At 62.6% G+C, this 226,614-nt stretch overlaps 1 non-coding gene and 51 pseudogenes across 1 annotated transcript; all 52 read right to left on the reverse strand.

Moving 5' to 3' along the window:
* Window positions 1-3,089: 3,089 nt before the first annotated feature.
* Window positions 3,090-3,208, reverse strand: LOC142867602 (uncharacterized; annotated as a pseudogene).
* A 3,840-nt stretch (window positions 3,209-7,048) lies between these two features.
* LOC142867603 (uncharacterized) lies at window positions 7,049-7,167 on the reverse strand (annotated as a pseudogene).
* Window positions 7,168-11,004: 3,837 nt separating this feature from the next.
* LOC142867604 (uncharacterized) lies at window positions 11,005-11,123 on the reverse strand (annotated as a pseudogene).
* A 3,837-nt stretch (window positions 11,124-14,960) lies between these two features.
* On the reverse strand, window positions 14,961-15,079 carry LOC142867605 (uncharacterized; annotated as a pseudogene).
* Window positions 15,080-18,921: 3,842 nt separating this feature from the next.
* Window positions 18,922-19,040, reverse strand: LOC142867579 (5S ribosomal RNA). Its single transcript, XR_012916983.1, has one exon. It is a non-coding gene; the product is annotated as a 5S ribosomal RNA (ribosomal RNA).
* Window positions 19,041-22,885: 3,845 nt separating this feature from the next.
* Window positions 22,886-23,004, reverse strand: LOC142867606 (uncharacterized; annotated as a pseudogene).
* Window positions 23,005-26,845: 3,841 nt separating this feature from the next.
* Window positions 26,846-26,964, reverse strand: LOC142867608 (uncharacterized; annotated as a pseudogene).
* A 3,848-nt stretch (window positions 26,965-30,812) lies between these two features.
* Window positions 30,813-30,931, reverse strand: LOC142867609 (uncharacterized; annotated as a pseudogene).
* A 3,839-nt stretch (window positions 30,932-34,770) lies between these two features.
* Window positions 34,771-34,889, reverse strand: LOC142867610 (uncharacterized; annotated as a pseudogene).
* Window positions 34,890-38,738: 3,849 nt separating this feature from the next.
* LOC142867611 (uncharacterized) lies at window positions 38,739-38,857 on the reverse strand (annotated as a pseudogene).
* Window positions 38,858-42,695: 3,838 nt separating this feature from the next.
* Window positions 42,696-42,814, reverse strand: LOC142867612 (uncharacterized; annotated as a pseudogene).
* Window positions 42,815-46,662: 3,848 nt separating this feature from the next.
* Window positions 46,663-46,781, reverse strand: LOC142867613 (uncharacterized; annotated as a pseudogene).
* A 3,839-nt stretch (window positions 46,782-50,620) lies between these two features.
* On the reverse strand, window positions 50,621-50,739 carry LOC142867614 (uncharacterized; annotated as a pseudogene).
* A 3,839-nt stretch (window positions 50,740-54,578) lies between these two features.
* On the reverse strand, window positions 54,579-54,697 carry LOC142867615 (uncharacterized; annotated as a pseudogene).
* Window positions 54,698-58,527: 3,830 nt separating this feature from the next.
* LOC142867616 (uncharacterized) lies at window positions 58,528-58,646 on the reverse strand (annotated as a pseudogene).
* Window positions 58,647-62,486: 3,840 nt separating this feature from the next.
* Window positions 62,487-62,605, reverse strand: LOC142867617 (uncharacterized; annotated as a pseudogene).
* A 3,834-nt stretch (window positions 62,606-66,439) lies between these two features.
* On the reverse strand, window positions 66,440-66,558 carry LOC142867619 (uncharacterized; annotated as a pseudogene).
* A 3,832-nt stretch (window positions 66,559-70,390) lies between these two features.
* LOC142867620 (uncharacterized) lies at window positions 70,391-70,509 on the reverse strand (annotated as a pseudogene).
* A 3,823-nt stretch (window positions 70,510-74,332) lies between these two features.
* Window positions 74,333-74,451, reverse strand: LOC142867621 (uncharacterized; annotated as a pseudogene).
* Window positions 74,452-78,292: 3,841 nt separating this feature from the next.
* On the reverse strand, window positions 78,293-78,411 carry LOC142867622 (uncharacterized; annotated as a pseudogene).
* A 3,841-nt stretch (window positions 78,412-82,252) lies between these two features.
* Window positions 82,253-82,371, reverse strand: LOC142867623 (uncharacterized; annotated as a pseudogene).
* A 3,823-nt stretch (window positions 82,372-86,194) lies between these two features.
* On the reverse strand, window positions 86,195-86,313 carry LOC142867624 (uncharacterized; annotated as a pseudogene).
* Window positions 86,314-90,154: 3,841 nt separating this feature from the next.
* On the reverse strand, window positions 90,155-90,273 carry LOC142867625 (uncharacterized; annotated as a pseudogene).
* Window positions 90,274-94,112: 3,839 nt separating this feature from the next.
* Window positions 94,113-94,231, reverse strand: LOC142867626 (uncharacterized; annotated as a pseudogene).
* Window positions 94,232-98,071: 3,840 nt separating this feature from the next.
* Window positions 98,072-98,190, reverse strand: LOC142867627 (uncharacterized; annotated as a pseudogene).
* A 3,843-nt stretch (window positions 98,191-102,033) lies between these two features.
* LOC142867628 (uncharacterized) lies at window positions 102,034-102,152 on the reverse strand (annotated as a pseudogene).
* Window positions 102,153-105,994: 3,842 nt separating this feature from the next.
* Window positions 105,995-106,113, reverse strand: LOC142867630 (uncharacterized; annotated as a pseudogene).
* A 3,838-nt stretch (window positions 106,114-109,951) lies between these two features.
* On the reverse strand, window positions 109,952-110,070 carry LOC142867631 (uncharacterized; annotated as a pseudogene).
* Window positions 110,071-113,914: 3,844 nt separating this feature from the next.
* Window positions 113,915-114,033, reverse strand: LOC142867632 (uncharacterized; annotated as a pseudogene).
* Window positions 114,034-117,870: 3,837 nt separating this feature from the next.
* On the reverse strand, window positions 117,871-117,989 carry LOC142867633 (uncharacterized; annotated as a pseudogene).
* Window positions 117,990-121,833: 3,844 nt separating this feature from the next.
* On the reverse strand, window positions 121,834-121,952 carry LOC142867634 (uncharacterized; annotated as a pseudogene).
* Window positions 121,953-125,793: 3,841 nt separating this feature from the next.
* Window positions 125,794-125,912, reverse strand: LOC142867563 (uncharacterized; annotated as a pseudogene).
* A 3,841-nt stretch (window positions 125,913-129,753) lies between these two features.
* LOC142867564 (uncharacterized) lies at window positions 129,754-129,872 on the reverse strand (annotated as a pseudogene).
* Window positions 129,873-133,695: 3,823 nt separating this feature from the next.
* LOC142867565 (uncharacterized) lies at window positions 133,696-133,814 on the reverse strand (annotated as a pseudogene).
* Window positions 133,815-137,655: 3,841 nt separating this feature from the next.
* LOC142867566 (uncharacterized) lies at window positions 137,656-137,774 on the reverse strand (annotated as a pseudogene).
* Window positions 137,775-141,613: 3,839 nt separating this feature from the next.
* LOC142867567 (uncharacterized) lies at window positions 141,614-141,732 on the reverse strand (annotated as a pseudogene).
* Window positions 141,733-145,556: 3,824 nt separating this feature from the next.
* On the reverse strand, window positions 145,557-145,675 carry LOC142867586 (uncharacterized; annotated as a pseudogene).
* Window positions 145,676-149,509: 3,834 nt separating this feature from the next.
* On the reverse strand, window positions 149,510-149,628 carry LOC142867569 (uncharacterized; annotated as a pseudogene).
* A 23,687-nt stretch (window positions 149,629-173,315) lies between these two features.
* LOC142867570 (uncharacterized) lies at window positions 173,316-173,434 on the reverse strand (annotated as a pseudogene).
* Window positions 173,435-177,278: 3,844 nt separating this feature from the next.
* On the reverse strand, window positions 177,279-177,397 carry LOC142867571 (uncharacterized; annotated as a pseudogene).
* A 3,842-nt stretch (window positions 177,398-181,239) lies between these two features.
* LOC142867572 (uncharacterized) lies at window positions 181,240-181,358 on the reverse strand (annotated as a pseudogene).
* A 3,838-nt stretch (window positions 181,359-185,196) lies between these two features.
* On the reverse strand, window positions 185,197-185,315 carry LOC142867573 (uncharacterized; annotated as a pseudogene).
* Window positions 185,316-189,159: 3,844 nt separating this feature from the next.
* LOC142867574 (uncharacterized) lies at window positions 189,160-189,278 on the reverse strand (annotated as a pseudogene).
* A 3,837-nt stretch (window positions 189,279-193,115) lies between these two features.
* LOC142867575 (uncharacterized) lies at window positions 193,116-193,234 on the reverse strand (annotated as a pseudogene).
* A 3,853-nt stretch (window positions 193,235-197,087) lies between these two features.
* On the reverse strand, window positions 197,088-197,206 carry LOC142867576 (uncharacterized; annotated as a pseudogene).
* Window positions 197,207-201,044: 3,838 nt separating this feature from the next.
* Window positions 201,045-201,163, reverse strand: LOC142867577 (uncharacterized; annotated as a pseudogene).
* A 3,845-nt stretch (window positions 201,164-205,008) lies between these two features.
* On the reverse strand, window positions 205,009-205,127 carry LOC142867578 (uncharacterized; annotated as a pseudogene).
* A 3,841-nt stretch (window positions 205,128-208,968) lies between these two features.
* On the reverse strand, window positions 208,969-209,087 carry LOC142867580 (uncharacterized; annotated as a pseudogene).
* A 3,837-nt stretch (window positions 209,088-212,924) lies between these two features.
* Window positions 212,925-213,043, reverse strand: LOC142867581 (uncharacterized; annotated as a pseudogene).
* A 3,841-nt stretch (window positions 213,044-216,884) lies between these two features.
* On the reverse strand, window positions 216,885-217,003 carry LOC142867582 (uncharacterized; annotated as a pseudogene).
* A 3,843-nt stretch (window positions 217,004-220,846) lies between these two features.
* Window positions 220,847-220,965, reverse strand: LOC142867583 (uncharacterized; annotated as a pseudogene).
* Window positions 220,966-224,808: 3,843 nt separating this feature from the next.
* LOC142867584 (uncharacterized) lies at window positions 224,809-224,927 on the reverse strand (annotated as a pseudogene).
* Between the last annotated feature and the right edge of the window lie 1,687 nt (window positions 224,928-226,614).

Below are 226,614 nucleotides of genomic sequence, written 5' to 3' on the forward strand. Positions count from 1 at the left end.
CCGACCACCCTGGCGTGTGGACTCGCTAAAAATCGGCGATTAGATATTGGATTCCAGCGTCATTGAGGTCATTTCACTAATGAGTGCACCGCAAAGAGTTTCCTAATCCATCTGTGAGGGTGGCAACCGAAAGAGAATTTTAGAGCTGACGGAATAGGCGAGGAAAGGCATAGGAGATTTCCACACCCAGTAAGGAAGCCTTTCCCGAAGTGGAAGAAAGAAAGGAGCAAACAGAGACACCGGTAGCCCGCCCGGATCAGAGTCTGCCCCTGAGAGAAAGTACCCTGACCAGGTTCACCCGTGGGTGGGTCGCGAGCTAGCGGCATTCAGAAGAGCGAGGCCCGCAGTCTGTGCAGAAGACACCTGCACTCGGGTGTGTGTGGCGGCACAATTCACAAGCAGCTCCAGATGTTAAACCAAGGAGAAGCCAGGGAGTTCCCAACGCCCCAGGTGTCCTCAGCCCACGACTGTCTGCTGTGGGAATGCGAAGCCCGGCTCCTTGTCTCAGAGCGGGGCAACCAGGAGGTGTGATGTCCACCCCGGCGTTCCCAGGAGGATCAGACTGAAGCTGGGACTTGGCCTGAAAGTGTCCCCTCGCATGGCCACCCCCTTCCCCTTCCTGCTCCTCTACTCCTGGTGCCCCTCCATCCAGGGGCCAGACCTTAAAGAGTCACCCGCAAGAGAATCCTGGTCCCAAAGGAGCCTTCTGGGGGACCCCTGCTGAGAGAGGTTGTGGGCATGGCCCGCTGGGGCTCTGCCCGACCCAGGGCTGAGAGATGCAACCTCCCAGCTCTGGGTCCCTGCAGGAAGTGTTGGCAAGCACAGGGCCGGTCCTCCAAAGGCCCAGGTGCAGGGAGCCCAGGCCAAACAGCCTGTGGAAGAAGCCACATGCTGTGCCACCCCGGGGAACACGACTGCAGGCCACGGCCCTTCCCACCCCCTCCTCCTCCTCCTCCTCCTCCTCCTCCTCCTCCTCCTCCAACCCCGCCCCCGCCCCCGCCCCCACATGGCACAGGGCCCAGAGACACCTCAGACACTTGCTACCCAAAGTGCAAAGGGCATCAGTTGCTCCTCCAAACCCCCCCCCAGCCCAGCAGACCGCGTTGTCCAGCCAGCCCCCGGGCCTCCCTGGGGTGCCCAGCACAAAAGTGCAGACACCCACCGGACCCTCAATCTCAGTTTTCGGATGTTTTTGCCACTCTGAGGACCCGCAGGCCAGCTGGGCCTTCTGGCAGGACAGAGAGCCCCGGAATCCGACGTGGAGAGCTGGGTATACGTCCCCATGAGGAGGCGGCCCCCACCTCCGCGGCTATCCCCTTGCGGGCAGCGGCAGCCGCGGGGCCTCAGAGAAGACACCAGGCTGGGCCCCCACGGCACAGCGGGAGCACGTCCCCCGCAGGCCACTTAGCGACGGCGGCCAGCCGGCGGACGGTTGGGTTGCGCGAGACGCTGCGGCCGCCCTGCTACCGGGTTCCTGGGAGGGCGTCCTGGAACCAGCGTCCACACCAAGCCCTTGGAAGGCCCAGGCGACGGAGGAGCCCCGTCAGGCAGGGGCCGAGGACGGTGACGGCCCGGGCGGGGAGGAGCGTGTCAGGCAGGGGCAGAGGACGGTGACAGGTGATAGGCCGGGCGGGAAGGAGTCAGTCAGGCAGGGGCCGTGGAGGAGACGGGCTGGGTAAGGGTTAGGGTTAGTGTCAGGGCACAAGTCACAATCGCAAAGACCTGGAAGCCACCCGAGTGCCCATCGACCCACGAGTGGGTAAATAAAATGTGGCGCGTGGACACCACGGAGTGCTATTCGGCTATGAGGAGCAGCGGTGAGGGGGCACCTCTCGTGGTTCTCCTGGCCAGAGCTGGAACCCGTTCCAGTAAGCCAAGTATCCCAAGAATGGACACACGAGCACCACGTGCTCGCGCTCACCAGCAAATGGGTACGAACCGATGGACACCTAAGTGGACACAGAGGAATCACCTTCTTCGGGTGGGTGTCGGGCGGGTGGGGGGAGGGGATGGGCATACACATCCATTAGGAATGGGGTGGGTGCGCACCGACTGGGGGATGGGCGCACTTGAAGCTCTGACCCGAGGGGGGAGGCTGGGAGAGGGCAACGCACCCGACCTTAACATTGGTGCCCCCACAATATGCTGGAACAACATGAGAGGTAAATGAATAAGAACACGGGGGGGGGAGGGGGGCACGGGCAACACATGTCACCTTAATACTTGGACTCCCATCATCTGCTTGAAAAGAGAGAGAAAAGAAAATGCAATAATAGAGATAAGAGACACTTTTTAAAAATAATGAATCCGGCCGGGCGCTGTGGCTCACGCCTGTAATCCTAGCTCTTGGGAGGCCGAGGCGGGCGGATTGCTCAAGGTCAGGAGTTCAAAACCAGCCTGAGCAAGAGCGAGACCCCGTCTCTACTATAAATAGAAAGAAATTAATTGGCCAACTGATATATATATAAAAAATTAGCGGGGCATGGTGGCGCATGCCTGCAGTCCCAGCTACCCGGGAGGCTGAGGCAGAAGGATCACTCGAGCCCAGGAGTTTGAAGTTGCTGTGAGCTAGGCTGACGCCACGGCACTCACTCTAGCCTGGGCAACAAACCGAGACTCTGTCTCAAAAAAAAAAAAAAAAAAATGAATCCGAAGAGAAAAGTAAAAGGAGGCCTGTGGAGCAGGTCTGGGTGTGACTCCGGATCCCCGAACATCAGGTGCCACCACCAAAGATTCCTACGTGTAGCCCATAGAACCCCAAAAGCAACGGGAGGAGTTCTGGTCACATACTCCCTCAAAATGACATCCTGGCCTTCTTCTGGAACTCCCTCCCCTCTCAGACTCTCAAGGTTTCCTCCAGCGTGTCGGCTCCCACAGAGCAGACCTTTGGTCTGAGACCTGACAGTCCAGAAGCCACGCATGCTGCCGCGTGGCGGCGGTGTCACGGCTCGGGACAAGAGGAGGCCCCACGGTGCGGGCTGGGGCGCCAGGCACCGCGGCGGGCGCTGAGGGTGGGGGTCACCCCCACCCCGGGCCGCCCCCGCACTCCCAGAAACGCGACAGAACCAGAGGCAAAAAAAAAAAGAAGAAGCCTACGGCACCCGGTATTCCCGGGCGGTCTCCCATCCAAGTTCTAACCAGGCCCGACCCTGCTTAGCTTCCGAGACCAGACGGGATCGGGCGCGTTCGGGGTGGTGTGGCCGTGGACGGCGGAGGGCACCCCTGCCCCGCTCAAGAAGCCGAGCCTCTCTGCGCTTCCCCGCCGCCTCCTCCCGCCCCAGGCCCCGCGCCGGGTCGGGCCTGTTGAGTTCGCCGGGCCGGGTCCCGCGGGCTCCGAGGGACGGGGGTGACAGGCGGGGCGGGCAGGGAGCGGCGGGCCGGGGTTGGGGGCTGTCTCTGTATACACACACACTCACACTCACTCACTCACTCACTCACTCACACTCACACAAGATGCGCCTCCACGGCTGGACCCGCCAAGGTGGAGCCCTTCAAGCCCCCCTCCTCTCCTTGCCTGGCCTCCTTCACCTCCCCGCCCCCCACCCCCAGCGCGCCGGGGCCGCTGACTGCGCACGGGCGGGAGGGGCGGGGCGCTCGCCCTTTGACCCCAGCCAGGGGCCGCCCTCCCCCACAACCCCTTCCAGCTGCTCCCCCCGCCCTGTTGCCCGGCGGCCGCCTATTCCCCCGGGCCAGGGCTGGGGCACAGCGCACGGGGGAGGGGAGCCAGTGTATGGGGCGTCTCTCTCTCTCGGGATGTGTCCCATGGGTGGGGTGGGGTGGCGTGGTTTGTGGGGCGCTGAAGAAATCAGTCCCCTCCATCTCCTCCCTCTGGAAAACACCCAAGCCCTTGGAGAACTGCCCGCACCTCTACCTACCGTGGGGGCCGGGACCCTCCTCTGTGTCCTCCTGTGGCCCAGTCCAAGGGGCCTGGGCCTGGCCGGGGCTGCATTGGACCCCGACCACCCTGGCGTGTGGACTCGCTAAAAATCGGCGATTAGATATTGGATTCCAGCGTCATTGAGGTCATTTCACTAATGAGTGCACCGCAAAGAGTTTCCTAATCCATCTGTGAGGGTGGCAACCGAAAGAGAATTTTAGAGCTGACGGAATAGGCGAGGAAAGGCATAGGAGATTTCCACACCCAGTAAGGAAGCCTTTCCCGAAGTGGAAGAAAGAAAGGAGCAAACAGAGACACCGGTAGCCCGCCCGGATCAGAGTCTGCCCCTGAGAGAAAGTACCCTGACCAGGTTCACCCGTGGGTGGGTCGCGAGCTAGCGGCATTCAGAAGAGCGAGGCCCGCAGTCTGTGCAGAAGACACCTGCACTCGGGTGTGTGTGGCGGCACAATTCACAAGCAGCTCCAGATGTTAAACCAAGGAGAAGCCAGGGAGTTCCCAACGCCCCAGGTGTCCTCAGCCCACGACTGGCTGCTGTGGGAATGCGAAGCCCGGCTCCTTGTCTCAGAGCGGGGCAACCAGGAGGTGTGATGTCCACCCCGGCATTCCCAGGAGGATCAGACTGAAGCTGGGACTTGGCCTGAAAGTGTCCCCTCGCATGGCCACCCCCTTCCCCTTCCTGCTCCTCTACTCCTGGTGCCCCTCCATCCAGGGGCCAGACCTTAAAGAGTCACCCGCAAGAGAATCCTGGTCCCAAAGGAGCCTTCTGGGGGACCCCTGCTGAGAGAGGTTGTGGGCATGGCCCGCTGGGGCTCTGCCCGACCCAGGGCTGAGAGATGCAACCTCCCAGCTCTGGGTCCCTGCAGGAAGTGTTGGCAAGCACAGGGCCGGTCCTCCAAAGGCCCAGGTGCAGGGAGCCCAGGCCAAACAGCCTGTGGAAGAAGCCACATGCTGTGCCACCCCGGGGAACACGACTGCAGGCCACGGCCCTTCCCACCCCCTCCTCCTCCTCCTCCTCCTCCTCCTCCTCCTCCTCCTCCTCCAACCCCGCCCCCGCCCCCGCCCCCACATGGCACAGGGCCCAGAGACACCTCAGACACTTGCTACCCAAAGTGCAAAGGGCATCAGTTGCTCCTCCAAACCCCCCCCCAGCCCAGCAGACCGCGTTGTCCAGCCAGCCCCCGGGCCTCCCTGGGGTGCCCAGCACAAAAGTGCAGACACCCACCGGACCCTCAATCTCAGTTTTCGGATGTTTTTGCCACTCTGAGGACCCGCAGGCCAGCTGGGCCTTCTGGCAGGACAGAGAGCCCCGGAATCCGACGTGGAGAGCTGGGTATACGTCCCCATGAGGAGGCGGCCCCCACCTCCGCGGCTATCCCCTTGCGGGCAGCGGCAGCCGCGGGGCCTCAGAGAAGACACCAGGCTGGGCCCCCACGGCACAGCGGGAGCACGTCCCCCGCAGGCCACTTAGCGACGGCGGCCAGCCGGCGGACGGTTGGGTTGCGCGAGACGCTGCGGCCGCCCTGCTACCGGGTTCCTGGGAGGGCGTCCTGGAACCAGCGTCCACACCAAGCCCTTGGAAGGCCCAGGCGACGGAGGAGCCCCGTCAGGCAGGGGCCGAGGACGGTGACGGCCCGGGCGGGGAGGAGCGTGTCAGGCAGGGGCAGAGGACGGTGACAGGTGATAGGCCGGGCGGGAAGGAGTCAGTCAGGCAGGGGCCGTGGAGGAGACGGGCTGGGTAAGGGTTAGGGTTAGTGTCAGGGCACAAGTCACAATCGCAAAGACCTGGAAGCCACCCGAGTGCCCATCGACCCACGAGTGGGTAAATAAAATGTGGCGCGTGGACACCACGGAGTGCTATTCGGCTATGAGGAGCAGCGGTGAGGGGGCACCTCTCGTGGTTCTCCTGGCCAGAGCTGGAACCCGTTCCAGTAAGCCAAGTATCCCAAGAATGGACACACGAGCACCACGTGCTCGCGCTCACCAGCAAATGGGTACGAACCGATGGACACCTAAGTGGACACAGAGGAATCACCTTCTTCGGGTGGGTGTCGGGCGGGTGGGGGGAGGGGATGGGCATACACATCCATTAGGAATGGGGTGGGTGCGCACCGACTGGGGGATGGGCGCACTTGAAGCTCTGACCCGAGGGGGGAGGCTGGGAGAGGGCAACGCACCCGACCTTAACATTGGTGCCCCCACAATATGCTGGAACAACATGAGAGGTAAATGAATAAGAACACGGGGGGGGGGAGGGGGGCACGGGCAACACATGTCACCTTAATACTTGGACTCCCATCATCTGCTTGAAAAGAGAGAGAAAAGAAAATGCAATAATAGAGATAAGAGACACTTTTTAAAAATAATGAATCCGGCCGGGCGCTGTGGCTCACGCCTGTAATCCTAGCTCTTGGGAGGCCGAGGCGGGCGGATTGCTCAAGGTCAGGAGTTCAAAACCAGCCTGAGCAAGAGCGAGACCCCGTCTCTACTATAAATAGAAAGAAATTAATTGGCCAACTGATATATATATAAAAAATTAGCGGGGCATGGTGGCGCATGCCTGCAGTCCCAGCTACCCGGGAGGCTGAGGCAGAAGGATCACTCGAGCCCAGGAGTTTGAAGTTGCTGTGAGCTAGGCTGACGCCACGGCACTCACTCTAGCCTGGGCAACAAACCGAGACTCTGTCTCAAAAAAAAAAAAAAAAAAATGAATCCGAAGAGAAAAGTAAAAGGAGGCCTGTGGAGCAGGTCTGGGTGTGACTCCGGATCCCCGAACATCAGGTGCCACCACCAAAGATTCCTACGTGTAGCCCATAGAACCCCAAAAGCAACGGGAGGAGTTCTGGTCACATACTCCCTCAAAATGACATCCTGGCCTTCTTCTGGAACTCCCTCCCCTCTCAGACTCTCAAGGTTTCCTCCAGCGTGTCGGCTCCCACAGAGCAGACCTTTGGTCTGAGACCTGACAGTCCAGAAGCCACGCATGCTGCCGCGTGGCGGCGGTGTCACGGCTCGGGACAAGAGGAGGCCCCACGGTGCGGGCTGGGGCGCCAGGCACCGCGGCGGGCGCTGAGGGTGGGGGTCACCCCCACCCCGGGCCGCCCCCGCACTCCCAGAAACGCGACAGAACCAGAGGCAAAAAAAAAAAGAAGAAGCCTACGGCACCCGGTATTCCCGGGCGGTCTCCCATCCAAGTTCTAACCAGGCCCGACCCTGCTTAGCTTCCGAGACCAGACGGGATCGGGCGCGTTCGGGGTGGTGTGGCCGTGGACGGCGGAGGGCGCCCCTGCCCCGCTCAAGAAGCCGAGCCTCTCTGCGCTTCCCCGCCGCCTCCTCCCGCCCCAGGCCCCGCGCCGGGTCGGGCCTGTTGAGTTCGCCGGGCCGGGTCCCGCGGGCTCCGAGGGACGGGGGTGACAGGCGGGGCGGGCAGGGAGCGGCGGGCCGGGGTTGGGGGCTGTCTCTGTATACACAAACACTCACACTCACTCACTCACTCACTCACTCACACTCACACAAGATGCGCCTCCACGGCTGGACCCGCCAAGGTGGAGCCCTTCAAGCCCCCCTCCTCTCCTTGCCTGGCCTCCTTCACCTCCCCGCCCCCCACCCCCAGCGCGCCGGGGCCGCTGACTGCGCACGGGCGGGAGGGGCGGGGCGCTCGCCCTTTGACCCCAGCCAGGGGCCGCCCTCCCCCACAACCCCTTCCAGCTGCTCCCCCCGCCCTGTTGCCCGGCGGCCGCCTATTCCTCCGGGCCAGGGCTGGGGCACAGCGCACGGGGGAGGGGAGCCAGTGTATGGGGCGTCTCTCTCTCTCGGGATGTGTCCCATGGGTGGGGTGGGGTGGCGTGGTTTGTGGGGCGCTGAAGAAATCAGTCCCCTCCATCTCCTCCCTCTGGAAAACACCCAAGCCCTTGGAGAACTGCCCGCACCTCTACCTACCGTGGGGGCCGGGACCCTCCTCTGTGTCCTCCTGTGGCCCAGTCCAAGGGGCCTGGGCCTGGCCGGGGCTGCATTGGACCCCGACCACCCTGGCGTGTGGACTCGCTAAAAATCGGCGATTAGATATTGGATTCCAGCGTCATTGAGGTCATTTCACTAATGAGTGCACCGCAAAGAGTTTCCTAATCCATCTGTGAGGGTGGCAACCGAAAGAGAATTTTAGAGCTGACGGAATAGGCGAGGAAAGGCATAGGAGATTTCCACACCCAGTAAGGAAGCCTTTCCCGAAGTGGAAGAAAGAAAGGAGCAAACAGAGACACCGGTAGCCCGCCCGGATCAGAGTCTGCCCCTGAGAGAAAGTACCCTGACCAGGTTCACCCGTGGGTGGGTCGCGAGCTAGCGGCATTCAGAAGAGCGAGGCCCGCAGTCTGTGCAGAAGACACCTGCACTCGGGTGTGTGTGGCGGCACAATTCACAAGCAGCTCCAGATGTTAAACCAAGGAGAAGCCAGGGAGTTCCCAACGCCCCAGGTGTCCTCAGCCCACGACTGTCTGCTGTGGGAATGCGAAGCCCGGCTCCTTGTCTCAGAGCGGGGCAACCAGGAGGTGTGATGTCCACCCCGGCGTTCCCAGGAGGATCAGACTGAAGCTGGGACTTGGCCTGAAAGTGTCCCCTCGCATGGCCACCCCCTTCCCCTTCCTGCTCCTCTACTCCTGGTGCCCCTCCATCCAGGGGCCAGACCTTAAAGAGTCACCCGCAAGAGAATCCTGGTCCCAAAGGAGCCTTCTGGGGGACCCCTGCTGAGAGAGGTTGTGGGCATGGCCCGCTGGGGCTCTGCCCGACCCAGGGCTGAGAGATGCAACCTCCCAGCTCTGGGTCCCTGCAGGAAGTGTTGGCAAGCACAGGGCCGGTCCTCCAAAGGCCCAGGTGCAGGGAGCCCAGGCCAAACAGCCTGTGGAAGAAGCCACATGCTGTGCCACCCCGGGGAACACGACTGCAGGCCACGGCCCTTCCCACCCCCTCCTCCTCCTCCTCCTCCTCCTCCTCCTCCTCCTCCTCCAACCCCGCCCCCGCCCCCGCCCCCACATGGCACAGGGCCCAGAGACACCTCAGACACTTGCTACCCAAAGTGCAAAGGGCATCAGTTGCTCCTCCAAACCCCCCCCCAGCCCAGCAGACCGCGTTGTCCAGCCAGCCCCCGGGCCTCCCTGGGGTGCCCAGCACAAAAGTGCAGACACCCACCGGACCCTCAATCTCAGTTTTCGGATGTTTTTGCCACTCTGAGGACCCGCAGGCCAGCTGGGCCTTCTGGCAGGACAGAGAGCCCCGGAATCCGACGTGGAGAGCTGGGTATACGTCCCCATGAGGAGGCGGCCCCCACCTCCGCGGCTATCCCCTTGCGGGCAGCGGCAGCCGCGGGGCCTCAGAGAAGACACCAGGCTGGGCCCCCACGGCACAGCGGGAGCACGTCCCCCGCAGGCCACTTAGCGACGGCGGCCAGCCGGCGGACGGTTGGGTTGCGCGAGACGCTGCGGCCGCCCTGCTACCGGGTTCCTGGGAGGGCGTCCTGGAACCAGCGTCCACACCAAGCCCTTGGAAGGCCCAGGCGACGGAGGAGCCCCGTCAGGCAGGGGCCGAGGACGGTGACGGCCCGGGCGGGGAGGAGCGTGTCAGGCAGGGGCAGAGGACGGTGACAGGTGATAGGCCGGGCGGGAAGGAGTCAGTCAGGCAGGGGCCGTGGAGGAGACGGGCTGGGTAAGGGTTAGGGTTAGTGTCAGGGCACAAGTCACAATCGCAAAGACCTGGAAGCCACCCGAGTGCCCATCGACCCACGAGTGGGTAAATAAAATGTGGCGCGTGGACACCACGGAGTGCTATTCGGCTATGAGGAGCAGCGGTGAGGGGGCACCTCTCGTGGTTCTCCTGGCCAGAGCTGGAACCCGTTCCAGTAAGCCAAGTATCCCAAGAATGGACACACGAGCACCACGTGCTCGCGCTCACCAGCAAATGGGTACGAACCGATGGACACCTAAGTGGACACAGAGGAATCACCTTCTTCGGGTGGGTGTCGGGCGGGTGGGGGGAGGGGATGGGCATACACATCCATTAGGAATGGGGTGGGTGCGCACCGACTGGGGGATGGGCGCACTTGAAGCTCTGACCCGAGGGGGGAGGCTGGGAGAGGGCAACGCACCCGACCTTAACATTGGTGCCCCCACAATATGCTGGAACAACATGAGAGGTAAATGAATAAGAACACGGGGGGGGGGAGGGGGGCACGGGCAACACATGTCACCTTAATACTTGGACTCCCATCATCTGCTTGAAAAGAGAGAGAAAAGAAAATGCAATAATAGAGATAAGAGACACTTTTTAAAAATAATGAATCCGGCCGGGCGCTGTGGCTCACGCCTGTAATCCTAGCTCTTGGGAGGCCGAGGCGGGCGGATTGCTCAAGGTCAGGAGTTCAAAACCAGCCTGAGCAAGAGCGAGACCCCGTCTCTACTATAAATAGAAAGAAATTAATTGGCCAACTGATATATATATAAAAAATTAGCGGGGCATGGTGGCGCATGCCTTCAGTCCCAGCTACCCGGGAGGCTGAGGCAGAAGGATCACTCGAGCCCAGGAGTTTGAAGTTGCTGTGAGCTAGGCTGACGCCACGGCACTCACTCTAGCCTGGGCAACAAACCGAGACTCTGTCTCAAAAAAAAAAAAAAAAAAATGAATCCGAAGAGAAAAGTAAAAGGAGGCCTGTGGAGCAGGTCTGGGTGTGACTCCGGATCCCCGAACATCAGGTGCCACCACCAAAGATTCCTACGTGTAGCCCATAGAACCCCAAAAGCAACGGGAGGAGTTCTGGTCACATACTCCCTCAAAATGACATCCTGGCCTTCTTCTGGAACTCCCTCCCCTCTCAGACTCTCAAGGTTTCCTCCAGCGTGTCGGCTCCCACAGAGCAGACCTTTGGTCTGAGACCTGACAGTCCAGAAGCCACGCATGCTGCCGCGTGGCGGCGGTGTCACGGCTCGGGACAAGAGGAGGCCCCACGGTGCGGGCTGGGGCGCCAGGCACCGCGGCGGGCGCTGAGGGTGGGGGTCACCCCCACCCCGGGCCGCCCCCGCACTCCCAGAAACGCGACAGAACCAGAGGCAAAAAAAAAAAGAAGAAGCCTACGGCACCCGGTATTCCCGGGCGGTCTCCCATCCAAGTTCTAACCAGGCCCGACCCTGCTTAGCTTCCGAGACCAGACGGGATCGGGCGCGTTCGGGGTGGTGTGGCCGTGGACGGCGGAGGGCGCCCCTGCCCCGCTCAAGAAGCCGAGCCTCTCTGCGCTTCCCCGCCGCCTCCTCCCGCCCCAGGCCCCGCGCCGGGTCGGGCCTGTTGAGTTCGCCGGGCCGGGTCCCGCGGGCTCCGAGGGACGGGGGTGACAGGCGGGGCGGGCAGGGAGCGGCGGGCCGGGGTTGGGGGCTGTCTCTGTATACACAAACACTCACACTCACTCACTCACTCACTCACTCACACTCACACAAGATGCGCCTCCACGGCTGGACCCGCCAAGGTGGAGCCCTTCAAGCCCCCCTCCTCTCCTTGCCTGGCCTCCTTCACCTCCCCGCCCCCCACCCCCAGCGCGCCGGGGCCGCTGACTGCGCACGGGCGGGAGGGGCGGGGCGCTCGCCCTTTGACCCCAGCCAGGGGCCGCCCTCCCCCACAACCCCTTCCAGCTGCTCCCCCCGCCCTGTTGCCCGGCGGCCGCCTATTCCTCCGGGCCAGGGCTGGGGCACAGCGCACGGGGGAGGGGAGCCAGTGTATGGGGCGTCTCTCTCTCTCGGGATGTGTCCCATGGGTGGGGTGGGGTGGCGTGGTTTGTGGGGCGCTGAAGAAATCAGTCCCCTCCATCTCCTCCCTCTGGAAAACACCCAAGCCCTTGGAGAACTGCCCGCACCTCTACCTACCGTGGGGGCCGGGACCCTCCTCTGTGTCCTCCTGTGGCCCAGTCCAAGGGGCCTGGGCCTGGCCGGGGCTGCATTGGACCCCGACCACCCTGGCGTGTGGACTCGCTAAAAATCGGCGATTAGATATTGGATTCCAGCGTCATTGAGGTCATTTCACTAATGAGTGCACCGCAAAGAGTTTCCTAATCCATCTGTGAGGGTGGCAACCGAAAGAGAATTTTAGAGCTGACGGAATAGGCGAGGAAAGGCATAGGAGATTTCCACACCCAGTAAGGAAGCCTTTCCCGAAGTGGAAGAAAGAAAGGAGCAAACAGAGACACCGGTAGCCCGCCCGGATCAGAGTCTGCCCCTGAGAGAAAGTACCCTGACCAGGTTCACCCGTGGGTGGGTCGCGAGCTAGCGGCATTCAGAAGAGCGAGGCCCGCAGTCTGTGCAGAAGACACCTGCACTCGGGTGTGTGTGGCGGCACAATTCACAAGCAGCTCCAGATGTTAAACCAAGGAGAAGCCAGGGAGTTCCCAACGCCCCAGGTGTCCTCAGCCCACGACTGTCTGCTGTGGGAATGCGAAGCCCGGCTCCTTGTCTCAGAGCGGGGCAACCAGGAGGTGTGATGTCCACCCCGGCGTTCCCAGGAGGATCAGACTGAAGCTGGGACTTGGCCTGAAAGTGTCCCCTCGCATGGCCACCCCCTTCCCCTTCCTGCTCCTCTACTCCTGGTGCCCCTCCATCCAGGGGCCAGACCTTAAAGAGTCACCCGCAAGAGAATCCTGGTCCCAAAGGAGCCTTCTGGGGGACCCCTGCTGAGAGAGGTTGTGGGCATGGCCCGCTGGGGCTCTGCCCGACCCAGGGCTGAGAGATGCAACCTCCCAGCTCTGGGTCCCTGCAGGAAGTGTTGGCAAGCACAGGGCCGGTCCTCCAAAGGCCCAGGTGCAGGGAGCCCAGGCCAAACAGCCTGTGGAAGAAGCCACATGCTGTGCCACCCCGGGGAACACGACTGCAGGCCACGGCCCTTCCCACCCCCTCCTCCTCCTCCTCCTCCTCCTCCTCCTCCTCCTCCTCCAACCCCGCCCCCGCCCCCGCCCCCACATGGCACAGGGCCCAGAGACACCTCAGACACTTGCTACCCAAAGTGCAAAGGGCATCAGTTGCTCCTCCAAACCCCCCCCCAGCCCAGCAGACCGCGTTGTCCAGCCAGCCCCCGGGCCTCCCTGGGGTGCCCAGCACAAAAGTGCAGACACCCACCGGACCCTCAATCTCAGTTTTCGGATGTTTTTGCCACTCTGAGGACCCGCAGGCCAGCTGGGCCTTCTGGCAGGACAGAGAGCCCCGGAATCCGACGTGGAGAGCTGGGTATACGTCCCCATGAGGAGGCGGTCCCCACCTCCGCGGCTATCCCCTTGCGGGCAGCGGCAGCCGCGGGGCCTCAGAGAAGACACCAGGCTGGGCCCCCACGGCACAGCGGGAGCACGTCCCCCGCAGGCCACTTAGCGACGGCGGCCAGCCGGCGGACGGTTGGGTTGCGCGAGACGCTGCGGCCGCCCTGCTACCGGGTTCCTGGGAGGGCGTCCTGGAACCAGCGTCCACACCAAGCCCTTGGAAGGCCCAGGCGACGGAGGAGCCCCGTCAGGCAGGGGCCGAGGACGGTGACGGCCCGGGCGGGGAGGAGCGTGTCAGGCAGGGGCAGAGGACGGTGACAGGTGATAGGCCGGGCGGGAAGGAGTCAGTCAGGCAGGGGCCGTGGAGGAGACGGGCTGGGTAAGGGTTAGGGTTAGTGTCAGGGCACAAGTCACAATCGCAAAGACCTGGAAGCCACCCGAGTGCCCATCGACCCACGAGTGGGTAAATAAAATGTGGCGCGTGGACACCACGGAGTGCTATTCGGCTATGAGGAGCAGCGGTGAGGGGGCACCTCTCGTGGTTCTCCTGGCCAGAGCTGGAACCCGTTCCAGTAAGCCAAGTATCCCAAGAATGGACACACGAGCACCACGTGCTCGCGCTCACCAGCAAATGGGTACGAACCGATGGACACCTAAGTGGACACAGAGGAATCACCTTCTTCGGGTGGGTGTCGGGCGGGTGGGGGGAGGGGATGGGCATACACATCCATTAGGAATGGGGTGGGTGCGCACCGACTGGGGGATGGGCGCACTTGAAGCTCTGACCCGAGGGGGGAGGCTGGGAGAGGGCAACGCACCCGACCTTAACATTGGTGCCCCCACAATATGCTGGAACAACATGAGAGGTAAATGAATAAGAACACGGGGGGGGGAGGGGGGCACGGGCAACACATGTCACCTTAATACTTGGACTCCCATCATCTGCTTGAAAAGAGAGAGAAAAGAAAATGCAATAATAGAGATAAGAGACACTTTTTAAAAATAATGAATCCGGCCGGGCGCTGTGGCTCACGCCTGTAATCCTAGCTCTTGGGAGGCCGAGGCGGGCGGATTGCTCAAGGTCAGGAGTTCAAAACCAGCCTGAGCAAGAGCGAGACCCCGTCTCTACTATAAATAGAAAGAAATTAATTGGCCAACTGATATATATATAAAAAATTAGCGGGGCATGGTGGCGCATGCCTGCAGTCCCAGCTACCCGGGAGGCTGAGGCAGAAGGATCACTCGAGCCCAGGAGTTTGAAGTTGCTGTGAGCTAGGCTGACGCCACGGCACTCACTCTAGCCTGGGCAACAAACCGAGACTCTGTCTCAAAAAAAAAAAAAAAAAAAATGAATCCGAAGAGAAAAGTAAAAGGAGGCCTGTGGAGCAGGTCTGGGTGTGACTCCGGATCCCCGAACATCAGGTGCCACCACCAAAGATTCCTACGTGTAGCCCATAGAACCCCAAAAGCAACGGGAGGAGTTCTGGTCACATACTCCCTCAAAATGACATCCTGGCCTTCTTCTGGAACTCCCTCCCCTCTCAGACTCTCAAGGTTTCCTCCAGCGTGTCGGCTCCCACAGAGCAGACCTTTGGTCTGAGACCTGACTGTCCAGAAGCCAGGCATGCTGCCGCGTGGCGGCGGTGTCACGGCTCGGGACAAGAGGAGGCCCCACGGTGCGGGCTGGGGCGCCAGGCACCGCGGCGGGCGCTGAGGGTGGGGGTCACCCCCACCCCGGGCCGCCCCCGCACTCCCAGAAACGCGACAGAACCAGAGGCAAAAAAAAAAAGAAGAAGCCTACGGCACCCGGTATTCCCGGGCGGTCTCCCATCCAAGTTCTAACCAGGCCCGACCCTGCTTAGCTTCCGAGACCAGACGGGATCGGGCGCGTTCGGGGTGGTGTGGCCGTGGACGGCGGAGGGCGCCCCTGCCCCGCTCAAGAAGCCGAGCCTCTCTGCGCTTCCCCGCCGCCTCCTCCCGCCCCAGGCCCCGCGCCGGGTCGGGCCTGTTGAGTTCGCCGGGCCGGGTCCCGCGGGCTCCGAGGGACGGGGGTGACAGGCGGGGCGGGCAGGGAGCGGCGGGCCGGGGTTGGGGGCTGTCTCTGTATACACACACACTCACACTCACACTCACTCACTCACTCACACTCACACAAGATGCGCCTCCACGGCTGGACCCGCCAAGGTGGAGCCCTTCAAGCCCCCCTCCTCTCCTTGCCTGGCCTCCTTCACCTCCCCGCCCCCCACCCCCAGCGCGCCGGGGCCGCTGACTGCGCACGGGCGGGAGGGGCGGGGCGCTCGCCCTTTGACCCCAGCCAGGGGCCGCCCTCCCCCACAACCCCTTCCAGCTGCTCCCCCCGCCCTGTTGCCCGGCGGCCGCCTATTCCCCCGGGCCAGGGCTGGGGCACAGCGCACGGGGGAGGGGAGCCAGTGTATGGGGCGTCTCTCTCTCTCGGGATGTGTCCCATGGGTGGGGTGGGGTGGCGTGGTTTGTGGGGCGCTGAAGAAATCAGTCCCCTCCATCTCCTCCCTCTGGAAAACACCCAAGCCCTTGGAGAACTGCCCGCACCTCTACCTACCGTGGGGGCCGGGACCCTCCTCTGTGTCCTCCTGTGGCCCAGTCCAAGGGGCCTGGGCCTGGCCGGGGCTGCATTGGACCCCGACCACCCTGGCGTGTGGACTCGCTAAAAATCGGCGATTAGATATTGGATTCCAGCGTCATTGAGGTCATTTCACTAATGAGTGCACCGCAAAGAGTTTCCTAATCCATCTGTGAGGGTGGCAACCGAAAGAGAATTTTAGAGCTGACGGAATAGGCGAGGAAAGGCATAGGAGATTTCCACACCCAGTAAGGAAGCCTTTCCCGAAGTGGAAGAAAGAAAGGAGCAAACAGAGACACCGGTAGCCCGCCCGGATCAGAGTCTGCCCCTGAGAGAAAGTACCCTGACCAGGTTCACCCGTGGGTGGGTCGCGAGCTAGCGGCATTCAGAAGAGCGAGGCCCGCAGTCTGTGCAGAAGACACCTGCACTCGGGTGTGTGTGGCGGCACAATTCACAAGCAGCTCCAGATGTTAAACCAAGGAGAAGCCAGGGAGTTCCCAACGCCCCAGGTGTCCTCAGCCCACGACTGGCTGCTGTGGGAATGCGAAGCCCGGCTCCTTGTCTCAGAGCGGGGCAACCAGGAGGTGTGATGTCCACCCCGGCGTTCCCAGGAGGATCAGACTGAAGCTGGGACTTGGCCTGAAAGTGTCCCCTCGCATGGCCACCCCCTTCCCCTTCCTGCTCCTCTACTCCTGGTGCCCCTCCATCCAGGGGCCAGACCTTAAAGAGTCACCCGCAAGAGAATCCTGGTCCCAAAGGAGCCTTCTGGGGGACCCCTGCTGAGAGAGGTTGTGGGCATGGCCCGCTGGGGCTCTGCCCGACCCAGGGCTGAGAGATGCAACCTCCCAGCTCTGGGTCCCTGCAGGAAGTGTTGGCAAGCACAGGGCCGGTCCTCCAAAGGCCCAGGTGCAGGGAGCCCAGGCCAAACAGCCTGTGGAAGAAGCCACATGCTGTGCCACCCCGGGGAACACGACTGCAGGCCACGGCCCTTCCCACCCCCTCCTCCTCCTCCTCCTCCTCCTCCTCCTCCTCCTCCTCCTCCTCCAACCCCGCCCCCGCCCCCGCCCCCACATGGCACAGGGCCCAGAGACACCTCAGACACTTGCTACCCAAAGTGCAAAGGGCATCAGTTGCTCCTCCAAACCCCCCCCCAGCCCAGCAGACCGCGTTGTCCAGCCAGCCCCCGGGCCTCCCTGGGGTGCCCAGCACAAAAGTGCAGACACCCACCGGACCCTCAATCTCAGTTTTCGGATGTTTTTGCCACTCTGAGGACCCGCAGGCCAGCTGGGCCTTCTGGCAGGACAGAGAGCCCCGGAATCCGACGTGGAGAGCTGGGTATACGTCCCCATGAGGAGGCGGCCCCCACCTCCGCGGCTATCCCCTTGCGGGCAGCGGCAGCCGCGGGGCCTCAGAGAAGACACCAGGCTGGGCCCCCACGGCACAGCGGGAGCACGTCCCCCGCAGGCCACTTAGCGACGGCGGCCAGCCGGCGGACGGTTGGGTTGCGCGAGACGCTGCGGCCGCCCTGCTACCGGGTTCCTGGGAGGGCGTCCTGGAACCAGCGTCCACACCAAGCCCTTGGAAGGCCCAGGCGACGGAGGAGCCCCGTCAGGCAGGGGCCGAGGACGGTGACGGCCCGGGCGGGGAGGAGCGTGTCAGGCAGGGGCAGAGGACGGTGACAGGTGATAGGCCGGGCGGGAAGGAGTCAGTCAGGCAGGGGCCGTGGAGGAGACGGGCTGGGTAAGGGTTAGGGTTAGTGTCAGGGCACAAGTCACAATCGCAAAGACCTGGAAGCCACCCGAGTGCCCATCGACCCACGAGTGGGTAAGTAAAATGTGGCGCGTGGACACCACGGAGTGCTATTCGGCTATGAGGAGCAGCGGTGAGGGGGCACCTCTCGTGGTTCTCCTGGCCAGAGCTGGAACCCGTTCCAGTAAGCCAAGTATCCCAAGAATGGACACACGAGCACCACGTGCTCGCGCTCACCAGCAAATGGGTACGAACCGATGGACACCTAAGTGGACACAGAGGAATCACCTTCTTCGGGTGGGTGTCGGGCGGGTGGGGGGAGGGGATGGGCATACACATCCATTAGGAATGGGGTGGGTGCGCACCGACTGGGGGATGGGCGCACTTGAAGCTCTGACCCGAGGGGGGAGGCTGGGAGAGGGCAACGCACCCGACCTTAACATTGGTGCCCCCACAATATGCTGGAACAACATGAGAGGTAAATGAATAAGAACACGGGGGGGGGGAGGGGGGCACGGGCAACACATGTCACCTTAATACTTGGACTCCCATCATCTGCTTGAAAAGAGAGAGAAAAGAAAATGCAATAATAGAGATAAGAGACACTTTTTAAAAATAATGAATCCGGCCGGGCGCTGTGGCTCACGCCTGTAATCCTAGCTCTTGGGAGGCCGAGGCGGGCGGATTGCTCAAGGTCAGGAGTTCAAAACCAGCCTGAGCAAGAGCGAGACCCCGTCTCTACTATAAATAGAAAGAAATTAATTGGCCAACTGATATATATATAAAAAATTAGCGGGGCATGGTGGCGCATGCCTGCAGTCCCAGCTACCCGGGAGGCTGAGGCAGAAGGATCACTCGAGCCCAGGAGTTTGAAGTTGCTGTGAGCTAGGCTGACGCCACGGCACTCACTCTAGCCTGGGCAACAAACCGAGACTCTGTCTCAAAAAAAAAAAAAAAAAAAATGAATCCGAAGAGAAAAGTAAAAGGAGGCCTGTGGAGCAGGTCTGGGTGTGACTCCGGATCCCCGAACATCAGGTGCCACCACCAAAGATTCCTACGTGTAGCCCATAGAACCCCAAAAGCAACGGGAGGAGTTCTGGTCACATACTCCCTCAAAATGACATCCTGGCCTTCTTCTGGAACTCCCTCCCCTCTCAGACTCTCAAGGTTTCCTCCAGCGTGTCGGCTCCCACAGAGCAGACCTTTGGTCTGAGACCTGACAGTCCAGAAGCCACGCATGCTGCCGCGTGGCGGCGGTGTCACGGCTCGGGACAAGAGGAGGCCCCACGGTGCGGGCTGGGGCGCCAGGCACCGCGGCGGGCGCTGAGGGTGGGGGTCACCCCCACCCCGGGCCGCCCCCGCACTCCCAGAAACGCGACAGAACCAGAGGCAAAAAAAAAAAGAAGAAGCCTACGGCACCCGGTATTCCCAGGCGGTCTCCCATCCAAGTTCTAACCAGGCCCGACCCTGCTTAGCTTCCGAGACCAGACGGGATCGGGCGCGTTCGGGGTGGTGTGGCCGTGGACGGCGGAGGGCGCCCCTGCCCCGCTCAAGAAGCCGAGCCTCTCTGCGCTTCCCCGCCGCCTCCTCCCGCCCCAGGCCCCGCGCCGGGTCGGGCCTGTTGAGTTCGCCGGGCCGGGTCCCGCGGGCTCCGAGGGACGGGGGTGACAGGCGGGGCGGGCAGGGAGCGGCGGGCCGGGGTTGGGGGCTGTCTCTGTATACACACACACTCACACTCACTCACTCACTCACTCACTCACACTCACACAAGATGCGCCTCCACGGCTGGACCCGCCAAGGTGGAGCCCTTCAAGCCCCCCTCCTCTCCTTGCCTGGCCTCCTTCACCTCCCCGCCCCCCACCCCCAGCGCGCCGGGGCCGCTGACTGCGCACGGGCGGGAGGGGCGGGGCGCTCGCCCTTTGACCCCAGCCAGGGGCCGCCCTCCCCCACAACCCCTTCCAGCTGCTCCCCCCGCCCTGTTGCCCGGCGGCCGCCTATTCCCCCGGGCCAGGGCTGGGGCACAGCGCACGGGGGAGGGGAGCCAGTGTATGGGGCGTCTCTCTCTCTCTCTCTCGGGATGTGTCCCATGGGTGGGGTGGGGTGGCGTGGTTTGTGGGGCGCTGAAGAAATCAGTCCCCTCCATCTCCTCCCTCTGGAAAACACCCAAGCCCTTGGAGAACTGCCCGCACCTCTACCTACCGTGGGGGCCGGGACCCTCCTCTGTGTCCTCCTGTGGCCCAGTCCAAGGGGCCTGGGCCTGGCCGGGGCTGCATTGGACCCCGACCACCCTGGCGTGTGGACTCGCTAAAAATCGGCGATTAGATATTGGATTCCAGCGTCATTGAGGTCATTTCACTAATGAGTGCACCGCAAAGAGTTTCCTAATCCATCTGTGAGGGTGGCAACCGAAAGAGAATTTTAGAGCTGACGGAATAGGCGAGGAAAGGCATAGGAGATTTCCACACCCAGTAAGGAAGCCTTTCCCGAAGTGGAAGAAAGAAAGGAGCAAACAGAGACACCGGTAGCCCGCCCGGATCAGAGTCTGCCCCTGAGAGAAAGTACCCTGACCAGGTTCACCCGTGGGTGGGTCGCGAGCTAGCGGCATTCAGAAGAGCGAGGCCCGCAGTCTGTGCAGAAGACACCTGCACTCGGGTGTGTGTGGCGGCACAATTCACAAGCAGCTCCAGATGTTAAACCAAGGAGAAGCCAGGGAGTTCCCAACGCCCCAGGTGTCCTCAGCCCACGACTGTCTGCTGTGGGAATGCGAAGCCCGGCTCCTTGTCTCAGAGCGGGGCAACCAGGAGGTGTGATGTCCACCCCGGCGTTCCCAGGAGGATCAGACTGAAGCTGGGACTTGGCCTGAAAGTGTCCCCTCGCATGGCCACCCCCTTCCCCTTCCTGCTCCTCTACTCCTGGTGCCCCTCCATCCAGGGGCCAGACCTTAAAGAGTCACCCGCAAGAGAATCCTGGTCCCAAAGGAGCCTTCTGGGGGACCCCTGCTGAGAGAGGTTGTGGGCATAGCCCGCTGGGGCTCTGCCCGACCCAGGGCTGAGAGATGCAACCTCCCAGCTCTGGGTCCCTGCAGGAAGTGTTGGCAAGCACAGGGCCGGTCCTCCAAAGGCCCAGGTGCAGGGAGCCCAGGCCAAACAGCCTGTGGAAGAAGCCACATGCTGTGCCACCCCGGGGAACACGACTGCAGGCCACGGCCCTTCCCACCCCCTCCTCCTCCTCCTCCTCCTCCTCCTCCTCCTCCTCCTCCAACCCCGCCCCCGCCCCCGCCCCCACATGGCACAGGGCCCAGAGACACCTCAGACACTTGCTACCCAAAGTGCAAAGGGCATCAGTTGCTCCTCCAAACCCCCCCCCAGCCCAGCAGACCGCGTTGTCCAGCCAGCCCCCGGGCCTCCCTGGGGTGCCCAGCACAAAAGTGCAGACACCCACCGGACCCTCAATCTCAGTTTTCGGATGTTTTTGCCACTCTGAGGACCCGCAGGCCAGCTGGGCCTTCTGGCAGGACAGAGAGCCCCGGAATCCGACGTGGAGAGCTGGGTATACGTCCCCATGAGGAGGCGGCCCCCACCTCCGCGGCTATCCCCTTGCGGGCAGCGGCAGCCGCGGGGCCTCAGAGAAGACACCAGGCTGGGCCCCCACGGCACAGCGGGAGCACGTCCCCCGCAGGCCACTTAGCGACGGCGGCCAGCCGGCGGACGGTTGGGTTGCGCGAGACGCTGCGGCCGCCCTGCTACCGGGTTCCTGGGAGGGCGTCCTGGAACCAGCGTCCACACCAAGCCCTTGGAAGGCCCAGGCGACGGAGGAGCCCCGTCAGGCAGGGGCCGAGGACGGTGACGGCCCGGGCGGGGAGGAGCGTGTCAGGCAGGGGCAGAGGACGGTGACAGGTGATAGGCCGGGCGGGAAGGAGTCAGTCAGGCAGGGGCCGTGGAGGAGACGGGCTGGGTAAGGGTTAGGGTTAGTGTCAGGGCACAAGTCACAATCGCAAAGACCTGGAAGCCACCCGAGTGCCCATCGACCCACGAGTGGGTAAATAAAATGTGGCGCGTGGACACCACGGAGTGCTATTCGGCTATGAGGAGCAGCGGTGAGGGGGCACCTCTCGTGGTTCTCCTGGCCAGAGCTGGAACCCGTTCCAGTAAGCCAAGTATCCCAAGAATGGACACACGAGCACCACGTGCTCGCGCTCACCAGCAAATGGGTACGAACCGATGGACACCTAAGTGGACACAGAGGAATCACCTTCTTCGGGTGGGTGTCGGGCGGGTGGGGGGAGGGGATGGGCATACACATCCATTAGGAATGGGGTGGGTGCGCACCGACTGGGGGATGGGCGCACTTGAAGCTCTGACCCGAGGGGGGAGGCTGGGAGAGGGCAACGCACCCGACCTTAACATTGGTGCCCCCACAATATGCTGGAACAACATGAGAGGTAAATGAATAAGAACACGGGGGGGGGGGAGGGGGGCACGGGCAACACATGTCACCTTAATACTTGGACTCCCATCATCTGCTTGAAAAGAGAGAGAAAAGAAAATGCAATAATAGAGATAAGAGACACTTTTTAAAAATAATGAATCCGGCCGGGCGCTGTGGCTCACGCCTGTAATCCTAGCTCTTGGGAGGCCGAGGCGGGCGGATTGCTCAAGGTCAGGAGTTCAAAACCAGCCTGAGCAAGAGCGAGACCCCGTCTCTACTATAAATAGAAAGAAATTAATTGGCCAACTGATATATATATAAAAAATTAGCGGGGCATGGTGGCGCATGCCTGCAGTCCCAGCTACCCGGGAGGCTGAGGCAGAAGGATCACTCGAGCCCAGGAGTTTGAAGTTGCTGTGAGCTAGGCTGACGCCACGGCACTCACTCTAGCCTGGGCAACAAACCGAGACTCTGTCTCAAAAAAAAAAAAAAAAAAAATGAATCCGAAGAGAAAAGTAAAAGGAGGCCTGTGGAGCAGGTCTGGGTGTGACTCCGGATCCCCGAACATCAGGTGCCACCACCAAAGATTCCTACGTGTAGCCCATAGAACCCCAAAAGCAACGGGAGGAGTTCTGGTCACATACTCCCTCAAAATGACATCCTGGCCTTCTTCTGGAACTCCCTCCCCTCTCAGACTCTCAAGGTTTCCTCCAGCGTGTCGGCTCCCACAGAGCAGACCTTTGGTCTGAGACCTGACAGTCCAGAAGCCACGCATGCTGCCGCGTGGCGGCGGTGTCACGGCTCGGGACAAGAGGAGGCCCCACGGTGCGGGCTGGGGCGCCAGGCACCGCGGCGGGCGCTGAGGGTGGGGGTCACCCCCACCCCGGGCCGCCCCCGCACTCCCAGAAACGCGACAGAACCAGAGGCAAAAAAAAAAAGAAGAAGCCTACGGCACCCGGTATTCCCGGGCGGTCTCCCATCCAAGTTCTAACCAGGCCCGACCCTGCTTAGCTTCCGAGACCAGACGGGATCGGGCGCGTTCGGGGTGGTGTGGCCGTGGACGGCGGAGGGCGCCCCTGCCCCGCTCAAGAAGCCGAGCCTCTCTGCGCTTCCCCGCCGCCTCCTCCCGCCCCAGGCCCCGCGCCGGGTCGGGCCTGTTGAGTTCGCCGGGCCGGGTCCCGCGGGCTCCGAGGGACGGGGGTGACAGGCGGGGCGGGCAGGGAGCGGCGGGCCGGGGTTGGGGGCTGTCTCTGTATACACACACACTCACACTCACTCACTCACTCACTCACTCACTCACACTCACACAAGATGCGCCTCCACGGCTGGACCCGCCAAGGTGGAGCCCTTCAAGCCCCCCTCCTCTCCTTGCCTGGCCTCCTTCACCTCCCCGCCCCCCACCCCCAGCGCGCCGGGGCCGCTGACTGCGCACGGGCGGGAGGGGCGGGGCGCTCGCCCTTTGACCCCAGCCAGGGGCCGCCCTCCCCCACAACCCCTTCCAGCTGCTCCCCCCGCCCTGTTGCCCGGCGGCCGCCTATTCCCCCGGGCCAGGGCTGGGGCACAGCGCACGGGGGAGGGGAGCCAGTGTATGGGGCGTCTCTCTCTCTCGGGATGTGTCCCATGGGTGGGGTGGGGTGGCGTGGTTTGTGGGGCGCTGAAGAAATCAGTCCCCTCCATCTCCTCCCTCTGGAAAACACCCAAGCCCTTGGAGAACTGCCCGCACCTCTACCTACCGTGGGGGCCGGGACCCTCCTCTGTGTCCTCCTGTGGCCCAGTCCAAGGGGCCTGGGCCTGGCCGGGGCTGCATTGGACCCCGACCACCCTGGCGTGTGGACTCGCTAAAAATCGGCGATTAGATATTGGATTCCAGCGTCATTGAGGTCATTTCACTAATGAGTGCACCGCAAAGAGTTTCCTAATCCATCTGTGAGGGTGGCAACCGAAAGAGAATTTTAGAGCTGACGGAATAGGCGAGGAAAGGCATAGGAGATTTCCACACCCAGTAAGGAAGCCTTTCCCGAAGTGGAAGAAAGAAAGGAGCAAACAGAGACACCGGTAGCCCGCCCGGATCAGAGTCTGCCCCTGAGAGAAAGTACCCTGACCAGGTTCACCCGTGGGTGGGTCGCGAGCTAGCGGCATTCAGAAGAGCGAGGCCCGCAGTCTGTGCAGAAGACACCTGCACTCGGGTGTGTGTGGCGGCACAATTCACAAGCAGCTCCAGATGTTAAACCAAGGAGAAGCCAGGGAGTTCCCAACGCCCCAGGTGTCCTCAGCCCACGACTGGCTGCTGTGGGAATGCGAAGCCCGGCTCCTTGTCTCAGAGCGGGGCAACCAGGAGGTGTGATGTCCACCCCGGCGTTCCCAGGAGGATCAGACTGAAGCTGGGACTTGGCCTGAAAGTGTCCCCTCGCATGGCCACCCCCTTCCCCTTCCTGCTCCTCTACTCCTGGTGCCCCTCCATCCAGGGGCCAGACCTTAAAGAGTCACCCGCAAGAGAATCCTGGTCCCAAAGGAGCCTTCTGGGGGACCCCTGCTGAGAGAGGTTGTGGGCATGGCCCGCTGGGGCTCTGCCCGACCCAGGGCTGAGAGATGCAACCTCCCAGCTCTGGGTCCCTGCAGGAAGTGTTGGCAAGCACAGGGCCGGTCCTCCAAAGGCCCAGGTGCAGGGAGCCCAGGCCAAACAGCCTGTGGAAGAAGCCACATGCTGTGCCACCCCGGGGAACACGACTGCAGGCCACGGCCCTTCCCACCCCCTCCTCCTCCTCCTCCTCCTCCTCCTCCTCCTCCTCCTCCAACCCCGCCCCCGCCCCCGCCCCCACATGGCACAGGGCCCAGAGACACCTCAGACACTTGCTACCCAAAGTGCAAAGGGCATCAGTTGCTCCTCCAAACCCCCCCCCAGCCCAGCAGACCGCGTTGTCCAGCCAGCCCCCGGGCCTCCCTGGGGTGCCCAGCACAAAAGTGCAGACACCCACCGGACCCTCAATCTCAGTTTTCGGATGTTTTTGCCACTCTGAGGACCCGCAGGCCAGCTGGGCCTTCTGGCAGGACAGAGAGCCCCGGAATCCGACGTGGAGAGCTGGGTATACGTCCCCATGAGGAGGCGGTCCCCACCTCCGCGGCTATCCCCTTGCGGGCAGCGGCAGCCGCGGGGCCTCAGAGAAGACACCAGGCTGGGCCCCCACGGCACAGCGGGAGCACGTCCCCCGCAGGCCACTTAGCGACGGCGGCCAGCCGGCGGACGGTTGGGTTGCGCGAGACGCTGCGGCCGCCCTGCTACCGGGTTCCTGGGAGGGCGTCCTGGAACCAGCGTCCACACCAAGCCCTTGGAAGGCCCAGGCGACGGAGGAGCCCCGTCAGGCAGGGGCCGAGGACGGTGACGGCCCGGGCGGGGAGGAGCGTGTCAGGCAGGGGCAGAGGACGGTGACAGGTGATAGGCCGGGCGGGAAGGAGTCAGTCAGGCAGGGGCCGTGGAGGAGACGGGCTGGGTAAGGGTTAGGGTTAGTGTCAGGGCACAAGTCACAATCGCAAAGACCTGGAAGCCACCCGAGTGCCCATCGACCCACGAGTGGGTAAATAAAATGTGGCGCGTGGACACCACGGAGTGCTATTCGGCTATGAGGAGCAGCGGTGAGGGGGCACCTCTCGTGGTTCTCCTGGCCAGAGCTGGAACCCGTTCCAGTAAGCCAAGTATCCCAAGAATGGACACACGAGCACCACGTGCTCGCGCTCACCAGCAAATGGGTACGAACCGATGGACACCTAAGTGGACACAGAGGAATCACCTTCTTCGGGTGGGTGTCGGGCGGGTGGGGGGAGGGGATGGGCATACACATCCATTAGGAATGGGGTGGGTGCGCACCGACTGGGGGATGGGCGCACTTGAAGCTCTGACCCGAGGGGGGAGGCTGGGAGAGGGCAACGCACCCGACCTTAACATTGGTGCCCCCACAATATGCTGGAACAACATGAGAGGTAAATGAATAAGAACACGGGGGGGGGAGGGGGGCACGGGCAACACATGTCACCTTAATACTTGGACTCCCATCATCTGCTTGAAAAGAGAGAGAAAAGAAAATGCAATAATAGAGATAAGAGACACTTTTTAAAAATAATGAATCCGGCCGGGCGCTGTGGCTCACGCCTGTAATCCTAGCTCTTGGGAGGCCGAGGCGGGCGGATTGCTCAAGGTCAGGAGTTCAAAACCAGCCTGAGCAAGAGCGAGACCCCGTCTCTACTATAAATAGAAAGAAATTAATTGGCCAACTGATATATATATAAAAAATTAGCGGGGCATGGTGGCGCATGCCTGCAGTCCCAGCTACCCGGGAGGCTGAGGCAGAAGGATCACTCGAGCCCAGGAGTTTGAAGTTGCTGTGAGCTAGGCTGACGCCACGGCACTCACTCTAGCCTGGGCAACAAACCGAGACTCTGTCTCAAAAAAAAAAAAAAAAAAAATGAATCCGAAGAGAAAAGTAAAAGGAGGCCTGTGGAGCAGGTCTGGGTGTGACTCCGGATCCCCGAACATCAGGTGCCACCACCAAAGATTCCTACGTGTAGCCCATAGAACCCCAAAAGCAACGGGAGGAGTTCTGGTCACATACTCCCTCAAAATGACATCCTGGCCTTCTTCTGGAACTCCCTCCCCTCTCAGACTCTCAAGGTTTCCTCCAGCGTGTCGGCTCCCACAGAGCAGACCTTTGGTCTGAGACCTGACAGTCCAGAAGCCACGCATGCTGCCGCGTGGCGGCGGTGTCACGGCTCGGGACAAGAGGAGGCCCCACGGTGCGGGCTGGGGCGCCAGGCACCGCGGCGGGCGCTGAGGGTGGGGGTCACCCCCACCCCGGGCCGCCCCCGCACTCCCAGAAACGCGACAGAACCAGAGGCAAAAAAAAAAAGAAGAAGCCTACGGCACCCGGTATTCCCGGGCGGTCTCCCATCCAAGTTCTAACCAGGCCCGACCCTGCTTAGCTTCCGAGACCAGACGGGATCGGGCGCGTTCGGGGTGGTGTGGCCGTGGACGGCGGAGGGCGCCCCTGCCCCGCTCAAGAAGCCGAGCCTCTCTGCGCTTCCCCGCCGCCTCCTCCCGCCCCAGGCCCCGCGCCGGGTCGGGCCTGTTGAGTTCGCCGGGCCGGGTCCCGCGGGCTCCGAGGGACGGGGGTGACAGGCGGGGCGGGCAGGGAGCGGCGGGCCGGGGTTGGGGGCTGTCTCTGTATACACACACACTCACACTCACTCACTCACTCACTCACTCACTCACACTCACACAAGATGCGCCTCCACGGCTGGACCCGCCAAGGTGGAGCCCTTCAAGCCCCCCTCCTCTCCTTGCCTGGCCTCCTTCACCTCCCCGCCCCCCACCCCCAGCGCGCCGGGGCCGCTGACTGCGCACGGGCGGGAGGGGCGGGGCGCTCGCCCTTTGACCCCAGCCAGGGGCCGCCCTCCCCCACAACCCCTTCCAGCTGCTCCCCCCGCCCTGTTGCCCGGCGGCCGCCTATTCCCCCGGGCCAGGGCTGGGGCACAGCGCACGGGGGAGGGGAGCCAGTGTATGGGGCGTCTCTCTCTCTCGGGATGTGTCCCATGGGTGGGGTGGGGTGGCGTGGTTTGTGGGGCGCTGAAGAAATCAGTCCCCTCCATCTCCTCCCTCTGGAAAACACCCAAGCCCTTGGAGAACTGCCCGCACCTCTACCTACCGTGGGGGCCGGGACCCTCCTCTGTGTCCTCCTGTGGCCCAGTCCAAGGGGCCTGGGCCTGGCCGGGGCTGCATTGGACCCCGACCACCCTGGCGTGTGGACTCGCTAAAAATCGGCGATTAGATATTGGATTCCAGCGTCATTGAGGTCATTTCACTAATGAGTGCACCGCAAAGAGTTTCCTAATCCATCTGTGAGGGTGGCAACCGAAAGAGAATTTTAGAGCTGACGGAATAGGCGAGGAAAGGCATAGGAGATTTCCACACCCAGTAAGGAAGCCTTTCCCGAAGTGGAAGAAAGAAAGGAGCAAACAGAGACACCGGTAGCCCGCCCGGATCAGAGTCTGCCCCTGAGAGAAAGTACCCTGACCAGGTTCACCCGTGGGTGGGTCGCGAGCTAGCGGCATTCAGAAGAGCGAGGCCCGCAGTCTGTGCAGAAGACACCTGCACTCGGGTGTGTGTGGCGGCACAATTCACAAGCAGCTCCAGATGTTAAACCAAGGAGAAGCCAGGGAGTTCCCAACGCCCCAGGTGTCCTCAGCCCACGACTGGCTGCTGTGGGAATGCGAAGCCCGGCTCCTTGTCTCAGAGCGGGGCAACCAGGAGGTGTGATGTCCACCCCGGCGTTCCCAGGAGGATCAGACTGAAGCTGGGACTTGGCCTGAAAGTGTCCCCTCGCATGGCCACCCCCTTCCCCTTCCTGCTCCTCTACTCCTGGTGCCCCTCCATCCAGGGGCCAGACCTTAAAGAGTCACCCGCAAGAGAATCCTGGTCCCAAAGGAGCCTTCTGGGGGACCCCTGCTGAGAGAGGTTGTGGGCATGGCCCGCTGGGGCTCTGCCCGACCCAGGGCTGAGAGATGCAACCTCCCAGCTCTGGGTCCCTGCAGGAAGTGTTGGCAAGCACAGGGCCGGTCCTCCAAAGGCCCAGGTGCAGGGAGCCCAGGCCAAACAGCCTGTGGAAGAAGCCACATGCTGTGCCACCCCGGGGAACACGACTGCAGGCCACGGCCCTTCCCACCCCCTCCTCCTCCTCCTCCTCCTCCTCCTCCTCCTCCTCCTCCTCCTCCAACCCCGCCCCCGCCCCCGCCCCCACATGGCACAGGGCCCAGAGACACCTCAGACACTTGCTACCCAAAGTGCAAAGGGCATCAGTTGCTCCTCCAAACCCCCCCCCAGCCCAGCAGACCGCGTTGTCCAGCCAGCCCCCGGGCCTCCCTGGGGTGCCCAGCACAAAAGTGCAGACACCCACCGGACCCTCAATCTCAGTTTTCGGATGTTTTTGCCACTCTGAGGACCCGCAGGCCAGCTGGGCCTTCTGGCAGGACAGAGAGCCCCGGAATCCGACGTGGAGAGCTGGGTATACGTCCCCATGAGGAGGCGGTCCCCACCTCCGCGGCTATCCCCTTGCGGGCAGCGGCAGCCGCGGGGCCTCAGAGAAGACACCAGGCTGGGCCCCCACGGCACAGCGGGAGCACGTCCCCCGCAGGCCACTTAGCGACGGCGGCCAGCCGGCGGACGGTTGGGTTGCGCGAGACGCTGCGGCCGCCCTGCTACCGGGTTCCTGGGAGGGCGTCCTGGAACCAGCGTCCACACCAAGCCCTTGGAAGGCCCAGGCGACGGAGGAGCCCCGTCAGGCAGGGGCCGAGGACGGTGACGGCCCGGGCGGGGAGGAGCGTGTCAGGCAGGGGCAGAGGACGGTGACAGGTGATAGGCCGGGCGGGAAGGAGTCAGTCAGGCAGGGGCCGTGGAGGAGACGGGCTGGGTAAGGGTTAGGGTTAGTGTCAGGGCACAAGTCACAATCGCAAAGACCTGGAAGCCACCCGAGTGCCCATCGACCCACGAGTGGGTAAATAAAATGTGGCGCGTGGACACCACGGAGTGCTATTCGGCTATGAGGAGCAGCGGTGAGGGGGCACCTCTCGTGGTTCTCCTGGCCAGAGCTGGAACCCGTTCCAGTAAGCCAAGTATCCCAAGAATGGACACACGAGCACCACGTGCTCGCGCTCACCAGCAAATGGGTACGAACCGATGGACACCTAAGTGGACACAGAGGAATCACCTTCTTCGGGTGGGTGTCGGGCGGGTGGGGGGAGGGGATGGGCATACACATCCATTAGGAATGGGGTGGGTGCGCACCGACTGGGGGATGGGCGCACTTGAAGCTCTGACCCGAGGGGGGAGGCTGGGAGAGGGCAACGCACCCGACCTTAACATTGGTGCCCCCACAATATGCTGGAACAACATGAGAGGTAAATGAATAAGAACACGGGGGGGGGGAGGGGGGCACGGGCAACACATGTCACCTTAATACTTGGACTCCCATCATCTGCTTGAAAAGAGAGAGAAAAGAAAATGCAATAATAGAGATAAGAGACACTTTTTAAAAATAATGAATCCGGCCGGGCGCTGTGGCTCACGCCTGTAATCCTAGCACTTGGGAGGCCGAGGCGGGCGGATTGCTCAAGGTCAGGAGTTCAAAACCAGCCTGAGCAAGAGCGAGACCCCGTCTCTACTATAAATAGAAAGAAATTAATTGGCCAACTGATATATATATAAAAAATTAGCGGGGCATGGTGGCGCATGCCTGCAGTCCCAGCTACCCGGGAGGCTGAGGCAGAAGGATCACTCGAGCCCAGGAGTTTGAAGTTGCTGTGAGCTAGGCTGACGCCACGGCACTCACTCTAGCCTGGGCAACAAACCGAGACTCTGTCTCAAAAAAAAAAAAAAAAAAAATGAATCCGAAGAGAAAAGTAAAAGGAGGCCTGTGGAGCAGGTCTGGGTGTGACTCCGGATCCCCGAACATCAGGTGCCACCACCAAAGATTCCTACGTGTAGCCCATAGAACCCCAAAAGCAACGGGAGGAGTTCTGGTCACATACTCCCTCAAAATGACATCCTGGCCTTCTTCTGGAACTCCCTCCCCTCTCAGACTCTCAAGGTTTCCTCCAGCGTGTCGGCTCCCACAGAGCAGACCTTTGGTCTGAGACCTGACAGTCCAGAAGCCACGCATGCTGCCGCGTGGCGGCGGTGTCACGGCTCGGGACAAGAGGAGGCCCCACGGTGCGGGCTGGGGCGCCAGGCACCGCGGCGGGCGCTGAGGGTGGGGGTCACCCCCACCCCGGGCCGCCCCCGCACTCCCAGAAACGCGACAGAACCAGAGGCAAAAAAAAAAAGAAGAAGCCTACGGCACCCGGTATTCCCGGGCGGTCTCCCATCCAAGTTCTAACCAGGCCCGACCCTGCTTAGCTTCCGAGACCAGACGGGATCGGGCGCGTTCGGGGTGGTGTGGCCGTGGACGGCGGAGGGCGCCCCTGCCCCGCTCAAGAAGCCGAGCCTCTCTGCGCTTCCCCGCCGCCTCCTCCCGCCCCAGGCCCCGCGCCGGGTCGGGCCTGTTGAGTTCGCCGGGCCGGGTCCCGCGGGCTCCGAGGGACGGGGGTGACAGGCGGGGCGGGCAGGGAGCGGCGGGCCGGGGTTGGGGGCTGTCTCTGTATACACACACACTCACACTCACTCACTCACTCACTCACTCACACTCACACAAGATGCGCCTCCACGGCTGGACCCGCCAAGGTGGAGCCCTTCAAGCCCCCCTCCTCTCCTTGCCTGGCCTCCTTCACCTCCCCGCCCCCCACCCCCAGCGCGCCGGGGCCGCTGACTGCGCACGGGCGGGAGGGGCGGGGCGCTCGCCCTTTGACCCCAGCCAGGGGCCGCCCTCCCCCACAACCCCTTCCAGCTGCTCCCCCCGCCCTGTTGCCCGGCGGCCGCCTATTCCCCCGGGCCAGGGCTGGGGCACAGCGCACGGGGGAGGGGAGCCAGTGTATGGGGCGTCTCTCTCTCTCGGGATGTGTCCCATGGGTGGGGTGGGGTGGCGTGGTTTGTGGGGCGCTGAAGAAATCAGTCCCCTCCATCTCCTCCCTCTGGAAAACACCCAAGCCCTTGGAGAACTGCCCGCACCTCTACCTACCGTGGGGGCCGGGACCCTCCTCTGTGTCCTCCTGTGGCCCAGTCCAAGGGGCCTGGGCCTGGCCGGGGCTGCATTGGACCCCGACCACCCTGGCGTGTGGACTCGCTAAAAATCGGCGATTAGATATTGGATTCCAGCGTCATTGAGGTCATTTCACTAATGAGTGCACCGCAAAGAGTTTCCTAATCCATCTGTGAGGGTGGCAACCGAAAGAGAATTTTAGAGCTGACGGAATAGGCGAGGAAAGGCATAGGAGATTTCCACACCCAGTAAGGAAGCCTTTCCCGAAGTGGAAGAAAGAAAGGAGCAAACAGAGACACCGGTAGCCCGCCCGGATCAGAGTCTGCCCCTGAGAGAAAGTACCCTGACCAGGTTCACCCGTGGGTGGGTCGCGAGCTAGCGGCATTCAGAAGAGCGAGGCCCGCAGTCTGTGCAGAAGACACCTGCACTCGGGTGTGTGTGGCGGCACAATTCACAAGCAGCTCCAGATGTTAAACCAAGGAGAAGCCAGGGAGTTCCCAACGCCCCAGGTGTCCTCAGCCCACGACTGGCTGCTGTGGGAATGCGAAGCCCGGCTCCTTGTCTCAGAGCGGGGCAACCAGGAGGTGTGATGTCCACCCCGGCGTTCCCAGGAGGATCAGACTGAAGCTGGGACTTGGCCTGAAAGTGTCCCCTCGCATGGCCACCCCCTTCCCCTTCCTGCTCCTCTACTCCTGGTGCCCCTCCATCCAGGGGCCAGACCTTAAAGAGTCACCCGCAAGAGAATCCTGGTCCCAAAGGAGCCTTCTGGGGGACCCCTGCTGAGAGAGGTTGTGGGCATGGCCCGCTGGGGCTCTGCCCGACCCAGGGCTGAGAGATGCAACCTCCCAGCTCTGGGTCCCTGCAGGAAGTGTTGGCAAGCACAGGGCCGGTCCTCCAAAGGCCCAGGTGCAGGGAGCCCAGGCCAAACAGCCTGTGGAAGAAGCCACATGCTGTGCCACCCCGGGGAACACGACTGCAGGCCACGGCCCTTCCCACCCCCTCCTCCTCCTCCTCCTCCTCCTCCTCCTCCTCCTCCTCCAACCCCGCCCCCGCCCCCGCCCCCACATGGCACAGGGCCCAGAGACACCTCAGACACTTGCTACCCAAAGTGCAAAGGGCATCAGTTGCTCCTCCAAACCCCCCCCCCAGCCCAGCAGACCGCGTTGTCCAGCCAGCCCCCGGGCCTCCCTGGGGTGCCCAGCACAAAAGTGCAGACACCCACCGGACCCTCAATCTCAGTTTTCGGATGTTTTTGCCACTCTGAGGACCCGCAGGCCAGCTGGGCCTTCTGGCAGGACAGAGAGCCCCGGAATCCGACGTGGAGAGCTGGGTATACGTCCCCATGAGGAGGCGGCCCCCACCTCCGCGGCTATCCCCTTGCGGGCAGCGGCAGCCGCGGGGCCTCAGAGAAGACACCAGGCTGGGCCCCCACGGCACAGCGGGAGCACGTCCCCCGCAGGCCACTTAGCGACGGCGGCCAGCCGGCGGACGGTTGGGTTGCGCGAGACGCTGCGGCCGCCCTGCTACCGGGTTCCTGGGAGGGCGTCCTGGAACCAGCGTCCACACCAAGCCCTTGGAAGGCCCAGGCGACGGAGGAGCCCCGTCAGGCAGGGGCCGAGGACGGTGACGGCCCGGGCGGGGAGGAGCGTGTCAGGCAGGGGCAGAGGACGGTGACAGGTGATAGGCCGGGCGGGAAGGAGTCAGTCAGGCAGGGGCCGTGGAGGAGACGGGCTGGGTAAGGGTTAGGGTTAGTGTCAGGGCACAAGTCACAATCGCAAAGACCTGGAAGCCACCCGAGTGCCCATCGACCCACGAGTGGGTAAATAAAATGTGGCGCGTGGACACCACGGAGTGCTATTCGGCTATGAGGAGCAGCGGTGAGGGGGCACCTCTCGTGGTTCTCCTGGCCAGAGCTGGAACCCGTTCCAGTAAGCCAAGTATCCCAAGAATGGACACACGAGCACCACGTGCTCGCGCTCACCAGCAAATGGGTACGAACCGATGGACACCTAAGTGGACACAGAGGAATCACCTTCTTCGGGTGGGTGTCGGGCGGGTGGGGGGAGGGGATGGGCATACACATCCATTAGGAATGGGGTGGGTGCGCACCGACTGGGGGATGGGCGCACTTGAAGCTCTGACCCGAGGGGGGAGGCTGGGAGAGGGCAACGCACCCGACCTTAACATTGGTGCCCCCACAATATGCTGGAACAACATGAGAGGTAAATGAATAAGAACACGGGGGGGGGGAGGGGGGCACGGGCAACACATGTCACCTTAATACTTGGACTCCCATCATCTGCTTGAAAAGAGAGAGAAAAGAAAATGCAATAATAGAGATAAGAGACACTTTTTAAAAATAATGAATCCGGCCGGGCGCTGTGGCTCACGCCTGTAATCCTAGCTCTTGGGAGGCCGAGGCGGGCGGATTGCTCAAGGTCAGGAGTTCAAAACCAGCCTGAGCAAGAGCGAGACCCCGTCTCTACTATAAATAGAAAGAAATTAATTGGCCAACTGATATATATATAAAAAATTAGCGGGGCATGGTGGCGCATGCCTGCAGTCCCAGCTACCCGGGAGGCTGAGGCAGAAGGATCACTCGAGCCCAGGAGTTTGAAGTTGCTGTGAGCTAGGCTGACGCCACGGCACTCACTCTAGCCTGGGCAACAAACCGAGACTCTGTCTCAAAAAAAAAAAAAAAAAAAATGAATCCGAAGAGAAAAGTAAAAGGAGGCCTGTGGAGCAGGTCTGGGTGTGACTCCGGATCCCCGAACATCAGGTGCCACCACCAAAGATTCCTACGTGTAGCCCATAGAACCCCAAAAGCAACGGGAGGAGTTCTGGTCACATACTCCCTCAAAATGACATCCTGGCCTTCTTCTGGAACTCCCTCCCCTCTCAGACTCTCAAGGTTTCCTCCAGCGTGTCGGCTCCCACAGAGCAGACCTTTGGTCTGAGACCTGACAGTCCAGAAGCCACGCATGCTGCCGCGTGGCGGCGGTGTCACGGCTCGGGACAAGAGGAGGCCCCACGGTGCGGGCTGGGGCGCCAGGCACCGCGGCGGGCGCTGAGGGTGGGGGTCACCCCCACCCCGGGCCGCCCCCGCACTCCCAGAAACGCGACAGAACCAGAGGCAAAAAAAAAAAGAAGAAGCCTACGGCACCCGGTATTCCCGGGCGGTCTCCCATCCAAGTTCTAACCAGGCCCGACCCTGCTTAGCTTCCGAGACCAGACGGGATCGGGCGCGTTCGGGGTGGTGTGGCCGTGGACGGCGGAGGGCGCCCCTGCCCCGCTCAAGAAGCCGAGCCTCTCTGCGCTTCCCCGCCGCCTCCTCCCGCCCCAGGCCCCGCGCCGGGTCGGGCCTGTTGAGTTCGCCGGGCCGGGTCCCGCGGGCTCCGAGGGACGGGGGTGACAGGCGGGGCGGGCAGGGAGCGGCGGGCCGGGGTTGGGGGCTGTCTCTGTATACACACACACTCACACTCACTCACTCACTCACTCACTCACTCACACTCACACAAGATGCGCCTCCACGGCTGGACCCGCCAAGGTGGAGCCCTTCAAGCCCCCCTCCTCTCCTTGCCTGGCCTCCTTCACCTCCCCGCCCCCCACCCCCAGCGCGCCGGGGCCGCTGACTGCGCACGGGCGGGAGGGGCGGGGCGCTCGCCCTTTGACCCCAGCCAGGGGCCGCCCTCCCCCACAACCCCTTCCAGCTGCTCCCCCCGCCCTGTTGCCCGGCGGCCGCCTATTCCCCCGGGCCAGGGCTGGGGCACAGCGCACGGGGGAGGGGAGCCAGTGTATGGGGCGTCTCTCTCTCTCGGGATGTGTCCCATGGGTGGGGTGGGGTGGCGTGGTTTGTGGGGCGCTGAAGAAATCAGTCCCCTCCATCTCCTCCCTCTGGAAAACACCCAAGCCCTTGGAGAACTGCCCGCACCTCTACCTACCGTGGGGGCCGGGACCCTCCTCTGTGTCCTCCTGTGGCCCAGTCCAAGGGGCCTGGGCCTGGCCGGGGCTGCATTGGACCCCGACCACCCTGGCGTGTGGACTCGCTAAAAATCGGCGATTAGATATTGGATTCCAGCGTCATTGAGGTCATTTCACTAATGAGTGCACCGCAAAGAGTTTCCTAATCCATCTGTGAGGGTGGCAACCGAAAGAGAATTTTAGAGCTGACGGAATAGGCGAGGAAAGGCATAGGAGATTTCCACACCCAGTAAGGAAGCCTTTCCCGAAGTGGAAGAAAGAAAGGAGCAAACAGAGACACCGGTAGCCCGCCCGGATCAGAGTCTGCCCCTGAGAGAAAGTACCCTGACCAGGTTCACCCGTGGGTGGGTCGCGAGCTAGCGGCATTCAGAAGAGCGAGGCCCGCAGTCTGTGCAGAAGACACCTGCACTCGGGTGTGTGTGGCGGCACAATTCACAAGCAGCTCCAGATGTTAAACCAAGGAGAAGCCAGGGAGTTCCCAACGCCCCAGGTGTCCTCAGCCCACGACTGGCTGCTGTGGGAATGCGAAGCCCGGCTCCTTGTCTCAGAGCGGGGCAACCAGGAGGTGTGATGTCCACCCCGGCGTTCCCAGGAGGATCAGACTGAAGCTGGGACTTGGCCTGAAAGTGTCCCCTCGCATGGCCACCCCCTTCCCCTTCCTGCTCCTCTACTCCTGGTGCCCCTCCATCCAGGGGCCAGACCTTAAAGAGTCACCCGCAAGAGAATCCTGGTCCCAAAGGAGCCTTCTGGGGGACCCCTGCTGAGAGAGGTTGTGGGCATGGCCCGCTGGGGCTCTGCCCGACCCAGGGCTGAGAGATGCAACCTCCCAGCTCTGGGTCCCTGCAGGAAGTGTTGGCAAGCACAGGGCCGGTCCTCCAAAGGCCCAGGTGCAGGGAGCCCAGGCCAAACAGCCTGTGGAAGAAGCCACATGCTGTGCCACCCCGGGGAACACGACTGCAGGCCACGGCCCTTCCCACCCCCTCCTCCTCCTCCTCCTCCTCCTCCTCCTCCTCCTCCTCCTCCTCCAACCCCGCCCCCGCCCCCGCCCCCACATGGCACAGGGCCCAGAGACACCTCAGACACTTGCTACCCAAAGTGCAAAGGGCATCAGTTGCTCCTCCAAACCCCCCCCCAGCCCAGCAGACCGCGTTGTCCAGCCAGCCCCCGGGCCTCCCTGGGGTGCCCAGCACAAAAGTGCAGACACCCACCGGACCCTCAATCTCAGTTTTCGGATGTTTTTGCCACTCTGAGGACCCGCAGGCCAGCTGGGCCTTCTGGCAGGACAGAGAGCCCCGGAATCCGACGTGGAGAGCTGGGTATACGTCCCCATGAGGAGGCGGTCCCCACCTCCGCGGCTATCCCCTTGCGGGCAGCGGCAGCCGCGGGGCCTCAGAGAAGACACCAGGCTGGGCCCCCACGGCACAGCGGGAGCACGTCCCCCGCAGGCCACTTAGCGACGGCGGCCAGCCGGCGGACGGTTGGGTTGCGCGAGACGCTGCGGCCGCCCTGCTACCGGGTTCCTGGGAGGGCGTCCTGGAACCAGCGTCCACACCAAGCCCTTGGAAGGCCCAGGCGACGGAGGAGCCCCGTCAGGCAGGGGCCGAGGACGGTGACGGCCCGGGCGGGGAGGAGCGTGTCAGGCAGGGGCAGAGGACGGTGACAGGTGATAGGCCGGGCGGGAAGGAGTCAGTCAGGCAGGGGCCGTGGAGGAGACGGGCTGGGTAAGGGTTAGGGTTAGTGTCAGGGCACAAGTCACAATCGCAAAGACCTGGAAGCCACCCGAGTGCCCATCGACCCACGAGTGGGTAAATAAAATGTGGCGCGTGGACACCACGGAGTGCTATTCGGCTATGAGGAGCAGCGGTGAGGGGGCACCTCTCGTGGTTCTCCTGGCCAGAGCTGGAACCCGTTCCAGTAAGCCAAGTATCCCAAGAATGGACACACGAGCACCACGTGCTCGCGCTCACCAGCAAATGGGTACGAACCGATGGACACCTAAGTGGACACAGAGGAATCACCTTCTTCGGGTGGGTGTCGGGCGGGTGGGGGGAGGGGATGGGCATACACATCCATTAGGAATGGGGTGGGTGCGCACCGACTGGGGGATGGGCGCACTTGAAGCTCTGACCCGAGGGGGGAGGCTGGGAGAGGGCAACGCACCCGACCTTAACATTGGTGCCCCCACAATATGCTGGAACAACATGAGAGGTAAATGAATAAGAACACGGGGGGGGGGGAGGGGGGCACGGGCAACACATGTCACCTTAATACTTGGACTCCCATCATCTGCTTGAAAAGAGAGAGAAAAGAAAATGCAATAATAGAGATAAGAGACACTTTTTAAAAATAATGAATCCGGCCGGGCGCTGTGGCTCACGCCTGTAATCCTAGCACTTGGGAGGCCGAGGCGGGCGGATTGCTCAAGGTCAGGAGTTCAAAACCAGCCTGAGCAAGAGCGAGACCCCGTCTCTACTATAAATAGAAAGAAATTAATTGGCCAACTGATATATATATAAAAAATTAGCGGGGCATGGTGGCGCATGCCTGCAGTCCCAGCTACCCGGGAGGCTGAGGCAGAAGGATCACTCGAGCCCAGGAGTTTGAAGTTGCTGTGAGCTAGGCTGACGCCACGGCACTCACTCTAGCCTGGGCAACAAACCGAGACTCTGTCTCAAAAAAAAAAAAAAAAAAAATGAATCCGAAGAGAAAAGTAAAAGGAGGCCTGTGGAGCAGGTCTGGGTGTGACTCCGGATCCCCGAACATCAGGTGCCACCACCAAAGATTCCTACGTGTAGCCCATAGAACCCCAAAAGCAACGGGAGGAGTTCTGGTCACATACTCCCTCAAAATGACATCCTGGCCTTCTTCTGGAACTCCCTCCCCTCTCAGACTCTCAAGGTTTCCTCCAGCGTGTCGGCTCCCACAGAGCAGACCTTTGGTCTGAGACCTGACAGTCCAGAAGCCACGCATGCTGCCGCGTGGCGGCGGTGTCACGGCTCGGGACAAGAGGAGGCCCCACGGTGCGGGCTGGGGCGCCAGGCACCGCGGCGGGCGCTGAGGGTGGGGGTCACCCCCACCCCGGGCCGCCCCCGCACTCCCAGAAACGCGACAGAACCAGAGGCAAAAAAAAAAAGAAGAAGCCTACGGCACCCGGTATTCCCGGGCGGTCTCCCATCCAAGTTCTAACCAGGCCCGACCCTGCTTAGCTTCCGAGACCAGACGGGATCGGGCGCGTTCGGGGTGGTGTGGCCGTGGACGGCGGAGGGCGCCCCTGCCCCGCTCAAGAAGCCGAGCCTCTCTGCGCTTCCCCGCCGCCTCCTCCCGCCCCAGGCCCCGCGCCGGGTCGGGCCTGTTGAGTTCGCCGGGCCGGGTCCCGCGGGCTCCGAGGGACGGGGGTGACAGGCGGGGCGGGCAGGGAGCGGCGGGCCGGGGTTGGGGGCTGTCTCTGTATACACACACACTCACACTCACTCACTCACTCACTCACTCACACTCACACAAGATGCGCCTCCACGGCTGGACCCGCCAAGGTGGAGCCCTTCAAGCCCCCCTCCTCTCCTTGCCTGGCCTCCTTCACCTCCCCGCCCCCCACCCCCAGCGCGCCGGGGCCGCTGACTGCGCACGGGCGGGAGGGGCGGGGCGCTCGCCCTTTGACCCCAGCCAGGGGCCGCCCTCCCCCACAACCCCTTCCAGCTGCTCCCCCCGCCCTGTTGCCCGGCGGCCGCCTATTCCCCCGGGCCAGGGCTGGGGCACAGCGCACGGGGGAGGGGAGCCAGTGTATGGGGCGTCTCTCTCTCTCGGGATGTGTCCCATGGGTGGGGTGGGGTGGCGTGGTTTGTGGGGCGCTGAAGAAATCAGTCCCCTCCATCTCCTCCCTCTGGAAAACACCCAAGCCCTTGGAGAACTGCCCGCACCTCTACCTACCGTGGGGGCCGGGACCCTCCTCTGTGTCCTCCTGTGGCCCAGTCCAAGGGGCCTGGGCCTGGCCGGGGCTGCATTGGACCCCGACCACCCTGGCGTGTGGACTCGCTAAAAATCGGCGATTAGATATTGGATTCCAGCGTCATTGAGGTCATTTCACTAATGAGTGCACCGCAAAGAGTTTCCTAATCCATCTGTGAGGGTGGCAACCGAAAGAGAATTTTAGAGCTGACGGAATAGGCGAGGAAAGGCATAGGAGATTTCCACACCCAGTAAGGAAGCCTTTCCCGAAGTGGAAGAAAGAAAGGAGCAAACAGAGACACCGGTAGCCCGCCCGGATCAGAGTCTGCCCCTGAGAGAAAGTACCCTGACCAGGTTCACCCGTGGGTGGGTCGCGAGCTAGCGGCATTCAGAAGAGCGAGGCCCGCAGTCTGTGCAGAAGACACCTGCACTCGGGTGTGTGTGGCGGCACAATTCCCAAGCAGCTCCAGATGTTAAACCAAGGAGAAGCCAGGGAGTTCCCAACGCCCCAGGTGTCCTCAGCCCACGACTGGCTGCTGTGGGAATGCGAAGCCCGGCTCCTTGTCTCAGAGCGGGGCAACCAGGAGGTGTGATGTCCACCCCGGCGTTCCCAGGAGGATCAGACTGAAGCTGGGACTTGGCCTGAAAGTGTCCCCTCGCATGGCCACCCCCTTCCCCTTCCTGCTCCTCTACTCCTGGTGCCCCTCCATCCAGGGGCCAGACCTTAAAGAGTCACCCGCAAGAGAATCCTGGTCCCAAAGGAGCCTTCTGGGGGACCCCTGCTGAGAGAGGTTGTGGGCATGGCCCGCTGGGGCTCTGCCCGACCCAGGGCTGAGAGATGCAACCTCCCAGCTCTGGGTCCCTGCAGGAAGTGTTGGCAAGCACAGGGCCAGTCCTCCAAAGGCCCAGGTGCAGGGAGCCCAGGCCAAACAGCCTGTGGAAGAAGCCACATGCTGTGCCACCCCGGGGAACACGACTGCAGGCCACGGCCCTTCCCACCCCCTCCTCCTCCTCCTCCTCCTCCTCCTCCTCCTCCTCCTCCAACCCCGCCCCCGCCCCCGCCCCCACATGGCACAGGGCCCAGAGACACCTCAGACACTTGCTACCCAAAGTGCAAAGGGCATCAGTTGCTCCTCCAAACCCCCCCACAGCCCAGCAGACCGCGTTGTCCAGCCAGCCCCCGGGCCTCCCTGGGGTGCCCAGCACAAAAGTGCAGACACCCACCGGACCCTCAATCTCAGTTTTCGGATGTTTTTGCCACTCTGAGGACCCGCAGGCCAGCTGGGCCTTCTGGCAGGACAGAGAGCCCCGGAATCCGACGTGGAGAGCTGGGTATACGTCCCCATGAGGAGGCGGCCCCCACCTCCGCGGCTATCCCCTTGCGGGCAGCGGCAGCCGCGGGGCCTCAGAGAAGACACCAGGCTGGGCCCCCACGGCACAGCGGGAGCACGTCCCCCGCAGGCCACTTAGCGACGGCGGCCAGCCGGCGGACGGTTGGGTTGCGCGAGACGCTGCGGCCGCCCTGCTACCGGGTTCCTGGGAGGGCGTCCTGGAACCAGCGTCCACACCAAGCCCTTGGAAGGCCCAGGCGACGGAGGAGCCCCGTCAGGCAGGGGCCGAGGACGGTGACGGCCCGGGCGGGGAGGAGCGTGTCAGGCAGGGGCAGAGGACGGTGACAGGTGATAGGCCGGGCGGGAAGGAGTCAGTCAGGCAGGGGCCGTGGAGGAGACGGGCTGGGTAAGGGTTAGGGTTAGTGTCAGGGCACAAGTCACAATCGCAAAGACCTGGAAGCCACCCGAGTGCCCATCGACCCACGAGTGGGTAAATAAAATGTGGCGCGTGGACACCACGGAGTGCTATTCGGCTATGAGGAGCAGCGGTGAGGGGGCACCTCTCGTGGTTCTCCTGGCCAGAGCTGGAACCCGTTCCAGTAAGCCAAGTATCCCAAGAATGGACACACGAGCACCACGTGCTCGCGCTCACCAGCAAATGGGTACGAACCGATGGACACCTAAGTGGACACAGAGGAATCACCTTCTTCGGGTGGGTGTCGGGCGGGTGGGGGGAGGGGATGGGCATACACATCCATTAGGAATGGGGTGGGTGCGCACCGACTGGGGGATGGGCGCACTTGAAGCTCTGACCCGAGGGGGGAGGCTGGGAGAGGGCAACGCACCCGACCTTAACATTGGTGCCCCCACAATATGCTGGAACAACATGAGAGGTAAATGAATAAGAACACGGGGGGGGGGAGGGGGGCACGGGCAACACATGTCACCTTAATACTTGGACTCCCATCATCTGCTTGAAAAGAGAGAGAAAAGAAAATGCAATAATAGAGATAAGAGACACTTTTTAAAAATAATGAATCCGGCCGGGCGCTGTGGCTCACGCCTGTAATCCTAGCTCTTGGGAGGCCGAGGCGGGCGGATTGCTCAAGGTCAGGAGTTCAAAACCAGCCTGAGCAAGAGCGAGACCCCGTCTCTACTATAAATAGAAAGAAATTAATTGGCCAACTGATATATATATAAAAAATTAGCGGGGCATGGTGGCGCATGCCTGCAGTCCCAGCTACCCGGGAGGCTGAGGCAGAAGGATCACTCGAGCCCAGGAGTTTGAAGTTGCTGTGAGCTAGGCTGACGCCACGGCACTCACTCTAGCCTGGGCAACAAACCGAGACTCTGTCTCAAAAAAAAAAAAAAAAAAAATGAATCCGAAGAGAAAAGTAAAAGGAGGCCTGTGGAGCAGGTCTGGGTGTGACTCCGGATCCCCGAACATCAGGTGCCACCACCAAAGATTCCTACGTGTAGCCCATAGAACCCCAAAAGCAACGGGAGGAGTTCTGGTCACATACTCCCTCAAAATGACATCCTGGCCTTCTTCTGGAACTCCCTCCCCTCTCAGACTCTCAAGGTTTCCTCCAGCGTGTCGGCTCCCACAGAGCAGACCTTTGGTCTGAGACCTGACAGTCCAGAAGCCACGCATGCTGCCGCGTGGCGGCGGTGTCACGGCTCGGGACAAGAGGAGGCCCCACGGTGCGGGCTGGGGCGCCAGGCACCGCGGCGGGCGCTGAGGGTGGGGGTCACCCCCACCCCGGGCCGCCCCCGCACTCCCAGAAACGCGACAGAACCAGAGGCAAAAAAAAAAAGAAGAAGCCTACGGCACCCGGTATTCCCGGGCGGTCTCCCATCCAAGTTCTAACCAGGCCCGACCCTGCTTAGCTTCCGAGACCAGACGGGATCGGGCGCGTTCGGGGTGGTGTGGCCGTGGACGGCGGAGGGCGCCCCTGCCCCGCTCAAGAAGCCGAGCCTCTCTGCGCTTCCCCGCCGCCTCCTCCCGCCCCAGGCCCCGCGCCGGGTCGGGCCTGTTGAGTTCGCCGGGCCGGGTCCCGCGGGCTCCGAGGGACGGGGGTGACAGGCGGGGCGGGCAGGGAGCGGCGGGCCGGGGTTGGGGGCTGTCTCTGTATACACACACACTCACACTCACTCACTCACTCACTCACTCACTCACACTCACACAAGATGCGCCTCCACGGCTGGACCCGCCAAGGTGGAGCCCTTCAAGCCCCCCTCCTCTCCTTGCCTGGCCTCCTTCACCTCCCCGCCCCCCACCCCCAGCGCGCCGGGGCCGCTGACTGCGCACGGGCGGGAGGGGCGGGGCGCTCGCCCTTTGACCCCAGCCAGGGGCCGCCCTCCCCCACAACCCCTTCCAGCTGCTCCCCCCGCCCTGTTGCCCGGCGGCCGCCTATTCCCCCGGGCCAGGGCTGGGGCACAGCGCACGGGGGAGGGGAGCCAGTGTATGGGGCGTCTCTCTCTCTCGGGATGTGTCCCATGGGTGGGGTGGGGTGGCGTGGTTTGTGGGGCGCTGAAGAAATCAGTCCCCTCCATCTCCTCCCTCTGGAAAACACCCAAGCCCTTGGAGAACTGCCCGCACCTCTACCTACCGTGGGGGCCGGGACCCTCCTCTGTGTCCTCCTGTGGCCCAGTCCAAGGGGCCTGGGCCTGGCCGGGGCTGCATTGGACCCCGACCACCCTGGCGTGTGGACTCGCTAAAAATCGGCGATTAGATATTGGATTCCAGCGTCATTGAGGTCATTTCACTAATGAGTGCACCGCAAAGAGTTTCCTAATCCATCTGTGAGGGTGGCAACCGAAAGAGAATTTTAGAGCTGACGGAATAGGCGAGGAAAGGCATAGGAGATTTCCACACCCAGTAAGGAAGCCTTTCCCGAAGTGGAAGAAAGAAAGGAGCAAACAGAGACACCGGTAGCCCGCCCGGATCAGAGTCTGCCCCTGAGAGAAAGTACCCTGACCAGGTTCACCCGTGGGTGGGTCGCGAGCTAGCGGCATTCAGAAGAGCGAGGCCCGCAGTCTGTGCAGAAGACACCTGCACTCGGGTGTGTGTGGCGGCACAATTCACAAGCAGCTCCAGATGTTAAACCAAGGAGAAGCCAGGGAGTTCCCAACGCCCCAGGTGTCCTCAGCCCACGACTGGCTGCTGTGGGAATGCGAAGCCCGGCTCCTTGTCTCAGAGCGGGGCAACCAGGAGGTGTGATGTCCACCCCGGCGTTCCCAGGAGGATCAGACTGAAGCTGGGACTTGGCCTGAAAGTGTCCCCTCGCATGGCCACCCCCTTCCCCTTCCTGCTCCTCTACTCCTGGTGCCCCTCCATCCAGGGGCCAGACCTTAAAGAGTCACCCGCAAGAGAATCCTGGTCCCAAAGGAGCCTTCTGGGGGACCCCTGCTGAGAGAGGTTGTGGGCATGGCCCGCTGGGGCTCTGCCCGACCCAGGGCTGAGAGATGCAACCTCCCAGCTCTGGGTCCCTGCAGGAAGTGTTGGCAAGCACAGGGCCGGTCCTCCAAAGGCCCAGGTGCAGGGAGCCCAGGCCAAACAGCCTGTGGAAGAAGCCACATGCTGTGCCACCCCGGGGAACACGACTGCAGGCCACGGCCCTTCCCACCCCCTCCTCCTCCTCCTCCTCCTCCTCCTCCTCCTCCTCCTCCTCCTCCAACCCCGCCCCCGCCCCCGCCCCCACATGGCACAGGGCCCAGAGACACCTCAGACACTTGCTACCCAAAGTGCAAAGGGCATCAGTTGCTCCTCCAAACCCCCCCCCAGCCCAGCAGACCGCGTTGTCCAGCCAGCCCCCGGGCCTCCCTGGGGTGCCCAGCACAAAAGTGCAGACACCCACCGGACCCTCAATCTCAGTTTTCGGATGTTTTTGCCACTCTGAGGACCCGCAGGCCAGCTGGGCCTTCTGGCAGGACAGAGAGCCCCGGAATCCGACGTGGAGAGCTGGGTATACGTCCCCATGAGGAGGCGGTCCCCACCTCCGCGGCTATCCCCTTGCGGGCAGCGGCAGCCGCGGGGCCTCAGAGAAGACACCAGGCTGGGCCCCCACGGCACAGCGGGAGCACGTCCCCCGCAGGCCACTTAGCGACGGCGGCCAGCCGGCGGACGGTTGGGTTGCGCGAGACGCTGCGGCCGCCCTGCTACCGGGTTCCTGGGAGGGCGTCCTGGAACCAGCGTCCACACCAAGCCCTTGGAAGGCCCAGGCGACGGAGGAGCCCCGTCAGGCAGGGGCCGAGGACGGTGACGGCCCGGGCGGGGAGGAGCGTGTCAGGCAGGGGCAGAGGACGGTGACAGGTGATAGGCCGGGCGGGAAGGAGTCAGTCAGGCAGGGGCCGTGGAGGAGACGGGCTGGGTAAGGGTTAGGGTTAGTGTCAGGGCACAAGTCACAATCGCAAAGACCTGGAAGCCACCCGAGTGCCCATCGACCCACGAGTGGGTAAATAAAATGTGGCGCGTGGACACCACGGAGTGCTATTCGGCTATGAGGAGCAGCGGTGAGGGGGCACCTCTCGTGGTTCTCCTGGCCAGAGCTGGAACCCGTTCCAGTAAGCCAAGTATCCCAAGAATGGACACACGAGCACCACGTGCTCGCGCTCACCAGCAAATGGGTACGAACCGATGGACACCTAAGTGGACACAGAGGAATCACCTTCTTCGGGTGGGTGTCGGGCGGGTGGGGGGAGGGGATGGGCATACACATCCATTAGGAATGGGGTGGGTGCGCACCGACTGGGGGATGGGCGCACTTGAAGCTCTGACCCGAGGGGGGAGGCTGGGAGAGGGCAACGCACCCGACCTTAACATTGGTGCCCCCACAATATGCTGGAACAACATGAGAGGTAAATGAATAAGAACACGGGGGGGGGGAGGGGGGCACGGGCAACACATGTCACCTTAATACTTGGACTCCCATCATCTGCTTGAAAAGAGAGAGAAAAGAAAATGCAATAATAGAGATAAGAGACACTTTTTAAAAATAATGAATCCGGCCGGGCGCTGTGGCTCACGCCTGTAATCCTAGCACTTGGGAGGCCGAGGCGGGCGGATTGCTCAAGGTCAGGAGTTCAAAACCAGCCTGAGCAAGAGCGAGACCCCGTCTCTACTATAAATAGAAAGAAATTAATTGGCCAACTGATATATATATAAAAAATTAGCGGGGCATGGTGGCGCATGCCTGCAGTCCCAGCTACCCGGGAGGCTGAGGCAGAAGGATCACTCGAGCCCAGGAGTTTGAAGTTGCTGTGAGCTAGGCTGACGCCACGGCACTCACTCTAGCCTGGGCAACAAACCGAGACTCTGTCTCAAAAAAAAAAAAAAAAAAAATGAATCCGAAGAGAAAAGTAAAAGGAGGCCTGTGGAGCAGGTCTGGGTGTGACTCCGGATCCCCGAACATCAGGTGCCACCACCAAAGATTCCTACGTGTAGCCCATAGAACCCCAAAAGCAACGGGAGGAGTTCTGGTCACATACTCCCTCAAAATGACATCCTGGCCTTCTTCTGGAACTCCCTCCCCTCTCAGACTCTCAAGGTTTCCTCCAGCGTGTCGGCTCCCACAGAGCAGACCTTTGGTCTGAGACCTGACAGTCCAGAAGCCACGCATGCTGCCGCGTGGCGGCGGTGTCACGGCTCGGGACAAGAGGAGGCCCCACGGTGCGGGCTGGGGCGCCAGGCACCGCGGCGGGCGCTGAGGGTGGGGGTCACCCCCACCCCGGGCCGCCCCCGCACTCCCAGAAACGCGACAGAACCAGAGGCAAAAAAAAAAAGAAGAAGCCTACGGCACCCGGTATTCCCGGGCGGTCTCCCATCCAAGTTCTAACCAGGCCCGACCCTGCTTAGCTTCCGAGACCAGACGGGATCGGGCGCGTTCGGGGTGGTGTGGCCGTGGACGGCGGAGGGCGCCCCTGCCCCGCTCAAGAAGCCGAGCCTCTCTGCGCTTCCCCGCCGCCTCCTCCCGCCCCAGGCCCCGCGCCGGGTCGGGCCTGTTGAGTTCGCCGGGCCGGGTCCCGCGGGCTCCGAGGGACGGGGGTGACAGGCGGGGCGGGCAGGGAGCGGCGGGCCGGGGTTGGGGGCTGTCTCTGTATACACACACACTCACACTCACTCACTCACTCACTCACTCACACTCACACAAGATGCGCCTCCACGGCTGGACCCGCCAAGGTGGAGCCCTTCAAGCCCCCCTCCTCTCCTTGCCTGGCCTCCTTCACCTCCCCGCCCCCCACCCCCAGCGCGCCGGGGCCGCTGACTGCGCACGGGCGGGAGGGGCGGGGCGCTCGCCCTTTGACCCCAGCCAGGGGCCGCCCTCCCCCACAACCCCTTCCAGCTGCTCCCCCCGCCCTGTTGCCCGGCGGCCGCCTATTCCCCCGGGCCAGGGCTGGGGCACAGCGCACGGGGGAGGGGAGCCAGTGTATGGGGCGTCTCTCTCTCTCGGGATGTGTCCCATGGGTGGGGTGGGGTGGCGTGGTTTGTGGGGCGCTGAAGAAATCAGTCCCCTCCATCTCCTCCCTCTGGAAAACACCCAAGCCCTTGGAGAACTGCCCGCACCTCTACCTACCGTGGGGGCCGGGACCCTCCTCTGTGTCCTCCTGTGGCCCAGTCCAAGGGGCCTGGGCCTGGCCGGGGCTGCATTGGACCCCGACCACCCTGGCGTGTGGACTCGCTAAAAATCGGCGATTAGATATTGGATTCCAGCGTCATTGAGGTCATTTCACTAATGAGTGCACCGCAAAGAGTTTCCTAATCCATCTGTGAGGGTGGCAACCGAAAGAGAATTTTAGAGCTGACGGAATAGGCGAGGAAAGGCATAGGAGATTTCCACACCCAGTAAGGAAGCCTTTCCCGAAGTGGAAGAAAGAAAGGAGCAAACAGAGACACCGGTAGCCCGCCCGGATCAGAGTCTGCCCCTGAGAGAAAGTACCCTGACCAGGTTCACCCGTGGGTGGGTCGCGAGCTAGCGGCATTCAGAAGAGCGAGGCCCGCAGTCTGTGCAGAAGACACCTGCACTCGGGTGTGTGTGGCGGCACAATTCACAAGCAGCTCCAGATGTTAAACCAAGGAGAAGCCAGGGAGTTCCCAACGCCCCAGGTGTCCTCAGCCCACGACTGGCTGCTGTGGGAATGCGAAGCCCGGCTCCTTGTCTCAGAGCGGGGCAACCAGGAGGTGTGATGTCCACCCCGGCGTTCCCAGGAGGATCAGACTGAAGCTGGGACTTGGCCTGAAAGTGTCCCCTCGCATGGCCACCCCCTTCCCCTTCCTGCTCCTCTACTCCTGGTGCCCCTCCATCCAGGGGCCAGACCTTAAAGAGTCACCCGCAAGAGAATCCTGGTCCCAAAGGAGCCTTCTGGGGGACCCCTGCTGAGAGAGGTTGTGGGCATGGCCCGCTGGGGCTCTGCCCGACCCAGGGCTGAGAGATGCAACCTCCCAGCTCTGGGTCCCTGCAGGAAGTGTTGGCAAGCACAGGGCCGGTCCTCCAAAGGCCCAGGTGCAGGGAGCCCAGGCCAAACAGCCTGTGGAAGAAGCCACATGCTGTGCCACCCCGGGGAACACGACTGCAGGCCACGGCCCTTCCCACCCCCTCCTCCTCCTCCTCCTCCTCCTCCTCCTCCTCCTCCTCCAACCCCGCCCCCGCCCCCGCCCCCACATGGCACAGGGCCCAGAGACACCTCAGACACTTGCTACCCAAAGTGCAAAGGGCATCAGTTGCTCCTCCAAACCCCCCCCCCAGCCCAGCAGACCGCGTTGTCCAGCCAGCCCCCGGGCCTCCCTGGGGTGCCCAGCACAAAAGTGCAGACACCCACCGGACCCTCAATCTCAGTTTTCGGATGTTTTTGCCACTCTGAGGACCCGCAGGCCAGCTGGGCCTTCTGGCAGGACAGAGAGCCCCGGAATCCGACGTGGAGAGCTGGGTATACGTCCCCATGAGGAGGCGGCCCCCACCTCCGCGGCTATCCCCTTGCGGGCAGCGGCAGCCGCGGGGCCTCAGAGAAGACACCAGGCTGGGCCCCCACGGCACAGCGGGAGCACGTCCCCCGCAGGCCACTTAGCGACGGCGGCCAGCCGGCGGACGGTTGGGTTGCGCGAGACGCTGCGGCCGCCCTGCTACCGGGTTCCTGGGAGGGCGTCCTGGAACCAGCGTCCACACCAAGCCCTTGGAAGGCCCAGGCGACGGAGGAGCCCCGTCAGGCAGGGGCCGAGGACGGTGACGGCCCGGGCGGGGAGGAGCGTGTCAGGCAGGGGCAGAGGACGGTGACAGGTGATAGGCCGGGCGGGAAGGAGTCAGTCAGGCAGGGGCCGTGGAGGAGACGGGCTGGGTAAGGGTTAGGGTTAGTGTCAGGGCACAAGTCACAATCGCAAAGACCTGGAAGCCACCCGAGTGCCCATCGACCCACGAGTGGGTAAATAAAATGTGGCGCGTGGACACCACGGAGTGCTATTCGGCTATGAGGAGCAGCGGTGAGGGGGCACCTCTCGTGGTTCTCCTGGCCAGAGCTGGAACCCGTTCCAGTAAGCCAAGTATCCCAAGAATGGACACACGAGCACCACGTGCTCGCGCTCACCAGCAAATGGGTACGAACCGATGGACACCTAAGTGGACACAGAGGAATCACCTTCTTCGGGTGGGTGTCGGGCGGGTGGGGGGAGGGGATGGGCATACACATCCATTAGGAATGGGGTGGGTGCGCACCGACTGGGGGATGGGCGCACTTGAAGCTCTGACCCGAGGGGGGAGGCTGGGAGAGGGCAACGCACCCGACCTTAACATTGGTGCCCCCACAATATGCTGGAACAACATGAGAGGTAAATGAATAAGAACACGGGGGGGGGGAGGGGGGCACGGGCAACACATGTCACCTTAATACTTGGACTCCCATCATCTGCTTGAAAAGAGAGAGAAAAGAAAATGCAATAATAGAGATAAGAGACACTTTTTAAAAATAATGAATCCGGCCGGGCGCTGTGGCTCACGCCTGTAATCCTAGCACTTGGGAGGCCGAGGCGGGCGGATTGCTCAAGGTCAGGAGTTCAAAACCAGCCTGAGCAAGAGCGAGACCCCGTCTCTACTATAAATAGAAAGAAATTAATTGGCCAACTGATATATATATAAAAAATTAGCGGGGCATGGTGGCGCATGCCTGCAGTCCCAGCTACCCGGGAGGCTGAGGCAGAAGGATCACTCGAGCCCAGGAGTTTGAAGTTGCTGTGAGCTAGGCTGACGCCACGGCACTCACTCTAGCCTGGGCAACAAACCGAGACTCTGTCTCAAAAAAAAAAAAAAAAAAAATGAATCCGAAGAGAAAAGTAAAAGGAGGCCTGTGGAGCAGGTCTGGGTGTGACTCCGGATCCCCGAACATCAGGTGCCACCACCAAAGATTCCTACGTGTAGCCCATAGAACCCCAAAAGCAACGGGAGGAGTTCTGGTCACATACTCCCTCAAAATGACATCCTGGCCTTCTTCTGGAACTCCCTCCCCTCTCAGACTCTCAAGGTTTCCTCCAGCGTGTCGGCTCCCACAGAGCAGACCTTTGGTCTGAGACCTGACAGTCCAGAAGCCACGCATGCTGCCGCGTGGCGGCGGTGTCACGGCTCGGGACAAGAGGAGGCCCCACGGTGCGGGCTGGGGCGCCAGGCACCGCGGCGGGCGCTGAGGGTGGGGGTCACCCCCACCCCGGGCCGCCCCCGCACTCCCAGAAACGCGACAGAACCAGAGGCAAAAAAAAAAAGAAGAAGCCTACGGCACCCGGTATTCCCGGGCGGTCTCCCATCCAAGTTCTAACCAGGCCCGACCCTGCTTAGCTTCCGAGACCAGACGGGATCGGGCGCGTTCGGGGTGGTGTGGCCGTGGACGGCGGAGGGCGCCCCTGCCCCGCTCAAGAAGCCGAGCCTCTCTGCGCTTCCCCGCCGCCTCCTCCCGCCCCAGGCCCCGCGCCGGGTCGGGCCTGTTGAGTTCGCCGGGCCGGGTCCCGCGGGCTCCGAGGGACGGGGGTGACAGGCGGGGCGGGCAGGGAGCGGCGGGCCGGGGTTGGGGGCTGTCTCTGTATACACACACACTCACACTCACTCACTCACTCACTCACTCACACTCACACAAGATGCGCCTCCACGGCTGGACCCGCCAAGGTGGAGCCCTTCAAGCCCCCCTCCTCTCCTTGCCTGGCCTCCTTCACCTCCCCGCCCCCCACCCCCAGCGCGCCGGGGCCGCTGACTGCGCACGGGCGGGAGGGGCGGGGCGCTCGCCCTTTGACCCCAGCCAGGGGCCGCCCTCCCCCACAACCCCTTCCAGCTGCTCCCCCCGCCCTGTTGCCCGGCGGCCGCCTATTCCCCCGGGCCAGGGCTGGGGCACAGCGCACGGGGGAGGGGAGCCAGTGTATGGGGCGTCTCTCTCTCTCGGGATGTGTCCCATGGGTGGGGTGGGGTGGCGTGGTTTGTGGGGCGCTGAAGAAATCAGTCCCCTCCATCTCCTCCCTCTGGAAAACACCCAAGCCCTTGGAGAACTGCCCGCACCTCTACCTACCGTGGGGGCCGGGACCCTCCTCTGTGTCCTCCTGTGGCCCAGTCCAAGGGGCCTGGGCCTGGCCGGGGCTGCATTGGACCCCGACCACCCTGGCGTGTGGACTCGCTAAAAATCGGCGATTAGATATTGGATTCCAGCGTCATTGAGGTCATTTCACTAATGAGTGCACCGCAAAGAGTTTCCTAATCCATCTGTGAGGGTGGCAACCGAAAGAGAATTTTAGAGCTGACGGAATAGGCGAGGAAAGGCATAGGAGATTTCCACACCCAGTAAGGAAGCCTTTCCCGAAGTGGAAGAAAGAAAGGAGCAAACAGAGACACCGGTAGCCCGCCCGGATCAGAGTCTGCCCCTGAGAGAAAGTACCCTGACCAGGTTCACCCGTGGGTGGGTCGCGAGCTAGCGGCATTCAGAAGAGCGAGGCCCGCAGTCTGTGCAGAAGACACCTGCACTCGGGTGTGTGTGGCGGCACAATTCACAAGCAGCTCCAGATGTTAAACCAAGGAGAAGCCAGGGAGTTCCCAACGCCCCAGGTGTCCTCAGCCCACGACTGGCTGCTGTGGGAATGCGAAGCCCGGCTCCTTGTCTCAGAGCGGGGCAACCAGGAGGTGTGATGTCCACCCCGGCGTTCCCAGGAGGATCAGACTGAAGCTGGGACTTGGCCTGAAAGTGTCCCCTCGCATGGCCACCCCCTTCCCCTTCCTGCTCCTCTACTCCTGGTGCCCCTCCATCCAGGGGCCAGACCTTAAAGAGTCACCCGCAAGAGAATCCTGGTCCCAAAGGAGCCTTCTGGGGGACCCCTGCTGAGAGAGGTTGTGGGCATGGCCCGCTGGGGCTCTGCCCGACCCAGGGCTGAGAGATGCAACCTCCCAGCTCTGGGTCCCTGCAGGAAGTGTTGGCAAGCACAGGGCCGGTCCTCCAAAGGCCCAGGTGCAGGGAGCCCAGGCCAAACAGCCTGTGGAAGAAGCCACATGCTGTGCCACCCCGGGGAACACGACTGCAGGCCACGGCCCTTCCCACCCCCTCCTCCTCCTCCTCCTCCTCCTCCTCCTCCTCCTCCTCCAACCCCGCCCCCGCCCCCGCCCCCACATGGCACAGGGCCCAGAGACACCTCAGACACTTGCTACCCAAAGTGCAAAGGGCATCAGTTGCTCCTCCAAACCCCCCCCCCAGCCCAGCAGACCGCGTTGTCCAGCCAGCCCCCGGGCCTCCCTGGGGTGCCCAGCACAAAAGTGCAGACACCCACCGGACCCTCAATCTCAGTTTTCGGATGTTTTTGCCACTCTGAGGACCCGCAGGCCAGCTGGGCCTTCTGGCAGGACAGAGAGCCCCGGAATCCGACGTGGAGAGCTGGGTATACGTCCCCATGAGGAGGCGGCCCCCACCTCCGCGGCTATCCCCTTGCGGGCAGCGGCAGCCGCGGGGCCTCAGAGAAGACACCAGGCTGGGCCCCCACGGCACAGCGGGAGCACGTCCCCCGCAGGCCACTTAGCGACGGCGGCCAGCCGGCGGACGGTTGGGTTGCGCGAGACGCTGCGGCCGCCCTGCTACCGGGTTCCTGGGAGGGCGTCCTGGAACCAGCGTCCACACCAAGCCCTTGGAAGGCCCAGGCGACGGAGGAGCCCCGTCAGGCAGGGGCCGAGGACGGTGACGGCCCGGGCGGGGAGGAGCGTGTCAGGCAGGGGCAGAGGACGGTGACAGGTGATAGGCCGGGCGGGAAGGAGTCAGTCAGGCAGGGGCCGTGGAGGAGACGGGCTGGGTAAGGGTTAGGGTTAGTGTCAGGGCACAAGTCACAATCGCAAAGACCTGGAAGCCACCCGAGTGCCCATCGACCCACGAGTGGGTAAATAAAATGTGGCGCGTGGACACCACGGAGTGCTATTCGGCTATGAGGAGCAGCGGTGAGGGGGCACCTCTCGTGGTTCTCCTGGCCAGAGCTGGAACCCGTTCCAGTAAGCCAAGTATCCCAAGAATGGACACACGAGCACCACGTGCTCGCGCTCACCAGCAAATGGGTACGAACCGATGGACACCTAAGTGGACACAGAGGAATCACCTTCTTCGGGTGGGTGTCGGGCGGGTGGGGGGAGGGGATGGGCATACACATCCATTAGGAATGGGGTGGGTGCGCACCGACTGGGGGATGGGCGCACTTGAAGCTCTGACCCGAGGGGGGAGGCTGGGAGAGGGCAACGCACCCGACCTTAACATTGGTGCCCCCACAATATGCTGGAACAACATGAGAGGTAAATGAATAAGAACACGGGGGGGGGGAGGGGGGCACGGGCAACACATGTCACCTTAATACTTGGACTCCCATCATCTGCTTGAAAAGAGAGAGAAAAGAAAATGCAATAATAGAGATAAGAGACACTTTTTAAAAATAATGAATCCGGCCGGGCGCTGTGGCTCACGCCTGTAATCCTAGCTCTTGGGAGGCCGAGGCGGGCGGATTGCTCAAGGTCAGGAGTTCAAAACCAGCCTGAGCAAGAGCGAGACCCCGTCTCTACTATAAATAGAAAGAAATTAATTGGCCAACTGATATATATATAAAAAATTAGCGGGGCATGGTGGCGCATGCCTGCAGTCCCAGCTACCCGGGAGGCTGAGGCAGAAGGATCACTCGAGCCCAGGAGTTTGAAGTTGCTGTGAGCTAGGCTGACGCCACGGCACTCACTCTAGCCTGGGCAACAAACCGAGACTCTGTCTCAAAAAAAAAAAAAAAAAAAATGAATCCGAAGAGAAAAGTAAAAGGAGGCCTGTGGAGCAGGTCTGGGTGTGACTCCGGATCCCCGAACATCAGGTGCCACCACCAAAGATTCCTACGTGTAGCCCATAGAACCCCAAAAGCAACGGGAGGAGTTCTGGTCACATACTCCCTCAAAATGACATCCTGGCCTTCTTCTGGAACTCCCTCCCCTCTCAGACTCTCAAGGTTTCCTCCAGCGTGTCGGCTCCCACAGAGCAGACCTTTGGTCTGAGACCTGACAGTCCAGAAGCCACGCATGCTGCCGCGTGGCGGCGGTGTCACGGCTCGGGACAAGAGGAGGCCCCACGGTGCGGGCTGGGGCGCCAGGCACCGCGGCGGGCGCTGAGGGTGGGGGTCACCCCCACCCCGGGCCGCCCCCGCACTCCCAGAAACGCGACAGAACCAGAGGCAAAAAAAAAAAGAAGAAGCCTACGGCACCCGGTATTCCCGGGCGGTCTCCCATCCAAGTTCTAACCAGGCCCGACCCTGCTTAGCTTCCGAGACCAGACGGGATCGGGCGCGTTCGGGGTGGTGTGGCCGTGGACGGCGGAGGGCGCCCCTGCCCCGCTCAAGAAGCCGAGCCTCTCTGCGCTTCCCCGCCGCCTCCTCCCGCCCCAGGCCCCGCGCCGGGTCGGGCCTGTTGAGTTCGCCGGGCCGGGTCCCGCGGGCTCCGAGGGACGGGGGTGACAGGCGGGGCGGGCAGGGAGCGGCGGGCCGGGGTTGGGGGCTGTCTCTGTATACACACACACTCACACTCACACTCACTCACTCACTCACATTCACACAAGATGCGCCTCCACGGCTGGACCCGCCAAGGTGGAGCCCTTCAAGCCCCCCTCCTTTCCTTGCCTGGCCTCCTTCACCTCCCCGCCCCCCACCCCCAGCGCGCCGGGGCCGCTGACTGCGCACGGGCGGGAGGGGCGGGGCGCTCGCCCTTTGACCCCAGCCAGGGGCCGCCCTCCCCCACAACCCCTTCCAGCTGCTCCCCCCGCCCTGTTGCCCGGCGGCCGCCTATTCCCCCGGGCCAGGGCTGGGGCACAGCGCACGGGGGAGGGGAGCCAGTGTATGGGGCGTCTCTCTCTCTCGGGATGTGTCCCATGGGTGGGGTGGGGTGGCGTGGTTTGTGGGGCGCTGAAGAAATCAGTCCCCTCCATCTCCTCCCTCTGGAAAACACCCAAGCCCTTGGAGAACTGCCCGCACCTCTACCTACCGTGGGGGCCGGGACCCTCCTCTGTGTCCTCCTGTGGCCCAGTCCAAGGGGCCTGGGCCTGGCCGGGGCTGCATTGGACCCCGACCACCCTGGCGTGTGGACTCGCTAAAAATCGGCGATTAGATATTGGATTCCAGCGTCATTGAGGTCATTTCACTAATGAGTGCACCGCAAAGAGTTTCCTAATCCATCTGTGAGGGTGGCAACCGAAAGAGAATTTTAGAGCTGACGGAATAGGCGAGGAAAGGCATAGGAGATTTCCACACCCAGTAAGGAAGCCTTTCCCGAAGTGGAAGAAAGAAAGGAGCAAACAGAGACACCGGTAGCCCGCCCGGATCAGAGTCTGCCCCTGAGAGAAAGTACCCTGACCAGGTTCACCCGTGGGTGGGTCGCGAGCTAGCGGCATTCAGAAGAGCGAGGCCCGCAGTCTGTGCAGAAGACACCTGCACTCGGGTGTGTGTGGCGGCACAATTCACAAGCAGCTCCAGATGTTAAACCAAGGAGAAGCCAGGGAGTTCCCAACGCCCCAGGTGTCCTCAGCCCACGACTGGCTGCTGTGGGAATGCGAAGCCCGGCTCCTTGTCTCAGAGCGGGGCAACCAGGAGGTGTGATGTCCACCCCGGCGTTCCCAGGAGGATCAGACTGAAGCTGGGACTTGGCCTGAAAGTGTCCCCTCGCATGGCCACCCCCTTCCCCTTCCTGCTCCTCTACTCCTGGTGCCCCTCCATCCAGGGGCCAGACCTTAAAGAGTCACCCGCAAGAGAATCCTGGTCCCAAAGGAGCCTTCTGGGGGACCCCTGCTGAGAGAGGTTGTGGGCATGGCCCGCTGGGGCTCTGCCCGACCCAGGGCTGAGAGATGCAACCTCCCAGCTCTGGGTCCCTGCAGGAAGTGTTGGCAAGCACAGGGCCGGTCCTCCAAAGGCCCAGGTGCAGGGAGCCCAGGCCAAACAGCCTGTGGAAGAAGCCACATGCTGTGCCACCCCGGGGAACACGACTGCAGGCCACGGCCCTTCCCACCCCCTCCTCCTCCTCCTCCTCCTCCTCCTCCTCCTCCAACCCCGCCCCCGCCCCCGCCCCCACATGGCACAGGGCCCAGAGACACCTCAGACACTTGCTACCCAAAGTGCAAAGGGCATCAGTTGCTCCTCCAAACCCCCCCCCAGCCCAGCAGACCGCGTTGTCCAGCCAGCCCCCGGGCCTCCCTGGGGTGCCCAGCACAAAAGTGCAGACACCCACCGGACCCTCAATCTCAGTTTTCGGATGTTTTTGCCACTCTGAGGACCCGCAGGCCAGCTGGGCCTTCTGGCAGGACAGAGAGCCCCGGAATCCGACGTGGAGAGCTGGGTATACGTCCCCATGAGGAGGCGGTCCCCACCTCCGCGGCTATCCCCTTGCGGGCAGCGGCAGCCGCGGGGCCTCAGAGAAGACACCAGGCTGGGCCCCCACGGCACAGCGGGAGCACGTCCCCCGCAGGCCACTTAGCGACGGCGGCCAGCCGGCGGACGGTTGGGTTGCGCGAGACGCTGCGGCCGCCCTGCTACCGGGTTCCTGGGAGGGCGTCCTGGAACCAGCGTCCACACCAAGCCCTTGGAAGGCCCAGGCGACGGAGGAGCCCCGTCAGGCAGGGGCCGAGGACGGTGACGGCCCGGGCGGGGAGGAGCGTGTCAGGCAGGGGCAGAGGACGGTGACAGGTGATAGGCCGGGCGGGAAGGAGTCAGTCAGGCAGGGGCCGTGGAGGAGACGGGCTGGGTAAGGGTTAGGGTTAGTGTCAGGGCACAAGTCACAATCGCAAAGACCTGGAAGCCACCCGAGTGCCCATCGACCCACGAGTGGGTAAATAAAATGTGGCGCGTGGACACCACGGAGTGCTATTCGGCTATGAGGAGCAGCGGTGAGGGGGCACCTCTCGTGGTTCTCCTGGCCAGAGCTGGAACCCGTTCCAGTAAGCCAAGTATCCCAAGAATGGACACACGAGCACCACGTGCTCGCGCTCACCAGCAAATGGGTACGAACCGATGGACACCTAAGTGGACACAGAGGAATCACCTTCTTCGGGTGGGTGTCGGGCGGGTGGGGGGAGGGGATGGGCATACACATCCATTAGGAATGGGGTGGGTGCGCACCGACTGGGGGATGGGCGCACTTGAAGCTCTGACCCGAGGGGGGAGGCTGGGAGAGGGCAACGCACCCGACCTTAACATTGGTGCCCCCACAATATGCTGGAACAACATGAGAGGTAAATGAATAAGAACACGGGGGGGGGGAGGGGGGCACGGGCAACACATGTCACCTTAATACTTGGACTCCCATCATCTGCTTGAAAAGAGAGAGAAAAGAAAATGCAATAATAGAGATAAGAGACACTTTTTAAAAATAATGAATCCGGCCGGGCGCTGTGGCTCACGCCTGTAATCCTAGCACTTGGGAGGCCGAGGCGGGCGGATTGCTCAAGGTCAGGAGTTCAAAACCAGCCTGAGCAAGAGCGAGACCCCGTCTCTACTATAAATAGAAAGAAATTAATTGGCCAACTGATATATATATAAAAAATTAGCGGGGCATGGTGGCGCATGCCTGCAGTCCCAGCTACCCGGGAGGCTGAGGCAGAAGGATCACTCGAGCCCAGGAGTTTGAAGTTGCTGTGAGCTAGGCTGACGCCACGGCACTCACTCTAGCCTGGGCAACAAACCGAGACTCTGTCTCAAAAAAAAAAAAAAAAAAAATGAATCCGAAGAGAAAAGTAAAAGGAGGCCTGTGGAGCAGGTCTGGGTGTGACTCCGGATCCCCGAACATCAGGTGCCACCACCAAAGATTCCTACGTGTAGCCCATAGAACCCCAAAAGCAACGGGAGGAGTTCTGGTCACATACTCCCTCAAAATGACATCCTGGCCTTCTTCTGGAACTCCCTCCCCTCTCAGACTCTCAAGGTTTCCTCCAGCGTGTCGGCTCCCACAGAGCAGACCTTTGGTCTGAGACCTGACAGTCCAGAAGCCACGCATGCTGCCGCGTGGCGGCGGTGTCACGGCTCGGGACAAGAGGAGGCCCCACGGTGCGGGCTGGGGCGCCAGGCACCGCGGCGGGCGCTGAGGGTGGGGGTCACCCCCACCCCGGGCCGCCCCCGCACTCCCAGAAACGCGACAGAACCAGAGGCAAAAAAAAAAAGAAGAAGCCTACGGCACCCGGTATTCCCGGGCGGTCTCCCATCCAAGTTCTAACCAGGCCCGACCCTGCTTAGCTTCCGAGACCAGACGGGATCGGGCGCGTTCGGGGTGGTGTGGCCGTGGACGGCGGAGGGCGCCCCTGCCCCGCTCAAGAAGCCGAGCCTCTCTGCGCTTCCCCGCCGCCTCCTCCCGCCCCAGGCCCCGCGCCGGGTCGGGCCTGTTGAGTTCGCCGGGCCGGGTCCCGCGGGCTCCGAGGGACGGGGGTGACAGGCGGGGCGGGCAGGGAGCGGCGGGCCGGGGTTGGGGGCTGTCTCTGTATACACACACACTCACACTCACTCACTCACTCACTCACTCACACTCACACAAGATGCGCCTCCACGGCTGGACCCGCCAAGGTGGAGCCCTTCAAGCCCCCCTCCTCTCCTTGCCTGGCCTCCTTCACCTCCCCGCCCCCCACCCCCAGCGCGCCGGGGCCGCTGACTGCGCACGGGCGGGAGGGGCGGGGCGCTCGCCCTTTGACCCCAGCCAGGGGCCGCCCTCCCCCACAACCCCTTCCAGCTGCTCCCCCCGCCCTGTTGCCCGGCGGCCGCCTATTCCCCCGGGCCAGGGCTGGGGCACAGCGCACGGGGGAGGGGAGCCAGTGTATGGGGCGTCTCTCTCTCTCGGGATGTGTCCCATGGGTGGGGTGGGGTGGCGTGGTTTGTGGGGCGCTGAAGAAATCAGTCCCCTCCATCTCCTCCCTCTGGAAAACACCCAAGCCCTTGGAGAACTGCCCGCACCTCTACCTACCGTGGGGGCCGGGACCCTCCTCTGTGTCCTCCTGTGGCCCAGTCCAAGGGGCCTGGGCCTGGCCGGGGCTGCATTGGACCCCGACCACCCTGGCGTGTGGACTCGCTAAAAATCGGCGATTAGATATTGGATTCCAGCGTCATTGAGGTCATTTCACTAATGAGTGCACCGCAAAGAGTTTCCTAATCCATCTGTGAGGGTGGCAACCGAAAGAGAATTTTAGAGCTGACGGAATAGGCGAGGAAAGGCATAGGAGATTTCCACACCCAGTAAGGAAGCCTTTCCCGAAGTGGAAGAAAGAAAGGAGCAAACAGAGACACCGGTAGCCCGCCCGGATCAGAGTCTGCCCCTGAGAGAAAGTACCCTGACCAGGTTCACCCGTGGGTGGGTCGCGAGCTAGCGGCATTCAGAAGAGCGAGGCCCGCAGTCTGTGCAGAAGACACCTGCACTCGGGTGTGTGTGGCGGCACAATTCACAAGCAGCTCCAGATGTTAAACCAAGGAGAAGCCAGGGAGTTCCCAACGCCCCAGGTGTCCTCAGCCCACGACTGGCTGCTGTGGGAATGCGAAGCCCGGCTCCTTGTCTCAGAGCGGGGCAACCAGGAGGTGTGATGTCCACCCCGGCGTTCCCAGGAGGATCAGACTGAAGCTGGGACTTGGCCTGAAAGTGTCCCCTCGCATGGCCACCCCCTTCCCCTTCCTGCTCCTCTACTCCTGGTGCCCCTCCATCCAGGGGCCAGACCTTAAAGAGTCACCCGCAAGAGAATCCTGGTCCCAAAGGAGCCTTCTGGGGGACCCCTGCTGAGAGAGGTTGTGGGCATGGCCCGCTGGGGCTCTGCCCGACCCAGGGCTGAGAGATGCAACCTCCCAGCTCTGGGTCCCTGCAGGAAGTGTTGGCAAGCACAGGGCCGGTCCTCCAAAGGCCCAGGTGCAGGGAGCCCAGGCCAAACAGCCTGTGGAAGAAGCCACATGCTGTGCCACCCCGGGGAACACGACTGCAGGCCACGGCCCTTCCCACCCCCTCCTCCTCCTCCTCCTCCTCCTCCTCCTCCTCCTCCTCCAACCCCGCCCCCGCCCCCGCCCCCACATGGCACAGGGCCCAGAGACACCTCAGACACTTGCTACCCAAAGTGCAAAGGGCATCAGTTGCTCCTCCAAACCCCCCCCCCAGCCCAGCAGACCGCGTTGTCCAGCCAGCCCCCGGGCCTCCCTGGGGTGCCCAGCACAAAAGTGCAGACACCCACCGGACCCTCAATCTCAGTTTTCGGATGTTTTTGCCACTCTGAGGACCCGCAGGCCAGCTGGGCCTTCTGGCAGGACAGAGAGCCCCGGAATCCGACGTGGAGAGCTGGGTATACGTCCCCATGAGGAGGCGGCCCCCACCTCCGCGGCTATCCCCTTGCGGGCAGCGGCAGCCGCGGGGCCTCAGAGAAGACACCAGGCTGGGCCCCCACGGCACAGCGGGAGCACGTCCCCCGCAGGCCACTTAGCGACGGCGGCCAGCCGGCGGACGGTTGGGTTGCGCGAGACGCTGCGGCCGCCCTGCTACCGGGTTCCTGGGAGGGCGTCCTGGAACCAGCGTCCACACCAAGCCCTTGGAAGGCCCAGGCGACGGAGGAGCCCCGTCAGGCAGGGGCCGAGGACGGTGACGGCCCGGGCGGGGAGGAGCGTGTCAGGCAGGGGCAGAGGACGGTGACAGGTGATAGGCCGGGCGGGAAGGAGTCAGTCAGGCAGGGGCCGTGGAGGAGACGGGCTGGGTAAGGGTTAGGGTTAGTGTCAGGGCACAAGTCACAATCGCAAAGACCTGGAAGCCACCCGAGTGCCCATCGACCCACGAGTGGGTAAATAAAATGTGGCGCGTGGACACCACGGAGTGCTATTCGGCTATGAGGAGCAGCGGTGAGGGGGCACCTCTCGTGGTTCTCCTGGCCAGAGCTGGAACCCGTTCCAGTAAGCCAAGTATCCCAAGAATGGACACACGAGCACCACGTGCTCGCGCTCACCAGCAAATGGGTACGAACCGATGGACACCTAAGTGGACACAGAGGAATCACCTTCTTCGGGTGGGTGTCGGGCGGGTGGGGGGAGGGGATGGGCATACACATCCATTAGGAATGGGGTGGGTGCGCACCGACTGGGGGATGGGCGCACTTGAAGCTCTGACCCGAGGGGGGAGGCTGGGAGAGGGCAACGCACCCGACCTTAACATTGGTGCCCCCACAATATGCTGGAACAACATGAGAGGTAAATGAATAAGAACACGGGGGGGGGGAGGGGGGCACGGGCAACACATGTCACCTTAATACTTGGACTCCCATCATCTGCTTGAAAAGAGAGAGAAAAGAAAATGCAATAATAGAGATAAGAGACACTTTTTAAAAATAATGAATCCGGCCGGGCGCTGTGGCTCACGCCTGTAATCCTAGCTCTTGGGAGGCCGAGGCGGGCGGATTGCTCAAGGTCAGGAGTTCAAAACCAGCCTGAGCAAGAGCGAGACCCCGTCTCTACTATAAATAGAAAGAAATTAATTGGCCAACTGATATATATATAAAAAATTAGCGGGGCATGGTGGCGCATGCCTGCAGTCCCAGCTACCCGGGAGGCTGAGGCAGAAGGATCACTCGAGCCCAGGAGTTTGAAGTTGCTGTGAGCTAGGCTGACGCCACGGCACTCACTCTAGCCTGGGCAACAAACCGAGACTCTGTCTCAAAAAAAAAAAAAAAAAAAAATGAATCCGAAGAGAAAAGTAAAAGGAGGCCTGTGGAGCAGGTCTGGGTGTGACTCCGGATCCCCGAACATCAGGTGCCACCACCAAAGATTCCTACGTGTAGCCCATAGAACCCCAAAAGCAACGGGAGGAGTTCTGGTCACATACTCCCTCAAAATGACATCCTGGCCTTCTTCTGGAACTCCCTCCCCTCTCAGACTCTCAAGGTTTCCTCCAGCGTGTCGGCTCCCACAGAGCAGACCTTTGGTCTGAGACCTGACAGTCCAGAAGCCACGCATGCTGCCGCGTGGCGGCGGTGTCACGGCTCGGGACAAGAGGAGGCCCCACGGTGCGGGCTGGGGCGCCAGGCACCGCGGCGGGCGCTGAGGGTGGGGGTCACCCCCACCCCGGGCCGCCCCCGCACTCCCAGAAACGCGACAGAACCAGAGGCAAAAAAAAAAAGAAGAAGCCTACGGCACCCGGTATTCCCGGGCGGTCTCCCATCCAAGTTCTAACCAGGCCCGACCCTGCTTAGCTTCCGAGACCAGACGGGATCGGGCGCGTTCGGGGTGGTGTGGCCGTGGACGGCGGAGGGCGCCCCTGCCCCGCTCAAGAAGCCGAGCCTCTCTGCGCTTCCCCGCCGCCTCCTCCCGCCCCAGGCCCCGCGCCGGGTCGGGCCTGTTGAGTTCGCCGGGCCGGGTCCCGCGGGCTCCGAGGGACGGGGGTGACAGGCGGGGCGGGCAGGGAGCGGCGGGCCGGGGTTGGGGGCTGTCTCTGTATACACACACACTCACACTCACTCACTCACTCACTCACTCACACTCACACAAGATGCGCCTCCACGGCTGGACCCGCCAAGGTGGAGCCCTTCAAGCCCCCCTCCTCTCCTTGCCTGGCCTCCTTCACCTCCCCGCCCCCCACCCCCAGCGCGCCGGGGCCGCTGACTGCGCACGGGCGGGAGGGGCGGGGCGCTCGCCCTTTGACCCCAGCCAGGGGCCGCCCTCCCCCACAACCCCTTCCAGCTGCTCCCCCCGCCCTGTTGCCCGGCGGCCGCCTATTCCCCCGGGCCAGGGCTGGGGCACAGCGCACGGGGGAGGGGAGCCAGTGTATGGGGCGTCTCTCTCTCTCGGGATGTGTCCCATGGGTGGGGTGGGGTGGCGTGGTTTGTGGGGCGCTGAAGAAATCAGTCCCCTCCATCTCCTCCCTCTGGAAAACACCCAAGCCCTTGGAGAACTGCCCGCACCTCTACCTACCGTGGGGGCCGGGACCCTCCTCTGTGTCCTCCTGTGGCCCAGTCCAAGGGGCCTGGGCCTGGCCGGGGCTGCATTGGACCCCGACCACCCTGGCGTGTGGACTCGCTAAAAATCGGCGATTAGATATTGGATTCCAGCGTCATTGAGGTCATTTCACTAATGAGTGCACCGCAAAGAGTTTCCTAATCCATCTGTGAGGGTGGCAACCGAAAGAGAATTTTAGAGCTGACGGAATAGGCGAGGAAAGGCATAGGAGATTTCCACACCCAGTAAGGAAGCCTTTCCCGAAGTGGAAGAAAGAAAGGAGCAAACAGAGACACCGGTAGCCCGCCCGGATCAGAGTCTGCCCCTGAGAGAAAGTACCCTGACCAGGTTCACCCGTGGGTGGGTCGCGAGCTAGCGGCATTCAGAAGAGCGAGGCCCGCAGTCTGTGCAGAAGACACCTGCACTCGGGTGTGTGTGGCGGCACAATTCACAAGCAGCTCCAGATGTTAAACCAAGGAGAAGCCAGGGAGTTCCCAACGCCCCAGGTGTCCTCAGCCCACGACTGGCTGCTGTGGGAATGCGAAGCCCGGCTCCTTGTCTCAGAGCGGGGCAACCAGGAGGTGTGATGTCCACCCCGGCGTTCCCAGGAGGATCAGACTGAAGCTGGGACTTGGCCTGAAAGTGTCCCCTCGCATGGCCACCCCCTTCCCCTTCCTGCTCCTCTACTCCTGGTGCCCCTCCATCCAGGGGCCAGACCTTAAAGAGTCACCCGCAAGAGAATCCTGGTCCCAAAGGAGCCTTCTGGGGGACCCCTGCTGAGAGAGGTTGTGGGCATGGCCCGCTGGGGCTCTGCCCGACCCAGGGCTGAGAGATGCAACCTCCCAGCTCTGGGTCCCTGCAGGAAGTGTTGGCAAGCACAGGGCCGGTCCTCCAAAGGCCCAGGTGCAGGGAGCCCAGGCCAAACAGCCTGTGGAAGAAGCCACATGCTGTGCCACCCCGGGGAACACGACTGCAGGCCACGGCCCTTCCCACCCCCTCCTCCTCCTCCTCCTCCTCCTCCTCCTCCTCCTCCAACCCCGCCCCCGCCCCCGCCCCCACATGGCACAGGGCCCAGAGACACCTCAGACACTTGCTACCCAAAGTGCAAAGGGCATCAGTTGCTCCTCCAAACCCCCCCCCAGCCCAGCAGACCGCGTTGTCCAGCCAGCCCCCGGGCCTCCCTGGGGTGCCCAGCACAAAAGTGCAGACACCCACCGGACCCTCAATCTCAGTTTTCGGATGTTTTTGCCACTCTGAGGACCCGCAGGCCAGCTGGGCCTTCTGGCAGGACAGAGAGCCCCGGAATCCGACGTGGAGAGCTGGGTATACGTCCCCATGAGGAGGCGGCCCCCACCTCCGCGGCTATCCCCTTGCGGGCAGCGGCAGCCGCGGGGCCTCAGAGAAGACACCAGGCTGGGCCCCCACGGCACAGCGGGAGCACGTCCCCCGCAGGCCACTTAGCGACGGCGGCCAGCCGGCGGACGGTTGGGTTGCGCGAGACGCTGCGGCCGCCCTGCTACCGGGTTCCTGGGAGGGCGTCCTGGAACCAGCGTCCACACCAAGCCCTTGGAAGGCCCAGGCGACGGAGGAGCCCCGTCAGGCAGGGGCCGAGGACGGTGACGGCCCGGGCGGGGAGGAGCGTGTCAGGCAGGGGCAGAGGACGGTGACAGGTGATAGGCCGGGCGGGAAGGAGTCAGTCAGGCAGGGGCCGTGGAGGAGACGGGCTGGGTAAGGGTTAGGGTTAGTGTCAGGGCACAAGTCACAATCGCAAAGACCTGGAAGCCACCCGAGTGCCCATCGACCCACGAGTGGGTAAGTAAAATGTGGCGCGTGGACACCACGGAGTGCTATTCGGCTATGAGGAGCAGCGGTGAGGGGGCACCTCTCGTGGTTCTCCTGGCCAGAGCTGGAACCCGTTCCAGTAAGCCAAGTATCCCAAGAATGGACACACGAGCACCACGTGCTCGCGCTCACCAGCAAATGGGTACGAACCGATGGACACCTAAGTGGACACAGAGGAATCACCTTCTTCGGGTGGGTGTCGGGCGGGTGGGGGGAGGGGATGGGCATACACATCCATTAGGAATGGGGTGGGTGCGCACCGACTGGGGGATGGGCGCACTTGAAGCTCTGACCCGAGGGGGGAGGCTGGGAGAGGGCAACGCACCCGACCTTAACATTGGTGCCCCCACAATATGCTGGAACAACATGAGAGGTAAATGAATAAGAACACGGGGGGGGGAGGGGGGCACGGGCAACACATGTCACCTTAATACTTGGACTCCCATCATCTGCTTGAAAAGAGAGAGAAAAGAAAATGCAATAATAGAGATAAGAGACACTTTTTAAAAATAATGAATCCGGCCGGGCGCTGTGGCTCACGCCTGTAATCCTAGCTCTTGGGAGGCCGAGGCGGGCGGATTGCTCAAGGTCAGGAGTTCAAAACCAGCCTGAGCAAGAGCGAGACCCCGTCTCTACTATAAATAGAAAGAAATTAATTGGCCAACTGATATATATATAAAAAATTAGCGGGGCATGGTGGCGCATGCCTGCAGTCCCAGCTACCCGGGAGGCTGAGGCAGAAGGATCACTCGAGCCCAGGAGTTTGAAGTTGCTGTGAGCTAGGCTGACGCCACGGCACTCACTCTAGCCTGGGCAACAAACCGAGACTCTGTCTCAAAAAAAAAAAAAAAAAAAATGAATCCGAAGAGAAAAGTAAAAGGAGGCCTGTGGAGCAGGTCTGGGTGTGACTCCGGATCCCCGAACATCAGGTGCCACCACCAAAGATTCCTACGTGTAGCCCATAGAACCCCAAAAGCAACGGGAGGAGTTCTGGTCACATACTCCCTCAAAATGACATCCTGGCCTTCTTCTGGAACTCCCTCCCCTCTCAGACTCTCAAGGTTTCCTCCAGCGTGTCGGCTCCCACAGAGCAGACCTTTGGTCTGAGACCTGACAGTCCAGAAGCCACGCATGCTGCCGCGTGGCGGCGGTGTCACGGCTCGGGACAAGAGGAGGCCCCACGGTGCGGGCTGGGGCGCCAGGCACCGCGGCGGGCGCTGAGGGTGGGGGTCACCCCCACCCCGGGCCGCCCCCGCACTCCCAGAAACGCGACAGAACCAGAGGCAAAAAAAAAAAGAAGAAGCCTACGGCACCCGGTATTCCCGGGCGGTCTCCCATCCAAGTTCTAACCAGGCCCGACCCTGCTTAGCTTCCGAGACCAGACGGGATCGGGCGCGTTCGGGGTGGTGTGGCCGTGGACGGCGGAGGGCGCCCCTGCCCCGCTCAAGAAGCCGAGCCTCTCTGCGCTTCCCCGCCGCCTCCTCCCGCCCCAGGCCCCGCGCCGGGTCGGGCCTGTTGAGTTCGCCGGGCCGGGTCCCGCGGGCTCCGAGGGACGGGGGTGACAGGCGGGGCGGGCAGGGAGCGGCGGGCCGGGGTTGGGGGCTGTCTCTGTATACACACACACTCACACTCACTCACTCACTCACTCACTCACACTCACACAAGATGCGCCTCCACGGCTGGACCCGCCAAGGTGGAGCCCTTCAAGCCCCCCTCCTCTCCTTGCCTGGCCTCCTTCACCTCCCCGCCCCCCACCCCCAGCGCGCCGGGGCCGCTGACTGCGCACGGGCGGGAGGGGCGGGGCGCTCGCCCTTTGACCCCAGCCAGGGGCCGCCCTCCCCCACAACCCCTTCCAGCTGCTCCCCCCGCCCTGTTGCCCGGCGGCCGCCTATTCCCCCGGGCCAGGGCTGGGGCACAGCGCACGGGGGAGGGGAGCCAGTGTATGGGGCGTCTCTCTCTCTCGGGATGTGTCCCATGGGTGGGGTGGGGTGGCGTGGTTTGTGGGGCGCTGAAGAAATCAGTCCCCTCCATCTCCTCCCTCTGGAAAACACCCAAGCCCTTGGAGAACTGCCCGCACCTCTACCTACCGTGGGGGCCGGGACCCTCCTCTGTGTCCTCCTGTGGCCCAGTCCAAGGGGCCTGGGCCTGGCCGGGGCTGCATTGGACCCCGACCACCCTGGCGTGTGGACTCGCTAAAAATCGGCGATTAGATATTGGATTCCAGCGTCATTGAGGTCATTTCACTAATGAGTGCACCGCAAAGAGTTTCCTAATCCATCTGTGAGGGTGGCAACCGAAAGAGAATTTTAGAGCTGACGGAATAGGCGAGGAAAGGCATAGGAGATTTCCACACCCAGTAAGGAAGCCTTTCCCGAAGTGGAAGAAAGAAAGGAGCAAACAGAGACACCGGTAGCCCGCCCGGATCAGAGTCTGCCCCTGAGAGAAAGTACCCTGACCAGGTTCACCCGTGGGTGGGTCGCGAGCTAGCGGCATTCAGAAGAGCGAGGCCCGCAGTCTGTGCAGAAGACACCTGCACTCGGGTGTGTGTGGCGGCACAATTCACAAGCAGCTCCAGATGTTAAACCAAGGAGAAGCCAGGGAGTTCCCAACGCCCCAGGTGTCCTCAGCCCACGACTGGCTGCTGTGGGAATGCGAAGCCCGGCTCCTTGTCTCAGAGCGGGGCAACCAGGAGGTGTGATGTCCACCCCGGCGTTCCCAGGAGGATCAGACTGAAGCTGGGACTTGGCCTGAAAGTGTCCCCTCGCATGGCCACCCCCTTCCCCTTCCTGCTCCTCTACTCCTGGTGCCCCTCCATCCAGGGGCCAGACCTTAAAGAGTCACCCGCAAGAGAATCCTGGTCCCAAAGGAGCCTTCTGGGGGACCCCTGCTGAGAGAGGTTGTGGGCATGGCCCGCTGGGGCTCTGCCCGACCCAGGGCTGAGAGATGCAACCTCCCAGCTCTGGGTCCCTGCAGGAAGTGTTGGCAAGCACAGGGCCGGTCCTCCAAAGGCCCAGGTGCAGGGAGCCCAGGCCAAACAGCCTGTGGAAGAAGCCACATGCTGTGCCACCCCGGGGAACACGACTGCAGGCCACGGCCCTTCCCACCCCCTCCTCCTCCTCCTCCTCCTCCTCCTCCTCCTCCAACCCCGCCCCCGCCCCCGCCCCCACATGGCACAGGGCCCAGAGACACCTCAGACACTTGCTACCCAAAGTGCAAAGGGCATCAGTTGCTCCTCCAAACCCCCCCCCAGCCCAGCAGACCGCGTTGTCCAGCCAGCCCCCGGGCCTCCCTGGGGTGCCCAGCACAAAAGTGCAGACACCCACCGGACCCTCAATCTCAGTTTTCGGATGTTTTTGCCACTCTGAGGACCCGCAGGCCAGCTGGGCCTTCTGGCAGGACAGAGAGCCCCGGAATCCGACGTGGAGAGCTGGGTATACGTCCCCATGAGGAGGCGGCCCCCACCTCCGCGGCTATCCCCTTGCGGGCAGCGGCAGCCGCGGGGCCTCAGAGAAGACACCAGGCTGGGCCCCCACGGCACAGCGGGAGCACGTCCCCCGCAGGCCACTTAGCGACGGCGGCCAGCCGGCGGACGGTTGGGTTGCGCGAGACGCTGCGGCCGCCCTGCTACCGGGTTCCTGGGAGGGCGTCCTGGAACCAGCGTCCACACCAAGCCCTTGGAAGGCCCAGGCGACGGAGGAGCCCCGTCAGGCAGGGGCCGAGGACGGTGACGGCCCGGGCGGGGAGGAGCGTGTCAGGCAGGGGCAGAGGACGGTGACAGGTGATAGGCCGGGCGGGAAGGAGTCAGTCAGGCAGGGGCCGTGGAGGAGACGGGCTGGGTAAGGGTTAGGGTTAGTGTCAGGGCACAAGTCACAATCGCAAAGACCTGGAAGCCACCCGAGTGCCCATCGACCCACGAGTGGGTAAGTAAAATGTGGCGCGTGGACACCACGGAGTGCTATTCGGCTATGAGGAGCAGCGGTGAGGGGGCACCTCTCGTGGTTCTCCTGGCCAGAGCTGGAACCCGTTCCAGTAAGCCAAGTATCCCAAGAATGGACACACGAGCACCACGTGCTCGCGCTCACCAGCAAATGGGTACGAACCGATGGACACCTAAGTGGACACAGAGGAATCACCTTCTTCGGGTGGGTGTCGGGCGGGTGGGGGGAGGGGATGGGCATACACATCCATTAGGAATGGGGTGGGTGCGCACCGACTGGGGGATGGGCGCACTTGAAGCTCTGACCCGAGGGGGGAGGCTGGGAGAGGGCAACGCACCCGACCTTAACATTGGTGCCCCCACAATATGCTGGAACAACATGAGAGGTAAATGAATAAGAACACGGGGGGGGGGAGGGGGGCACGGGCAACACATGTCACCTTAATACTTGGACTCCCATCATCTGCTTGAAAAGAGAGAGAAAAGAAAATGCAATAATAGAGATAAGAGACACTTTTTAAAAATAATGAATCCGGCCGGGCGCTGTGGCTCACGCCTGTAATCCTAGCTCTTGGGAGGCCGAGGCGGGCGGATTGCTCAAGGTCAGGAGTTCAAAACCAGCCTGAGCAAGAGCGAGACCCCGTCTCTACTATAAATAGAAAGAAATTAATTGGCCAACTGATATATATATAAAAAATTAGCGGGGCATGGTGGCGCATGCCTGCAGTCCCAGCTACCCGGGAGGCTGAGGCAGAAGGATCACTCGAGCCCAGGAGTTTGAAGTTGCTGTGAGCTAGGCTGACGCCACGGCACTCACTCTAGCCTGGGCAACAAACCGAGACTCTGTCTCAAAAAAAAAAAAAAAAAAAATGAATCCGAAGAGAAAAGTAAAAGGAGGCCTGTGGAGCAGGTCTGGGTGTGACTCCGGATCCCCGAACATCAGGTGCCACCACCAAAGATTCCTACGTGTAGCCCATAGAACCCCAAAAGCAACGGGAGGAGTTCTGGTCACATACTCCCTCAAAATGACATCCTGGCCTTCTTCTGGAACTCCCTCCCCTCTCAGACTCTCAAGGTTTCCTCCAGCGTGTCGGCTCCCACAGAGCAGACCTTTGGTCTGAGACCTGACAGTCCAGAAGCCACGCATGCTGCCGCGTGGCGGCGGTGTCACGGCTCGGGACAAGAGGAGGCCCCACGGTGCGGGCTGGGGCGCCAGGCACCGCGGCGGGCGCTGAGGGTGGGGGTCACCCCCACCCCGGGCCGCCCCCGCACTCCCAGAAACGCGACAGAACCAGAGGCAAAAAAAAAAAGAAGAAGCCTACGGCACCCGGTATTCCCGGGCGGTCTCCCATCCAAGTTCTAACCAGGCCCGACCCTGCTTAGCTTCCGAGACCAGACGGGATCGGGCGCGTTCGGGGTGGTGTGGCCGTGGACGGCGGAGGGCGCCCCTGCCCCGCTCAAGAAGCCGAGCCTCTCTGCGCTTCCCCGCCGCCTCCTCCCGCCCCAGGCCCCGCGCCGGGTCGGGCCTGTTGAGTTCGCCGGCCGGGTCCCGCGGGCTCCGAGGGACGGGGGTGACAGGCGGGGCGGGCAGGGAGCGGCGGGCCGGGGTTGGGGGCTGTCTCTGTATACACACACACTCACACTCACTCACTCACTCACTCACTCACACTCACACAAGATGCGCCTCCACGGCTGGACCCGCCAAGGTGGAGCCCTTCAAGCCCCCCTCCTCTCCTTGCCTGGCCTCCTTCACCTCCCCGCCCCCCACCCCCAGCGCGCCGGGGCCGCTGACTGCGCACGGGCGGGAGGGGCGGGGCGCTCGCCCTTTGACCCCAGCCAGGGGCCGCCCTCCCCCACAACCCCTTCCAGCTGCTCCCCCCGCCCTGTTGCCCGGCGGCCGCCTATTCCCCCGGGCCAGGGCTGGGGCACAGCGCACGGGGGAGGGGAGCCAGTGTATGGGGCGTCTCTCTCTCTCGGGATGTGTCCCATGGGTGGGGTGGGGTGGCGTGGTTTGTGGGGCGCTGAAGAAATCAGTCCCCTCCATCTCCTCCCTCTGGAAAACACCCAAGCCCTTGGAGAACTGCCCGCACCTCTACCTACCGTGGGGGCCGGGACCCTCCTCTGTGTCCTCCTGTGGCCCAGTCCAAGGGGCCTGGGCCTGGCCGGGGCTGCATTGGACCCCGACCACCCTGGCGTGTGGACTCGCTAAAAATCGGCGATTAGATATTGGATTCCAGCGTCATTGAGGTCATTTCACTAATGAGTGCACCGCAAAGAGTTTCCTAATCCATCTGTGAGGGTGGCAACCGAAAGAGAATTTTAGAGCTGACGGAATAGGCGAGGAAAGGCATAGGAGATTTCCACACCCAGTAAGGAAGCCTTTCCCGAAGTGGAAGAAAGAAAGGAGCAAACAGAGACACCGGTAGCCCGCCCGGATCAGAGTCTGCCCCTGAGAGAAAGTACCCTGACCAGGTTCACCCGTGGGTGGGTCGCGAGCTAGCGGCATTCAGAAGAGCGAGGCCCGCAGTCTGTGCAGAAGACACCTGCACTCGGGTGTGTGTGGCGGCACAATTCACAAGCAGCTCCAGATGTTAAACCAAGGAGAAGCCAGGGAGTTCCCAACGCCCCAGGTGTCCTCAGCCCACGACTGGCTGCTGTGGGAATGCGAAGCCCGGCTCCTTGTCTCAGAGCGGGGCAACCAGGAGGTGTGATGTCCACCCCGGCGTTCCCAGGAGGATCAGACTGAAGCTGGGACTTGGCCTGAAAGTGTCCCCTCGCATGGCCACCCCCTTCCCCTTCCTGCTCCTCTACTCCTGGTGCCCCTCCATCCAGGGGCCAGACCTTAAAGAGTCACCCGCAAGAGAATCCTGGTCCCAAAGGAGCCTTCTGGGGGACCCCTGCTGAGAGAGGTTGTGGGCATGGCCCGCTGGGGCTCTGCCCGACCCAGGGCTGAGAGATGCAACCTCCCAGCTCTGGGTCCCTGCAGGAAGTGTTGGCAAGCACAGGGCCGGTCCTCCAAAGGCCCAGGTGCAGGGAGCCCAGGCCAAACAGCCTGTGGAAGAAGCCACATGCTGTGCCACCCCGGGGAACACGACTGCAGGCCACGGCCCTTCCCACCCCCTCCTCCTCCTCCTCCTCCTCCTCCTCCTCCTCCAACCCCGCCCCCGCCCCCGCCCCCACATGGCACAGGGCCCAGAGACACCTCAGACACTTGCTACCCAAAGTGCAAAGGGCATCAGTTGCTCCTCCAAACCCCCCCCCAGCCCAGCAGACCGCGTTGTCCAGCCAGCCCCCGGGCCTCCCTGGGGTGCCCAGCACAAAAGTGCAGACACCCACCGGACCCTCAATCTCAGTTTTCGGATGTTTTTGCCACTCTGAGGACCCGCAGGCCAGCTGGGCCTTCTGGCAGGACAGAGAGCCCCGGAATCCGACGTGGAGAGCTGGGTATACGTCCCCATGAGGAGGCGGTCCCCACCTCCGCGGCTATCCCCTTGCGGGCAGCGGCAGCCGCGGGGCCTCAGAGAAGACACCAGGCTGGGCCCCCACGGCACAGCGGGAGCACGTCCCCCGCAGGCCACTTAGCGACGGCGGCCAGCCGGCGGACGGTTGGGTTGCGCGAGACGCTGCGGCCGCCCTGCTACCGGGTTCCTGGGAGGGCGTCCTGGAACCAGCGTCCACACCAAGCCCTTGGAAGGCCCAGGCGACGGAGGAGCCCCGTCAGGCAGGGGCCGAGGACGGTGACGGCCCGGGCGGGGAGGAGCGTGTCAGGCAGGGGCAGAGGACGGTGACAGGTGATAGGCCGGGCGGGAAGGAGTCAGTCAGGCAGGGGCCGTGGAGGAGACTGGCTGGGTAAGGGTTAGGGTTAGTGTCAGGGCACAAGTCACAATCGCAAAGACCTGGAAGCCACCCGAGTGCCCATCGACCCACGAGTGGGTAAGTAAAATGTGGCCCGTGGACACCACGGAGTGCTATTCGGCTATGAGGAGCAGCGGTGAGGGGGCACCTCTCGTGGTTCTCCTGGCCAGAGCTGGAACCCGTTCCAGTAAGCCAAGTATCCCAAGAATGGACACACGAGCACCACGTGCTCTCGCTCACCAGCAAATGGGTACGAACCGATGGACACCTAAGTGGACACAGAGGAATCACCTTCTTCGGGTGGGTGTCGGGCGGGTGGGGGGAGGGGATGGGCATACACATCCATTAGGAATGGGGTGGGTACGCACCGACTGGGGGATGGGCGCACTTGAAGCTCTGACCCGAGGGGGGAGGCTGGGAGAGGGCAACGCACCCGACCTTTACATTGGTGCCCCCACAATATGCTGGAACAACATGAGACGTAAATGAATAAGAACATGGGGGGGGAGGGGGGCACGGGCAACACATGTCACCTTAACACTTGGACTCCCATCATCTGCTTGAAAAGAGAGAGAAAAGAAAATGCAATAATAGAGATAAGAGACACTTTTTAAAAATAATGAATCCGGCCGGGCGCTGTGGCTCACGCCTGTAATCCTAGCTCTTGGGAGGCCGAGGCGGGCGGATTGCTCAAGGTCAGGAGTTCAAAACCAGCCTGAGCAAGAGCGAGACCCCGTCTCTACTATAAATAGAAAGAAATTAATTGGCCAACTGATATATATATAAAAAATTAGCGGGGCATGGTGGCGCATGCCTGCAGTCCCAGCTACCCGGGAGGCTGAGGCAGAAGGATCACTCGAGCCCAGGCGTTTGAAGTTGCTGTGAGCTAGGCTGACGCCACGGCACTCACTCTAGCCTGGGCAACAAACCGAGACTCTGTCTCAAAAAAAAAAAAAATGAATCCGAAGAGAAAAGTAAAAGGAGGCCTGTGGAGCAGGTCTGGGTGTGACTCCGGATCCCCGAACATCAGGTGCCACCACCAAAGATTCCTACGTGTAGCCCATAGAACCCCAAAAGCAACGGGAGGAGTTCTGGTCACATACTCCCTCAAAATGACATCCTGGCCTTCTTCTGGAACTCCCTCCCCTCTCAGACTCTCGAGGTTTCCTCCAGCGTGTCGGCTCCCACAGAGCAGACCTTTGGTCTGAGACCTGACAGTCCAGAAGCCACGCATGCTGCCGCGTGGCGGCGGTGTCACGGCTCGGGACAAGAGGAGGCCCCACGGTGCGGGCTGGGGCGCCAGGCACCGCGGCGGGCGCTGAGGGTGGGGGTCACCCCCACCCCGGGCCGCCCCCGCACTCCCAGAAACGCGACAGAACCAGAGGCAAAAAAAAAAAGAAGAAGCCTACGGCACCCGGTATTCCCGGGCGGTCTCCCATCCAAGTTCTAACCAGGCCCGACCCTGCTTAGCTTCCGAGACCAGACGGGATCGGGCGCGTTCGGGGTGGTGTGGCCGTGGACGGCGGAGGGCGCCCCTGCCCCGCTCAAGAAGCCGAGCCTCTCTGCGCTTCCCCGCCGCCTCCTCCCGCCCCAGGCCCCGCGCCGGGTCGGGCCTGTTGAGTTCGCCGGGCCGGGTCCCGCGGGCTCCGAGGGACGGGGGTGACAGGCGGGGCGGGCAGGGAGCGGCGGGCCGGGGTTGGGGGCTGTCTCTGTATACACACACACTCACACTCACTCACTCACTCACTCACTCACACTCACACAAGATGCGCCTCCACGGCTGGACCCGCCAAGGTGGAGCCCTTCAAGCCCCCCTCCTCTCCTTGCCTGGCCTCCTTCACCTCCCCGCCCCCCACCCCCAGCGCGCCGGGGCCGCTGACTGCGCACGGGCGGGAGGGGCGGGGCGCTCGCCCTTTGACCCCAGCCAGGGGCCGCCCTCCCCCACAACCCCTTCCAGCTGCTCCCCCCGCCCTGTTGCCCGGCGGCCGCCTATTCCCCCGGGCCAGGGCTGGGGCACAGCGCACGGGGGAGGGGAGCCAGTGTATGGGGCGTCTCTCTCTCTCGGGATGTGTCCCATGGGTGGGGTGGGGTGGCGTGGTTTGTGGGGCGCTGAAGAAATCAGTCCCCTCCATCTCCTCCCTCTGGAAAACACCCAAGCCCTTGGAGAACTGCCCGCACCTCTACCTACCGTGGGGGCCGGGACCCTCCTCTGTGTCCTCCTGTGGCCCAGTCCAAGGGGCCTGGGCCTGGCCGGGGCTGCATTGGACCCCGACCACCCTGGCGTGTGGACTCGCTAAAAATCGGCGATTAGATATTGGATTCCAGCGTCATTGAGGTCATTTCACTAATGAGTGCACCGCAAAGAGTTTCCTAATCCATCTGTGAGGGTGGCAACCGAAAGAGAATTTTAGAGCTGACGGAATAGGCGAGGAAAGGCATAGGAGATTTCCACACCCAGTAAGGAAGCCTTTCCCGAAGTGGAAGAAAGAAAGGAGCAAACAGAGACACCGGTAGCCCGCCCGGATCAGAGTCTGCCCCTGAGAGAAAGTACCCTGACCAGGTTCACCCGTGGGTGGGTCGCGAGCTAGCGGCATTCAGAAGAGCGAGGCCCGCAGTCTGTGCAGAAGACACCTGCACTCGGGTGTGTGTGGCGGCACAATTCACAAGCAGCTCCAGATGTTAAACCAAGGAGAAGCCAGGGAGTTCCCAACGCCCCAGGTGTCCTCAGCCCACGACTGGCTGCTGTGGGAATGCGAAGCCCGGCTCCTTGTCTCAGAGCGGGGCAACCAGGAGGTGTGATGTCCACCCCGGCGTTCCCAGGAGGATCAGACTGAAGCTGGGACTTGGCCTGAAAGTGTCCCCTCGCATGGCCACCCCCTTCCCCTTCCTGCTCCTCTACTCCTGGTGCCCCTCCATCCAGGGGCCAGACCTTAAAGAGTCACCCGCAAGAGAATCCTGGTCCCAAAGGAGCCTTCTGGGGGACCCCTGCTGAGAGAGGTTGTGGGCATGGCCCGCTGGGGCTCTGCCCGACCCAGGGCTGAGAGATGCAACCTCCCAGCTCTGGGTCCCTGCAGGAAGTGTTGGCAAGCACAGGGCCGGTCCTCCAAAGGCCCAGGTGCAGGGAGCCCAGGCCAAACAGCCTGTGGAAGAAGCCACATGCTGTGCCACCCCGGGGAACACGACTGCAGGCCACGGCCCTTCCCACCCCCTCCTCCTCCTCCTCCTCCTCCTCCTCCTCCTCCTCCTCCTCCAACCCCGCCCCCGCCCCCGCCCCCACATGGCACAGGGCCCAGAGACACCTCAGACACTTGCTACCCAAAGTGCAAAGGGCATCAGTTGCTCCTCCAAACCCCCCCCCAGCCCAGCAGACCGCGTTGTCCAGCCAGCCCCCGGGCCTCCCTGGGGTGCCCAGCACAAAAGTGCAGACACCCACCGGACCCTCAATCTCAGTTTTCGGATGTTTTTGCCACTCTGAGGACCCGCAGGCCAGCTGGGCCTTCTGGCAGGACAGAGAGCCCCGGAATCCGACGTGGAGAGCTGGGTATATGTCCCCATGAGGAGGCGGCCCCCACCTCCGCGGCTATCCCCTTGCGGGCAGCGGCAGCCGCGGGGCCTCAGAGAAGACACCAGGCTGGGCCCCCACGGCACAGCGGGAGCACGTCCCCCGCAGGCCACTTAGCGACGGCGGCCAGCCGGCGGACGGTTGGGTTGCGCGAGACGCTGCGGCCGCCCTGCTACCGGGTTCCTGGGAGGGCGTCCTGGAACCAGCGTCCACACCAAGCCCTTGGAAGGCCCAGGCGACGGAGGAGCCCCGTCAGGCAGGGGCCGAGGACGGTGACGGCCCGGGCGGGGAGGAGCGTGTCAGGCAGGGGCAGAGGACGGTGACAGGTGATAGGCCGGGCGGGAAGGAGTCAGTCAGGCAGGGGCCGTGGAGGAGACGGGCTGGGTAAGGGTTAGGGTTAGTGTCAGGGCACAAGTCACAATCGCAAAGACCTGGAAGCCACCCGAGTGCCCATCGACCCACGAGTGGGTAAGTAAAATGTGGCGCGTGGACACCACGGAGTGCTATTCGGCTATGAGGAGCAGCGGTGAGGGGGCACCTCTCGTGGTTCTCCTGGCCAGAGCTGGAACCCGTTCCAGTAAGCCAAGTATCCCAAGAATGGACACACGAGCACCACGTGCTCGCGCTCACCAGCAAATGGGTACGAACCGATGGACACCTAAGTGGACACAGAGGAATCACCTTCTTCGGGTGGGTGTCGGGCGGGTGGGGGGAGGGGATGGGCATACACATCCATTAGGAATGGGGTGGGTGCGCACCGACTGGGGGATGGGCGCACTTGAAGCTCTGACCCGAGGGGGGAGGCTGGGAGAGGGCAACGCACCCGACCTTAACATTGGTGCCCCCACAATATGCTGGAACAACATGAGAGGTAAATGAATAAGAACACGGGGGGGGGGAGGGGGGCACGGGCAACACATGTCACCTTAATACTTGGACTCCCATCATCTGCTTGAAAAGAGAGAGAAAAGAAAATGCAATAATAGAGATAAGAGACACTTTTTAAAAATAATGAATCCGGCCGGGCGCTGTGGCTCACGCCTGTAATCCTAGCTCTTGGGAGGCCGAGGCGGGCGGATTGCTCAAGGTCAGGAGTTCAAAACCAGCCTGAGCAAGAGCGAGACCCCGTCTCTACTATAAATAGAAAGAAATTAATTGGCCAACTGATATATATATAAAAAATTAGCGGGGCATGGTGGCGCATGCCTGCAGTCCCAGCTACCCGGGAGGCTGAGGCAGAAGGATCACTCGAGCCCAGGAGTTTGAAGTTGCTGTGAGCTAGGCTGACGCCACGGCACTCACTCTAGCCTGGGCAACAAACCGAGACTCTGTCTCAAAAAAAAAAAAAAAAAAAATGAATCCGAAGAGAAAAGTAAAAGGAGGCCTGTGGAGCAGGTCTGGGTGTGACTCCGGATCCCCGAACATCAGGTGCCACCACCAAAGATTCCTACGTGTAGCCCATAGAACCCCAAAAGCAACGGGAGGAGTTCTGGTCACATACTCCCTCAAAATGACATCCTGGCCTTCTTCTGGAACTCCCTCCCCTCTCAGACTCTCAAGGTTTCCTCCAGCGTGTCGGCTCCCACAGAGCAGACCTTTGGTCTGAGACCTGACAGTCCAGAAGCCACGCATGCTGCCGCGTGGCGGCGGTGTCACGGCTCGGGACAAGAGGAGGCCCCACGGTGCGGGCTGGGGCGCCAGGCACCGCGGCGGGCGCTGAGGGTGGGGGTCACCCCCACCCCGGGCCGCCCCCGCACTCCCAGAAACGCGACAGAACCAGAGGCAAAAAAAAAAAGAAGAAGCCTACGGCACCCGGTATTCCCGGGCGGTCTCCCATCCAAGTTCTAACCAGGCCCGACCCTGCTTAGCTTCCGAGACCAGACGGGATCGGGCGCGTTCGGGGTGGTGTGGCCGTGGACGGCGGAGGGCGCCCCTGCCCCGCTCAAGAAGCCGAGCCTCTCTGCGCTTCCCCGCCGCCTCCTCCCGCCCCAGGCCCCGCGCCGGGTCGGGCCTGTTGAGTTCGCCGGGCCGGGTCCCGCGGGCTCCGAGGGACGGGGGTGACAGGCGGGGCGGGCAGGGAGCGGCGGGCCGGGGTTGGGGGCTGTCTCTGTATACACACACACTCACACTCACTCACTCACTCACTCACTCACACTCACACAAGATGCGCCTCCACGGCTGGACCCGCCAAGGTGGAGCCCTTCAAGCCCCCCTCCTCTCCTTGCCTGGCCTCCTTCACCTCCCCGCCCCCCACCCCCAGCGCGCCGGGGCCGCTGACTGCGCACGGGCGGGAGGGGCGGGGCGCTCGCCCTTTGACCCCAGCCAGGGGCCGCCCTCCCCCACAACCCCTTCCAGCTGCTCCCCCCGCCCTGTTGCCCGGCGGCCGCCTATTCCCCCGGGCCAGGGCTGGGGCACAGCGCACGGGGGAGGGGAGCCAGTGTATGGGGCGTCTCTCTCTCTCGGGATGTGTCCCATGGGTGGGGTGGGGTGGCGTGGTTTGTGGGGCGCTGAAGAAATCAGTCCCCTCCATCTCCTCCCTCTGGAAAACACCCAAGCCCTTGGAGAACTGCCCGCACCTCTACCTACCGTGGGGGCCGGGACCCTCCTCTGTGTCCTCCTGTGGCCCAGTCCAAGGGGCCTGGGCCTGGCCGGGGCTGCATTGGACCCCGACCACCCTGGCGTGTGGACTCGCTAAAAATCGGCGATTAGATATTGGATTCCAGCGTCATTGAGGTCATTTCACTAATGAGTGCACCGCAAAGAGTTTCCTAATCCATCTGTGAGGGTGGCAACCGAAAGAGAATTTTAGAGCTGACGGAATAGGCGAGGAAAGGCATAGGAGATTTCCACACCCAGTAAGGAAGCCTTTCCCGAAGTGGAAGAAAGAAAGGAGCAAACAGAGACACCGGTAGCCCGCCCGGATCAGAGTCTGCCCCTGAGAGAAAGTACCCTGACCAGGTTCACCCGTGGGTGGGTCGCGAGCTAGCGGCATTCAGAAGAGCGAGGCCCGCAGTCTGTGCAGAAGACACCTGCACTCGGGTGTGTGTGGCGGCACAATTCACAAGCAGCTCCAGATGTTAAACCAAGGAGAAGCCAGGGAGTTCCCAACGCCCCAGGTGTCCTCAGCCCACGACTGGCTGCTGTGGGAATGCGAAGCCCGGCTCCTTGTCTCAGAGCGGGGCAACCAGGAGGTGTGATGTCCACCCCGGCGTTCCCAGGAGGATCAGACTGAAGCTGGGACTTGGCCTGAAAGTGTCCCCTCGCATGGCCACCCCCTTCCCCTTCCTGCTCCTCTACTCCTGGTGCCCCTCCATCCAGGGGCCAGACCTTAAAGAGTCACCCGCAAGAGAATCCTGGTCCCAAAGGAGCCTTCTGGGGGACCCCTGCTGAGAGAGGTTGTGGGCATGGCCCGCTGGGGCTCTGCCCGACCCAGGGCTGAGAGATGCAACCTCCCAGCTCTGGGTCCCTGCAGGAAGTGTTGGCAAGCACAGGGCCGGTCCTCCAAAGGCCCAGGTGCAGGGAGCCCAGGCCAAACAGCCTGTGGAAGAAGCCACATGCTGTGCCACCCCGGGGAACACGACTGCAGGCCACGGCCCTTCCCACCCCCTCCTCCTCCTCCTCCTCCTCCTCCTCCTCCTCCTCCTCCTCCAACCCCGCCCCCGCCCCCGCCCCCACATGGCACAGGGCCCAGAGACACCTCAGACACTTGCTACCCAAAGTGCAAAGGGCATCAGTTGCTCCTCCAAACCCCCCCCCAGCCCAGCAGACCGCGTTGTCCAGCCAGCCCCCGGGCCTCCCTGGGGTGCCCAGCACAAAAGTGCAGACACCCACCGGACCCTCAATCTCAGTTTTCGGATGTTTTTGCCACTCTGAGGACCCGCAGGCCAGCTGGGCCTTCTGGCAGGACAGAGAGCCCCGGAATCCGACGTGGAGAGCTGGGTATACGTCCCCATGAGGAGGCGGCCCCCACCTCCGCGGCTATCCCCTTGCGGGCAGCGGCAGCCGCGGGGCCTCAGAGAAGACACCAGGCTGGGCCCCCACGGCACAGCGGGAGCACGTCCCCCGCAGGCCACTTAGCGACGGCGGCCAGCCGGCGGACGGTTGGGTTGCGCGAGACGCTGCGGCCGCCCTGCTACCGGGTTCCTGGGAGGGCGTCCTGGAACCAGCGTCCACACCAAGCCCTTGGAAGGCCCAGGCGACGGAGGAGCCCCGTCAGGCAGGGGCCGAGGACGGTGACGGCCCGGGCGGGGAGGAGCGTGTCAGGCAGGGGCAGAGGACGGTGACAGGTGATAGGCCGGGCGGGAAGGAGTCAGTCAGGCAGGGGCCGTGGAGGAGACGGGCTGGGTAAGGGTTAGGGTTAGTGTCAGGGCACAAGTCACAATCGCAAAGACCTGGAAGCCACCCGAGTGCCCATCGACCCACGAGTGGGTAAGTAAAATGTGGCGCGTGGACACCACGGAGTGCTATTCGGCTATGAGGAGCAGCGGTGAGGGGGCACCTCTCGTGGTTCTCCTGGCCAGAGCTGGAACCCGTTCCAGTAAGCCAAGTATCCCAAGAATGGACACACGAGCACCACGTGCTCGCGCTCACCAGCAAATGGGTACGAACCGATGGACACCTAAGTGGACACAGAGGAATCACCTTCTTCGGGTGGGTGTCGGGCGGGTGGGGGGAGGGGATGGGCATACACATCCATTAGGAATGGGGTGGGTGCGCACCGACTGGGGGATGGGCGCACTTGAAGCTCTGACCCGAGGGGGGAGGCTGGGAGAGGGCAACGCACCCGACCTTAACATTGGTGCCCCCACAATATGCTGGAACAACATGAGAGGTAAATGAATAAGAACACGGGGGGGGGGAGGGGGGCACGGGCAACACATGTCACCTTAATACTTGGACTCCCATCATCTGCTTGAAAAGAGAGAGAAAAGAAAATGCAATAATAGAGATAAGAGACACTTTTTAAAAATAATGAATCCGGCCGGGCGCTGTGGCTCACGCCTGTAATCCTAGCTCTTGGGAGGCCGAGGCGGGCGGATTGCTCAAGGTCAGGAGTTCAAAACCAGCCTGAGCAAGAGCGAGACCCCGTCTCTACTATAAATAGAAAGAAATTAATTGGCCAACTGATATATATATAAAAAATTAGCGGGGCATGGTGGCGCATGCCTGCAGTCCCAGCTACCCGGGAGGCTGAGGCAGAAGGATCACTCGAGCCCAGGAGTTTGAAGTTGCTGTGAGCTAGGCTGACGCCACGGCACTCACTCTAGCCTGGGCAACAAACCGAGACTCTGTCTCAAAAAAAAAAAAAAAAAAAATGAATCCGAAGAGAAAAGTAAAAGGAGGCCTGTGGAGCAGGTCTGGGTGTGACTCCGGATCCCCGAACATCAGGTGCCACCACCAAAGATTCCTACGTGTAGCCCATAGAACCCCAAAAGCAACGGGAGGAGTTCTGGTCACATACTCCCTCAAAATGACATCCTGGCCTTCTTCTGGAACTCCCTCCCCTCTCAGACTCTCAAGGTTTCCTCCAGCGTGTCGGCTCCCACAGAGCAGACCTTTGGTCTGAGACCTGACAGTCCAGAAGCCACGCATGCTGCCGCGTGGCGGCGGTGTCACGGCTCGGGACAAGAGGAGGCCCCACGGTGCGGGCTGGGGCGCCAGGCACCGCGGCGGGCGCTGAGGGTGGGGGTCACCCCCACCCCGGGCCGCCCCCGCACTCCCAGAAACGCGACAGAACCAGAGGCAAAAAAAAAAAGAAGAAGCCTACGGCACCCGGTATTCCCGGGCGGTCTCCCATCCAAGTTCTAACCAGGCCCGACCCTGCTTAGCTTCCGAGACCAGACGGGATCGGGCGCGTTCGGGGTGGTGTGGCCGTGGACGGCGGAGGGCGCCCCTGCCCCGCTCAAGAAGCCGAGCCTCTCTGCGCTTCCCCGCCGCCTCCTCCCGCCCCAGGCCCCGCGCCGGGTCGGGCCTGTTGAGTTCGCCGGCCGGGTCCCGCGGGCTCCGAGGGACGGGGGTGACAGGCGGGGCGGGCAGGGAGCGGCGGGCCGGGGTTGGGGGCTGTCTCTGTATACACACACACTCACACTCACTCACTCACTCACTCACTCACACTCACACAAGATGCGCCTCCACGGCTGGACCCGCCAAGGTGGAGCCCTTCAAGCCCCCCTCCTCTCCTTGCCTGGCCTCCTTCACCTCCCCGCCCCCCACCCCCAGCGCGCCGGGGCCGCTGACTGCGCACGGGCGGGAGGGGCGGGGCGCTCGCCCTTTGACCCCAGCCAGGGGCCGCCCTCCCCCACAACCCCTTCCAGCTGCTCCCCCCGCCCTGTTGCCCGGCGGCCGCCTATTCCCCCGGGCCAGGGCTGGGGCACAGCGCACGGGGGAGGGGAGCCAGTGTATGGGGCGTCTCTCTCTCTCGGGATGTGTCCCATGGGTGGGGTGGGGTGGCGTGGTTTGTGGGGCGCTGAAGAAATCAGTCCCCTCCATCTCCTCCCTCTGGAAAACACCCAAGCCCTTGGAGAACTGCCCGCACCTCTACCTACCGTGGGGGCCGGGACCCTCCTCTGTGTCCTCCTGTGGCCCAGTCCAAGGGGCCTGGGCCTGGCCGGGGCTGCATTGGACCCCGACCACCCTGGCGTGTGGACTCGCTAAAAATCGGCGATTAGATATTGGATTCCAGCGTCATTGAGGTCATTTCACTAATGAGTGCACCGCAAAGAGTTTCCTAATCCATCTGTGAGGGTGGCAACCGAAAGAGAATTTTAGAGCTGACGGAATAGGCGAGGAAAGGCATAGGAGATTTCCACACCCAGTAAGGAAGCCTTTCCCGAAGTGGAAGAAAGAAAGGAGCAAACAGAGACACCGGTAGCCCGCCCGGATCAGAGTCTGCCCCTGAGAGAAAGTACCCTGACCAGGTTCACCCGTGGGTGGGTCGCGAGCTAGCGGCATTCAGAAGAGCGAGGCCCGCAGTCTGTGCAGAAGACACCTGCACTCGGGTGTGTGTGGCGGCACAATTCACAAGCAGCTCCAGATGTTAAACCAAGGAGAAGCCAGGGAGTTCCCAACGCCCCAGGTGTCCTCAGCCCACGACTGGCTGCTGTGGGAATGCGAAGCCCGGCTCCTTGTCTCAGAGCGGGGCAACCAGGAGGTGTGATGTCCACCCCGGCGTTCCCAGGAGGATCAGACTGAAGCTGGGACTTGGCCTGAAAGTGTCCCCTCGCATGGCCACCCCCTTCCCCTTCCTGCTCCTCTACTCCTGGTGCCCCTCCATCCAGGGGCCAGACCTTAAAGAGTCACCCGCAAGAGAATCCTGGTCCCAAAGGAGCCTTCTGGGGGACCCCTGCTGAGAGAGGTTGTGGGCATGGCCCGCTGGGGCTCTGCCCGACCCAGGGCTGAGAGATGCAACCTCCCAGCTCTGGGTCCCTGCAGGAAGTGTTGGCAAGCACAGGGCCGGTCCTCCAAAGGCCCAGGTGCAGGGAGCCCAGGCCAAACAGCCTGTGGAAGAAGCCACATGCTGTGCCACCCCGGGGAACACGACTGCAGGCCACGGCCCTTCCCACCCCCTCCTCCTCCTCCTCCTCCTCCTCCTCCTCCTCCAACCCCGCCCCCGCCCCCGCCCCCACATGGCACAGGGCCCAGAGACACCTCAGACACTTGCTACCCAAAGTGCAAAGGGCATCAGTTGCTCCTCCAAACCCCCCCCCAGCCCAGCAGACCGCGTTGTCCAGCCAGCCCCCGGGCCTCCCTGGGGTGCCCAGCACAAAAGTGCAGACACCCACCGGACCCTCAATCTCAGTTTTCGGATGTTTTTGCCACTCTGAGGACCCGCAGGCCAGCTGGGCCTTCTGGCAGGACAGAGAGCCCCGGAATCCGACGTGGAGAGCTGGGTATACGTCCCCATGAGGAGGCGGTCCCCACCTCCGCGGCTATCCCCTTGCGGGCAGCGGCAGCCGCGGGGCCTCAGAGAAGACACCAGGCTGGGCCCCCACGGCACAGCGGGAGCACGTCCCCCGCAGGCCACTTAGCGACGGCGGCCAGCCGGCGGACGGTTGGGTTGCGCGAGACGCTGCGGCCGCCCTGCTACCGGGTTCCTGGGAGGGCGTCCTGGAACCAGCGTCCACACCAAGCCCTTGGAAGGCCCAGGCGACGGAGGAGCCCCGTCAGGCAGGGGCCGAGGACGGTGACGGCCCGGGCGGGGAGGAGCGTGTCAGGCAGGGGCAGAGGACGGTGACAGGTGATAGGCCGGGCGGGAAGGAGTCAGTCAGGCAGGGGCCGTGGAGGAGACTGGCTGGGTAAGGGTTAGGGTTAGTGTCAGGGCACAAGTCACAATCGCAAAGACCTGGAAGCCACCCGAGTGCCCATCGACCCACGAGTGGGTAAGTAAAATGTGGCCCGTGGACACCACGGAGTGCTATTCGGCTATGAGGAGCAGCGGTGAGGGGGCACCTCTCGTGGTTCTCCTGGCCAGAGCTGGAACCCGTTCCAGTAAGCCAAGTATCCCAAGAATGGACACACGAGCACCACGTGCTCTCGCTCACCAGCAAATGGGTACGAACCGATGGACACCTAAGTGGACACAGAGGAATCACCTTCTTCGGGTGGGTGTCGGGCGGGTGGGGGGAGGGGATGGGCATACACATCCATTAGGAATGGGGTGGGTACGCACCGACTGGGGGATGGGCGCACTTGAAGCTCTGACCCGAGGGGGGAGGCTGGGAGAGGGCAACGCACCCGACCTTTACATTGGTGCCCCCACAATATGCTGGAACAACATGAGACGTAAATGAATAAGAACATGGGGGGGGAGGGGGGCACGGGCAACACATGTCACCTTAACACTTGGACTCCCATCATCTGCTTGAAAAGAGAGAGAAAAGAAAATGCAATAATAGAGATAAGAGACACTTTTTAAAAATAATGAATCCGGCCGGGCGCTGTGGCTCACGCCTGTAATCCTAGCTCTTGGGAGGCCGAGGCGGGCGGATTGCTCAAGGTCAGGAGTTCAAAACCAGCCTGAGCAAGAGCGAGACCCCGTCTCTACTATAAATAGAAAGAAATTAATTGGCCAACTGATATATATATAAAAAATTAGCGGGGCATGGTGGCGCATGCCTGCAGTCCCAGCTACCCGGGAGGCTGAGGCAGAAGGATCACTCGAGCCCAGGCGTTTGAAGTTGCTGTGAGCTAGGCTGACGCCACGGCACTCACTCTAGCCTGGGCAACAAACCGAGACTCTGTCTCAAAAAAAAAAAAAATGAATCCGAAGAGAAAAGTAAAAGGAGGCCTGTGGAGCAGGTCTGGGTGTGACTCCGGATCCCCGAACATCAGGTGCCACCACCAAAGATTCCTACGTGTAGCCCATAGAACCCCAAAAGCAACGGGAGGAGTTCTGGTCACATACTCCCTCAAAATGACATCCTGGCCTTCTTCTGGAACTCCCTCCCCTCTCAGACTCTCGAGGTTTCCTCCAGCGTGTCGGCTCCCACAGAGCAGACCTTTGGTCTGAGACCTGACAGTCCAGAAGCCACGCATGCTGCCGCGTGGCGGCGGTGTCACGGCTCGGGACAAGAGGAGGCCCCACGGTGCGGGCTGGGGCGCCAGGCACCGCGGCGGGCGCTGAGGGTGGGGGTCACCCCCACCCCGGGCCGCCCCCGCACTCCCAGAAACGCGACAGAACCAGAGGCAAAAAAAAAAAGAAGAAGCCTACGGCACCCGGTATTCCCGGGCGGTCTCCCATCCAAGTTCTAACCAGGCCCGACCCTGCTTAGCTTCCGAGACCAGACGGGATCGGGCGCGTTCGGGGTGGTGTGGCCGTGGACGGCGGAGGGCGCCCCTGCCCCGCTCAAGAAGCCGAGCCTCTCTGCGCTTCCCCGCCGCCTCCTCCCGCCCCAGGCCCCGCGCCGGGTCGGGCCTGTTGAGTTCGCCGGGCCGGGTCCCGCGGGCTCCGAGGGACGGGGGTGACAGGCGGGGCGGGCAGGGAGCGGCGGGCCGGGGTTGGGGGCTGTCTCTGTATACACACACACTCACACTCACTCACTCACTCACTCACTCACACTCACACAAGATGCGCCTCCACGGCTGGACCCGCCAAGGTGGAGCCCTTCAAGCCCCCCTCCTCTCCTTGCCTGGCCTCCTTCACCTCCCCGCCCCCCACCCCCAGCGCGCCGGGGCCGCTGACTGCGCACGGGCGGGAGGGGCGGGGCGCTCGCCCTTTGACCCCAGCCAGGGGCCGCCCTCCCCCACAACCCCTTCCAGCTGCTCCCCCCGCCCTGTTGCCCGGCGGCCGCCTATTCCCCCGGGCCAGGGCTGGGGCACAGCGCACGGGGGAGGGGAGCCAGTGTATGGGGCGTCTCTCTCTCTCGGGATGTGTCCCATGGGTGGGGTGGGGTGGCGTGGTTTGTGGGGCGCTGAAGAAATCAGTCCCCTCCATCTCCTCCCTCTGGAAAACACCCAAGCCCTTGGAGAACTGCCCGCACCTCTACCTACCGTGGGGGCCGGGACCCTCCTCTGTGTCCTCCTGTGGCCCAGTCCAAGGGGCCTGGGCCTGGCCGGGGCTGCATTGGACCCCGACCACCCTGGCGTGTGGACTCGCTAAAAATCGGCGATTAGATATTGGATTCCAGCGTCATTGAGGTCATTTCACTAATGAGTGCACCGCAAAGAGTTTCCTAATCCATCTGTGAGGGTGGCAACCGAAAGAGAATTTTAGAGCTGACGGAATAGGCGAGGAAAGGCATAGGAGATTTCCACACCCAGTAAGGAAGCCTTTCCCGAAGTGGAAGAAAGAAAGGAGCAAACAGAGACACCGGTAGCCCGCCCGGATCAGAGTCTGCCCCTGAGAGAAAGTACCCTGACCAGGTTCACCCGTGGGTGGGTCGCGAGCTAGCGGCATTCAGAAGAGCGAGGCCCGCAGTCTGTGCAGAAGACACCTGCACTCGGGTGTGTGTGGCGGCACAATTCACAAGCAGCTCCAGATGTTAAACCAAGGAGAAGCCAGGGAGTTCCCAACGCCCCAGGTGTCCTCAGCCCACGACTGGCTGCTGTGGGAATGCGAAGCCCGGCTCCTTGTCTCAGAGCGGGGCAACCAGGAGGTGTGATGTCCACCCCGGCGTTCCCAGGAGGATCAGACTGAAGCTGGGACTTGGCCTGAAAGTGTCCCCTCGCATGGCCACCCCCTTCCCCTTCCTGCTCCTCTACTCCTGGTGCCCCTCCATCCAGGGGCCAGACCTTAAAGAGTCACCCGCAAGAGAATCCTGGTCCCAAAGGAGCCTTCTGGGGGACCCCTGCTGAGAGAGGTTGTGGGCATGGCCCGCTGGGGCTCTGCCCGACCCAGGGCTGAGAGATGCAACCTCCCAGCTCTGGGTCCCTGCAGGAAGTGTTGGCAAGCACAGGGCCGGTCCTCCAAAGGCCCAGGTGCAGGGAGCCCAGGCCAAACAGCCTGTGGAAGAAGCCACATGCTGTGCCACCCCGGGGAACACGACTGCAGGCCACGGCCCTTCCCACCCCCTCCTCCTCCTCCTCCTCCTCCTCCTCCTCCTCCTCCTCCTCCAACCCCGCCCCCGCCCCCGCCCCCACATGGCACAGGGCCCAGAGACACCTCAGACACTTGCTACCCAAAGTGCAAAGGGCATCAGTTGCTCCTCCAAACCCCCCCCCAGCCCAGCAGACCGCGTTGTCCAGCCAGCCCCCGGGCCTCCCTGGGGTGCCCAGCACAAAAGTGCAGACACCCACCGGACCCTCAATCTCAGTTTTCGGATGTTTTTGCCACTCTGAGGACCCGCAGGCCAGCTGGGCCTTCTGGCAGGACAGAGAGCCCCGGAATCCGACGTGGAGAGCTGGGTATACGTCCCCATGAGGAGGCGGCCCCCACCTCCGCGGCTATCCCCTTGCGGGCAGCGGCAGCCGCGGGGCCTCAGAGAAGACACCAGGCTGGGCCCCCACGGCACAGCGGGAGCACGTCCCCCGCAGGCCACTTAGCGACGGCGGCCAGCCGGCGGACGGTTGGGTTGCGCGAGACGCTGCGGCCGCCCTGCTACCGGGTTCCTGGGAGGGCGTCCTGGAACCAGCGTCCACACCAAGCCCTTGGAAGGCCCAGGCGACGGAGGAGCCCCGTCAGGCAGGGGCCGAGGACGGTGACGGCCCGGGCGGGGAGGAGCGTGTCAGGCAGGGGCAGAGGACGGTGACAGGTGATAGGCCGGGCGGGAAGGAGTCAGTCAGGCAGGGGCCGTGGAGGAGACGGGCTGGGTAAGGGTTAGGGTTAGTGTCAGGGCACAAGTCACAATCGCAAAGACCTGGAAGCCACCCGAGTGCCCATCGACCCACGAGTGGGTAAGTAAAATGTGGCGCGTGGACACCACGGAGTGCTATTCGGCTATGAGGAGCAGCGGTGAGGGGGCACCTCTCGTGGTTCTCCTGGCCAGAGCTGGAACCCGTTCCAGTAAGCCAAGTATCCCAAGAATGGACACACGAGCACCACGTGCTCGCGCTCACCAGCAAATGGGTACGAACCGATGGACACCTAAGTGGACACAGAGGAATCACCTTCTTCGGGTGGGTGTCGGGCGGGTGGGGGGAGGGGATGGGCATACACATCCATTAGGAATGGGGTGGGTGCGCACCGACTGGGGGATGGGCGCACTTGAAGCTCTGACCCGAGGGGGGAGGCTGGGAGAGGGCAACGCACCCGACCTTAACATTGGTGCCCCCACAATATGCTGGAACAACATGAGAGGTAAATGAATAAGAACACGGGGGGGGGGAGGGGGGCACGGGCAACACATGTCACCTTAATACTTGGACTCCCATCATCTGCTTGAAAAGAGAGAGAAAAGAAAATGCAATAATAGAGATAAGAGACACTTTTTAAAAATAATGAATCCGGCCGGGCGCTGTGGCTCACGCCTGTAATCCTAGCTCTTGGGAGGCCGAGGCGGGCGGATTGCTCAAGGTCAGGAGTTCAAAACCAGCCTGAGCAAGAGCGAGACCCCGTCTCTACTATAAATAGAAAGAAATTAATTGGCCAACTGATATATATATAAAAAATTAGCGGGGCATGGTGGCGCATGCCTGCAGTCCCAGCTACCCGGGAGGCTGAGGCAGAAGGATCACTCGAGCCCAGGAGTTTGAAGTTGCTGTGAGCTAGGCTGACGCCACGGCACTCACTCTAGCCTGGGCAACAAACCGAGACTCTGTCTCAAAAAAAAAAAAAAAAAAAATGAATCCGAAGAGAAAAGTAAAAGGAGGCCTGTGGAGCAGGTCTGGGTGTGACTCCGGATCCCCGAACATCAGGTGCCACCACCAAAGATTCCTACGTGTAGCCCATAGAACCCCAAAAGCAACGGGAGGAGTTCTGGTCACATACTCCCTCAAAATGACATCCTGGCCTTCTTCTGGAACTCCCTCCCCTCTCAGACTCTCAAGGTTTCCTCCAGCGTGTCGGCTCCCACAGAGCAGACCTTTGGTCTGAGACCTGACAGTCCAGAAGCCACGCATGCTGCCGCGTGGCGGCGGTGTCACGGCTCGGGACAAGAGGAGGCCCCACGGTGCGGGCTGGGGCGCCAGGCACCGCGGCGGGCGCTGAGGGTGGGGGTCACCCCCACCCCGGGCCGCCCCCGCACTCCCAGAAACGCGACAGAACCAGAGGCAAAAAAAAAAAGAAGAAGCCTACGGCACCCGGTATTCCCGGGCGGTCTCCCATCCAAGTTCTAACCAGGCCCGACCCTGCTTAGCTTCCGAGACCAGACGGGATCGGGCGCGTTCGGGGTGGTGTGGCCGTGGACGGCGGAGGGCGCCCCTGCCCCGCTCAAGAAGCCGAGCCTCTCTGCGCTTCCCCGCCGCCTCCTCCCGCCCCAGGCCCCGCGCCGGGTCGGGCCTGTTGAGTTCGCCGGGCCGGGTCCCGCGGGCTCCGAGGGACGGGGGTGACAGGCGGGGCGGGCAGGGAGCGGCGGGCCGGGGTTGGGGGCTGTCTCTGTATACACACACACTCACACTCACTCACTCACTCACTCACTCACACTCACACAAGATGCGCCTCCACGGCTGGACCCGCCAAGGTGGAGCCCTTCAAGCCCCCCTCCTCTCCTTGCCTGGCCTCCTTCACCTCCCCGCCCCCCACCCCCAGCGCGCCGGGGCCGCTGACTGCGCACGGGCGGGAGGGGCGGGGCGCTCGCCCTTTGACCCCAGCCAGGGGCCGCCCTCCCCCACAACCCCTTCCAGCTGCTCCCCCCGCCCTGTTGCCCGGCGGCCGCCTATTCCCCCGGGCCAGGGCTGGGGCACAGCGCACGGGGGAGGGGAGCCAGTGTATGGGGCGTCTCTCTCTCTCGGGATGTGTCCCATGGGTGGGGTGGGGTGGCGTGGTTTGTGGGGCGCTGAAGAAATCAGTCCCCTCCATCTCCTCCCTCTGGAAAACACCCAAGCCCTTGGAGAACTGCCCGCACCTCTACCTACCGTGGGGGCCGGGACCCTCCTCTGTGTCCTCCTGTGGCCCAGTCCAAGGGGCCTGGGCCTGGCCGGGGCTGCATTGGACCCCGACCACCCTGGCGTGTGGACTCGCTAAAAATCGGCGATTAGATATTGGATTCCAGCGTCATTGAGGTCATTTCACTAATGAGTGCACCGCAAAGAGTTTCCTAATCCATCTGTGAGGGTGGCAACCGAAAGAGAATTTTAGAGCTGACGGAATAGGCGAGGAAAGGCATAGGAGATTTCCACACCCAGTAAGGAAGCCTTTCCCGAAGTGGAAGAAAGAAAGGAGCAAACAGAGACACCGGTAGCCCGCCCGGATCAGAGTCTGCCCCTGAGAGAAAGTACCCTGACCAGGTTCACCCGTGGGTGGGTCGCGAGCTAGCGGCATTCAGAAGAGCGAGGCCCGCAGTCTGTGCAGAAGACACCTGCACTCGGGTGTGTGTGGCGGCACAATTCACAAGCAGCTCCAGATGTTAAACCAAGGAGAAGCCAGGGAGTTCCCAACGCCCCAGGTGTCCTCAGCCCACGACTGGCTGCTGTGGGAATGCGAAGCCCGGCTCCTTGTCTCAGAGCGGGGCAACCAGGAGGTGTGATGTCCACCCCGGCGTTCCCAGGAGGATCAGACTGAAGCTGGGACTTGGCCTGAAAGTGTCCCCTCGCATGGCCACCCCCTTCCCCTTCCTGCTCCTCTACTCCTGGTGCCCCTCCATCCAGGGGCCAGACCTTAAAGAGTCACCCGCAAGAGAATCCTGGTCCCAAAGGAGCCTTCTGGGGGACCCCTGCTGAGAGAGGTTGTGGGCATGGCCCGCTGGGGCTCTGCCCGACCCAGGGCTGAGAGATGCAACCTCCCAGCTCTGGGTCCCTGCAGGAAGTGTTGGCAAGCACAGGGCCGGTCCTCCAAAGGCCCAGGTGCAGGGAGCCCAGGCCAAACAGCCTGTGGAAGAAGCCACATGCTGTGCCACCCCGGGGAACACGACTGCAGGCCACGGCCCTTCCCACCCCCTCCTCCTCCTCCTCCTCCTCCTCCTCCTCCTCCTCCTCCAACCCCGCCCCCGCCCCCGCCCCCACATGGCACAGGGCCCAGAGACACCTCAGACACTTGCTACCCAAAGTGCAAAGGGCATCAGTTGCTCCTCCAAACCCCCCCCCAGCCCAGCAGACCGCGTTGTCCAGCCAGCCCCCGGGCCTCCCTGGGGTGCCCAGCACAAAAGTGCAGACACCCACCGGACCCTCAATCTCAGTTTTCGGATGTTTTTGCCACTCTGAGGACCCGCAGGCCAGCTGGGCCTTCTGGCAGGACAGAGAGCCCCGGAATCCGACGTGGAGAGCTGGGTATACGTCCCCATGAGGAGGCGGCCCCCACCTCCGCGGCTATCCCCTTGCGGGCAGCGGCAGCCGCGGGGCCTCAGAGAAGACACCAGGCTGGGCCCCCACGGCACAGCGGGAGCACGTCCCCCGCAGGCCACTTAGCGACGGCGGCCAGCCGGCGGACGGTTGGGTTGCGCGAGACGCTGCGGCCGCCCTGCTACCGGGTTCCTGGGAGGGCGTCCTGGAACCAGCGTCCACACCAAGCCCTTGGAAGGCCCAGGCGACGGAGGAGCCCCGTCAGGCAGGGGCCGAGGACGGTGACGGCCCGGGCGGGGAGGAGCGTGTCAGGCAGGGGCAGAGGACGGTGACAGGTGATAGGCCGGGCGGGAAGGAGTCAGTCAGGCAGGGGCCGTGGAGGAGACGGGCTGGGTAAGGGTTAGGGTTAGTGTCAGGGCACAAGTCACAATCGCAAAGACCTGGAAGCCACCCGAGTGCCCATCGACCCACGAGTGGGTAAGTAAAATGTGGCGCGTGGACACCACGGAGTGCTATTCGGCTATGAGGAGCAGCGGTGAGGGGGCACCTCTCGTGGTTCTCCTGGCCAGAGCTGGAACCCGTTCCAGTAAGCCAAGTATCCCAAGAATGGACACACGAGCACCACGTGCTCGCGCTCACCAGCAAATGGGTACGAACCGATGGACACCTAAGTGGACACAGAGGAATCACCTTCTTCGGGTGGGTGTCGGGCGGGTGGGGGGAGGGGATGGGCATACACATCCATTAGGAATGGGGTGGGTGCGCACCGACTGGGGGATGGGCGCACTTGAAGCTCTGACCCGAGGGGGGAGGCTGGGAGAGGGCAACGCACCCGACCTTAACATTGGTGCCCCCACAATATGCTGGAACAACATGAGAGGTAAATGAATAAGAACACGGGGGGGGGGGAGGGGGGCACGGGCAACACATGTCACCTTAATACTTGGACTCCCATCATCTGCTTGAAAAGAGAGAGAAAAGAAAATGCAATAATAGAGATAAGAGACACTTTTTAAAAATAATGAATCCGGCCGGGCGCTGTGGCTCACGCCTGTAATCCTAGCTCTTGGGAGGCCGAGGCGGGCGGATTGCTCAAGGTCAGGAGTTCAAAACCAGCCTGAGCAAGAGCGAGACCCCGTCTCTACTATAAATAGAAAGAAATTAATTGGCCAACTGATATATATATAAAAAATTAGCGGGGCATGGTGGCGCATGCCTGCAGTCCCAGCTACCCGGGAGGCTGAGGCAGAAGGATCACTCGAGCCCAGGAGTTTGAAGTTGCTGTGAGCTAGGCTGACGCCACGGCACTCACTCTAGCCTGGGCAACAAACCGAGACTCTGTCTCAAAAAAAAAAAAAAAAAAAATGAATCCGAAGAGAAAAGTAAAAGGAGGCCTGTGGAGCAGGTCTGGGTGTGACTCCGGATCCCCGAACATCAGGTGCCACCACCAAAGATTCCTACGTGTAGCCCATAGAACCCCAAAAGCAACGGGAGGAGTTCTGGTCACATACTCCCTCAAAATGACATCCTGGCCTTCTTCTGGAACTCCCTCCCCTCTCAGACTCTCAAGGTTTCCTCCAGCGTGTCGGCTCCCACAGAGCAGACCTTTGGTCTGAGACCTGACAGTCCAGAAGCCACGCATGCTGCCGCGTGGCGGCGGTGTCACGGCTCGGGACAAGAGGAGGCCCCACGGTGCGGGCTGGGGCGCCAGGCACCGCGGCGGGCGCTGAGGGTGGGGGTCACCCCCACCCCGGGCCGCCCCCGCACTCCCAGAAACGCGACAGAACCAGAGGCAAAAAAAAAAAGAAGAAGCCTACGGCACCCGGTATTCCCGGGCGGTCTCCCATCCAAGTTCTAACCAGGCCCGACCCTGCTTAGCTTCCGAGACCAGACGGGATCGGGCGCGTTCGGGGTGGTGTGGCCGTGGACGGCGGAGGGCGCCCCTGCCCCGCTCAAGAAGCCGAGCCTCTCTGCGCTTCCCCGCCGCCTCCTCCCGCCCCAGGCCCCGCGCCGGGTCGGGCCTGTTGAGTTCGCCGGCCGGGTCCCGCGGGCTCCGAGGGACGGGGGTGACAGGCGGGGCGGGCAGGGAGCGGCGGGCCGGGGTTGGGGGCTGTCTCTGTATACACACACACTCACACTCACTCACTCACTCACTCACTCACACTCACACAAGATGCGCCTCCACGGCTGGACCCGCCAAGGTGGAGCCCTTCAAGCCCCCCTCCTCTCCTTGCCTGGCCTCCTTCACCTCCCCGCCCCCCACCCCCAGCGCGCCGGGGCCGCTGACTGCGCACGGGCGGGAGGGGCGGGGCGCTCGCCCTTTGACCCCAGCCAGGGGCGGCCCTCCCCCACAACCCCTTTCAGCTGCGCCCCCCACCCTGTGGCCTGGCGGCCGCCTATTCCCCCGGGCCAGGGCTGGGGCACAGCGCACGGGGGAGGGGAGCCAGTGTATGGGGCGTCTCTCTCTCTCTCTCTCTCTCGGGATGTGTCCCATGGGTGGGGTGGGGTGGCGTGGTTTGTGGGGCGCTGAAGAAATCAGTCCCCTCCATCTCCTCCCTCTGGAAAACACCCAAGCCCTTGGAGAACTGCCCGCACCGCTACCGTGGGGGCCGGGACCCTCCTCTGTGTCCTCCTGTGGCCCAGTCCAAGGGGCCTGGGCCTGGCCGGGGCTGCATTGGACCCCGACCACCCTGGCGTGTGGACTCGCTTAAAAATCGGCGATTAGATATTGGATTCCAGCGTCATTGAGGTCATTTCACTAATGAGTGCACCGCAAAGAGTTTCCTAATCCATCTGTGAGGGTGGCAACTGAAAGAGAATTTTAGAGCTGACAGGATAGGCGAGGAAAGGCATAGGAGATTTCCACACCCAGTAAGGAAGCCTTTCCCGAAGTGGAAGAAAGAAAGGAGCAAACAGAGACACCGGTAGCCCGCCCGGATCAGAGTCTGCCCCCGAGAGAAAGTACCCTGACCAGGTTCACCCGTGGGTGGGTCGCGAGCTAGCGGCGTTCAGAAGAGCGAGGCCCGCAGTCTGTGCAGAAGACACCTGCACTCGGGTGTGTGTGGCGGCACAATTCACAAGCAGCTCCAGATGTTAATCCAAGGAGAAGCCAGGGAGTTCCCAACGCCCCAGGTGTCCTCAGCCCACGACTGGCTGCTGTGGGAATGCGAAGCCCGGCTCCTTGTCTCAGAGCGGGGCAACCAGGAGGTGTGATGTCCACCCCGGCGTTCCCAGGAGGATCAGACTGAAGCTGGGACTTGGCCTGAAAGTGTCCCCTCGCATGGCCACCCCCTTCCCCTTCCTGCTCCTCTACTCCTGGTGCCCCTCCATCCAGGGGCCAGACCTTAAAGAGTCACCCGCAAGAGAATCCTGGTCCCAAAGGAGCCTTCTGGGGGACCCCTGCTGAGAGAGGTTGTGGGCATGGCCCGCTGGGGCTCTGCCCGACCCAGGGCTGAGAGATGCAACCTCCCAGCTCTGGGTCCCTGCAGGAAGTGTTGGCAAGCACAGGGCCAGTCCTCCAAAGGCCCAGGTGCAGGGAGCCCAGGCCAAGCAGCCTGTGGAAGAAGCCACATGCTGTGCCACCCCGGGGAACACGACTGCAGGCCAAGGCCCTTCCCACCTCCTCCTCCTCCTCCTCCTCCTCCTCCTCCTCCTCCCACCCCGCCCCCGCCCCCGCCCCCACATGGCACAGGGCCCAGAGACACCTCAGACACTTGCTACCCAAAGTGCAAAGGGCATCAGTTGCTCCTCCAAACCCCCCCCCCTGCCCAGCAGACCGCGTTGTCCAGCCAGCCCCCGGGCCTCCCTGGGGTGCCCAGCACAAAAGTGCAGACACCCACCGGACCCTCAATCTCAGTTTTCGGATGTTTTTGCCACTCTAAGGACCCGCAGGCCAGCTGGGCCTTCTGGCAGGACAGAGAGCCCCGGAATCCGACGTGGAGAGCTGGGTGTACGTCCCCATGAGGAGGCGGTCCCCACCTCCCCGGCTCTCCCCTTGGGGGGAGCGGCAGCCGCGGGGCCTCAGAGAAGACACCAGGCTGGGCCCCCACGGCACAGCGGGAGCACGTCCCCCGCAGGCCACTTAGCGACGGCGGCCAGCCGGCGGACGGTTGGGTTGCGCGAGACGCTGCGGCCGCCCTGCTACCGGGTTCCTGGGAGGGCGTCCTGGAACCAGCGTCCACACCAAGCCCTTGGAAGGCCCAGGCGACGGAGGAGCCCCGTCAGGCAGGGGCCGAGGACGGTGACGGCCCGGGCGGGGAGGAGCGTGTCAGGCAGGGGCAGAGGACGGTGACAGGTGATAGGCCGGGCGGGAAGGAGTCAGTCAGGCAGGGGCCGTGGAGGAGACTGGCTGGGTAAGGGTTAGGGTTAGTGTCAGGGCACAAGTCACAATCGCAAAGACCTGGAAGCCACCCGAGTGCCCATCGACCCACGAGTGGGTAAGTAAAATGTGGCCCGTGGACACCACGGAGTGCTATTCGGCTATGAGGAGCAGCGGTGAGGGGGCACCTCTCGTGGTTCTCCTGGCCAGAGCTGGAACCCGTTCCAGTAAGCCAGGTATCCCAAGAATGGACACACGAGCACCACGTGAGCGCGCTCACCAGCAAATGGGTACGAACCGATGGACACCTAAGTGGACACAGAGGAATCACCTTCTTCGGGTGGGTGTCGGGCGGGTGGGGGGAGGGGATGGGCATACACATCCATTAGGAATGCGGTGGGTACGCACCGACTGGGGGATGGGCGCACTTGAAGCTCTGACCCGAGGGGGGAGGCTGGGAGAGGGCAACGCACCCGACCTTTACATTGGTGCCCCCACAATATGCTGGAACAACATGAGACGTAAATGAATAAGAACATGGGGGGGGAGGGGGGCACGGGCAACACATGTCACCTTAACACTTGGACTCCCATCATCTGCTTGAAAAGAGAGAGAAAAGAAAATGCAATAATAGAGATAAGAGACACTTTTTAAAAATAATGAATCCGGCCGGGCGCTGTGGCTCACGCCTGTAATCCTAGCTCTTGGGAGGCCGAGGCGGGCGGATTGCTCAAGGTCAGGAGTTCAAAACCAGCCTGAGCAAGAGCGAGACCCCGTCTCTACTATAAATAGAAAGAAATTAATTGGCCAACTGATATATATATAAAAAATTAGCGGGGCATGGTGGCGCATGCCTGCAGTCCCAGCTACCCGGGAGGCTGAGGCAGAAGGATCACTCGAGCCCAGGCGTTTGAAGTTGCTGTGAGCTAGGCTGACGCCACGGCACTCACTCTAGCCTGGGCAACAAACCGAGACTCTGTCTCAAAAAAAAAAAAAAAAAAAAAATGAATCCGAAGAGAAAAGTAAAAGGAGGCCTGTGGAGCAGGTCTGGGTGTGACTCCGGATCCCCGAACATCAGGTGCCACCACCAAAGATTCCTACGTGTAGCCCATAGAACCCCAAAAGCAACGGGAGGAGTTCTGGTCACATACTCCCTCAAAATGACATCCTGGCCTTCTTCTGGAACTCCCTCCCCTCTCAGACTCTCGAGGTTTCCTCCAGCGTGTCGGCTCCCACAGAGCAGACCTTTGGTCTGAGACCTGACTGTCCAGAAGCCAGGCATGCTGCCGCGTGGCGGCGGTGTCACGGCTCGGGACAAGAGGAGGCCCCACGGTGCGGGCTGGGGCGCCAGGCACCGCGGCGGGCGCCGAGGGTGGGGGTCACCCCCACCCCGGGCCGCCCCCGCACTCCCAGAAACGCGACAGAACCAGAGGCAAAAAAAAAAAAGAAGAAGCCTACGGCACCCGGTATTCCCGGGCGGTCTCCCATCCAAGTTCTAACCAGGCCCGACCCTGCTTAGCTTCCGAGACCAGACGGGATCGGGCGCGTTCGGGGTGGTGTGGCCGTGGACGGCGGAGGGCGCCCCTGCCCCGCTCAAGAAGCCGAGCCTCTCTGCGCTTCCCCGCCGCCTCCTCCCGCCCCAGGCCCCGCGCCGGGTCGGGCCTGTTGAGTTCGCCGGCCGGGTCCCGCGGGCTCCGAGGGACGGGGGTGACAGGCGGGGCGGGCAGGGAGCGGCGGGCCGGGGTTGGGGGCTGTCTCTGTATACACACACACTCACACTCACACTCACTCACTCACTCACACTCACACTCACACAAGATGCGCCTCCACGGCTGGACCCGCCAAGGTGGAGACCTTCAAGCCCCCCTCCTCTCCTCGCCTGGCCTCCTTCACCTCCCCGCCCCCCACCCCCAGCGCGCCGGGGCCGCTGACTGCGCACGGGCGGGAGGGGCGGGGCGCTCGCCCTTTGACCCCAGCCAGGGGCGGCCCTCCCCCACAACCCCTTTCAGCTGCGCCCCCCACCCTGTGGCCTGGCGGCCGCCTATTCCCCCGGGCCAGGGCTGGGGCACAGCGCACGGGGGAGGGGAGCCAGTGTATGGGGCGTCTCTCTCTCTCTCTCTCTCTCGGGATGTGTCCCATGGGTGGGGTGGGGTGGCGTGGTTTGTGGGGCGCTGAAGAAATCAGTCCCCTCCATCTCCTCCCTCTGGAAAACACCCAAGCCCTTGGAGAACTGCCCGCACCGCTACCGTGGGGGCCGGGACCCTCCTCTGTGTCCTCCTGTGGCCCAGTCCAAGGGGCCTGGGCCTGGCCGGGGCTGCATTGGACCCCGACCACCCTGGCGTGTGGACTCGCTTAAAAATCGGCGATTAGATATTGGATTCCAGCGTCATTGAGGTCATTTCACTAATGAGTGCACCGCAAAGAGTTTCCTAATCCATCTGTGAGGGTGGCAACTGAAAGAGAATTTTAGAGCTGACAGGATAGGCGAGGAAAGGCATAGGAGATTTCCACACCCAGTAAGGAAGCCTTTCCCGAAGTGGAAGAAAGAAAGGAGCAAACAGAGACACCGGTAGCCCGCCCGGATCAGAGTCTGCCCCCGAGAGAAAGTACCCTGACCAGGTTCACCCGTGGGTGGGTCGCGAGCTAGCGGCGTTCAGAAGAGCGAGGCCCGCAGTCTGTGCAGAAGACACCTGCACTCGGGTGTGTGTGGCGGCACAATTCACAAGCAGCTCCAGATGTTAATCCAAGGAGAAGCCAGGGAGTTCCCAACGCCCCAGGTGTCCTCAGCCCACGACTGGCTGCTGTGGGAATGCGAAGCCCGGCTCCTTGTCTCAGAGCGGGGCAACCAGGAGGTGTGATGTCCACCCCGGCGTTCCCAGGAGGATCAGACTGAAGCTGGGACTTGGCCTGAAAGTGTCCCCTCGCATGGCCACCCCCTTCCCCTTCCTGCTCCTCTACTCCTGGTGCCCCTCCATCCAGGGGCCAGACCTTAAAGAGTCACCCGCAAGAGAATCCTGGTCCCAAAGGAGCCTTCTGGGGGACCCCTGCTGAGAGAGGTTGTGGGCATGGCCCGCTGGGGCTCTGCCCGACCCAGGGCTGAGAGATGCAACCTCCCAGCTCTGGGTCCCTGCAGGAAGTGTTGGCAAGCACAGGGCCGGTCCTCCAAAGGCCCAGGTGCAGGGAGCCCAGGCCAAGCAGCCTGTGGAAGAAGCCACATGCTGTGCCACCCCGGGGAACACGACTGCAGGCCACGGCCCTTCCCACCTCCTCCTCCTCCTCCTCCTCCTCCTGTCCTCCTCCCACCCCGCCCCCGCCCCCGCCCCCACATGGCACAGGGCCCAGAGACACCTCAGACACTTGCTACCCAAAGTGCAAAGGGCATCAGTTGCTCCTCCAAACCCCCCCCCCTGCCCAGCAGACCGCGTTGTCCAGCCAGCCCCCGGGCCTCCCTGGGGTGCCCAGCACAAAAGTGCAGACACCCACCGGACCCTCAATCTCAGTTTTCGGATGTTTTTGCCACTCTAAGGACCCGCAGGCCAGCTGGGCCTTCTGGCAGGACAGAGAGCCCCGGAATCCGACGTGGAGAGCTGGGTGTACGTCCCCATGAGGAGGCGGTCCCCACCTCCCCGGCTCTCCCCTTGCGGGGAGCGGCAGCCGCGGGGCCTCAGAGAAGACACCAGGCTGGGCCCCCACGGCACAGCGGGAGCACGTCCCCCGCAGGCCACTTAGCGACGGCGGCCAGCCGGCGGACGGTTGGGTTGCGCGAGACGCTGCGGCCGCCCTGCTACCGGGTTCCTGGGAGGGCGTCCTGGAACCAGCGTCCACACCAAGCCCTTGGAAGGCCCAGGCGACGGAGGAGCCCCGTCAGGCAGGGGCCGAGGACGGTGACGGCCCGGGCGGGGAGGAGCGTGTCAGGCAGGGGCAGAGGACGGTGACAGGTGATAGGCCGGGCGGGAAGGAGTCAGTCAGGCAGGGGCCGTGGAGGAGACTGGCTGGGTAAGGGTTAGGGTTAGTGTCAGGGCACAAGTCACAATCGCAAAGACCTGGAAGCCACCCGAGTGCCCATCGACCCACGAGTGGGTAAGTAAAATGTGGCCCGTGGACACCACGGAGTGCTATTCGGCTATGAGGAGCAGCGGTGAGGGGGCACCTCTCGTGGTTCTCCTGGCCAGAGCTGGAACCCGTTCCAGTAAGCCAGGTATCCCAAGAATGGACACACGAGCACCACGTGAGCGCGCTCACCAGCAAATGGGTACGAACCGATGGACACCTAAGTGGACACAGAGGAATCACCTTCTTCGGGTGGGTGTCGGGCGGGTGGGGGGAGGGGATGGGCATACACATCCATTAGGAATGCGGTGGGTACGCACCGACTGGGGGATGGGCGCACTTGAAGCTCTGACCCGAGGGGGGAGGCTGGGAGAGGGCAACGCACCCGACCTTTACATTGGTGCCCCCACAATATGCTGGAACAACATGAGACGTAAATGAATAAGAACATGGGGGGGGAGGGGGGCACGGGCAACACATGTCACCTTAACACTTGGACTCCCATCATCTGCTTGAAAAGAGAGAGAAAAGAAAATGCAATAATAGAGATAAGAGACACTTTTTAAAAATAATGAATCCGGCCGGGCGCTGTGGCTCACGCCTGTAATCCTAGCTCTTGGGAGGCCGAGGCGGGCGGATTGCTCAAGGTCAGGAGTTCAAAACCAGCCTGAGCAAGAGCGAGACCCCGTCTCTACTATAAATAGAAAGAAATTAATTGGCCAACTGATATATATATAAAAAATTAGCGGGGCATGGTGGCGCATGCCTGCAGTCCCAGCTACCCGGGAGGCTGAGGCAGAAGGATCACTCGAGCCCAGGCGTTTGAAGTTGCTGTGAGCTAGGCTGACGCCACGGCACTCACTCTAGCCTGGGCAACAAACCGAGACTCTGTCTCAAAAAAAAAAAAAAAAAAAAAATGAATCCGAAGAGAAAAGTAAAAGGAGGCCTGTGGAGCAGGTCTGGGTGTGACTCCGGATCCCCGAACATCAGGTGCCACCACCAAAGATTCCTACGTGTAGCCCATAGAACCCCAAAAGCAACGGGAGGAGTTCTGGTCACATACTCCCTCAAAATGACATCCTGGCCTTCTTCTGGAACTCCCTCCCCTCTCAGACTCTCGAGGTTTCCTCCAGCGTGTCGGCTCCCACAGAGCAGACCTTTGGTCTGAGACCTGACTGTCCAGAAGCCAGGCATGCTGCCGCGTGGCGGCGGTGTCACGGCTCGGGACAAGAGGAGGCCCCACGGTGCGGGCTGGGGCGCCAGGCACCGCGGCGGGCGCCGAGGGTGGGGGTCACCCCCACCCCGGGCCGCCCCCGCACTCCCAGAAACGCGACAGAACCAGAGGCAAAAAAAAAAAAGAAGAAGCCTACGGCACCCGGTATTCCCGGGCGGTCTCCCATCCAAGTTCTAACCAGGCCCGACCCTGCTTAGCTTCCGAGACCAGACGGGATCGGGCGCGTTCGGGGTGGTGTGGCCGTGGACGGCGGAGGGCGCCCCTGCCCCGCTCAAGAAGCCGAGCCTCTCTGCGCTTCCCCGCCGCCTCCTCCCGCCCCAGGCCCCGCGCCGGGTCGGGCCTGTTGAGTTCGCCGGCCGGGTCCCGCGGGCTCCGAGGGACGGGGGTGACAGGCGGGGCGGGCAGGGAGCGGCGGGCCGGGGTTGGGGGCTGTCTCTGTATACACACACACTCACACTCACACTCACTCACTCACTCACACTCACACTCACACAAGATGCGCCTCCACGGCTGGACCCGCCAAGGTGGAGACCTTCAAGCCCCCCTCCTCTCCTCGCCTGGCCTCCTTCACCTCCCCGCCCCCCACCCCCAGCGCGCCGGGGCCGCTGACTGCGCACGGGCGGGAGGGGCGGGGCGCTCGCCCTTTGACCCCAGCCAGGGGCGGCCCTCCCCCACAACCCCTTTCAGCTGCGCCCCCCACCCTGTGGCCTGGCGGCCGCCTATTCCCCCGGGCCAGGGCTGGGGCACAGCGCACGGGGGAGGGGAGCCAGTGTATGGGGCGTCTCTCTCTCTCTCTCTCTCTCGGGATGTGTCCCATGGGTGGGGTGGGGTGGCGTGGTTTGTGGGGCGCTGAAGAAATCAGTCCCCTCCATCTCCTCCCTCTGGAAAACACCCAAGCCCTTGGAGAACTGCCCGCACCGCTACCGTGGGGGCCGGGACCCTCCTCTGTGTCCTCCTGTGGCCCAGTCCAAGGGGCCTGGGCCTGGCCGGGGCTGCATTGGACCCCGACCACCCTGGCGTGTGGACTCGCTTAAAAATCGGCGATTAGATATTGGATTCCAGCGTCATTGAGGTCATTTCACTAATGAGTGCACCGCAAAGAGTTTCCTAATCCATCTGTGAGGGTGGCAACTGAAAGAGAATTTTAGAGCTGACAGGATAGGCGAGGAAAGGCATAGGAGATTTCCACACCCAGTAAGGAAGCCTTTCCCGAAGTGGAAGAAAGAAAGGAGCAAACAGAGACACCGGTAGCCCGCCCGGATCAGAGTCTGCCCCCGAGAGAAAGTACCCTGACCAGGTTCACCCGTGGGTGGGTCGCGAGCTAGCGGCGTTCAGAAGAGCGAGGCCCGCAGTCTGTGCAGAAGACACCTGCACTCGGGTGTGTGTGGCGGCACAATTCACAAGCAGCTCCAGATGTTAATCCAAGGAGAAGCCAGGGAGTTCCCAACGCCCCAGGTGTCCTCAGCCCACGACTGGCTGCTGTGGGAATGCGAAGCCCGGCTCCTTGTCTCAGAGCGGGGCAACCAGGAGGTGTGATGTCCACCCCGGCGTTCCCAGGAGGATCAGACTGAAGCTGGGACTTGGCCTGAAAGTGTCCCCTCGCATGGCCACCCCCTTCCCCTTCCTGCTCCTCTACTCCTGGTGCCCCTCCATCCAGGGGCCAGACCTTAAAGAGTCACCCGCAAGAGAATCCTGGTCCCAAAGGAGCCTTCTGGGGGACCCCTGCTGAGAGAGGTTGTGGGCATGGCCCGCTGGGGCTCTGCCCGACCCAGGGCTGAGAGATGCAACCTCCCAGCTCTGGGTCCCTGCAGGAAGTGTTGGCAAGCACAGGGCCGGTCCTCCAAAGGCCCAGGTGCAGGGAGCCCAGGCCAAGCAGCCTGTGGAAGAAGCCACATGCTGTGCCACCCCGGGGAACACGACTGCAGGCCACGGCCCTTCCCACCTCCTCCTCCTCCTCCTCCTCCTCCTGTCCTCCTCCCACCCCGCCCCCGCCCCCGCCCCCACATGGCACAGGGCCCAGAGACACCTCAGACACTTGCTACCCAAAGTGCAAAGGGCATCAGTTGCTCCTCCAAACCCCCCCCCCTGCCCAGCAGACCGCGTTGTCCAGCCAGCCCCCGGGCCTCCCTGGGGTGCCCAGCACAAAAGTGCAGACACCCACCGGACCCTCAATCTCAGTTTTCGGATGTTTTTGCCACTCTAAGGACCCGCAGGCCAGCTGGGCCTTCTGGCAGGACAGAGAGCCCCGGAATCCGACGTGGAGAGCTGGGTGTACGTCCCCATGAGGAGGCGGTCCCCACCTCCCCGGCTCTCCCCTTGCGGGGAGCGGCAGCCGCGGGGCCTCAGAGAAGACACCAGGCTGGGCCCCCACGGCACAGCGGGAGCACGTCCCCCGCAGGCCACTTAGCGACGGCGGCCAGCCGGCGGACGGTTGGGTTGCGCGAGACGCTGCGGCCGCCCTGCTACCGGGTTCCTGGGAGGGCGTCCTGGAACCAGCGTCCACACCAAGCCCTTGGAAGGCCCAGGCGACGGAGGAGCCCCGTCAGGCAGGGGCCGAGGACGGTGACGGCCCGGGCGGGGAGGAGCGTGTCAGGCAGGGGCAGAGGACGGTGACAGGTGATAGGCCGGGCGGGAAGGAGTCAGTCAGGCAGGGGCCGTGGAGGAGACTGGCTGGGTAAGGGTTAGGGTTAGTGTCAGGGCACAAGTCACAATCGCAAAGACCTGGAAGCCACCCGAGTGCCCATCGACCCACGAGTGGGTAAGTAAAATGTGGCCCGTGGACACCACGGAGTGCTATTCGGCTATGAGGAGCAGCGGTGAGGGGGCACCTCTCGTGGTTCTCCTGGCCAGAGCTGGAACCCGTTCCAGTAAGCCAGGTATCCCAAGAATGGACACACGAGCACCACGTGAGCGCGCTCACCAGCAAATGGGTACGAACCGATGGACACCTAAGTGGACACAGAGGAATCACCTTCTTCGGGTGGGTGTCGGGCGGGTGGGGGGAGGGGATGGGCATACACATCCATTAGGAATGCGGTGGGTACGCACCGACTGGGGGATGGGCGCACTTGAAGCTCTGACCCGAGGGGGGAGGCTGGGAGAGGGCAACGCACCCGACCTTTACATTGGTGCCCCCACAATATGCTGGAACAACATGAGACGTAAATGAATAAGAACATGGGGGGGGAGGGGGGCACGGGCAACACATGTCACCTTAACACTTGGACTCCCATCATCTGCTTGAAAAGAGAGAGAAAAGAAAATGCAATAATAGAGATAAGAGACACTTTTTAAAAATAATGAATCCGGCCGGGCGCTGTGGCTCACGCCTGTAATCCTAGCTCTTGGGAGGCCGAGGCGGGCGGATTGCTCAAGGTCAGGAGTTCAAAACCAGCCTGAGCAAGAGCGAGACCCCGTCTCTACTATAAATAGAAAGAAATTAATTGGCCAACTGATATATATATAAAAAATTAGCGGGGCATGGTGGCGCATGCCTGCAGTCCCAGCTACCCGGGAGGCTGAGGCAGAAGGATCACTCGAGCCCAGGCGTTTGAAGTTGCTGTGAGCTAGGCTGACGCCACGGCACTCACTCTAGCCTGGGCAACAAACCGAGACTCTGTCTCAAAAAAAAAAAAAAAAAAAAATGAATCCGAAGAGAAAAGTAAAAGGAGGCCTGTGGAGCAGGTCTGGGTGTGACTCCGGATCCCCGAACATCAGGTGCCACCACCAAAGATTCCTACGTGTAGCCCATAGAACCCCAAAAGCAACGGGAGGAGTTCTGGTCACATACTCCCTCAAAATGACATCCTGGCCTTCTTCTGGAACTCCCTCCCCTCTCAGACTCTCGAGGTTTCCTCCAGCGTGTCGGCTCCCACAGAGCAGACCTTTGGTCTGAGACCTGACTGTCCAGAAGCCAGGCATGCTGCCGCGTGGCGGCGGTGTCACGGCTCGGGACAAGAGGAGGCCCCACGGTGCGGGCTGGGGCGCCAGGCACCGCGGCGGGCGCCGAGGGTGGGGGTCACCCCCACCCCGGGCCGCCCCCGCACTCCCAGAAACGCGACAGAACCAGAGGCAAAAAAAAAAAAGAAGAAGCCTACGGCACCCGGTATTCCCGGGCGGTCTCCCATCCAAGTTCTAACCAGGCCCGACCCTGCTTAGCTTCCGAGACCAGACGGGATCGGGCGCGTTCGGGGTGGTGTGGCCGTGGACGGCGGAGGGCGCCCCTGCCCCGCTCAAGAAGCCGAGCCTCTCTGCGCTTCCCCGCCGCCTCCTCCCGCCCCAGGCCCCGCGCCGGGTCGGGCCTGTTGAGTTCGCCGGCCGGGTCCCGCGGGCTCCGAGGGACGGGGGTGACAGGCGGGGCGGGCAGGGAGCGGCGGGCCGGGGTTGGGGGCTGTCTCTGTATACACACACACTCACACTCACACTCACTCACTCACTCACACTCACACTCACACAAGATGCGCCTCCACGGCTGGACCCGCCAAGGTGGAGACCTTCAAGCCCCCCTCCTCTCCTCGCCTGGCCTCCTTCACCTCCCCGCCCCCCACCCCCAGCGCGCCGGGGCCGCTGACTGCGCACGGGCGGGAGGGGCGGGGCGCTCGCCCTTTGACCCCAGCCAGGGGCGGCCCTCCCCCACAACCCCTTTCAGCTGCGCCCCCCACCCTGTGGCCTGGCGGCCGCCTATTCCCCCGGGCCAGGGCTGGGGCACAGCGCACGGGGGAGGGGAGCCAGTGTATGGGGCGTCTCTCTCTCTCTCTCGGGATGTGTCCCATGGGTGGGGTGGGGTGGCGTGGTTTGTGGGGCGCTGAAGAAATCAGTCCCCTCCATCTCCTCCCTCTGGAAAACACCCAAGCCCTTGGAGAACTGCCCGCACCGCTACCGTGGGGGCCGGGACCCTCCTCTGTGTCCTCCTGTGGCCCAGTCCAAGGGGCCTGGGCCTGGCCGGGGCTGCATTGGACCCCGACCACCCTGGCGTGTGGACTCGCTTAAAAATCGGCGATTAGATATTGGATTCCAGCGTCATTGAGGTCATTTCACTAATGAGTGCACCGCAAAGAGTTTCCTAATCCATCTGTGAGGGTGGCAACTGAAAGAGAATTTTAGAGCTGACAGGATAGGCGAGGAAAGGCATAGGAGATTTCCACACCCAGTAAGGAAGCCTTTCCCGAAGTGGAAGAAAGAAAGGAGCAAACAGAGACACCGGTAGCCCGCCCGGATCAGAGTCTGCCCCCGAGAGAAAGTACCCTGACCAGGTTCACCCGTGGGTGGGTCGCGAGCTAGCGGCGTTCAGAAGAGCGAGGCCCGCAGTCTGTGCAGAAGACACCTGCACTCGGGTGTGTGTGGCGGCACAATTCACAAGCAGCTCCAGATGTTAATCCAAGGAGAAGCCAGGGAGTTCCCAACGCCCCAGGTGTCCTCAGCCCACGACTGGCTGCTGTGGGAATGCGAAGCCCGGCTCCTTGTCTCAGAGCGGGGCAACCAGGAGGTGTGATGTCCACCCCGGCGTTCCCAGGAGGATCAGACTGAAGCTGGGACTTGGCCTGAAAGTGTCCCCTCGCATGGCCACCCCCTTCCCCTTCCTGCTCCTCTACTCCTGGTGCCCCTCCATCCAGGGGCCAGACCTTAAAGAGTCACCCGCAAGAGAATCCTGGTCCCAAAGGAGCCTTCTGGGGGACCCCTGCTGAGAGAGGTTGTGGGCATGGCCCGCTGGGGCTCTGCCCGACCCAGGGCTGAGAGATGCAACCTCCCAGCTCTGGGTCCCTGCAGGAAGTGTTGGCAAGCACAGGGCCAGTCCTCCAAAGGCCCAGGTGCAGGGAGCCCAGGCCAAGCAGCCTGTGGAAGAAGCCACATGCTGTGCCACCCCGGGGAACACGACTGCAGGCCAAGGCCCTTCCCACCTCCTCCTCCTCCTCCTCCTCCTCCTCCTCCTCCTCCCACCCCGCCCCCGCCCCCGCCCCCACATGGCACAGGGCCCAGAGACACCTCAGACACTTGCTACCCAAAGTGCAAAGGGCATCAGTTGCTCCTCCAAACCCCCCCCCCTGCCCAGCAGACCGCGTTGTCCAGCCAGCCCCCGGGCCTCCCTGGGGTGCCCAGCACAAAAGTGCAGACACCCACCGGACCCTCAATCTCAGTTTTCGGATGTTTTTGCCACTCTAAGGACCCGCAGGCCAGCTGGGCCTTCTGGCAGGACAGAGAGCCCCGGAATCCGACGTGGAGAGCTGGGTGTACGTCCCCATGAGGAGGCGGTCCCCACCTCCCCGGCTCTCCCCTTGCGGGGAGCGGCAGCCGCGGGGCCTCAGAGAAGACACCAGGCTGGGCCCCCACGGCACAGCGGGAGCACGTCCCCCGCAGGCCACTTAGCGACGGCGGCCAGCCGGCGGACGGTTGGGTTGCGCGAGACGCTGCGGCCGCCCTGCTACCGGGTTCCTGGGAGGGCGTCCTGGAACCAGCGTCCACACCAAGCCCTTGGAAGGCCCAGGCGACGGAGGAGCCCCGTCAGGCAGGGGCCGAGGACGGTGACGGCCCGGGCGGGGAGGAGCGTGTCAGGCAGGGGCAGAGGACGGTGACAGGTGATAGGCCGGGCGGGAAGGAGTCAGTCAGGCAGGGGCCGTGGAGGAGACTGGCTGGGTAAGGGTTAGGGTTAGTGTCAGGGCACAAGTCACAATCGCAAAGACCTGGAAGCCACCCGAGTGCCCATCGACCCACGAGTGGGTAAGTAAAATGTGGCCCGTGGACACCACGGAGTGCTATTCGGCTATGAGGAGCAGCGGTGAGGGGGCACCTCTCGTGGTTCTCCTGGCCAGAGCTGGAACCCGTTCCAGTAAGCCAGGTATCCCAAGAATGGACACACGAGCACCACGTGAGCGCGCTCACCAGCAAATGGGTACGAACCGATGGACACCTAAGTGGACACAGAGGAATCACCTTCTTCGGGTGGGTGTCGGGCGGGTGGGGGGAGGGGATGGGCATACACATCCATTAGGAATGCGGTGGGTACGCACCGACTGGGGGATGGGCGCACTTGAAGCTCTGACCCGAGGGGGGAGGCTGGGAGAGGGCAACGCACCCGACCTTTACATTGGTGCCCCCACAATATGCTGGAACAACATGAGACGTAAATGAATAAGAACATGGGGGGGGAGGGGGGCACGGGCAACACATGTCACCTTAACACTTGGACTCCCATCATCTGCTTGAAAAGAGAGAGAAAAGAAAATGCAATAATAGAGATAAGAGACACTTTTTAAAAATAATGAATCCGGCCGGGCGCTGTGGCTCACGCCTGTAATCCTAGCTCTTGGGAGGCCGAGGCGGGCGGATTGCTCAAGGTCAGGAGTTCAAAACCAGCCTGAGCAAGAGCGAGACCCCGTCTCTACTATAAATAGAAAGAAATTAATTGGCCAACTGATATATATATAAAAAATTAGCGGGGCATGGTGGCGCATGCCTGCAGTCCCAGCTACCCGGGAGGCTGAGGCAGAAGGATCACTCGAGCCCAGGCGTTTGAAGTTGCTGTGAGCTAGGCTGACGCCACGGCACTCACTCTAGCCTGGGCAACAAACCGAGACTCTGTCTCAAAAAAAAAAAAAAAAAAAAAATGAATCCGAAGAGAAAAGTAAAAGGAGGCCTGTGGAGCAGGTCTGGGTGTGACTCCGGATCCCCGAACATCAGGTGCCACCACCAAAGATTCCTACGTGTAGCCCATAGAACCCCAAAAGCAACGGGAGGAGTTCTGGTCACATACTCCCTCAAAATGACATCCTGGCCTTCTTCTGGAACTCCCTCCCCTCTCAGACTCTCGAGGTTTCCTCCAGCGTGTCGGCTCCCACAGAGCAGACCTTTGGTCTGAGACCTGACTGTCCAGAAGCCAGGCATGCTGCCGCGTGGCGGCGGTGTCACGGCTCGGGACAAGAGGAGGCCCCACGGTGCGGGCTGGGGCGCCAGGCACCGCGGCGGGCGCCGAGGGTGGGGGTCACCCCCACCCCGGGCCGCCCCCGCACTCCCAGAAACGCGACAGAACCAGAGGCAAAAAAAAAAAAGAAGAAGCCTACGGCACCCGGTATTCCCGGGCGGTCTCCCATCCAAGTTCTAACCAGGCCCGACCCTGCTTAGCTTCCGAGACCAGACGGGATCGGGCGCGTTCGGGGTGGTGTGGCCGTGGACGGCGGAGGGCGCCCCTGCCCCGCTCAAGAAGCCGAGCCTCTCTGCGCTTCCCCGCCGCCTCCTCCCGCCCCAGGCCCCGCGCCGGGTCGGGCCTGTTGAGTTCGCCGGCCGGGTCCCGCGGGCTCCGAGGGACGGGGGTGACAGGCGGGGCGGGCAGGGAGCGGCGGGCCGGGGTTGGGGGCTGTCTCTGTATACACACACACTCACACTCACACTCACTCACTCACTCACACTCACACTCACACAAGATGCGCCTCCACGGCTGGACCCGCCAAGGTGGAGACCTTCAAGCCCCCCTCCTCTCCTCGCCTGGCCTCCTTCACCTCCCCGCCCCCCACCCCCAGCGCGCCGGGGCCGCTGACTGCGCACGGGCGGGAGGGGCGGGGCGCTCGCCCTTTGACCCCAGCCAGGGGCGGCCCTCCCCCACAACCCCTTTCAGCTGCGCCCCCCACCCTGTGGCCTGGCGGCCGCCTATTCCCCCGGGCCAGGGCTGGGGCACAGCGCACGGGGGAGGGGAGCCAGTGTATGGGGCGTCTCTCTCTCTCTCTCTCTCTCGGGATGTGTCCCATGGGTGGGGTGGGGTGGCGTGGTTTGTGGGGCGCTGAAGAAATCAGTCCCCTCCATCTCCTCCCTCTGGAAAACACCCAAGCCCTTGGAGAACTGCCCGCACCGCTACCGTGGGGGCCGGGACCCTCCTCTGTGTCCTCCTGTGGCCCAGTCCAAGGGGCCTGGGCCTGGCCGGGGCTGCATTGGACCCCGACCACCCTGGCGTGTGGACTCGCTTAAAAATCGGCGATTAGATATTGGATTCCAGCGTCATTGAGGTCATTTCACTAATGAGTGCACCGCAAAGAGTTTCCTAATCCATCTGTGAGGGTGGCAACTGAAAGAGAATTTTAGAGCTGACAGGATAGGCGAGGAAAGGCATAGGAGATTTCCACACCCAGTAAGGAAGCCTTTCCCGAAGTGGAAGAAAGAAAGGAGCAAACAGAGACACCGGTAGCCCGCCCGGATCAGAGTCTGCCCCCGAGAGAAAGTACCCTGACCAGGTTCACCCGTGGGTGGGTCGCGAGCTAGCGGCGTTCAGAAGAGCGAGGCCCGCAGTCTGTGCAGAAGACACCTGCACTCGGGTGTGTGTGGCGGCACAATTCACAAGCAGCTCCAGATGTTAATCCAAGGAGAAGCCAGGGAGTTCCCAACGCCCCAGGTGTCCTCAGCCCACGACTGGCTGCTGTGGGAATGCGAAGCCCGGCTCCTTGTCTCAGAGCGGGGCAACCAGGAGGTGTGATGTCCACCCCGGCGTTCCCAGGAGGATCAGACTGAAGCTGGGACTTGGCCTGAAAGTGTCCCCTCGCATGGCCACCCCCTTCCCCTTCCTGCTCCTCTACTCCTGGTGCCCCTCCATCCAGGGGCCAGACCTTAAAGAGTCACCCGCAAGAGAATCCTGGTCCCAAAGGAGCCTTCTGGGGGACCCCTGCTGAGAGAGGTTGTGGGCATGGCCCGCTGGGGCTCTGCCCGACCCAGGGCTGAGAGATGCAACCTCCCAGCTCTGGGTCCCTGCAGGAAGTGTTGGCAAGCACAGGGCCAGTCCTCCAAAGGCCCAGGTGCAGGGAGCCCAGGCCAAGCAGCCTGTGGAAGAAGCCACATGCTGTGCCACCCCGGGGAACACGACTGCAGGCCACGGCCCTTCCCACCTCCTCCTCCTCCTCCTCCTCCTCCTCCTCCTCCTCCCACCCCGCCCCCGCCCCCGCCCCCACATGGCACAGGGCCCAGAGACACCTCAGACACTTGCTACCCAAAGTGCAAAGGGCATCAGTTGCTCCTCCAAACCCCCCCCCCTGCCCAGCAGACCGCGTTGTCCAGCCAGCCCCCGGGCCTCCCTGGGGTGCCCAGCACAAAAGTGCAGACACCCACCGGACCCTCAATCTCAGTTTTCGGATGTTTTTGCCACTCTAAGGACCCGCAGGCCAGCTGGGCCTTCTGGCAGGACAGAGAGCCCCGGAATCCGACGTGGAGAGCTGGGTATACGTCCCCATGAGGAGGCGGTCCCCACCTCCCTGGCTCTCCCCTTGCGGGGAGCGGCAGCCGAGGGGCCTCAGAGAAGACACCAGGCTGGGCCCCCACGGCACAGCGGGAGCACGTCCCCCGCAGGCCACTTAGCGACGGCGGCCAGCCGGCGGACGGTTGGGTTGCGCGAGACGCTGCGGCCGCCCTGCTACCGGGTTCCTGGGAGGGCGTCCTGGAACCAGCGTCCACACCAAGCCCTTGGAAGGCCCAGGCGACGGAGGAGCCCCGTCAGGCAGGGGCCGAGGACGGTGACGGCCCGGGCGGGGAGGAGCGTGTCAGGCAGGGGCAGAGGACGGTGACAGGTGATAGGCCGGGCGGGAAGGAGTCAGTCAGGCAGGGGCCGTGGAGGAGACTGGCTGGGTAAGGGTTAGGGTTAGTGTCAGGGCACAAGTCACAATCGCAAAGACCTGGAAGCCACCCGAGTGCCCATCGACCCACGAGTGGGTAAGTAAAATGTGGCCCGTGGACACCACGGAGTGCTATTCGGCTATGAGGAGCAGCGGTGAGGGGGCACCTCTCGTGGTTCTCCTGGCCAGAGCTGGAACCCGTTCCAGTAAGCCAAGTATCCCAAGAATGGACACACGAGCACCACGTGAGCGCGCTCACCAGCAAATGGGTACGAACCGATGGACACCTAAGTGGACACAGAGGAATCACCTTCTTCGGGTGGGTGTCGGGCGGGTGGGGGGAGGGGATGGGCATACACATCCATTAGGAATGCGGTGGGTACGCACCGACTGGGGGATGGGCGCACTTGAAGCTCTGACCCGAGGGGGGAGGCTGGGAGAGGGCAACGCACCCGACCTTTACATTGGTGCCCCCACAATATGCTGGAACAACATGAGACGTAAATGAATAAGAACATGGGGGGGGAGGGGGGCACGGGCAACACATGTCACCTTAACACTTGGACTCCCATCATCTGCTTGAAAAGAGAGAGAAAAGAAAATGCAATAATAGAGATAAGAGACACTTTTTAAAAATAATGAATCCGGCCGGGCGCTGTGGCTCACGCCTGTAATCCTAGCTCTTGGGAGGCCGAGGCGGGCGGATTGCTCAAGGTCAGGAGTTCAAAACCAGCCTGAGCAAGAGCGAGACCCCGTCTCTACTATAAATAGAAAGAAATTAATTGGCCAACTGATATATATATAAAAAATTAGCGGGGCATGGTGGCGCATGCCTGCAGTCCCAGCTACCCGGGAGGCTGAGGCAGAAGGATCACTCGAGCCCAGGCGTTTGAAGTTGCTGTGAGCTAGGCTGACGCCACGGCACTCACTCTAGCCTGGGCAACAAACCGAGACTCTGTCTCAAAAAAAAAAAAAAAAAAAAAATGAATCCGAAGAGAAAAGTAAAAGGAGGCCTGTGGAGCAGGTCTGGGTGTGACTCCGGATCCCCCAACATCAGGTGCCACCACCAAAGATTCCTACGTGTAGCCCATAGAACCCCAAAAGCAACGGGAGGAGTTCTGGTCACATACTCCCTCAAAATGACATCCTGGCCTTCTTCTGGAACTCCCTCCCCTCTCAGACTCTCGAGGTTTCCTCCAGCGTGTCGGCTCCCACAGAGCAGACCTTTGGTCTGAGACCTGACTGTCCAGAAGCCAGGCATGCTGCCGCGTGGCGGCGGTGTCACGGCTCGGGACAAGAGGAGGCCCCACGGTGCGGGCTGGGGCGCCAGGCACCGCGGCGGGCGCCGAGGGTGGGGGTCACCCCCACCCCGGGCCGCCCCCGCACTCCCAGAAACGCGACAGAACCAGAGGCAAAAAAAAAAAAGAAGAAGCCTACGGCACCCGGTATTCCCGGGCGGTCTCCCATCCAAGTTCTAACCAGGCCCGACCCTGCTTAGCTTCCGAGACCAGACGGGATCGGGCGCGTTCGGGGTGGTGTGGCCGTGGACGGCGGAGGGCGCCCCTGCCCCGCTCAAGAAGCCGAGCCTCTCTGCGCTTCCCCGCCGCCTCCTCCCGCCCCAGGCCCCGCGCCGGGTCGGGCCTGTTGAGTTCGCCGGCCGGGTCCCGCGGGCTCCGAGGGACGGGGGTGACAGGCGGGGCGGGCAGGGAGCGGCGGGCCGGGGTTGGGGGCTGTCTCTGTATACACACACACTCACACTCACACTCACTCACTCACTCACACTCACACTCACACAAGATGCGCCTCCACGGCTGGACCCGCCAAGGTGGAGACCTTCAAGCCCCCCTCCTCTCCTCGCCTGGCCTCCTTCACCTCCCCGCCCCCCACCCCCAGCGCGCCGGGGCCGCTGACTGCGCACGGGCGGGAGGGGCGGGGCGCTCGCCCTTTGACCCCAGCCAGGGGCGGCCCTCCCCCACAACCCCTTTCAGCTGCGCCCCCCACCCTGTGGCCTGGCGGCCGCCTATTCCCCCGGGCCAGGGCTGGGGCACAGCGCACGGGGGAGGGGAGCCAGTGTATGGGGCGTCTCTCTCTCTCTCTCGGGATGTGTCCCATGGGTGGGGTGGGGTGGCGTGGTTTGTGGGGCGCTGAAGAAATCAGTCCCCTCCATCTCCTCCCTCTGGAAAACACCCAAGCCCTTGGAGAACTGCCCGCACCGCTACCGTGGGGGCCGGGACCCTCCTCTGTGTCCTCCTGTGGCCCAGTCCAAGGGGCCTGGGCCTGGCCGGGGCTGCATTGGACCCCGACCACCCTGGCGTGTGGACTCGCTTAAAAATCGGCGATTAGATATTGGATTCCAGCGTCATTGAGGTCATTTCACTAATGAGTGCACCGCAAAGAGTTTCCTAATCCATCTGTGAGGGTGGCAACTGAAAGAGAATTTTAGAGCTGACAGGATAGGCGAGGAAAGGCATAGGAGATTTCCACACCCAGTAAGGAAGCCTTTCCCGAAGTGGAAGAAAGAAAGGAGCAAACAGAGACACCGGTAGCCCGCCCGGATCAGAGTCTGCCCCCGAGAGAAAGTACCCTGACCAGGTTCACCCGTGGGTGGGTCGCGAGCTAGCGGCATTCAGAAGAGCGAGGCCCGCAGTCTGTGCAGAAGACACCTGCACTCGGGTGTGTGTGGCGGCACAATTCACAAGCAGCTCCAGATGTTAATCCAAGGAGAAGCCAGGGAGTTCCCAACGCCCCAGGTGTCCTCAGCCCACGACTGGCTGCTGTGGGAATGCGAAGCCCGGCTCCTTGTCTCAGAGCGGGGCAACCAGGAGGTGTGATGTCCACCCCGGCGTTCCCAGGAGGATCAGACTGAAGCTGGGACTTGGCCTGAAAGTGTCCCCTCGCATGGCCACCCCCTTCCCCTTCCTGCTCCTCTACTCCTGGTGCCCCTCCATCCAGGGGCCAGACCTTAAAGAGTCACCCGCAAGAGAATCCTGGTCCCAAAGGAGCCTTCTGGGGGACCCCTGCTGAGAGAGGTTGTGGGCATGGCCCGCTGGGGCTCTGCCCGACCCAGGGCTGAGAGATGCAACCTCCCAGCTCTGGGTCCCTGCAGGAAGTGTTGGCAAGCACAGGGCCAGTCCTCCAAAGGCCCAGGTGCAGGGAGCCCAGGCCAAGCAGCCTGTGGAAGAAGCCACATGCTGTGCCACCCCGGGGAACACGACTGCAGGCCACGGCCCTTCCCACCTCCTCCTCCTCCTCCTCCTCCTCCTGTCCTCCTCACACCCCGCCCCCGCCCCCGCCCCCACATGGCACAGGGCCCAGAGACACCTCAGACACTTGCTACCCAAAGTGCAAAGGGCATCAGTTGCTCCTCCAAACCCCCCCCCCTGCCCAGCAGACCGCGTTGTCCAGCCAGCCCCCGGGCCTCCCTGGGGTGCCCAGCACAAAAGTGCAGACACCCACCGGACCCTCAATCTCAGTTTTCGGATGTTTTTGCCACTCTAAGGACCCGCAGGCCAGCTGGGCCTTCTGGCAGGACAGAGAGCCCCGGAATCCGACGTGGAGAGCTGGGTGTACGTCCCCATGAGGAGGCGGTCCCCACCTCCCCGGCTCTCCCCTTGCGGGGAGCGGCAGCCGCGGGGCCTCAGAGAAGACACCAGGCTGGGCCCCCACGGCACAGCGGGAGCACGTCCCCCGCAGGCCACTTAGCGACGGCGGCCAGCCGGCGGACGGTTGGGTTGCGCGAGACGCTGCGGCCGCCCTGCTACCGGGTTCCTGGGAGGGCGTCCTGGAACCAGCGTCCACACCAAGCCCTTGGAAGGCCCAGGCGACGGAGGAGCCCCGTCAGGCAGGGGCCCAGGACGGTGACGGCCCGGGCGGGGAGGAGCGTGTCAGGCAGGGGCAGAGGACGGTGACAGGTGATAGGCCGGGCGGGAAGGAGTCAGTCAGGCAGGGGCCGTGGAGGAGACTGGCTGGGTAAGGGTTAGGGTTAGTGTCAGGGCACAAGTCACAATCGCAAAGACCTGGAAGCCACCCGAGTGCCCATCGACCCACGAGTGGGTAAGTAAAATGTGGCCCGTGGACACCACGGAGTGCTATTCGGCTATGAGGAGCAGCGGTGAGGGGGCACCTCTCGTGGTTCTCCTGGCCAGAGCTGGAACCCGTTCCAGTAAGCCAGGTATCCCAAGAATGGACACACGAGCACCACGTGAGCGCGCTCACCAGCAAATGGGTACGAACCGATGGACACCTAAGTGGACACAGAGGAATCACCTTCTTCGGGTGGGTGTCGGGCGGGTGGGGGGAGGGGATGGGCATACACATCCATTAGGAATGCGGTGGGTACGCACCGACTGGGGGATGGGCGCACTTGAAGCTCTGACCCGAGGGGGGAGGCTGGGAGAGGGCAACGCACCCGACCTTTACATTGGTGCCCCCACAATATGCTGGAACAACATGAGACGTAAATGAATAAGAACATGGGGGGGGAGGGGGGCACGGGCAACACATGTCACCTTAACACTTGGACTCCCATCATCTGCTTGAAAAGAGAGAGAAAAGAAAATGCAATAATAGAGATAAGAGACACTTTTTAAAAATAATGAATCCGGCCGGGCGCTGTGGCTCACGCCTGTAATCCTAGCTCTTGGGAGGCCGAGGCGGGCGGATTGCTCAAGGTCAGGAGTTCAAAACCAGCCTGAGCAAGAGCGAGACCCCGTCTCTACTATAAATAGAAAGAAATTAATTGGCCAACTGATATATATATAAAAAATTAGCGGGGCATGGTGGCGCATGCCTGCAGTCCCAGCTACCCGGGAGGCTGAGGCAGAAGGATCACTCGAGCCCAGGCGTTTGAAGTTGCTGTGAGCTAGGCTGACGCCACGGCACTCACTCTAGCCTGGGCAACAAACCGAGACTCTGTCTCAAAAAAAAAAAAAAAAAAAAAATGAATCCGAAGAGAAAAGTAAAAGGAGGCCTGTGGAGCAGGTCTGGGTGTGACTCCGGATCCCCGAACATCAGGTGCCACCACCAAAGATTCCTACGTGTAGCCCATAGAACCCCAAAAGCAACGGGAGGAGTTCTGGTCACATACTCCCTCAAAATGACATCCTGGCCTTCTTCTGGAACTCCCTCCCCTCTCAGACTCTCGAGGTTTCCTCCAGCGTGTCGGCTCCCACAGAGCAGACCTTTGGTCTGAGACCTGACTGTCCAGAAGCCAGGCATGCTGCCGCGTGGCGGCGGTGTCACGGCTCGGGACAAGAGGAGGCCCCACGGTGCGGGCTGGGGCGCCAGGCACCGCGGCGGGCGCCGAGGGTGGGGGTCACCCCCACCCCGGGCCGCCCCCGCACTCCCAGAAACGCGACAGAACCAGAGGCAAAAAAAAAAAAGAAGAAGCCTACGGCACCCGGTATTCCCGGGCGGTCTCCCATCCAAGTTCTAACCAGGCCCGACCCTGCTTAGCTTCCGAGACCAGACGGGATCGGGCGCGTTCGGGGTGGTGTGGCCGTGGACGGCGGAGGGCGCCCCTGCCCCGCTCAAGAAGCCGAGCCTCTCTGCGCTTCCCCGCCGCCTCCTCCCGCCCCAGGCCCCGCGCCGGGTCGGGCCTGTTGAGTTCGCCGGCCGGGTCCCGCGGGCTCCGAGGGACGGGGGTGACAGGCGGGGCGGGCAGGGAGCGGCGGGCCGGGGTTGGGGGCTGTCTCTGTATACACACACACTCACACTCACACTCACTCACTCACTCACACTCACACTCACACAAGATGCGCCTCCACGGCTGGACCCGCCAAGGTGGAGACCTTCAAGCCCCCCTCCTCTCCTCGCCTGGCCTCCTTCACCTCCCCGCCCCCCACCCCCAGCGCGCCGGGGCCGCTGACTGCGCACGGGCGGGAGGGGCGGGGCGCTCGCCCTTTGACCCCAGCCAGGGGCGGCCCTCCCCCACAACCCCTTTCAGCTGCGCCCCCCACCCTGTGGCCTGGCGGCCGCCTATTCCCCCGGGCCAGGGCTGGGGCACAGCGCACGGGGGAGGGGAGCCAGTGTATGGGGCGTCTCTCTCTCTCTCTCTCTCTCTCTCTCTCTCGGGATGTGTCCCATGGGTGGGGTGGGGTGGCGTGGTTTGTGGGGCGCTGAAGAAATCAGTCCCCTCCATCTCCTCCCTCTGGAAAACACCCAAGCCCTTGGAGAACTGCCCGCACCGCTACCGTGGGGGCCGGGACCCTCCTCTGTGTCCTCCTGTGGCCCAGTCCAAGGGGCCTGGGCCTGGCCGGGGCTGCATTGGACCCCGACCACCCTGGCGTGTGGACTCGCTTAAAAATCGGCGATTAGATATTGGATTCCAGCGTCATTGAGGTCATTTCACTAATGAGTGCACCGCAAAGAGTTTCCTAATCCATCTGTGAGGGTGGCAACTGAAAGAGAATTTTAGAGCTGACAGGATAGGCGAGGAAAGGCATAGGAGATTTCCACACCCAGTAAGGAAGCCTTTCCCGAAGTGGAAGAAAGAAAGGAGCAAACAGAGACACCGGTAGCCCGCCCGGATCAGAGTCTGCCCCCGAGAGAAAGTACCCTGACCAGGTTCACCCGTGGGTGGGTCGCGAGCTAGCGGCGTTCAGAAGAGCGAGGCCCGCAGTCTGTGCAGAAGACACCTGCACTCGGGTGTGTGTGGCGGCACAATTCACAAGCAGCTCCAGATGTTAATCCAAGGAGAAGCCAGGGAGTTCCCAACGCCCCAGGTGTCCTCAGCCCACGACTGGCTGCTGTGGGAATGCGAAGCCCGGCTCCTTGTCTCAGAGCGGGGCAACCAGGAGGTGTGATGTCCACCCCGGCGTTCCCAGGAGGATCAGACTGAAGCTGGGACTTGGCCTGAAAGTGTCCCCTCGCATGGCCACCCCCTTCCCCTTCCTGCTCCTCTACTCCTGGTGCCCCTCCATCCAGGGGCCAGACCTTAAAGAGTCACCCGCAAGAGAATCCTGGTCCCAAAGGAGCCTTCTGGGGGACCCCTGCTGAGAGAGGTTGTGGGCATGGCCCGCTGGGGCTCTGCCCGACCCAGGGCTGAGAGATGCAACCTCCCAGCTCTGGGTCCCTGCAGGAAGTGTTGGCAAGCACAGGGCCAGTCCTCCAAAGGCCCAGGTGCAGGGAGCCCAGGCCAAGCAGCCTGTGGAAGAAGCCACATGCTGTGCCACCCCGGGGAACACGACTGCAGGCCACGGCCCTTCCCACCTCCTCCTCCTCCTCCTCCTCCTCCTGTCCTCCTCCCACCCCGCCCCCGCCCCCGCCCCCACATGGCACAGGGCCCAGAGACACCTCAGACACTTGCTACCCAAAGTGCAAAGGGCATCAGTTGCTCCTCCAAACCCCCCCCCCTGCCCAGCAGACCGCGTTGTCCAGCCAGCCCCCGGGCCTCCCTGGGGTGCCCAGCACAAAAGTGCAGACACCCACCGGACCCTCAATCTCAGTTTTCGGATGTTTTTGCCACTCTAAGGACCCGCAGGCCAGCTGGGCCTTCTGGCAGGACAGAGAGCCCCGGAATCCGACGTGGAGAGCTGGGTGTACGTCCCCATGAGGAGGCGGTCCCCACCTCCCCGGCTCTCCCCTTGCGGGGAGCGGCAGCCGCGGGGCCTCAGAGAAGACACCAGGCTGGGCCCCCACGGCACAGCGGGAGCACGTCCCCCGCAGGCCACTTAGCGACGGCGGCCAGCCGGCGGACGGTTGGGTTGCGCGAGACGCTGCGGCCGCCCTGCTACCGGGTTCCTGGGAGGGCGTCCTGGAACCAGCGTCCACACCAAGCCCTTGGAAGGCCCAGGCGACGGAGGAGCCCCGTCAGGCAGGGGCCGAGGACGGTGACGGCCCGGGCGGGGAGGAGCGTGTCAGGCAGGGGCAGAGGACGGTGACAGGTGATAGGCCGGGCGGGAAGGAGTCAGTCAGGCAGGGGCCGTGGAGGAGACTGGCTGGGTAAGGGTTAGGGTTAGTGTCAGGGCACAAGTCACAATCGCAAAGACCTGGAAGCCACCCGAGTGCCCATCGACCCACGAGTGGGTAAGTAAAATGTGGCCCGTGGACACCACGGAGTGCTATTCGGCTATGAGGAGCAGCGGTGAGGGGGCACCTCTCGTGGTTCTCCTGGCCAGAGCTGGAACCCGTTCCAGTAAGCCAGGTATCCCAAGAATGGACACACGAGCACCACGTGAGCGCGCTCACCAGCAAATGGGTACGAACCGATGGACACCTAAGTGGACACAGAGGAATCACCTTCTTCGGGTGGGTGTCGGGCGGGTGGGGGGAGGGGATGGGCATACACATCCATTAGGAATGGGGTGGGTACGCACCGACTGGGGGATGGGCGCACTTGAAGCTCTGACCCGAGGGGGGAGGCTGGGAGAGGGCAACGCACCCGACCTTTACATTGGTGCCCCCACAATATGCTGGAACAACATGAGACGTAAATGAATAAGAACATGGGGGGGGAGGGGGGCACGGGCAACACATGTCACCTTAACACTTGGACTCCCATCATCTGCTTGAAAAGAGAGAGAAAAGAAAATGCAATAATAGAGATAAGAGACACTTTTTAAAAATAATGAATCCGGCCGGGCGCTGTGGCTCACGCCTGTAATCCTAGCTCTTGGGAGGCCGAGGCGGGCGGATTGCTCAAGGTCAGGAGTTCAAAACCAGCCTGAGCAAGAGCGAGACCCCGTCTCTACTATAAATAGAAAGAAATTAATTGGCCAACTGATATATATATAAAAAATTAGCGGGGCATGGTGGCGCATGCCTGCAGTCCCAGCTACCCGGGAGGCTGAGGCAGAAGGATCACTCGAGCCCAGGCGTTTGAAGTTGCTGTGAGCTAGGCTGACGCCACGGCACTCACTCTAGCCTGGGCAACAAACCGAGACTCTGTCTCAAAAAAAAAAAAAATGAATCCGAAGAGAAAAGTAAAAGGAGGCCTGTGGAGCAGGTCTGGGTGTGACTCCGGATCCCCGAACATCAGGTGCCACCACCAAAGATTCCTACGTGTAGCCCATAGAACCCCAAAAGCAACGGGAGGAGTTCTGGTCACATACTCCCTCAAAATGACATCCTGGCCTTCTTCTGGAACTCCCTCCCCTCTCAGACTCTCGAGGTTTCCTCCAGCGTGTCGGCTCCCACAGAGCAGACCTTTGGTCTGAGACCTGACAGTCCAGAAGCCACGCATGCTGCCGCGTGGCGGCGGTGTCACGGCTCGGGACAAGAGGAGGCCCCACGGTGCGGGCTGGGGCGCCAGGCACCGCGGCGGGCGCTGAGGGTGGGGGTCACCCCCACCCCGGGCCGCCCCCGCACTCCCAGAAACGCGACAGAACCAGAGGCAAAAAAAAAAAGAAGAAGCCTACGGCACCCGGTATTCCCGGGCGGTCTCCCATCCAAGTTCTAACCAGGCCCGACCCTGCTTAGCTTCCGAGACCAGACGGGATCGGGCGCGTTCGGGGTGGTGTGGCCGTGGACGGCGGAGGGCGCCCCTGCCCCGCTCAAGAAGCCGAGCCTCTCTGCGCTTCCCCGCCGCCTCCTCCCGCCCCAGGCCCCGCGCCGGGTCGGGCCTGTTGAGTTCGCCGGGCCGGGTCCCGCGGGCTCCGAGGGACGGGGGTGACAGGCGGGGCGGGCAGGGAGCGGCGGGCCGGGGTTGGGGGCTGTCTCTGTATACACACACACTCACACTCACTCACTCACTCACTCACTCACACTCACACAAGATGCGCCTCCACGGCTGGACCCGCCAAGGTGGAGCCCTTCAAGCCCCCCTCCTCTCCTTGCCTGGCCTCCTTCACCTCCCCGCCCCCCACCCCCAGCGCGCCGGGGCCGCTGACTGCGCACGGGCGGGAGGGGCGGGGCGCTCGCCCTTTGACCCCAGCCAGGGGCCGCCCTCCCCCACAACCCCTTCCAGCTGCTCCCCCCGCCCTGTTGCCCGGCGGCCGCCTATTCCCCCGGGCCAGGGCTGGGGCACAGCGCACGGGGGAGGGGAGCCAGTGTATGGGGCGTCTCTCTCTCTCGGGATGTGTCCCATGGGTGGGGTGGGGTGGCGTGGTTTGTGGGGCGCTGAAGAAATCAGTCCCCTCCATCTCCTCCCTCTGGAAAACACCCAAGCCCTTGGAGAACTGCCCGCACCTCTACCTACCGTGGGGGCCGGGACCCTCCTCTGTGTCCTCCTGTGGCCCAGTCCAAGGGGCCTGGGCCTGGCCGGGGCTGCATTGGACCCCGACCACCCTGGCGTGTGGACTCGCTAAAAATCGGCGATTAGATATTGGATTCCAGCGTCATTGAGGTCATTTCACTAATGAGTGCACCGCAAAGAGTTTCCTAATCCATCTGTGAGGGTGGCAACCGAAAGAGAATTTTAGAGCTGACGGAATAGGCGAGGAAAGGCATAGGAGATTTCCACACCCAGTAAGGAAGCCTTTCCCGAAGTGGAAGAAAGAAAGGAGCAAACAGAGACACCGGTAGCCCGCCCGGATCAGAGTCTGCCCCTGAGAGAAAGTACCCTGACCAGGTTCACCCGTGGGTGGGTCGCGAGCTAGCGGCATTCAGAAGAGCGAGGCCCGCAGTCTGTGCAGAAGACACCTGCACTCGGGTGTGTGTGGCGGCACAATTCACAAGCAGCTCCAGATGTTAAACCAAGGAGAAGCCAGGGAGTTCCCAACGCCCCAGGTGTCCTCAGCCCACGACTGGCTGCTGTGGGAATGCGAAGCCCGGCTCCTTGTCTCAGAGCGGGGCAACCAGGAGGTGTGATGTCCACCCCGGCGTTCCCAGGAGGATCAGACTGAAGCTGGGACTTGGCCTGAAAGTGTCCCCTCGCATGGCCACCCCCTTCCCCTTCCTGCTCCTCTACTCCTGGTGCCCCTCCATCCAGGGGCCAGACCTTAAAGAGTCACCCGCAAGAGAATCCTGGTCCCAAAGGAGCCTTCTGGGGGACCCCTGCTGAGAGAGGTTGTGGGCATGGCCCGCTGGGGCTCTGCCCGACCCAGGGCTGAGAGATGCAACCTCCCAGCTCTGGGTCCCTGCAGGAAGTGTTGGCAAGCACAGGGCCGGTCCTCCAAAGGCCCAGGTGCAGGGAGCCCAGGCCAAACAGCCTGTGGAAGAAGCCACATGCTGTGCCACCCCGGGGAACACGACTGCAGGCCACGGCCCTTCCCACCCCCTCCTCCTCCTCCTCCTCCTCCTCCTCCTCCTCCTCCTCCTCCAACCCCGCCCCCGCCCCCGCCCCCACATGGCACAGGGCCCAGAGACACCTCAGACACTTGCTACCCAAAGTGCAAAGGGCATCAGTTGCTCCTCCAAACCCCCCCCCAGCCCAGCAGACCGCGTTGTCCAGCCAGCCCCCGGGCCTCCCTGGGGTGCCCAGCACAAAAGTGCAGACACCCACCGGACCCTCAATCTCAGTTTTCGGATGTTTTTGCCACTCTGAGGACCCGCAGGCCAGCTGGGCCTTCTGGCAGGACAGAGAGCCCCGGAATCCGACGTGGAGAGCTGGGTATATGTCCCCATGAGGAGGCGGCCCCCACCTCCGCGGCTATCCCCTTGCGGGCAGCGGCAGCCGCGGGGCCTCAGAGAAGACACCAGGCTGGGCCCCCACGGCACAGCGGGAGCACGTCCCCCGCAGGCCACTTAGCGACGGCGGCCAGCCGGCGGACGGTTGGGTTGCGCGAGACGCTGCGGCCGCCCTGCTACCGGGTTCCTGGGAGGGCGTCCTGGAACCAGCGTCCACACCAAGCCCTTGGAAGGCCCAGGCGACGGAGGAGCCCCGTCAGGCAGGGGCCGAGGACGGTGACGGCCCGGGCGGGGAGGAGCGTGTCAGGCAGGGGCAGAGGACGGTGACAGGTGATAGGCCGGGCGGGAAGGAGTCAGTCAGGCAGGGGCCGTGGAGGAGACGGGCTGGGTAAGGGTTAGGGTTAGTGTCAGGGCACAAGTCACAATCGCAAAGACCTGGAAGCCACCCGAGTGCCCATCGACCCACGAGTGGGTAAGTAAAATGTGGCGCGTGGACACCACGGAGTGCTATTCGGCTATGAGGAGCAGCGGTGAGGGGGCACCTCTCGTGGTTCTCCTGGCCAGAGCTGGAACCCGTTCCAGTAAGCCAAGTATCCCAAGAATGGACACACGAGCACCACGTGCTCGCGCTCACCAGCAAATGGGTACGAACCGATGGACACCTAAGTGGACACAGAGGAATCACCTTCTTCGGGTGGGTGTCGGGCGGGTGGGGGGAGGGGATGGGCATACACATCCATTAGGAATGGGGTGGGTGCGCACCGACTGGGGGATGGGCGCACTTGAAGCTCTGACCCGAGGGGGGAGGCTGGGAGAGGGCAACGCACCCGACCTTAACATTGGTGCCCCCACAATATGCTGGAACAACATGAGAGGTAAATGAATAAGAACACGGGGGGGGGGAGGGGGGCACGGGCAACACATGTCACCTTAATACTTGGACTCCCATCATCTGCTTGAAAAGAGAGAGAAAAGAAAATGCAATAATAGAGATAAGAGACACTTTTTAAAAATAATGAATCCGGCCGGGCGCTGTGGCTCACGCCTGTAATCCTAGCTCTTGGGAGGCCGAGGCGGGCGGATTGCTCAAGGTCAGGAGTTCAAAACCAGCCTGAGCAAGAGCGAGACCCCGTCTCTACTATAAATAGAAAGAAATTAATTGGCCAACTGATATATATATAAAAAATTAGCGGGGCATGGTGGCGCATGCCTGCAGTCCCAGCTACCCGGGAGGCTGAGGCAGAAGGATCACTCGAGCCCAGGAGTTTGAAGTTGCTGTGAGCTAGGCTGACGCCACGGCACTCACTCTAGCCTGGGCAACAAACCGAGACTCTGTCTCAAAAAAAAAAAAAAAAAAAATGAATCCGAAGAGAAAAGTAAAAGGAGGCCTGTGGAGCAGGTCTGGGTGTGACTCCGGATCCCCGAACATCAGGTGCCACCACCAAAGATTCCTACGTGTAGCCCATAGAACCCCAAAAGCAACGGGAGGAGTTCTGGTCACATACTCCCTCAAAATGACATCCTGGCCTTCTTCTGGAACTCCCTCCCCTCTCAGACTCTCAAGGTTTCCTCCAGCGTGTCGGCTCCCACAGAGCAGACCTTTGGTCTGAGACCTGACAGTCCAGAAGCCACGCATGCTGCCGCGTGGCGGCGGTGTCACGGCTCGGGACAAGAGGAGGCCCCACGGTGCGGGCTGGGGCGCCAGGCACCGCGGCGGGCGCTGAGGGTGGGGGTCACCCCCACCCCGGGCCGCCCCCGCACTCCCAGAAACGCGACAGAACCAGAGGCAAAAAAAAAAAGAAGAAGCCTACGGCACCCGGTATTCCCGGGCGGTCTCCCATCCAAGTTCTAACCAGGCCCGACCCTGCTTAGCTTCCGAGACCAGACGGGATCGGGCGCGTTCGGGGTGGTGTGGCCGTGGACGGCGGAGGGCGCCCCTGCCCCGCTCAAGAAGCCGAGCCTCTCTGCGCTTCCCCGCCGCCTCCTCCCGCCCCAGGCCCCGCGCCGGGTCGGGCCTGTTGAGTTCGCCGGGCCGGGTCCCGCGGGCTCCGAGGGACGGGGGTGACAGGCGGGGCGGGCAGGGAGCGGCGGGCCGGGGTTGGGGGCTGTCTCTGTATACACACACACTCACACTCACTCACTCACTCACTCACTCACACTCACACAAGATGCGCCTCCACGGCTGGACCCGCCAAGGTGGAGCCCTTCAAGCCCCCCTCCTCTCCTTGCCTGGCCTCCTTCACCTCCCCGCCCCCCACCCCCAGCGCGCCGGGGCCGCTGACTGCGCACGGGCGGGAGGGGCGGGGCGCTCGCCCTTTGACCCCAGCCAGGGGCCGCCCTCCCCCACAACCCCTTCCAGCTGCTCCCCCCGCCCTGTTGCCCGGCGGCCGCCTATTCCCCCGGGCCAGGGCTGGGGCACAGCGCACGGGGGAGGGGAGCCAGTGTATGGGGCGTCTCTCTCTCTCGGGATGTGTCCCATGGGTGGGGTGGGGTGGCGTGGTTTGTGGGGCGCTGAAGAAATCAGTCCCCTCCATCTCCTCCCTCTGGAAAACACCCAAGCCCTTGGAGAACTGCCCGCACCTCTACCTACCGTGGGGGCCGGGACCCTCCTCTGTGTCCTCCTGTGGCCCAGTCCAAGGGGCCTGGGCCTGGCCGGGGCTGCATTGGACCCCGACCACCCTGGCGTGTGGACTCGCTAAAAATCGGCGATTAGATATTGGATTCCAGCGTCATTGAGGTCATTTCACTAATGAGTGCACCGCAAAGAGTTTCCTAATCCATCTGTGAGGGTGGCAACCGAAAGAGAATTTTAGAGCTGACGGAATAGGCGAGGAAAGGCATAGGAGATTTCCACACCCAGTAAGGAAGCCTTTCCCGAAGTGGAAGAAAGAAAGGAGCAAACAGAGACACCGGTAGCCCGCCCGGATCAGAGTCTGCCCCTGAGAGAAAGTACCCTGACCAGGTTCACCCGTGGGTGGGTCGCGAGCTAGCGGCATTCAGAAGAGCGAGGCCCGCAGTCTGTGCAGAAGACACCTGCACTCGGGTGTGTGTGGCGGCACAATTCACAAGCAGCTCCAGATGTTAAACCAAGGAGAAGCCAGGGAGTTCCCAACGCCCCAGGTGTCCTCAGCCCACGACTGGCTGCTGTGGGAATGCGAAGCCCGGCTCCTTGTCTCAGAGCGGGGCAACCAGGAGGTGTGATGTCCACCCCGGCGTTCCCAGGAGGATCAGACTGAAGCTGGGACTTGGCCTGAAAGTGTCCCCTCGCATGGCCACCCCCTTCCCCTTCCTGCTCCTCTACTCCTGGTGCCCCTCCATCCAGGGGCCAGACCTTAAAGAGTCACCCGCAAGAGAATCCTGGTCCCAAAGGAGCCTTCTGGGGGACCCCTGCTGAGAGAGGTTGTGGGCATGGCCCGCTGGGGCTCTGCCCGACCCAGGGCTGAGAGATGCAACCTCCCAGCTCTGGGTCCCTGCAGGAAGTGTTGGCAAGCACAGGGCCGGTCCTCCAAAGGCCCAGGTGCAGGGAGCCCAGGCCAAACAGCCTGTGGAAGAAGCCACATGCTGTGCCACCCCGGGGAACACGACTGCAGGCCACGGCCCTTCCCACCCCCTCCTCCTCCTCCTCCTCCTCCTCCTCCTCCTCCTCCTCCTCCAACCCCGCCCCCGCCCCCGCCCCCACATGGCACAGGGCCCAGAGACACCTCAGACACTTGCTACCCAAAGTGCAAAGGGCATCAGTTGCTCCTCCAAACCCCCCCCCAGCCCAGCAGACCGCGTTGTCCAGCCAGCCCCCGGGCCTCCCTGGGGTGCCCAGCACAAAAGTGCAGACACCCACCGGACCCTCAATCTCAGTTTTCGGATGTTTTTGCCACTCTGAGGACCCGCAGGCCAGCTGGGCCTTCTGGCAGGACAGAGAGCCCCGGAATCCGACGTGGAGAGCTGGGTATACGTCCCCATGAGGAGGCGGCCCCCACCTCCGCGGCTATCCCCTTGCGGGCAGCGGCAGCCGCGGGGCCTCAGAGAAGACACCAGGCTGGGCCCCCACGGCACAGCGGGAGCACGTCCCCCGCAGGCCACTTAGCGACGGCGGCCAGCCGGCGGACGGTTGGGTTGCGCGAGACGCTGCGGCCGCCCTGCTACCGGGTTCCTGGGAGGGCGTCCTGGAACCAGCGTCCACACCAAGCCCTTGGAAGGCCCAGGCGACGGAGGAGCCCCGTCAGGCAGGGGCCGAGGACGGTGACGGCCCGGGCGGGGAGGAGCGTGTCAGGCAGGGGCAGAGGACGGTGACAGGTGATAGGCCGGGCGGGAAGGAGTCAGTCAGGCAGGGGCCGTGGAGGAGACGGGCTGGGTAAGGGTTAGGGTTAGTGTCAGGGCACAAGTCACAATCGCAAAGACCTGGAAGCCACCCGAGTGCCCATCGACCCACGAGTGGGTAAGTAAAATGTGGCGCGTGGACACCACGGAGTGCTATTCGGCTATGAGGAGCAGCGGTGAGGGGGCACCTCTCGTGGTTCTCCTGGCCAGAGCTGGAACCCGTTCCAGTAAGCCAAGTATCCCAAGAATGGACACACGAGCACCACGTGCTCGCGCTCACCAGCAAATGGGTACGAACCGATGGACACCTAAGTGGACACAGAGGAATCACCTTCTTCGGGTGGGTGTCGGGCGGGTGGGGGGAGGGGATGGGCATACACATCCATTAGGAATGGGGTGGGTGCGCACCGACTGGGGGATGGGCGCACTTGAAGCTCTGACCCGAGGGGGGAGGCTGGGAGAGGGCAACGCACCCGACCTTAACATTGGTGCCCCCACAATATGCTGGAACAACATGAGAGGTAAATGAATAAGAACACGGGGGGGGGGAGGGGGGCACGGGCAACACATGTCACCTTAATACTTGGACTCCCATCATCTGCTTGAAAAGAGAGAGAAAAGAAAATGCAATAATAGAGATAAGAGACACTTTTTAAAAATAATGAATCCGGCCGGGCGCTGTGGCTCACGCCTGTAATCCTAGCTCTTGGGAGGCCGAGGCGGGCGGATTGCTCAAGGTCAGGAGTTCAAAACCAGCCTGAGCAAGAGCGAGACCCCGTCTCTACTATAAATAGAAAGAAATTAATTGGCCAACTGATATATATATAAAAAATTAGCGGGGCATGGTGGCGCATGCCTGCAGTCCCAGCTACCCGGGAGGCTGAGGCAGAAGGATCACTCGAGCCCAGGAGTTTGAAGTTGCTGTGAGCTAGGCTGACGCCACGGCACTCACTCTAGCCTGGGCAACAAACCGAGACTCTGTCTCAAAAAAAAAAAAAAAAAAAATGAATCCGAAGAGAAAAGTAAAAGGAGGCCTGTGGAGCAGGTCTGGGTGTGACTCCGGATCCCCGAACATCAGGTGCCACCACCAAAGATTCCTACGTGTAGCCCATAGAACCCCAAAAGCAACGGGAGGAGTTCTGGTCACATACTCCCTCAAAATGACATCCTGGCCTTCTTCTGGAACTCCCTCCCCTCTCAGACTCTCAAGGTTTCCTCCAGCGTGTCGGCTCCCACAGAGCAGACCTTTGGTCTGAGACCTGACAGTCCAGAAGCCACGCATGCTGCCGCGTGGCGGCGGTGTCACGGCTCGGGACAAGAGGAGGCCCCACGGTGCGGGCTGGGGCGCCAGGCACCGCGGCGGGCGCTGAGGGTGGGGGTCACCCCCACCCCGGGCCGCCCCCGCACTCCCAGAAACGCGACAGAACCAGAGGCAAAAAAAAAAAGAAGAAGCCTACGGCACCCGGTATTCCCGGGCGGTCTCCCATCCAAGTTCTAACCAGGCCCGACCCTGCTTAGCTTCCGAGACCAGACGGGATCGGGCGCGTTCGGGGTGGTGTGGCCGTGGACGGCGGAGGGCGCCCCTGCCCCGCTCAAGAAGCCGAGCCTCTCTGCGCTTCCCCGCCGCCTCCTCCCGCCCCAGGCCCCGCGCCGGGTCGGGCCTGTTGAGTTCGCCGGCCGGGTCCCGCGGGCTCCGAGGGACGGGGGTGACAGGCGGGGCGGGCAGGGAGCGGCGGGCCGGGGTTGGGGGCTGTCTCTGTATACACACACACTCACACTCACTCACTCACTCACTCACTCACACTCACACAAGATGCGCCTCCACGGCTGGACCCGCCAAGGTGGAGCCCTTCAAGCCCCCCTCCTCTCCTTGCCTGGCCTCCTTCACCTCCCCGCCCCCCACCCCCAGCGCGCCGGGGCCGCTGACTGCGCACGGGCGGGAGGGGCGGGGCGCTCGCCCTTTGACCCCAGCCAGGGGCCGCCCTCCCCCACAACCCCTTCCAGCTGCTCCCCCCGCCCTGTTGCCCGGCGGCCGCCTATTCCCCCGGGCCAGGGCTGGGGCACAGCGCACGGGGGAGGGGAGCCAGTGTATGGGGCGTCTCTCTCTCTCGGGATGTGTCCCATGGGTGGGGTGGGGTGGCGTGGTTTGTGGGGCGCTGAAGAAATCAGTCCCCTCCATCTCCTCCCTCTGGAAAACACCCAAGCCCTTGGAGAACTGCCCGCACCTCTACCTACCGTGGGGGCCGGGACCCTCCTCTGTGTCCTCCTGTGGCCCAGTCCAAGGGGCCTGGGCCTGGCCGGGGCTGCATTGGACCCCGACCACCCTGGCGTGTGGACTCGCTAAAAATCGGCGATTAGATATTGGATTCCAGCGTCATTGAGGTCATTTCACTAATGAGTGCACCGCAAAGAGTTTCCTAATCCATCTGTGAGGGTGGCAACCGAAAGAGAATTTTAGAGCTGACGGAATAGGCGAGGAAAGGCATAGGAGATTTCCACACCCAGTAAGGAAGCCTTTCCCGAAGTGGAAGAAAGAAAGGAGCAAACAGAGACACCGGTAGCCCGCCCGGATCAGAGTCTGCCCCTGAGAGAAAGTACCCTGACCAGGTTCACCCGTGGGTGGGTCGCGAGCTAGCGGCATTCAGAAGAGCGAGGCCCGCAGTCTGTGCAGAAGACACCTGCACTCGGGTGTGTGTGGCGGCACAATTCACAAGCAGCTCCAGATGTTAAACCAAGGAGAAGCCAGGGAGTTCCCAACGCCCCAGGTGTCCTCAGCCCACGACTGGCTGCTGTGGGAATGCGAAGCCCGGCTCCTTGTCTCAGAGCGGGGCAACCAGGAGGTGTGATGTCCACCCCGGCGTTCCCAGGAGGATCAGACTGAAGCTGGGACTTGGCCTGAAAGTGTCCCCTCGCATGGCCACCCCCTTCCCCTTCCTGCTCCTCTACTCCTGGTGCCCCTCCATCCAGGGGCCAGACCTTAAAGAGTCACCCGCAAGAGAATCCTGGTCCCAAAGGAGCCTTCTGGGGGACCCCTGCTGAGAGAGGTTGTGGGCATGGCCCGCTGGGGCTCTGCCCGACCCAGGGCTGAGAGATGCAACCTCCCAGCTCTGGGTCCCTGCAGGAAGTGTTGGCAAGCACAGGGCCGGTCCTCCAAAGGCCCAGGTGCAGGGAGCCCAGGCCAAACAGCCTGTGGAAGAAGCCACATGCTGTGCCACCCCGGGGAACACGACTGCAGGCCACGGCCCTTCCCACCCCCTCCTCCTCCTCCTCCTCCTCCTCCTCCTCCTCCAACCCCGCCCCCGCCCCCGCCCCCACATGGCACAGGGCCCAGAGACACCTCAGACACTTGCTACCCAAAGTGCAAAGGGCATCAGTTGCTCCTCCAAACCCCCCCCCAGCCCAGCAGACCGCGTTGTCCAGCCAGCCCCCGGGCCTCCCTGGGGTGCCCAGCACAAAAGTGCAGACACCCACCGGACCCTCAATCTCAGTTTTCGGATGTTTTTGCCACTCTGAGGACCCGCAGGCCAGCTGGGCCTTCTGGCAGGACAGAGAGCCCCGGAATCCGACGTGGAGAGCTGGGTATACGTCCCCATGAGGAGGCGGTCCCCACCTCCGCGGCTATCCCCTTGCGGGCAGCGGCAGCCGCGGGGCCTCAGAGAAGACACCAGGCTGGGCCCCCACGGCACAGCGGGAGCACGTCCCCCGCAGGCCACTTAGCGACGGCGGCCAGCCGGCGGACGGTTGGGTTGCGCGAGACGCTGCGGCCGCCCTGCTACCGGGTTCCTGGGAGGGCGTCCTGGAACCAGCGTCCACACCAAGCCCTTGGAAGGCCCAGGCGACGGAGGAGCCCCGTCAGGCAGGGGCCGAGGACGGTGACGGCCCGGGCGGGGAGGAGCGTGTCAGGCAGGGGCAGAGGACGGTGACAGGTGATAGGCCGGGCGGGAAGGAGTCAGTCAGGCAGGGGCCGTGGAGGAGACTGGCTGGGTAAGGGTTAGGGTTAGTGTCAGGGCACAAGTCACAATCGCAAAGACCTGGAAGCCACCCGAGTGCCCATCGACCCACGAGTGGGTAAGTAAAATGTGGCCCGTGGACACCACGGAGTGCTATTCGGCTATGAGGAGCAGCGGTGAGGGGGCACCTCTCGTGGTTCTCCTGGCCAGAGCTGGAACCCGTTCCAGTAAGCCAAGTATCCCAAGAATGGACACACGAGCACCACGTGCTCTCGCTCACCAGCAAATGGGTACGAACCGATGGACACCTAAGTGGACACAGAGGAATCACCTTCTTCGGGTGGGTGTCGGGCGGGTGGGGGGAGGGGATGGGCATACACATCCATTAGGAATGGGGTGGGTACGCACCGACTGGGGGATGGGCGCACTTGAAGCTCTGACCCGAGGGGGGAGGCTGGGAGAGGGCAACGCACCCGACCTTTACATTGGTGCCCCCACAATATGCTGGAACAACATGAGACGTAAATGAATAAGAACATGGGGGGGGAGGGGGGCACGGGCAACACATGTCACCTTAACACTTGGACTCCCATCATCTGCTTGAAAAGAGAGAGAAAAGAAAATGCAATAATAGAGATAAGAGACACTTTTTAAAAATAATGAATCCGGCCGGGCGCTGTGGCTCACGCCTGTAATCCTAGCTCTTGGGAGGCCGAGGCGGGCGGATTGCTCAAGGTCAGGAGTTCAAAACCAGCCTGAGCAAGAGCGAGACCCCGTCTCTACTATAAATAGAAAGAAATTAATTGGCCAACTGATATATATATAAAAAATTAGCGGGGCATGGTGGCGCATGCCTGCAGTCCCAGCTACCCGGGAGGCTGAGGCAGAAGGATCACTCGAGCCCAGGCGTTTGAAGTTGCTGTGAGCTAGGCTGACGCCACGGCACTCACTCTAGCCTGGGCAACAAACCGAGACTCTGTCTCAAAAAAAAAAAAAATGAATCCGAAGAGAAAAGTAAAAGGAGGCCTGTGGAGCAGGTCTGGGTGTGACTCCGGATCCCCGAACATCAGGTGCCACCACCAAAGATTCCTACGTGTAGCCCATAGAACCCCAAAAGCAACGGGAGGAGTTCTGGTCACATACTCCCTCAAAATGACATCCTGGCCTTCTTCTGGAACTCCCTCCCCTCTCAGACTCTCGAGGTTTCCTCCAGCGTGTCGGCTCCCACAGAGCAGACCTTTGGTCTGAGACCTGACAGTCCAGAAGCCACGCATGCTGCCGCGTGGCGGCGGTGTCACGGCTCGGGACAAGAGGAGGCCCCACGGTGCGGGCTGGGGCGCCAGGCACCGCGGCGGGCGCTGAGGGTGGGGGTCACCCCCACCCCGGGCCGCCCCCGCACTCCCAGAAACGCGACAGAACCAGAGGCAAAAAAAAAAAGAAGAAGCCTACGGCACCCGGTATTCCCGGGCGGTCTCCCATCCAAGTTCTAACCAGGCCCGACCCTGCTTAGCTTCCGAGACCAGACGGGATCGGGCGCGTTCGGGGTGGTGTGGCCGTGGACGGCGGAGGGCGCCCCTGCCCCGCTCAAGAAGCCGAGCCTCTCTGCGCTTCCCCGCCGCCTCCTCCCGCCCCAGGCCCCGCGCCGGGTCGGGCCTGTTGAGTTCGCCGGGCCGGGTCCCGCGGGCTCCGAGGGACGGGGGTGACAGGCGGGGCGGGCAGGGAGCGGCGGGCCGGGGTTGGGGGCTGTCTCTGTATACACACACACTCACACTCACTCACTCACTCACTCACTCACACTCACACAAGATGCGCCTCCACGGCTGGACCCGCCAAGGTGGAGCCCTTCAAGCCCCCCTCCTCTCCTTGCCTGGCCTCCTTCACCTCCCCGCCCCCCACCCCCAGCGCGCCGGGGCCGCTGACTGCGCACGGGCGGGAGGGGCGGGGCGCTCGCCCTTTGACCCCAGCCAGGGGCCGCCCTCCCCCACAACCCCTTCCAGCTGCTCCCCCCGCCCTGTTGCCCGGCGGCCGCCTATTCCCCCGGGCCAGGGCTGGGGCACAGCGCACGGGGGAGGGGAGCCAGTGTATGGGGCGTCTCTCTCTCTCGGGATGTGTCCCATGGGTGGGGTGGGGTGGCGTGGTTTGTGGGGCGCTGAAGAAATCAGTCCCCTCCATCTCCTCCCTCTGGAAAACACCCAAGCCCTTGGAGAACTGCCCGCACCTCTACCTACCGTGGGGGCCGGGACCCTCCTCTGTGTCCTCCTGTGGCCCAGTCCAAGGGGCCTGGGCCTGGCCGGGGCTGCATTGGACCCCGACCACCCTGGCGTGTGGACTCGCTAAAAATCGGCGATTAGATATTGGATTCCAGCGTCATTGAGGTCATTTCACTAATGAGTGCACCGCAAAGAGTTTCCTAATCCATCTGTGAGGGTGGCAACCGAAAGAGAATTTTAGAGCTGACGGAATAGGCGAGGAAAGGCATAGGAGATTTCCACACCCAGTAAGGAAGCCTTTCCCGAAGTGGAAGAAAGAAAGGAGCAAACAGAGACACCGGTAGCCCGCCCGGATCAGAGTCTGCCCCTGAGAGAAAGTACCCTGACCAGGTTCACCCGTGGGTGGGTCGCGAGCTAGCGGCATTCAGAAGAGCGAGGCCCGCAGTCTGTGCAGAAGACACCTGCACTCGGGTGTGTGTGGCGGCACAATTCACAAGCAGCTCCAGATGTTAAACCAAGGAGAAGCCAGGGAGTTCCCAACGCCCCAGGTGTCCTCAGCCCACGACTGGCTGCTGTGGGAATGCGAAGCCCGGCTCCTTGTCTCAGAGCGGGGCAACCAGGAGGTGTGATGTCCACCCCGGCGTTCCCAGGAGGATCAGACTGAAGCTGGGACTTGGCCTGAAAGTGTCCCCTCGCATGGCCACCCCCTTCCCCTTCCTGCTCCTCTACTCCTGGTGCCCCTCCATCCAGGGGCCAGACCTTAAAGAGTCACCCGCAAGAGAATCCTGGTCCCAAAGGAGCCTTCTGGGGGACCCCTGCTGAGAGAGGTTGTGGGCATGGCCCGCTGGGGCTCTGCCCGACCCAGGGCTGAGAGATGCAACCTCCCAGCTCTGGGTCCCTGCAGGAAGTGTTGGCAAGCACAGGGCCGGTCCTCCAAAGGCCCAGGTGCAGGGAGCCCAGGCCAAACAGCCTGTGGAAGAAGCCACATGCTGTGCCACCCCGGGGAACACGACTGCAGGCCACGGCCCTTCCCACCCCCTCCTCCTCCTCCTCCTCCTCCTCCTCCTCCTCCTCCTCCTCCAACCCCGCCCCCGCCCCCGCCCCCACATGGCACAGGGCCCAGAGACACCTCAGACACTTGCTACCCAAAGTGCAAAGGGCATCAGTTGCTCCTCCAAACCCCCCCCCAGCCCAGCAGACCGCGTTGTCCAGCCAGCCCCCGGGCCTCCCTGGGGTGCCCAGCACAAAAGTGCAGACACCCACCGGACCCTCAATCTCAGTTTTCGGATGTTTTTGCCACTCTGAGGACCCGCAGGCCAGCTGGGCCTTCTGGCAGGACAGAGAGCCCCGGAATCCGACGTGGAGAGCTGGGTATACGTCCCCATGAGGAGGCGGCCCCCACCTCCGCGGCTATCCCCTTGCGGGCAGCGGCAGCCGCGGGGCCTCAGAGAAGACACCAGGCTGGGCCCCCACGGCACAGCGGGAGCACGTCCCCCGCAGGCCACTTAGCGACGGCGGCCAGCCGGCGGACGGTTGGGTTGCGCGAGACGCTGCGGCCGCCCTGCTACCGGGTTCCTGGGAGGGCGTCCTGGAACCAGCGTCCACACCAAGCCCTTGGAAGGCCCAGGCGACGGAGGAGCCCCGTCAGGCAGGGGCCGAGGACGGTGACGGCCCGGGCGGGGAGGAGCGTGTCAGGCAGGGGCAGAGGACGGTGACAGGTGATAGGCCGGGCGGGAAGGAGTCAGTCAGGCAGGGGCCGTGGAGGAGACGGGCTGGGTAAGGGTTAGGGTTAGTGTCAGGGCACAAGTCACAATCGCAAAGACCTGGAAGCCACCCGAGTGCCCATCGACCCACGAGTGGGTAAGTAAAATGTGGCGCGTGGACACCACGGAGTGCTATTCGGCTATGAGGAGCAGCGGTGAGGGGGCACCTCTCGTGGTTCTCCTGGCCAGAGCTGGAACCCGTTCCAGTAAGCCAAGTATCCCAAGAATGGACACACGAGCACCACGTGCTCGCGCTCACCAGCAAATGGGTACGAACCGATGGACACCTAAGTGGACACAGAGGAATCACCTTCTTCGGGTGGGTGTCGGGCGGGTGGGGGGAGGGGATGGGCATACACATCCATTAGGAATGGGGTGGGTGCGCACCGACTGGGGGATGGGCGCACTTGAAGCTCTGACCCGAGGGGGGAGGCTGGGAGAGGGCAACGCACCCGACCTTAACATTGGTGCCCCCACAATATGCTGGAACAACATGAGAGGTAAATGAATAAGAACACGGGGGGGGGGAGGGGGGCACGGGCAACACATGTCACCTTAATACTTGGACTCCCATCATCTGCTTGAAAAGAGAGAGAAAAGAAAATGCAATAATAGAGATAAGAGACACTTTTTAAAAATAATGAATCCGGCCGGGCGCTGTGGCTCACGCCTGTAATCCTAGCTCTTGGGAGGCCGAGGCGGGCGGATTGCTCAAGGTCAGGAGTTCAAAACCAGCCTGAGCAAGAGCGAGACCCCGTCTCTACTATAAATAGAAAGAAATTAATTGGCCAACTGATATATATATAAAAAATTAGCGGGGCATGGTGGCGCATGCCTGCAGTCCCAGCTACCCGGGAGGCTGAGGCAGAAGGATCACTCGAGCCCAGGAGTTTGAAGTTGCTGTGAGCTAGGCTGACGCCACGGCACTCACTCTAGCCTGGGCAACAAACCGAGACTCTGTCTCAAAAAAAAAAAAAAAAAAAATGAATCCGAAGAGAAAAGTAAAAGGAGGCCTGTGGAGCAGGTCTGGGTGTGACTCCGGATCCCCGAACATCAGGTGCCACCACCAAAGATTCCTACGTGTAGCCCATAGAACCCCAAAAGCAACGGGAGGAGTTCTGGTCACATACTCCCTCAAAATGACATCCTGGCCTTCTTCTGGAACTCCCTCCCCTCTCAGACTCTCAAGGTTTCCTCCAGCGTGTCGGCTCCCACAGAGCAGACCTTTGGTCTGAGACCTGACAGTCCAGAAGCCACGCATGCTGCCGCGTGGCGGCGGTGTCACGGCTCGGGACAAGAGGAGGCCCCACGGTGCGGGCTGGGGCGCCAGGCACCGCGGCGGGCGCTGAGGGTGGGGGTCACCCCCACCCCGGGCCGCCCCCGCACTCCCAGAAACGCGACAGAACCAGAGGCAAAAAAAAAAAGAAGAAGCCTACGGCACCCGGTATTCCCGGGCGGTCTCCCATCCAAGTTCTAACCAGGCCCGACCCTGCTTAGCTTCCGAGACCAGACGGGATCGGGCGCGTTCGGGGTGGTGTGGCCGTGGACGGCGGAGGGCGCCCCTGCCCCGCTCAAGAAGCCGAGCCTCTCTGCGCTTCCCCGCCGCCTCCTCCCGCCCCAGGCCCCGCGCCGGGTCGGGCCTGTTGAGTTCGCCGGGCCGGGTCCCGCGGGCTCCGAGGGACGGGGGTGACAGGCGGGGCGGGCAGGGAGCGGCGGGCCGGGGTTGGGGGCTGTCTCTGTATACACACACACTCACACTCACTCACTCACTCACTCACTCACACTCACACAAGATGCGCCTCCACGGCTGGACCCGCCAAGGTGGAGCCCTTCAAGCCCCCCTCCTCTCCTTGCCTGGCCTCCTTCACCTCCCCGCCCCCCACCCCCAGCGCGCCGGGGCCGCTGACTGCGCACGGGCGGGAGGGGCGGGGCGCTCGCCCTTTGACCCCAGCCAGGGGCCGCCCTCCCCCACAACCCCTTCCAGCTGCTCCCCCCGCCCTGTTGCCCGGCGGCCGCCTATTCCCCCGGGCCAGGGCTGGGGCACAGCGCACGGGGGAGGGGAGCCAGTGTATGGGGCGTCTCTCTCTCTCGGGATGTGTCCCATGGGTGGGGTGGGGTGGCGTGGTTTGTGGGGCGCTGAAGAAATCAGTCCCCTCCATCTCCTCCCTCTGGAAAACACCCAAGCCCTTGGAGAACTGCCCGCACCTCTACCTACCGTGGGGGCCGGGACCCTCCTCTGTGTCCTCCTGTGGCCCAGTCCAAGGGGCCTGGGCCTGGCCGGGGCTGCATTGGACCCCGACCACCCTGGCGTGTGGACTCGCTAAAAATCGGCGATTAGATATTGGATTCCAGCGTCATTGAGGTCATTTCACTAATGAGTGCACCGCAAAGAGTTTCCTAATCCATCTGTGAGGGTGGCAACCGAAAGAGAATTTTAGAGCTGACGGAATAGGCGAGGAAAGGCATAGGAGATTTCCACACCCAGTAAGGAAGCCTTTCCCGAAGTGGAAGAAAGAAAGGAGCAAACAGAGACACCGGTAGCCCGCCCGGATCAGAGTCTGCCCCTGAGAGAAAGTACCCTGACCAGGTTCACCCGTGGGTGGGTCGCGAGCTAGCGGCATTCAGAAGAGCGAGGCCCGCAGTCTGTGCAGAAGACACCTGCACTCGGGTGTGTGTGGCGGCACAATTCACAAGCAGCTCCAGATGTTAAACCAAGGAGAAGCCAGGGAGTTCCCAACGCCCCAGGTGTCCTCAGCCCACGACTGGCTGCTGTGGGAATGCGAAGCCCGGCTCCTTGTCTCAGAGCGGGGCAACCAGGAGGTGTGATGTCCACCCCGGCGTTCCCAGGAGGATCAGACTGAAGCTGGGACTTGGCCTGAAAGTGTCCCCTCGCATGGCCACCCCCTTCCCCTTCCTGCTCCTCTACTCCTGGTGCCCCTCCATCCAGGGGCCAGACCTTAAAGAGTCACCCGCAAGAGAATCCTGGTCCCAAAGGAGCCTTCTGGGGGACCCCTGCTGAGAGAGGTTGTGGGCATGGCCCGCTGGGGCTCTGCCCGACCCAGGGCTGAGAGATGCAACCTCCCAGCTCTGGGTCCCTGCAGGAAGTGTTGGCAAGCACAGGGCCGGTCCTCCAAAGGCCCAGGTGCAGGGAGCCCAGGCCAAACAGCCTGTGGAAGAAGCCACATGCTGTGCCACCCCGGGGAACACGACTGCAGGCCACGGCCCTTCCCACCCCCTCCTCCTCCTCCTCCTCCTCCTCCTCCTCCTCCTCCTCCAACCCCGCCCCCGCCCCCGCCCCCACATGGCACAGGGCCCAGAGACACCTCAGACACTTGCTACCCAAAGTGCAAAGGGCATCAGTTGCTCCTCCAAACCCCCCCCCAGCCCAGCAGACCGCGTTGTCCAGCCAGCCCCCGGGCCTCCCTGGGGTGCCCAGCACAAAAGTGCAGACACCCACCGGACCCTCAATCTCAGTTTTCGGATGTTTTTGCCACTCTGAGGACCCGCAGGCCAGCTGGGCCTTCTGGCAGGACAGAGAGCCCCGGAATCCGACGTGGAGAGCTGGGTATACGTCCCCATGAGGAGGCGGCCCCCACCTCCGCGGCTATCCCCTTGCGGGCAGCGGCAGCCGCGGGGCCTCAGAGAAGACACCAGGCTGGGCCCCCACGGCACAGCGGGAGCACGTCCCCCGCAGGCCACTTAGCGACGGCGGCCAGCCGGCGGACGGTTGGGTTGCGCGAGACGCTGCGGCCGCCCTGCTACCGGGTTCCTGGGAGGGCGTCCTGGAACCAGCGTCCACACCAAGCCCTTGGAAGGCCCAGGCGACGGAGGAGCCCCGTCAGGCAGGGGCCGAGGACGGTGACGGCCCGGGCGGGGAGGAGCGTGTCAGGCAGGGGCAGAGGACGGTGACAGGTGATAGGCCGGGCGGGAAGGAGTCAGTCAGGCAGGGGCCGTGGAGGAGACGGGCTGGGTAAGGGTTAGGGTTAGTGTCAGGGCACAAGTCACAATCGCAAAGACCTGGAAGCCACCCGAGTGCCCATCGACCCACGAGTGGGTAAGTAAAATGTGGCGCGTGGACACCACGGAGTGCTATTCGGCTATGAGGAGCAGCGGTGAGGGGGCACCTCTCGTGGTTCTCCTGGCCAGAGCTGGAACCCGTTCCAGTAAGCCAAGTATCCCAAGAATGGACACACGAGCACCACGTGCTCGCGCTCACCAGCAAATGGGTACGAACCGATGGACACCTAAGTGGACACAGAGGAATCACCTTCTTCGGGTGGGTGTCGGGCGGGTGGGGGGAGGGGATGGGCATACACATCCATTAGGAATGGGGTGGGTGCGCACCGACTGGGGGATGGGCGCACTTGAAGCTCTGACCCGAGGGGGGAGGCTGGGAGAGGGCAACGCACCCGACCTTAACATTGGTGCCCCCACAATATGCTGGAACAACATGAGAGGTAAATGAATAAGAACACGGGGGGGGGGGAGGGGGGCACGGGCAACACATGTCACCTTAATACTTGGACTCCCATCATCTGCTTGAAAAGAGAGAGAAAAGAAAATGCAATAATAGAGATAAGAGACACTTTTTAAAAATAATGAATCCGGCCGGGCGCTGTGGCTCACGCCTGTAATCCTAGCTCTTGGGAGGCCGAGGCGGGCGGATTGCTCAAGGTCAGGAGTTCAAAACCAGCCTGAGCAAGAGCGAGACCCCGTCTCTACTATAAATAGAAAGAAATTAATTGGCCAACTGATATATATATAAAAAATTAGCGGGGCATGGTGGCGCATGCCTGCAGTCCCAGCTACCCGGGAGGCTGAGGCAGAAGGATCACTCGAGCCCAGGAGTTTGAAGTTGCTGTGAGCTAGGCTGACGCCACGGCACTCACTCTAGCCTGGGCAACAAACCGAGACTCTGTCTCAAAAAAAAAAAAAAAAAAAATGAATCCGAAGAGAAAAGTAAAAGGAGGCCTGTGGAGCAGGTCTGGGTGTGACTCCGGATCCCCGAACATCAGGTGCCACCACCAAAGATTCCTACGTGTAGCCCATAGAACCCCAAAAGCAACGGGAGGAGTTCTGGTCACATACTCCCTCAAAATGACATCCTGGCCTTCTTCTGGAACTCCCTCCCCTCTCAGACTCTCAAGGTTTCCTCCAGCGTGTCGGCTCCCACAGAGCAGACCTTTGGTCTGAGACCTGACAGTCCAGAAGCCACGCATGCTGCCGCGTGGCGGCGGTGTCACGGCTCGGGACAAGAGGAGGCCCCACGGTGCGGGCTGGGGCGCCAGGCACCGCGGCGGGCGCTGAGGGTGGGGGTCACCCCCACCCCGGGCCGCCCCCGCACTCCCAGAAACGCGACAGAACCAGAGGCAAAAAAAAAAAGAAGAAGCCTACGGCACCCGGTATTCCCGGGCGGTCTCCCATCCAAGTTCTAACCAGGCCCGACCCTGCTTAGCTTCCGAGACCAGACGGGATCGGGCGCGTTCGGGGTGGTGTGGCCGTGGACGGCGGAGGGCGCCCCTGCCCCGCTCAAGAAGCCGAGCCTCTCTGCGCTTCCCCGCCGCCTCCTCCCGCCCCAGGCCCCGCGCCGGGTCGGGCCTGTTGAGTTCGCCGGCCGGGTCCCGCGGGCTCCGAGGGACGGGGGTGACAGGCGGGGCGGGCAGGGAGCGGCGGGCCGGGGTTGGGGGCTGTCTCTGTATACACACACACTCACACTCACTCACTCACTCACTCACTCACACTCACACAAGATGCGCCTCCACGGCTGGACCCGCCAAGGTGGAGCCCTTCAAGCCCCCCTCCTCTCCTTGCCTGGCCTCCTTCACCTCCCCGCCCCCCACCCCCAGCGCGCCGGGGCCGCTGACTGCGCACGGGCGGGAGGGGCGGGGCGCTCGCCCTTTGACCCCAGCCAGGGGCCGCCCTCCCCCACAACCCCTTCCAGCTGCTCCCCCCGCCCTGTTGCCCGGCGGCCGCCTATTCCCCCGGGCCAGGGCTGGGGCACAGCGCACGGGGGAGGGGAGCCAGTGTATGGGGCGTCTCTCTCTCTCGGGATGTGTCCCATGGGTGGGGTGGGGTGGCGTGGTTTGTGGGGCGCTGAAGAAATCAGTCCCCTCCATCTCCTCCCTCTGGAAAACACCCAAGCCCTTGGAGAACTGCCCGCACCTCTACCTACCGTGGGGGCCGGGACCCTCCTCTGTGTCCTCCTGTGGCCCAGTCCAAGGGGCCTGGGCCTGGCCGGGGCTGCATTGGACCCCGACCACCCTGGCGTGTGGACTCGCTAAAAATCGGCGATTAGATATTGGATTCCAGCGTCATTGAGGTCATTTCACTAATGAGTGCACCGCAAAGAGTTTCCTAATCCATCTGTGAGGGTGGCAACCGAAAGAGAATTTTAGAGCTGACGGAATAGGCGAGGAAAGGCATAGGAGATTTCCACACCCAGTAAGGAAGCCTTTCCCGAAGTGGAAGAAAGAAAGGAGCAAACAGAGACACCGGTAGCCCGCCCGGATCAGAGTCTGCCCCTGAGAGAAAGTACCCTGACCAGGTTCACCCGTGGGTGGGTCGCGAGCTAGCGGCATTCAGAAGAGCGAGGCCCGCAGTCTGTGCAGAAGACACCTGCACTCGGGTGTGTGTGGCGGCACAATTCACAAGCAGCTCCAGATGTTAAACCAAGGAGAAGCCAGGGAGTTCCCAACGCCCCAGGTGTCCTCAGCCCACGACTGGCTGCTGTGGGAATGCGAAGCCCGGCTCCTTGTCTCAGAGCGGGGCAACCAGGAGGTGTGATGTCCACCCCGGCGTTCCCAGGAGGATCAGACTGAAGCTGGGACTTGGCCTGAAAGTGTCCCCTCGCATGGCCACCCCCTTCCCCTTCCTGCTCCTCTACTCCTGGTGCCCCTCCATCCAGGGGCCAGACCTTAAAGAGTCACCCGCAAGAGAATCCTGGTCCCAAAGGAGCCTTCTGGGGGACCCCTGCTGAGAGAGGTTGTGGGCATGGCCCGCTGGGGCTCTGCCCGACCCAGGGCTGAGAGATGCAACCTCCCAGCTCTGGGTCCCTGCAGGAAGTGTTGGCAAGCACAGGGCCGGTCCTCCAAAGGCCCAGGTGCAGGGAGCCCAGGCCAAACAGCCTGTGGAAGAAGCCACATGCTGTGCCACCCCGGGGAACACGACTGCAGGCCACGGCCCTTCCCACCCCCTCCTCCTCCTCCTCCTCCTCCTCCTCCTCCTCCAACCCCGCCCCCGCCCCCGCCCCCACATGGCACAGGGCCCAGAGACACCTCAGACACTTGCTACCCAAAGTGCAAAGGGCATCAGTTGCTCCTCCAAACCCCCCCCCAGCCCAGCAGACCGCGTTGTCCAGCCAGCCCCCGGGCCTCCCTGGGGTGCCCAGCACAAAAGTGCAGACACCCACCGGACCCTCAATCTAAGTTTTCGGATGTTTTTGCCACTCTGAGGACCCGCAGGCCAGCTGGGCCTTCTGGCAGGACAGAGAGCCCCGGAATCCGACGTGGAGAGCTGGGTATACGTCCCCATGAGGAGGCGGTCCCCACCTCCGCGGCTATCCCCTTGCGGGCAGCGGCAGCCGCGGGGCCTCAGAGAAGACACCAGGCTGGGCCCCCACGGCACAGCGGGAGCACGTCCCCCGCAGGCCACTTAGCGACGGCGGCCAGCCGGCGGACGGTTGGGTTGCGCGAGACGCTGCGGCCGCCCTGCTACCGGGTTCCTGGGAGGGCGTCCTGGAACCAGCGTCCACACCAAGCCCTTGGAAGGCCCAGGCGACGGAGGAGCCCCGTCAGGCAGGGGCCGAGGACGGTGACGGCCCGGGCGGGGAGGAGCGTGTCAGGCAGGGGCAGAGGACGGTGACAGGTGATAGGCCGGGCGGGAAGGAGTCAGTCAGGCAGGGGCCGTGGAGGAGACTGGCTGGGTAAGGGTTAGGGTTAGTGTCAGGGCACAAGTCACAATCGCAAAGACCTGGAAGCCACCCGAGTGCCCATCGACCCACGAGTGGGTAAGTAAAATGTGGCCCGTGGACACCACGGAGTGCTATTCGGCTATGAGGAGCAGCGGTGAGGGGGCACCTCTCGTGGTTCTCCTGGCCAGAGCTGGAACCCGTTCCAGTAAGCCAAGTATCCCAAGAATGGACACACGAGCACCACGTGCTCTCGCTCACCAGCAAATGGGTACGAACCGATGGACACCTAAGTGGACACAGAGGAATCACCTTCTTCGGGTGGGTGTCGGGCGGGTGGGGGGAGGGGATGGGCATACACATCCATTAGGAATGGGGTGGGTACGCACCGACTGGGGGATGGGCGCACTTGAAGCTCTGACCCGAGGGGGGAGGCTGGGAGAGGGCAACGCACCCGACCTTTACATTGGTGCCCCCACAATATGCTGGAACAACATGAGACGTAAATGAATAAGAACATGGGGGGGGAGGGGGGCACGGGCAACACATGTCACCTTAACACTTGGACTCCCATCATCTGCTTGAAAAGAGAGAGAAAAGAAAATGCAATAATAGAGATAAGAGACACTTTTTAAAAATAATGAATCCGGCCGGGCGCTGTGGCTCACGCCTGTAATCCTAGCTCTTGGGAGGCCGAGGCGGGCGGATTGCTCAAGGTCAGGAGTTCAAAACCAGCCTGAGCAAGAGCGAGACCCCGTCTCTACTATAAATAGAAAGAAATTAATTGGCCAACTGATATATATATAAAAAATTAGCGGGGCATGGTGGCGCATGCCTGCAGTCCCAGCTACCCGGGAGGCTGAGGCAGAAGGATCACTCGAGCCCAGGCGTTTGAAGTTGCTGTGAGCTAGGCTGACGCCACGGCACTCACTCTAGCCTGGGCAACAAACCGAGACTCTGTCTCAAAAAAAAAAAAAATGAATCCGAAGAGAAAAGTAAAAGGAGGCCTGTGGAGCAGGTCTGGGTGTGACTCCGGATCCCCGAACATCAGGTGCCACCACCAAAGATTCCTACGTGTAGCCCATAGAACCCCAAAAGCAACGGGAGGAGTTCTGGTCACATACTCCCTCAAAATGACATCCTGGCCTTCTTCTGGAACTCCCTCCCCTCTCAGACTCTCGAGGTTTCCTCCAGCGTGTCGGCTCCCACAGAGCAGACCTTTGGTCTGAGACCTGACTGTCCAGAAGCCAGGCATGCTGCCGCGTGGCGGCGGTGTCACGGCTCGGGACAAGAGGAAGCCCCACGGTGCGGGCTGGGGCGCCAGGCACCGCGGCGGGCGCCGAGGGTGGGGGTCACCCCCACCCCGGGCCGCCCCCGCACTCCCAGAAACGCGACAGAACCAGAGGCAAAAAAAAAAAAGAAGAAGCCTACGGCACCCGGTATTCCGGGGCGGTCTCCCATCCAAGTTCTAACCAGGCCCGACCCTGCTTAGCTTCCGAGACCAGACGGGATCGGGCGCGTTCGGGGTGGTGTGGCCGTGGACGGCGGAGGGCGCCCCTGCCCCGCTCAAGAAGCCGAGCCTCTCTGCGCTTCCCCGCCGCCTCCTCCCGCCCCAGGCCCCGCGCCGGGTCGGGCCTGTTGAGTTCGCCGGCCGGGTCCCGCGGGCTCTGAGGGACGGGGGTGACAGGCGGGGCGGGCAGGGAGCGGCGGGCCGGGGTTGGGGGCTGTCTCTGTATACACACACACTCACACTCACACTCACTCACTCACTCACACTCACACTCACACAAGATGCGCCTCCACGGCTGGACCCGCCAAGGTGGAGACCTTCAAGCCCCCCTCCTCTCCTCGCCTGGCCTCCTTCACCTCCCCGCCCCCCACCCCCAGCGCGCCGGGGCCGCTGACTGCGCACGGGCGGGAGGGGCGGGGCGCTCGCCCTTTGACCCCAGCCAGGGGCGGCCCTCCCCCACAACCCCTTTCAGCTGCGCCCCCCACCCTGTGGCCTGGCGGCCGCCTATTCCCCCGGGCCAGGGCTGGGGCACAGCGCACGGGGGAGGGGAGCCAGTGTATGGGGCGTCTCTCTCTCTCGGGATGTGTCCCATGGGTGGGGTGGGGTGGCGTGGTTTGTGGGGCGCTGAAGAAATCAGTCCCCTCCATCTCCTCCCTCTGGAAAACACCCAAGCCCTTGGAGAACTGCCCGCACCGCTACCGTGGGGGCCGGGACCCTCCTCTGTGTCCTCCTGTGGCCCAGTCCAAGGGGCCTGGGCCTGGCCGGGGCTGCATTGGACCCCAACCACCCTGGCGTGTGGACTCGCTTAAAAATCGGCGATTAGATATTGGATTCCAGCGTCATTGAGGTCATTTCACTAATGAGTGCACCGCAAAGAGTTTCCTAATCCATCTGTGAGGGTGGCAACTGAAAGAGAATTTTAGAGCTGACAGGATAGGCGAGGAAAGGCATAGGAGATTTCCACACCCAGTAAGGAAGCCTTTCCCGAAGTGGAAGAAAGAAAGGAGCAAACAGAGACACCGGTAGCCCGCCCGGATCAGAGTCTGCCCCCGAGAGAAAGTACCCTGACCAGGTTCACCCGTGGGTGGGTCGCGAGCTAGCGGCATTCAGAAGAGCGAGGCCCGCAGTCTGTGCAGAAGACACCTGCACTCGGGTGTGTGTGGCGGCACAATTCACAAGCAGCTCCAGATGTTAATCCAAGGAGAAGCCAGGGAGTTCCCAACGCCCCAGGTGTCCTCAGCCCACGACTGGCTGCTGTGGGAATGCGAAGCCCGGCTCCTTGTCTCAGAGCGGGGCAACCAGGAGGTGTGATGTCCACCCCGGCGTTCCCAGGAGGATCAGACTGAAGCTGGGACTTGGCCTGAAAGTGTCCCCTCGCATGGCCACCCCCTTCCCCTTCCTGCTCCTCTACTCCTGGTGCCCCTCCATCCAGGGGCCAGACCTTAAAGAGTCACCCGCAAGAGAATCCTGGTCCCAAAGGAGCCTTCTGGGGGACCCCTGCTGAGAGAGGTTGTGGGCATGGCCCGCTGGGGCTCTGCCCGACCCAGGGCTGAGAGATGCAACCTCCCAGCTCTGGGTCCCTGCAGGAAGTGTTGGCAAGCACAGGGCCAGTCCTCCAAAGGCCCAGGTGCAGGGAGCCCAGGCCAAGCAGCCTGTGGAAGAAGCCACATGCTGTGCCACCCCGGGGAACACGACTGCAGGCCAAGGCCCTTCCCACCTCCTCCTCCTCCTCCTCCTCCTCCTCCTCCTCCTCCCACCCCGCCCCCGCCCCCGCCCCCACATGGCACAGGGCCCAGAGACACCTCAGACACTTGCTACCCAAAGTGCAAAGGGCATCAGTTGCTCCTCCAAACCCCCCCCCTGCCCAGCAGACCGCGTTGTCCAGCCAGCCCCCGGGCCTCCCTGGGGTGCCCAGCACAAAAGTGCAGACACCCACCGGACCCTCCATCTCAGTTTTCGGATGTTTTTGCCACTCTAAGGACCCGCAGGCCAGCTGGGCCTTCTGGCAGGACAGAGAGCCCCGGAATCCGACTTGGACAGCTGGGTATAAGTCCCCATGAGGAGGCGGTCCCCACCTCCGCGGCTATCCCCTTGCGGGGAGCGGCAGCCGCGGGGCCTCAGAGAAGACACCAGGCTGGGCCCCCACGGCACAGCGGGAGCACGTCCCCCGCAGGCCACTTAGCGACGGCGGCCAGCCGGCGGACGGTTGGGTTGCGCGAGACGCTGCGGCCGCCCTGCTACCGGGTTCCTGGGAGGGCGTCCTGGAACCAGCGTCCACACCAAGCCCTTGGAAGGCCCAGGCGACGGAGGAGCCCCGTCAGGCAGGGGCCGAGGACGGTGACGGCCCGGGCGGGGAGGAGCGTGTCAGGCAGGGGCAGAGGACGGTGACAGGTGATAGGCCGGGCGGGAAGGAGTCAGTCAGGCAGGGGCCGTGGAGGAGACTGGCTGGGTAAGGGTTAGGGTTAGTGTCAGGGCACAAGTCACAATCGCAAAGTCCTGGAAGCCACCCGAGTGCCCATCGACCCACGAGTGGGTAAGTAAAATGTGGCCCGTGGACACCACGGAGTGCTATTCGGCTATGAGGAGCAGCGGTGAGGGGGCACCTCTTGTGGTTCTCCTGGCCAGAGCTGGAACCCGTTCCAGTAAGCCAGGTATCCCAAGAATGGACACACGAGCACCACGTGAGCGCGCTCACCAGCAAATGGGTACGAACCGATGGACACCTAAGTGGACACAGAGGAATCACCTTCTTCGGGTGGGTGTCGGGCGGGTGGGGGGAGGGGATGGGCATACACATCCATTAGGAATGCGGTGGGTACGCACCGACTGGGGGATGGGCGCACTTGAAGCTCTGACCCGAGGGGGGAGGCTGGGAGAGGGCAACGCACCCGACCTTTACATTGGTGCCCCCACAATATGCTGGAACAACATGAGACGTAAATGAATAAGAACATGGGGGGGGAGGGGGGCACGGGCAACACATGTCACCTTAACACTTGGACTCCCATCATCTGCTTGAAAAGAGAGAGAAAAGAAAATGCAATAATAGAGATAAGAGACACTTTTTAAAAATAATGAATCCGGCCGGGCGCTGTGGCTCACGCCTGTAATCCTAGCTCTTGGGAGGCCGAGGCGGGCGGATTGCTCAAGGTCAGGAGTTCAAAACCAGCCTGAGCAAGAGCGAGACCCCGTCTCTACTATAAATAGAAAGAAATTAATTGGCCAACTGATATATATATAAAAAATTAGCGGGGCATGGTGGCGCATGCCTGCAGTCCCAGCTACCCGGGAGGCTGAGGCAGAAGGATCACTCGAGCCCAGGCGTTTGAAGTTGCTGTGAGCTAGGCTGACGCCACGGCACTCACTCTAGCCTGGGCAACAAACCGAGACTCTGTCTCAAAAAAAAAAAAAAAAAAAAAAATGAATCCGAAGAGAAAAGTAAAAGGAGGCCTGTGGAGCAGGTCTGGGTGTGACTCCGGATCCCCGAACATCAGGTGCCACCACCAAAGATTCCTACGTGTAGCCCATAGAACCCCAAAAGCAACGGGAGGAGTTCTGGTCACATACTCCCTCAAAATGACATCCTGGCCTTCTTCTGGAACTCCCTCCCCTCTCAGACTCTCGAGGTTTCCTCCAGCGTGTCGGCTCCCACAGAGCAGACCTTTGGTCTGAGACCTGACTGTCCAGAAGCCAGGCATGCTGCCGCGTGGCGGCGGTGTCACGGCTCGGGACAAGAGGAGGCCCCACGGTGCGGGCTGGGGCGCCAGGCACCGCGGCGGGCGCCGAGGGTGGGGGTCACCCCCACCCCGGGCCGCCCCCGCACTCCCAGAAACGCGACAGAACCAGAGGCAAAAAAAAAAAAGAAGAAGCCTACGGCACCCGGTATTCCCGGGCGGTCTCCCATCCAAGTTCTAACCAGGCCCGACCCTGCTTAGCTTCCGAGACCAGACGGGATCGGGCGCGTTCGGGGTGGTGTGGCCGTGGACGGCGGAGGGCGCCCCTGCCCCGCTCAAGAAGCCGAGCCTCTCTGCGCTTCCCCGCCGCCTCCTCCCGCCCCAGGCCCCGCGCCGGGTCGGGCCTGTTGAGTTCGCCGGGCCGGGTCCCGCGGGCTCCGAGGGACGGGGGTGACAGGCGGGGCGGGCAGGGAGCGGCGGGCCGGGGTTGGGGGCTGTCTCTGTATACACACACACTCACACTCACACTCACTCACTCACTCACACTCACACAAGATGCGCCTCCACGGCTGGACCCGCCAAGGTGGAGCCCTTCAAGCCCCCCTCCTCTCCTTGCCTGGCCTCCTTCACCTCCCCGCCCCCCACCCCCAGCGCGCCGGGGCCGCTGACTGCGCACGGGCGGGAGGGGCGGGGCGCTCGCCCTTTGACCCCAGCCAGGGGCCGCCCTCCCCCACAACCCCTTCCAGCTGCTCCCCCCGCCCTGTTGCCCGGCGGCCGCCTATTCCCCCGGGCCAGGGCTGGGGCACAGCGCACGGGGGAGGGGAGCCAGTGTATGGGGCGTCTCTCTCTCTCGGGATGTGTCCCATGGGTGGGGTGGGGTGGCGTGGTTTGTGGGGCGCTGAAGAAATCAGTCCCCTCCATCTCCTCCCTCTGGAAAACACCCAAGCCCTTGGAGAACTGCCCGCACCTCTACCTACCGTGGGGGCCGGGACCCTCCTCTGTGTCCTCCTGTGGCCCAGTCCAAGGGGCCTGGGCCTGGCCGGGGCTGCATTGGACCCCGACCACCCTGGCGTGTGGACTCGCTAAAAATCGGCGATTAGATATTGGATTCCAGCGTCATTGAGGTCATTTCACTAATGAGTGCACCGCAAAGAGTTTCCTAATCCATCTGTGAGGGTGGCAACCGAAAGAGAATTTTAGAGCTGAGGGAATAGGCGAGGAAAGGCATAGGAGATTTCCACACCCAGTAAGGAAGCCTTTCCCGAAGTGGAAGAAAGAAAGGAGCAAACAGAGACACCGGTAGCCCGCCCGGATCAGAGTCTGCCCCTGAGAGAAAGTACCCTGACCAGGTTCACCCGTGGGTGGGTCGCGAGCTAGCGGCATTCAGAAGAGCGAGGCCCGCAGTCTGTGCAGAAGACACCTGCACTCGGGTGTGTGTGGCGGCACAATTCACAAGCAGCTCCAGATGTTAAACCAAGGAGAAGCCAGGGAGTTCCCAACGCCCCAGGTGTCCTCAGCCCACGACTGGCTGCTGTGGGAATGCGAAGCCCGGCTCCTTGTCTCAGAGCGGGGCAACCAGGAGGTGTGATGTCCACCCCGGCGTTCCCAGGAGGATCAGACTGAAGCTGGGACTTGGCCTGAAAGTGTCCCCTCGCATGGCCACCCCCTTCCCCTTCCTGCTCCTCTACTCCTGGTGCCCCTCCATCCAGGGGCCAGACCTTAAAGAGTCACCCGCAAGAGAATCCTGGTCCCAAAGGAGCCTTCTGGGGGACCCCTGCTGAGAGAGGTTGTGGGCATGGCCCGCTGGGGCTCTGCCCGACCCAGGGCTGAGAGATGCAACCTCCCAGCTCTGGGTCCCTGCAGGAAGTGTTGGCAAGCACAGGGCCGGTCCTCCAAAGGCCCAGGTGCAGGGAGCCCAGGCCAAACAGCCTGTGGAAGAAGCCACATGCTGTGCCACCCCGGGGAACACGACTGCAGGCCACGGCCCTTCCCACCCCCTCCTCCTCCTCCTCCTCCTCCTCCTCCTCCTCCTCCTCCTCCTCCAACCCCGCCCCCGCCCCCGCCCCCACATGGCACAGGGCCCAGAGACACCTCAGACACTTGCTACCCAAAGTGCAAAGGGCATCAGTTGCTCCTCCAAACCCCCCCCCAGCCCAGCAGACCGCGTTGTCCAGCCAGCCCCCGGGCCTCCCTGGGGTGCCCAGCACAAAAGTGCAGACACCCACCGGACCCTCAATCTCAGTTTTCGGATGTTTTTGCCACTCTGAGGACCCGCAGGCCAGCTGGGCCTTCTGGCAGGACAGAGAGCCCCGGAATCCGACGTGGAGAGCTGGGTATACGTCCCCATGAGGAGGCGGCCCCCACCTCCGCGGCTATCCCCTTGCGGGCAGCGGCAGCCGCGGGGCCTCAGAGAAGACACCAGGCTGGGCCCCCACGGCACAGCGGGAGCACGTCCCCCGCAGGCCACTTAGCGACGGCGGCCAGCCGGCGGACGGTTGGGTTGCGCGAGACGCTGCGGCCGCCCTGCTACCGGGTTCCTGGGAGGGCGTCCTGGAACCAGCGTCCACACCAAGCCCTTGGAAGGCCCAGGCGACGGAGGAGCCCCGTCAGGCAGGGGCCGAGGACGGTGACGGCCCGGGCGGGGAGGAGCGTGTCAGGCAGGGGCAGAGGACGGTGACAGGTGATAGGCCGGGCGGGAAGGAGTCAGTCAGGCAGGGGCCGTGGAGGAGACGGGCTGGGTAAGGGTTAGGGTTAGTGTCAGGGCACAAGTCACAATCGCAAAGACCTGGAAGCCACCCGAGTGCCCATCGACCCACGAGTGGGTAAATAAAATGTGGCGCGTGGACACCACGGAGTGCTATTCGGCTATGAGGAGCAGCGGTGAGGGGGCACCTCTCGTGGTTCTCCTGGCCAGAGCTGGAACCCGTTCCAGTAAGCCAAGTATCCCAAGAATGGACACACGAGCACCACGTGCTCGCGCTCACCAGCAAATGGGTACGAACCGATGGACACCTAAGTGGACACAGAGGAATCACCTTCTTCGGGTGGGTGTCGGGCGGGTGGGGGGAGGGGATGGGCATACACATCCATTAGGAATGGGGTGGGTGCGCACCGACTGGGGGATGGGCGCACTTGAAGCTCTGACCCGAGGGGGGAGGCTGGGAGAGGGCAACGCACCCGACCTTAACATTGGTGCCCCCACAATATGCTGGAACAACATGAGAGGTAAATGAATAAGAACACGGGGGGGGGAGGGGGGCACGGGCAACACATGTCACCTTAATACTTGGACTCCCATCATCTGCTTGAAAAGAGAGAGAAAAGAAAATGCAATAATAGAGATAAGAGACACTTTTTTTTTTTTTATTTATTTTTTTTTTTTTGAGTAGTATTCCATTGTAAAGAGACACTTTTTAAAAATAATGAATCCGGCCGGGCGCTGTGGCTCACGCCTGTAATCCTAGCTCTTGGGAGGCCGAGGCGGGCGGATTGCTCAAGGTCAGGAGTTCAAAACCAGCCTGAGCAAGAGCGAGACCCCGTCTCTACTATAAATAGAAAGAAATTAATTGGCCAACTGATATATATATAAAAAATTAGCGGGGCATGGTGGCGCATGCCTGCAGTCCCAGCTACCCGGGAGGCTGAGGCAGAAGGATCACTCGAGCCCAGGCGTTTGAAGTTGCTGTGAGCTAGGCTGACGCCACGGCACTCACTCTAGCCTGGGCAACAAACCGAGACTCTGTCTCAAAAAAAAAAAAAAAAAAAAAATGAATCCGAAGAGAAAAGTAAAAGGAGGCCTGTGGAGCAGGTCTGGGTGTGACTCCGGATCCCCGAACATCAGGTGCCACCACCAAAGATTCCTACGTGTAGCCCATAGAACCCCAAAAGCAACGGGAGGAGTTCTGGTCACATACTCCCTCAAAATGACATCCTGGCCTTCTTCTGGAACTCCCTCCCCTCTCAGACTCTCAAGGTTTCCTCCAGCGTGTCGGCTCCCACAGAGCAGACCTTTGGTCTGAGACCTGACAGTCCAGAAGCCACGCATGCTGCCGCGTGGCGGCGGTGTCACGGCTCGGGACAAGAGGAGGCCCCACGGTGCGGGCTGGGGCGCCAGGCACCGCGGCGGGCGCTGAGGGTGGGGGTCACCCCCACCCCGGGCCGCCCCCGCACTCCCAGAAACGCGACAGAACCAGAGGCAAAAAAAAAAAGAAGAAGCCTACGGCACCCGGTATTCCCAGGCCCGACCCTGCTTAGCTTCCGAGATCAGACGAGATGGGGCGCGTTCGGGGTGGTGTGGCCGTGGACGGCGGAGGGCGCCCCTGCCCCGCTCAAGAAGCCGAGCCTCTCTGCGCTTCCCCGCCGCCTCCTCCCGCCCCAGGCCCCGCGCCGGGTCGGGCCTGTTGAGTTCGCCGGGCCGGGTCCCGCGGGCTCCGAGGGACGGGGGTGACAGGCGGGGCGGGCAGGGAGCGGCGGGCCGGGGTTGGGGGCTGTCTCTGTATACACACACACTCACACTCACACTCACTCACTCACTCACACTCACACAAGATGCGCCTCCACGGCTGGACCCGCCAAGGTGGAGCCCTTCAAGCCCCCCTCCTCTCCTTGCCTGGCCTCCTTCACCTCCCCGCCCCCCACCCCCAGCGCGCCGGGGCCGCTGACTGCGCACGGGCGGGAGGGGCGGGGCGCTCGCCCTTTGACCCCAGCCAGGGGCCGCCCTCCCCCACAACCCCTTCCAGCTGCTCCCCCCGCCCTGTTGCCCGGCGGCCGCCTATTCCCCCGGGTCAGGGCTGGGGCACAGCGCACGGGGGAGGGGAGCCAGTGTATGGGGCGTCTCTCTCTCTCGGGATGTGTCCCATGGGTGGGGTGGGGTGGCGTGGTTTGTGGGGCGCTGAAGAAATCAGTCCCCTCCATCTCCTCCCTCTGGAAAACACCCAAGCCCTTGGAGAACTGCCCGCACCTCTACCTACCGTGGGGGCCGGGACCCTCCTCTGTGTCCTCCTGTGGCCCAGTCCAAGGGGCCTGGGCCTGGCCGGGGCTGCATTGGACCCCGACCACCCTGGCGTGTGGACTCGCTAAAAATCGGCGATTAGATATTGGATTCCAGCGTCATTGAGGTCATTTCACTAATGAGTGCACCGCAAAGAGTTTCCTAATCCATCTGTGAGGGTGGCAACCGAAAGAGAATTTTAGAGCTGAGGGAATAGGCGAGGAAAGGCATAGGAGATTTCCACACCCAGTAAGGAAGCCTTTCCCGAAGTGGAAGAAAGAAAGGAGCAAACAGAGACACCGGTAGCCCGCCCGGATCAGAGTCTGCCCCTGAGAGAAAGTACCCTGACCAGGTTCACCCGTGGGTGGGTCGCGAGCTAGCGGCATTCAGAAGAGCGAGGCCCGCAGTCTGTGCAGAAGACACCTGCACTCGGGTGTGTGTGGCGGCACAATTCACAAGCAGCTCCAGATGTTAAACCAAGGAGAAGCCAGGGAGTTCCCAACGCCCCAGGTGTCCTCAGCCCACGACTGGCTGCTGTGGGAATGCGAAGCCCGGCTCCTTGTCTCAGAGCGGGGCAACCAGGAGGTGTGATGTCCACCCCGGCGTTCCCAGGAGGATCAGACTGAAGCTGGGACTTGGCCTGAAAGTGTCCCCTCGCATGGCCACCCCCTTCCCCTTCCTGCTCCTCTACTCCTGGTGCCCCTCCATCCAGGGGCCAGACCTTAAAGAGTCACCCGCAAGAGAATCCTGGTCCCAAAGGAGCCTTCTGGGGGACCCCTGCTGAGAGAGGTTGTGGGCATGGCCCGCTGGGGCTCTGCCCGACCCAGGGCTGAGAGATGCAACCTCCCAGCTCTGGGTCCCTGCAGGAAGTGTTGGCAAGCACAGGGCCGGTCCTCCAAAGGCCCAGGTGCAGGGAGCCCAGGCCAAACAGCCTGTGGAAGAAGCCACATGCTGTGCCACCCCGGGGAACACGACTGCAGGCCACGGGCCTTCCCACCCCCTCCTCCTCCTCTTCCTCCTCCTCCTCCTCCTCCTCCTCCTCCTCCAACCCCGCCCCCGCCCCCGCCCCCACATGGCACAGGGCCCAGAGACACCTCAGACACTTGCTACCCAAAGTGCAAAGGGCATCAGTTGCTCCTCCAAACCCCCCCCCAGCCCAGCAGACCGCGTTGTCCAGCCAGCCCCCGGGCCTCCCTGGGGTGCCCAGCACAAAAGTGCAGACACCCACCGGACCCTCAATCTCAGTTTTCGGATGTTTTTGCCACTCTGAGGACCCGCAGGCCAGCTGGGCCTTCTGGCAGGACAGAGAGCCCCGGAATCCGACGTGGAGAGCTGGGTATACGTCCCCATGAGGAGGCGGCCCCCACCTCCGCGGCTATCCCCTTGCGGGCAGCAGCAGCCGCGGGGCCTCAGAGAAGACACCAGGCTGGGCCCCCACGGCACAGCGGGAGCACGTCCCCCGCAGGCCACTTAGCGACGGCGGCCAGCCGGCGGACGGTTGGGTTGCGCGAGACGCTGCGGCCGCCCTGCTACCGGGTTCCTGGGAGGGCGTCCTGGAACCAGCGTCCACACCAAGCCCTTGGAAGGCCCAGGCGACGGAGGAGCCCCGTCAGGCAGGGGCCGAGGACGGTGACGGCCCGGGCGGGGAGGAGCGTGTCAGGCAGGGGCAGAGGACGGTGACAGGTGATAGGCCGGGCGGGAAGGAGTCAGTCAGGCAGGGGCCGTGGAGGAGACGGGCTGGGTAAGGGTTAGGGTTAGTGTCAGGGCACAAGTCACAATCGCAAAGACCTGGAAGCCACCCGAGTGCCCATCGACCCACGAGTGGGTAAATAAAATGTGGCGCGTGGACACCACGGAGTGCTATTCGGCTATGAGGAGCAGCGGTGAGGGGGCACCTCTCGTGGTTCTCCTGGCCAGAGCTGGAACCCGTTCCAGTAAGCCAAGTATCCCAAGAATGGACACACGAGCACCACGTGCTCGCGCTCACCAGCAAATGGGTACGAACCGATGGACACCTAAGTGGACACAGAGGAATCACCTTCTTCGGGTGGGTGTCGGGCGGGTGGGGGGAGGGGATGGGCATACACATCCATTAGGAATGGGGTGGGTGCGCACCGACTGGGGGATGGGCGCACTTGAAGCTCTGACCCGAGGGGGGAGGCTGGGAGAGGGCAACGCACCCGACCTTAACATTGGTGCCCCCACAATATGCTGGAACAACATGAGAGGTAAATGAATAAGAACACGGGGGGGGGAGGGGGGCACGGGCAACACATGTCACCTTAATACTTGGACTCCCATCATCTGCTTGAAAAGAGAGAGAAAAGAAAATGCAATAATAGAGATAAGAGACACTTTTTTTTTTTTTATTTATTTTTTTTTTTTTGAGTAGTATTCCATTGTAAAGAGACACTTTTTAAAAATAATGAATCCGGCCGGGCGCTGTGGCTCACGCCTGTAATCCTAGCTCTTGGGAGGCCGAGGCGGGCGGATTGCTCAAGGTCAGGAGTTCAAAACCAGCCTGAGCAAGAGCGAGACCCCGTCTCTACTATAAATAGAAAGAAATTAATTGGCCAACTGATATATATATAAAAAATTAGCGGGGCATGGTGGCGCATGCCTGCAGTCCCAGCTACCCGGGAGGCTGAGGCAGAAGGATCACTCGAGCCCAGGCGTTTGAAGTTGCTGTGAGCTAGGCTGACGCCACGGCACTCACTCTAGCCTGGGCAACAAACCGAGACTCTGTCTCAAAAAAAAAAAAAAAAAAAAAATGAATCCGAAGAGAAAAGTAAAAGGAGGCCTGTGGAGCAGGTCTGGGTGTGACTCCGGATCCCCGAACATCAGGTGCCACCACCAAAGATTCCTACGTGTAGCCCATAGAACCCCAAAAGCAACGGGAGGAGTTCTGGTCACATACTCCCTCAAAATGACATCCTGGCCTTCTTCTGGAACTCCCTCCCCTCTCAGACTCTCAAGGTTTCCTCCAGCGTGTCGGCTCCCACAGAGCAGACCTTTGGTCTGAGACCTGACAGTCCAGAAGCCACGCATGCTGCCGCGTGGCGGCGGTGTCACGGCTCGGGACAAGAGGAGGCCCCACGGTGCGGGCTGGGGCGCCAGGCACCGCGGCGGGCGCTGAGGGTGGGGGTCACCCCCACCCCGGGCCGCCCCCGCACTCCCAGAAACGCGACAGAACCAGAGGCAAAAAAAAAAAGAAGAAGCCTACGGCACCCGGTATTCCCAGGCCCGACCCTGCTTAGCTTCCGAGATCAGACGAGATGGGGCGCGTTCGGGGTGGTGTGGCCGTGGACGGCGGAGGGCGCCCCTGCCCCGCTCAAGAAGCCGAGCCTCTCTGCGCTTCCCCGCCGCCTCCTCCCGCCCCAGGCCCCGCGCCGGGTCGGGCCTGTTGAGTTCGCCGGGCCGGGTCCCGCGGGCTCCGAGGGACGGGGGTGACAGGCGGGGCGGGCAGGGAGCGGCGGGCCGGGGTTGGGGGCTGTCTCTGTATACACACACACTCACACTCACACTCACTCACTCACTCACACTCACACAAGATGCGCCTCCACGGCTGGACCCGCCAAGGTGGAGCCCTTCAAGCCCCCCTCCTCTCCTTGCCTGGCCTCCTTCACCTCCCCGCCCCCCACCCCCAGCGCGCCGGGGCCGCTGACTGCGCACGGGCGGGAGGGGCGGGGCGCTCGCCCTTTGACCCCAGCCAGGGGCCGCCCTCCCCCACAACCCCTTCCAGCTGCTCCCCCCGCCCTGTTGCCCGGCGGCCGCCTATTCCCCCGGGTCAGGGCTGGGGCACAGCGCACGGGGGAGGGGAGCCAGTGTATGGGGCGTCTCTCTCTCTCGGGATGTGTCCCATGGGTGGGGTGGGGTGGCGTGGTTTGTGGGGCGCTGAAGAAATCAGTCCCCTCCATCTCCTCCCTCTGGAAAACACCCAAGCCCTTGGAGAACTGCCCGCACCTCTACCTACCGTGGGGGCCGGGACCCTCCTCTGTGTCCTCCTGTGGCCCAGTCCAAGGGGCCTGGGCCTGGCCGGGGCTGCATTGGACCCCGACCACCCTGGCGTGTGGACTCGCTAAAAATCGGCGATTAGATATTGGATTCCAGCGTCATTGAGGTCATTTCACTAATGAGTGCACCGCAAAGAGTTTCCTAATCCATCTGTGAGGGTGGCAACCGAAAGAGAATTTTAGAGCTGAGGGAATAGGCGAGGAAAGGCATAGGAGATTTCCACACCCAGTAAGGAAGCCTTTCCCGAAGTGGAAGAAAGAAAGGAGCAAACAGAGACACCGGTAGCCCGCCCGGATCAGAGTCTGCCCCTGAGAGAAAGTACCCTGACCAGGTTCACCCGTGGGTGGGTCGCGAGCTAGCGGCATTCAGAAGAGCGAGGCCCGCAGTCTGTGCAGAAGACACCTGCACTCGGGTGTGTGTGGCGGCACAATTCACAAGCAGCTCCAGATGTTAAACCAAGGAGAAGCCAGGGAGTTCCCAACGCCCCAGGTGTCCTCAGCCCACGACTGGCTGCTGTGGGAATGCGAAGCCCGGCTCCTTGTCTCAGAGCGGGGCAACCAGGAGGTGTGATGTCCACCCCGGCGTTCCCAGGAGGATCAGACTGAAGCTGGGACTTGGCCTGAAAGTGTCCCCTCGCATGGCCACCCCCTTCCCCTTCCTGCTCCTCTACTCCTGGTGCCCCTCCATCCAGGGGCCAGACCTTAAAGAGTCACCCGCAAGAGAATCCTGGTCCCAAAGGAGCCTTCTGGGGGACCCCTGCTGAGAGAGGTTGTGGGCATGGCCCGCTGGGGCTCTGCCCGACCCAGGGCTGAGAGATGCAACCTCCCAGCTCTGGGTCCCTGCAGGAAGTGTTGGCAAGCACAGGGCCGGTCCTCCAAAGGCCCAGGTGCAGGGAGCCCAGGCCAAACAGCCTGTGGAAGAAGCCACATGCTGTGCCACCCCGGGGAACACGACTGCAGGCCACGGGCCTTCCCACCCCCTCCTCCTCCTCTTCCTCCTCCTCCTCCTCCTCCTCCTCCTCCTCCAACCCCGCCCCCGCCCCCGCCCCCACATGGCACAGGGCCCAGAGACACCTCAGACACTTGCTACCCAAAGTGCAAAGGGCATCAGTTGCTCCTCCAAACCCCCCCCCAGCCCAGCAGACCGCGTTGTCCAGCCAGCCCCCGGGCCTCCCTGGGGTGCCCAGCACAAAAGTGCAGACACCCACCGGACCCTCAATCTCAGTTTTCGGATGTTTTTGCCACTCTGAGGACCCGCAGGCCAGCTGGGCCTTCTGGCAGGACAGAGAGCCCCGGAATCCGACGTGGAGAGCTGGGTATACGTCCCCATGAGGAGGCGGCCCCCACCTCCGCGGCTATCCCCTTGCGGGCAGCAGCAGCCGCGGGGCCTCAGAGAAGACACCAGGCTGGGCCCCCACGGCACAGCGGGAGCACGTCCCCCGCAGGCCACTTAGCGACGGCGGCCAGCCGGCGGACGGTTGGGTTGCGCGAGACGCTGCGGCCGCCCTGCTACCGGGTTCCTGGGAGGGCGTCCTGGAACCAGCGTCCACACCAAGCCCTTGGAAGGCCCAGGCGACGGAGGAGCCCCGTCAGGCAGGGGCCGAGGACGGTGACGGCCCGGGCGGGGAGGAGCGTGTCAGGCAGGGGCAGAGGACGGTGACAGGTGATAGGCCGGGCGGGAAGGAGTCAGTCAGGCAGGGGCCGTGGAGGAGACGGGCTGGGTAAGGGTTAGGGTTAGTGTCAGGGCACAAGTCACAATCGCAAAGACCTGGAAGCCACCCGAGTGCCCATCGACCCACGAGTGGGTAAATAAAATGTGGCGCGTGGACACCACGGAGTGCTATTCGGCTATGAGGAGCAGCGGTGAGGGGGCACCTCTCGTGGTTCTCCTGGCCAGAGCTGGAACCCGTTCCAGTAAGCCAAGTATCCCAAGAATGGACACACGAGCACCACGTGCTCGCGCTCACCAGCAAATGGGTACGAACCGATGGACACCTAAGTGGACACAGAGGAATCACCTTCTTCGGGTGGGTGTCGGGCGGGTGGGGGGAGGGGATGGGCATACACATCCATTAGGAATGGGGTGGGTGCGCACCGACTGGGGGATGGGCGCACTTGAAGCTCTGACCCGAGGGGGGAGGCTGGGAGAGGGCAACGCACCCGACCTTAACATTGGTGCCCCCACAATATGCTGGAACAACATGAGAGGTAAATGAATAAGAACACGGGGGGGGGAGGGGGGCACGGGCAACACATGTCACCTTAATACTTGGACTCCCATCATCTGCTTGAAAAGAGAGAGAAAAGAAAATGCAATAATAGAGATAAGAGACACTTTTTAAAAATAATGAATCCGGCCGGGCGCTGTGGCTCACGCCTGTAATCCTAGCTCTTGGGAGGCCGAGGCGGGCGGATTGCTCAAGGTCAGGAGTTCAAAACCAGCCTGAGCAAGAGCGAGACCCCGTCTCTACTATAAATAGAAAGAAATTAATTGGCCAACTGATATATATATAAAAAATTAGCGGGGCATGGTGGCGCATGCCTGCAGTCCCAGCTACCCGGGAGGCTGAGGCAGAAGGATCACTCGAGCCCAGGCGTTTGAAGTTGCTGTGAGCTAGGCTGACGCCACGGCACTCACTCTAGCCTGGGCAACAAACCGAGACTCTGTCTCAAAAAAAAAAAAAAAAAAATGAATCCGAAGAGAAAAGTAAAAGGAGGCCTGTGGAGCAGGTCTGGGTGTGACTCCGGATCCCCGAACATCAGGTGCCACCACCAAAGATTCCTACGTGTAGCCCATAGAACCCCAAAAGCAACGGGAGGAGTTCTGGTCACATACTCCCTCAAAATGACATCCTGGCCTTCTTCTGGAACTCCCTCCCCTCTCAGACTCTCAAGGTTTCCTCCAGCGTGTCGGCTCCCACAGAGCAGACCTTTGGTCTGAGACCTGACAGTCCAGAAGCCACGCATGCTGCCGCGTGGCGGCGGTGTCACGGCTCGGGACAAGAGGAGGCCCCACGGTGCGGGCTGGGGCGCCAGGCACCGCGGCGGGCGCTGAGGGTGGGGGTCACCCCCACCCCGGGCCGCCCCCGCACTCCCAGAAACGCGACAGAACCAGAGGCAAAAAAAAAAAGAAGAAGCCTACGGCACCCGGTATTCCCAGGCCCGACCCTGCTTAGCTTCCGAGATCAGACGAGATGGGGCGCGTTCGGGGTGGTGTGGCCGTGGACGGCGGAGGGCGCCCCTGCCCCGCTCAAGAAGCCGAGCCTCTCTGCGCTTCCCCGCCGCCTCCTCCCGCCCCAGGCCCCGCGCCGGGTCGGGCCTGTTGAGTTCGCCGGGCCGGGTCCCGCGGGCTCCGAGGGACGGGGGTGACAGGCGGGGCGGGCAGGGAGCGGCGGGCCGGGGTTGGGGGCTGTCTCTGTATACACACACACTCACACTCACACTCACTCACTCACTCACACTCACACAAGATGCGCCTCCACGGCTGGACCCGCCAAGGTGGAGCCCTTCAAGCCCCCCTCCTCTCCTTGCCTGGCCTCCTTCACCTCCCCGCCCCCCACCCCCAGCGCGCCGGGGCCGCTGACTGCGCACGGGCGGGAGGGGCGGGGCGCTCGCCCTTTGACCCCAGCCAGGGGCCGCCCTCCCCCACAACCCCTTCCAGCTGCTCCCCCCGCCCTGTTGCCCGGCGGCCGCCTATTCCCCCGGGTCAGGGCTGGGGCACAGCGCACGGGGGAGGGGAGCCAGTGTATGGGGCGTCTCTCTCTCTCGGGATGTGTCCCATGGGTGGGGTGGGGTGGCGTGGTTTGTGGGGCGCTGAAGAAATCAGTCCCCTCCATCTCCTCCCTCTGGAAAACACCCAAGCCCTTGGAGAACTGCCCGCACCTCTACCTACCGTGGGGGCCGGGACCCTCCTCTGTGTCCTCCTGTGGCCCAGTCCAAGGGGCCTGGGCCTGGCCGGGGCTGCATTGGACCCCGACCACCCTGGCGTGTGGACTCGCTAAAAATCGGCGATTAGATATTGGATTCCAGCGTCATTGAGGTCATTTCACTAATGAGTGCACCGCAAAGAGTTTCCTAATCCATCTGTGAGGGTGGCAACCGAAAGAGAATTTTAGAGCTGAGGGAATAGGCGAGGAAAGGCATAGGAGATTTCCACACCCAGTAAGGAAGCCTTTCCCGAAGTGGAAGAAAGAAAGGAGCAAACAGAGACACCGGTAGCCCGCCCGGATCAGAGTCTGCCCCTGAGAGAAAGTACCCTGACCAGGTTCACCCGTGGGTGGGTCGCGAGCTAGCGGCATTCAGAAGAGCGAGGCCCGCAGTCTGTGCAGAAGACACCTGCACTCGGGTGTGTGTGGCGGCACAATTCACAAGCAGCTCCAGATGTTAAACCAAGGAGAAGCCAGGGAGTTCCCAACGCCCCAGGTGTCCTCAGCCCACGACTGGCTGCTGTGGGAATGCGAAGCCCGGCTCCTTGTCTCAGAGCGGGGCAACCAGGAGGTGTGATGTCCACCCCGGCGTTCCCAGGAGGATCAGACTGAAGCTGGGACTTGGCCTGAAAGTGTCCCCTCGCATGGCCACCCCCTTCCCCTTCCTGCTCCTCTACTCCTGGTGCCCCTCCATCCAGGGGCCAGACCTTAAAGAGTCACCCGCAAGAGAATCCTGGTCCCAAAGGAGCCTTCTGGGGGACCCCTGCTGAGAGAGGTTGTGGGCATGGCCCGCTGGGGCTCTGCCCGACCCAGGGCTGAGAGATGCAACCTCCCAGCTCTGGGTCCCTGCAGGAAGTGTTGGCAAGCACAGGGCCGGTCCTCCAAAGGCCCAGGTGCAGGGAGCCCAGGCCAAACAGCCTGTGGAAGAAGCCACATGCTGTGCCACCCCGGGGAACACGACTGCAGGCCACGGGCCTTCCCACCCCCTCCTCCTCCTCTTCCTCCTCCTCCTCCTCCTCCTCCTCCTCCTCCAACCCCGCCCCCGCCCCCGCCCCCACATGGCACAGGGCCCAGAGACACCTCAGACACTTGCTACCCAAAGTGCAAAGGGCATCAGTTGCTCCTCCAAACCCCCCCCCAGCCCAGCAGACCGCGTTGTCCAGCCAGCCCCCGGGCCTCCCTGGGGTGCCCAGCACAAAAGTGCAGACACCCACCGGACCCTCAATCTCAGTTTTCGGATGTTTTTGCCACTCTGAGGACCCGCAGGCCAGCTGGGCCTTCTGGCAGGACAGAGAGCCCCGGAATCCGACGTGGAGAGCTGGGTATACGTCCCCATGAGGAGGCGGCCCCCACCTCCGCGGCTATCCCCTTGCGGGCAGCAGCAGCCGCGGGGCCTCAGAGAAGACACCAGGCTGGGCCCCCACGGCACAGCGGGAGCACGTCCCCCGCAGGCCACTTAGCGACGGCGGCCAGCCGGCGGACGGTTGGGTTGCGCGAGACGCTGCGGCCGCCCTGCTACCGGGTTCCTGGGAGGGCGTCCTGGAACCAGCGTCCACACCAAGCCCTTGGAAGGCCCAGGCGACGGAGGAGCCCCGTCAGGCAGGGGCCGAGGACGGTGACGGCCCGGGCGGGGAGGAGCGTGTCAGGCAGGGGCAGAGGACGGTGACAGGTGATAGGCCGGGCGGGAAGGAGTCAGTCAGGCAGGGGCCGTGGAGGAGACGGGCTGGGTAAGGGTTAGGGTTAGTGTCAGGGCACAAGTCACAATCGCAAAGACCTGGAAGCCACCCGAGTGCCCATCGACCCACGAGTGGGTAAATAAAATGTGGCGCGTGGACACCACGGAGTGCTATTCGGCTATGAGGAGCAGCGGTGAGGGGGCACCTCTCGTGGTTCTCCTGGCCAGAGCTGGAACCCGTTCCAGTAAGCCAAGTATCCCAAGAATGGACACACGAGCACCACGTGCTCGCGCTCACCAGCAAATGGGTACGAACCGATGGACACCTAAGTGGACACAGAGGAATCACCTTCTTCGGGTGGGTGTCGGGCGGGTGGGGGGAGGGGATGGGCATACACATCCATTAGGAATGGGGTGGGTGCGCACCGACTGGGGGATGGGCGCACTTGAAGCTCTGACCCGAGGGGGGAGGCTGGGAGAGGGCAACGCACCCGACCTTAACATTGGTGCCCCCACAATATGCTGGAACAACATGAGAGGTAAATGAATAAGAACACGGGGGGGGGAGGGGGGCACGGGCAACACATGTCACCTTAATACTTGGACTCCCATCATCTGCTTGAAAAGAGAGAGAAAAGAAAATGCAATAATAGAGATAAGAGACACTTTTTTTTTTTTTATTTATTTTTTTTTTTTTGAGTAGTATTCCATTGTAAAGAGACACTTTTTAAAAATAATGAATCCGGCCGGGCGCTGTGGCTCACGCCTGTAATCCTAGCTCTTGGGAGGCCGAGGCGGGCGGATTGCTCAAGGTCAGGAGTTCAAAACCAGCCTGAGCAAGAGCGAGACCCCGTCTCTACTATAAATAGAAAGAAATTAATTGGCCAACTGATATATATATAAAAAATTAGCGGGGCATGGTGGCGCATGCCTGCAGTCCCAGCTACCCGGGAGGCTGAGGCAGAAGGATCACTCGAGCCCAGGCGTTTGAAGTTGCTGTGAGCTAGGCTGACGCCACGGCACTCACTCTAGCCTGGGCAACAAACCGAGACTCTGTCTCAAAAAAAAAAAAAAAAAAAAAATGAATCCGAAGAGAAAAGTAAAAGGAGGCCTGTGGAGCAGGTCTGGGTGTGACTCCGGATCCCCGAACATCAGGTGCCACCACCAAAGATTCCTACGTGTAGCCCATAGAACCCCAAAAGCAACGGGAGGAGTTCTGGTCACATACTCCCTCAAAATGACATCCTGGCCTTCTTCTGGAACTCCCTCCCCTCTCAGACTCTCAAGGTTTCCTCCAGCGTGTCGGCTCCCACAGAGCAGACCTTTGGTCTGAGACCTGACAGTCCAGAAGCCACGCATGCTGCCGCGTGGCGGCGGTGTCACGGCTCGGGACAAGAGGAGGCCCCACGGTGCGGGCTGGGGCGCCAGGCACCGCGGCGGGCGCTGAGGGTGGGGGTCACCCCCACCCCGGGCCGCCCCCGCACTCCCAGAAACGCGACAGAACCAGAGGCAAAAAAAAAAAGAAGAAGCCTACGGCACCCGGTATTCCCAGGCCCGACCCTGCTTAGCTTCCGAGATCAGACGAGATGGGGCGCGTTCGGGGTGGTGTGGCCGTGGACGGCGGAGGGCGCCCCTGCCCCGCTCAAGAAGCCGAGCCTCTCTGCGCTTCCCCGCCGCCTCCTCCCGCCCCAGGCCCCGCGCCGGGTCGGGCCTGTTGAGTTCGCCGGGCCGGGTCCCGCGGGCTCCGAGGGACGGGGGTGACAGGCGGGGCGGGCAGGGAGCGGCGGGCCGGGGTTGGGGGCTGTCTCTGTATACACACACACTCACACTCACACTCACTCACTCACTCACACTCACACAAGATGCGCCTCCACGGCTGGACCCGCCAAGGTGGAGCCCTTCAAGCCCCCCTCCTCTCCTTGCCTGGCCTCCTTCACCTCCCCGCCCCCCACCCCCAGCGCGCCGGGGCCGCTGACTGCGCACGGGCGGGAGGGGCGGGGCGCTCGCCCTTTGACCCCAGCCAGGGGCCGCCCTCCCCCACAACCCCTTCCAGCTGCTCCCCCCGCCCTGTTGCCCGGCGGCCGCCTATTCCCCCGGGTCAGGGCTGGGGCACAGCGCACGGGGGAGGGGAGCCAGTGTATGGGGCGTCTCTCTCTCTCGGGATGTGTCCCATGGGTGGGGTGGGGTGGCGTGGTTTGTGGGGCGCTGAAGAAATCAGTCCCCTCCATCTCCTCCCTCTGGAAAACACCCAAGCCCTTGGAGAACTGCCCGCACCTCTACCTACCGTGGGGGCCGGGACCCTCCTCTGTGTCCTCCTGTGGCCCAGTCCAAGGGGCCTGGGCCTGGCCGGGGCTGCATTGGACCCCGACCACCCTGGCGTGTGGACTCGCTAAAAATCGGCGATTAGATATTGGATTCCAGCGTCATTGAGGTCATTTCACTAATGAGTGCACCGCAAAGAGTTTCCTAATCCATCTGTGAGGGTGGCAACCGAAAGAGAATTTTAGAGCTGAGGGAATAGGCGAGGAAAGGCATAGGAGATTTCCACACCCAGTAAGGAAGCCTTTCCCGAAGTGGAAGAAAGAAAGGAGCAAACAGAGACACCGGTAGCCCGCCCGGATCAGAGTCTGCCCCTGAGAGAAAGTACCCTGACCAGGTTCACCCGTGGGTGGGTCGCGAGCTAGCGGCATTCAGAAGAGCGAGGCCCGCAGTCTGTGCAGAAGACACCTGCACTCGGGTGTGTGTGGCGGCACAATTCACAAGCAGCTCCAGATGTTAAACCAAGGAGAAGCCAGGGAGTTCCCAACGCCCCAGGTGTCCTCAGCCCACGACTGGCTGCTGTGGGAATGCGAAGCCCGGCTCCTTGTCTCAGAGCGGGGCAACCAGGAGGTGTGATGTCCACCCCGGCGTTCCCAGGAGGATCAGACTGAAGCTGGGACTTGGCCTGAAAGTGTCCCCTCGCATGGCCACCCCCTTCCCCTTCCTGCTCCTCTACTCCTGGTGCCCCTCCATCCAGGGGCCAGACCTTAAAGAGTCACCCGCAAGAGAATCCTGGTCCCAAAGGAGCCTTCTGGGGGACCCCTGCTGAGAGAGGTTGTGGGCATGGCCCGCTGGGGCTCTGCCCGACCCAGGGCTGAGAGATGCAACCTCCCAGCTCTGGGTCCCTGCAGGAAGTGTTGGCAAGCACAGGGCCGGTCCTCCAAAGGCCCAGGTGCAGGGAGCCCAGGCCAAACAGCCTGTGGAAGAAGCCACATGCTGTGCCACCCCGGGGAACACGACTGCAGGCCACGGGCCTTCCCACCCCCTCCTCCTCCTCTTCCTCCTCCTCCTCCTCCTCCTCCTCCTCCTCCAACCCCGCCCCCGCCCCCGCCCCCACATGGCACAGGGCCCAGAGACACCTCAGACACTTGCTACCCAAAGTGCAAAGGGCATCAGTTGCTCCTCCAAACCCCCCCCCAGCCCAGCAGACCGCGTTGTCCAGCCAGCCCCCGGGCCTCCCTGGGGTGCCCAGCACAAAAGTGCAGACACCCACCGGACCCTCAATCTCAGTTTTCGGATGTTTTTGCCACTCTGAGGACCCGCAGGCCAGCTGGGCCTTCTGGCAGGACAGAGAGCCCCGGAATCCGACGTGGAGAGCTGGGTATACGTCCCCATGAGGAGGCGGCCCCCACCTCCGCGGCTATCCCCTTGCGGGCAGCAGCAGCCGCGGGGCCTCAGAGAAGACACCAGGCTGGGCCCCCACGGCACAGCGGGAGCACGTCCCCCGCAGGCCACTTAGCGACGGCGGCCAGCCGGCGGACGGTTGGGTTGCGCGAGACGCTGCGGCCGCCCTGCTACCGGGTTCCTGGGAGGGCGTCCTGGAACCAGCGTCCACACCAAGCCCTTGGAAGGCCCAGGCGACGGAGGAGCCCCGTCAGGCAGGGGCCGAGGACGGTGACGGCCCGGGCGGGGAGGAGCGTGTCAGGCAGGGGCAGAGGACGGTGACAGGTGATAGGCCGGGCGGGAAGGAGTCAGTCAGGCAGGGGCCGTGGAGGAGACGGGCTGGGTAAGGGTTAGGGTTAGTGTCAGGGCACAAGTCACAATCGCAAAGACCTGGAAGCCACCCGAGTGCCCATCGACCCACGAGTGGGTAAATAAAATGTGGCGCGTGGACACCACGGAGTGCTATTCGGCTATGAGGAGCAGCGGTGAGGGGGCACCTCTCGTGGTTCTCCTGGCCAGAGCTGGAACCCGTTCCAGTAAGCCAAGTATCCCAAGAATGGACACACGAGCACCACGTGCTCGCGCTCACCAGCAAATGGGTACGAACCGATGGACACCTAAGTGGACACAGAGGAATCACCTTCTTCGGGTGGGTGTCGGGCGGGTGGGGGGAGGGGATGGGCATACACATCCATTAGGAATGGGGTGGGTGCGCACCGACTGGGGGATGGGCGCACTTGAAGCTCTGACCCGAGGGGGGAGGCTGGGAGAGGGCAACGCACCCGACCTTAACATTGGTGCCCCCACAATATGCTGGAACAACATGAGAGGTAAATGAATAAGAACACGGGGGGGGGAGGGGGGCACGGGCAACACATGTCACCTTAATACTTGGACTCCCATCATCTGCTTGAAAAGAGAGAGAAAAGAAAATGCAATAATAGAGATAAGAGACACTTTTTAAAAATAATGAATCCGGCCGGGCGCTGTGGCTCACGCCTGTAATCCTAGCTCTTGGGAGGCCGAGGCGGGCGGATTGCTCAAGGTCAGGAGTTCAAAACCAGCCTGAGCAAGAGCGAGACCCCGTCTCTACTATAAATAGAAAGAAATTAATTGGCCAACTGATATATATATAAAAAATTAGCGGGGCATGGTGGCGCATGCCTGCAGTCCCAGCTACCCGGGAGGCTGAGGCAGAAGGATCACTCGAGCCCAGGCGTTTGAAGTTGCTGTGAGCTAGGCTGACGCCACGGCACTCACTCTAGCCTGGGCAACAAACCGAGACTCTGTCTCAAAAAAAAAAAAAAAAAAATGAATCCGAAGAGAAAAGTAAAAGGAGGCCTGTGGAGCAGGTCTGGGTGTGACTCCGGATCCCCGAACATCAGGTGCCACCACCAAAGATTCCTACGTGTAGCCCATAGAACCCCAAAAGCAACGGGAGGAGTTCTGGTCACATACTCCCTCAAAATGACATCCTGGCCTTCTTCTGGAACTCCCTCCCCTCTCAGACTCTCAAGGTTTCCTCCAGCGTGTCGGCTCCCACAGAGCAGACCTTTGGTCTGAGACCTGACAGTCCAGAAGCCACGCATGCTGCCGCGTGGCGGCGGTGTCACGGCTCGGGACAAGAGGAGGCCCCACGGTGCGGGCTGGGGCGCCAGGCACCGCGGCGGGCGCTGAGGGTGGGGGTCACCCCCACCCCGGGCCGCCCCCGCACTCCCAGAAACGCGACAGAACCAGAGGCAAAAAAAAAAAGAAGAAGCCTACGGCACCCGGTATTCCCAGGCCCGACCCTGCTTAGCTTCCGAGATCAGACGAGATGGGGCGCGTTCGGGGTGGTGTGGCCGTGGACGGCGGAGGGCGCCCCTGCCCCGCTCAAGAAGCCGAGCCTCTCTGCGCTTCCCCGCCGCCTCCTCCCGCCCCAGGCCCCGCGCCGGGTCGGGCCTGTTGAGTTCGCCGGGCCGGGTCCCGCGGGCTCCGAGGGACGGGGGTGACAGGCGGGGCGGGCAGGGAGCGGCGGGCCGGGGTTGGGGGCTGTCTCTGTATACACACACACTCACACTCACACTCACTCACTCACTCACACTCACACAAGATGCGCCTCCACGGCTGGACCCGCCAAGGTGGAGCCCTTCAAGCCCCCCTCCTCTCCTTGCCTGGCCTCCTTCACCTCCCCGCCCCCCACCCCCAGCGCGCCGGGGCCGCTGACTGCGCACGGGCGGGAGGGGCGGGGCGCTCGCCCTTTGACCCCAGCCAGGGGCCGCCCTCCCCCACAACCCCTTCCAGCTGCTCCCCCCGCCCTGTTGCCCGGCGGCCGCCTATTCCCCCGGGTCAGGGCTGGGGCACAGCGCACGGGGGAGGGGAGCCAGTGTATGGGGCGTCTCTCTCTCTCGGGATGTGTCCCATGGGTGGGGTGGGGTGGCGTGGTTTGTGGGGCGCTGAAGAAATCAGTCCCCTCCATCTCCTCCCTCTGGAAAACACCCAAGCCCTTGGAGAACTGCCCGCACCTCTACCTACCGTGGGGGCCGGGACCCTCCTCTGTGTCCTCCTGTGGCCCAGTCCAAGGGGCCTGGGCCTGGCCGGGGCTGCATTGGACCCCGACCACCCTGGCGTGTGGACTCGCTAAAAATCGGCGATTAGATATTGGATTCCAGCGTCATTGAGGTCATTTCACTAATGAGTGCACCGCAAAGAGTTTCCTAATCCATCTGTGAGGGTGGCAACCGAAAGAGAATTTTAGAGCTGAGGGAATAGGCGAGGAAAGGCATAGGAGATTTCCACACCCAGTAAGGAAGCCTTTCCCGAAGTGGAAGAAAGAAAGGAGCAAACAGAGACACCGGTAGCCCGCCCGGATCAGAGTCTGCCCCTGAGAGAAAGTACCCTGACCAGGTTCACCCGTGGGTGGGTCGCGAGCTAGCGGCATTCAGAAGAGCGAGGCCCGCAGTCTGTGCAGAAGACACCTGCACTCGGGTGTGTGTGGCGGCACAATTCACAAGCAGCTCCAGATGTTAAACCAAGGAGAAGCCAGGGAGTTCCCAACGCCCCAGGTGTCCTCAGCCCACGACTGGCTGCTGTGGGAATGCGAAGCCCGGCTCCTTGTCTCAGAGCGGGGCAACCAGGAGGTGTGATGTCCACCCCGGCGTTCCCAGGAGGATCAGACTGAAGCTGGGACTTGGCCTGAAAGTGTCCCCTCGCATGGCCACCCCCTTCCCCTTCCTGCTCCTCTACTCCTGGTGCCCCTCCATCCAGGGGCCAGACCTTAAAGAGTCACCCGCAAGAGAATCCTGGTCCCAAAGGAGCCTTCTGGGGGACCCCTGCTGAGAGAGGTTGTGGGCATGGCCCGCTGGGGCTCTGCCCGACCCAGGGCTGAGAGATGCAACCTCCCAGCTCTGGGTCCCTGCAGGAAGTGTTGGCAAGCACAGGGCCGGTCCTCCAAAGGCCCAGGTGCAGGGAGCCCAGGCCAAACAGCCTGTGGAAGAAGCCACATGCTGTGCCACCCCGGGGAACACGACTGCAGGCCACGGGCCTTCCCACCCCCTCCTCCTCCTCCTCCTCCTCCTCCTCCTTCTCCTCCTCCTCCTCCAACCCCGCCCCCGCCCCCGCCCCCACATGGCACAGGGCCCAGAGACACCTCAGACACTTGCTACCCAAAGTGCAAAGGGCATCAGTTGCTCCTCCAAACCCCCCCCCAGCCCAGCAGACCGCGTTGTCCAGCCAGCCCCCGGGCCTCCCTGGGGTGCCCAGCACAAAAGTGCAGACACCCACCGGACCCTCAATCTCAGTTTTCGGATGTTTTTGCCACTCTGAGGACCCGCAGGCCAGCTGGGCCTTCTGGCAGGACAGAGAGCCCCGGAATCCGACGTGGAGAGCTGGGTATACGTCCCCATGAGGAGGCGGTCCCCACCTCCGCGGCTATCCCCTTGCGGGCAGCGGCAGCCGCGGGGCCTCAGAGAAGACACCAGGCTGGGCCCCCACGGCACAGCGGGAGCACGTCCCCCGCAGGCCACTTAGCGACGGCGGCCAGCCGGCGGACGGTTGGGTTGCGCGAGACGCTGCGGCCGCCCTGCTACCGGGTTCCTGGGAGGGCGTCCTGGAACCAGCGTCCACACCAAGCCCTTGGAAGGCCCAGGCGACGGAGGAGCCCCGTCAGGCAGGGGCCGAGGACGGTGACGGCCCGGGCGGGGAGGAGCGTGTCAGGCAGGGGCAGAGGACGGTGACAGGTGATAGGCCGGGCGGGAAGGAGTCAGTCAGGCAGGGGCCGTGGAGGAGACGGGCTGGGTAAGGGTTAGGGTTAGTGTCAGGGCACAAGTCACAATCGCAAAGACCTGGAAGCCACCCGAGTGCCCATCGACCCACGAGTGGGTAAATAAAATGTGGCGCGTGGACACCACGGAGTGCTATTCGGCTATGAGGAGCAGCGGTGAGGGGGCACCTCTCGTGGTTCTCCTGGCCAGAGCTGGAACCCGTTCCAGTAAGCCAAGTATCCCAAGAATGGACACACGAGCACCACGTGCTCGCGCTCACCAGCAAATGGGTACGAACCGATGGACACCTAAGTGGACACAGAGGAATCACCTTCTTCGGGTGGGTGTCGGGCGGGTGGGGGGAGGGGATGGGCATACACATCCATTAGGAATGGGGTGGGTGCGCACCGACTGGGGGATGGGCGCACTTGAAGCTCTGACCCGAGGGGGGAGGCTGGGAGAGGGCAACGCACCCGACCTTAACATTGGTGCCCCCACAATATGCTGGAACAACATGAGAGGTAAATGAATAAGAACACGGGGGGGGGAGGGGGGCACGGGCAACACATGTCACCTTAATACTTGGACTCCCATCATCTGCTTGAAAAGAGAGAGAAAAGAAAATGCAATAATAGAGATAAGAGACACTTTTTAAAAATAATGAATCCGGCCGGGCGCTGTGGCTCACGCCTGTAATCCTAGCTCTTGGGAGGCCGAGGCGGGCGGATTGCTCAAGGTCAGGAGTTCAAAACCAGCCTGAGCAAGAGCGAGACCCCGTCTCTACTATAAATAGAAAGAAATTAATTGGCCAACTGATATATATATAAAAAATTAGCGGGGCATGGTGGCGCATGCCTGCAGTCCCAGCTACCCGGGAGGATGAGGCAGAAGGATCACTCGAGCCCAGGCGTTTGAAGTTGCTGTGAGCTAGGCTGACGCCACGGCACTCACTCTAGCCTGGGCAACAAACCGAGACTCTGTCTCAAAAAAAAAAAAAAAAAAAAAATGAATCCGAAGAGAAAAGTAAAAGGAGGCCTGTGGAGCAGGTCTGGGTGTGACTCCGGATCCCCGAACATCAGGTGCCACCACCAAAGATTCCTACGTGTAGCCCATAGAACCCCAAAAGCAACGGGAGGAGTTCTGGTCACATACTCCCTCAAAATGACATCCTGGCCTTCTTCTGGAACTCCCTCCCCTCTCAGACTCTCGAGGTTTCCTCCAGCGTGTCGGCTCCCACAGAGCAGACCTTTGGTCTGAGACCTGACTGTCCAGAAGCCACGCATGCTGCCGCGTGGCGGCGGTGTCACGGCTCGGGACAAGAGGAGGCCCCACGGTGCGGGCTGGGGCGCCAGGCACCGCGGCGGGCGCCGAGGGTGGGGGTCACCCCCACCCCGGGCCGCCCCCGCACTCCCAGAAACGCGACAGAACCAGAGGCAAAAAAAAAAAAGAAGAAGCCTACGGCACCCGGTATTCCCGGGCGGTCTCCCATCCAAGTTCTAACCAGGCCCGACCCTGCTTAGCTTCCGAGACCAGACGGGATCGGGCGCGTTCGGGGTGGTGTGGCCGTGGACGGCGGAGGGCGCCCCTGCCCCGCTCAAGAAGCCGAGCCTCTCTGCGCTTCCCCGCCGCCTCCTCCCGCCCCAGGCCCCGCGCCGGGTCGGGCCTGTTGAGTTCGCCGGCCGGGTCCCGCGGGCTCCGAGGGACGGGGGTGACAGGCGGGGCGGGCAGGGAGCGGCGGGCCGGGGTTGGGGGCTGTCTCTGTATACACACACACTCACACTCACACTCACTCACTCACTCACACTCACACTCACACAAGATGCGCCTCCACGGCTGGACCCGCCAAGGTGGAGACCTTCAAGCCCCCCTCCTCTCCTCGCCTGGCCTCCTTCACCTCCCCGCCCCCCACCCCCAGCGCGCCGGGGCCGCTGACTGCGCACGGGCGGGAGGGGCGGGGCGCTCGCCCTTTGACCCCAGCCAGGGGCGGCCCTCCCCCACAACCCCTTTCAGCTGCGCCCCCCACCCTGTGGCCTGGCGGCCGCCTATTCCCCCGGGCCAGGGCTGGGGCACAGCGCACGGGGGAGGGGAGCCAGTGTATGGGGCGTCTCTCTCTCTCTCTCTCTCTCGGGATGTGTCCCATGGGTGGGGTGGGGTGGCGTGGTTTGTGGGGCGCTGAAGAAATCAGTCCCCTCCATCTCCTCCCTCTGGAAAACACCCAAGCCCTTGGAGAACTGCCCGCACCGCTACCGTGGGGGCCGGGACCCTCCTCTGTGTCCTCCTGTGGCCCAGTCCAAGGGGCCTGGGCCTGGCCGGGGCTGCATTGGACCCCGACCACCCTGGCGTGTGGACTCGCTTAAAAATCGGCGATTAGATATTGGATTCCAGCGTCATTGAGGTCATTTCACTAATGAGTGCACCGCAAAGAGTTTCCTAATCCATCTGTGAGGGTGGCAACTGAAAGAGAATTTTAGAGCTGACAGGATAGGCGAGGAAAGGCATAGGAGATTTCCACACCCAGTAAGGAAGCCTTTCCCGAAGTGGAAGAAAGAAAGGAGCAAACAGAGACACCGGTAGCCCGCCCGGATCAGAGTCTGCCCCCGAGAGAAAGTACCCTGACCAGGTTCACCCGTGGGTGGGTCGCGAGCTAGCGGCGTTCAGAAGAGCGAGGCCCGCAGTCTGTGCAGAAGACACCTGCACTCGGGTGTGTGTGGCGGCACAATTCACAAGCAGCTCCAGATGTTAATCCAAGGAGAAGCCAGGGAGTTCCCAACGCCCCAGGTGTCCTCAGCCCACGACTGGCTGCTGTGGGAATGCGAAGCCCGGCTCCTTGTCTCAGAGCGGGGCAACCAGGAGGTGTGATGTCCACCCCGGCGTTCCCAGGAGGATCAGACTGAAGCTGGGACTTGGCCTGAAAGTGTCCCCTCGCATGGCCACCCCCTTCCCCTTCCTGCTCCTCTACTCCTGGTGCCCCTCCATCCAGGGGCCAGACCTTAAAGAGTCACCCGCAAGAGAATCCTGGTCCCAAAGGAGCCTTCTGGGGGACCCCTGCTGAGAGAGGTTGTGGGCATGGCCCGCTGGGGCTCTGCCCGACCCAGGGCTGAGAGATGCAACCTCCCAGCTCTGGGTCCCTGCAGGAAGTGTTGGCAAGCACAGGGCCAGTCCTCCAAAGGCCCAGGTGCAGGGAGCCCAGGCCAAGCAGCCTGTGGAAGAAGCCACATGCTGTGCCACCCCGGGGAACACGACTGCAGGCCAAGGCCCTTCCCACCTCCTCCTCCTCCTCCTCCTCCTCCTCCTCCTCCTCCCACCCCGCCCCCGCCCCCGCCCCCACATGGCACAGGGCCCAGAGACACCTCAGACACTTGCTACCCAAAGTGCAAAGGGCATCAGTTGCTCCTCCAAACCCCCCCCCCTGCCCAGCAGACCGCGTTGTCCAGCCAGCCCCCGGGCCTCCCTGGGGTGCCCAGCACAAAAGTGCAGACACCCACCGGACCCTCAATCTCAGTTTTCGGATGTTTTTGCCACTCTAAGGACCCGCAGGCCAGCTGGGCCTTCTGGCAGGACAGAGAGCCCCGGAATCCGACGTGGAGAGCTGGGTGTACGTCCCCATGAGGAGGCGGTCCCCACCTCCCCGGCTCTCCCCTTGGGGGGAGCGGCAGCCGCGGGGCCTCAGAGAAGACACCAGGCTGGGCCCCCACGGCACAGCGGGAGCACGTCCCCCGCAGGCCACTTAGCGACGGCGGCCAGCCGGCGGACGGTTGGGTTGCGCGAGACGCTGCGGCCGCCCTGCTACCGGGTTCCTGGGAGGGCGTCCTGGAACCAGCGTCCACACCAAGCCCTTGGAAGGCCCAGGCGACGGAGGAGCCCCGTCAGGCAGGGGCCGAGGACGGTGACGGCCCGGGCGGGGAGGAGCGTGTCAGGCAGGGGCAGAGGACGGTGACAGGTGATAGGCCGGGCGGGAAGGAGTCAGTCAGGCAGGGGCCGTGGAGGAGACTGGCTGGGTAAGGGTTAGGGTTAGTGTCAGGGCACAAGTCACAATCGCAAAGACCTGGAAGCCACCCGAGTGCCCATCGACCCACGAGTGGGTAAGTAAAATGTGGCCCGTGGACACCACGGAGTGCTATTCGGCTATGAGGAGCAGCGGTGAGGGGGCACCTCTCGTGGTTCTCCTGGCCAGAGCTGGAACCCGTTCCAGTAAGCCAGGTATCCCAAGAATGGACACACGAGCACCACGTGAGCGCGCTCACCAGCAAATGGGTACGAACCGATGGACACCTAAGTGGACACAGAGGAATCACCTTCTTCGGGTGGGTGTCGGGCGGGTGGGGGGAGGGGATGGGCATACACATCCATTAGGAATGCGGTGGGTACGCACCGACTGGGGGATGGGCGCACTTGAAGCTCTGACCCGAGGGGGGAGGCTGGGAGAGGGCAACGCACCCGACCTTTACATTGGTGCCCCCACAATATGCTGGAACAACATGAGACGTAAATGAATAAGAACATGGGGGGGGAGGGGGGCACGGGCAACACATGTCACCTTAACACTTGGACTCCCATCATCTGCTTGAAAAGAGAGAGAAAAGAAAATGCAATAATAGAGATAAGAGACACTTTTTAAAAATAATGAATCCGGCCGGGCGCTGTGGCTCACGCCTGTAATCCTAGCTCTTGGGAGGCCGAGGCGGGCGGATTGCTCAAGGTCAGGAGTTCAAAACCAGCCTGAGCAAGAGCGAGACCCCGTCTCTACTATAAATAGAAAGAAATTAATTGGCCAACTGATATATATATAAAAAATTAGCGGGGCATGGTGGCGCATGCCTGCAGTCCCAGCTACCCGGGAGGCTGAGGCAGAAGGATCACTCGAGCCCAGGCGTTTGAAGTTGCTGTGAGCTAGGCTGACGCCACGGCACTCACTCTAGCCTGGGCAACAAACCGAGACTCTGTCTCAAAAAAAAAAAAAAAAAAAAAATGAATCCGAAGAGAAAAGTAAAAGGAGGCCTGTGGAGCAGGTCTGGGTGTGACTCCGGATCCCCGAACATCAGGTGCCACCACCAAAGATTCCTACGTGTAGCCCATAGAACCCCAAAAGCAACGGGAGGAGTTCTGGTCACATACTCCCTCAAAATGACATCCTGGCCTTCTTCTGGAACTCCCTCCCCTCTCAGACTCTCGAGGTTTCCTCCAGCGTGTCGGCTCCCACAGAGCAGACCTTTGGTCTGAGACCTGACTGTCCAGAAGCCAGGCATGCTGCCGCGTGGCGGCGGTGTCACGGCTCGGGACAAGAGGAGGCCCCACGGTGCGGGCTGGGGCGCCAGGCACCGCGGCGGGCGCCGAGGGTGGGGGTCACCCCCACCCCGGGCCGCCCCCGCACTCCCAGAAACGCGACAGAACCAGAGGCAAAAAAAAAAAAGAAGAAGCCTACGGCACCCGGTATTCCCGGGCGGTCTCCCATCCAAGTTCTAACCAGGCCCGACCCTGCTTAGCTTCCGAGACCAGACGGGATCGGGCGCGTTCGGGGTGGTGTGGCCGTGGACGGCGGAGGGCGCCCCTGCCCCGCTCAAGAAGCCGAGCCTCTCTGCGCTTCCCCGCCGCCTCCTCCCGCCCCAGGCCCCGCGCCGGGTCGGGCCTGTTGAGTTCGCCGGCCGGGTCCCGCGGGCTCCGAGGGACGGGGGTGACAGGCGGGGCGGGCAGGGAGCGGCGGGCCGGGGTTGGGGGCTGTCTCTGTATACACACACACTCACACTCACACTCACTCACTCACTCACACTCACACTCACACAAGATGCGCCTCCACGGCTGGACCCGCCAAGGTGGAGACCTTCAAGCCCCCCTCCTCTCCTCGCCTGGCCTCCTTCACCTCCCCGCCCCCCACCCCCAGCGCGCCGGGGCCGCTGACTGCGCACGGGCGGGAGGGGCGGGGCGCTCGCCCTTTGACCCCAGCCAGGGGCGGCCCTCCCCCACAACCCCTTTCAGCTGCGCCCCCCACCCTGTGGCCTGGCGGCCGCCTATTCCCCCGGGCCAGGGCTGGGGCACAGCGCACGGGGGAGGGGAGCCAGTGTATGGGGCGTCTCTCTCTCTCTCTCTCTCTCGGGATGTGTCCCATGGGTGGGGTGGGGTGGCGTGGTTTGTGGGGCGCTGAAGAAATCAGTCCCCTCCATCTCCTCCCTCTGGAAAACACCCAAGCCCTTGGAGAACTGCCCGCACCGCTACCGTGGGGGCCGGGACCCTCCTCTGTGTCCTCCTGTGGCCCAGTCCAAGGGGCCTGGGCCTGGCCGGGGCTGCATTGGACCCCGACCACCCTGGCGTGTGGACTCGCTTAAAAATCGGCGATTAGATATTGGATTCCAGCGTCATTGAGGTCATTTCACTAATGAGTGCACCGCAAAGAGTTTCCTAATCCATCTGTGAGGGTGGCAACTGAAAGAGAATTTTAGAGCTGACAGGATAGGCGAGGAAAGGCATAGGAGATTTCCACACCCAGTAAGGAAGCCTTTCCCGAAGTGGAAGAAAGAAAGGAGCAAACAGAGACACCGGTAGCCCGCCCGGATCAGAGTCTGCCCCCGAGAGAAAGTACCCTGACCAGGTTCACCCGTGGGTGGGTCGCGAGCTAGCGGCGTTCAGAAGAGCGAGGCCCGCAGTCTGTGCAGAAGACACCTGCACTCGGGTGTGTGTGGCGGCACAATTCACAAGCAGCTCCAGATGTTAATCCAAGGAGAAGCCAGGGAGTTCCCAACGCCCCAGGTGTCCTCAGCCCACGACTGGCTGCTGTGGGAATGCGAAGCCCGGCTCCTTGTCTCAGAGCGGGGCAACCAGGAGGTGTGATGTCCACCCCGGCGTTCCCAGGAGGATCAGACTGAAGCTGGGACTTGGCCTGAAAGTGTCCCCTCGCATGGCCACCCCCTTCCCCTTCCTGCTCCTCTACTCCTGGTGCCCCTCCATCCAGGGGCCAGACCTTAAAGAGTCACCCGCAAGAGAATCCTGGTCCCAAAGGAGCCTTCTGGGGGACCCCTGCTGAGAGAGGTTGTGGGCATGGCCCGCTGGGGCTCTGCCCGACCCAGGGCTGAGAGATGCAACCTCCCAGCTCTGGGTCCCTGCAGGAAGTGTTGGCAAGCACAGGGCCGGTCCTCCAAAGGCCCAGGTGCAGGGAGCCCAGGCCAAGCAGCCTGTGGAAGAAGCCACATGCTGTGCCACCCCGGGGAACACGACTGCAGGCCACGGCCCTTCCCACCTCCTCCTCCTCCTCCTCCTCCTCCTGTCCTCCTCCCACCCCGCCCCCGCCCCCGCCCCCACATGGCACAGGGCCCAGAGACACCTCAGACACTTGCTACCCAAAGTGCAAAGGGCATCAGTTGCTCCTCCAAACCCCCCCCCCTGCCCAGCAGACCGCGTTGTCCAGCCAGCCCCCGGGCCTCCCTGGGGTGCCCAGCACAAAAGTGCAGACACCCACCGGACCCTCAATCTCAGTTTTCGGATGTTTTTGCCACTCTAAGGACCCGCAGGCCAGCTGGGCCTTCTGGCAGGACAGAGAGCCCCGGAATCCGACGTGGAGAGCTGGGTGTACGTCCCCATGAGGAGGCGGTCCCCACCTCCCCGGCTCTCCCCTTGCGGGGAGCGGCAGCCGCGGGGCCTCAGAGAAGACACCAGGCTGGGCCCCCACGGCACAGCGGGAGCACGTCCCCCGCAGGCCACTTAGCGACGGCGGCCAGCCGGCGGACGGTTGGGTTGCGCGAGACGCTGCGGCCGCCCTGCTACCGGGTTCCTGGGAGGGCGTCCTGGAACCAGCGTCCACACCAAGCCCTTGGAAGGCCCAGGCGACGGAGGAGCCCCGTCAGGCAGGGGCCGAGGACGGTGACGGCCCGGGCGGGGAGGAGCGTGTCAGGCAGGGGCAGAGGACGGTGACAGGTGATAGGCCGGGCGGGAAGGAGTCAGTCAGGCAGGGGCCGTGGAGGAGACTGGCTGGGTAAGGGTTAGGGTTAGTGTCAGGGCACAAGTCACAATCGCAAAGACCTGGAAGCCACCCGAGTGCCCATCGACCCACGAGTGGGTAAGTAAAATGTGGCCCGTGGACACCACGGAGTGCTATTCGGCTATGAGGAGCAGCGGTGAGGGGGCACCTCTCGTGGTTCTCCTGGCCAGAGCTGGAACCCGTTCCAGTAAGCCAGGTATCCCAAGAATGGACACACGAGCACCACGTGAGCGCGCTCACCAGCAAATGGGTACGAACCGATGGACACCTAAGTGGACACAGAGGAATCACCTTCTTCGGGTGGGTGTCGGGCGGGTGGGGGGAGGGGATGGGCATACACATCCATTAGGAATGCGGTGGGTACGCACCGACTGGGGGATGGGCGCACTTGAAGCTCTGACCCGAGGGGGGAGGCTGGGAGAGGGCAACGCACCCGACCTTTACATTGGTGCCCCCACAATATGCTGGAACAACATGAGACGTAAATGAATAAGAACATGGGGGGGGAGGGGGGCACGGGCAACACATGTCACCTTAACACTTGGACTCCCATCATCTGCTTGAAAAGAGAGAGAAAAGAAAATGCAATAATAGAGATAAGAGACACTTTTTAAAAATAATGAATCCGGCCGGGCGCTGTGGCTCACGCCTGTAATCCTAGCTCTTGGGAGGCCGAGGCGGGCGGATTGCTCAAGGTCAGGAGTTCAAAACCAGCCTGAGCAAGAGCGAGACCCCGTCTCTACTATAAATAGAAAGAAATTAATTGGCCAACTGATATATATATAAAAAATTAGCGGGGCATGGTGGCGCATGCCTGCAGTCCCAGCTACCCGGGAGGCTGAGGCAGAAGGATCACTCGAGCCCAGGCGTTTGAAGTTGCTGTGAGCTAGGCTGACGCCACGGCACTCACTCTAGCCTGGGCAACAAACCGAGACTCTGTCTCAAAAAAAAAAAAAAAAAAAAATGAATCCGAAGAGAAAAGTAAAAGGAGGCCTGTGGAGCAGGTCTGGGTGTGACTCCGGATCCCCGAACATCAGGTGCCACCACCAAAGATTCCTACGTGTAGCCCATAGAACCCCAAAAGCAACGGGAGGAGTTCTGGTCACATACTCCCTCAAAATGACATCCTGGCCTTCTTCTGGAACTCCCTCCCCTCTCAGACTCTCGAGGTTTCCTCCAGCGTGTCGGCTCCCACAGAGCAGACCTTTGGTCTGAGACCTGACTGTCCAGAAGCCAGGCATGCTGCCGCGTGGCGGCGGTGTCACGGCTCGGGACAAGAGGAGGCCCCACGGTGCGGGCTGGGGCGCCAGGCACCGCGGCGGGCGCCGAGGGTGGGGGTCACCCCCACCCCGGGCCGCCCCCGCACTCCCAGAAACGCGACAGAACCAGAGGCAAAAAAAAAAAAGAAGAAGCCTACGGCACCCGGTATTCCCGGGCGGTCTCCCATCCAAGTTCTAACCAGGCCCGACCCTGCTTAGCTTCCGAGACCAGACGGGATCGGGCGCGTTCGGGGTGGTGTGGCCGTGGACGGCGGAGGGCGCCCCTGCCCCGCTCAAGAAGCCGAGCCTCTCTGCGCTTCCCCGCCGCCTCCTCCCGCCCCAGGCCCCGCGCCGGGTCGGGCCTGTTGAGTTCGCCGGCCGGGTCCCGCGGGCTCCGAGGGACGGGGGTGACAGGCGGGGCGGGCAGGGAGCGGCGGGCCGGGGTTGGGGGCTGTCTCTGTATACACACACACTCACACTCACACTCACTCACTCACTCACACTCACACTCACACAAGATGCGCCTCCACGGCTGGACCCGCCAAGGTGGAGACCTTCAAGCCCCCCTCCTCTCCTCGCCTGGCCTCCTTCACCTCCCCGCCCCCCACCCCCAGCGCGCCGGGGCCGCTGACTGCGCACGGGCGGGAGGGGCGGGGCGCTCGCCCTTTGACCCCAGCCAGGGGCGGCCCTCCCCCACAACCCCTTTCAGCTGCGCCCCCCACCCTGTGGCCTGGCGGCCGCCTATTCCCCCGGGCCAGGGCTGGGGCACAGCGCACGGGGGAGGGGAGCCAGTGTATGGGGCGTCTCTCTCTCTCTCTCGGGATGTGTCCCATGGGTGGGGTGGGGTGGCGTGGTTTGTGGGGCGCTGAAGAAATCAGTCCCCTCCATCTCCTCCCTCTGGAAAACACCCAAGCCCTTGGAGAACTGCCCGCACCGCTACCGTGGGGGCCGGGACCCTCCTCTGTGTCCTCCTGTGGCCCAGTCCAAGGGGCCTGGGCCTGGCCGGGGCTGCATTGGACCCCGACCACCCTGGCGTGTGGACTCGCTTAAAAATCGGCGATTAGATATTGGATTCCAGCGTCATTGAGGTCATTTCACTAATGAGTGCACCGCAAAGAGTTTCCTAATCCATCTGTGAGGGTGGCAACTGAAAGAGAATTTTAGAGCTGACAGGATAGGCGAGGAAAGGCATAGGAGATTTCCACACCCAGTAAGGAAGCCTTTCCCGAAGTGGAAGAAAGAAAGGAGCAAACAGAGACACCGGTAGCCCGCCCGGATCAGAGTCTGCCCCCGAGAGAAAGTACCCTGACCAGGTTCACCCGTGGGTGGGTCGCGAGCTAGCGGCGTTCAGAAGAGCGAGGCCCGCAGTCTGTGCAGAAGACACCTGCACTCGGGTGTGTGTGGCGGCACAATTCACAAGCAGCTCCAGATGTTAATCCAAGGAGAAGCCAGGGAGTTCCCAACGCCCCAGGTGTCCTCAGCCCACGACTGGCTGCTGTGGGAATGCGAAGCCCGGCTCCTTGTCTCAGAGCGGGGCAACCAGGAGGTGTGATGTCCACCCCGGCGTTCCCAGGAGGATCAGACTGAAGCTGGGACTTGGCCTGAAAGTGTCCCCTCGCATGGCCACCCCCTTCCCCTTCCTGCTCCTCTACTCCTGGTGCCCCTCCATCCAGGGGCCAGACCTTAAAGAGTCACCCGCAAGAGAATCCTGGTCCCAAAGGAGCCTTCTGGGGGACCCCTGCTGAGAGAGGTTGTGGGCATGGCCCGCTGGGGCTCTGCCCGACCCAGGGCTGAGAGATGCAACCTCCCAGCTCTGGGTCCCTGCAGGAAGTGTTGGCAAGCACAGGGCCAGTCCTCCAAAGGCCCAGGTGCAGGGAGCCCAGGCCAAGCAGCCTGTGGAAGAAGCCACATGCTGTGCCACCCCGGGGAACACGACTGCAGGCCAAGGCCCTTCCCACCTCCTCCTCCTCCTCCTCCTCCTCCTCCTCCTCCTCCCACCCCGCCCCCGCCCCCGCCCCCACATGGCACAGGGCCCAGAGACACCTCAGACACTTGCTACCCAAAGTGCAAAGGGCATCAGTTGCTCCTCCAAACCCCCCCCCCTGCCCAGCAGACCGCGTTGTCCAGCCAGCCCCCGGGCCTCCCTGGGGTGCCCAGCACAAAAGTGCAGACACCCACCGGACCCTCAATCTCAGTTTTCGGATGTTTTTGCCACTCTAAGGACCCGCAGGCCAGCTGGGCCTTCTGGCAGGACAGAGAGCCCCGGAATCCGACGTGGAGAGCTGGGTGTACGTCCCCATGAGGAGGCGGTCCCCACCTCCCCGGCTCTCCCCTTGCGGGGAGCGGCAGCCGCGGGGCCTCAGAGAAGACACCAGGCTGGGCCCCCACGGCACAGCGGGAGCACGTCCCCCGCAGGCCACTTAGCGACGGCGGCCAGCCGGCGGACGGTTGGGTTGCGCGAGACGCTGCGGCCGCCCTGCTACCGGGTTCCTGGGAGGGCGTCCTGGAACCAGCGTCCACACCAAGCCCTTGGAAGGCCCAGGCGACGGAGGAGCCCCGTCAGGCAGGGGCCGAGGACGGTGACGGCCCGGGCGGGGAGGAGCGTGTCAGGCAGGGGCAGAGGACGGTGACAGGTGATAGGCCGGGCGGGAAGGAGTCAGTCAGGCAGGGGCCGTGGAGGAGACTGGCTGGGTAAGGGTTAGGGTTAGTGTCAGGGCACAAGTCACAATCGCAAAGACCTGGAAGCCACCCGAGTGCCCATCGACCCACGAGTGGGTAAGTAAAATGTGGCCCGTGGACACCACGGAGTGCTATTCGGCTATGAGGAGCAGCGGTGAGGGGGCACCTCTCGTGGTTCTCCTGGCCAGAGCTGGAACCCGTTCCAGTAAGCCAGGTATCCCAAGAATGGACACACGAGCACCACGTGAGCGCGCTCACCAGCAAATGGGTACGAACCGATGGACACCTAAGTGGACACAGAGGAATCACCTTCTTCGGGTGGGTGTCGGGCGGGTGGGGGGAGGGGATGGGCATACACATCCATTAGGAATGCGGTGGGTACGCACCGACTGGGGGATGGGCGCACTTGAAGCTCTGACCCGAGGGGGGAGGCTGGGAGAGGGCAACGCACCCGACCTTTACATTGGTGCCCCCACAATATGCTGGAACAACATGAGACGTAAATGAATAAGAACATGGGGGGGGAGGGGGGCACGGGCAACACATGTCACCTTAACACTTGGACTCCCATCATCTGCTTGAAAAGAGAGAGAAAAGAAAATGCAATAATAGAGATAAGAGACACTTTTTAAAAATAATGAATCCGGCCGGGCGCTGTGGCTCACGCCTGTAATCCTAGCTCTTGGGAGGCCGAGGCGGGCGGATTGCTCAAGGTCAGGAGTTCAAAACCAGCCTGAGCAAGAGCGAGACCCCGTCTCTACTATAAATAGAAAGAAATTAATTGGCCAACTGATATATATATAAAAAATTAGCGGGGCATGGTGGCGCATGCCTGCAGTCCCAGCTACCCGGGAGGCTGAGGCAGAAGGATCACTCGAGCCCAGGCGTTTGAAGTTGCTGTGAGCTAGGCTGACGCCACGGCACTCACTCTAGCCTGGGCAACAAACCGAGACTCTGTCTCAAAAAAAAAAAAAAAAAAAAAATGAATCCGAAGAGAAAAGTAAAAGGAGGCCTGTGGAGCAGGTCTGGGTGTGACTCCGGATCCCCGAACATCAGGTGCCACCACCAAAGATTCCTACGTGTAGCCCATAGAACCCCAAAAGCAACGGGAGGAGTTCTGGTCACATACTCCCTCAAAATGACATCCTGGCCTTCTTCTGGAACTCCCTCCCCTCTCAGACTCTCGAGGTTTCCTCCAGCGTGTCGGCTCCCACAGAGCAGACCTTTGGTCTGAGACCTGACTGTCCAGAAGCCAGGCATGCTGCCGCGTGGCGGCGGTGTCACGGCTCGGGACAAGAGGAGGCCCCACGGTGCGGGCTGGGGCGCCAGGCACCGCGGCGGGCGCCGAGGGTGGGGGTCACCCCCACCCCGGGCCGCCCCCGCACTCCCAGAAACGCGACAGAACCAGAGGCAAAAAAAAAAAAGAAGAAGCCTACGGCACCCGGTATTCCCGGGCGGTCTCCCATCCAAGTTCTAACCAGGCCCGACCCTGCTTAGCTTCCGAGACCAGACGGGATCGGGCGCGTTCGGGGTGGTGTGGCCGTGGACGGCGGAGGGCGCCCCTGCCCCGCTCAAGAAGCCGAGCCTCTCTGCGCTTCCCCGCCGCCTCCTCCCGCCCCAGGCCCCGCGCCGGGTCGGGCCTGTTGAGTTCGCCGGCCGGGTCCCGCGGGCTCCGAGGGACGGGGGTGACAGGCGGGGCGGGCAGGGAGCGGCGGGCCGGGGTTGGGGGCTGTCTCTGTATACACACACACTCACACTCACACTCACTCACTCACTCACACTCACACTCACACAAGATGCGCCTCCACGGCTGGACCCGCCAAGGTGGAGACCTTCAAGCCCCCCTCCTCTCCTCGCCTGGCCTCCTTCACCTCCCCGCCCCCCACCCCCAGCGCGCCGGGGCCGCTGACTGCGCACGGGCGGGAGGGGCGGGGCGCTCGCCCTTTGACCCCAGCCAGGGGCGGCCCTCCCCCACAACCCCTTTCAGCTGCGCCCCCCACCCTGTGGCCTGGCGGCCGCCTATTCCCCCGGGCCAGGGCTGGGGCACAGCGCACGGGGGAGGGGAGCCAGTGTATGGGGCGTCTCTCTCTCTCTCTCTCTCTCGGGATGTGTCCCATGGGTGGGGTGGGGTGGCGTGGTTTGTGGGGCGCTGAAGAAATCAGTCCCCTCCATCTCCTCCCTCTGGAAAACACCCAAGCCCTTGGAGAACTGCCCGCACCGCTACCGTGGGGGCCGGGACCCTCCTCTGTGTCCTCCTGTGGCCCAGTCCAAGGGGCCTGGGCCTGGCCGGGGCTGCATTGGACCCCGACCACCCTGGCGTGTGGACTCGCTTAAAAATCGGCGATTAGATATTGGATTCCAGCGTCATTGAGGTCATTTCACTAATGAGTGCACCGCAAAGAGTTTCCTAATCCATCTGTGAGGGTGGCAACTGAAAGAGAATTTTAGAGCTGACAGGATAGGCGAGGAAAGGCATAGGAGATTTCCACACCCAGTAAGGAAGCCTTTCCCGAAGTGGAAGAAAGAAAGGAGCAAACAGAGACACCGGTAGCCCGCCCGGATCAGAGTCTGCCCCCGAGAGAAAGTACCCTGACCAGGTTCACCCGTGGGTGGGTCGCGAGCTAGCGGCGTTCAGAAGAGCGAGGCCCGCAGTCTGTGCAGAAGACACCTGCACTCGGGTGTGTGTGGCGGCACAATTCACAAGCAGCTCCAGATGTTAATCCAAGGAGAAGCCAGGGAGTTCCCAACGCCCCAGGTGTCCTCAGCCCACGACTGGCTGCTGTGGGAATGCGAAGCCCGGCTCCTTGTCTCAGAGCGGGGCAACCAGGAGGTGTGATGTCCACCCCGGCGTTCCCAGGAGGATCAGACTGAAGCTGGGACTTGGCCTGAAAGTGTCCCCTCGCATGGCCACCCCCTTCCCCTTCCTGCTCCTCTACTCCTGGTGCCCCTCCATCCAGGGGCCAGACCTTAAAGAGTCACCCGCAAGAGAATCCTGGTCCCAAAGGAGCCTTCTGGGGGACCCCTGCTGAGAGAGGTTGTGGGCATGGCCCGCTGGGGCTCTGCCCGACCCAGGGCTGAGAGATGCAACCTCCCAGCTCTGGGTCCCTGCAGGAAGTGTTGGCAAGCACAGGGCCAGTCCTCCAAAGGCCCAGGTGCAGGGAGCCCAGGCCAAGCAGCCTGTGGAAGAAGCCACATGCTGTGCCACCCCGGGGAACACGACTGCAGGCCACGGCCCTTCCCACCTCCTCCTCCTCCTCCTCCTCCTCCTCCTCCTCCTCCCACCCCGCCCCCGCCCCCGCCCCCACATGGCACAGGGCCCAGAGACACCTCAGACACTTGCTACCCAAAGTGCAAAGGGCATCAGTTGCTCCTCCAAACCCCCCCCCCTGCCCAGCAGACCGCGTTGTCCAGCCAGCCCCCGGGCCTCCCTGGGGTGCCCAGCACAAAAGTGCAGACACCCACCGGACCCTCAATCTCAGTTTTCGGATGTTTTTGCCACTCTAAGGACCCGCAGGCCAGCTGGGCCTTCTGGCAGGACAGAGAGCCCCGGAATCCGACGTGGAGAGCTGGGTATACGTCCCCATGAGGAGGCGGTCCCCACCTCCCTGGCTCTCCCCTTGCGGGGAGCGGCAGCCGAGGGGCCTCAGAGAAGACACCAGGCTGGGCCCCCACGGCACAGCGGGAGCACGTCCCCCGCAGGCCACTTAGCGACGGCGGCCAGCCGGCGGACGGTTGGGTTGCGCGAGACGCTGCGGCCGCCCTGCTACCGGGTTCCTGGGAGGGCGTCCTGGAACCAGCGTCCACACCAAGCCCTTGGAAGGCCCAGGCGACGGAGGAGCCCCGTCAGGCAGGGGCCGAGGACGGTGACGGCCCGGGCGGGGAGGAGCGTGTCAGGCAGGGGCAGAGGACGGTGACAGGTGATAGGCCGGGCGGGAAGGAGTCAGTCAGGCAGGGGCCGTGGAGGAGACTGGCTGGGTAAGGGTTAGGGTTAGTGTCAGGGCACAAGTCACAATCGCAAAGACCTGGAAGCCACCCGAGTGCCCATCGACCCACGAGTGGGTAAGTAAAATGTGGCCCGTGGACACCACGGAGTGCTATTCGGCTATGAGGAGCAGCGGTGAGGGGGCACCTCTCGTGGTTCTCCTGGCCAGAGCTGGAACCCGTTCCAGTAAGCCAAGTATCCCAAGAATGGACACACGAGCACCACGTGAGCGCGCTCACCAGCAAATGGGTACGAACCGATGGACACCTAAGTGGACACAGAGGAATCACCTTCTTCGGGTGGGTGTCGGGCGGGTGGGGGGAGGGGATGGGCATACACATCCATTAGGAATGCGGTGGGTACGCACCGACTGGGGGATGGGCGCACTTGAAGCTCTGACCCGAGGGGGGAGGCTGGGAGAGGGCAACGCACCCGACCTTTACATTGGTGCCCCCACAATATGCTGGAACAACATGAGACGTAAATGAATAAGAACATGGGGGGGGAGGGGGGCACGGGCAACACATGTCACCTTAACACTTGGACTCCCATCATCTGCTTGAAAAGAGAGAGAAAAGAAAATGCAATAATAGAGATAAGAGACACTTTTTAAAAATAATGAATCCGGCCGGGCGCTGTGGCTCACGCCTGTAATCCTAGCTCTTGGGAGGCCGAGGCGGGCGGATTGCTCAAGGTCAGGAGTTCAAAACCAGCCTGAGCAAGAGCGAGACCCCGTCTCTACTATAAATAGAAAGAAATTAATTGGCCAACTGATATATATATAAAAAATTAGCGGGGCATGGTGGCGCATGCCTGCAGTCCCAGCTACCCGGGAGGCTGAGGCAGAAGGATCACTCGAGCCCAGGCGTTTGAAGTTGCTGTGAGCTAGGCTGACGCCACGGCACTCACTCTAGCCTGGGCAACAAACCGAGACTCTGTCTCAAAAAAAAAAAAAAAAAAAAAATGAATCCGAAGAGAAAAGTAAAAGGAGGCCTGTGGAGCAGGTCTGGGTGTGACTCCGGATCCCCCAACATCAGGTGCCACCACCAAAGATTCCTACGTGTAGCCCATAGAACCCCAAAAGCAACGGGAGGAGTTCTGGTCACATACTCCCTCAAAATGACATCCTGGCCTTCTTCTGGAACTCCCTCCCCTCTCAGACTCTCGAGGTTTCCTCCAGCGTGTCGGCTCCCACAGAGCAGACCTTTGGTCTGAGACCTGACTGTCCAGAAGCCAGGCATGCTGCCGCGTGGCGGCGGTGTCACGGCTCGGGACAAGAGGAGGCCCCACGGTGCGGGCTGGGGCGCCAGGCACCGCGGCGGGCGCCGAGGGTGGGGGTCACCCCCACCCCGGGCCGCCCCCGCACTCCCAGAAACGCGACAGAACCAGAGGCAAAAAAAAAAAAGAAGAAGCCTACGGCACCCGGTATTCCCGGGCGGTCTCCCATCCAAGTTCTAACCAGGCCCGACCCTGCTTAGCTTCCGAGACCAGACGGGATCGGGCGCGTTCGGGGTGGTGTGGCCGTGGACGGCGGAGGGCGCCCCTGCCCCGCTCAAGAAGCCGAGCCTCTCTGCGCTTCCCCGCCGCCTCCTCCCGCCCCAGGCCCCGCGCCGGGTCGGGCCTGTTGAGTTCGCCGGCCGGGTCCCGCGGGCTCCGAGGGACGGGGGTGACAGGCGGGGCGGGCAGGGAGCGGCGGGCCGGGGTTGGGGGCTGTCTCTGTATACACACACACTCACACTCACACTCACTCACTCACTCACACTCACACTCACACAAGATGCGCCTCCACGGCTGGACCCGCCAAGGTGGAGACCTTCAAGCCCCCCTCCTCTCCTCGCCTGGCCTCCTTCACCTCCCCGCCCCCCACCCCCAGCGCGCCGGGGCCGCTGACTGCGCACGGGCGGGAGGGGCGGGGCGCTCGCCCTTTGACCCCAGCCAGGGGCGGCCCTCCCCCACAACCCCTTTCAGCTGCGCCCCCCACCCTGTGGCCTGGCGGCCGCCTATTCCCCCGGGCCAGGGCTGGGGCACAGCGCACGGGGGAGGGGAGCCAGTGTATGGGGCGTCTCTCTCTCTCTCTCGGGATGTGTCCCATGGGTGGGGTGGGGTGGCGTGGTTTGTGGGGCGCTGAAGAAATCAGTCCCCTCCATCTCCTCCCTCTGGAAAACACCCAAGCCCTTGGAGAACTGCCCGCACCGCTACCGTGGGGGCCGGGACCCTCCTCTGTGTCCTCCTGTGGCCCAGTCCAAGGGGCCTGGGCCTGGCCGGGGCTGCATTGGACCCCGACCACCCTGGCGTGTGGACTCGCTTAAAAATCGGCGATTAGATATTGGATTCCAGCGTCATTGAGGTCATTTCACTAATGAGTGCACCGCAAAGAGTTTCCTAATCCATCTGTGAGGGTGGCAACTGAAAGAGAATTTTAGAGCTGACAGGATAGGCGAGGAAAGGCATAGGAGATTTCCACACCCAGTAAGGAAGCCTTTCCCGAAGTGGAAGAAAGAAAGGAGCAAACAGAGACACCGGTAGCCCGCCCGGATCAGAGTCTGCCCCCGAGAGAAAGTACCCTGACCAGGTTCACCCGTGGGTGGGTCGCGAGCTAGCGGCATTCAGAAGAGCGAGGCCCGCAGTCTGTGCAGAAGACACCTGCACTCGGGTGTGTGTGGCGGCACAATTCACAAGCAGCTCCAGATGTTAATCCAAGGAGAAGCCAGGGAGTTCCCAACGCCCCAGGTGTCCTCAGCCCACGACTGGCTGCTGTGGGAATGCGAAGCCCGGCTCCTTGTCTCAGAGCGGGGCAACCAGGAGGTGTGATGTCCACCCCGGCGTTCCCAGGAGGATCAGACTGAAGCTGGGACTTGGCCTGAAAGTGTCCCCTCGCATGGCCACCCCCTTCCCCTTCCTGCTCCTCTACTCCTGGTGCCCCTCCATCCAGGGGCCAGACCTTAAAGAGTCACCCGCAAGAGAATCCTGGTCCCAAAGGAGCCTTCTGGGGGACCCCTGCTGAGAGAGGTTGTGGGCATGGCCCGCTGGGGCTCTGCCCGACCCAGGGCTGAGAGATGCAACCTCCCAGCTCTGGGTCCCTGCAGGAAGTGTTGGCAAGCACAGGGCCAGTCCTCCAAAGGCCCAGGTGCAGGGAGCCCAGGCCAAGCAGCCTGTGGAAGAAGCCACATGCTGTGCCACCCCGGGGAACACGACTGCAGGCCACGGCCCTTCCCACCTCCTCCTCCTCCTCCTCCTCCTCCTGTCCTCCTCACACCCCGCCCCCGCCCCCGCCCCCACATGGCACAGGGCCCAGAGACACCTCAGACACTTGCTACCCAAAGTGCAAAGGGCATCAGTTGCTCCTCCAAACCCCCCCCCCTGCCCAGCAGACCGCGTTGTCCAGCCAGCCCCCGGGCCTCCCTGGGGTGCCCAGCACAAAAGTGCAGACACCCACCGGACCCTCAATCTCAGTTTTCGGATGTTTTTGCCACTCTAAGGACCCGCAGGCCAGCTGGGCCTTCTGGCAGGACAGAGAGCCCCGGAATCCGACGTGGAGAGCTGGGTGTACGTCCCCATGAGGAGGCGGTCCCCACCTCCCCGGCTCTCCCCTTGCGGGGAGCGGCAGCCGCGGGGCCTCAGAGAAGACACCAGGCTGGGCCCCCACGGCACAGCGGGAGCACGTCCCCCGCAGGCCACTTAGCGACGGCGGCCAGCCGGCGGACGGTTGGGTTGCGCGAGACGCTGCGGCCGCCCTGCTACCGGGTTCCTGGGAGGGCGTCCTGGAACCAGCGTCCACACCAAGCCCTTGGAAGGCCCAGGCGACGGAGGAGCCCCGTCAGGCAGGGGCCCAGGACGGTGACGGCCCGGGCGGGGAGGAGCGTGTCAGGCAGGGTCAGAGGACGGTGACAGGTGATAGGCCGGGCGGGAAGGAGTCAGTCAGGCAGGGGCCGTGGAGGAGACTGGCTGGGTAAGGGTTAGGGTTAGTGTCAGGGCACAAGTCACAATCGCAAAGACCTGGAAGCCACCCGAGTGCCCATCGACCCACGAGTGGGTAAGTAAAATGTGGCCCGTGGACACCACGGAGTGCTATTCGGCTATGAGGAGCAGCGGTGAGGGGGCACCTCTCGTGGTTCTCCTGGCCAGAGCTGGAACCCGTTCCAGTAAGCCAGGTATCCCAAGAATGGACACACGAGCACCACGTGAGCGCGCTCACCAGCAAATGGGTACGAACCGATGGACACCTAAGTGGACACAGAGGAATCACCTTCTTCGGGTGGGTGTCGGGCGGGTGGGGGGAGGGGATGGGCATACACATCCATTAGGAATGCGGTGGGTACGCACCGACTGGGGGATGGGCGCACTTGAAGCTCTGACCCGAGGGGGGAGGCTGGGAGAGGGCAACGCACCCGACCTTTACATTGGTGCCCCCACAATATGCTGGAACAACATGAGACGTAAATGAATAAGAACATGGGGGGGGAGGGGGGCACGGGCAACACATGTCACCTTAACACTTGGACTCCCATCATCTGCTTGAAAAGAGAGAGAAAAGAAAATGCAATAATAGAGATAAGAGACACTTTTTAAAAATAATGAATCCGGCCGGGCGCTGTGGCTCACGCCTGTAATCCTAGCTCTTGGGAGGCCGAGGCGGGCGGATTGCTCAAGGTCAGGAGTTCAAAACCAGCCTGAGCAAGAGCGAGACCCCGTCTCTACTATAAATAGAAAGAAATTAATTGGCCAACTGATATATATATAAAAAATTAGCGGGGCATGGTGGCGCATGCCTGCAGTCCCAGCTACCCGGGAGGCTGAGGCAGAAGGATCACTCGAGCCCAGGCGTTTGAAGTTGCTGTGAGCTAGGCTGACGCCACGGCACTCACTCTAGCCTGGGCAACAAACCGAGACTCTGTCTCAAAAAAAAAAAAAAAAAAAAAATGAATCCGAAGAGAAAAGTAAAAGGAGGCCTGTGGAGCAGGTCTGGGTGTGACTCCGGATCCCCGAACATCAGGTGCCACCACCAAAGATTCCTACGTGTAGCCCATAGAACCCCAAAAGCAACGGGAGGAGTTCTGGTCACATACTCCCTCAAAATGACATCCTGGCCTTCTTCTGGAACTCCCTCCCCTCTCAGACTCTCGAGGTTTCCTCCAGCGTGTCGGCTCCCACAGAGCAGACCTTTGGTCTGAGACCTGACTGTCCAGAAGCCAGGCATGCTGCCGCGTGGCGGCGGTGTCACGGCTCGGGACAAGAGGAGGCCCCACGGTGCGGGCTGGGGCGCCAGGCACCGCGGCGGGCGCCGAGGGTGGGGGTCACCCCCACCCCGGGCCGCCCCCGCACTCCCAGAAACGCGACAGAACCAGAGGCAAAAAAAAAAAAGAAGAAGCCTACGGCACCCGGTATTCCCGGGCGGTCTCCCATCCAAGTTCTAACCAGGCCCGACCCTGCTTAGCTTCCGAGACCAGACGGGATCGGGCGCGTTCGGGGTGGTGTGGCCGTGGACGGCGGAGGGCGCCCCTGCCCCGCTCAAGAAGCCGAGCCTCTCTGCGCTTCCCCGCCGCCTCCTCCCGCCCCAGGCCCCGCGCCGGGTCGGGCCTGTTGAGTTCGCCGGCCGGGTCCCGCGGGCTCCGAGGGACGGGGGTGACAGGCGGGGCGGGCAGGGAGCGGCGGGCCGGGGTTGGGGGCTGTCTCTGTATACACACACACTCACACTCACACTCACTCACTCACTCACACTCACACTCACACAAGATGCGCCTCCACGGCTGGACCCGCCAAGGTGGAGACCTTCAAGCCCCCCTCCTCTCCTCGCCTGGCCTCCTTCACCTCCCCGCCCCCCACCCCCAGCGCGCCGGGGCCGCTGACTGCGCACGGGCGGGAGGGGCGGGGCGCTCGCCCTTTGACCCCAGCCAGGGGCGGCCCTCCCCCACAACCCCTTTCAGCTGCGCCCCCCACCCTGTGGCCTGGCGGCCGCCTATTCCCCCGGGCCAGGGCTGGGGCACAGCGCACGGGGGAGGGGAGCCAGTGTATGGGGCGTCTCTCTCTCTCTCTCTCTCTCTCTCTCTCTCGGGATGTGTCCCATGGGTGGGGTGGGGTGGCGTGGTTTGTGGGGCGCTGAAGAAATCAGTCCCCTCCATCTCCTCCCTCTGGAAAACACCCAAGCCCTTGGAGAACTGCCCGCACCGCTACCGTGGGGGCCGGGACCCTCCTCTGTGTCCTCCTGTGGCCCAGTCCAAGGGGCCTGGGCCTGGCCGGGGCTGCATTGGACCCCGACCACCCTGGCGTGTGGACTCGCTTAAAAATCGGCGATTAGATATTGGATTCCAGCGTCATTGAGGTCATTTCACTAATGAGTGCACCGCAAAGAGTTTCCTAATCCATCTGTGAGGGTGGCAACTGAAAGAGAATTTTAGAGCTGACAGGATAGGCGAGGAAAGGCATAGGAGATTTCCACACCCAGTAAGGAAGCCTTTCCCGAAGTGGAAGAAAGAAAGGAGCAAACAGAGACACCGGTAGCCCGCCCGGATCAGAGTCTGCCCCCGAGAGAAAGTACCCTGACCAGGTTCACCCGTGGGTGGGTCGCGAGCTAGCGGCGTTCAGAAGAGCGAGGCCCGCAGTCTGTGCAGAAGACACCTGCACTCGGGTGTGTGTGGCGGCACAATTCACAAGCAGCTCCAGATGTTAATCCAAGGAGAAGCCAGGGAGTTCCCAACGCCCCAGGTGTCCTCAGCCCACGACTGGCTGCTGTGGGAATGCGAAGCCCGGCTCCTTGTCTCAGAGCGGGGCAACCAGGAGGTGTGATGTCCACCCCGGCGTTCCCAGGAGGATCAGACTGAAGCTGGGACTTGGCCTGAAAGTGTCCCCTCGCATGGCCACCCCCTTCCCCTTCCTGCTCCTCTACTCCTGGTGCCCCTCCATCCAGGGGCCAGACCTTAAAGAGTCACCCGCAAGAGAATCCTGGTCCCAAAGGAGCCTTCTGGGGGACCCCTGCTGAGAGAGGTTGTGGGCATGGCCCGCTGGGGCTCTGCCCGACCCAGGGCTGAGAGATGCAACCTCCCAGCTCTGGGTCCCTGCAGGAAGTGTTGGCAAGCACAGGGCCAGTCCTCCAAAGGCCCAGGTGCAGGGAGCCCAGGCCAAGCAGCCTGTGGAAGAAGCCACATGCTGTGCCACCCCGGGGAACACGACTGCAGGCCACGGCCCTTCCCACCTCCTCCTCCTCCTCCTCCTCCTCCTGTCCTCCTCCCACCCCGCCCCCGCCCCCGCCCCCACATGGCACAGGGCCCAGAGACACCTCAGACACTTGCTACCCAAAGTGCAAAGGGCATCAGTTGCTCCTCCAAACCCCCCCCCCTGCCCAGCAGACCGCGTTGTCCAGCCAGCCCCCGGGCCTCCCTGGGGTGCCCAGCACAAAAGTGCAGACACCCACCGGACCCTCAATCTCAGTTTTCGGATGTTTTTGCCACTCTAAGGACCCGCAGGCCAGCTGGGCCTTCTGGCAGGACAGAGAGCCCCGGAATCCGACGTGGAGAGCTGGGTGTACGTCCCCATGAGGAGGCGGTCCCCACCTCCCCGGCTCTCCCCTTGCGGGGAGCGGCAGCCGCGGGGCCTCAGAGAAGACACCAGGCTGGGCCCCCACGGCACAGCGGGAGCACGTCCCCCGCAGGCCACTTAGCGACGGCGGCCAGCCGGCGGACGGTTGGGTTGCGCGAGACGCTGCGGCCGCCCTGCTACCGGGTTCCTGGGAGGGCGTCCTGGAACCAGCGTCCACACCAAGCCCTTGGAAGGCCCAGGCGACGGAGGAGCCCCGTCAGGCAGGGGCCGAGGACGGTGACGGCCCGGGCGGGGAGGAGCGTGTCAGGCAGGGGCAGAGGACGGTGACAGGTGATAGGCCGGGCGGGAAGGAGTCAGTCAGGCAGGGGCCGTGGAGGAGACTGGCTGGGTAAGGGTTAGGGTTAGTGTCAGGGCACAAGTCACAATCGCAAAGACCTGGAAGCCACCCGAGTGCCCATCGACCCACGAGTGGGTAAGTAAAATGTGGCCCGTGGACACCACGGAGTGCTATTCGGCTATGAGGAGCAGCGGTGAGGGGGCACCTCTCGTGGTTCTCCTGGCCAGAGCTGGAACCCGTTCCAGTAAGCCAGGTATCCCAAGAATGGACACACGAGCACCACGTGAGCGCGCTCACCAGCAAATGGGTACGAACCGATGGACACCTAAGTGGACACAGAGGAATCACCTTCTTCGGGTGGGTGTCGGGCGGGTGGGGGGAGGGGATGGGCATACACATCCATTAGGAATGCGGTGGGTACGCACCGACTGGGGGATGGGCGCACTTGAAGCTCTGACCCGAGGGGGGAGGCTGGGAGAGGGCAACGCACCCGACCTTTACATTGGTGCCCCCACAATATGCTGGAACAACATGAGACGTAAATGAATAAGAACATGGGGGGGGAGGGGGGCACGGGCAACACATGTCACCTTAACACTTGGACTCCCATCATCTGCTTGAAAAGAGAGAGAAAAGAAAATGCAATAATAGAGATAAGAGACACTTTTTAAAAATAATGAATCCGGCCGGGCGCTGTGGCTCACGCCTGTAATCCTAGCTCTTGGGAGGCCGAGGCGGGCGGATTGCTCAAGGTCAGGAGTTCAAAACCAGCCTGAGCAAGAGCGAGACCCCGTCTCTACTATAAATAGAAAGAAATTAATTGGCCAACTGATATATATATAAAAAATTAGCGGGGCATGGTGGCGCATGCCTGCAGTCCCAGCTACCCGGGAGGCTGAGGCAGAAGGATCACTCGAGCCCAGGCGTTTGAAGTTGCTGTGAGCTAGGCTGACGCCACGGCACTCACTCTAGCCTGGGCAACAAACCGAGACTCTGTCTCAAAAAAAAAAAAAAAAAAAAAATGAATCCGAAGAGAAAAGTAAAAGGAGGCCTGTGGAGCAGGTCTGGGTGTGACTCCGGATCCCCGAACATCAGGTGCCACCACCAAAGATTCCTACGTGTAGCCCATAGAACCCCAAAAGCAACGGGAGGAGTTCTGGTCACATACTCCCTCAAAATGACATCCTGGCCTTCTTCTGGAACTCCCTCCCCTCTCAGACTCTCGAGGTTTCCTCCAGCGTGTCGGCTCCCACAGAGCAGACCTTTGGTCTGAGACCTGACTGTCCAGAAGCCAGGCATGCTGCCGCGTGGCGGCGGTGTCACGGCTCGGGACAAGAGGAGGCCCCACGGTGCGGGCTGGGGCGCCAGGCACCGCGGCGGGCGCCGAGGGTGGGGGTCACCCCCACCCCGGGCCGCCCCCGCACTCCCAGAAACGCGACAGAACCAGAGGCAAAAAAAAAAAAGAAGAAGCCTACGGCACCCGGTATTCCCGGGCGGTCTCCCATCCAAGTTCTAACCAGGCCCGACCCTGCTTAGCTTCCGAGACCAGACGGGATCGGGCGCGTTCGGGGTGGTGTGGCCGTGGACGGCGGAGGGCGCCCCTGCCCCGCTCAAGAAGCCGAGCCTCTCTGCGCTTCCCCGCCGCCTCCTCCCGCCCCAGGCCCCGCGCCGGGTCGGGCCTGTTGAGTTCGCCGGCCGGGTCCCGCGGGCTCCGAGGGACGGGGGTGACAGGCGGGGCGGGCAGGGAGCGGCGGGCCGGGGTTGGGGGCTGTCTCTGTATACACACACACTCACACTCACACTCACTCACTCACTCACACTCACACTCACACAAGATGCGCCTCCACGGCTGGACCCGCCAAGGTGGAGACCTTCAAGCCCCCCTCCTCTCCTCGCCTGGCCTCCTTCACCTCCCCGCCCCCCACCCCCAGCGCGCCGGGGCCGCTGACTGCGCACGGGCGGGAGGGGCGGGGCGCTCGCCCTTTGACCCCAGCCAGGGGCGGCCCTCCCCCACAACCCCTTTCAGCTGCGCCCCCCACCCTGTGGCCTGGCGGCCGCCTATTCCCCCGGGCCAGGGCTGGGGCACAGCGCACGGGGGAGGGGAGCCAGTGTATGGGGCGTCTCTCTCTCTCTCTCGGGATGTGTCCCATGGGTGGGGTGGGGTGGCGTGGTTTGTGGGGCGCTGAAGAAATCAGTCCCCTCCATCTCCTCCCTCTGGAAAACACCCAAGCCCTTGGAGAACTGCCCGCACCGCTACCGTGGGGGCCGGGACCCTCCTCTGTGTCCTCCTGTGGCCCAGTCCAAGGGGCCTGGGCCTGGCCGGGGCTGCATTGGACCCCGACCACCCTGGCGTGTGGACTCGCTTAAAAATCGGCGATTAGATATTGGATTCCAGCGTCATTGAGGTCATTTCACTAATGAGTGCACCGCAAAGAGTTTCCTAATCCATCTGTGAGGGTGGCAACTGAAAGAGAATTTTAGAGCTGACAGGATAGGCGAGGAAAGGCATAGGAGATTTCCACACCCAGTAAGGAAGCCTTTCCCGAAGTGGAAGAAAGAAAGGAGCAAACAGAGACACCGGTAGCCCGCCCGGATCAGAGTCTGCCCCCGAGAGAAAGTACCCTGACCAGGTTCACCCGTGGGTGGGTCGCGAGCTAGCGGCATTCAGAAGAGCGAGGCCCGCAGTCTGTGCAGAAGACACCTGCACTCGGGTGTGTGTGGCGGCACAATTCACAAGCAGCTCCAGATGTTAATCCAAGGAGAAGCCAGGGAGTTCCCAACGCCCCAGGTGTCCTCAGCCCACGACTGGCTGCTGTGGGAATGCGAAGCCCGGCTCCTTGTCTCAGAGCGGGGCAACCAGGAGGTGTGATGTCCACCCCGGCGTTCCCAGGAGGATCAGACTGAAGCTGGGACTTGGCCTGAAAGTGTCCCCTCGCATGGCCACCCCCTTCCCCTTCCTGCTCCTCTACTCCTGGTGCCCCTCCATCCAGGGGCCAGACCTTAAAGAGTCACCCGCAAGAGAATCCTGGTCCCAAAGGAGCCTTCTGGGGGACCCCTGCTGAGAGAGGTTGTGGGCATGGCCCGCTGGGGCTCTGCCCGACCCAGGGCTGAGAGATGCAACCTCCCAGCTCTGGGTCCCTGCAGGAAGTGTTGGCAAGCACAGGGCCAGTCCTCCAAAGGCCCAGGTGCAGGGAGCCCAGGCCAAGCAGCCTGTGGAAGAAGCCACATGCTGTGCCACCCCGGGGAACACGACTGCAGGCCAAGGCCCTTCCCACCTCCTCCTCCTCCTCCTCCTCCTCCTCCTCCTCCTCCCACCCCGCCCCCGCCCCCGCCCCCACATGGCACAGGGCCCAGAGACACCTCAGACACTTGCTACCCAAAGTGCAAAGGGCATCAGTTGCTCCTCCAAACCCCCCCCCCTGCCCAGCAGACCGCGTTGTCCAGCCAGCCCCCGGGCCTCCCTGGGGTGCCCAGCACAAAAGTGCAGACACCCACCGGACCCTCAATCTCAGTTTTCGGATGTTTTTGCCACTCTAAGGACCCGCAGGCCAGCTGGGCCTTCTGGCAGGACAGAGAGCCCCGGAATCCGACGTGGAGAGCTGGGTGTACGTCCCCATGAGGAGGCGGTCCCCACCTCCCCGGCTCTCCCCTTGCGGGGAGCGGCAGCCGCGGGGCCTCAGAGAAGACACCAGGCTGGGCCCCCACGGCACAGCGGGAGCACGTCCCCCGCAGGCCACTTAGCGACGGCGGCCAGCCGGCGGACGGTTGGGTTGCGCGAGACGCTGCGGCCGCCCTGCTACCGGGTTCCTGGGAGGGCGTCCTGGAACCAGCGTCCACACCAAGCCCTTGGAAGGCCCAGGCGACGGAGGAGCCCCGTCAGGCAGGGGCCGAGGACGGTGACGGCCCGGGCGGGGAGGAGCGTGTCAGGCAGGGGCAGAGGACGGTGACAGGTGATAGGCCGGGCGGGAAGGAGTCAGTCAGGCAGGGGCCGTGGAGGAGACTGGCTGGGTAAGGGTTAGGGTTAGTGTCAGGGCACAAGTCACAATCGCAAAGACCTGGAAGCCACCCGAGTGCCCATCGACCCACGAGTGGGTAAGTAAAATGTGGCCCGTGGACACCACGGAGTGCTATTCGGCTATGAGGAGCAGCGGTGAGGGGGCACCTCTCGTGGTTCTCCTGGCCAGAGCTGGAACCCGTTCCAGTAAGCCAGGTATCCCAAGAATGGACACACGAGCACCACGTGAGCGCGCTCACCAGCAAATGGGTACGAACCGATGGACACCTAAGTGGACACAGAGGAATCACCTTCTTCGGGTGGGTGTCGGGCGGGTGGGGGGAGGGGATGGGCATACACATCCATTAGGAATGCGGTGGGTACGCACCGACTGGGGGATGGGCGCACTTGAAGCTCTGACCCGAGGGGGGAGGCTGGGAGAGGGCAACGCACCCGACCTTTACATTGGTGCCCCCACAATATGCTGGAACAACATGAGACGTAAATGAATAAGAACATGGGGGGGGAGGGGGGCACGGGCAACACATGTCACCTTAACACTTGGACTCCCATCATCTGCTTGAAAAGAGAGAGAAAAGAAAATGCAATAATAGAGATAAGAGACACTTTTTAAAAATAATGAATCCGGCCGGGCGCTGTGGCTCACGCCTGTAATCCTAGCTCTTGGGAGGCCGAGGCGGGCGGATTGCTCAAGGTCAGGAGTTCAAAACCAGCCTGAGCAAGAGCGAGACCCCGTCTCTACTATAAATAGAAAGAAATTAATTGGCCAACTGATATATATATAAAAAATTAGCGGGGCATGGTGGCGCATGCCTGCAGTCCCAGCTACCCGGGAGGCTGAGGCAGAAGGATCACTCGAGCCCAGGCGTTTGAAGTTGCTGTGAGCTAGGCTGACGCCACGGCACTCACTCTAGCCTGGGCAACAAACCGAGACTCTGTCTCAAAAAAAAAAAAAAAAAAAAAATGAATCCGAAGAGAAAAGTAAAAGGAGGCCTGTGGAGCAGGTCTGGGTGTGACTCCGGATCCCCGAACATCAGGTGCCACCACCAAAGATTCCTACGTGTAGCCCATAGAACCCCAAAAGCAACGGGAGGAGTTCTGGTCACATACTCCCTCAAAATGACATCCTGGCCTTCTTCTGGAACTCCCTCCCCTCTCAGACTCTCGAGGTTTCCTCCAGCGTGTCGGCTCCCACAGAGCAGACCTTTGGTCTGAGACCTGACTGTCCAGAAGCCAGGCATGCTGCCGCGTGGCGGCGGTGTCACGGCTCGGGACAAGAGGAGGCCCCACGGTGCGGGCTGGGGCGCCAGGCACCGCGGCGGGCGCCGAGGGTGGGGGTCACCCCCACCCCGGGCCGCCCCCGCACTCCCAGAAACGCGACAGAACCAGAGGCAAAAAAAAAAAAGAAGAAGCCTACGGCACCCGGTATTCCCGGGCGGTCTCCCATCCAAGTTCTAACCAGGCCCGACCCTGCTTAGCTTCCGAGACCAGACGGGATCGGGCGCGTTCGGGGTGGTGTGGCCGTGGACGGCGGAGGGCGCCCCTGCCCCGCTCAAGAAGCCGAGCCTCTCTGCGCTTCCCCGCCGCCTCCTCCCGCCCCAGGCCCCGCGCCGGGTCGGGCCTGTTGAGTTCGCCGGCCGGGTCCCGCGGGCTCCGAGGGACGGGGGTGACAGGCGGGGCGGGCAGGGAGCGGCGGGCCGGGGTTGGGGGCTGTCTCTGTATACACACACACTCACACTCACACTCACTCACTCACTCACACTCACACTCACACAAGATGCGCCTCCACGGCTGGACCCGCCAAGGTGGAGACCTTCAAGCCCCCCTCCTCTCCTCGCCTGGCCTCCTTCACCTCCCCGCCCCCCACCCCCAGCGCGCCGGGGCCGCTGACTGCGCACGGGCGGGAGGGGCGGGGCGCTCGCCCTTTGACCCCAGCCAGGGGCGGCCCTCCCCCACAACCCCTTTCAGCTGCGCCCCCCACCCTGTGGCCTGGCGGCCGCCTATTCCCCCGGGCCAGGGCTGGGGCACAGCGCACGGGGGAGGGGAGCCAGTGTATGGGGCGTCTCTCTCTCTCTCTCTCTCTCTCGGGATGTGTCCCATGGGTGGGGTGGGGTGGCGTGGTTTGTGGGGCGCTGAAGAAATCAGTCCCCTCCATCTCCTCCCTCTGGAAAACACCCAAGCCCTTGGAGAACTGCCCGCACCGCTACCGTGGGGGCCGGGACCCTCCTCTGTGTCCTCCTGTGGCCCAGTCCAAGGGGCCTGGGCCTGGCCGGGGCTGCATTGGACCCCGACCACCCTGGCGTGTGGACTCGCTTAAAAATCGGCGATTAGATATTGGATTCCAGCGTCATTGAGGTCATTTCACTAATGAGTGCACCGCAAAGAGTTTCCTAATCCATCTGTGAGGGTGGCAACTGAAAGAGAATTTTAGAGCTGACAGGATAGGCGAGGAAAGGCATAGGAGATTTCCACACCCAGTAAGGAAGCCTTTCCCGAAGTGGAAGAAAGAAAGGAGCAAACAGAGACACCGGTAGCCCGCCCGGATCAGAGTCTGCCCCCGAGAGAAAGTACCCTGACCAGGTTCACCCGTGGGTGGGTCGCGAGCTAGCGGCGTTCAGAAGAGCGAGGCCCGCAGTCTGTGCAGAAGACACCTGCACTCGGGTGTGTGTGGCGGCACAATTCACAAGCAGCTCCAGATGTTAATCCAAGGAGAAGCCAGGGAGTTCCCAACGCCCCAGGTGTCCTCAGCCCACGACTGGCTGCTGTGGGAATGCGAAGCCCGGCTCCTTGTCTCAGAGCGGGGCAACCAGGAGGTGTGATGTCCACCCCGGCGTTCCCAGGAGGATCAGACTGAAGCTGGGACTTGGCCTGAAAGTGTCCCCTCGCATGGCCACCCCCTTCCCCTTCCTGCTCCTCTACTCCTGGTGCCCCTCCATCCAGGGGCCAGACCTTAAAGAGTCACCCGCAAGAGAATCCTGGTCCCAAAGGAGCCTTCTGGGGGACCCCTGCTGAGAGAGGTTGTGGGCATGGCCCGCTGGGGCTCTGCCCGACCCAGGGCTGAGAGATGCAACCTCCCAGCTCTGGGTCCCTGCAGGAAGTGTTGGCAAGCACAGGGCCAGTCCTCCAAAGGCCCAGGTGCAGGGAGCCCAGGCCAAGCAGCCTGTGGAAGAAGCCACATGCTGTGCCACCCCGGGGAACACGACTGCAGGCCACGGCCCTTCCCACCTCCTCCTCCTCCTCCTCCTCCTCCTGTCCTCCTCCCACCCCGCCCCCGCCCCCGCCCCCACATGGCACAGGGCCCAGAGACACCTCAGACACTTGCTACCCAAAGTGCAAAGGGCATCAGTTGCTCCTCCAAACCCCCCCCCCTGCCCAGCAGACCGCGTTGTCCAGCCAGCCCCCGGGCCTCCCTGGGGTGCCCAGCACAAAAGTGCAGACACCCACCGGACCCTCAATCTCAGTTTTCGGATGTTTTTGCCACTCTAAGGACCCGCAGGCCAGCTGGGCCTTCTGGCAGGACAGAGAGCCCCGGAATCCGACGTGGAGAGCTGGGTGTACGTCCCCATGAGGAGGCGGTCCCCACCTCCCCGGCTCTCCCCTTGCGGGGAGCGGCAGCCGCGGGGCCTCAGAGAAGACACCAGGCTGGGCCCCCACGGCACAGCGGGAGCACGTCCCCCGCAGGCCACTTAGCGACGGCGGCCAGCCGGCGGACGGTTGGGTTGCGCGAGACGCTGCGGCCGCCCTGCTACCGGGTTCCTGGGAGGGCGTCCTGGAACCAGCGTCCACACCAAGCCCTTGGAAGGCCCAGGCGACGGAGGAGCCCCGTCAGGCAGGGGCCGAGGACGGTGACGGCCCGGGCGGGGAGGAGCGTGTCAGGCAGGGGCAGAGGACGGTGACAGGTGATAGGCCGGGCGGGAAGGAGTCAGTCAGGCAGGGGCCGTGGAGGAGACTGGCTGGGTAAGGGTTAGGGTTAGTGTCAGGGCACAAGTCACAATCGCAAAGACCTGGAAGCCACCCGAGTGCCCATCGACCCACGAGTGGGTAAGTAAAATGTGGCCCGTGGACACCACGGAGTGCTATTCGGCTATGAGGAGCAGCGGTGAGGGGGCACCTCTCGTGGTTCTCCTGGCCAGAGCTGGAACCCGTTCCAGTAAGCCAGGTATCCCAAGAATGGACACACGAGCACCACGTGAGCGCGCTCACCAGCAAATGGGTACGAACCGATGGACACCTAAGTGGACACAGAGGAATCACCTTCTTCGGGTGGGTGTCGGGCGGGTGGGGGGAGGGGATGGGCATACACATCCATTAGGAATGCGGTGGGTACGCACCGACTGGGGGATGGGCGCACTTGAAGCTCTGACCCGAGGGGGGAGGCTGGGAGAGGGCAACGCACCCGACCTTTACATTGGTGCCCCCACAATATGCTGGAACAACATGAGACGTAAATGAATAAGAACATGGGGGGGGAGGGGGGCACGGGCAACACATGTCACCTTAACACTTGGACTCCCATCATCTGCTTGAAAAGAGAGAGAAAAGAAAATGCAATAATAGAGATAAGAGACACTTTTTAAAAATAATGAATCCGGCCGGGCGCTGTGGCTCACGCCTGTAATCCTAGCTCTTGGGAGGCCGAGGCGGGCGGATTGCTCAAGGTCAGGAGTTCAAAACCAGCCTGAGCAAGAGCGAGACCCCGTCTCTACTATAAATAGAAAGAAATTAATTGGCCAACTGATATATATATAAAAAATTAGCGGGGCATGGTGGCGCATGCCTGCAGTCCCAGCTACCCGGGAGGCTGAGGCAGAAGGATCACTCGAGCCCAGGCGTTTGAAGTTGCTGTGAGCTAGGCTGACGCCACGGCACTCACTCTAGCCTGGGCAACAAACCGAGACTCTGTCTCAAAAAAAAAAAAAAAAAAAAAATGAATCCGAAGAGAAAAGTAAAAGGAGGCCTGTGGAGCAGGTCTGGGTGTGACTCCGGATCCCCGAACATCAGGTGCCACCACCAAAGATTCCTACGTGTAGCCCATAGAACCCCAAAAGCAACGGGAGGAGTTCTGGTCACATACTCCCTCAAAATGACATCCTGGCCTTCTTCTGGAACTCCCTCCCCTCTCAGACTCTCGAGGTTTCCTCCAGCGTGTCGGCTCCCACAGAGCAGACCTTTGGTCTGAGACCTGACTGTCCAGAAGCCAGGCATGCTGCCGCGTGGCGGCGGTGTCACGGCTCGGGACAAGAGGAGGCCCCACGGTGCGGGCTGGGGCGCCAGGCACCGCGGCGGGCGCCGAGGGTGGGGGTCACCCCCACCCCGGGCCGCCCCCGCACTCCCAGAAACGCGACAGAACCAGAGGCAAAAAAAAAAAAGAAGAAGCCTACGGCACCCGGTATTCCCGGGCGGTCTCCCATCCAAGTTCTAACCAGGCCCGACCCTGCTTAGCTTCCGAGACCAGACGGGATCGGGCGCGTTCGGGGTGGTGTGGCCGTGGACGGCGGAGGGCGCCCCTGCCCCGCTCAAGAAGCCGAGCCTCTCTGCGCTTCCCCGCCGCCTCCTCCCGCCCCAGGCCCCGCGCCGGGTCGGGCCTGTTGAGTTCGCCGGCCGGGTCCCGCGGGCTCCGAGGGACGGGGGTGACAGGCGGGGCGGGCAGGGAGCGGCGGGCCGGGGTTGGGGGCTGTCTCTGTATACACACACACTCACACTCACACTCACTCACTCACTCACACTCACACTCACACAAGATGCGCCTCCACGGCTGGACCCGCCAAGGTGGAGACCTTCAAGCCCCCCTCCTCTCCTCGCCTGGCCTCCTTCACCTCCCCGCCCCCCACCCCCAGCGCGCCGGGGCCGCTGACTGCGCACGGGCGGGAGGGGCGGGGCGCTCGCCCTTTGACCCCAGCCAGGGGCGGCCCTCCCCCACAACCCCTTTCAGCTGCGCCCCCCACCCTGTGGCCTGGCGGCCGCCTATTCCCCCGGGCCAGGGCTGGGGCACAGCGCACGGGGGAGGGGAGCCAGTGTATGGGGCGTCTCTCTCTCTCTCTCTCTCGGGATGTGTCCCATGGGTGGGGTGGGGTGGCGTGGTTTGTGGGGCGCTGAAGAAATCAGTCCCCTCCATCTCCTCCCTCTGGAAAACACCCAAGCCCTTGGAGAACTGCCCGCACCGCTACCGTGGGGGCCGGGACCCTCCTCTGTGTCCTCCTGTGGCCCAGTCCAAGGGGCCTGGGCCTGGCCGGGGCTGCATTGGACCCCGACCACCCTGGCGTGTGGACTCGCTTAAAAATCGGCGATTAGATATTGGATTCCAGCGTCATTGAGGTCATTTCACTAATGAGTGCACCGCAAAGAGTTTCCTAATCCATCTGTGAGGGTGGCAACTGAAAGAGAATTTTAGAGCTGACAGGATAGGCGAGGAAAGGCATAGGAGATTTCCACACCCAGTAAGGAAGCCTTTCCCGAAGTGGAAGAAAGAAAGGAGCAAACAGAGACACCGGTAGCCCGCCCGGATCAGAGTCTGCCCCCGAGAGAAAGTACCCTGACCAGGTTCACCCGTGGGTGGGTCGCGAGCTAGCGGCGTTCAGAAGAGCGAGGCCCGCAGTCTGTGCAGAAGACACCTGCACTCGGGTGTGTGTGGCGGCACAATTCACAAGCAGCTCCAGATGTTAATCCAAGGAGAAGCCAGGGAGTTCCCAACGCCCCAGGTGTCCTCAGCCCACGACTGGCTGCTGTGGGAATGCGAAGCCCGGCTCCTTGTCTCAGAGCGGGGCAACCAGGAGGTGTGATGTCCACCCCGGCGTTCCCAGGAGGATCAGACTGAAGCTGGGACTTGGCCTGAAAGTGTCCCCTCGCATGGCCACCCCCTTCCCCTTCCTGCTCCTCTACTCCTGGTGCCCCTCCATCCAGGGGCCAGACCTTAAAGAGTCACCCGCAAGAGAATCCTGGTCCCAAAGGAGCCTTCTGGGGGACCCCTGCTGAGAGAGGTTGTGGGCATGGCCCGCTGGGGCTCTGCCCGACCCAGGGCTGAGAGATGCAACCTCCCAGCTCTGGGTCCCTGCAGGAAGTGTTGGCAAGCACAGGGCCAGTCCTCCAAAGGCCCAGGTGCAGGGAGCCCAGGCCAAGCAGCCTGTGGAAGAAGCCACATGCTGTGCCACCCCGGGGAACACGACTGCAGGCCACGGCCCTTCCCACCTCCTCCTCCTCCTCCTCCTCCTCCTGTCCTCCTCCCACCCCGCCCCCGCCCCCGCCCCCACATGGCACAGGGCCCAGAGACACCTCAGACACTTGCTACCCAAAGTGCAAAGGGCATCAGTTGCTCCTCCAAACCCCCCCCCCTGCCCAGCAGACCGCGTTGTCCAGCCAGCCCCCGGGCCTCCCTGGGGTGCCCAGCACAAAAGTGCAGACACCCACCGGACCCTCAATCTCAGTTTTCGGATGTTTTTGCCACTCTAAGGACCCGCAGGCCAGCTGGGCCTTCTGGCAGGACAGAGAGCCCCGGAATCCGACGTGGAGAGCTGGGTGTACGTCCCCATGAGGAGGCGGTCCCCACCTCCCCGGCTCTCCCCTTGCGGGGAGCGGCAGCCGCGGGGCCTCAGAGAAGACACCAGGCTGGGCCCCCACGGCACAGCGGGAGCACGTCCCCCGCAGGCCACTTAGCGACGGCGGCCAGCCGGCGGACGGTTGGGTTGCGCGAGACGCTGCGGCCGCCCTGCTACCGGGTTCCTGGGAGGGCGTCCTGGAACCAGCGTCCACACCAAGCCCTTGGAAGGCCCAGGCGACGGAGGAGCCCCGTCAGGCAGGGGCCGAGGACGGTGACGGCCCGGGCGGGGAGGAGCGTGTCAGGCAGGGGCAGAGGACGGTGACAGGTGATAGGCCGGGCGGGAAGGAGTCAGTCAGGCAGGGGCCGTGGAGGAGACTGGCTGGGTAAGGGTTAGGGTTAGTGTCAGGGCACAAGTCACAATCGCAAAGACCTGGAAGCCACCCGAGTGCCCATCGACCCACGAGTGGGTAAGTAAAATGTGGCCCGTGGACACCACGGAGTGCTATTCGGCTATGAGGAGCAGCGGTGAGGGGGCACCTCTCGTGGTTCTCCTGGCCAGAGCTGGAACCCGTTCCAGTAAGCCAGGTATCCCAAGAATGGACACACGAGCACCACGTGAGCGCGCTCACCAGCAAATGGGTACGAACCGATGGACACCTAAGTGGACACAGAGGAATCACCTTCTTCGGGTGGGTGTCGGGCGGGTGGGGGGAGGGGATGGGCATACACATCCATTAGGAATGCGGTGGGTACGCACCGACTGGGGGATGGGCGCACTTGAAGCTCTGACCCGAGGGGGGAGGCTGGGAGAGGGCAACGCACCCGACCTTTACATTGGTGCCCCCACAATATGCTGGAACAACATGAGACGTAAATGAATAAGAACATGGGGGGGGAGGGGGGCACGGGCAACACATGTCACCTTAACACTTGGACTCCCATCATCTGCTTGAAAAGAGAGAGAAAAGAAAATGCAATAATAGAGATAAGAGACACTTTTTAAAAATAATGAATCCGGCCGGGCGCTGTGGCTCACGCCTGTAATCCTAGCTCTTGGGAGGCCGAGGCGGGCGGATTGCTCAAGGTCAGGAGTTCAAAACCAGCCTGAGCAAGAGCGAGACCCCGTCTCTACTATAAATAGAAAGAAATTAATTGGCCAACTGATATATATATAAAAAATTAGCGGGGCATGGTGGCGCATGCCTGCAGTCCCAGCTACCCGGGAGGCTGAGGCAGAAGGATCACTCGAGCCCAGGCGTTTGAAGTTGCTGTGAGCTAGGCTGACGCCACGGCACTCACTCTAGCCTGGGCAACAAACCGAGACTCTGTCTCAAAAAAAAAAAAAAAAAAAAAATGAATCCGAAGAGAAAAGTAAAAGGAGGCCTGTGGAGCAGGTCTGGGTGTGACTCCGGATCCCCGAACATCAGGTGCCACCACCAAAGATTCCTACGTGTAGCCCATAGAACCCCAAAAGCAACGGGAGGAGTTCTGGTCACATACTCCCTCAAAATGACATCCTGGCCTTCTTCTGGAACTCCCTCCCCTCTCAGACTCTCGAGGTTTCCTCCAGCGTGTCGGCTCCCACAGAGCAGACCTTTGGTCTGAGACCTGACTGTCCAGAAGCCAGGCATGCTGCCGCGTGGCGGCGGTGTCACGGCTCGGGACAAGAGGAGGCCCCACGGTGCGGGCTGGGGCGCCAGGCACCGCGGCGGGCGCCGAGGGTGGGGGTCACCCCCACCCCGGGCCGCCCCCGCACTCCCAGAAACGCGACAGAACCAGAGGCAAAAAAAAAAAAGAAGAAGCCTACGGCACCCGGTATTCCCGGGCGGTCTCCCATCCAAGTTCTAACCAGGCCCGACCCTGCTTAGCTTCCGAGACCAGACGGGATCGGGCGCGTTCGGGGTGGTGTGGCCGTGGACGGCGGAGGGCGCCCCTGCCCCGCTCAAGAAGCCGAGCCTCTCTGCGCTTCCCCGCCGCCTCCTCCCGCCCCAGGCCCCGCGCCGGGTCGGGCCTGTTGAGTTCGCCGGCCGGGTCCCGCGGGCTCCGAGGGACGGGGGTGACAGGCGGGGCGGGCAGGGAGCGGCGGGCCGGGGTTGGGGGCTGTCTCTGTATACACACACACTCACACTCACACTCACTCACTCACTCACACTCACACTCACACAAGATGCGCCTCCACGGCTGGACCCGCCAAGGTGGAGACCTTCAAGCCCCCCTCCTCTCCTCGCCTGGCCTCCTTCACCTCCCCGCCCCCCACCCCCAGCGCGCCGGGGCCGCTGACTGCGCACGGGCGGGAGGGGCGGGGCGCTCGCCCTTTGACCCCAGCCAGGGGCGGCCCTCCCCCACAACCCCTTTCAGCTGCGCCCCCCACCCTGTGGCCTGGCGGCCGCCTATTCCCCCGGGCCAGGGCTGGGGCACAGCGCACGGGGGAGGGGAGCCAGTGTATGGGGCGTCTCTCTCTCTCTCTCGGGATGTGTCCCATGGGTGGGGTGGGGTGGCGTGGTTTGTGGGGCGCTGAAGAAATCAGTCCCCTCCATCTCCTCCCTCTGGAAAACACCCAAGCCCTTGGAGAACTGCCCGCACCGCTACCGTGGGGGCCGGGACCCTCCTCTGTGTCCTCCTGTGGCCCAGTCCAAGGGGCCTGGGCCTGGCCGGGGCTGCATTGGACCCCGACCACCCTGGCGTGTGGACTCGCTTAAAAATCGGCGATTAGATATTGGATTCCAGCGTCATTGAGGTCATTTCACTAATGAGTGCACCGCAAAGAGTTTCCTAATCCATCTGTGAGGGTGGCAACTGAAAGAGAATTTTAGAGCTGACAGGATAGGCGAGGAAAGGCATAGGAGATTTCCACACCCAGTAAGGAAGCCTTTCCCGAAGTGGAAGAAAGAAAGGAGCAAACAGAGACACCGGTAGCCCGCCCGGATCAGAGTCTGCCCCCGAGAGAAAGTACCCTGACCAGGTTCACCCGTGGGTGGGTCGCGAGCTAGCGGCATTCAGAAGAGCGAGGCCCGCAGTCTGTGCAGAAGACACCTGCACTCGGGTGTGTGTGGCGGCACAATTCACAAGCAGCTCCAGATGTTAATCCAAGGAGAAGCCAGGGAGTTCCCAACGCCCCAGGTGTCCTCAGCCCACGACTGGCTGCTGTGGGAATGCGAAGCCCGGCTCCTTGTCTCAGAGCGGGGCAACCAGGAGGTGTGATGTCCACCCCGGCGTTCCCAGGAGGATCAGACTGAAGCTGGGACTTGGCCTGAAAGTGTCCCCTCGCATGGCCACCCCCTTCCCCTTCCTGCTCCTCTACTCCTGGTGCCCCTCCATCCAGGGGCCAGACCTTAAAGAGTCACCCGCAAGAGAATCCTGGTCCCAAAGGAGCCTTCTGGGGGACCCCTGCTGAGAGAGGTTGTGGGCATGGCCCGCTGGGGCTCTGCCCGACCCAGGGCTGAGAGATGCAACCTCCCAGCTCTGGGTCCCTGCAGGAAGTGTTGGCAAGCACAGGGCCAGTCCTCCAAAGGCCCAGGTGCAGGGAGCCCAGGCCAAGCAGCCTGTGGAAGAAGCCACATGCTGTGCCACCCCGGGGAACACGACTGCAGGCCACGGCCCTTCCCACCTCCTCCTCCTCCTCCTCCTCCTCCTGTCCTCCTCCCACCCCGCCCCCGCCCCCGCCCCCACATGGCACAGGGCCCAGAGACACCTCAGACACTTGCTACCCAAAGTGCAAAGGGCATCAGTTGCTCCTCCAAACCCCCCCCCCTGCCCAGCAGACCGCGTTGTCCAGCCAGCCCCCGGGCCTCCCTGGGGTGCCCAGCACAAAAGTGCAGACACCCACCGGACCCTCAATCTCAGTTTTCGGATGTTTTTGCCACTCTAAGGACCCGCAGGCCAGCTGGGCCTTCTGGCAGGACAGAGAGCCCCGGAATCCGACGTGGAGAGCTGGGTGTACGTCCCCATGAGGAGGCGGTCCCCACCTCCCCGGCTCTCCCCTTGCGGGGAGCGGCAGCCGCGGGGCCTCAGAGAAGACACCAGGCTGGGCCCCCACGGCACAGCGGGAGCACGTCCCCCGCAGGCCACTTAGCGACGGCGGCCAGCCGGCGGACGGTTGGGTTGCGCGAGACGCTGCGGCCGCCCTGCTACCGGGTTCCTGGGAGGGCGTCCTGGAACCAGCGTCCACACCAAGCCCTTGGAAGGCCCAGGCGACGGAGGAGCCCCGTCAGGCAGGGGCCGAGGACGGTGACGGCCCGGGCGGGGAGGAGCGTGTCAGGCAGGGGCAGAGGACGGTGACAGGTGATAGGCCGGGCGGGAAGGAGTCAGTCAGGCAGGGGCCGTGGAGGAGACTGGCTGGGTAAGGGTTAGGGTTAGTGTCAGGGCACAAGTCACAATCGCAAAGACCTGGAAGCCACCCGAGTGCCCATCGACCCACGAGTGGGTAAGTAAAATGTGGCCCGTGGACACCACGGAGTGCTATTCGGCTATGAGGAGCAGCGGTGAGGGGGCACCTCTCGTGGTTCTCCTGGCCAGAGCTGGAACCCGTTCCAGTAAGCCAGGTATCCCAAGAATGGACACACGAGCACCACGTGAGCGCGCTCACCAGCAAATGGGTACGAACCGATGGACACCTAAGTGGACACAGAGGAATCACCTTCTTCGGGTGGGTGTCGGGCGGGTGGGGGGAGGGGATGGGCATACACATCCATTAGGAATGCGGTGGGTACGCACCGACTGGGGGATGGGCGCACTTGAAGCTCTGACCCGAGGGGGGAGGCTGGGAGAGGGCAACGCACCCGACCTTTACATTGGTGCCCCCACAATATGCTGGAACAACATGAGACGTAAATGAATAAGAACATGGGGGGGGAGGGGGGCACGGGCAACACATGTCACCTTAACACTTGGACTCCCATCATCTGCTTGAAAAGAGAGAGAAAAGAAAATGCAATAATAGAGATAAGAGACACTTTTTAAAAATAATGAATCCGGCCGGGCGCTGTGGCTCACGCCTGTAATCCTAGCTCTTGGGAGGCCGAGGCGGGCGGATTGCTCAAGGTCAGGAGTTCAAAACCAGCCTGAGCAAGAGCGAGACCCCGTCTCTACTATAAATAGAAAGAAATTAATTGGCCAACTGATATATATATAAAAAATTAGCGGGGCATGGTGGCGCATGCCTGCAGTCCCAGCTACCCGGGAGGCTGAGGCAGAAGGATCACTCGAGCCCAGGCGTTTGAAGTTGCTGTGAGCTAGGCTGACGCCACGGCACTCACTCTAGCCTGGGCAACAAACCGAGACTCTGTCTCAAAAAAAAAAAAAAAAAAAAAATGAATCCGAAGAGAAAAGTAAAAGGAGGCCTGTGGAGCAGGTCTGGGTGTGACTCCGGATCCCCGAACATCAGGTGCCACCACCAAAGATTCCTACGTGTAGCCCATAGAACCCCAAAAGCAACGGGAGGAGTTCTGGTCACATACTCCCTCAAAATGACATCCTGGCCTTCTTCTGGAACTCCCTCCCCTCTCAGACTCTCGAGGTTTCCTCCAGCGTGTCGGCTCCCACAGAGCAGACCTTTGGTCTGAGACCTGACAGTCCAGAAGCCAGGCATGCTGCCGCGTGGCGGCGGTGTCACGGCTCGGGACAAGAGGAGGCCCCACGGTGCGGGCTGGGGCGCCAGGCACCGCGGCGGGCGCCGAGGGTGGGGGTCACCCCCACCCCGGGCCGCCCCCGCACTCCCAGAAACGCGACAGAACCAGAGGCAAAAAAAAAAAAGAAGAAGCCTACGGCACCCGGTATTCCCGGGCGGTCTCCCATCCAAGTTCTAACCAGGCCCGACCCTGCTTAGCTTCCGAGACCAGACGGGATCGGGCGCGTTCGGGGTGGTGTGGCCGTGGACGGCGGAGGGCGCCCCTGCCCCGCTCAAGAAGCCGAGCCTCTCTGCGCTTCCCCGCCGCCTCCTCCCGCCCCAGGCCCCGCGCCGGGTCGGGCCTGTTGAGTTCGCCGGCCGGGTCCCGCGGGCTCCGAGGGACGGGGGTGACAGGCGGGGCGGGCAGGGAGCGGCGGGCCGGGGTTGGGGGCTGTCTCTGTATACACACACACTCACACTCACACTCACTCACTCACTCACACTCACACTCACACAAGATGCGCCTCCACGGCTGGACCCGCCAAGGTGGAGACCTTCAAGCCCCCCTCCTCTCCTCGCCTGGCCTCCTTCACCTCCCCGCCCCCCACCCCCAGCGCGCCGGGGCCGCTGACTGCGCACGGGCGGGAGGGGCGGGGCGCTCGCCCTTTGACCCCAGCCAGGGGCGGCCCTCCCCCACAACCCCTTTCAGCTGCGCCCCCCACCCTGTGGCCTGGCGGCCGCCTATTCCCCCGGGCCAGGGCTGGGGCACAGCGCACGGGGGAGGGGAGCCAGTGTATGGGGCGTCTCTCTCTCTCTCTCTCTCGGGATGTGTCCCATGGGTGGGGTGGGGTGGCGTGGTTTGTGGGGCGCTGAAGAAATCAGTCCCCTCCATCTCCTCCCTCTGGAAAACACCCAAGCCCTTGGAGAACTGCCCGCACCGCTACCGTGGGGGCCGGGACCCTCCTCTGTGTCCTCCTGTGGCCCAGTCCAAGGGGCCTGGGCCTGGCCGGGGCTGCATTGGACCCCGACCACCCTGGCGTGTGGACTCGCTTAAAAATCGGCGATTAGATATTGGATTCCAGCGTCATTGAGGTCATTTCACTAATGAGTGCACCGCAAAGAGTTTCCTAATCCATCTGTGAGGGTGGCAACTGAAAGAGAATTTTAGAGCTGACAGGATAGGCGAGGAAAGGCATAGGAGATTTCCACACCCAGTAAGGAAGCCTTTCCCGAAGTGGAAGAAAGAAAGGAGCAAACAGAGACACCGGTAGCCCGCCCGGATCAGAGTCTGCCCCCGAGAGAAAGTACCCTGACCAGGTTCACCCGTGGGTGGGTCGCGAGCTAGCGGCGTTCAGAAGAGCGAGGCCCGCAGTCTGTGCAGAAGACACCTGCACTCGGGTGTGTGTGGCGGCACAATTCACAAGCAGCTCCAGATGTTAATCCAAGGAGAAGCCAGGGAGTTCCCAACGCCCCAGGTGTCCTCAGCCCACGACTGGCTGCTGTGGGAATGCGAAGCCCGGCTCCTTGTCTCAGAGCGGGGCAACCAGGAGGTGTGATGTCCACCCCGGCGTTCCCAGGAGGATCAGACTGAAGCTGGGACTTGGCCTGAAAGTGTCCCCTCGCATGGCCACCCCCTTCCCCTTCCTGCTCCTCTACTCCTGGTGCCCCTCCATCCAGGGGCCAGACCTTAAAGAGTCACCCGCAAGAGAATCCTGGTCCCAAAGGAGCCTTCTGGGGGACCCCTGCTGAGAGAGGTTGTGGGCATGGCCCGCTGGGGCTCTGCCCGACCCAGGGCTGAGAGATGCAACCTCCCAGCTCTGGGTCCCTGCAGGAAGTGTTGGCAAGCACAGGGCCAGTCCTCCAAAGGCCCAGGTGCAGGGAGCCCAGGCCAAGCAGCCTGTGGAAGAAGCCACATGCTGTGCCACCCCGGGGAACACGACTGCAGGCCACGGCCCTTCCCACCTCCTCCTCCTCCTCCTCCTCCTCCTGTCCTCCTCCCACCCCGCCCCCGCCCCCGCCCCCACATGGCACAGGGCCCAGAGACACCTCAGACACTTGCTACCCAAAGTGCAAAGGGCATCAGTTGCTCCTCCAAACCCCCCCCCCTGCCCAGCAGACCGCGTTGTCCAGCCAGCCCCCGGGCCTCCCTGGGGTGCCCAGCACAAAAGTGCAGACACCCACCGGACCCTCAATCTCAGTTTTCGGATGTTTTTGCCACTCTAAGGACCCGCAGGCCAGCTGGGCCTTCTGGCAGGACAGAGAGCCCCGGAATCCGACGTGGAGAGCTGGGTGTACGTCCCCATGAGGAGGCGGTCCCCACCTCCCCGGCTCTCCCCTTGCGGGGAGCGGCAGCCGCGGGGCCTCAGAGAAGACACCAGGCTGGGCCCCCACGGCACAGCGGGAGCACGTCCCCCGCAGGCCACTTAGCGACGGCGGCCAGCCGGCGGACGGTTGGGTTGCGCGAGACGCTGCGGCCGCCCTGCTACCGGGTTCCTGGGAGGGCGTCCTGGAACCAGCGTCCACACCAAGCCCTTGGAAGGCCCAGGCGACGGAGGAGCCCCGTCAGGCAGGGGCCGAGGACGGTGACGGCCCGGGCGGGGAGGAGCGTGTCAGGCAGGGGCAGAGGACGGTGACAGGTGATAGGCCGGGCGGGAAGGAGTCAGTCAGGCAGGGGCCGTGGAGGAGACTGGCTGGGTAAGGGTTAGGGTTAGTGTCAGGGCACAAGTCACAATCGCAAAGACCTGGAAGCCACCCGAGTGCCCATCGACCCACGAGTGGGTAAGTAAAATGTGGCCCGTGGACACCACGGAGTGCTATTCGGCTATGAGGAGCAGCGGTGAGGGGGCACCTCTCGTGGTTCTCCTGGCCAGAGCTGGAACCCGTTCCAGTAAGCCAGGTATCCCAAGAATGGACACACGAGCACCACGTGAGCGCGCTCACCAGCAAATGGGTACGAACCGATGGACACCTAAGTGGACACAGAGGAATCACCTTCTTCGGGTGGGTGTCGGGCGGGTGGGGGGAGGGGATGGGCATACACATCCATTAGGAATGCGGTGGGTACGCACCGACTGGGGGATGGGCGCACTTGAAGCTCTGACCCGAGGGGGGAGGCTGGGAGAGGGCAACGCACCCGACCTTTACATTGGTGCCCCCACAATATGCTGGAACAACATGAGACGTAAATGAATAAGAACATGGGGGGGGAGGGGGGCACGGGCAACACATGTCACCTTAACACTTGGACTCCCATCATCTGCTTGAAAAGAGAGAGAAAAGAAAATGCAATAATAGAGATAAGAGACACTTTTTAAAAATAATGAATCCGGCCGGGCGCTGTGGCTCACGCCTGTAATCCTAGCTCTTGGGAGGCCGAGGCGGGCGGATTGCTCAAGGTCAGGAGTTCAAAACCAGCCTGAGCAAGAGCGAGACCCCGTCTCTACTATAAATAGAAAGAAATTAATTGGCCAACTGATATATATATAAAAAATTAGCGGGGCATGGTGGCGCATGCCTGCAGTCCCAGCTACCCGGGAGGCTGAGGCAGAAGGATCACTCGAGCCCAGGCGTTTGAAGTTGCTGTGAGCTAGGCTGACGCCACGGCACTCACTCTAGCCTGGGCAACAAACCGAGACTCTGTCTCAAAAAAAAAAAAAAAAAAAAAATGAATCCGAAGAGAAAAGTAAAAGGAGGCCTGTGGAGCAGGTCTGGGTGTGACTCCGGATCCCCGAACATCAGGTGCCACCACCAAAGATTCCTACGTGTAGCCCATAGAACCCCAAAAGCAACGGGAGGAGTTCTGGTCACATACTCCCTCAAAATGACATCCTGGCCTTCTTCTGGAACTCCCTCCCCTCTCAGACTCTCGAGGTTTCCTCCAGCGTGTCGGCTCCCACAGAGCAGACCTTTGGTCTGAGACCTGACTGTCCAGAAGCCAGGCATGCTGCCGCGTGGCGGCGGTGTCACGGCTCGGGACAAGAGGAGGCCCCACGGTGCGGGCTGGGGCGCCAGGCACCGCGGCGGGCGCCGAGGGTGGGGGTCACCCCCACCCCGGGCCGCCCCCGCACTCCCAGAAACGCGACAGAACCAGAGGCAAAAAAAAAAAAGAAGAAGCCTACGGCACCCGGTATTCCCGGGCGGTCTCCCATCCAAGTTCTAACCAGGCCCGACCCTGCTTAGCTTCCGAGACCAGACGGGATCGGGCGCGTTCGGGGTGGTGTGGCCGTGGACGGCGGAGGGCGCCCCTGCCCCGCTCAAGAAGCCGAGCCTCTCTGCGCTTCCCCGCCGCCTCCTCCCGCCCCAGGCCCCGCGCCGGGTCGGGCCTGTTGAGTTCGCCGGCCGGGTCCCGCGGGCTCCGAGGGACGGGGGTGACAGGCGGGGCGGGCAGGGAGCGGCGGGCCGGGGTTGGGGGCTGTCTCTGTATACACACACACTCACACTCACACTCACTCACTCACTCACACTCACACTCACACAAGATGCGCCTCCACGGCTGGACCCGCCAAGGTGGAGACCTTCAAGCCCCCCTCCTCTCCTCGCCTGGCCTCCTTCACCTCCCCGCCCCCCACCCCCAGCGCGCCGGGGCCGCTGACTGCGCACGGGCGGGAGGGGCGGGGCGCTCGCCCTTTGACCCCAGCCAGGGGCGGCCCTCCCCCACAACCCCTTTCAGCTGCGCCCCCCACCCTGTGGCCTGGCGGCCGCCTATTCCCCCGGGCCAGGGCTGGGGCACAGCGCACGGGGGAGGGGAGCCAGTGTATGGGGCGTCTCTCTCTCTCTCTCTCTCTCGGGATGTGTCCCATGGGTGGGGTGGGGTGGCGTGGTTTGTGGGGCGCTGAAGAAATCAGTCCCCTCCATCTCCTCCCTCTGGAAAACACCCAAGCCCTTGGAGAACTGCCCGCACCGCTACCGTGGGGGCCGGGACCCTCCTCTGTGTCCTCCTGTGGCCCAGTCCAAGGGGCCTGGGCCTGGCCGGGGCTGCATTGGACCCCGACCACCCTGGCGTGTGGACTCGCTTAAAAATCGGCGATTAGATATTGGATTCCAGCGTCATTGAGGTCATTTCACTAATGAGTGCACCGCAAAGAGTTTCCTAATCCATCTGTGAGGGTGGCAACTGAAAGAGAATTTTAGAGCTGACAGGATAGGCGAGGAAAGGCATAGGAGATTTCCACACCCAGTAAGGAAGCCTTTCCCGAAGTGGAAGAAAGAAAGGAGCAAACAGAGACACCGGTAGCCCGCCCGGATCAGAGTCTGCCCCCGAGAGAAAGTACCCTGACCAGGTTCACCCGTGGGTGGGTCGCGAGCTAGCGGCGTTCAGAAGAGCGAGGCCCGCAGTCTGTGCAGAAGACACCTGCACTCGGGTGTGTGTGGCGGCACAATTCACAAGCAGCTCCAGATGTTAATCCAAGGAGAAGCCAGGGAGTTCCCAACGCCCCAGGTGTCCTCAGCCCACGACTGGCTGCTGTGGGAATGCGAAGCCCGGCTCCTTGTCTCAGAGCGGGGCAACCAGGAGGTGTGATGTCCACCCCGGCGTTCCCAGGAGGATCAGACTGAAGCTGGGACTTGGCCTGAAAGTGTCCCCTCGCATGGCCACCCCCTTCCCCTTCCTGCTCCTCTACTCCTGGTGCCCCTCCATCCAGGGGCCAGACCTTAAAGAGTCACCCGCAAGAGAATCCTGGTCCCAAAGGAGCCTTCTGGGGGACCCCTGCTGAGAGAGGTTGTGGGCATGGCCCGCTGGGGCTCTGCCCGACCCAGGGCTGAGAGATGCAACCTCCCAGCTCTGGGTCCCTGCAGGAAGTGTTGGCAAGCACAGGGCCAGTCCTCCAAAGGCCCAGGTGCAGGGAGCCCAGGCCAAGCAGCCTGTGGAAGAAGCCACATGCTGTGCCACCCCGGGGAACACGACTGCAGGCCACGGCCCTTCCCACCTCCTCCTCCTCCTCCTCCTCCTCCTCCTCCTCCTCCCACCCCGCCCCCGCCCCCGCCCCCACATGGCACAGGGCCCAGAGACACCTCAGACACTTGCTACCCAAAGTGCAAAGGGCATCAGTTGCTCCTCCAACCCCCCCCCCTGCCCAGCAGACCGCGTTGTCCAGCCAGCCCCCGGGCCTCCCTGGGGTGCCCAGCACAAAAGTGCAGACACCCACCGGACCCTCAATCTCAGTTTTCGGATGTTTTTGCCACTCTAAGGACCCGCAGGCCAGCTGGGCCTTCTGGCAGGACAGAGAGCCCCGGAATCCGACGTGGAGAGCTGGGTGTACGTCCCCATGAGGAGGCGGTCCCCACCTCCCCGGCTCTCCCCTTGCGGGGAGCGGCAGCCGCGGGGCCTCAGAGAAGACACCAGGCTGGGCCCCCACGGCACAGCGGGAGCACGTCCCCCGCAGGCCACTTAGCGACGGCGGCCAGCCGGCGGACGGTTGGGTTGCGCGAGACGCTGCGGCCGCCCTGCTACCGGGTTCCTGGGAGGGCGTCCTGGAACCAGCGTCCACACCAAGCCCTTGGAAGGCCCAGGCGACGGAGGAGCCCCGTCAGGCAGGGGCCGAGGACGGTGACGGCCCGGGCGGGGAGGAGCGTGTCAGGCAGGGGCAGAGGACGGTGACAGGTGATAGGCCGGGCGGGAAGGAGTCAGTCAGGCAGGGGCCGTGGAGGAGACTGGCTGGGTAAGGGTTAGGGTTAGTGTCAGGGCACAAGTCACAATCGCAAAGACCTGGAAGCCACCCGAGTGCCCATCGACCCACGAGTGGGTAAGTAAAATGTGGCCCGTGGACACCACGGAGTGCTATTCGGCTATGAGGAGCAGCGGTGAGGGGGCACCTCTCGTGGTTCTCCTGGCCAGAGCTGGAACCCGTTCCAGTAAGCCAGGTATCCCAAGAATGGACACACGAGCACCACGTGAGCGCGCTCACCAGCAAATGGGTACGAACCGATGGACACCTAAGTGGACACAGAGGAATCACCTTCTTCGGGTGGGTGTCGGGCGGGTGGGGGGAGGGGATGGGCATACACATCCATTAGGAATGCGGTGGGTACGCACCGACTGGGGGATGGGCGCACTTGAAGCTCTGACCCGAGGGGGGAGGCTGGGAGAGGGCAACGCACCCGACCTTTACATTGGTGCCCCCACAATATGCTGGAACAACATGAGACGTAAATGAATAAGAACATGGGGGGGGAGGGGGGCACGGGCAACACATGTCACCTTAACACTTGGACTCCCATCATCTGCTTGAAAAGAGAGAGAAAAGAAAATGCAATAATAGAGATAAGAGACACTTTTTAAAAATAATGAATCCGGCCGGGCGCTGTGGCTCACGCCTGTAATCCTAGCTCTTGGGAGGCCGAGGCGGGCGGATTGCTCAAGGTCAGGAGTTCAAAACCAGCCTGAGCAAGAGCGAGACCCCGTCTCTACTATAAATAGAAAGAAATTAATTGGCCAACTGATATATATATAAAAAATTAGCGGGGCATGGTGGCGCATGCCTGCAGTCCCAGCTACCCGGGAGGCTGAGGCAGAAGGATCACTCGAGCCCAGGCGTTTGAAGTTGCTGTGAGCTAGGCTGACGCCACGGCACTCACTCTAGCCTGGGCAACAAACCGAGACTCTGTCTCAAAAAAAAAAAAAAAAAAAAAAATGAATCCGAAGAGAAAAGTAAAAGGAGGCCTGTGGAGCAGGTCTGGGTGTGACTCCGGATCCCCGAACATCAGGTGCCACCACCAAAGATTCCTACGTGTAGCCCATAGAACCCCAAAAGCAACGGGAGGAGTTCTGGTCACATACTCCCTCAAAATGACATCCTGGCCTTCTTCTGGAACTCCCTCCCCTCTCAGACTCTCGAGGTTTCCTCCAGCGTGTCGGCTCCCACAGAGCAGACCTTTGGTCTGAGACCTGACTGTCCAGAAGCCAGGCATGCTGCCGCGTGGCGGCGGTGTCACGGCTCGGGACAAGAGGAGGCCCCACGGTGCGGGCTGGGGCGCCAGGCACCGCGGCGGGCGCCGAGGGTGGGGGTCACCCCCACCCCGGGCCGCCCCCGCACTCCCAGAAACGCGACAGAACCAGAGGCAAAAAAAAAAAGAAGAAGCCTACGGCACCCGGTATTCCCGGGCGGTCTCCCATCCAAGTTCTAACCAGGCCCGACCCTGCTTAGCTTCCGAGACCAGACGGGATCGGGCGCGTTCGGGGTGGTGTGGCCGTGGACGGCGGAGGGCGCCCCTGCCCCGCTCAAGAAGCCGAGCCTCTCTGCGCTTCCCCGCCGCCTCCTCCCGCCCCAGGCCCCGCGCCGGGTCGGGCCTGTTGAGTTCGCCGGCCGGGTCCCGCGGGCTCCGAGGGACGGGGGTGACAGGCGGGGCGGGCAGGGAGCGGCGGGCCGGGGTTGGGGGCTGTCTCTGTATACACACACACTCACACTCACACTCACTCACTCACTCACACTCACACTCACACAAGATGCGCCTCCACGGCTGGACCCGCCAAGGTGGAGACCTTCAAGCCCCCCTCCTCTCCTCGCCTGGCCTCCTTCACCTCCCCGCCCCCCACCCCCAGCGCGCCGGGGCCGCTGACTGCGCACGGGCGGGAGGGGCGGGGCGCTCGCCCTTTGACCCCAGCCAGGGGCGGCCCTCCCCCACAACCCCTTTCAGCTGCGCCCCCCACCCTGTGGCCTGGCGGCCGCCTATTCCCCCGGGCCAGGGCTGGGGCACAGCGCACGGGGGAGGGGAGCCAGTGTATGGGGCGTCTCTCTCTCTCTCTCTCGGGATGTGTCCCATGGGTGGGGTGGGGTGGCGTGGTTTGTGGGGCGCTGAAGAAATCAGTCCCCTCCATCTCCTCCCTCTGGAAAACACCCAAGCCCTTGGAGAACTGCCCGCACCGCTACCGTGGGGGCCGGGACCCTCCTCTGTGTCCTCCTGTGGCCCAGTCCAAGGGGCCTGGGCCTGGCCGGGGCTGCATTGGACCCCGACCACCCTGGCGTGTGGACTCGCTTAAAAATCGGCGATTAGATATTGGATTCCAGCGTCATTGAGGTCATTTCACTAATGAGTGCACCGCAAAGAGTTTCCTAATCCATCTGTGAGGGTGGCAACTGAAAGAGAATTTTAGAGCTGACAGGATAGGCGAGGAAAGGCATAGGAGATTTCCACACCCAGTAAGGAAGCCTTTCCCGAAGTGGAAGAAAGAAAGGAGCAAACAGAGACACCGGTAGCCCGCCCGGATCAGAGTCTGCCCCCGAGAGAAAGTACCCTGACCAGGTTCACCCGTGGGTGGGTCGCGAGCTAGCGGCATTCAGAAGAGCGAGGCCCGCAGTCTGTGCAGAAGACACCTGCACTCGGGTGTGTGTGGCGGCACAATTCACAAGCAGCTCCAGATGTTAATCCAAGGAGAAGCCAGGGAGTTCCCAACGCCCCAGGTGTCCTCAGCCCACGACTGGCTGCTGTGGGAATGCGAAGCCCGGCTCCTTGTCTCAGAGCGGGGCAACCAGGAGGTGTGATGTCCACCCCGGCGTTCCCAGGAGGATCAGACTGAAGCTGGGACTTGGCCTGAAAGTGTCCCCTCGCATGGCCACCCCCTTCCCCTTCCTGCTCCTCTACTCCTGGTGCCCCTCCATCCAGGGGCCAGACCTTAAAGAGTCACCCGCAAGAGAATCCTGGTCCCAAAGGAGCCTTCTGGGGGACCCCTGCTGAGAGAGGTTGTGGGCATGGCCCGCTGGGGCTCTGCCCGACCCAGGGCTGAGAGATGCAACCTCCCAGCTCTGGGTCCCTGCAGGAAGTGTTGGCAAGCACAGGGCCAGTCCTCCAAAGGCCCAGGTGCAGGGAGCCCAGGCCAAGCAGCCTGTGGAAGAAGCCACATGCTGTGCCACCCCGGGGAACACGACTGCAGGCCACGGCCCTTCCCACCTCCTCCTCCTCCTCCTCCTCCTCCTCCTCCTCCTCCTCCCACCCCGCCCCCGCCCCCGCCCCCACATGGCACAGGGCCCAGAGACACCTCAGACACTTGCTACCCAAAGTGCAAAGGGCATCAGTTGCTCCTCCAAACCCCCCCCCCTGCCCAGCAGACCGCGTTGTCCAGCCAGCCCCCGGGCCTCCCTGGGGTGCCCAGCACAAAAGTGCAGACACCCACCGGACCCTCAATCTCAGTTTTCGGATGTTTTTGCCACTCTAAGGACCCGCAGGCCAGCTGGGCCTTCTGGCAGGACAGAGAGCCCCGGAATCCGACGTGGAGAGCTGGGTGTACGTCCCCATGAGGAGGCGGTCCCCACCTCCCCGGCTCTCCCCTTGCGGGGAGCGGCAGCCGCGGGGCCTCAGAGAAGACACCAGGCTGGGCCCCCACGGCACAGCGGGAGCACGTCCCCCGCAGGCCACTTAGCGACGGCGGCCAGCCGGCGGACGGTTGGGTTGCGCGAGACGCTGCGGCCGCCCTGCTACCGGGTTCCTGGGAGGGCGTCCTGGAACCAGCGTCCACACCAAGCCCTTGGAAGGCCCAGGCGACGGAGGAGCCCCGTCAGGCAGGGGCCGAGGACGGTGACGGCCCGGGCGGGGAGGAGCGTGTCAGGCAGGGGCAGAGGACGGTGACAGGTGATAGGCCGGGCGGGAAGGAGTCAGTCAGGCAGGGGCCGTGGAGGAGACTGGCTGGGTAAGGGTTAGGGTTAGTGTCAGGGCACAAGTCACAATCGCAAAGACCTGGAAGCCACCCGAGTGCCCATCGACCCACGAGTGGGTAAGTAAAATGTGGCCCGTGGACACCACGGAGTGCTATTCGGCTATGAGGAGCAGCGGTGAGGGGGCACCTCTCGTGGTTCTCCTGGCCAGAGCTGGAACCCGTTCCAGTAAGCCAGGTATCCCAAGAATGGACACACGAGCACCACGTGAGCGCGCTCACCAGCAAATGGGTACGAACCGATGGACACCTAAGTGGACACAGAGGAATCACCTTCTTCGGGTGGGTGTCGGGCGGGTGGGGGGAGGGGATGGGCATACACATCCATTAGGAATGCGGTGGGTACGCACCGACTGGGGGATGGGCGCACTTGAAGCTCTGACCCGAGGGGGGAGGCTGGGAGAGGGCAACGCACCCGACCTTTACATTGGTGCCCCCACAATATGCTGGAACAACATGAGACGTAAATGAATAAGAACATGGGGGGGGAGGGGGGCACGGGCAACACATGTCACCTTAACACTTGGACTCCCATCATCTGCTTGAAAAGAGAGAGAAAAGAAAATGCAATAATAGAGATAAGAGACACTTTTTAAAAATAATGAATCCGGCCGGGCGCTGTGGCTCACGCCTGTAATCCTAGCTCTTGGGAGGCCGAGGCGGGCGGATTGCTCAAGGTCAGGAGTTCAAAACCAGCCTGAGCAAGAGCGAGACCCCGTCTCTACTATAAATAGAAAGAAATTAATTGGCCAACTGATATATATATAAAAAATTAGCGGGGCATGGTGGCGCATGCCTGCAGTCCCAGCTACCCGGGAGGCTGAGGCAGAAGGATCACTCGAGCCCAGGCGTTTGAAGTTGCTGTGAGCTAGGCTGACGCCACGGCACTCACTCTAGCCTGGGCAACAAACCGAGACTCTGTCTCAAAAAAAAAAAAAAAAAAAAAATGAATCCGAAGAGAAAAGTAAAAGGAGGCCTGTGGAGCAGGTCTGGGTGTGACTCCGGATCCCCGAACATCAGGTGCCACCACCAAAGATTCCTACGTGTAGCCCATAGAACCCCAAAAGCAACGGGAGGAGTTCTGGTCACATACTCCCTCAAAATGACATCCTGGCCTTCTTCTGGAACTCCCTCCCCTCTCAGACTCTCGAGGTTTCCTCCAGCGTGTCGGCTCCCACAGAGCAGACCTTTGGTCTGAGACCTGACTGTCCAGAAGCCAGGCATGCTGCCGCGTGGCGGCGGTGTCACGGCTCGGGACAAGAGGAGGCCCCACGGTGCGGGCTGGGGCGCCAGGCACCGCGGCGGGCGCCGAGGGTGGGGGTCACCCCCACCCCGGGCCGCCCCCGCACTCCCAGAAACGCGACAGAACCAGAGGCAAAAAAAAAAAAGAAGAAGCCTACGGCACCCGGTATTCCCGGGCGGTCTCCCATCCAAGTTCTAACCAGGCCCGACCCTGCTTAGCTTCCGAGACCAGACGGGATCGGGCGCGTTCGGGGTGGTGTGGCCGTGGACGGCGGAGGGCGCCCCTGCCCCGCTCAAGAAGCCGAGCCTCTCTGCGCTTCCCCGCCGCCTCCTCCCGCCCCAGGCCCCGCGCCGGGTCGGGCCTGTTGAGTTCGCCGGCCGGGTCCCGCGGGCTCCGAGGGACGGGGGTGACAGGCGGGGCGGGCAGGGAGCGGCGGGCCGGGGTTGGGGGCTGTCTCTGTATACACACACACTCACACTCACACTCACTCACTCACTCACACTCACACTCACACAAGATGCGCCTCCACGGCTGGACCCGCCAAGGTGGAGACCTTCAAGCCCCCCTCCTCTCCTCGCCTGGCCTCCTTCACCTCCCCGCCCCCCACCCCCAGCGCGCCGGGGCCGCTGACTGCGCACGGGCGGGAGGGGCGGGGCGCTCGCCCTTTGACCCCAGCCAGGGGCGGCCCTCCCCCACAACCCCTTTCAGCTGCGCCCCCCACCCTGTGGCCTGGCGGCCGCCTATTCCCCCGGGCCAGGGCTGGGGCACAGCGCACGGGGGAGGGGAGCCAGTGTATGGGGCGTCTCTCTCTCTCTCTCTCTCTCGGGATGTGTCCCATGGGTGGGGTGGGGTGGCGTGGTTTGTGGGGCGCTGAAGAAATCAGTCCCCTCCATCTCCTCCCTCTGGAAAACACCCAAGCCCTTGGAGAACTGCCCGCACCGCTACCGTGGGGGCCGGGACCCTCCTCTGTGTCCTCCTGTGGCCCAGTCCAAGGGGCCTGGGCCTGGCCGGGGCTGCATTGGACCCCGACCACCCTGGCGTGTGGACTCGCTTAAAAATCGGCGATTAGATATTGGATTCCAGCGTCATTGAGGTCATTTCACTAATGAGTGCACCGCAAAGAGTTTCCTAATCCATCTGTGAGGGTGGCAACTGAAAGAGAATTTTAGAGCTGACAGGATAGGCGAGGAAAGGCATAGGAGATTTCCACACCCAGTAAGGAAGCCTTTCCCGAAGTGGAAGAAAGAAAGGAGCAAACAGAGACACCGGTAGCCCGCCCGGATCAGAGTCTGCCCCCGAGAGAAAGTACCCTGACCAGGTTCACCCGTGGGTGGGTCGCGAGCTAGCGGCGTTCAGAAGAGCGAGGCCCGCAGTCTGTGCAGAAGACACCTGCACTCGGGTGTGTGTGGCGGCACAATTCACAAGCAGCTCCAGATGTTAATCCAAGGAGAAGCCAGGGAGTTCCCAACGCCCCAGGTGTCCTCAGCCCACGACTGGCTGCTGTGGGAATGCGAAGCCCGGCTCCTTGTCTCAGAGCGGGGCAACCAGGAGGTGTGATGTCCACCCCGGCGTTCCCAGGAGGATCAGACTGAAGCTGGGACTTGGCCTGAAAGTGTCCCCTCGCATGGCCACCCCCTTCCCCTTCCTGCTCCTCTACTCCTGGTGCCCCTCCATCCAGGGGCCAGACCTTAAAGAGTCACCCGCAAGAGAATCCTGGTCCCAAAGGAGCCTTCTGGGGGACCCCTGCTGAGAGAGGTTGTGGGCATGGCCCGCTGGGGCTCTGCCCGACCCAGGGCTGAGAGATGCAACCTCCCAGCTCTGGGTCCCTGCAGGAAGTGTTGGCAAGCACAGGGCCAGTCCTCCAAAGGCCCAGGTGCAGGGAGCCCAGGCCAAGCAGCCTGTGGAAGAAGCCACATGCTGTGCCACCCCGGGGAACACGACTGCAGGCCAAGGCCC

Source organism: Microcebus murinus, unplaced genomic scaffold, assembly GCF_040939455.1.
Source record: "Microcebus murinus isolate Inina unplaced genomic scaffold, M.murinus_Inina_mat1.0 scaf018_hap2_Mmur4.0, whole genome shotgun sequence".
NCBI classification, from domain to species: Eukaryota; Metazoa; Chordata; class Mammalia; order Primates; family Cheirogaleidae; genus Microcebus; species Microcebus murinus.